Here is a 243793-nt window from a genome sequence, read left to right as displayed (position 1 = left end):
CACCCTGCTCCTGAGAGCTGTGGGCCCAGGGAGAGAAGTAGGATATTCTCGAAGATTGAAGTGGGTAAGGACTTCCTGGAGGAAGAGGTCAGGAACTTGGGTTTTCCAGCTTCCCACTGCCCCTTACCGCTCTGGGGGTGGGGCGGTTTGTGACTTGTCCCTCCCAGAGAGAGGGGTGGCAGGAGGTAGAGCGGCTCAGGAGGAGATGGGAGACTCAGAGGGCGGGGGTGGTGGAGGCAGACCTCAGCTTCAGGAGACGTAGACGGATCTGTGAGCAGCGAGATGGACGGCGGAGACGCACTGAGAAACGTGTCCGCAAAGCCGGCGAACTCCAGGACCGTGACTGGGCGTGGCCGGGAAGGGGGCGGGTCCTTGCCCCCTTCCCAGCCCTCCCCTCCTCTGGGCGTCACGTGGGGCGGGCGGAAGCGCCCGGCGGGGTGGGCGCGCCCGGCCTGCGGCCGCGAGTTGACTACGACGCTGTCGGTGGTGGCGCTGGGGCCCCGGTTACGCGCGTGGAGTCTTGGATCAGAACAGGTCAGTGCCTCAGCCGGGGCCTCCCCGTCCGCCGCCCCTTGGCCAGGTGTGGCCCGGAGTTTCCCCATTCCGCGGAAGGGAACGCCGAGGCTGCGCGGCAACTCTGCGCCCGGCACCTACTTCCGCGGGAGTTTCTCTAGGTCACGTCTTCTGTTCTGACTGGCGGCGGGGATGGAGTCGCCTCCTGAGGATATGCGGTCGGACCAGAGACGGTAGGGAAGAGGGTGAACCGGCAGGAAAGGGGGCTTCCAGCCCTTAGCCCTTTGGCGTGAAAGCCTCCCAGGTTCCAGAGCTAACCCGCTCTCGGGTGCCTTGATTTTCTCATCTGTGAAATGAAGGCTCCCACTTCGTTTACTGCGGAGACCCGTACAGGTCTGCTGGTTCATATGTCCTTATGCACTGGACCTGGGGCTCTAGTGACAGACGACATCCGGTCTTTGCGCCCCAATTCCCCACCAGTAAATGGGGGCATGGCCTCCCAAGAGCCCCTACCTGGCCCAGTTGCTGGAAAAAGGAGATGTGTGTTCACTGAACGGGGTCAAGCTAGGAGTGAGTTATTGGGACTGGAGGAAGCAAACTCAGAATGCGGCCTGAGGTGGTGGCGTGGGTGTCTGGTCCCAGACCTCCAGGGCTGATTTTTAGTGCTGGGGAACTCTGGTCAGCATCTGGTATATGCACCCCACTCCTCCAAGGCTCCTGTCCTGGGGAGCCTGCTTTGATCCCCAGGCTTGGTGGGGGTAGCGCTATAAGGTTGGACAGATGTATGGAGGTACTCAGGGTAGGATTTGACTGTGCAGCAAGGTCCAGACAGAGACAATCAGAATACCTGTGCTCGGAGAACAGAGTGTCTAGGCTGGGAGAGACCTCCCAGCAAGCTCATTACAGGGTTGAAGGAGCCCAGCAGAGTCAGAATACAGGTGCAGCAAGCTCATTACAGGGTTGAAGGAGCCCAGCAGAGTCAGAATACAGGTGCAGACAGGTACTGGGGAGAAATCAGACACTGAGACTCTTGGAGGCTCAGGGAGGAGATGATTGGAATGGGCCTTGGCAGTTAAGTGGTAATTCACAAGGATAAGGACCCTCAGAGGAGGGCAAAGCTTGTGCAAAGGCAGGAACCTGCGTGGTGTGTTTGAGGAATGACAAGGGGATGGAAATGGCTGGAATGGGTGGCAGAGGTAGGGTGTAGAGAGAACCAGTCCCCCAGTCCCATGGTTGGCTGAGGATGGTCCAGACCCTGCCTTGGGGATCCCGTCTCTCCGTTTGCTGCTTGCTCAACTGGAGTAGGGCAGGAGGGGTATGTTCCCAGGCAAGAGTCCTAAACTAACTGTGAAGTGGAAGTGGACAGATTTCTCCCAGGCTTCATTGGGGCATTCAGGCCTCCCCAGTCAACCCTAGCCTCACCCCCGCCATCTCTCGGACTCCAGCCATGCCTTTCCACGTGTCAAGCCTCAGCTGTTTGTGCAGGTTGCTTGTCTTCCCCACTACTGCCCGCCCCCTCCCCCTCCCTCCTGGGGAAGTTTTCTCCCCATCAAACTTCCTGGAGCCTTTGGGATTTCGGAGGTGGGCCTTGTCTTTCAGTCCTGTGTAATGGCACAAGTTAGGATCTCCTTGTAACTCTGTGAGAAATGGGACTGCAGAGCCCAGGACTGACTGGAACCTGGGACAGTCCCTGTGCAGCCACCAAACTCGGTGTGACTCTGCAAGTTCCCAAACTTCTCCATTTCCCCATCTGCAGGGTTGAGTGAGTGATAAGACCTGGTCCCAAGCTCCAAAGAGAGAGACTGCTGGAGGAAGAATTGAGCCTGTCTGAGTAAATCCACCCCCCACCCCGATCCCGGGTGTTTGGGAGAACACTCACTGACCCCCAAGGAGAACACTCACCCCCAGGGAGAACCTGGGGTGAAGGAGTCACTTCACAGGGGTAAGGGACCTCTGAGAGTCCAAGGGGCTAGGTGTGGACTAGCCCAGTACAAAGCCCTAGGAGAGAAGGGAGTCCCCTCCACTCTCCAGGGGCCCTCTCCCTTCCCCACCCCACTCTTCCTTTGGCTGAGCTCAAAGCCAGCCAGCTGATGCTCAAACAAGTGGCCTCTGTTCCTAGGATGGGGGGAGGGGAGGCAGGCCCTGGGCTGCAGGCCCGTCTGTCCAGCACTGACCCTGGCCCCCCGCCCTTCACTCTGGATCTTAACCCTTGGGGACCTGGGGTGGGTACTGGGCTGCTTACAGGCGGGTACCTCTTGCCCACCAGCTGTCCCCTCCACCCCACTTTAGGGTTCCCAGGTTCTGTTGCTGAAGGAGTGGGTGCAGCAGGACATGAATTGGAAATGGGGAGGGAATGGAGGTGGGAAGGAGGCCATGGACAGTCAGGAATCACTTGGCCCAGAAGCTTTTTTCATAGATAAGGAGACTGAGGTCAGGGGGCAGAGATCAGACCAGGATCACACAGCAAGCCCTGGGCTGGGGCGGGGCGGAGAGGGGGTGGTCCAAAGTGACCTGACTTCTCATCTGGGCCCTCTTGGGGAGAGGAAAGGGAAATGGAGAGAGCTCTACTTGATTTGAATACCTACGGTGCGCCTGACACCGCAAATTTGTTACTTTATTTAACTTTACATCATTCCGTGAGACAAGAGTCATTTTCTAGTAACCTAGGGGAAGAAACAGCCTCAGAGAGAGCTGAGTAACAGCATCAGTGAGAATGACCTCAGCAAATGCACACAGCACCTCTGTGGGCACTGTTACATATGTTAACCAGTTTCATCCTCCCAACAAGCTTAGAAGTCAAGTACCATTCTACAGATAAAGAAACTGAGGCACGGAGAGGTTAGATAACTTGCCCAAGATCACAGCAAATAAGTGGTAGAGGCAGGGTCAGGACCCAGGCATTTGTTTGCCTCTTTTGATCTGATTTCCCCTCCCCCAGCCTGACATCACTCCTTGAGCTCCATCCAGGGTTCCTCTCAGTGAGGGGCTTTCTCCTGGGTAGTGGCCAACGCAGCCTCTAGCACAGAGTGTGACCCCAGCCAAGCAGACCTGAACCTCCCTTAGGAGCAGAATCCAGTCCCTTGGGCCGCCCCTGTCCCGCATCTCAGTCAAACTGGACTCTTTTCCCCCTCCACAGCCCCACATAGCGGGGCATTTCTTGTTTTAGGAAGAGATTCTGCACCAAGGATTTGAACAGCTGGAGGATATGGGGAGGCCCTCAGAGATTCCCTACAAGTGCACTCCCAACAAAGTTCAGGGACTCAACACCAATACCCCAGCCCTGATCAGAGAGGACATCTTGTCCACTTAGACTCTCCCCACCCCCGCAACACCCCACTGTCAGGCCCCCAGACCTGTAGATTCTAACCAGGGTTCTGGGGAGGATAGTCCCAGCCCCTGAAGGCAGATGACCCCAGGTTCAGGGATGGCCAGAGGTGGAGGGAGGGAGGGCAGTGCATAGCTGGTCTTCCTCATGACCTTCCTGTGGAATTTCTCTCTGTCTCATCCTTTAGAACATAGTTCAGAAGGCGAAGAAAGATTCTGTCCCATAAACAGGACATCTGTCCCAGACCATTGGGACAGTCAGAGTTGCTGGCGGGGATGTGGAGTTAAGTGACCAATTCAATAACAAAATTATTTTTTGATAGTAATACTAGTAGCAGTAGCTACTGTTTCTTGGAAGCTTATTATGTTTCAATCACCGTGCTAAACATTTTATGTAGTGATTTCAGTTAATCCTCAGCAATAGTTTTATGGAGTAGGCACTGTTCCCATTTTAAAGATGAAGAAACTGAGGCCTTGAGAAGTTATGTAATTTTCCTGAGATCGTTTATTATATGGAAGAGCTGGGAGTCTCTGAAACTTCACAGTGAGAACCCTGAGAACTGGGAAACACTGCAGGCAGACAAGAGCCAAACCCCGTCCTTCTCTGGAAACTCCTGGTCGGGGTGGCAGGCAGGGACTGGAGGGCCGCCTGGGCAGGAGACCTTCCTGGCAATGTGCTGTGGGATGGGATGCCAGCTTGCAGGCTGTACTGGGTGCCGTCAAGTTCTAACCCTCAGACGCCCAGCCCTAGGATGAGGGAACTCCTGCTCACGGCCCTTGTCCTGTCCAGTTTAGACACTGGTTCTCCTGTACAAACTGGACAGGAAAGAGCAGTGGTTGAGTACAGCGGTTCTCCTTTTTACTGATGAGAAAACTGAGTTCAGTAGATTTAAGTGACTTGCTTAGAATCTTTCAGCTGAGGAAAGGGAGAACTGGGTCTCTGAGGCACTCCACCTCCACGCCTGGTCAGGGCCTTCTGGGCCTCCGAAGCTCTGTGCTCTGTCACAGAGTCCAAGTCTTTCTTTCCGACCAAACCGGTATCAACTGAAAAAATAGTCACAACCTAGCAATTGAGAGTTCTGTTTTATTTCGTGGGAATTTTTAGGACTTCAGGCCTCAGAGACAGCATCTCCAGTGACCCCGAGAGAACTATTCCCAGGAGGTTGGGGGAGGAGTCACGTTATGTAGAAGCTTGCTGCAAGGGGCAGGTAATTTGAACACCAGAAGATTATTGTTAATTAAGGAAAACCAGATATCTCAAATTAAGGAATTTAGCGCTTTTCTGTGTATGGGAACATGCAAGGAAATACTCCATTTCACACCAGAATGGATTCCTTTCAAGGTACCTGGGGCCTGTACCTGCGGGGTGTCCGAGACTGAATGAGCAAACCTGGGGAACATGGTTCCGGAGCTAAGAGGCTGAGAAGCAGAGACCAGCTATGGTCAAGAGTGTGATGCCCATGGCCAGTGGGGTCCAGAGGAGGACTCAGGAATCAGAGAGCACACCTACCCCACCCTGGGAGGGAGGATGTGGCAAAATCTTCCTCCTCCTCATTGTTGTGAGGGCAAGGGGGAAGGAGGGGAGGATAGCGACCTCTCACAGCCGCCCCTCTGTCACCGTTTTCAGGGCAGGGAACCTGAGGTCACACCTGGAATCTCAGCCGCCCAGGGCCTTTGGCAGAGCCTAGCCCTGCCCTCCCAGCCCTGTCCTCCCTGCTTCTGGCCAGGCCAGTGCTGGGGTGGAGGGGTCAGACCGAAGGACAGGGGAGCAGGAGCCGGGCTGACTCCGTATCAGTGCAGATTGCCCCCTCCCTCAGGTGCCTGGGTCTCCTCTGCCGCCTTGCCTCCCCCCGCTGGGGGCACTGCCCTGCCTTTGGGCATCCCCTTCTCTCTTTCCCTCCCCTCCTCCTCTTTCCCACCGTAATGCTGGGCCAGGGCTCTGCCTTTAATCAGGTCTGCAGTCAGGTCCTTGGCCGGTCTATCCCTGGCCTCTGGTTCAGTGAGAGACCTTAGGCTGGTCATGGACTCAACTTCCCTGGAACTTCAGGGAAGGAGCAAGAAGCAGCAGCACCGTTTTTTAAATATCTGTATTTATAGAAATATGCTAAGATAAATATAAGCTTTATGGCAACCCAAGTATCTCCTGTTGATTTATGAATATGATCAATAGGAACTGCTATAGAACAGAAGAAAAGGTAAATCCTTCAAATACTCAATTCTAAAAAAATAAAGAAGCAGTACCTGGGACTTCCCAGGCTCCCAGGTCAGACAGCTCAGGACAGAAACAAAACAGCACAGATGGGGGCTGGGGGTGGTTTCGCACTCCCTCTCCCCACATTAGGCAGCTGGGATTTTAGGAGTCTGACACTGTGGGCCTGAGGAATCAAGGGTTTTATGTGTTGGTGATCCCCAGCTTCCAGTTTTCTTAGATTGGAGAGTCCAAGAGTCTGCAGAGCCTCGAGATGGACTGAGTGGATCCTGAGTTGAGGCTGAGCCCTGTGCCACACCTTGGCCAGCTGGTGCCAGACAGGCAAGGCCTGGAAAGTTTCTCAGGGCTGCCTGGGGTGGGGGTGGGGCAGGGGGGAGACAGTGGTCCAGCCACCTCCAGGCCCTGCCTGCCCTTTGTACCCACTGCTCCCAGCAGACACATCCAGGAGACACAAACCTCTCAAGAAATCTGAGAACCAGGACCTGGAATGGACTAGGTGGTAGCTGAAGAGATAGTCATCTTGATGGAAGTGGGGGAGAAGACAGACAGCGGCCAGGTCTCCTCTTCATTCCCTGGGGGTGGGTGGGGCTGTCCTCCTGGATACCGGACTAGGATTGAGAGAGGCCCAGCTCGGCTCACAGAGCAATGCCTGGGCCACACTACTGGCGCACCAGGCCCTCTCAGGACATGTGGAATGTGGCTCAGCAGGCCCAGGTCCAGCTCTGAAGTGTCAAAGCCAGGCTCAAGGGCTCTGATGGGATGGTGGACAGAGACCTGGGCCTGGGAGGCCCTGAGCCTCCTCGAGGGTCAGGGAGACTGAGCCTTGGCTGAGAGCCTTCAGGTAATTCACAGTGCCTCTCCCAGCTCCTCCCAGTGCCCATGTGGGCCTGTGGGCACAGCAGTTGCCCTCAAAGAGACCTGGGCATGGAGGCAGGAGCTGCCCCATGGAGTGGAGGGCTGTTCCCTCCCTATGAGGGAAGCGCAAACTCGCCCTGGCTGGGTGAGCCCCTTTCTGCTGCATGTTCCTGTGTGTGCATGGGTGTGTTCTCAGGCCCAGATTCTTCCTTGGAGGACCGTGCTTTTGCCTTTGTGTGGGTGCCATCAGCATTCCATGTCCCTGGCTCTGCACCCCTTGATGTGTGAGCTGGGTGAGCCTTTTACCCATTTGAATGGGAACCTTCACCCAGTCAGGCCCTGTGTGGTTCTGTGTTTCCAGAGGCTCTAGCATGTTAGGGAGACAGGGCCTCCCCGAGGGGCAGGCTGGGGACTGAGCTTTGCTAGAGGACAGTAAGACAGCTTTGAGCTGGAGTCTCTTGCTTGTTTAAGGGGTCCTGGAGGCCCAGTTCAGGTCCTACCTTTTCCCTTAGTTCAATTCAGTTCAGTCGCTCAGTTGTGTCTGACTTTTGCAACCCCATGGACTGCAGCATGCCAGGCCTCCCTGTCCATCACCAACTCCCGGAGTTGACTCAAACTCACATCCATTAAGTTGGTGATGCCTTTTCCCTCAGATTGGGGCTGTTCCTTCTGGTGTCTCCTTGCTGTAAAGATGGATAGCTGAGTCAAGGGAGGCCAGAGATGCAGGTAGTGTCTAATGGTTCTAGGGGCTCTGTTCCAGGACGTGAACCCAAACACTCATCTGCCTCTACTGCCTGTGACTTGAAAATCCACATTTCTTAGTGTGGAACTAGCCCAGCCACTTGGAGATGGGGGGTTACTCCAGTGTCTCTGAGGTCACCTCCCCCTCATAGTTCTTTTCCTGGGAATAGTTCTTTCCAGTTCAGGCTGGGTGGTCTGGGTCCTGTCCTGACTTGCGTGGCTCTGGTTAGGTTCTTGTTCCTTTCTGGGGCTGACTTTCCCCTTCTGGAGGTGGGGAGGATTGGGTTAGGAGGTTCCTAAATGCCTCAGGAGCAGGTGCTTGGGGATGTGGAGCAAGGAAAAGACAGGGCTGGGATCTGACAGGCTGAAACTGGAGCTGTAACTGGTGGTTGTGAGCAGAATGGGAGGCACCTGGTCTGGGGGCCTGAAGGCCAGGTTCTAGCCACTGATAGCAGTGTGACCTTGGGCACATCATCACTCGCCTGGGTTCCTAGCTCTCCACTTGTAAAATCAGGAGATTTCATTCAAGCAGTAGATATTCACTGTCTGCCAACCTTAGGCTGGTAGCTGGGGATGCAGGGAAATCAGACCCTGGTCCTGCCTTCAGGGGTACCCAGCCAAAGCTGGGGTGAGAGAGAGTGTGTGTATATGTGACACAATGATAGTGACATCTCGGTGTGACCCAGGCTGTGACCATAGGAGTCGGAAACTGCTGCCTGAAGAAGGTGACACTTGAAGGGCGAGGTAGAGGGAACATGATGAGCCAAGTCCTAGAGATCTAGTGTCCAGTGGTGAGAGTGGAGGGAATGAACTGGAAGGGAGGAGTGAGGGGCGGGAGCCAGAGGGTGGGGACCCTTTAAGCCCCACTGGGAAATGGGGAGCCATGGAAGGAGCAGGCAGGCAGGCAGGAGAGGCAGGTGTTGAGCTCAGAGACTTCTGGAAGTCTAGGGCAGTTCATACCTGCTCTGGGGAACCATCACTGGTGTCTGAAAGTCAGGACTTCCCCTGTGTGGGTGAGGGCCCCTCAGCAGTGTTTATCTGGCCGGCCCAATAGGAAGTGGCTGGAGCAACCTCAAAGGTGGAGAGAAGGGAAGGGCCCAGCCACGGAGGGTGCCAAGGCATCTCAGAGTTAAATCTTTCACTCCTTGAGCTTCAGACTTGAACCTTGAACCTTGACACCTGCCTCCTCCAGCCATCCCTTACCCTACCCACTCACAGGCTCCTGCCCTGAGTTCCTGACGGGGGTAAATCAGGCCTCTGTAGATGTCCGTTCATCCACCACCCCCCTCCACCCCCGCCCCGGGCCAGACATGTGTAACCACTGGGGATAGAGCCATGAATGAGACAGCGCCTCATCCTCCAGCTGAGGAGACTAACAAATGAGCAAATAAATATGTAATCCAGCGTCTGCTGGAAAAAGTCTGAGAGTGAGTTGCACCGGTGTCTGGAAGAGCATTTCAGGCAGAGGGAGCTCCAGGGCCCAGCCCTGAGGCGAGAGCACTTGGAGTAGGTTGGGATGATGTTGAGACAGGGACAGACCGTGCAGGCCTGGTGGACCTTGTGCTGACTTTGGCTTTTACTGTGAGGGAGGTGGGAAGTCATTGGGAAGGGAGAACTGGTAGGCTGGGCTCTGTTTTGAAGGCTTACATTTATTCCCACAAGCCCATTATGCAGATGGTGAAACCAAGACTCAGAGAAGTTAAGTGAATTCCTAAGTCTCACAGCAGTAGGACCCGTGGCCACCTGCCTGCCTGTGGCCCTGTACACCCTGCAGCCCTTCATGGCTTCCTGTTGTCTGGACAGTAAGGCTGAGTGTCTTAGTGTGGCCCTTCTCAGTCTGCACTCATCCTGCCTCCCCTCTCCTACCTGACCTCCTTGCTCCTGATCGCCACACTCTCCCCTCTGAGGAGATGGAGTGGAAGGAGGGGCTCCAGTGTGATATTGGGCTAGTTGCTTAACCTCTTTGAGACTCAGTTTCTTCCTCGTCTGTAAAGTCGGGCTAAAACCATCTACTTTCTAGATTGTCATGAGAACTATATGAAGCTATCCATGTAGCAGGGTTGGCCCAGTGCCTGGTAGGTGGGAAGCACTCCATAACTGTGGCCTTTTGTCTTTTTAGGCAGGGATGGCTGGGTGAGGTAAGTGGGTTAGAATGTTCCCTGTGAGTGAGAGAGGAGAGTTTTTCCTGCCTCTTATCTGACTATAGAGTGGGGGGTGGCTGAGGTCCCACACCAGACTGGCGACCAGAACCCGTAGGGCTGGTCCCCCTCCCCCTGATCGCCTATCTCCCTCTCTCCTTTCCAGTCGCTGCCCTGCCCATTTGGTCACCTCCATGCACCGAAACAGGAACTTCCTCTTTTCAGGTGCCAGCAGCAAGGGGCCTGCTGATCATCTGGCTTGTCACTTCCAGGGACTCACCTAGGGAGAGGACAGGGTCAGGTCCCTGTTCTCCAGGGAGGTTGCTTCTGGGTGCAGAGGCGCCCCAGGCTCTCTTCCTGGGTGGCAGGCATGTTATGTGTCTGGTCACCTCAGAGGGGATGGAGTCAAGCTGCCTTCCCCCCTGCCCCTACACACCCTGTCAAGCCAGGGCTGTCCTCAATCCTTCTGACATGTAGTGAGGGTCTGACTGACCTGTCTGCTTCTGTCCACTTCTGCTGCTTGGGAACCCCTTGTCAGGCCTGTGCACTCCCATCCTCCATGTGGTCAGCTCTGTTTCTTCCTGTTTCTGCCTCATTTGCAGTGTTAAGAGCCCCCCCCCCCCGACTCCCTCATGGGGGGCAGTGGTCACAGAGGAGGATCGTCCTAGAGTCGTGCCGTGGTATACCTCAGCACCTTTGGTGAGGATGGGCTTCCTGTCCTGCCTAGGGCGTTCCCAGCCCAGGAGGGTGTGTCTGTGACTGAGGCACCAGGGGGCCAGGCCAGAGCCCATGCTTTCCTGTTGAGAGGGCCCCGGGTCTCTCCAGGTGCAGTGTGGCTGGCTGGGCCACCCTTCAAGGCAAGAAGGGTGGGACCTGAAGAGTGAAGGGTTGGGGGTCTAGGGAAGGTGGATGTGGCTCTGGGCTGTGGAGTTTGGGTTTGGAGGAGCTCTGTCTTGAAGGAGGGTGGTTAGAGGAGCAGGTGGAGGATGCTCTGGTTAAAGGTAGCAGAAGGGCAGGAGGCAGGGATGAGGGCCCAGGGGTCAGACTGGCTGGGGAGGGGCAGATGGAGAAGAGGGGTGAGTTAGAAACATGGCGATGGGGAGACTGGGGAACGGGAGGGAGTGGTCCAGGGTGGTCCGTTTGGGGGGCGGGTATTGTTAGGGCCAAGGAAGCTAGTATGTCATAGACGTTTGTTTTAATTGAATTATAGTTGATGTACAATGAATGTTGTGTTAATTTCTGCTGTACAGCAAAGTGATTCAGTTACACAGTACATATGTGTTCCTTTTTATATTCTTTTTTATTATGGTTTATCACAGGATATTAAATACAGTGCCCTGTGCTGTACAGTAGAATCTTGTTGTTTGTCTGTCATGGACTTATGACAAGGCCTGAAAACCAAACCTTTTAACTTTCCACTTCGTTTACTGTGAGTGAGGTACTTCAGACATTCACACTTCATCCTCTCCAGAGTAGAGAGGGGCTTGGGCATAAGAGTGGGAAGGTTTGGGGGAATGTGGGTGAGAGGCAGTGATAGGGGGGTCAGATGCTGTCTAGAGGCAAAAACCACAGGAACCCTGGAGTCTCCCGTTCATAACGGACTCAGTCCACTTCGCATTTGAAAGTCCGTGGGCTTCAGTCTGTGATTGGCCTCTGGACCTCTGGTTGGTGGCCAGCAGTGGAGGGGGAATGTTGTTATTTGATAAACTATGTCTGAGAACTTCGGGAGGATAAGACAGTGAGGGAGGAGGTAAGCTTTGCAGCTAAGTTTTGCATCTTCCAGTCCAGATGGCCCAGGAAATCAGTTTCGTTTACTATAGTTCTCTTGGTATTCTATGCATGTTATATTTAAAATCAAAAAGCTACTTTATAATGATGGTTTTAGGGGAGAAACTGGGACAAACTCAATTCTAATAGACTAAAAATACTTTTATCACTTTTTATTCTAGTTATGAAAGTGATAATGCAACTGTGAAAACTTTAAACAGTCCAGACGTGGAGATTGTAGAAAGTGATTAATCTTTCAAGATTGGGGTAGGAGTTAGGAGTAGGTCTGAAATTTAGGTCAGGGAAGTTCACTGTCCCTTAAATGTCCATCGATCATTAATAAAACTAGTTTATATTTCTTAGGGTGATGCTGAAGGGACTGCCCTAAGAATGTTGTTAAAATATCCTGCCTCTCACCTGGTTCGCTGGGTTCAGATGTGCATGTTGTGCACTGCCCAAGGGTACCTGGCTGGGGGAGGGCTGGGAGAGGGGGATTGAAACTCAGCCTGTCCTCTTTGCTGAGCTGCATGCCCTGCTATGGGGCTCTTTTAGCGAGAGGTATTTTGTCTAATTTGCTCAACGGCCTCACCTGCTTTCCCCAGGAGAGGGGAGTGGGTGGGTTCACTGTGGGGTGGAGAATGCACTGTACCTGGGGTTCCCCTAGAAGGAGATCCAGGAGGCAGTGGAATATCCAGTCTGGAGCCCTGTAGGGGGACATGGCTGGAGGCAGGGTGCAGGAGTCATTGGTATCTGGGGAACTGAGAATTCCAGGGTGCTGAGGGTGTCTAGACTAGTCTTGCTCCAGGGCCAGCACCAAGGACCCTTCTGGACAGGCCCAGCCAAGGCCTTGGGGCTCAGAACAGGAAGTGTCTATCTCAGCAGCAGAGGAGTGAGCAGATGCCGTGTGAGCGTGGCCTCTAGTACACACATGATCATGTGTCACGGTCATCTGGGTGACAGCCCTGTTCTGTGGAAGGGGAAACTGAGGCTCAGAATGTGACGTGACTTGCCCAGGGCTTCAGGTGAAAAGTGATGGAGCCAGAACCGGAACCTGATCTTGCCTGGCATCCTGGGAGGACAGGTTCTGGGCTAGAGCTGGTGGCCCCCAGCTCCCCACCAGATAGATGGCCGAGGCAAGCCCTGGGGCCTGGACTCAGTCAGTCCTCACTGCTCTACGGGCTGCACCTTGTCAGCTGCCACCACTCCTGAGACCCCAGAGGACAGGCTACATCAAAGACAGGATGGGGGCAGAGATATGGTGGGCAGGTGAAGGGGCAGAGATCTGGGGCTGGGGTTGGGGCAGGAGACCCCAGCGTGCCTCCTCGGAGCCCGTGTGGCCATCAGTCCCTGAGAAACAGAAAATAGGCTTCCTGGTTCAGGGGTTCATCAGCTGCCTGCCTGAGCACTGCACCTGCTGTCTTGCCTGGCGGAGCCCGAGAGAGCTGGCAGAGATCTGCAGAGGGTGGGGTCCACTTCTGCACGCTCTGGGCTGGGAAGCCAGCCCCCACCTAGTTCCTCATATCTGAGGGAAGTGTCTCCAAGTCCTCTTGTCTATGTCAACGGAACCCTGAGAACAGCCGGGAGGGGAGCAGCTGAGGAGGGTGACCCTGCCCACAGGTATGACCTGGTGCTTGGGCGGGGGGCAGGGGGCGTGGGCAGTGTGGGGCTCTGGGCAGTGGTCCACAGTCAGACTGTTGGTAGTGAGTGTGGGGACTGAAGGCTGTGTGTGTGGTGGGGTCAGGTTGGCCGTGTGGCTGCTAGGTGGGGTGGAAGGTGTGTGTCCCTGGAGGCTGTGTGAGGTGTGCAGTTTGTGGTATGGGTGAGCTGTGGTTAGTAGACCCGGGCCTAGCTGGATGTGTACTGCTCTTAGTTCCTGTGTGGAGGGCCTGACGGCTTTCCTGAGGTCTGGGCGCTGGGGTCCCTGCCCAGCCTGCCTTGGGTGGGGTGCTGTTATGGGCAGGAGGGGTTGGGCGGTGGAGAGATACAGGCCCCAGGTCTGAAGCTCTAGGCCTGCCTTCCTCCCCTTCCACTCCCCCCACCATTGGGCCTGCTCTTGAATCTGGAGCACAGCTCTGTGCAGGCGGGCCTTTGAAAATACAGTTGGGGAAGGGTCCTCGCTGAGAGGACTCTAGAACTGAGTGGGGAAGGAGTTAGGATCAGCAAGGCCTCCAGATCCAGGCCTGACTCATTCATACAAATCAGAATGCAAAGGAGGCTCACACCTACATGGGCCGCCAAGGGCAGATCCCTCAACCTCCCCGGGTGTCCTTTTGCGTCCCCCGTTCCTGCCCCACTGAGCTCTCCCCATCTCTGCATCTGCCAGGTCTTTTCCCATCCTCAGGCCCTGCACACTGAGTTCCCTTGGCTTAGAAGTGCAGCCTCCTGCTTATCCTTCAAGGCCCAGCTCACGAGTACCCCCTGGAAGCTTCTCTGCCTCCGCCAGACAGACAGTCACATCCTCTGAAGGCCCCCTCTTGGCTCTAGCAAGTGACCCAGCACCTCACACAGCCTCCATTGAAATGGGATAAAAATCTCAAGCTTGGGACGGACTTCTTTATGGGGACGATTCAGGTGAAGGTGGAAATCTGGCGGGGGCTGGACATGCGGCAGGTATTTAGGAAACCAAGGAAGTGGGAGTGTGCTTATCCTTAGCTGAGGCTCAGGGTTGCCTTCCTGCTGGACTGGCAGTGTTGGGGTCCTCAGTCAGGAGTGGGCAGGGATGCTTGAGAGAGATGCTGGGCTGGGACAGAGAAGGGGGCAATGAGATTTAAACTCTGCCCTTGGGGTTGGAATGGCAGTTAAAGGACAGAAGTGTAAAAGCTTGGGCTCCAACAAGAGGGACTCAGGCTAGACCTGAAGAAGGACTAGTTGGCATGGGTTAGAGACTCCAAATGACCCTTACTTACTTCTGGACTAAGTGTCCTTGTGAGCCCAGTCAGGTCCTGGGCTCTACTGTGGAGGGGAGGGGGAACAAAAAGGTGCAGGCTCTCAGGCCAGGTTGGAGGTTGGGTAGAGATGGACCCCCCCCCCAAATGGGACAGCCAGGAACAGAGCCGGAGCAGCACTGAGCTGCATGACTCAGCATCTGAGGCTTAGGAGCCCAAGGGGGCGGTCAGGGAGGACTTTCTGGAGGAGGCAGCAGAGTCAGCACCCGAAGGTGGGAGGATGTGGTTCATTTGCTCATTGTCAGCAGACCATCTGGGGGGCTTCCTTGTGTTAAGCTGGTGCCAAAAATGAAACGGAGGCAGTGGTGGGCCAACTGAGCCTGGTTGGGGCTTGGGGCACGTCTTGACAACTTGAGCAAGTCACTTCCTCCCTGTGGGTGTTTGTTTCTTCATCTGTAAACGGCAGGGCTGGAGCGGGTCGAAGGATGGTCTGAGGAGGTGTACTCGAGGACACTGGGAACCATGGGACGGGTTTTGAGCAGGAGTGAGACCCAGGTTGGCCCAGCAGAGTTGCTGGAGGGAGCCGGGGTAACAGCAGGAGCAGGGTGGGCTGGTGAGATATTGAAGCCTGAGTTGGGCCCTTGGGTGTTGGGGAGGGGAACCCCCAAACTTGTGGCCAGGCTGTCGCAACAAGATGACACTCTCCTCTGCTGGTCCCTGCTTCCTTGCAGTGGAGATTCAGTGATGTGTCATAGCAGGGCAAGGGCTTAAACCTCCAGACTCCAGACCAGAATTAGGATGGAGCAAGTGAAGCAGAATAAGAGAGTGCAAAATATAAGGAGGAGCGGGAGACAAAAAGCTCAAGGTAATCCAGGTAAATATTTTTCAGCAATATTTTTTTTAAATAAAAATGAAAAAATCCAAGATAAGCAAAATATCCAAAATTTAAATAAAGAGGTTTAGTATTGCAGATTTTTTTCTTTGTCTTAGGCCCTAGCATGGTTTAGCAGCGCATTGCTCCAAACTTCTTTTTTCAAAGGGCTGCTTCCTCCAGGAAGCCTTCCCCGACCCCCAGCCTGGTGAGGGCCCTGTGGGCTGTTTTTCGCTGGCTGGGTGGTATCTGATGCCGTCAAGCCTGAGATTCCTGAAGGGTGGGTTGAGGTTGGTCTGGCTCATGCTTTTAATGCCTTGAATGAGGCTGTCCTAGAAGTGTGTCACTGCAGAGTCCCTGAGTCTGACCTTGGCCTGAAGCCCTTAGTTCAGGAATAGGAACTTGAGAGAGGCCCTGGAGGGGGCTGGGCCCTTCTCAGGGACAGAGAGGTAGTTTCCTGTTTCCCAGCCCTGGTCATTCCAGTAGCCAGGTTGGGCTGTCATGCATCAATCCATGTTGAATCCTGAGAACAGTTCCTGACCCACAGCAGCTGCTCAGTTAGAGCTTGTCGTTTTTGAAAGGCGGTATGTAGAGTGGTTAAGAGTCTGGAGCTGCACCGTCCAGTAGCAATGTGATGCAAGCCACAAATGCAATTTAAAATTTTCTAGTAGCCACATTAAAAATAAACAGGTGAAATTAATTTTAATACCATCAGTTCAGTTCAGTTCAGTCGCTCAGTCACGTCCGACTCTTTGCGACCCCATGAATCGCAGCACGCCAGGCCTCCCTGTCCGTCACCAACTGCCGGAGTTTACCCAAACCCATGTCCATCGAGTCGGTGACGCCATCCAACCATCTCATCCTCTGTTGTCCCCTTCTCCTCCTGCCCCCAATCCTTCCCAGCATTAGGGTCTTTTTCCAGTGAGTCAACTCTTTGCATGAGGTGGCCAAAGTATTCGAGTTTCAGCTTCAACATCAGTCCTTCCAATGAACGCCCAGGACTGATCTCCCTTAGGATGGGCTGGTTGGATCTCCTTGCAGTCCAAGGGACTCTCAAGAGTCTTCTCCAACACCACAGTTCAAAAGCATCAATTCTGCTGCGCTCAGCTTTCTTCACCGTCCAACTCTCACATCCATACATGACCACTGTTAAAACCATAGCCTTGACTAGACGGACCTTTGTTGGCAAAGTAATGTCTCTGCTTTTAAATATGCTATCTAGGTTGGCCATAACCTTCCTTCCAAGGAGTAAGCGTCTTAATTTCATGGCTGCAATCACCATGAGCAGTGATTTTGGAGCCCCCCAAAATAAAGTCTGACACTTTCCACTGGTTTCCCCATCTACTTCCCATGAAGTGATGGAACCAGATGCCATGATCTTAGTTTTCTGAACGTTGAGCTTTAAGCCAACTTTTTCACTCTCCTCTTTCATCAAGAGGCTCTCCAGTTCTTCTTCACTTTCTGCCATAAGGGTGGTGTCATCTGCATATCTGAGGTTATTGATTTAATACCATAGTTAATCCAAATATCCAAAATGCTATAATTTCATTATGTAATAAAAAGTTATTGAGATATTTTATATTCTTATTTTTTTACTAAGTCTTCAGAATCCAATGTGTTGTATAGAGCACACTTCACTATTTGGTCGTATCTGGAGTTTCAGTACCCATATGTGGCTTCTAGAAGTTATTGTATTGCAGGTTTAGACTATATTTAAATTGCCCCTTCCCAGCTGTGTGACTTTGGGCAAGTTACTTAACCTCTCTTTGCCTCAGTTGCTTCATCTTAAATTGTGAGGTATCTACCTCATAGGGTTACTATGAGAATTAAACACATTAATAAAAAGTGCTTTAGGTGTCTGGTGTATACTGATAGTAAAGACTATTTGCTGCTGCTATTTAGTTGCTCAGTCGTGTCCAACTCTTCGCAACTCCATGGACTAGCCTGCCAGGCTCCTCTGTCCATGAGATTATCCAGGCAAGAATACTGGAGCGGGTTGCTGTTTCCTTCTCCAGAGAATCTTCCTGACCCAAGGATCAAACCTGCATCTCCTCCTTGGCAGGTGGATTCTTTACCACTGAGCCACCTGGGAAACCCAAAGACTACATTGTCTTATTAAATTATTTTTTTAAAAAGTGCTACTCATTTGAGTAGCACTGCCGTTTTTTTGTTTTTTTTTCCAACTCTTTATGAAATACTAATTACTTAAGATTTATTTTAAAATATTCACTTTTAAAACCTGTACCCCCTAAAGTCACCCTGCAGAGACCAACAGTTTGCGGTTGACCCTGTGCTAGTGGCAGGAAGCGTGGCTCTGCCCAAGACCTGCCCCTTCCACCCACGCTCCTGAACAGAGCCCCGGCCTCCTGGCCTTACTGGTGGCCTGCTCTTGGGGATGGCCACTTCTTTCTCCTGCCTGGAAACACCTTCTTTTGGTCCCCACGCACATTTAGGAGCAGGGCCCCTGGGGTCTCATGGCCCTGCCTTACCCCTCCACCCCCCGGCTCCCAGGCTTAGAGAGGGCCTTGTCTCCTTGGATCTCCCCAGGGTCCCCTTCTCTTTCTGGCAGACTGCATTGTGGGGGCCTTGCCTCAGTTGTGGAGCTGCATCTACTCCCTCCCCATGTCTTCCTGGGGGGCAGTCCAGCCTCCTGGCCAGGCCACTGGTCCTGGGGGAGGGCCAGAGAACAGGAGGTCCTGGCTCCCCTCTTCCATGGTGTGGTCGCCACCTCCAGGCAAGCCTGTTGGGTCTGCTTCTCACCCCCTTGTCAATCAGCCCCGCGGGAAGGCCCTCCTCCCTTTAACCATCTCCTGCTTCCTTTTGGCTTCCTGAGCCCTCCCCTCTCTTCCTGGATCCTCTTCCCCTTCTCCCTTTCTTACTTCTCTTTCCTTTTCCCCATCTTTCCCCCCACCCCTTCCCCTTTCCTCTTCTTCCTGGCATCCAGCCGCTCACAGAGACCTTGCCTCTTAGACTTTCTCGTTTACTCTTGTCCTTGCAGATTCCACCTCAGGCCAAGATGAGGAGCCATTCAGAGTAGCTGCCGCCTCTGGGGGACCCCGGCATCCTGGGCAGCTCCACCGGTGAGTCAGGGGGAAGTGGGGAGCTGGGCAGGGTGTTGTAGGCTAAGCCTCCACGTTGAGGTGGAGGAGGCCTCCTGAAGGTGAGACCCAACGTCCTGTTTTCCATTTATTTATGTATTTTTGGCTGCATTGGGTCTTCATTGCTGCACATGGGCTTTCTCTACTTGTGGAGAGTGGACACTATCCAGTTGCCTTGCGTGGGCTTCTTGTTGCAGTGGCTTCTCTCGTTGCAGAGCATGGGCTCTGTGGTGTGTGGGCTTCATTAGTTGCGGGCCATGGGCTCTTGAGCACAGGCTCAGTAGTTGTGCTGCATGGCCTTAGTTGCCCCGTGGCACGGAGGATCTTCCTGGACCAGGGATCAAACTGGTGTCCCCTGCGTGGCAAGGCAGAGTCTTAACCATTGGACCACTGGGGAAGCCCCTGTTTTCCATTTTGAAAAACTGAGGTTAAGAGGCAGAGAGAGGGTGAAGCCATAGATCTTGCAAAGAGCTTCCCAGGAGGGTTTTGAAGGATGGAGTCAGGCAGGGATCAGTGAGGCAGGTGGGGTGTGTACCTGATTACTTGATTTCCTTCCATGCCTGGTTCATTATGGTCTTATTCTTAATTCCAGATGATCATGTTATCATCTAAGTTGTAATTTTTTGGAAAATGGTATAAAATTAAAAAGTTAAAGAGGATACAGTGAAAGGTAACCCTCCCTTTCTTGTCCTCCCAGCTGGGAGTCTCCTCCTCAACAGCAGTATCTTGTATACGTATCCGAGTGTTTTGTATATATGTGTGCGTGTATGTATACGTATATGTTTTCTTTTTCTTTAACCTAGATTTTTACATAATAAAACACTGTTCTGCACCTTGCTTTTCCATCTAACAATAGATCTTTAATATCAATGAATATGAACTTTATTTTTTTGGCCATACCTTGTTTTTTGGCCGTGCCTTGTGACATACGGGAACCTTAGTTCCCTGACCAGGGATTGAACCTGCATCCCTTGCATTGAAAGCACAGAGTCTTAACCACTGGACTACCAGGGAATTCCCTGAATATGAACTTCAGAATCTGCCTGTGGGTAATTTTAATTGGGATTGTGTTAGCTTTAGCTTAACCTGGGAAGATCTGCTGTCTTTATAATGTTGAGAGCCCCTTATCAAACAACATCAAATGTATTTCTGTTTTGTTTGTGTCTTCCTTTGGGACCCTCAGGAGCCTTTTAGAAAAATTCACATAGTTCAAAATTTGGGTAATAGAAAAAGATGTGAAGTGAAAAGTTTCCCTCCACTTGGAGCTGGGTTTCCAGGGAAGCTGATGGGGCCCAGGGAGGGCCCGGCAGTGTGTGCATGTGGTCATGTGTTTTCTGGTAAATTTTTAACAAACCCTCCCATCCCCCTCAGCCCTCAGCATCCCTCCTTAGAGGCAACCAGCATCACCTGTCTCCTCTGTATCATTTCATAGATCTGCATTTAGCCGTGGACACACACTGATCTGTCCTCTCCTTTTGTTTTTATTATTGTGTTTTTTTCATGTGAAAGGCAGCATGTTCTGTATGGTGTTTTGAACCTTTCTTTAGTCACTTGATACACACCGGAGGTCATCCTCATCAGCATGTAGAGTTCCCTCCTCCTTTATGGAGTTTCCTGTTTTCTTTAGTCATTTAGCAACTCCATTAGGAGGTCACCCCACACTAATATGTAAGGAGTTTCCTCATTTTCTATGGCTCAGTATTCTCCTGTGTGATTACACTGCAATATGGTTAACCATTCTCCAGTCCATGGGTATTTTGATTACTTCAAACCTTCTGTCGTTGTACACAATGCGGTAGCCAATACCCTACGTACATCCTTTTGGATGTGCCCCAGGAAGACTGCAAGGGAGCTACCAACGGGTGCCCAGAGCATTGAGGTTTTCACAGCTCTGGTGGCATTGCCCTTCCCAGAGGCACTGCCCCATCCTGGGAGGGGAATGCCTCACCTTGTCACCATTCAGTGTAAGGAGGTTAAGTTCCATTTCCTGTGTTTAGAACCATTTATACTTATCTTTCTGTCGGTTTCTCTGTTCCTCTTCTTTGCCCACTTATCTGTCAGGTTATTGGTCTGTTTCTTATTTCTAGGTGTTTTTCACTGTTTGGGAAAATTAGCCTACGCTTGGGGAATCAGTGATACCCCCTAGTTTGTCATTTATCCCTTGGCCTTCCTTATGGCGTCTTTTTTTTTTGTAATTGTTCAGGAATGTTTGATTTGTCTACAGTTGAATGTTTTAGTCTTTTCTTTATCCTTCTGGATTTGTATCATTTCCAAAAGACCTTTGCCTCTCTGAGACAAAGATTTTTCATATCCTCTCATGATTTATTGTAATTTATCTTGCTGTAAGGTATAGGGGTCCAGCTGTGTAGCTCGCTCCACAGTTGCACTGACAATTTAATAATCCATCTTTTCCCTACTAGTTTGAGATGTTACTTTTGTTGTATTACTAAGTTCTTAAATGTATTTGGGTCTTTTTTTTTTTTTAATTTTTATTAGTTATTTATTTGACTGCCTAAGGGATCTTTAGTTGTGGTACCTAGGATCTAGTTCCCTGATCAGGCATTGAACCGCACCCCCTGGTTTGGAAGGTGAAATCTTAAACCCTGCACCACCAGCGAAGTCCCTAACCTGTGCTGTTTTAATTATCATGACTTTATGTTTTAATATGTGGTGAGGCTGATTCTCACTCGGCTCTTCCTTTGCCCACTCCTTCACTTCCAGGCTCTTCCTGCTCTTCTTGCTTGTTTGTTTTTCCACATGAACTTTCGAATCAGCTTGTCTAGCCACCACCACCCATCCCTCCAAAAAGTTGTGTGTGTATGTTTAGTAGGATAGTACATATGTATAAATTAACTTAGGGTTAGTATCTGTATGATGCTCTCTGTCCAGGAACATACTATGTCTTTCTGTCTATCCAGAACTTCTTTTTGCCCCTTAATATCAGTCCACATTTTTCTCTATAGATTCTGTGCATTTCTTATTAAGTTTATTCTTGGTGGCTTTTATTTTGTGATGCTATTGTAAATGAGGTCTTTCATCCTGGTTTCTACTTCGTTATTACTTATAAATATTGATTCTATTAATTTTGAACCTAGCTATCTTACTAAATTCTTTTACTGTTTGTAATACTTTCTCAGCTGAACTTCTCGGGTTTTCCAACCCGAGAAGAACTCATATTATATTTAAGTAATGGATTAACTCTTCCCCAGTTTTTATACCGACGGTGTATTTTTGTTGAACTTTTAGAGTAGTATGAATAATAATAATGATGGAAGTTTTTCTCTTGTTTTTACGCTAAGCAAAGTGCTGGTTTTTATTTTAAGAAAGTGTTGATCTGTTTCTATTTTACTAAAATTTTTGTTTAAGTGTACTGGATGTTGAGTTTTATCATATGCCTCTTTAATATCTGTGGAGATGAGCAGATAAGCATTTTCTTTTCATCTGTTAATCACTGCTTGGCATCATCTGTTCCTTGACTCTTGCCAGGTCAGGAGTTCTTGAGTATCAGTAGGGACTTCAGTCCCTGTTGCCCAGTACAAGGCTGTTTTGAAAGAACAAATGAATGAATGGCTTATCCTATCCATTCCCCCTTTTCCCTCCTCAGTGGTGGGAGGAGTTACTCACCTACAGGCCCAGGACATCAGACTGTATGGTGCTGTGTTGACGCACCTCCTAGAGTAATCTGCTTCCTCCAGGAGCCTGGAGGTGGGAGTAAGGCTCACCCCACAGAATGGGCCTATAAAGGGACCAGCAGCGGTATCTGTCAATCTCACCTATACTTGCTAATATCCCTGGGGCCTGGGCCTCTGCTGAAAACTGGTGTCTGAGAAGGAATTGTGTCCTTGCCTGGGTCTTACAGAGTGCAGGAGGGGCGTGGGTGCAGACACAGCCACAGCAGTGGCCAAGGCTGGGGGTTAGGACAGCACCAACTCTGAAGGTCCTGGAGGACTTCCTGGAGGAGCTGGGTGCTAGCAGGCCACAGAGGTGGCATAGAAGAGGAGGTGGCAGGTTTCAGGCAGTGGGAGAAGCCTGTGTGTTCAGAGACCGGGCAGTACCTCGCCTTGCCTGGCCCATGGGATGCAGGGGAGAAAGCTCAAACACAGAGCTTACCCCATGGCATGGAAAAGCCACAGAGAAATGTTGATTGGAGACCTGTATCTGGGCAGCTTGCCTCTGACATGTGCCCGTGTGTCTATTCCAGGTCTGGACAGAGCCCTGCTGGCTGGCCTCTGCTCGCAGGAACCATGGCAGAGGCCGGGGATGGGGCCCTCTCGGTGGCCGAGTGGCTGCGTGCACTGCACCTGGAGCAGTACACGAGGCTCTTCGAGCAGCACGGCCTGGTGTGGGCCACAGACTGCCAAGGCCTCAGCGACGCCCGCCTGCTGGACATGGGCATGGTGCTCCCCGGCCACCGCCGCCGCGTCCTGGCTGGCCTGCTCCGCGCCCGCACACCCCCAGCCCCTGCACCCCGCCTGGCCCCACGGCCCGTGCCCATGAAGCGTCATGTCTTCCGCTCACCACCCATGCCCACCACTCCCCCGGAGCCACTGCCCGCAGCTGGAGAGGACGAGGGGCTGCCCACCGCCCCACCCATCCCGCCCCGGAAGAGCTGCCTTCCGCCCACCTGCTTTTCCGCCCCGTTCACAGCAGCCCCGGACCCTGTGGTGCCCCCACTGCCCACCAAGCGGCATTTGACAGAGCTCAGCCTTCCGCCCGTGCCCCCCCGCACCGGGCCCCCCCGCCCACTGGTGAGGTGAGTGGATGCCATGCAGGGTGAGAGGAACATGGGCAGAGGATCTAGAGGGTTAGTGGGGGGGGGCAGGAGGGAGGGTTGTGGCCTTTGACACTGGGGTAAGAAAGGCACCTTGGTGGCAAGAACAGCATGTGCAAAGCTCAGAGGTGGGAAGCACAGTCCTCGGGTGCTCTGAGCAGGCAATGCAGTGTAAGCAAGGGTGAGGCTTGTGGATGGCGCTTGTGTGACATGCCGTGAAGGCCAGGTGGGGAGCCAGGAGAGTTTTCAGCAAAGCGATTAATTGAAAACTGAGTACAAAAGAATGACCCTGGCTGCTGGTAACGTTGATGGAGGAAGAGGCTGGGAGACCAGTGAGAGGGCACAGGGGCAGCTGTGAGGCCCCTACTCAGGCAGCGTGCATGAGACTGGAGAGGAGTGGGATGACTGGAGTGAGAGCTTGGCTCCAGCTTGGCTCCAGAGAGCAGAGAGGGCATGAGGAGGTACATGGAATCCAGGTTTCCATCTTGATGGTGATCTGTGATCTGAGCACAGAGGGGAGTTTGGGAGGAGGTTGGGTTCATTTTGGGGCCTGGCGAGTATGATACTGGGAGATTGGCACGTATATCTGAAGTCGGGAGGTAGCATGTGGAGGAAATGGGGAGTCTGGAATGAAGAACTTGTCGTGGAGGTTGCAGCAACTACCCAGGGCAGTTGGTGCTGGGGCTCCTGTCTTCCCCTTTCACATGGCTCCTGTCAAATGTCAGTTCTCAGGCCACATCCTACTCACCCTCCCTCCTCCCCAGAACCATTTTCTCCCCTCCTAGCTCCTGGTACTCCTGTTTCCTTTCTTTCTTTTGCAATATGTTTTTTTTGGTGGGGGGGAGTGCACCGCTCCATGTGACATGTGAGATCTTAGTTCCTTGACCAGCGATTGAACCCACGCTCCCTGCACTGGGAGCATGGAGTCTAAATTACTGGGCCACCAGGGAAGTCCCTTCCTTGTTTTCCTGAGTTTCTGCCTACTTCTGTGGACATTGCATTTAATCTCCTTTACAAATACCCTCTCTTCCTGCCATTTGCTGGGGTGCCCAGCTTGGGGGAGATCCTCAGGTGTGGCTGTGTATGTAATGAAGGTTATAATGGGGCTTTATTGCAGCACTTTGGCCAAGTCAGCCTAATCTGGGAAGGCTTCTTGGAGGAGGAAGGGATGTGCAGAGAGAGATCCCCTGGTCTCTGTTATTGTTGGGCACTGTGCTGGGTGGTTTACTTACATAACCTCGTTCGATCCCTGCTCAGGTGCTCTGGGGCATTTGTGTCCTATTTCAAGCAGAGAAACTAAGGCTCAGAGAAGAGAGGGGAGCACTGGCTGGATCCATGCCAAGTACGTGCCCAGGGAGCCCCTGTGGGGAGGACCTGGGAGGTTTTCCCCATTAGAGAGGGGCATTAAAGGGCTTTCTGAGGCCAAGCCAGGGCTGTGGTGTTTTGAGGTTTGATTGGTAAGAGCACAAAGAAGAGTTTATTGTGCCTTTCATAGGTTCACACACTGGGAGCGGTAATGGGATGCCCTAGGAGCCTGGCTTAGAGACCAGACTGGAGTTTCCTGGTGCCACTGCACCCTCTAGTGGCCACTCTCCTGCATGCAGGAGTAATTTTTATTTCCTTCAACTCCATCATTAGAACCTCTAGGGGTTGGGAGTAGATGAACAAGGGCAGGAAGCAGGGCCCTGTCCATAGAACATTCACGAAGGCCGAGGAGGCAAAAACCCTAGCCAAGAAGTACACCTGGATTCCTGCTTAGAAGGCGAGGTACCTGAGCAGATCCAGCTGGCTGTGTGATTCTGACTAGGAAAAGCTGCTCCTCTGGGCCTGTTTCCCCATCAGGTATCCTCCTTGGCTCTCCATGGCCCTCCTGAATTCGGGAGACTTTCTGGGTAGAGCAAGGGTCCTGTCTTTGCCCTAGGGTGCCAGGCGCCATTCTCAGATCCTCATTCTGAACTTAGGCAACCTCTGGGGGAAGCCAGATTCCCATGGTCAGGAATCTGGCCCCTTGTAGCTAGAGAACCCAAAATTCATTCCAGGCTGAGAGACTTCATAGGCAATTATTCCTTGCAGTGTGGGGCTATTCCTTGTGGCAGAGTGGCAGGTGAGCTGCCAAGCCTGGCTTCTGTATCCTGGTGTCTTTGACACTTGGAATTGTGGGCATCTGCAGTCCTAGCCTCCTGGGCTTCCAGGGTGTGCAAAGTCTTTACAGTCCAGAGGTAGAAAAACTCTAAGGGTGGAGAGAGCCTCACGTATGGGTAACAGACAAAGGCTGGGCCATGTATGGGTAACAGGTAAAGGCTGGGCACGTTTGGACCCTGACTGGCTTCCCCATCCCCTCACAACCGCTTTCTATGACCCCAGGCTCTGTGGTACACAGTGGAAGACTGCCCAGCCTGGCTGGCTCCTGCCTCCGTTGCAGGAGTCCCCACTTCCTGATCTGGCCTTCCTGTTCTTGCTTGTACCCTCTAGTGATGTAGGTCTTACTCTCTCAATCTTAGGGCCTCTTACACCAGATCATGTGGTGACTGAGGGAGTGCTTTTCCCTGGCTCCAGTCCATCACTGGGCTCCCCAGTGGAATTTGGGATTGACTACTGTGTGTGCATGTGTGTACCTAGGAGGGAGTAACTCCACGTGAGGGCATGGCTAGCCAGTTTGTCTGTGTGTGCCTATAGGTGTGCGTCTATCAGGGTAGTAGCATGTCTGTGTATTTCTGCATTTGCACATGTTCTAATGGAGGCAATGTATAATAATTGTACGTATACATTGGTGGGGATTTATACGATTCCAGTGGTTACCTGCTATAGTGTTTGTACAAATTTATCAAGGCCTGTGTGCACACAAACATGTGCCTAAGTGTTCTGTACTGTGGGGGCTCCAAGAACATGAGTGTATTTGTAAGTGAATGTGTTGTGGGTGGTGAGTTGTTTTTTGTGTACAGTCAGGTGTGAGCCAACGTGTACTTGTGCTGTTTGCATGTGCTGCCAAGAGGCCGAGCCCCCTAAAATGTCAGCTCCATTAGGGCTCAGATCCTTGTCAGTTTCATTTACTGCCGCGTCCCCGACATTTGAAACAGTGCCAGGTGCCTGATAGGCACTCAGAAAGTGTTTGTTGTGTGAGTAAATAGATGAGACTTGCATGAGTTTCTGTACCACCAGGCACTGAGCTTGTGTGCTGCCCATGCTGACTCAGCACCCTGTGAGTGCCCTACGCACACACTGGACCCTGGACAGTAGGGTTACAGGATACCCCAAATCCCTTCCCACTACCCGACCTCTGTCACCCCAGGCATCTTGGAAAGGGAGAGACCTTTAGGGGAGGCAGGCAGAAAATGAGCAAGGATGGGGTCTCTTCCCCTCTGCCCCAGCTGGGTCAGAACTCTCAGAAGCAGGTTCACTATTTGCCTGGCCTAGGAGGACCCTGTTTCATCCCCAAAGGGTGTGTGCCTGCACCATCACTTAAGCCTGTAATAGGTAACTAACTGACAAGTCCAGAGACACTGAGAAACTTGTTCAAAGTCACACAACCCAGCATAGGGAAAGGCAGTGTTCAAACCCTGCCTGTTAGCCTGGGACTGTCTACTCAGCTTCAAGTGTCATAGATGTGAACCCTCTGAGACCGCTTCCCTGACCGTGGTGACAGAGAGGTCATTTCTGACCCAGGGTCACTCTGCAGAGCCTCCCCTAGCCTGCTCTGGGCCTCTGTGTCCTACTCCGATACCTGGATGTCTGGAGAAACCTGGAGAAGAGGGACGATTTGCCCAGAGTGGGCAGCAGCCAGCTGGAGTCACATCGCAAGGCCTTCCACCTGTGCCCTTCCACCTCCACCTGCAGACCCTCTGCAGTCCAGCCAGTCCCTGGGCTTCCTGAAGACTGATTACTTGTTGCTAGGGCAGAACTTGCTCTCTTCAGAGAGCCTCTTTCCTAGCTTCTCTGGGCTTTCTTGTGTGAGCGGGGAGGGGCCAGTCAGAGTGTCCACTGGGGTGGTTTGTCCACCCACTTCAGCTTGGGGGGCGGGGAGCCAGCCTGGGGGCGGAGAGGAAGTGTCTGCCCCAGGGGATTCTGGGTGACTTTCCTCTGTCTCAGTCGTGTTTTCAGGAAGTGTGTGCGTTGGCCAGGGCTGCAGGGGGCGGGGGGAGGCGGAGAGCAGGAAGCTAGAGGAGACCAAAGCTGGATTCAGACACAGACACACACGTACACATACACACACACTTACTCTCCCAGACAGACACACAGTTACACACAGAAACACACACTCAGACAAGTGATCGCAAACACTCCGACACAAATCACGGGAGTGCAGAGCCATACCTGGAAGCAGACGTGGCCTCAGGCACACCAGGGAGCCGGGCCAGGGTGTCTGCGAGACCAGCCTGGGTCGGACACAGGCTGAACAGTCAGGTACACGGCGCACACTGGGCCCAGCTGGCCAGAACCACGGGAAGTCTTGGGCCCCGGATCCAGAGGGCGTCTGAGGGTGAGCAAGGGGCCGCCGTGGGCTGGGCTGTCGGCTGAGGGAAGCGGGCAGTCTCCTCCTATGGGCCTGGGAGGGCAGGAATCCCAGTCTGTCTGTCTCTGTCTGTCACCTCTCCACAGGTTAGGTTTTCTGTGCTGCTCCCCTCCCCCTCCCTTTTTTACTCTCAGACTTCCCTCTCTTCTTTCACTTTCTCTACATTTTCTGTTTTTCTCCTGCCCTTTCCTTTTCTCCCCCTTCTCTTCCCCACATCTGCCCTGGGTTTTCTACACATCCATCTCCCCCTAAGCGTCTCTCCTGGGTTCGTTGGGAGCCCCCGGGGCCTGTCTTCTGGGCTGCATGGACTGCTCCTCTGTGAGGTCTCTGCCCTAAAGGGGTCTGGTGCTGATCTCGCTTCTGGCTCCCTGCACCCCCCTGAGGATTCCCTTTGGAGGCTTAGGTGACTTATCTCAGGGTCAAGTTCAAGGGTGCTGTAGCTCTGGAAGCTCACCTACCCAAGCCCTCTTGCCCTTTCCCCATCCAGGCGATAGGGAGACCTGCCAAGGGCTGACCCTTAGTTGGTGTCTTCCTACCCCTTCTTCCTGGTGGTGTGGTGGGTGTGCCTATGTTATTGGGGGGATCCCCCCAATTGCTGTGACCCTTAATGAACTCAGTAACCCTGTACTTGGGCCACTGAGGGCATAGAGATTCCTCTAAGCAGATTCTGTCTGTGTGCCTGGCCCGCCCCTGCACCCTTGGCTCATCTTTCCACAGGGCCCAGCAAACATCTGCACCTTCTCCTCTGGCCAGGCCAGCCCAAAGTAGGGGAGAGGGGCTAGTACAGTCGTGTGCTCCCTGAAGAGTGAACTTCCTCCCCCCACTGCCTTTACAAGCCAGCACTGGGTCAGGCCTGGGAGGCGTGAAAAGCTGCTGCAGGAGCCCTGGGCCTCAGCCCTTTGCTGCCCGTGACAGCAGGGCACCCAACTGTGTGAGCTTAGAGGAGGGAGCAGTTGGGTGGAGGCGTGTCCTGAGCACAGGAGAGTTGATGATATGAGTCATCATGAGGATTAAATGAAAAAAAAAAAACCGACTCCCAGTAGAATGCCTAGCACAAAGGGGATACTTAGCTAGTGGTACTTATATTGTTCCAAGGGGATCTGCAAAGAGCTGGGTGAAACCTTGGTTTTGAAGGTGTATGCCAGGTAGTCAGGCACAGGTCTATGGAGGCATGGAGAGCTGCTGACCTCTGGTATTCAGTATGTGAGTGGGGTGGTCGTTCATTCACTCAAAACGCAGTCACTGAAGCCCTCTCTGTGTTCGGTGATGCTGTCGCATGGAGAGGGATTGGCTTGAGAGGACTCACAGCTTATGCAAAAGCTGAGAGGCGTCCCGCAGACATCATGTCTTAAGGAGTGAGACCCTGGGAAGGGCTTTCTCCACTGTGGCTTGGGCAGAAGTAAATAGAACAGAACCCAGAAAGTGCTAGAGTTGCTGAGCCTTGGGCCTCATGATGGAGAAGGAAGGACAAGGGCAGCCATGGAGGAATAAAAAAGCACAGGGCTAAGGCCTGGGCCCTGAGGAGGACGAGGAAATGGGCAGTTGTGAAAGTCTGCCCCTGTGGGTAGAGGAGGTCAGGAGAGGAGGCCGACATGTCCAAACCGTAGTCTGACCCCACCTCTTGGCCCTGCTGGTGAAAGTCCAGGGGCTGGTTTGGGCTGGGTCCCTCCAAGGCCTGTGTGACCCTTTAGGGGGAAGGTCCTGACTCAGGACGGGGTGTAGACCTGGGTCATTGGTCCTCTGAGGTCAGTACAGTGAAGCAGACAATGACAGATATAACTATACTGAGTGCTCAGAAGTCTGAAGGCTAGAGAAGCCTCAAGGAGACCCCAACCCAGCCAGGGATACGAAAGGAGGCACAAAGTGGAGGGGAAGGATGTGTGACTTGGCCCCTTTGGAAGAAAAAGTAGGAGGTGGCCGGGCAAGGAGCTGTGTTCCTGGTGGAAGGAACAGCATGGGCAAAAGCCTGCAAGTCCGCATTTATGGAAAGCAGCTCAACTCAGGATGGCTGGAGTGTGAGTGGAGGATGAGTTCCAGGCCAGCCTGAGATATTCAGACTGCCCCGTCCTGCATCCTGGCCCATCTGCCTGTGGGGTGACTGAGAGCCAGGGGCCACCCTGGAGGAGGGACAGTGAAGCAGGTTCCCGGTTCAGCCTGTGGGGCCTGAGGCCCTGTGGCCTCACCCAGCCACAGCTAGGGTGAGAAAGTTGTGTTGATGACTTGTGACCATGGCTCTCTACTGGTTATCAGCGAGCCAGGAAGCAGATCAGAGGGGAACCTGAGGCTTAGAGGTGAAGTGACATGCTTTGTAAGGACACAGACTGATGAGTGGTTCAGCTGGATTGGAGGCCCAGGGCTGCCTGGCTGCCAAGCTCTGTCTCTTACCTGCAGTGACCACATGTCTCAGTTCGTCCAGGAGAGGCCCACTTGCACCTGTGCCCTGACATGGTTATTAATAGTGCCTCTTTGGGGACTTCCTGGTGGTCCAGTGGGTAAGATTCTGCACTTGTCCACAATGCAGGGGGCACGGGTTCGATCCCTGGTCAGGGAACTAAGATCCCACATGCTGCAAAAAAAAAAAAAAGTGCCTCTTTTAACTCTTAGAAATGTTATCATTTATATGATTAATTACATGGTCACCCTATTCCTCTGCTCTTACCCATTCTGGCTTGGGACCCTCACGTGTCCCCTAACCCATAGATATATAAGGTTGGCTGTGTATATTTCCTGTAACCTAGTGAAACAAACCTCCTAAGGCTAAGGGCCCAGGCTGGGGTGGCCACTGCCCTAGAGTGCCCAGCCTTGCTCTGGGCATAATGTGGGGAGCAGATGGGTCCATATGCCACTTGGATAGAGAAGAAAGGGGCTGAAGGAGCAGAGGGGCCAGGAATGAAGGGCAGGCGGAGAGCAGCTCTGCGTGGGCGTCTCGGAGGCTTCCCAGAGGAGGCCTATTGAGCCGTGTTCGGGGGTACAGACAGGCTTTCCACAGGCTGAGATGCAGGGAGAGGGCCGGGAGATGTAGGCAGGAAGAAGTGGTGTGAGCAGTGGCTCAGAGCCAGGGCTGCTGAGTCCATGCTCAGGCCTGGGACTGATCTTCCGGTCTTGTGCGGTCAGGGGTCAGTGGGAGGATCCCAGCTGGGCTTCAGCTGCAGATTGAAGCTGGGGCTGCTCTAAGGGGTGCAGGCACTGAGTGGTCAGGACTCTGGCTGGTTTTGGGTCACTCTGTGGGCACTGCCCCGTCCCCTGGGATTTCCCACATCTGTGCCTTCCTGATACCACTTCTCCTTTCCTGGTCTTGGCCCTGACTCAGCATGGCCCTGGTCCTCTGTGGTAGGCAGGGAGGAGGGAATCAGCTAGGAGGCTTCCTGTAAGAGATGTCTAGAATGAGATTGGGAGGCCCGTGGGGTCCCCTTGCTTCGCTTTCTTGGCACACAACCCTTTTCCTGCAAAGGCTTTGCTGGGAAAGGAGCCCTTAGCATCTGTTCCTCTCTCCCTTATCACTATGGTAACAGGGCCATCAGAAATGTGATCACATTTCCTTTTGGATGGAACATCAACTCAGAGCTGTCTAGATCCTGAGTTGTAGCCAGTGTGAGAAGGTGGATCTCAGAGAAGCCCTGGGATCCCAGCTGTGGCCTTGTTTGCCCCTGTTGGTGGAGTGTGCAGCTGTGGTGCTGTACTTCCTGGGTGATCCTAGCTGTGGGACCAAGAACAAATTACTTCCTGTCTCTGTGTCTCAGTTTCCTCGTCTGTAAAGTGGGGATGACAAGAAGCCCTCCCTTATGGAACCCTTGTGATGAGTAAATGAATGAATCCACTTAAAGCTCCTGGGAAAATATACATATACACACACATACTTAATAAGGATTAAGTAATCCAGGTCTTCATTTATTAATCCCTGCTGAGTGCTGGGCATACAGTAGTGAAGAAGGAGGGTATGGCACTTTTCTTAGGGAACCCACATGCTGGGGAGCCAGGCCTCAGGAAGGGCGGGTCCCTCACAGATGATCAGGACGGTGGTGGGGAAGGACTGGGGGCCAGAGATGAGAGGGCTGATGCTGCCTGGGTTCTGAGGATGCTCTGTTGCCATCACCTTTGCCTCAGTGCTGGCTCTCAGTCCTGGGGGAGGCAGGGAGCCAGGCCCACACAGCCCTGCTTGGCATTGGAAGGGCAGAGGCTGTCCCCCCTGCTCTGATCCTGTCTGATTGGTCCTGATCCAACATCCTGGAGCTCTGCTCTCAGCTGATCGCATGCTGGGCCTCCAAGGGCCCCTTCCTATTAGAGTCTGGGAGACTGTGTGTGATAGTCTGCTTTGGACTTTAGACTTGACCAACTGGGAGCTGATACCACAGGTCATGCCCTCGGGCCTGCCTTTTATTTGCTTCCCTCTTGACCCTATTGGCCAACCTGTCCACCTACCTATCCACCTACCCATCCATCCAACATGCTCTTGTTGCTATCTCAGCCAGGCCCTGTACTAGGTGGGCTGTGGGGATAAAGAGTCGAGATCAAGGCTGCTCTTGCCCTAAAGAGATTCAGGGTCACGTTGGAAAGACAGCCTAGTACAGTGCTCTTTGTAGGGGGAGTCTTCGTAGGTCCAGCTAAACTCCTACCCTAGGCCCACTTGGCATCAGATTCTCTGAGAAGCATAGAGAGAGGGAAGAGCTGGCCACTAGGACAGTGGTGGGTCTTCCTCTGCCGGAGGGTCCTCCTGGCAATCACTGCTGCCATCCGCACAGCTGTCTGGGAGCCATTCTCTGTGGTCCTCCAGGGGGCAGGTTGAGGGTGGGGAATGAGACAGCGGACAAGTGTGGGAACCACCCTGGCTTGGAGACCTCTTGCTCCAAGGAGCCAATATGTCTTCTAACAACCTCACAGGTGTGGTTTCAGGTCCCTTGCACAGGCTGTGCCCAGTAACAAGCCACCACACTCTGGGAAGCCCAGAGCTCCAGCTTCTCCCCCAGGTCAAGAGATCACTTATGGTTTCTCCCAGTCCAGGTGCAGTTCCACACTCAAGCCACTCTTGCCAAAGGTAGTGTTGCCTGGGAGCGTGGCTGACATACCATCTTTATCAGGTTTCTAGGGAGAAAGAATTTTGTCCATTCCTTACCTATAGAGAGAAAGAAGATAGGGTTCAGGGTGGTGTAGAAGTAGCCACTACGTGTCCTAAGAAGCATCTAGACTGTGGAGTCAGGGTTCAGGTCTGGCTTAGATGCTAGCACAGTACCTGGCAGAAAGGAAGGCATTACTAAAAATCAGGTTACTTGGAATAATTCATCTAAAAGCTCATCACAGAGAATAACATGGGCAGGGCCTAGGGGAACAGGAAGGAGCAGTCAGGAAAAACTTTGAGAGAAGGGGCATCATTGAGTAAGAAGTTAAAGGATGAGTAGATCTCAGTGCAAAGAAATAGAGGAAAACAATACAATGGGAAAGACTAGAGATCTCTTCAAGAAAATTAGAGATACCAAGGGAACATTTCATGCAAAGATGGGCACAATAAAGGACAGAAATGATATGGACCTAACAGAAGCAGAAGATACTAAGAAGAGGTGGAAGAATACACAGAAGAACTATACAAAAAAGGTCTTCACGACCCAGATAATCACAATGGTATGATCACTTACCGGGAGCCAGACATCCTGGAATGCGAAGTCAAGTGGTCCTTAGGAAGCATCACTCTGAACAAAGCTAGTGGAGGTGATGGAATTCCAGTTGAGCTATTTCAAGTCCTGAAAGATGATGCTGTGAAAGTGCTGCACTCAATATGCCAGCAAATTTGGAAAACTTAGCAGTGGCCACAGAGCTAGAAAAGTTCAGTTTTCATTCTAATCTCAAAGAAAGGCAATGCTAAAGAATGCTCAAACTACCGCACAACTGCACTCATCTCACATGCTAGTAAAGTAATGCTCAAAATTCTCCAAGCCAGGCTTCAACGGTACATGAACTGTGAACTTCCAGATGTTCAAGCTGGACTTAGAAAAGGCAGAGGAACCAGAGATCAAATTGCCAATATCCGCTGGATCATCGAAAAAGCAAGAGAGTTCCAGAAAAACATCTATTTCTGCTTTGCTGACTGTGCCAAAGCCTTAGACAGTATGGATCACAACAAACTGTGGAAAGAGATAGGAATACCAGACCACCTGACCTGCCTCCTGAGAAATCTGTATGCAGGTCAGGAAGCAACAGTTAGAACTGGACATGGAACAACAGACTGGTTCCAAATGGGGAAAGTACATCAAGCTGTATATTGTCATAAGCTGTATATTGCTTATTTAACTTATATGCTGAGTACATCATGAGAAACACTGGGCTGGATGAAGCACAAGCTGGAATCAAGATTGCCAGGAAAAATATCAGTAACCTCAAGTATGCAGATGACACCACCCTTATGGCAGAAAGCGAAGAAGAACTAAACAGCCTCTTGATGAAAGTGAAAGAGAAGAGTGAAAAAGTTGGCTTAAAGCTCAACATTCAGAAAATGAAGATCACGGCATCTGGTCCCATCACTTCATGGCAAATAGATGGGGAAACAGTGACAGACTTTATTTTGGGGGGCTCCAAAATCACTGCAGATGGTGACTGCAGCCATGAAATTAAAAGATGCTTACTCCTTGAAAGCAAAGTTATAACCAACCTAGACGGCATATTAAAAAGCAGAGACATTACTTTGCCAACAAAGGTCCGTCTAATCAAAGCTATGGTTTTTCCAGTAGTCATGTATGGATGTGAGAGTTGGACTATAAAAAAAGCTGAGCGCCGAAGAATTGATACTTTTGAACTGTGGTGTTGGAGAAGACTCTTGAGAGTCCCTTGGACTGAAAGGAGATCAAACCACTCCATCCTAAAGGAAACTAGTCCTGAATATTCATTGGAATGACTGATGCTGAAGCTGAAACTCCAGTACTTTGGCCACCTGATGTGAAGAACAGACTCATTTGGAAAGACCCTGATGCTGGAAAGATTGAAGGCAGAAGGAGAAGGGTACGACAGAGGATGAGATGGCTGGATGGCATTACCGACTCAATGGACAGGAGTTTGAGTAAATTCTGGGAGTTGGTGATGGATGGGGAGGCCTGGCATGCTGCAGTCCATGGGGTTGCAAGATTGGACATGACTGAGCGACTGAACTGAACTGAACTGAGATCTCTGATCAGAAACCAGGGAGCAAGGTACTCCTGGAGGAGGCAAGAGCAGGAGCCAGGGCCTGGCATTGTGTTCATGCCCAGCCCTTCCTTGCTTTCTTGGTGGTCACTCACTGTCAGCCACTGCCAGGGACACTGGGCAGTAGAGAGGCTGAGATCATTGGTGGAGAAAGTGGCCCACCACTCTGGTGCTCCTTCTCGGCCCCTGCTGGACGCTGGCAGAGACGGCAGTTGGTGCCAGGCTTCCAGGGCTCGGGCACCTGATCCGGCTGGTGTGTGTGTTGGCCCGTGACACGCCACATCTTGGTTAATCCTCCAGCCACCCTGCTACAATGGTTTGGTAGTCCTCAGTTCACCAAAGAAGAAACTGAGGCTCAGAAAGGCTAGGTGCTTGCCCCAGGGCACACAGGAACTGAGACTGAGGCAAGGTTCAAACCCGTGTCTCTGATACTGAAGCCCTTTGGAGATGCTCAGCCTGCAGGGAGCAGTGTGATCTGTGCTTGGACAGACAGACAGGAGCCTAGTGGCTGTGGGAGCCCAGGTCTTGGAGTCTGGAGGGCTTCCTGGGTCAGGGGTAGCAGAGATGAGAAGCAGGGAGTGTGGTGGGTTCAGGTGAGTTTGAGGGGTCTGAGGGTACCCAGAGGATGGTGAATATCTACGACAAGAAAGAAGGTGGTTGTGAGCCAGAGATCCACGACTTGTTGTCTCAGGACTTGGTTTCTGAGGCTCTGGTCTGTGCCCTTGGCCTCGATGCCCATTTCGGTCTTGTCTCATCCATTCTCAGACAAACACCTTCTTATTCTTAAAAGCTCAGGTCCAGCCTTCCCTGATTCCCGAGGCTGGGAAGCAAACTATCTCCCACCCACTTCTGGTCTTCAGCCCTGTTTTAGAGTAGAGACCCAGTGGGTACATGTGGCTAAAGGTTAGCGCTTTGGGGCCAGTTGACCCTGCCCAGCAGTGCAGGGCTAGCTCATGAAGCCAAGGAAGGCACCTGTTTGGGGGAGCTTGGAGGGTTTGGGCAGGAGAGTGAGGCAAGGCAGGCTTCTCTCTGAGTGTGTGGAATGAATGAGTTGTGCCAAAGCTCAGGGGAGCTGGGGGCTCTGAGTTTGAGTCCTGGCCCTGTTGCAGTGTTGCTGACTCAGTGACTCAGCCACACTGAGCTTGATGCCCAACTTTTGGTCTGTTCCTAGCCTTCCCTCCAAGGAAGAGGAGTTACTGTCACCACCATCACCGTCCCCTCCCCAACCGGAGCCTGCAGAGCCCCTGGCCACTTTCCCCAGGGGGCTTCCTCAGCCCCCATCTGCACCTTGCAGCCCCCCAGAGGTCCCTCCGAAGCCCCCCCGCCTGCCCCCGGAGTTTGGTGAGTGCTGTAGTGCAGCATGGGACTCGGGGCGGGTAGCCTGGGTTCAGGGCTGAAGAGTCTATAAGGATACAAGGATTGTGCTCCCCTTTGTCCTGGGCCCTGCCACTGACCCGCTGTGTGACCCTGGACAGGTGAGCATCCTTCCCTTCAGCCTCTGAATGGAGACAGCACCCAGCTCTCTAGCCGGCTGACTGTTAGGTGGGGATAGATGGCAGACTTCTTGAGTTACTCATGGTTTAGAGTCTAGGACTGTTTTCCATGGTCACGGGCAGTTTGCTTTTCCTTGGCTTGTCCACTTTTCTTGAATCTCGGTTCTTGTTTTTTTGTTTTAGTCTTTTTAGGAGAGTCCCTGCCCTGACCCCCGAGCTTGCTGCCTAGTTAGACCTCCTTGTGGCAGCCTGGCCTCTCCTTTGGCTACCCCCTAATGCTGTCCTGTGAAGTCTCGAGAGTATAAATAGCACTTCCTGTCCCTTGTGCCTTTTTTTGAAAGCCAGGCCAGAGTGGGGGCACGGGTCACTCATGGGCTGGGGGAGGCCTGGTTTCCTTGCTTCTTGAGTCTCTCCCACCCGTCTACCTCCCCAGATGACTCTGACTATGATGAGGTCCCAGAGGAGGGGCCGAGGGCCCCAGCTGCCGTGATGACCAAGAAGGTAGGGCAGGCGGTGGTTAGGGTTTGGGCTGTCTGCCTGTCAGCATGGAGGGTGGGCTGCCCGCTGCCTTTCAGACCCTGGGGACCACCCAATAGAGAGTGGGCAGCCGACTCCCTGGAGAGTTCCCTTTCTCTTCTCTGTCCAGCTGTGCAAGGGTCAGGGGGCTCTGGTTTGTGGCTCCAGATCTAGTCTTAAGCTGCATCTTGGATGGCTGTGTGACCCCCTCTCTCCCTCTGTTTTGGGGTGTCTGTCCCTGTGTCTATCTGTTTCACTTTCTGTGTCCCTGTCTCTCTTGAGTGTCTTAACTTCCCATCCATGTCTTTATTTCTTTATCTGTGTGTCTTTGTCTCTGACCTGGGCCCCTGCCTGCACTGATTTTCTCTGTCTGTGTGACCCCATCTCCCTGGGTCCCTGGGTAGTCTGCCAGGGGTTGGGGAGGAAAGGTGGATGAGGAAACAGAAGTGCCGAGTTGTGTGGGCACTGGGCCTGGACAGAGGGGGTGTGGCAACCCTTAGTGGTATGATCTCGGGCTTGAAGGAGAGCATGACACTGAGTGGGTCTGGGGGGCAGGAGGAGCCCCCAACGAGTCAAGTCCCACGGGCCGTGCGTGTGGCCAGTCTGCTGAGTGAGGGGGAGGACCTGTCTGGAGACGACCAAGGGGATGAAGATGAGGATGACTATGCCTACGAGCGTGTCCCCAAGTAAGTGTCCACTCCTCTCAGGTGGTTCTCCCACCCCGCCACTCTCCTTCCCCATGCCCAGCCTGTTCTCTCCATCTCCTCCACCCCAGCCCTGTGGGAGTTCCCACTCTGGCCCCCTCATCCCCCACTCTTCTCCCCTCAGTGGTGACTGGCACGCGAGCAGCCTGAGCTCATCTTTGCCCAGCAGCCTCGTGACCCCTGAGCTTCCCCCGCACCCCATGGACGGGCTGCCCGTGGGCCCCACCCCCACCCCACTGGTCATCAAGGCTGGCTGGCTGGACAAGAACCCACCGCAGGGGTGAGTGAGGCCTGTTGGGTTGTGCTGGTACTCTGCATGGAATGGGCTCAGTCTAGTATGTTGGTATCACGGATCGGAAAACCAGATGGGACAAGGTTATTTGAGCAGGTCTCCCTCTAGGTAGATGGTAACTGCCTATCATCCCCTCCAGATTTATGTGTTATTACCCTTAGAACTGAGAAGTCCTTTTCCTGGTGGTCCAGTGGGCAAAACTCTGTGCTCCCAAAGCAGGGGGGACGGGTTTGATCCATGGTCAGGGAACTAAGAATCCCTCGGGCTGCAGGGCATGGCCAAAAACAAAACAAGAAAAACCCCGGGAAGTCCTACTTTGAGTCTGATTTCATTCACTCTTGCTGTAGGTAAAGTCCATTTTCTTCTCCATGACCATTTGAGATCCTTCCTGCCTTGGATCTGACTGTTCCTAACTTTGTATGTGACTGCCAGAGCGGGCTGGGGTGATCCTGGAACTGCTTCCTAACTCCCAGTCCTTTGCTCTGTTGTTGCTCTGCGTCTCCCTCTCCAGATCTTACATCTATCAGAAGCGATGGGTGAGACTGGATGCCAATCACCTGCGATACTTTGACAGTAACAAGGTGAGGCCTGATAGTCCCTGACATGACCCTGCTCCATCCTGAACCCTGACAGTGGACCCAGGCAGAATTTCTGCCTAGATGAGTCCTCACCAGAACTCTACTCTGACTGCGTGGACTGTGTCCTCCTGGCCCATTGGCCAGCCATGGCCTTGGCCCGAGTTGGCATAGGGACTGTCACTGACCACCTGTGGGAGATGGGGCTGCCGCCTTCATTTCAGTAGAGGTTGAGGGAGTCACGGAGGGCCTGGGCCTCTGTGGTCCTTACCCCCACACTCCCGACTCCTCTCTCTCCCGTAGGATGCCTACTCAAAGCGCTTTGTCCCTGTGGCCTGCATCTCCCGAGTGGCTGCCATTGGGGACCAAAAGTTCGAAGTGATCACGAACAACCGGACCTTTGCCTTCCGGGCAGAGAGTGATGGTAGGGAGTAGGGTGGAGAGAAGACTCGCAGTTCAGCCTGAGAAGTGGGGGAGGAGAACCAGGGAACATCCGCTCCCCCCATATCAGACCCAGAGAGGAGTCGACCCTCTGTGAAGTGGGGGAGGGGAGGGCCCCCTCTGACCAACTTTATGCTTGAGACACCACTGAATCCTCAGCACCACACATCCCCATTTCAGGGGATGCAGGCTCGGAGAGGCCAAGTGCCTTGCCCACCCTAAGTGGCACAGCTGGGATTGAAGCCTGAGCTGGTCCACATCAGAGAACTTGGAGATGGGACAGAGACAGGAGGGCTAGTCCGGGTGGGCTTTCTGGCAGTGTTGTTTCCTGAGGAGCCTGGAGTGGGGAACCCTGAGGGAACCCCTGCCTGGCTGAGCTCGGGCTTCCCCTTTCCCTTTGCCCTCAGCGGAGCGGAAGGAGTGGATGCAGGCCCTGCAGCAGGTGGTGGCTGAGCAGCGTGCCCGGGCCCGCATGTCTAGTGCTGACCCATTGGGTGTTCAAGGCTCAGAGCCCCATGACCATGCTGGCAGCCTGGAGCTACGTGGCTTCAAGAATAAACTCTATGTGGCTGTGGTTGGGGACAAAGTGCAGCTTTACAAGAATCTGGAGGTGTGACTGGTCTGCCAGGCTGCTGAACCTCTCCCTTGTCCCCTGCCCACCAAGTCCCTTAGTCCCGCCTTTCAGCCACCTGGTCCCTCAGCCCCACCTAGTAGGTCCTCATCCCTACCCTTGCCCTTTCCCTCTTCCCTTGACTCAGCCCTTTGCCTGCCGCCTCGTCCTGCCACTCGTTCTGACCCCTTCTCCCGCCTGATCCCTAAGCGTTACCCTCCCATCACTACCCTGGCTCTTGCACCCCCTATTTATTGCTACATGGCCTCTGATCGAGGTCCATTTACCCATGCCCAGATTCCTGAGCCCTCCCTTACCTCCTTCCTGGGCACTTTCTAGTCCCTAAAGTCCCACTTCCCCTTCGTCTCTGCCCCTTCCCTGGGTCTTGTGCCCCACCCCTCAGCCTTGCCCTCACCCCTTCCCTCCTACTACCAGGAGTACCGCCTGGGCATCGGCATCACCTTCATTGACATGAGCGTGGGCAATGTGAAGGAAGCGGCTGACCGGCGCAGCTTCGACCTCACCACCCCCTACCGCATCTTCAGGTGAGCCTCCCGCCCCTTGCTCACCTGCATCCTCACTCCCTGGTCGTATTTTCTTCTTGCATATGGAGGAAGCCTGCCCCTTCTTCTAGGTTCTTTTTCTCTCCTCTCTTCCCAGCCCCGCCCACCTTGCTGGGCCTTGCCCTTCACTTGCTAACCTGCTCTGATCCCTTCCAAGAAGTCCCACACCCGTCCCTCTGTCCATCACTCTCTCCCCTTCCCTGCCACACGGCTCCCATGTGGACTTTCTGCACCGCCCACTCACCCTGCTATCCCTACAGCCTGCCCTGCTCCCCTCACAGGTGCTTGTCTGTCACCAACGGTTGCTTGAGATCCAAGGCTGCTCCTCACTCCCTGTCTCGTGCCCATCCTGTGTGCTCCTCCCTGAGCCTCCAGGACTCTACCATCTTGGTTTCCTCTGACCTCAGCTGTCCATCAGTGATCTGTCTCTGTTCTCTGTCCTCTCCCTGGACAGAATTGCCCACTCACAGACCTTCAGTCGCCATCTCTGAGGCTCTGTGTCATGCCTGGATTCAAGTCCTTTGTATCAGTCAGCTCAGCTGCCGTGACAGAATACCACAGACCCCAGATCTGAAACAACAGGTTTATTTTCTCACAGTTCTGGAGGCTGGAAGTCCAAGGTCAAGATGCTGTCAGGGTTAGTTTCTGGCAAGGCCTCTCTTCCTGGCTTGTAGGTGGCCCCCTCCTCCTCCCTGGGTCCTCACAGGCCTTTGCTCTGTGTACGTGGAGAGAGGGATGTCGGTGTCCCTTCCTCTCTTTATAAAGTAGCCAGTCTTGTCAGGTCAGAGCCCTGCTCTTACAGCGTCATTTAACCTTAATTACCGCCCTCAGTGGCCCTATTTCCAGATGCAGTCACACTGGGGTTTGAGGCTTCAACTTCTGAACTTCAGGGGGATACAATCAGTGTAATATCTTGGGCCCATCACTGGGTCACTATGCGACCTGGGCAAATCATGTGACCACTCTGTGCCTCAGTTTTCTTCTCTGTGAGCAGAATCATGCCCGTTTCTGTAAAGCTATTATCTGACACAGCATCACCATCCGTCCCATTGTTGTCTTTTTTGCCCTTAGTGAGATCTGCTCTGCCTCCAGTGGCTCTTTTCTCCTGAGCTCTAGACCTGCACGTCTAATAGTTCTGTGGATATTTCCCCGCTTTGTCCCTCCTCAACTCACTGCTCCTCCCTGGCCCCCGTCTCCACCCACGGGGACCCCGCCTCTCCTGCTCACCGCTGGGCAGACCTGTCACCACCCCTCTCTTCCCTCTGTCACGTTTCACCTCCAGCTGGCCCCTCTCCTGCAGGCTGTAGGCCTGTGGGCTCCCTGGCCTGGCTCCTGCTTCCTCACCCTTTGGCTGTCTATCTGTGACCACCAGAGGGTTCTTTTTCTTTTTTGAAAGCCAGGTTTGTGTTTGTTCATTTCTTACATTCGTAGTCATCTTTGGTTGACATCTGTGGCCAGAGATTCTTTGCCATCCTCCTTAACCACCATGTGACTAGTGGACACTTTCTCTGGAGTTTTCCTTCCCTGTCAGTTTGACAGAGCCTTGCCCATTTTCCCTAGTTCCTTGTTGTCATGAACTTTAATTTGGTTGATTTGGTGTTCAGCACCAAGGGCCTCCACCAGCCTGACACACGTGGGCTCACACAGTCAGATGTAAGCACACAGAGATGGGCTTAGCACTTGGCTAAAGCCTTGGCATTTTGCAGATTCAGTACACTAGGACTTAATGGATGAGGGTGGTCTTCACACCTCTCGTGTTGACGTGTTGACATCTATTCCATCTCCAGCAGCAATACCTGCTTTGGCCATGGCAGTGGGTTATGGGTGAGCTAAATCTTGAGTGCACATGTAAGACTTGGTGGCAATAGAGAAGGAGCCAGAGGGAAAAGATCTCTGTACCCCCTGAAACCTGCTGCTGCTTCTCTGTTGTCCTCTGGGTGCACTTTGACCTCCTCTGCATGGCACAAGTTTGCCCTCTCTGTCTCTCAGCTTCTTTTCTGCCTGTACACCCACTCTGTCTGTGGGCCCTGGAATGCCCTGTGTACCTTCATGTCCCTTTGCACATGCTGTTCCCTCTGTCTTGAACACCTTTCCACCTCTTCACCTCACCACCCTTCTCATCTGTCAGGTCTTAGGCACCATTTCTTCCCAGCATCATTTTCTACTCCCTGGGTGGGGCCGAGGTTGGGGTGTCCTTGTTGCTGCCCATGCCCATCCTCCCCAGGGACCCTGGGCACCTCCCCCTTTTGACTATCAGCTCTCAATGCATTGTTACCCCCACTTCATGCTGTGCCCCCTCAGGCTGTTCCCCAATCTCGCTGAGCCCTTTCCCAACCAGTCCCCCACCCCACTCCTGTGTCCCCAGCTTCTCAGCTGAATCGGAACTGGAGAAGGAGCAGTGGCTGGAGGCCATGCAGGGAGCCATCGCCGAGGCCCTGTCCACCTCAGAAGTGGCCGAGCGCATCTGGGCCACGGCCCCCAACAGGTTCTGTGCTGACTGCGGGGCTGCCCAGCCTGACTGGGCCTCCATCAACCTCTGTGTCGTCATCTGCAAGCGCTGTGCAGGTGTGTAGCGGGCAGGGTGCCAGGCCAGGGCAAGACAGGGCTGGGGTGTCCAGAAGGCAGGTGGTCTGTCTGACTGGAGGGGCTGGAGCGAAGGCAGTGTCAGAGAGCATCGTTGATGAAGTGGCGCTTATGTGTCAAGCCTTTCCCACCATGATTAACCTGCGTGGCAGGGATTCAACTTCTCACTTACTATGGGGACTCTGAGGCACAGAGAGGGAAAGGGGCTTCTTCGGGGTCCCCTGGCAAGTGAGTGAGTCTGGATTTGAGCCTAGGCCTGTTGGAATCCAGCACCCTGGTCACATCAGAGGAGCAGAAGTAGGCTAGGTCAGGCAGGGCTTTGCAAGCAGAGGCGGGAGTTAGTGTTTTCATCCACAGGGGGATGGAACTGTGTGGGAACCGCAGGCCTAGCCCTGGGGTCCTGTCCAAGGCCTCTCCATGTCTGCCCCCATGGGCCCTGGGGTGTGGTGGGGAGAGGGGGCTGCTCCTGTAAAGGAGAGGGCCCCCCGATGACCGTGTGTCTGGCCTTCTGTCTGCAGGGGAGCACCGTGGCCTGGGTGCTGGTGTCTCCAAGGTGCGGAGCCTGAAGATGGACAGGAAGGTGTGGACGGAAACACTCATCGAGGTGGGGAGCCAACTAGCTGTGTTTGGGGTCTGTCCCTCTTGGCTCCTGCCTGGATCTCCCACCCCTTTTCCCCCACTTCACTGGCCTCAATGCCGTGGAGCTAGAGAGAGACCTTCGGGATCATCTAGTGGGTGGGGTTTGGAGCAAGTTGATTTTTGGCAAAGTTAGCAAACTGGCTGGTGAGCTAAGAATGTTTTTACAATTTTAAAGATTGCTAAAAAAGAAGAAGAAGAAGAAAAGGAATATGTCACAGAGACTTATCTTGCAAAGCCTAAAATATTTACTTCATTTTATCTCTCCTCATGTGTGCCAGTGGGTCTGAGTACCCACTGGGGGATACTCACGTGTGTACATTTGTGCCTGTGTGCTTGGGGTTGCCAGGTACTGATATGTGTGATAGTCACAGGGGAAAACCTGCAACAGGAGGCTGGGCCAGGGCCTGACCACACACCACCTTCCTTACCACCCCAGCCAAGCTGCAGACCCCAGAGCAGTTTGGGTGTCATATCCCCTGTGACTTAGGGTTAGAACCCCAGTTTACAGAGGATATTGAGACGCAGGGAGAGAAAATGACTTTCCCGGAGTCACAGTGTGAGTCAGTGGCGGTTGGGACTGTTTCTGCTTTGTTCTCTGCTCTGACTCCAGCACCCCACGCAGCACCCGGCAAGCAGGCAAACTGGGGGGCCCAGGAAATAGCTGTGGCACAAGTGATCAGCACAGTGAAAGAATGCATACCCTAGTCCCCTGAGTGCCGGAGCCTATGCCAAAGTCTGCCTTCACCCCTCTTCCTCTGAGCCCAGAGAGGAATGTCAGAGACAGGAGATGTTTTCATAATCCCTGTCCACCCAGTTGGCTGAGAGGCTAGGCCCCCACCAGCTGTGATAGTCTTAGGAATGCAGAGTTCCAGATGTGGGACTAGGTGGGGAGATAGCAAGGCACCCAACCAGGCACCCAACCTGGGCCTCCACCTGTTAGACTTTCTGCCTCTGGTCCCATAACTGAGCTGGGGGACTGGGCTTAGGCCCAGCGTTAGTGAGGGAGCACCCAGGGCCACCAGCAGGCCAGGCTGTCCCCTCAGCTTCCCTGATGGGAGAGTGGGTGGAGGGCCTGGCTCTTTCAGCCCCTCACTTAACAACCTCAAAACCAAGGCTTTGCTGGGCATGGGCTCCAGCTGTAGGCTGCCCTTCTGACCTCTTTCCTGCACCTACAGCTCTTCTTACAGCTGGGCAATGCTGCCGGGAACCACTTCTGGGCAGCCAACGTGCCCCCCAGCGAGGCCCTGCAGCCCAACAGCAGCCCCAGTGCCCGGCGGTGCCACCTAGAAGCGAAATACCGCGAGGGCAAGTACCGCCGCTACCACCCACTCTTTGGCAACCAGGAGGAGCTGGACAAGGTCAGGGCACTAGGCCCGTGAGGCCCCCTGAAACCACCCCCGTTAGTCATGTCCCCATCATTCCTCACTCTGTCTCAGCCCAGCTTTCCCACTAGCTCAGAGTGAGGAGCAGTCCTGTAGGGAAACTGACGCCCAGATGGCAGAAGGACACTGCCTAAGCCACAGGGACAGTTGGGACAAACTAAGGAGGAGCCAGGCCTGACCCTTGGGCCAAGGCCACGTCCCTAGCATCTGTCTGCCTCCCCCCCCCCATTCCTCTGTCTCCGCACCCCATCCTGCTCCTTCTGAATCCTGCCAAAAGGAGTGAACTTGATGGGGATGCTATTTCCTGTCAGGCTCATGAAAAACAGCTGGCTGCTCCAACCCGCCCCCCATCCACACCCCACTCAAGATGAGGCCCCTCATGGGCCCCCAAGCCCCGGCAGACCGGGAGCCAAGCCCTGTCCCTGGTCTGGCTTGGCCTGAGTAGGAGGTAACCGCCTCTGAGGCTGGTGGGGGGCGGGGGTTGCCACTTGTGACCTCTGGTCAACCTTCAGCCCTTCCCCCAAGTAGCCCCACCCAGTCAGGCTCAGTCCAGCTAGAAGCCCAGTGGGAGCCAGGCCTCCACCTCCCAGGAACCCAGGCGTCCAGCCCCCAGCCCAGCCCAGTCTAGCCGCCAGCCAGGAGGGGCGGCAACTCCCATTGGTTGGGAGGGATGGGCAGGCGGTGAGGAATTCAAATGTGGGAGGAATGAGCTACAAAGCACCCCCCTCTGCCCTTCCTCAAGGCAGAGGGAGCTTGAGATCCTCTAGAGAAAGGCCTGGTGGCTGACGGTCCCAGGGGGCTGTCAGCAGGGTGAGGCCTGGATGGCTAGGACCCCTAAGGGGATGCCCCTCCCGGCTCACTCCCTTTGGCATTTCTTTTTCTCCTCTTGTCTGTCTTCCTCCTTTGTTTCTCTTGCACTCTGAGGGTGGGCCCTTGACCTAGGTGACTCCTTCCTCTTCCTCCCTCTCGCCCGTTGGACACTGTCCCACTGGCCCCTCCCTCCGGCTCGGCCTGACCCTCCCCCTCCTCTCCCCTCCTTCCAGGCCCTGTGTGCCGCAGTCACCACCTCAGACCTGGCTGAGACCCAGGCGCTTCTGGGCTGTGGGGCTGGGGTCAACTGCTTCTCAGGGGACCCCGAGGCCCCCACGCCCCTGGCTCTTGCCGAGCAGGCAGGACAGACACTGCAGATGGAATTCCTTCGGAACAACCGGACCACAGGTGAGTGGGACTGTTCACCTCAAGGGATGGCACCTCCCTGCTGCCAGGGTCAGGCCCTTGGGAGGGGATGGATGCTGGTTGTTGGGTGCCAGTGGAGGGGTATCGTCCTGTGAGGTCCGGTTCATATACCACTTGAGCTGTCATTGCAGCTTTTCCAGGGGTCCTGGTGCGACAGTGTGTGTGTGACGTTTACATGATTTTTAGGCATTTGTGCCTCTGGCTTCCCCTTCATACACGTGTCCCTTTGTGTCTCTGTCTCTGCATCTCTGTGTTTGTGGGTCCCTCTCTGGTCCACAGTGTGGGACCTCCGGGCAGCGTCCATAAGCCCGGGTCTGTGTGTCTCTGAGCTGCTGTGGCTCTGCTTCCTTGCACCTGGGGATGTCGAGGGCTTCAGGGTTTGTGTGTGTGTGTGCAGAGCGTGTCTGTGTTGCTGTGTATGTGTGGGGGTGTGCTGCATTTCCTGTGTGTGGAGGGACTCACCCGGGCAGCCCTGTCTGCCGGTCTCTGGGTGGAGCTCTGTTGCAGTTGGGTTGGGTCCCATTTGGCTCCCACTCTCGGGGTAGCTGAGAAGGGGGTGGTGGGGGTGAGCGTCACTGGTCATGGCCCACTACTAGCCTCTGGGGCTACATCGCAGGACCAAGGGTGGAGCCTGGCGGCCAGGACTCTGGCCCACCCACCCATGGGTGGGTGGGGCACGCTGGGCTGGAGGGAGCCCAGGTGTCCGGGAAGGCACAGGAGACCACCCAGCTGGCTTGGGCTTTGGGACCGCAGGGAGCAGGGCTGGAGCCAGGCTGCTTCCTTAGGCTTTGCATTGTCTGAGACAAGCTCCCTCTGGGGATTGTTAGAGAGTTTGCTCCAGGCCCCCCTCATTCTAGTGTGCTGGCCCTGTGCTTCCAACAGGAAGAGCTGGGCTGGAGAGTCAGGGAAGCTCCCTGGAAGGAGAGGTACTAGAGCCAGGCCTTGTGAGTGGGACGGAATTTACGCAAAATGGGAAAGGTGGAGAAAGGTTTAGGCAAAATCCGGAATGTGGCAGTAGGAGCCCAAGGGTGCTAGTCAGGGAACAATGCTGGGGAGCAGGGGCGGGTGACTTGAGTGCCAGCTTAAATACCCAGTCCAGGTGGGGGTGAGGGGGTACTCCCTTGGATGGTGACCAGCCACTTTTTCCCTCCCTTCCCCAAAGAGGTACCTCGGCTGGATTCAGTGAGGCCCCTGGAAAAGCACTACTCAGTTATCCTGCCAACTGTGAGCCACAGCAGCTTCGTCTACAAGACTGCTTCTGCAGGGAAGCTGCTGCAGGACCGCCGGGCCCGGGAAGGTGGGTGCCAGGACCCTGCCCTTGCCATGGCATTCTGGCATGGTGGCAGGGCCAGAGAAGCCAGAACTGGTCAGGCTGGGGGACTCCCTGAGGGAGCCAAGTACACTCTAGTCTAGTCACCCTGCAAGGTGTCCTGGGTGTGGTCTTGGTTATACAGTGAGTGCTTAATAAATGGGCTGATCCAGTGAGAGTGGAGCATGGCACTGCAGAGTGAGCCACTGCCAGAGTTTCCTTGAGCTCAAAGAAGCCCTTTATTGAGCGCCTACTAGGTGTGGGCCCTGGGCTGGGGCAGCTGGTATTTAGAGTACTTGGATGTTGGGAAATTTGAAGACTAAGTTTAAAGCTCTGTCATCTCTCTCCTCAGCCTTCCATTTGCTCCCATCTCTGAGTACAATCCACAGTCCTTATTACCAAGTCCCGCAAGGACACGCACATCGGCTGCCCCACCCCATTACCTCTCTGTCTCCTCTCCAGCTTTACTGGCCTCCTTGCTGCTTCGTAAACATGCACACTCACCAGACCCTTTGTACTTGTGGTTCCCTCTGCCCAAAGTGCATTTCCCTAAATATCTGCATGGTTAGTCCCTTATTTAAAAACAGGTCTCTTTCAGTGTCACTCCTTGAAGATTTTATTCCCAACCACTTAATCCACAATAGCAAGCCCTTTTTTCACACTACTTACCTGACCTTAATTTGTCTATTTCTGAGTCTGTTTATGGTTCTCTGTGGGCCTGTGTGCTGCAGGGCCATAGGATGAGGAATGACTGAAGCAGGGCGGAGGTCCTGGAGGAAGCTCAGCCTGGGAGGCAGCCTCTGGGGGACACCGCCCTCAGAGGGCAAATGTCATGTTCTCGTAGACAGGATGAGAGACTCTGCTGTATGAGCATTATTGAGGCCGTTGCTCACTGCATCCCTCAGCACCCCCAGATGAAACTCTCCAACTCCCAAACAGATTTCTTGGGAACTCTGTGCAGCTCACCACCTCACTGCCCCTGGGGCACTGCCCCTAGTCTACGTCCCTCTGCTTGGCAGTATCATTTATGTAACTGCCTCACTCATCCTTTTTTTTTTTCCCATGGATGCCAGGACGCTCTGAGCCTATGTAATGCTCAGTGCTATGAATTATACGAGCCTGCGTGACCTTGACAGTCGTTATTTTCTCCTACTTTCCTGGTCCAGACTCCCATTTCTGTTCCTTTATGGAATCTTGTCAGTCTCCTTAGATCCATTATAGGAGGAAGCAGAGTACAGAGTAGTAGGTCCTGCTGGCAGAGGAGGGTGGGGCACGGGGGTTACCTTATGAAAGTCTTCCTGGGCATTTGGGCTGGCCTTGAAATCCCTTATGATTATACAGTGGAAGTGAGAAATAGATTTAAGGAACTAGATCTGATAGAGTGCCTGATGAACTATGGATGGAGGTTCGTGACATTGTACAGAAGATGGGGATCAAGACCATCCCCATGGAAGAGAAATGCAAAAAAAGCAGAATGGCTGTCTGAGGAGGCCTTACAAATAGCTGGGAAAAGAAGAGAAGCGAAAAGGAAAGATATTCCCATTTGAATGCAGAGTTCCAAAGAATAGCAAGGAGAGATAAGAAAGCCTTCCTCAGCGATCAGTGCAAAGAAATAGAGGAAAACAATACAATGGGAAAGACTAGAGATCTCTTCAAGAAAATTAGAGATACCAAGGGAACATTTCATGCAAAGATGGGCTCGATAAAGGACAGAAATGGTATGGACCTAACAGAAGCAGAAGATATTAAGAAGAGGTGGCAAGAATACACAGAAGAACTGTACAAAAAAGATCTTCACGACCCAGATAATCACGATGGTGTGATCACTCACCTAGAGTCAGACATTCTGGAATGTGAAATCAAGTGGGCCTTAGAAAGCATCACTACGAACAAAGCTAGTGGAGGTGATGGAATTCCAGTTGAGCTATTTCAAATCCTGAAAGATGATGCTGTGAAAGTGCTGCACTCAATAGGCCAGCAAATTTGGAAAACTCAGCAGTGGCCACAGGACTGGAAAAGGTCAGTTTTCATTCTAATCCCAAAGAAAGGCAATACCAAAGAATGCTCAAACTGCCACACAATTGCACTCATCTCACACGCTAGTAAAGTAATGCTCAAAATTCTCCAAGCCAGGCTTCAGCAATACGTGAACCATGAACTTCCAGATGTTCAAGCTGGATTTAGAAAAGGCAGAGGAACCAGAGATCAAATTGCCAACATCCACTGGATCATCAAAAAAGCAAGAGTTCCAGAAAAACATCTATTTCTGCTTAATTGACTATGCCAAAGCCTTTGACTTTGTGGATCACAAGAAACTGGAAAATTCTCAAAGAGATGGGAATACCAGACCACCTGACCTGCCTCCTGAGAAATCTGTATGCAGGTCAGGAAGCAACAGTTAGAACTGGACATGGAACAACAGACTGGTTCCAAACAGGAAAAGGAGTCCGTCAAGGCTGTATATTGTCACCTTGCTTATTTAACTTATATGCAGAGTACATCATGAGAAACGCTGGGCTGGAAGAAGCACAAGCTGGAATCAAGATTGCCGGGAGAAATATCAATAACCTCAGATATTCAGATGACACCACCCTTATGGCAGAAAGTGAAAAGGAAATAAAAAGCCTCTTGATGAAAGTGAGAGAGGAGAGTGAAAAAGTTGGCTTAAAGCTCAACATTCAGAAAACTAAGATCATGGCATCTGGTCCCCTCACTTCATGGGGAATGGATGAGGAAACAGTGTCAGACTTTATTTTGGGGGGCTCCAAAATCACTGCTGATGGTGATTGCAGCCATGAAATTAAAAGACGCTTACTCCTTGGAAGGAAAGTTATGGCCAACCTAGATAGCATATTAAAAAGCAGAGACATTACTTTGCCAACAAAAGTCCATCTAGTCAAGGCTATGGTTTTTCCAGTGGTCATGTATGGATGTGAGAGTTGGACTGTGAAGAAAGCTGAGCACCAAAGAATTGATGCTTTTGAACTGTGGTGTTGGAGAAGACTCTTGAGAGTCCCTTGGACTGCAAGGAGATCCAACCAGTCCATCCTAAAGGAGATCAGTCCTGGATGTTCATTGGAAGGACTGATGTTGAAGCTGAAACTCCAATACTTGGGCCACCTCATGTGAAGAGTTGACTCACTGGAAAAGACCCTAATGCTGGGAAGGATTGGGGGCAGGAGGAGAAGGGGACGACAGAGGATGAGATGGCTGGATGGCATCACCGACTCAATGGACATGAGTTTGGGTAAACTCCGGGAGTTGGTGATGGACAGAGGCCTGGCATGCTGCAATTCATGGGGTCGCAAAGAGTCGGACACAACTGAGCAGACACAACTGAGTGACTAAACTGAACTAAACTGAAGGGTGGGAGGGTGTGGGTAAAGGGAATAGGGCAAGCAAAAGCAGGGAGTGTGGAATGTGTATCCAGAGTAGTCAGAGAGGCAGCTGGAGAGGTGGGTGGGGCTGGCTTGCTGGGGCTACAGGGAGGAAGATGGGTTTGGGGGAAGCTTGTGAATTAGAGTGAAGAGGACATGAGTCAGATGGGAGTGGGGGCCCAGGGAGGATGCAGTGGTAATGTTCAGGTGAGGGTGGAGGGCTCCCTCATGGTTCCCGTGCCTGTCTTCTCCCCAGAGTTCAGCCGACGTTGGTGTGTGCTTAGTGACGGGGTCCTGAGCTACTATGAGAACGAGCGGGCAGTGACCCCCAACGGGGAGATTCGGGCCAGCGAGATTGTGTGTCTGGCAGTGCCCACTCCTGACACCCATGGGTGAGCACCCCCGGGCAGAATCACAGACTGTTATTGATGTAAGGTCCAACCCTCCACTGGGGAGATTGGGAAACAGGCCCAGAGACGGGTGGACTCTCCCTGGGGTCACACAGCAAGCTGGTGCTGTGCAAGGGCTAAACCAGGTCTCCTGAGGCCCTAACCTCTTATGGGACCAGGGAAGGGTAGTCTCAGGGGCAATGGGTGGAGGTGGGCCAGTGCTTGGCAGAGTGGGCCTGAATCCTGGCCTGTGTATCAACAGTTTTGAGCACACCTTTGAAGTGTACACAGAAGGAGAGCGGCTATACCTGTTTGGGCTGGAGAGCGCAGAGCTGGCTCGTGAGTGGGTCAAGTGCATTGCCAAGGTGGGCCTGGGTTAGCAGGCTGATGTGGGGGGAGTCTGTCGGGGTGCTGGGTAGGACCTCGGCTTTCCCGCTTTATGGATCAGGGCTGGATGGAAGACAGAAGACACAGGACGCAGGGCCAGATGTAATTTGCAGCCCTTCTGGGCGTTGGGGGCGGGGGAGTCAGGAGACCTAGCTCAATTCTGTGGAAGCAGGACTGTGGGCCTTGCAATCCCTAGGTACTCAATATATGTTTAATAATGAAAGAGCCATCCTAGGATGGACAGTGCTGGCTCTAGGGGAGTGAGCGCCTTGTCCTGGAAGGAGGCAGGGAGGCTGCAGAGGAGAGCTCTCTCCTGGGGACTAGAATCAGATACCATCTAGGGTCTCTGAGTTGTGAGCGTCTGTGACTCTCTTCTCTTGTTCATTGGTCAGTCATCTGGGGGCCTCCTGAGGGTCAGTTCTCGGAGCCCTGGGGACCTGGATGAACCAGTCATGATCCTCAGTGGCTCCCAGGCTAGTAGAGGAGACAGATGGGGTCCAAACAGCAGAAACTGTAGTTGGTACTACAACAGAGGGCAAGAATGCCTTGGTGCCCCAAAGAAAGGACATCCCTAATGGTGTCTGGGAAGGCATTCCAGAGGAGGGCATATCTAATGGTATGAAATGGGACATGATACCCACATTAGTTCACTGCACTGTGTGAAAAATGGGTACATGCCCACAAGCCAAACACCTGGGGTATCCCAGGTGGGCAGTGCTGTTGGCTGATGCAGTCTCCCTGGCCGTCTCCCCTGTCCCTGGCCTCCCCACCAGGCATTCGTGCCTCCCCTGGCTGAGGATCTGCTGGCTCGGGACTTTGAGAGGCTTGGACGCCTTCCCTACAAAGCTGGCCTGAGCCTACAGCGGGCCCAGGAGGGCTGGTTTGCCCTCACCGGCTCCGAGCTCTACGCTGTCTTCCCAGAGGGGCCCTGTGAGGAGCCGCTGCAACTTCGGAAATTACAGGAGCTTTGTGCGTACGCCTGGACCTGGGCCCCAATCTCCAGGGCACCCTATCCTGGGCTCCCAGGCCCCAGCCCCTCTCCTTAAGTCTGAACTCTACCCTAACCCGGCCAGAAGGAGCAGCCTGCCTGCTCATGTCTTCGCCTGTCCTTGGGGTGCATCTCAGCCACCCCATGAATTGGTGGGTGGACCCAGAGCGCTTCGGGAGGGAGCAGATTAGGGACCATGAACGAGGCCTGGACCTCAGCTCAACTGGCTTCTCCACAGCCGTCCAGGGGGACAGTGAGAACCAGGTGCTGGTGCTGGTGGAGCGACGGAGGTGAGCCTTGGCTTCCCGGAGGGGCTCTGAGAAGCCTGGGCAGTCTGACAGGCCTGGGCGGGGTGGGACAGGTGGTAGGTCCCCCAAGTGACTGACTTCCCGGCCCAGGACGCTGTACATCCAGGGGGAGCGGCGGCTGGACTTCATGGGCTGGCTAGGGGCCATCCAGAAAGCAGCGGCCAGCTCGGGGGACACGTTGTCAGAGCAGCAGCTGGGAGATTCGGATATCCCTGTGATTGTGTACCGCTGTGTGGACTACATCACGCAGTGCGGTGAGCTCCGCCTCCATGGCACAGGCCCCGCCCCTCCCCACCCAGCCCCTCCCAGAGAGACTTTCACCTCCTGCCGAAGAGGCCGAGCCTCGCCTTCCTGGGATCTCCCTGAAAGCCTCGAGCCCCTCATGTTTGGCCACGCCCCGGCTCGGCCACGCCCCCAGCTCAGCCCCACCCTTCTCCAGGCCTGACCTCAGAGGGCATCTATCGCAAGTGTGGGCAGACGTCAAAGACACTACGGCTGCTGGAGAGCCTACGGTTGGACGCTCGCTCTGTGCGCCTCAAGGAGGGCGAGCAGCACGTGGACGACGTCTCCTCCGCACTCAAGCGCTTCCTGCGAGATCTGCCCGATGGGCTCTTCACTCGAGTCCAGCGCCTAGCCTGGCTGGAGGCCTCAGGTGGGCCCTGCAGTCCGTGCCCAGTCTGAGACCCAAGCCAGTGCTGCTGACTTGAACACTCTTATCGCAGTTTTCCCTGCCCTCCCCATCATGCACTTGGGGCTAAGCATGCCCCAGCGGTGGACTCTAGTGCCCCTTCCTCCTTGCCTCTCATTCCCATTGTCACTCTATGCAGAGCTGGGGTCCCTTGGAGTTGGAGAATTCTTTCTTTCTGTTACATGGCTGGCCTTATTTGACTTAGAGGCGGGTAGAGAGTGGTATCACCTAGGATGAGAGGCAGAGTAGCCAGAGGGGTGGGACAGGGAATGTGGTTACTGGGGGGGGATTCCTGACCTGATCCATCTCCCGCCACCCAGAGATTGAGGATGAGGAGGAGAAGGTGTCCAGGTATCGAGAGCTTCTGGCACGTCTGCCCCCAGTCAACCGGGCCACAGTGAAGGCTCTTATCAGCCACTTGTACTGGTGAGGAGCAGCACTCCTGGGGGGCTGGGGTGAAAAAGACTCTTCTACTCCCAACCTGGCTGACTCTTCTCCCCTGGGAACCAGGTGGGTCTGGGAACCAAGTGTTGCCTTATGATATGCCCTGGTCTTGGACACTTTGGCTGCCAGCTTGCTTCCTTCAGGGTGGGAGAGTAGAGGAGGTTTCAGCCAGCAGCCACATATCTCAGTTTCCCAGTCTTGCTGGGACCCAAGACTTGGTCAGAAAGACTGTCCCCTCGTCCTCTTAACTAGTGGTCCTCTCTTACTGGGACCTACCCTGGCTTCACTCCAGGAGCCATTCATGGACCTGGCAGGAATTAGGAAGGTGAGGTAGGGAAGTCCTGAGTTAGACCCCTCATTCAAGGCTTCCGTCCTCCTGTGTCCAGTGTCCAGTGCTTCTCAGACACGAACCAGATGAACACACACAACCTGGCTATTGTGTTTGGGCCCACGCTCTTCCAGACAGATGGGCAGGACTACAAGGCTGGCCGTGTGGTGGAAGACCTCATCAACCACTATGTGGTGGTGTTTAGCGTGCGTTCCCCAGCCGGTGGGCAGCGGCGGGCAGCATTCAGCCTCACAGGCGGCAGTGACCGTCTGTCCCTGTCCCTTCCCCCTTCGCAGGTGGATGAAGAGGAGCTGAGGAAGCAGCGGGAGGAGGTCACTGCCATCGTGAAGATGCGTGTGGCTGGCACTGCTAGCGGGACCCAGGTGAAGGACAGGGCCTGGGGTGGGGGGCTCAGGCCAGGCACCTGCACCCACTCCCCAGGCCTCCCGCTGAGCCCTGTCTCCCTGCAGCACGCCGGTGACTTCATCTGTACCGTGTACCTAGAGGAGAAGAAGGCAGAGGCGGAGCAACATGTCAAGGTGAGGACCAGGGACCAAGAGGCCAGGGAGGTAGGGGTAGGAGAGTCAGGCTGCACCAGGCGCAGGCTCCGATGACCAGGGAGCATGGCTTCCACCCCCAGGGGAGCCCTGGTTTGGGACCTGTATCTGGCCATTGCCAGGGCCTCTTTCCCTTCTCCTCACCTATCAGGACCACTCAGAGACAGCCTCCTGCATCCCAGTACTCCAGAGGACCCTGAGAGGGGTGGGCTTGGTCCCTGGATCACACAGCAAGGTTGTGACAGAGTGGGGGCTGGGGATTGGATAGGCTGATCTCCTCTTCCTCCTCTTGGGTCCTCGCAGATCCCAGCATCCATGACTGCAGAGGAGCTTACCTTGGAGATCCTGGATCGCAGGAATGTGGGCATCAGGGAGAAGGACTATTGGACCTGCTTCGAGGTCAATGAGAGGGAGGAGGCAGGTGCGTGACCACCAGGACTGGTGCAAGAAATGGGGCAGCCCCAGTCTGTCGTCCTCTATCCCACAGTTTGGTGATACTGGTGGCAAGGGGGGTTTTAGGTGATGGATGTTGCTGTCAAGTTGTGACCTCAGTGATGGTGGTGAAAGTGTGCTGGTGGGGGTTCAGGTGGCAGCTGTAACATGGCTAATGGGAGGGATGGTGAAGGAGTAGATCGTGTCAGCTGTGGCACTTTCTCAAATGTTAATGAGATTGGTGTTGCTTGCAAGGGTGGAGATGCTGAATTTGATAATGGGATTGTGAGTGACAACATGGGTGGTGAAGCAGGTATTGGGTGGTGATAAGCATGCTGGAGAAACGGGGTGCGGTGCTGGTGATGGTGTCGTTAAGGGGCCACGGTGGTGAAGGGGGGTGATTAAAAAGGCATTTTAGGGTGAAGGATGGTCTCATTGGCAGTGGAGGTTGAGGGCGTATCTGTTCATTTGTTTTACTGTTGTTTGTTGAGTGCCAGGCACTCAGCAGGAGAGTCGGGCACATAGTCCCTTCCCTCACAGGGGTTACTCTAGTATGAAGTAGAGATACTGATCCTGTGATCACACCCATAAACACACAACTACAGCTGTGTTAACTTCTATGAAAGAAAGGGCCATAATGCCACCAGAACTTATAACAAGGTCTCTGGCTTTGGAGTCCCTGGACTAGGAGGTTAAGGAAGAGTAGAGGTTACTTGGCGAAGAAGAGAGGGATGTACTTACAGGCAGTGGGGACAGCATGGACAAAGGCCCTGTGGTGGCCAGGGACACTATCCTTTCAAGGAACTTGAGATAAGGGCAATGAGGTGTGTGGCACGAGGTGGGGCTGAAGATGGAGGCAGAGGCCTCCATCATGGCCTGACAACAACACAAGGCCATTGAAGCGTTAGTGGTTGGGAGCTGGAAAAGATTCCTCCTTACTGCTGGGTAGAGGGACACGGGGAGAGGGGATGAGAGCCCATGGCAGGGACTGCTTCAGAGGCCACAACATTGGTCCAGGAAGATGGTATCATGCGCCAGGGTGGCTGCAAGGAGCTGGAAGGAAGCAGAGAGATTCGACACATTGCAGACTGAGAGGGAGGAGAGTTTATTTCCGGCTTGAGTAGCCTGGTGGGCAGTGCTCTTTGCTCTGATGAGGACACACAGGAAAGATCACCAGCTTGGTTTTGAACATGGTAGGTTGGAGCAGGTTTGGTCCTGCCCAGATGTGTCGGGGGTGGTCAGGGGAGCAATGTGGCACTAGGAGGCAGAGGCAGTGGACAGTACCGTTCGCCACATAGGTGATGTGTGTCCATGGGCCAGCCCTCAATGCTGTCCAGCCTTGTGGCCCCAGTGACCGAGTGTCCTCTCCCCAGAGCGCCCCCTGCACTTTGCGGAGAAGGTGCTTCCCATCCTGCACGGGCTGGGCACAGACAGCTACCTGGTGGTGAAGAAGCACCAGTCCATGGAGGCCATGCTGCTGTACCTGGGTAGGTGGTGTCCCTGGGTGGGCGGTGCCTGCGGGGCCGGGATGCCTGGTCGGGGGGTCCCTCCATCTAGACCTAGAGCAGGATATGGTGAAGCCAGGCAGGAGAGGCTCGGGCAGCGAGCACCAGTGGGGCAGGCCTCTTCAGAGGCTGGGGCAGGACAGGGCAGTTTCCTTCATTGGGAGACCCTGCCCCGGGTGTCTGTGTCCACGGGTGGGCGCAGCCCATGCCCACTCCACTCCTCCCCCAGCCAGCCATGTGGGTGAGACCAAGCACGGCATGATGAAGTTCCGAGAGGACCGCAGCCTCCTGGGCCTGGGCCTGCCCACAGGCGGCTTCCACGATCGCTACTTCATCCTCAACAGCAGCTGCCTTCGGCTCTACAAGGAGGTCCGGGTACGTGATCCTGCCGGGTCCTGCCCTGCAGTGGGCACCTGCATCCACGCGTGCTTGGTCACCCAGGCTTCAGTGTCCCCCTGGGCCTGATGGCGGGAGCATCCCCATCGTGGGGTCTTGATACGGCACAGCACTGGTTGTGGGGAGCTGTGGACTCTCAGAGACCCTCCCGCTGTGGCTCTGGCTTTGCCCTGGGGCCCTCCCAGGCCCTGGTACCTGAATGCCGTTACATCAGGCATGTGCTGTCCGCCCGTGCCTGGTCATGTCACCCACAAGAACATGCTGTGTGGTGATAGCCACAAGCTGTGGCCCGTGCATGCCTTGTTGCTTCATAGGCTATACCCACTCCCGGCCCACTCTGTGCCCACACTGTCCACACGTCAGGTGTCCTCCCCGACCAGACACCATCTCCACCCCAGCGCCTCCCCCGCATCTTTTGCACATACGAGCCACATCCTGCCACGCACCACTACACACACTGTCCTAGCCCTGGGCCTGGGCCTCCTTCGTCCGTAACCCTGATCCTCTATCAAACAGAGCCAGAGGCCATGGAGCGGGGCCCCTGAGACCGTGAGTAGCTCTGGGTCAACTGCCAGCTGCCTTACACCGCCTGGGGGCCAAGTGAGCCTGGTGGGAGCACAGGGTCACAGACAGAGCTCCTGGCCATCTCCAGGCATGGTTTCTTGGCCTCTACCCGGGGGCTGTGGCCTAGGCTCCTGCCCTTCTCATCACCAGCTCTGTCCCAGAGTCCTTCGCCAGGGTCCCCCATCAGTGTAATGCTCTCAAATTCTCCAAAGAACTCAGCTGTGGAGCCAGTTAGTGGAGGCCCATAGGAACCACCCTCTTTCCAACCCTGGAGAGAGTTCCAGTGCTATTAGAACATAATTGTTACTTTCCTTATCCTAAAACAGGAGAGCAGGACTACAGAAGCTTGTGATGTATTCCCCACTGGTAGTAGCTGGTTGCCAGCCTTTGTTTACACACCCTGAGAGAGGGAATCTCAACCTCTCCTCCCTGGGGGCTGCCCTATCCTAGAATGATACTCCTGTCTGGGAGAAAGCCCTTGCTCAGGTTCAGCTGAGACCTGCCTCCCACAATACCCCTGTGGATCCCAGCTGTGCCTTGGGTACCACAGAGTCCAGGTGCTCTGCGGAGACAGTCAGCAGAAACATGTTTCTAAGCCCAGGGGTCCAGCCTGAGCTCCTACCAGTGTCTCCTGCCCTTCCTGCGCCTTGTGTCTCCTAAGGACATCTGAAGAGGGCTGGCTGTGTGGAGGGAGCAGAGCAGATAGAGCAGGACCCTCATCTCCCTCTCTTTGCACACTATCTCTATTAATGCAGCCTGGGCCCCTGCTGACCCTTGTCTTCTCTCCTTTGCCTCCTCTTCTCTCCTTTGCCTCCGTCTGTCATCATCATCACATCCTTACTTCTGGGTCTTACCCCTCTAGTCAGTCCCCCTTGGTTCTGGGATGCCTTTTTCCTGGCACCTGGAAGAGCATCAGCATCTGCTGATCCCTTGACATAGAGGAGAGAAGGCAGGAGAGCTAGAAAGAGGAAGCAGATCTAATGTTTATGGAACCAGGCTTTGTATCCAGCCTTTCCTGTACTGGGACATGTAATCTCCCTCCTGTCCTGTGGGGAGGGGTATTGTCCCCACTTGGCAGGGAGAAAGCAGGCTTCAGGTGTTTTGTCCAAGGCAATCTCTAGGCGGTAGACTGAGTTTCAAATCCAGATTTGTAAGCCTCAGAGCTCTAGCTTTTTACTCCCTTAAGTATAGGGGGACAGACCTCGGCAGCGAGGGCTGGTCAGTGTGGGCCTTGGCGGTGCTCTCCCGGGGCAGCCAGCACCAGTCTCACAGGAGCCAGTGAGTTGTTTGTAATCCTGGTATTTGCTAGTGTATGGGGCAACAGGAAAGAAGACTTGAATTTGGAACAACCCCTGGCAGTTCAGGATAGGTGAAGACCCAAGCCTCATCCCGGGGTCTCCCATTGTTAAAGACCCTGAGGCACCTGGAAAGGCACATTCTAGAAAGATCTAGGTTCTAGCAGAGGTCTTTGAACTTCGTTCCCTGTCAGTGACCTTATACCTCGGAAATGCTGGATAGATAAGCTGCTTGATCAGAAGATTACATTGACTGATGCACCGCTTGCCCTTCAAAGCCCCCTCAACCTCCCTGTCTTGGCCACGCTCATGTCATACACCTGCCACATATACACCATGTGCACCAGCATCTGAGGCTTGAGGGCTGCTTTTTCTGATTCTCACAGAGCCACAGCCTGGCTTGAACACCTGCATTCTCAGTTTTCTCCTTGCCCTGCTGCGCCCACTCTTGGTTCACTTTACTCCTTGCTTTTAGTTCTCTTCCCCTCACACCCACAGCCTGACTTCTTGAAGCCCGCTGCCTGCTTTTCATTCCCCAGCCTGTTTCCTTCTGTACCTGCAGCCCAGTTTCCCCCACATCCTTTATCCTATCATGCCCAGAGCCGGATGTTTTCCATGCCTACAGCCTAAGTTCTTTTAGGACCTCTGTCTCAGTCTTTCCATTCCCACTGCCTAGTTTCTTCCAGCCTCAGTCTGATTTCTTCTAGTGCTCTCAGCCTTGTGTCTTTCCTGCTTGCACATAGGCATCTTCTTTTCTGTTCTTCCCACACCTTATTCCTCTTATCTCCACAGGCTGGTTTCCTTTCCCTCCACCAAGTTCAGTTTCCTCCCTGCCTGTAGCCCAGCTTCTTCCTGGCCCTCTTGGGCACCATTATCCTGCTACGTGCAGGAGATATAGGGCTCCCCCACCAGAGGCTTCGTCATTAGAGGGACTGAGGGTGAAAGCAGGGTGAAGGTTCCTAATAAGCCCCTCCTAAACCACACCCATGTGACCATGCCAAAGTCTCCACTATTCCTAGTCAGCTCATCCTATTGTGACCTCACAAGGCAGTCTACTAATTCCCAAAACTCTCCCTCTCCCTGCCCATCTCCTAGGTCCCTCTTTTTGTTCCTGCTGAGGAGCCGTGCCTGAGGGTGGCTGGGAGCAATGGTGGGGAACAGAGTAGAGGTGGCTCAATTTTTGACCCCCCAGTTTCGGTTGTAAGTGAGTCCCCCCTCCCCTGCCATCCACCCTGGTGTCCCTGCTGGTACCAGGGTTGCCTGGTGGGGACAGGGCTTCGAGCAAGTGGCTCCCAGAGCAGGAGGGAGGCTCATCAGCTTGACCTCTAACTAACTGCTTCCCTGGAGGTCATTGCTCCCGTCCCCCTGCCTCAGAGCCAGCCTGCTGCTTCCAAGCCCAGACCCATATGCAGAGGTGGGGACCAGAGGTGGGCATGTCAGTGATCTGGTGCCCCTCCCCAGTACATTGGTCTGCTGCTTCCTGACCTAGACCATTGGGAAGTTCTTCCTGTGGTTCTGCTTCAGCTTGAGTCATTAGACTTCACTTTGTGAAATCAAAGAATCAGTAACTGCTCACCCCATAAGCCTTCTGTTCACACAGTCAACCCTGGAGCCTCCGCAGGGCAGGGACGGGTGAGGAATAAATGACCTGAGACAGACGGACACAAGCAGCCAGCTGAGGTGCTAAGCTCGCACAAGCTCATTTAGTTCAGTGCCAGAGGGCGATGTGCAGCGTGTAGATGTGTCCCTCTGCAGATGAACTGAATCAGCTGATGCGGCGAGTCAGTTCTCATCTGCAGGGCAGCAGGGAGGGACTGGGAGTCACTGCTGTGGACATCCAGCTGCCCCGGGGACTGAGGGTTGACTGTCTGATGCTGCTGCAGGGAGAGAGGCCTGGGGGCTCTGTTGGGCTGGATTGTGATCAGGGAGGGCTTTGTCAGGAAAACCTCCCAGAGGAGGGCCCCTGTGCTGGGATACGGAGGGGCTGGGAGAAGGGGGAGGGAGGCACCCAGTTGGGAGACCTGCCCCAGTGCCCACCCCGACTGGCTGAAGTGCCTGCTCCCTCTGCCCTCCCCCACCCAGAGTCACCGGCCTGAGAAGGAGTGGCCTGTCAGGAGTCTCAAAGTCTATCTGGGGGTGAAGAAGAAACTCCGGCCGCCCACCTGGTGAGCTGGGGCAGTGGGTCTGTGGGGCTCAGAACTGACGGGGGAGACATGGCTGAGGGCTGTGAACTTGACAGGAGTTGGTTCAGTAGTTCTGAAGGTGTGGTCTCCTAGACCAGCAGCATCAGCATCACCTGGAAACGTGTTAGAAACCCAAATTCTCAGGTACTGCCCCAGCCGTGCTAAATTACGGATTCTGGGGGTGGGGGCAGCAGTCTGGGCTGTCACAAGCCATCTTGGGAACTCTCCTGCTTGCTCATGTCTAAGAACCTGGATGGAGATCCAGTTAGTCACTGAGTAACTCTGGGACCTCTGTGTGCCTCACTTCCTACGTCTGTAGAATGGGAAGAATAACGGCATGCCTGTTCCAAAAGGTGGTTGTGTTTCTTCTTCTTTTTTAAATTGAAATATAGTTGAGATGGTTGTATGTTTTAAAAGTTGAGAAGCGAGGCACAGCCACTACCATTGTTATTAATTGCAGTCACTCGACTTGGGTTTCTGGCATTCTCCTCTTAGCCCCTGGCTGTGCCTGCTTGTCTCTGGGGGATGGAGCTCAGGGGTAGGGAGTCAAGGCCCTGGGAGGCTGGCATGGTGGGCTGTGAGAGGAGGAGACAGAGGCTGGGAAGTGCTGTGCCTGCCGAAAGCCCTGAACTCTGCCCCCAGCCCTGGTCCAGGCTGCTGGGCTGTGAGGCCTCTCCGGGTTGTCAAATGACCCCACCTGCTCCTTCTCTGCAGCTGGGGCTTCACGGTGATACACGAGACGGAGAAACACGAGAAGCAGCAGTGGTGAGTGAGGGCCCCAGGCCGAGGAGAGGTGGTAGCACGTCCCCCTGGACTGGGTCCCCTCACTGTCCACGTCTGGGCCCTGCCCCTGAGACCCTGGGCAGGGGAGCAGGGTAGGGTGTCTCTGCCTAGCTGGGCCGGCCCTGATGGTGTCCAGATCTGTGCCCCACCCTGCAGGTACCTGTGCTGTGAGACACAGATGGAGCTCCGGGAGTGGTTTGCCACCTTCCTCTTCGTGCAGGTACCAAGCATGGGATGCAGGGCATGGGGTGGGGTCCCAGAAGGCCTCCGTTACAGAGCTTGTGTATGTATATGCTTCTTCAGTATTCAGGCCACCAGTTGCTTCAGGATTTTGAATTGCTTTTAAGGCATTTGTGTGTTCGTTCTCTTATAAACCCTTCCTGGCACCTACTGGGTCCAGCCTGGAGCCAGGCATGCTAGAGACAAAGGGTGCAGGCCCCTGCCCTCGGGCACTCACTCCCCACGTGGAAAGGAAAACAGACCCAGAAGGGGCCTGTTAGAGCCGAGCACTTGGGTGACAGAGGGAAGCCAGGGATGCTACCTCGTGGAGGTATCACGAGGGTATCATGGGAGAGGGTATCATGGAAGTGGAATCTTTGAGGATCAGGGAGTGGTCCCCAAGCAAAGGTAGGGGCAGTGGGGATTCTAGGCCAAGGAAACAGTTTGCTCACAGGCATGGCAGGACTGTCCGAGAGGGCATAAAGCAAGAAGCCTAGGAGTGCTAGACATTGGTACTGAAAAGGGAGCTGGGAGTAAAATCTCAGTCTTGAGGCCACGCCAAGGAAGCTGAACTTGTCAGTCGGCAGTTCTAAGGGAGACTTTTTAAGCAAGAGTGGTGTGCAGGGTTGCATCTGAGAGGGTTCATTCTGAGTGCGGCTTGTAGGGAAGGATGGACTGAGGGCTGAGCCTGGAGGTGAGGGGGCCGGTGAGGTGGCTGCTGCAGTGGGTTAGGTGGGAGCAGGCTGGAGAGGAGTTGAAGTCAGAACAGGGCTAGGGGGATGGGCTGGACTTAAAACAGGTGTGTTTTTGTTTTTGTTTTGGCCTCACTGCGTGTGGGATCTTAATTCCCTGACCAGGGATCAAACCCTACATTGGGAGCTCAGAGTCCACTGGACCACCAGGGAATTCCCCAAACAGGTTTTTTACATGAGAACTCAGAATCGTTTGGGGAAAAGGGAGATAAGACTGTACCAGGACCTCAGGTTGAGCTCTCGTAGCCCAGAGCTTCCTGGTAGTCAACATCTAAAGGGGATCAGAGTGGATTCTGTGGTTTTTTGGGTTTCTGGTGAAAGGAAGCAGACTTGTTCCTGTAGAACTGTGTTCTTGGTGCTACATTCTTGGAGCGGTTTGTTTGTGGACCTGGAAATGAGAGTTGTTGAGTAACATAATTGGCTGGGCTTTGCCGGGGATACAGTCATGTTCTCCTAACAGCTGCTTCTCATATCGGCTGGGATCAAAGCTGAGGGTTTCACCTCAGATCATAGCCCAGGCATTTCTGGGAAGGGTGGGGGGATCCAGAGCTGAGTGGCTGGGCCCAGCGGAAGCCGAGCCCAGGCCCAGCGCCCCTCCTCTCCCCTGCCGCCCAGCACGACGGCCTGGTGTGGCCCTCGGAGCCCTCACGCGTGTCCCGGGCGGCGCCTGAGGTCCGGCTGGGCAGCATTTCGCTGATCCCCCTGAGAGGCAGTGAGAACGAGATGCGCCGGAGTGTGGCCGCCTTTTCTGCGGACCCCCTTTCTGTGAGTGGCTCTCCATCCCTGTGTGCAGGTGTCTGGGGACCTGGCTGGTGCCCATCTTCCCCCTGACTTACCTTTGTTCCTCCTCTCTGAGAGTGCCCTCCAGCCCTGTCCCTCCATCCTCAGTGGGAGCCCTGGCAGGCCCCTTGGGTTCACCTGGTTCACAGGAGCCCCCTCTATTGCTGGCCCCCGGCCCCCTACTCCCTGTGAGTCTTCACAAACATGCTCATGGAATCTGGGGTTCTCTGCCTTCCCACAGCTTCTCCGAAACGTCTGAGCCCTGGTGGGACTCTGCCACGCCGCCGCTGCCGTGAAGCCTTCCTGGGCAGACGCCCTCATGCCCTGCGTGCCTGGCGTGAGCCAGCAGGGGGCGCCTGAGGAAGCCACATCCTCACACCCCTCATCCTGACTGCAGCCTGGGGTTCCCTGGCCAGGACATGGGGGGGCCAGGCAGCAGGGTCTGCCTGAGGAGGAATCCCTTACCTGCTCTGTCCAGGTGTTCAGCCCTCCTGGCCTGCTCCCCTGCAGGGCCACCCACCCTGAGGTTGGAGGGGTTAGAAAGATGGGCATCTGTCAGGAACCCTGGCAGGCTGCCATCCTTTCAGAGGCTCAAGGCCCCAAGGCCCCCGCTGGAAGGGAGCCCACCCTTTGGCCACAAACTTCAGAGCAGCCGAAAGCGGATGCTCTGAATGAATACTCAGCTGGGGTGGGGATGGAGCTCTGGGTAAATGTGTACAGGGCCAAGAACTGGACTCAGGGGGCTTCAGCCCCTCATCTGGCCTGGGTTTACTGGGAGGGCCCAGGCTGCCCGGTGCCCCTTCCCCACTTTGGGGACCTTTTGATAATATAAATATATCTGTATATTTTATCCCCTGGTGCTGAGGTCTGTAATTGGTTGGGGGTTTCCGGTGTCTCAGGGTAAGAGGGGCCAAGAAGTCAGGAAGTCCAGAGGTGAATGCCTTGTGCCCTGAACCTGGGGACACGGCCCTGCTCTCTCCAGACACTCTCCGCCTGCCCCAGGCAGAGCCCCAGCCGGGCTCCAGGCCATCCTCATTGTACTTCTGTGCAGCCAAGGTGGGAATTGCAGGTCCTGACTCTGGCCAGGACAGACCCCAGCTGGACTCTCCCTGCTGCAGTCTGATTCCAAGTCAGGGGCTGGGTGTGCGGCATATGAGTGACTCAGGGTAGCTTGTCATCAGCCCCTCTAGAGACACAAGGTCACAGAAGCACCAGAGCTGTATTAGGAAGAAGGGCCTTAGGTTACCCTGGGCTTCTGTGCACACCCCTCCAGAGGTGCCCTGCCTTGGACCAGGAAGCTGCCCTCACTGGGCACTGCCTGGCCATCTCCTCCAAGAAGACAAGGCCCTGGCAAGTGGGGGGCAGGGACAAATATGGGACTCCCTGGGAAGGTGCCAGACATCACATTCCTGCCTCTGCCTAAAGCCTCATTACCAGCCTCTCTCTGGGGACCAGCGGGCAGACACGCTGACCTCCCAGCCTAAGCCACTGGGGCTGGGCAAAGTGGGTGGGGGTGGGTCGATCACATGACTTCTGACTAATCCGATTCAGTGGGGAGGCCTGGGTGTGGATGTGGGTCTTGGGGACTTGGACTCCAGGCTTCTTTTTCCTGTCTCTTCGGAAGGGAAAGTGGATGCCAGACTGGAATAGGTTCTCTGGCAACTTTTGTCCTGCCCTAGGTGGGCTGCTCCAGACCAAGCTGGCCATCCTACCTACAGCTAAGATAAGACCCTTGTCCAAGTGCTTGGGGGCTGGAATTCTTCCCTGGATCTGACCTTGGACTGACCAGCTAGCCCTGTGGCCCAGAGAAAGGGTGGATGAGACTGGAGGCACTCCCCTGCTAGGCTGCCAAGTGTCATTTACCCAACTCAGAGATGGATAGGCTGCAGTGACTGCACTGGGCCACCAGGGGGAAGCCATGGACAACTCAACACAGCTGGTCTCAGAACAGGTTCTGGAAGGCCCCCTTGTGGCCGTTCTCTTTTGGAGTGTCCGGTGGGACCTGGCCCTGCCTTTGACCGTAGGGCTGGTGATATTCTGGAAGGCAGCACAATGGAGGAAGTGCTTTGGACTCCCAGGCTTTTGGAGTCCGAAGGAGGGAGGCAGGGCCTTTGTGCGTCAATGCCTATGTAGGTGCTATCTCCTGGCAGAGGAAGAAAGGCCCAGAGAAAGGAAGCAACTTGTGCAAGGTCACACAGCTCTCCTGAATCGGGGTTGCGATTCATTTCTACTGCCCTGCTTTGGGAGGTTCTCCTTCCTCCACTCACTTCTGATTCTGACTCTGCTGTGTTCTCTCATAAGTGGCCCCATTTGTCTCCTGGGGAAGGGGATCTGAACTTTGTAGAGTTAATGATAGCTTAAACTGCTTTTCCTGGGGATCAGGGATGACATCCCAATAGGAGCCTTCGGGGCCTCAACTTAATGAAACATGGCAAAGACGACAGTGTTGGGTGGATTAGGACAGGAGGCTCTTCTGGTCTTTGTCACAAAGATTTCTAGAAATGGGGCCTCTTGGGACCTTGGATGGTTTGTTCACATATTACTTGAAGTTGGATTGAGGGGGATGAATATAAGGAGCCTGGAGCCAGACCTGCCAGGGTGTGGGGAGCAGCACTTGGAGGAAGCTTCCTGGAGGAGGAGGTGCCCCTGAGTTGGCACTGAAGACTGGAAGCCTTGCCAGGTACACATGGCAAGGAACGGGTGCAGATTGGGATGGGGGAGGGGGACAGGCCTTCAGGGTCAACCCAAGTCTGGGCCTAATTGCAGGAAACCATGGAGAGCCCTGGGAGAGAAGGCTGTGGCATATCAGAGCTCAGGGGTGAAGGCATTGTGGATGGTGAGGAGGCTGAGCTGGGAGAGGGAGGGAATGGCTGGGAGTGGGGGCTGGGAGGTGGGGTGGGGTGTCTGTCTCTCTTCTGCCTCCTTCCTGCTCAACCTGCCCACCCTGCGAAGTGTTCAGCAGCCATCCAGCTGTCAAGGGCCTCCAGGCCTCAGGAAACCCCTGGGCTCCGCAAGGAATCAATGGGGTGGGGGAGGGGAAGGTGGGCTCTGCCTCCTCCTTGTTTGCCCCTGAGCCCAGGGATTAGAAGGGGGGCCTGAAGCTGAGGCCTTCTTTCATGGCCCCATGCTCTTGTGGCTCCCAAGCCCCCTGCCCACAACTGGTGGTTTTGAAAAGCACGGGTGTAGGACTTCCCTGGTAGTCCAGTGGCTAAGACCTCTCACTCTCAATACAGGGGACCCGGGTTTGATCCCTGATCAGGGAACTAGATCCCACGTGCCACAACTAAGACCTGGCAGAGCCAGATTAAAAAAAGCATGGGTGTGGATGCCAACTGGGCAGATGCCAACACTCTCATCTACACACTAGTTTTGGCTGAGTTCCCAAGGTCTTGGGTCCTCAGTGTTCTCTTCTGTACTTTGGAGATATTAATAGCACCCACTAAGGGGAAGACTAAATGAACTAATAAGTGTGAAGTCCCTAGCACTGTCCCTCAATAATCCTCTCCCAGATATATCAGGAGAGACATCATGGCACCCAGAGTCCCTTTCCAGGACCAGTATGTTTTCATTCCACAAGCTTTTCTTGAACACTGTGTATGCAGGGCTTCACAGAACACCAAAAAGCTGGAGCAGGTGAACAGGGGGGGTGGGGGAAGGAAGAGCTCTACTGGTTGGGGGAAACTGATCAAGAAAGACTCCGAGGAGGAGGTGAGCTTGAAAGGACAAGTGCTGTTTCTGCAGGTGGAGTTGAGAGGGAGATATTTCTGGGAGAGGGATTGGCGTGAGCCACAGGCAAGGTGATGTGGCCCTGCAGTGAGCCATCTGTTTTGACTGGGGCCTAGTGCACCACGGGCACTCTGGGGCCTGTCCGCCCCGGCCTCTGGTGTTGGGGTCTTCCCCAACCAGCTTCCCTTCAATCTGTGATCTAAGTGACCCAGTCTTTGATCTGAGGAGAGTCTATATCTCATGCTCATAAGTATACCTGGCACAAACCTCCCAACCTCTTCTCCAGTATGACACCTCCTTCAGGAAGCTGTTCTGGATTGCTCCTCCGTCATATTGCACTGTGCACACTTAGGGTGTGTGTATGTGTGTGTGTGCACATGCGCGCGCACCCAGACTGCTTGAATCCAGCTAGAGATTGGCCAGGGAAAAGCTGTTAGGGACAGGGTTTCCCAGTCAGTCCGAGCTGGTTCAACCCTAGGATGTTCCCCTCTCCCACGCCTCTTTCAGCCTGTGGAAATTTCCTCATTTTCTCTGCCCTGGTTATAGCTCCTACTGCTGTATTTATCACCCTGGAGACACAGTGGCACGGGCACACACAGCACACACACACACGGTGCCTGCACACCTCCTCCTGAACTTCCAGACACACAGGCACGCGCACACACACACTCTGCACATGTATGAACACCCCCGCACACAAAGCTCTCTAGGAAAATCGCCCCCCTCCCTCCTGCCCTTCCTCCACCTCCACTCTGTCCTCCCACCACCACCCACTTCAAAACACTGAGACCAAAGAGATGGGCTGGATGGTGCCTCCCACCACTTGCCAACTTGGAAGGCACTTCCCCCTTCGTGACTACAGTGTGTTCTTCCCCACCACCCCACCCTTCCTCTACGTCTCCCGGCTCTCCCTACCTTCCCCCATCTCTGCCATTCCTTTGTATGTCTTCCTCCACTCAGTCACTCAGAGTCCCTCTCCTTCTCTGACCCTCTGAGGTGGAAGGTGTTCTTCCTCCCTGCCCTCCGTCCTGAGTGGCTTGTGGCACTGATGGAGACAGAGGGCCAGGCCCTCAGGCCCCAGGGCCTAAGCTGCCTCAGCTCTTGTCACTTCCAGTTCCTCCTCCTGGGTGAAGGGAGGATTGTGTGCCTAGCACCATGGAGACCAGCGTCATGGCAACACAGCCCAGGTGGGTGCAGCCTTCCTCCTCCAGGGTCCTGCGGAGACCCCAGGAGGAGCTGCCAAGAGGCCCCAAGGAGGTGGGCCTTGTACTGGTGCCCAGTGCTGGCTGCCGAGCCCGCCTCCAGCTCACACCACCCCCAGATCACCAGCATCCTGACCAATTCGACTTGTGCTGCAGCTTCCAGTGCCACAAGCCACTAATCCCAGTGAAGTAAAGTCTTTTTGCAAATATGAACTCCAGAGCTGGGGATCCTGTGGGTTCATTTATAGACTAAGGGCCAGAGAGGGCAGGGGCTTGCCCAAGGGTATACAGCTCATCCAGCCAAGCTCCTGTCTCAGATCTCAGTTCTCTCTGGCCTCCCACCTTCCACTCAGGTCAACTGTTACTGGGGCAAAGGGGTCATTTTCAGCCACCTAGTAGGTCTCTAGCCAGTCCTTAGCATCGGCAGTAATAATGATGTAAATAATGATGCTGATAAGTCTTTATGAAGCATCCACCACCTCCTGGGCTAAGGGTTTGCGTGTGTCATTTTATGTAATCCTTGTAACGAACCATATGGAAAAGATACCTCTTGTTCTCATTTTATTGGTGAAGAAACTGAGGGATAGACTTAGCAGTGTCAGGTGACTGGTGAGTGGTAGGGCTGGGACAGGAACACAGGTCCTCTCCAGCCGGTGCGGATGAGCCAAGGCTTCATGCCTTGTGCCCTCCCCAGAAGGCACTCTTTTCTAAATCAGTGACAAGCTGTGTTTTCAGTTCTGTCTTTCCTTCTGGAAAGAGCTCCTGGGGGAAGATCTAGGGTTTAGTCTAGGTCTCGCCTTAGGGTCTCCACAAGTCAGGAGGCTTCTTTTCTCAGATGATGGGGAGGGAACAGTGCCTTCCTCTCATGCCATAGAGAAAACCTCTCTTGCAGTCCAGCAATGCATAAACTAGCTTGCAGTCTCCAGGTCCTAAACCCAGCTTGGAACCTCAGGATGCAGGAAGGAGACCCTGCCTCCTGAGCCCAGACTCAACTTCTCTCCCGACCTTGATGGAGTCACGTTGCAGCTGCTTCCCTCTTAGCTTATGTAATCATTCAAATATAGCAGCTGCCTTTATCCCACTGAGTCACACCCCCTCCTCCCCCCCCCACCCCGCTCAGGTGCAGGGAGTTAAGGGGAAAGAGGTAGATCAGGGCTGAGTGGGTGGCTCAGGGCCTGCTGGCAAGGACAATCCTAGTGTGCTGGGTTGGAGGGTGGTGGAGGTGAGGGAGCTGGGCCAGGGCCCCAACAGTTCCAGAGTTTGAAGCCACAGAGTCATTTCTGCTCTGACCTGTCTCTGCTGAAATGACGTGTTCCTGGGGATCCCTTCCCAGAGTTATAAGCTGTATCTGCAGACTTCCCTCCCAGCCCTCAGTCTGGCTGGAAGGGGGAGGAGGAGGGGAGGAGGAAGATTACAAGAGGAGGAGCTAGTCTGGTGGGGCAGTGACCAGGAGTCCTTGATCCTAGGCTCAGCCCTGTCCTTTACTCCCTGTGACCTGGACCTGTTTCTGCCCTCCCGCACCTGTTTCCCCATCTGTACAATGAGGGATTGGCTTCTGCTGGCTCTAGCATCTTGAGCTGCCTGATCCACATCCCAGGAGATGACCTCAATCTTAGGCAGAAGGCACCGCCAAGTGTCTGGTTCAACCCCATTCTAGGCTGACTTCCTGCTCTGCCTTTTCTCTGCCCACCCTAAATCTGCCCATTTCCCCTGGACCAGTTCCGCACTCCCGTCCCATCCATGGGGCATGTAGGTAGGAAAGTAGGATTCTGAGCTGAGGGGCTGCCTCTCCCTTCTCTCAACTTTCTGGCCCACCGCTTTAACCCCCTGCCCAGCAGAAATGGGGAGCTCACTGGCCCCCTCCTGAGGCCACCCCTTCCCCCATTGGTTACCTCTGGCTGCTCCTGGAACCTGAAGTAGGCCCACAATGCCTCAGCCCTCGTTCCTGCATCCCCAAAGCCACCTTCCTGAGATGTGGAAGAATCCATTCCAGAGGCAGTGGTGGCCTTTTGTTCCTTTCAGCAAAGGCCTTGTCAACCGTGATGTGGTGGGGTCTGTGCTTAATGTGACAATGCAGGGAACTATGCCAGGCCATTGCCAAGGACATGGTGCTCCTCTCACCATTGTCCTTGGAGCCACAGGTGGCAGCTTCTGACCGAGGAGGAGAAGCACTGTGAGATGTTTCTCTGTGAGGCCTCCCCCACCCCACCCCCCGATGGGCTCCCGTTGCCAAGACCCAGATGTGGACATCCTGGTTCCCAGCCAGAGGGAGTCACCCAGGGGTTTTCAGGCCAACCCTCCGTGAAATCCGTGTTCCACCAATTACCAGCCTTTCCCTGGAGTGAAGTGGTCTGTTTCACACTCCACAGCCTCAGTCTTCCCCGGCAGGGAAGGTGAATTCCCACAGAGCAGGTCAGTAAGCACCCCCTCCAAACACACACCACCTGTGTCCCCACATCCACCTGCAGCCTCTTTTTGAGGCTCCAGTGTGTCTGAATGTGTCCAGTGTGGACTGAGCTCTGAAGTGCCTCATCTCATTTTCACACTCTCTTTGTGTCTCCTTCCTACTTTCCTTCGTCAACATTTTTCAATAGTACCTGGTGAGGCCATTCAAAGGCAGGGGCCCGGTGCAAAGGTGAAAAGGACTGGCCTGTCCTTGAGGAAGATGAGATCCAGTGGGAGAAAGGAGGTGAACCCGAGCAGGGGAATGAGATGTTGGGACAGATAGCAAGTCAGGGGGGTGAGTCAGCCAGGCCTGCTCTGCCCAGAATCCAGTGATCCCTCCTGCCTACCTGGTCCACTGTGAGTGGGGGCAGGTGTGTTTTGAACTAGCCCAGAAAGGCTGGGCCAGGATTTTGGATGGGCAGAGAAAAGAAAGGTGAGAGAAAGGGAAGTCAACCTAGGAAGGGGAACAGACTGTACCAAATCAAGGAGGAAGAAAGGACCAGCGTGTCCTTAGGGACTAGACCCTTGTCCACTTGGAGCAGATGATGGAGGAGTCAGCCAGGGTCAATCATGAGAGCCCTCAAATGCCAGACTGAGGAGCTTGACATTTATCCTGAAAGCACTAGGAACCAAGCAAGCGTTTTGAGGAGGAGTCGTATGACCAGCTGGATGTCTTAGAAAGTCAGTGCTAGATGCTGGGTGAAGGTGGAATAAAGGGGTTGAGTTTAAATAAGGGGCTGGAGAATGACAAGGAAAGGGGGAAGTAAGCTGGGGCTCGGGGCAAGGAGGGATAGATGGAAGAGAGGGAGAATTGACAAGCCTTCCCGACAGATTTGACGAAGTGAGGGAGAGAGAGGGAAGAGGCAAATCAACTTTGAAGTTTCCAGACCAGGGATTAGACATTTACTGATGCCTTTGATAGAGACAAAAGATGTCAATATTGGGTATTGAGAATTGTGAGTGTTAGGGCCCTAATGAGATGTTCCCAGATATGTTCAGTAGGTAGCCGCGCTGGTGGTATAATGGTGAGCATAGCTGCTTTTCAGGAGGTAGCCTGTACTGGACATCTGGAGCTCTAGAGAGAAGGCTGGCACTCAGGGGTTGGTGTGAACCCCATGCTCCGTGGGGGTGGGGTGGAGAATTAGGGGAAACAGGGTCCAGCGCTCCAGTGAGGTGGTGAAAAATAGGAAGAACCAGCGAGTGAGACAAAGGGGACGCCGGCTGGAAGGTGGGAGGTAACAGCCACACGGGAGGGGCCGGGGAGGACACAGAAGAAGCGGCCGCCTTAGGCAATGAGGGAGGTAGCTGGGGCCTTTGGAGCCTGCAGTCCTTCTTAGGCGGTGGGCCCGGGGCGGAGGCCGAATCCCAGAGGTTGTATCCTCCCATCGCCTTGGACCTCCACCCGCCTCTCAGGAGCGTCCTGCTTCCCCCTCACCTTCCTCCAGCCCCGCAGCAAGCCCCACAAAAGTGTATGCTGGCCCGCTACGGGCCAGAGCCTGTGAACGCTGCACGCGCCGATCAGCACCATGGAGAAAGGCGGGGGGCGGGGCCTGCTGTGGGGCGGGGCCTCGCCGTAATTGTGCTGGGTCATTGGTTCCTGCCCTGGCTGGTCTAGAAGGCCGGTTCTAGGTGGAGGAGAGAAGTGCAGGCCCGAACAGTCTCAGGGCTTCTCCCTTTTCCACACTTACCCCCTCCCAACACTGCCTTGCAGCAACCCCTTCCCCAACATTCGTGCTGTTACTCCCTTGGCCCCATCAATTCAACCTCTTTAGGAGAGGGAAGCGGGGGGTGGGGGGGGGAACGACTGTGTACCGCGAACCTGATGGACACTCCCCAAACCTCATGACTCTTTGGGTCACTCATCACTCACATGAGAAAACTAAAGTGAAATTCAGAGAAGTGAACTTGCTCAGGGCACATGGCAGTGCTGGGGTTTGAACTCCCGCCTGCCTGGCTCTAAGTCTTGGAGGGCCCATAGTCCTGGATCTTGCACCTTATTCTTACAGACTCCTTACTTCTGGGGCAGCTGTGGAGGCTGGTGTGGCAGGGGGATGGACAGGAGACCCTCCCTCCCACCTGACCTGCCTGAGCATAATCCCAGGAGATTTTTGAGGATGAGGATTCCACCATCGTTTCCAGAGCAAGAGAACAGAAAGAAAGCTGAGGGCCAAGTGAGGCCTCAATGCACCAGCTCCCCTCCAGGAGGCACCCTCCTTTGAACTCCTCTGACTCAGCTTCTTACCACCAGGCTCCTCAAGGCGTGAAGGAGAGCTGTGAGAGGCCAGGACTGGACATAGTCCAGGGCCTTGGCTTTCAGAGCCCATAGAATGCCTTCCTGGCTGGCAGGTGTGGAGCAGCAAGGCCCCAGGGATGGGCCTGGGTGAGGACACAGTTTGCCACAGCTTTCAGAGATCTAAAATTCCACCTTCTGAGGCCACAATGGGAAGCAAAAACTCCCTCACATTTTCTTTCCTAACACTTCCTAAGCCACAGACTACTGCTCTCTGTAGCACTCAGCCTGGGCAGGCCTCCTGCACATACTCATTCATTCCTGTCCACCCCCACTACTCTGCACCCCCATGCCCCTCAGCAGGGTCAGGTTTCCACTCAGCCTCATGGGTTTTTCTGCCTTGAGCTTGGTATATGCGGCAGGAGTTACTCCCTCCACAGCTCAGAGAGGAAGGGTTACTGGTGAGAGTTATGTATAGCTCCTCTATCTTGGAATACACCCCCTTTTCCTGGGGCCCTCTCCTTGCCTTAAAAAACTCAGCTGAGAGACTTCCCTGGTCGCCCAGTGGCTAAGACTCTATGCTCCCAATGCAGGGGGCCTGGGTTCGATCCCCAGTCAGGGAACTAGATCCCACATGCCACAACTAAGATCAAAGATTGAAACTAAGACCTGGTGCAGCCAAATAAATATTTTCTAAAAATCCAGCTGATGTCCCCTCTTCTGGAAATGCTTTCCAACTGCTGGGCTCCCTCTAGGCACCACAGACCCTCCCCTCTGTCATAGGGCCAAGTACCCCCTTCCCCTTGCCTGGGTGCTTCTCCAAGGCAAAGCACAATCTGAATCATATCTGATGAGATTGGCCAGTGGTAGGGGTTTGTGAATGAATGAGGAAATTAGTGGTGGAACCAGAACTTGAACCCCCATCTCCTGCCTCCAGGTGTAGAGCTTTCTTTCCAGTTATTCACCTGACCCTCATCCCCAGATCCCATCCTGGCCCACCAGAACTGCACATGTCTCAAAATCCCTCATCCTCACACCTGTCTCTCTGGGCTCCTCTGTCAGCTTCTCTCTCTCTGTCTCCATTTCCATCTCTGCTTTTTTTCCCCAATCTATGTTCCTCTGTGTGTGTTTTTCCCTATGCCTCTCTGATCTCTTTGTATTTCCATCTTGATCTCTATGAGGCTCTGATCACTCTCTCCTCTCCTTCGTGTGTTTCTCTGCACCTCCCCGTCTCTCTTTCTCAGTCTCTCCTTCTGTGTGTGAGTCTTTCTTTTCCTTTCTCCCAGCCAGTCTCTCTACCCCTCCCTCCTCTCCCTCTCCGTCTGGGTCTCGGTTCCTCCTCCCTCCTCCCTCCCCCTTCTGCATTATCAGACCTGCTCCAACCTCCTGCCAGAGCCAGCCTAGCGGCAGAGGCAGTAACGGCGGGAGAAGCGGGAACTGCCAGGGCAGCAGGGCTGGATTAGGGTGTTGAGTCCAGCCTGAGTCGGGGACAGGCCACTGTGCTTGGTCCCCGTGCCTGCTGGGCCAGGCGCCCTGCCTGGAACCCCGGGCAGGGTGGACAGGGCGAGGTGCCACTTTAGTCTGGCTGGGGAGGCAGACGATGAGGAGCGATGGGGCAGGCATGCGGCCACTCCATCCTCTGCAGGAGCCAGCAGTACCCGGCAGCGCGACCGGCTGAGCCGTGAGTACTGTTGAGGGGCTGGGGTCTGGGTGAGTGGCTGCAGGAGGTGCTGTGGACTGGGTCCTGGGAATCCCTCCAAGGAGCTGGGGTTGGTGTAGAGCTGAGCCACGTGTTAAGATCGATCCTGCTCCAGGGTGCCTGGTTGCTGGACTGTAGCATGGCGGCGGGGGGGGGTGTGAATCTCTCTAGGGCGGGGGTGCCTGACATCAATCTAGGGCATGTTGCGGCTGGGGTCCCATAGAAGGGGCTGGTGGCTAGGGGAGGGGTTGGTGATGAATATGAACCATCCCTTCAGTGCCTGGGGGGTGGGGGAGGTCTGTGGGGAGTGTGTGTGTCGGTGGGGGGTGGGAGTTGTTGAGGGTGTTTCCAAGGAGCTCTGGAGTCTGATAGACTGATTCAGGACCCTGGAGAGATGTCCCAGACCAGGGTGTGTGTGTGTGTGTATGTGTGTGTGTGTGTGTGTGTGTATGTGTGTGTGTAGAGAGAGAACATGAATTATGAATAAGAGTGGCCCTGGAGCAGGAGAAGGTCTAGGGGAACTGCCCTCCATGGAATGGGGATTGGGACTCAGAGTCACCAATTTAGGCAAGTTTGTCCCCAAAGCCTCTATCCCAGAGAGAATCATGGGGCTGGTTGGAATGAGGCTCCTGTGCACCAGCCTCGTGAGCACCCACGTGCAGGGAGATGCATATGCAGGTGAGCAGAAGGGGCTCCGTAGAGGTGCCCCTCCATCATCTGAGGGTTCCTGAGGTAGCAGGCAAGTGACATGTGTCTCCAAGTCAGTGGTGGTGCAGGTCCGAGCCAGGCTATGTGAGGGTATGTGTGTGTGTATTTGTGTACAAATGTTGGGGTATAAGGGAACATGTGGGGTATCAAAGGGCATGTAGGGGTCCTTGGTGGTTGGGTATGCAGCAGGGTGTGTGAGCATCCCAGGGTGACTCTTGAGACTTTAGGTAAGAGAGTAAGAGTATGTGTGTTGGTGTGTGTGTGTATGTGTGTGTGTGTGCTTGAATTTGTCTATTGGCATGCATGTTAATATGTGTGCTGTGTTTGCAAAATAGAATGACTCAATATTGAGCATGTTGTTTGATTCTATGTGTATTCATGTTTGTGTGTATACTTGTTGGTGTCTGAATATTAGTGCTACAGTGTGTGTGTATGTGTGTGTTGTATAGGTGTCTATGTTAGCATAAGTGTTCTTGTGTCGGTGTGTGATCATGGTCCTAGTGTGCATGAGTGTGTATGTTGGTGCTTGTGTGGCTGGTATGTGTGTGTGTCTATATGTGTGTGTTCATCTGAGTGTGTGTGGGTGGCTGTTTCCTTCGCTGGTGGCTGGGGACACAGCTGGGACATTGTGGCCCACCAAGGCTGGGCGGAAGTGGCTAAATGTGTGACCACCTCCATGAGCTCAGGACAATTCATTCTACACCCTGCGGGGAGATGCAGAAAACAAATAGGCAATAGTGGCTCTGCTCTCTGGGGCCTCCTAAGCTTCCTAACATAAAATAGCTTGAACATAATTAAGCAGTAAAGACCAAGAACAAGCTGACAGGTGGGGGTGGTAGGCACAGTATAAGCAAAGGCCCTGGGTTGGGATTCGGCATGTGCCTGGAGCCATGAGGAGGCTGGAGAGGTGGGCAGGGACCATATCCTACAGGATTTTGACCTCCAGGCCTCTTGGGCTTTATCCTAAGGCCCCTGGGGAGTCCAGGAAGGTTTTGTACAACAGGGGGTGTAATCGGTTTTGGGATTTAGAAAGTTGCCTCAGTGGAACTATCAAGGTTGAACTGGAAGGGGAGGATGGGGGCCAGAAAGCCAGTGTGAAGGCTAAACCACTGTTGGTATCAGGGACGTCTGGGGCCAACTGGACGAAGGGGCAGATGAGACCAGGGGCTTTCTGAAGGGAGAGTTCAGGGGGCTTGGAAGAGAGGATAGGGGCAAGGGAGCATGGAGGTGGCTCAGGCTTGGGCTAGAGTCGGGGGTGCAGTGGCAGGACCTCAGAGGGTCTACATGTGGGAAAGGAAGAGCTCTTGGAAGGTTGAGACAAGGAAGGTAGTGGAGGGACCTGGTAGGGTTTATAGTCAGGCAGAGGGTTGGAGATCCTGGAGCCGTCTCTTCCCAGACAGAGAAAGCAAGACTGTTTGCTTTGTTTCTCTTCTCTGGCTGCCAGGCTGGGGCTGAGCCTCGGGCCCCTTTCTCTTCAGGCCTGCTCAGCACCTCTTGGTTGCCTGAGCTGGATGGCTCTGTGAGGGTTAACTGCCTTTACGCTCCTGCACCTTCCAGTTCCCCCTGCCCACCAAGCACTCCTCCTGCCACTCTTCCTGCTTCCCACTCCAGCTTCTTGTCCCTGGGGATTACTGATGGCTTGGCTGGGATCTAGCCAAATGGGGGAGGCAGGACTCCCAGCAATACCCTCCTTCAGCCTTAATGGACTGGAAGTCTCACCCTCAGCCGTGCTGCTGTTGGGTCCAGCCTGCACTCAGGCTTCTGCTGCTTCGGCCTTTCCAATCTACCCACTGGGCGTGCTTCCATTCCTGCATTCAGTCATTCATGTCTTCATTCCTTTATTCAACAGAGATCCCCCAGTGCCTGCTTGGTGCCCAGTGGGCTGGCCTCTGAAGACACGGAGAGCACACTGCCCCAGACCTAGCTTTCAGGGAGTGCCCAGTCTGATGAGGGAGGCAGAAGTGGAAACTTACAACCCTCCAGGGAATAGTGCTGGGCAGAGAGAAGTTGTGGGAATGAGGGACCCACACCAAGTCAGGGCGGCCGAAGAAGAGACATTTGAGCTGGATCTTGAGGGATGGATAAGAATTGCCCAGGCAGGGAAGGGCAGAGAAAAAAGCTTGTAAACGTGGGTGGATGTGAGAAAGTGCAGTGTGTTCAATGGACAGAGTTTGGATTGGCAGAAGTGAGAAGAGAGTTGAAAAGAGGAGGAGAGAGGCAGAAGGGGCCAGATTCCATGGGGTCTCAAGTGCCAGGCTAAGGGGCTTATAGAGGCTTAGACTTTTCCTTGTAAAATTAGGGAGCTAGGGAAAGGCTTCTGAATAGGAAACCTCTCGTAGGAAGCCCTCCTTGGTTCCCTCTTCCCTCTGACCCCATGACCCACCCTGAAGTCTTTCTCCCTGATGGTGCAGGATCAAGCACCATGGGACTTACCTGGTGGTCCAGTGAGTGGGACTCCGCTCTCCTGGTGCAGGGAGCCTGGGTTCCATCCTGTATGCTGCAACTAAGACCTGGCACAGCCAAATAAGTAATAAATATTTTTTAAAAATGCAGACCTGGCTCAGCCTTCCCCTGTGATGTCCCCTGTGTATGAGCTCCTTATCCAGCTAGCCAAGGAATTCCTCAAAGGCAGGAGCCACTTCCTTGTGCTTCTCCACCTCACTCACAGCAGTTTGGCACCCAGCACAGTGCAGCCTCCCAGGGCGGGGGGAGGACATAAAGAGCATCTGGGCCACTGTCTAGCATTTACTTCACTCCTCTCTACAGCATGCCCTCAGATCTGTCCAGCTCTACTTACATACCCCCTGGGTCAGGATGCTCACTCCTTCCCTCTTGGGCAGCCCTTCCCTTGTGGGCTCAGCTACTCCAGGCTGCCTGTGTAATTTTTTGATCCTGGGTCACTCTCCTTTCTAAGCAGGGCCAGGCTGGGGCATGGTGGTTCAGTAGTGCTAGGAACATGCCCTGGGCAGAGAGAGGGGAGAGATTAGCAGCCTTTATTCCAACTCTAGATGGTAAAACTGAAATGGAGCAGTCCCTGAGCCCTCTCCAAGAATAAAGATAAAGAAGCAGGCATGGACAGAGTAGGAAGTGAGGGTAGACAAGAGAAATTCCTACCAGCACAGAGGGGCTATAGAATCACCTGACTTCACAAGAGCAGACTGTGGGCATGAAGGAGGACGTTTCCAGGACGGGAGGGGGAGTTGGAGGCAGAGGCACAACTTAGCTGTGAGTGATGTCATCAGGGAGAGGGGACTGGAGGGGCTCAGACAGATAGAGGAGAGGGGCCAGGATTCATTCCTTCCTTCCTTCATTCAGCAGCCATTCAATGGATTGCTGCCCAACCAAACATGGCAGCCCTGCGGGGAGAGGGACAGAGCCAGTGACCACTTGGAGGGAAGCCTGTGGTCTTTCCTACCTCTGCCAGTGTCAGACGAAGACATTTAGGAGGAGGGGCCTTGGGCTGGCCTTAAAAGGAAGAGTCACTTCTCCAGACAGAACTGAGAGAGAGCTCCAGGAAGAGGGAATGCCACATGCAAAGACCTTGAGGTGAGCGCAAACATGGTTTTGTTTATGTGAGGACTATGAACGTTCCAAGTGGCCTAAGCATGAAGTTCAAGGGTAGGGGCGGAGGACTGGGCAGAGATGGAGCAGGAGAGAAGTGAGGGAATGGAAATTAGAGGACAGGAAGCACTTTCTGCCATGAAAGGGTCCCCCAGTAGCTTTGACATGTAGGCCTGCTGCAACTTCTTGGTCTCTCCCAGTGCCCCCAGCAAGACCTGCTGAGGGTCTCCTCCTCATTTGAGAATGGGGTGTTCAGTGAACAGAGACTCTGGAAGTGAGGGAGGAGCAGCAGCTGAAGAATGTGGGCCCCTTCCAGAAAGTGGCATGCAAATGAATGCAAAGTAATATGCAAATAAACCAGCCCAGGCTTGGCAGCTTTGGCTGGGAGAATGAGATGTCACCCCTTTCCATGCTGGCCTCCCAGCCCCCGGGACAGCCGGAGTAGCCTGGTCTGCTGCTCTGAACACTCCAGCGTGCCTGAACCACAGGACTGTGGCCTCTAGGGTGGGGGCCATGGGCTCCCTGTCAGCACCCCCATCCTCTCGGGGAAGTAGATATATTTAGTAACAGGGATGTTTTCAACACATTTATCTCCCATTGTTCAGCTGCCTGTTCCCTGGGAAAGGCCAGGTCCCTGGGGATGTGACCCACTTTTTTAAGTCCCTGAAGTCACCCTTCTCACTGCCTACCCTTAAAAACAGGGAGCAGTGGGGGCTTGGTGCAGCAGAAGGGATTTAAGTTAGACAACCGGGAAGACTTCCCAACAGTGTGGTTGCTGAGATATGAGAACCCTGGGGCTTCCAGGCTCTCACTCTTTGGATGGCTATCTTGGGTTCAGAGGGGGCTTTGAAAACAGGCTAGAGAAGGTGGTAGACAGACATAGTTTCCAGTTTCAGTAACTTTATTCTGTGTAGTCCTGGGTGACTTACTTAACTTCTCTGAACCCCATGCAAATAATGGAGTGGGAATAACAGTATTTTCCTGGCAAGGTGACTGAAGAATCTGGAAGTGGAGCGCTTAGCACCAGGCATGCAGCAGGTGCCCATAAAGGTTAGCTGCTGCCATTATGAAACACCCACACTCACCTACACTTTTAGAAAGATTCAGTGAGGGGCTGGAGGGGGAGAGACCAGAGCTAGAGAGCCCAGAAGCTGTCATCCTGTGGGTGAGACAAGGAAGTCTGAAATGGAGCCGTGGTGGTGGGAATGGTGAGAAGTGTGGATGCTCGGTGGGAGGAGCTGAGGGGCCTTAGAGACATGTAACCACCTCCCTAGGCTGCTTGGTCTGGACTGAGATTAATCCCCAGGGAAAACAATGGCGGAAAGGGCTTGATGAGGGCCTAAGTCTGTGGCCACGCCCATGACAGCCTGTGAGTCATTCTGGGAGTTGTAGTCTTGAGTGAACTTGCAGTGCGTATGTTTTGTACTGCCACCATGGATCCAAATCCACGCTCTGCTGCTGAGGCTGGCTGGGGCAGGCCCTGGTGAATGCTGGAACATTCGAGGCCCCAAAGGTGAAGCAGCCTGCATCCCTTCCCTCAGGGATCACTCAGCCTGCTGAGTGTTGGCAGGTGCAGGGGGCAGGGATAAAAGGATTAAGCCATAATTATGACTCTTCACACGTTCACAGAGAAATTTACAGCTTCCAGAGCACTGTGTTCACATCTATGATCTCATTTAATCCTCACCACAAACCCAAGAGACGGCTGTCTTCTAGATGAAGAGACAGAGGATCTGAGAGGGGAAATAACTGGCCCAGAGGTATTCAGCTAATCCCTAGAGCACAGATCTGTCATTGTTGTTCATTCGCTAAGTCGTGTACAACTTTTTGCTTGTGACCCCATGGATTGCAGCACGCCAGGCTTCCCTGTCCTCCACTATGTCCTGGAGTTTGCTTAAGTTCATGTCCATTGAGTTGGTGATGCACAGGTCGTCTGCCCCTAAAGCTCCTACCCTTTCCGTGAATTATTGTCCCAGATGGCAAAGGCCAGGCTTCAAAGGACAGACAAGATATGGACAATTAGACATCTCAGCAGAGGAACAGCTGAGCAAAGACCTGGCTCAAAGGTGAGAAGGCCAGGGTTGGGCTCCTTGGGATATGAGACTAAGAGACGGACTGGTCAGCCCCAGAGGCCTAGCTCCAGACTGAGTTTGGACTTCTTGCTGTGGCTCACCAGGATTTACCCAAGGGTTCTGAGCAGAGGAAGGAACTGATTAGAGCTGGTCTTGGGGAGGCTTGGACTGACTGGATGGAGGTGGAGAAACCCGAGATGGCCTGAGGCTTCTGAACTCCACTCCTGGTGCTCCCAGCACTTTGCTCTCTTCCTCTGGTAGGCTTCTTCTCAACCTCTCCTTCCTCCCCCACGCCGCCCTCCCCCGCCCCCGCCCCCCACTTCCTCTTCTTCCTCTGGCTTCTAACTATTGCCCTCCACCACAGCCTGGGGAGTGATGACCAGGTTACCTTAGAGCTGTGCTGTAATGCCACATATCTCCAGCAGGGGTGCTATCACATAAGTCCATTCTAGCCTGGGTCTTCAAGTTTGAAGGATAAGGAGTAGAGATGAAGGGTAGGGAGAGGAGAACCCATTGTTCTCCACTTGCGTTGTGCTGGAAGGTGCGAGGGCCCTGCTGAAATAACCTAGGGAGATAGGCTGAAGAGAGGCTGGACCCCACGCAACAGGGACAGATACACTGGAGGGGTTGAGCCTAGAGGCAAGAAATTTGTTCCTTACAGTTCTGGGGCAGGTTTAGATTTGGAAATGGATTTAGATTGAAATTATAGATGGTGTCTGGATTTCTACTGCATGGGGATTTCCCTGATACTGAGGTGAGGGCGAGGTTGGTTGATTTCTTTGTGTTTCTGTGTGTGTTAATGTGGCCTTCCAGTTGTATGTGTGTATATATGGCTCTGAGAAGGTGAGAGCATTTGGATCAGTGTTGTATAAAAGTGTGGGCATATTTATATGTGTGAACATGTGAATGTCCATTCTTATGCCCGATTTATTGTTAGATGGTTATACGCGTGCTGGTGTGGCTTGTGTGTATGTGTACCTGTGTATAGAGTGTTATGCACGTTGTTCTGGTAAAAATGTGTATAGATGTCTATGTCTGATTATGTGGGTGTCCATGTCTGAGCAGGAGAGCACAGATGAGTGGGTATGTGTGAAGGCTCAAATACCTGCTCTGCTGACAGCAAGGCCACACCCAAAGTATAGTTACTCAACCCTTTGTCTCCTGGGTACCACCTGTCTAAAGAAAGAGAAAAGTTGTGTGTAGACTTAGGCTGAATGGGCTGTCATGTGTGGGGCTGGGCTTCCCTTTGGGGACTCTGGCCTGCTCCTAGTCAGTGAAGGCCCTGGAAGGAGCAGATTGTCTCTATATTCAGACTCAGGTAGGGCCAGCCAGGATACTGAGCCATCATATTGAGATGCTGGACATAGCTGAGAGGTGTCTAGCTTCCATTCTCCTGTGAACTTTTAATGGCCACACCTGTGCCCTATTAGAAAGTTTCAGGGACTCTCAGTCCAATCTTCTCATTATATAAATGCAAATATTGAAGCCCAGAGAGGGGCTAGTGATTAACCCAAGATTATACTGCAGGATCCAGGGAAGGGTATCAGGGCTTGGAGCACAGAGAGGGGTTATGTCTGGCCTGGGATACCTCCCTCCCTCTAGCCTGGAGCAGGAAGGGAGCTCAGGGTAGAGAGTCAAGTCTGTGGCAGGAGGCCACCCCTGTACCTGGGCATTTTCACCCCTCCTAGGCCTCAGATGCTGCCTCTGAAGTTTCTACCAGAGCTTCTGCCTGCTGTGAGAGTCCTCCGGGAACCTATGAAGTCTGTCTCTCCGCAGAGCATAGAGGCTCAATGGAGGAGAATCCAGCAGTGGGGCAGGACCAGGGAGGGGCCTTCTCTAGAAGCCTCAGTGTCCTCATCTTTGCATCAGACACCTTTTTAGGTTTTGAGTGTTCTAACATTCAAGGCTTTCCCTAAAATCTCTCCATGGGCTCTTAGTACTGAGACAGTGCTGGGCCCTGGGGGAGTCCTGGAGGCTCAGCTTGGCTCAATGTGGGGGTGCAGGGCAGCCCCATAGGGGGAGAGTCTGCCCTAGGGAAGGAAGGATGGGCTTCCTGTCCATGGGGTGGGCAGGTATGAGCAGGGGCTGGGCAGCCTAGTTAGGGAGGCAGCCAGTGAGACTCCTGTCCTAGCAGGGAAGTTGGTGGCAAAGTCTCTGAAGTTCGTTCAGTCTGTAGCTGCCATGGAGGGGCCAGAGAAGGACATGCTGTCAGGCAAGGGGAGGTTTTTGAACTCCAGAGTGCTCCCCCTGGCAGCCTGGGCAGCGGGAAGGTGTGAGACGAGACCATCCAGCTGGAGGCAGAGAGCTCCCTCTCCTTGGGGGAATGCAAGAGAAATCTGTCTTCCTGGAGATTTGGAGTTGGAGGCAGGGGAACTGGCTGTGAGGATGATCTGGTGGAGATGGGAGTGCAATGGCTAGGGCTGGGCCACTCTGCAAAGGTTTTGCTGGTTCAGCACTCTTAGGGAAGGAGCAGACAGCAGACAGGGCAGACAGGAGGCAGCTTCCTTTGTGCTGAGTCGTGGGGAGTCTAGGGTGGGAGGCTGCTGGCTGGGGGCTCAGACTTTGGCTGTGAGTGAGGCAGTGTGGAGGCTTCCTAGGGCTGGGGGCTGGGCAGGAATTAGGGTAGGAGAGGAGAGGAGCAGGCAGCCCAGTATTGCATCCTTCCAAAGCCAGAGAGAATGCAGAGCTATCTTAGAACTTCAAGTGGGATGGGGCTTAGAGGCTAGATGGAGAGAACTAATGTTTACAGAGTGCCCTTTGTATGCTGGTGGGGGGATGGTTCCAGGATCCTCTGTGGACACCAAACTCCAAGAAAGCTCAAGTCCCTTATCATTTCAGTTGCTCAGTTGTGTCCGACTCTTTGCGACCCCATGGACGGCAGCGCGCCAGGTTTCCCTGTCCATCACCAGTCCCCAGAACTTGCTCAAATTCATGTCTGTCAAGTCAATGATATAAGTCCCTTATAGAAAATGTCCTAGTATTTGCATATAACCTCCTGTGTATTTACTTTAAATCATCTCTAGATTACTTACAGTACCTAATATAATGTAAATGCTCTGTAAGTAGTTGTAAATACAATGCAAATACTGTGTAAATGGTTGCCGGCAAGTGGCAAATTCAAGTTTTGCCTTGTGGAACTTTCTGGATTTTGTTTTTTTCAAATATTTCGATCCATGGTTGGTTGAATGCATAGATGCAGAACCTGCAGATACGGAGGGCCAACTGTAGATTTAAATCACCTTTAATCACCTCAACTATCCTTCAAGGAGCTAGCACTGTTTTGTGGAGGGGAAACAGATGACATACTCAGGTGGTTTAATTGAAGGTAGTTTGATGAAGCAATGATTACAGAGGTGGGGTAGGATTAAGAGAACCAACAGGGCATGTGGAGGCACTTAAGACTAGCATCTGGGAGACCCGAGGAGCAAGGAGAGTGCTCCAGACCCAAGCTGGGGTTCTGGATGAGAGCTGCCCTACAGAGGCCATCAGAGGAGGTGGGGTGGGTGAGGGTGTCAATATCCTGGGTCCTCTTACTTCTTACCACCCCCTCCCACCAGAACCAGATTGGAGGCCAGAGAATAAGGGAGCCTGTCGAAGCAGTGCTGGAAGTCAGCCTTGGGGCACAGAAAATGGCAAGAAAGGATGGAAATTTGGAGGGACAAATGGATGATGGGAAACTGAAACCCAGAGAGGGTGCCCACTTGCCCAAGGTCACACAGCCAGTAGGTCTCAGAGCTGGAGCCAGAAACCAGGCCCTGCCTCTGAACACCCACTTTGTCGTGTCCAGTGGGGCATGGTGAGTGGACTAGTTATCTGCTCTTGGGCTCGAGCCACTTCCCTGTCTGGGCAGCCCCGGGGCTGCTGAAGAGTGTCATCCAGGCTATGGTAAACTTTGGGTTTAGGAAGTCCTAAGTGAAGGGAGAGTTAGAGGAGCCAGTGAGGAGGCTGGTGTGGAGACCCAAGTGAGGGGCAAGAAGGCTGCATCAGGGTTGGCCGGACACGTGAGTGGCATTGACAGGTCAGGGGAGGAGTGACAGCACCCACTCCCAGCTCACCTGCCTGAGCTAGGGCCCTAGTTCCCCAGTGTCTGCCCACCTATGCAGGGATGTGTGACAACTCAAGATCCCCCTCCAGGGGCACTCCTCCCTGATTCATCCCATCCATGGCACCCATAAGCCACCCTCTCCGACCATGGTCCCCCAGGAACAAAGTTATGTCACTGCTGCCTCGTCTCTTAATAATACTTATGACATGTCCACTGCCAAATCAGATTAAAGTCCTCCCATTTAGACTTTCCTGCTGGAATTTGATCTCAATCCTTCTTGCTACTCAGAGTCCGGTCCTTGGGCCTCCCTGGGAGATGAGTCAGTGAGATGGCCCCTCCTGGTGCTGGGGTGGTGAGGGGCCTTGGCCCAGTCAGCTCATCTGAGTGCCCTGTGCCAATGGGGACCCACTCTCAGCCTCTGCTGGGCCTTAGGCCGCTGACTCATTATCAGCGATAATTAGCATCTCCAGGGCAGCCTTCCACCCCACTGAGTGCTTGACAGTCATTAGGTGCTATTGTGAGAGGCTGCATTGCCACCCCCAGCCCCAGGCTGCTCCTCTAGTACCAAGAGCCCTGGCCACAGACACACAGCTCCAGGCCTGGGGGAAACAAGTGCAAGCAAAGAGAAAACCAACACAAGAAGAAGCAGACCACGGCCCACAGGCGTGGAGAGCCCCACACAGAAACATCAAAATACACCAGGAAACAGACACAGAATCAATGTAATGTTTGACCTGAACACAAAAGAAACAGAGTGAACAGCAGTACCCTTGCATACAACCCAGGTATACAGAGGCAGACACGCAACACAGTTGTGGATTCAGCACATGCACGCAGAAACACTTCTACTCCACATAAACACAGAATACCCATCAGGTGGCCAGGTCAAGCTCCCTTGGGTTCCCCACCTGTCCAGCATCTCTCACTCTGGGCTGTTCCATATGCTGTTCCTTTTGCCTGGAACACCTTTCCTCAATGGCCCCTCCCTTCATGGCTAACTCCTATCATTCTCCAGGTCTTGGTGGCCCTTCCATACTCCCCAGCCTTGGAGCTCCCCTCTGCCACATAGCATCACTGATGGTTTTCCAACCAGTCTTTACAAGTTTGGGGATGAAGGCTTTTTGCCTGTGCTGGGTGAGGTGATGACTAAATTCTGAGTGGGCGATTAGGGCCGAGAAACTTTGGAAAGAGTGAGTCAGGAATAGCCGTGAGGAGCCCTGGCTACTCTGGGCCTGAGCAGGCATTTAACATACCGGCCAGCATAGCCGGATGCCCTCTGCCTCATTTTTCAGATTCTGATTCCTTTTGCCTTTCTTCCAGGCTTGTTGCCTGACCCAGTTCCCTCCTTCCCAAAGCCGGCTCAGCTTCTTGCCACCTCTCTGAGCTCACACAAAGGCTCATTTGCCATCTTCGTTTGGGTGTGCTCCACCTCCACTTCTAAGCCTAGTGAAAACCTCATTAATGAAGGCCTTGGGTCAGAGGCACATCCTCCGTGTATGGCTTCCTAACCCCCACCACTTAGAGTGGGAAAGGGAGGTGGCGGAGACAAGTGATCATGAGCCCAAGCCTTGGGCACTGCCTCCTGGTTCAGCTCTCAACTCCTCCACCTCTTAGCTGCAGGATCTGTGTTGAGTTCTGCCGCCTTTGTTCCCTCTTCTGTAAAAGGGGGACCATAATAGAGCCCCCCTTATTAGGGCTGCTGTGAGGATGAACTGAGACAAAGCGTGTGATGCACCTGTGCTCAGTTCAGCTCCATCCCTGGGGCCCGCGTGAGAGCAGGGGAGCTAATGAGATCAAGCCAAGTGCACCCAGGAGGTGCCTGGTGAGTCCTTGCTAATTGGAACTGAGTGAAACCAACGTCTGTGGTGTGAGCACCTACTGTGTGCCTTCCGTAGCTGGTTTTCTGCACCTCCTTGCCTCAGTTTCCACATGGATGCCAATTCTGCATGGCTTTTATACTATGGCCCAGAAGGTGGGGGTGTGACTTCTTTAAAAAATTCTTCACATCCACTTTATTGAGGTATAGTTTACATACAGTAAAATCACCAATTTAAACTGTATGGTTCAATGAGTTTTGGTGAATCTATACAGTCATATAACCATCATTATTTCAATCACAAAAAAGATTATTTTTATCATCTCCTGAGACTTTCCCTGTGCCCTTTGCAGTCAGTACCCCTTGGGGGTGATGTCTTCCAGGGCTGTGAGAGGTGCTGGTTTTCCTTGAGCTGATAACCTGGGCACAGAACAAGGACTGCTTTTGCATGCTGGGAGACACCAAGGAATGGCTTGTCCTCTCTGAGCCTTAGTTCCTGTGGACTGGTGAGGAGCCAGAGGCCAGGGAAGGGCAGGGATGCTCAGGCCACAGTGTCCTGAGGGTCAGTCCTGGGTCTAAGGGCTGGGTCAGCTGGGAGTGGTGGCCTCAGAAATCCACAGTGTGGATGACAGAGATTAGGGGGGTGGTGTTTCCCAAAACCCTCCCCTCCTGGAATCAGATGTGCCCCATGGCCCAGGTGGAAATGGCCACATATTGTCCAAGCAGGGGCTTGTGAAACATGATTCCACTTCTTATCTCCCCCACCAGGGACCATAAACCCCTCTGGGACCAGCGATTCCCCTAAAAGAAGGGGGCTCTTTTGTTCCCCACTCTCAGAACCAAATATTAAAGCAATTATGTAACTAGCAATAAATTACTTAAAGTAGTGACTCACTCAGCTTAATTAGAGCACGAGCAGGGAGAGATTAAGGTATTTTTAGAGCACACACCTCACTCCCTCCTGTGGAGGGAGGCCTCTGAATAAGGTGGGGGTGGAGAAAAGACTGAGAGCTCATGGGAGGACCCCAGGTGTCTGCAAGGAGATGAAAGCTGATCCTCTGCCCACTGAGGTCCCAACAAAGAGAGGGTAAATCAGAGCTGCAGCAGAAGGGATTCAGATAAGACTCAAAGAACACTTCCCAGTGGTGCTCCTTGAAGAGCTGGGACAGGTAAACAGATTATGAGCTCTCTGAGGGCAGACACTATGTCTGTGAGCCCCTCTCCACCCAGGAACAGAATAAGAATGAGACTTGGGGTCAGACAGGGATTCCAGGTGGCGCAGTAGTAAAGAATCCACCTGCCAAAGCAGGAGACACAAGAGATGCGGGTTCAATCCTTGAGTCAGGAAGATCCCCTGAAGTAAGAAATGGCAACCTACTCCAGTATTCTTGCCTGGAAAATCCCATGGACAGAGGAACCTGGTGAGCTACAGTCCATGGGGTCACAGAGTCGGACACAACTGAGCGACTAATACACTTGGGGTCAGACAAGTCTTGGTTTGAATCCCACCTTTACTGGGTACTAGCTGTGTGGCCTTGGGAAGTTCCTTTATCACCTCCAAGCTTCTATTTTCTTCACTGTAAAATGGGCATAAGAATATCCCCCTTTGTATATATTGTAAGGATCAAATGGATTACTGTGACATGTGAAGCAAACCCCAGTACTGACTTTACAGGACCCAAACCTCCAAAGGGCAGGAATTAAGTCTGTTTTGTGTAATGTATCCCAAGCTTCATTCACAGGGCCACACATAGTAGGCGTTCAATAAATGCTTATTGAGTGAATAGATGTTAGTTTCATTTCCATTCTCCAGATCCATATGGGCTCCTTGTTTTGAGGTTTTGTGAATAAAGGAACTTGGTGAGTAGAGGGCAGGGGTGCCTCACAGGTGGCATTTGCCCTTTCTCTCTCAGGCTGAGAGGAACAGGTGACTTCCAACAGAAAAAAGGCAGACTTCCGAGGAGAGGCCTGGGAGGGTTCAGGACCATGGACAGCCCCAACTTGTGTTTCCTGTGTGACCAGGAGACTTGCTGGGATGAAGGGTCCACCGTATGTGCCCTCCACAACCCCGGTGGGAGGAGGAGCCAGCAGTCCAGTCTGACTGGGGAGACTAGGACCTTCACCCACCATCACTGGGAGTTCAGAGGAGACAGAAGAGGGCAGTGTGGGGTGTCCTGAACAGCCAGGCATCTGCAAAATGTGGTAGCAATTCCGACTCTGTTGGTGTCCTGGGGGGATTAAATGAGTTACTTCTTAGGAATGCCTGGCACATGCCTGCCTGGAGAGGGCACAACATGGGTTCACTTCCCTCCACCCCTTCTCAGCCCCTGTGACATGAGGAGGGACGTCCCCCTGCTCTGTTGAGTGAGCACTGCAGGGCCTGGACATCTGCTCACTGGCCCCAGGATGGGAACTTCCTATTCCGGCCTCCACTGACCCCCACCTATGAGATTCGACTGAGATAGGCACACAGTAGGTGCAAAGGACAGCCCGGGGAAGGGTCTGCCCTCCTCCTTCCTACCAGAGCATTGGGAGGCTGAGAGAAGGACACAGATGACCCTCCCCCAGGCCCAGAGCCCCAAGGCTCCTGCCCCCAGTGACCACTCTGATCAGTTCTGACCAGCTCTCCTCACACCTCACGGCCTTTCAGAGCTCAGGCGATGAATTAGTGATGACAGCATCTCAGCATCACTATGACGACCAGGCATGTCCTTAGCCTCCAGTCAGAGTACAGTGGCAGAGGCCAGAGATCCCTTTGACTCTGGGCCTTGGGACTGATGTGTGTGTGTGACAGGGGCCAAAGGGGAGAGAGGGTAGGGCAGGACCAGACACAGGGGCTCCATCTGGAGAGGACTAGAGTTCATTCAGATTGTTAGCTCCACAGGGACCTTGGAGACAGCTGTTTCTCTCATCCTCCTTTCACATCTCTTTTCATTCCTTCCTCCTTCATTGCTTCCTTCCATACCCCTAAGCCCCTTCCCTGTCCAAGGTCCTGAGCTGCCCACCACCTTCACACACACCCCTAAGTCGGGGAATGAGGCCCAGCCTGACCCTCACCCTTGGGAGCTCAGAGTGAGGTGGGGACATAGACACTTCCTGGTCTAGGCTCCAGAGAAGGTGTGTTGGCCACTGGTGGCTCTGTGAAGGGGGTAGTCCTGGCTTAGCCCTACCAGGGTCTGTGCCAATGGCTTTGCAGAGGGTGTGATACCTCTTCCATCCCTGGTGATTGAGCAGGAGATTTTCCAATGGAGAGACAGAGGTCCAGGGAATTCCCTGGCAGTCCCTGGAAATGGTTAGGACTCGAGGCTTTCACTGCCAAGACCCTTAGTTCCCCTACTGCAAGTCACACCACTGATCAAAAAAAGAGGAGAGACAGAGGTCCAGAGGTGAACTGGTTAAACCATGAGGTATAAGTGCATAGGTGAAACATAAAGAGGGATGGGGGATTGATGAAAGTCTAGAACAGCCTAAGTGTGGGGTCTGCTGTGGGGAGCACAGGAGGAATGGAGCCTGGGGAAGGATTGGGAAGGAGTCGATGCAGTGAGGAGTTGTCAGTTTTTCTCACAGGGGAAGAGGAGCCCCTGAAGAATGTTGTTGTTGTTGCTTGTTCCCATCCCATTTTAGGGATGGGAAAACTGAGGCCCAGAGAGGGAAAGTGACTGGATTCAGCTCAATGAGGTCCTCAGGGACAGCCTGAGACTATGGGCTCTGCTAGGGTCCGCTAGACCCCAGCTAGGGCTTCTTGCCCCCGACTTGCTGACCTGAATTTTCCCAGGTAACCACTACCTCCAGTGGGTGGGGAGGCCCGTGAATGAGTTTGCCCTCAGATTTAAGGAAATTTGCATAGGTATGGGTTGTGCTTATGGCCCTTCCTACCTTGGAAGGATTGGGTGTGGGTGAGAGGGTAGTGGAGGAGGGCATCCAGGTAAGGCCCTGGAGGAATTCAGGGGCTTGGCTAAGGTCAGCAAGAAATTAGAGTTAGAAATTGAATCAAGCTTGAATCTTTGGGCTCCCAGCCCCACACAGTGCCACGTCCCCTTACGTTACACTTTCAGGGAACTTCGGCTGAGTTGGGCACTGATATAAGAGGCAAAGGCCACTCTGAGCCCCTCACACTCCCCTAAGGGTTCTTCCTGGTTCTGGCATCTGCTATTGGGCCTGCTGAGGCTGGAACTCATCTGGGCTGAGAGGAGACATTTAGCTCCATTGTTCTGATGAAGAGGTCCCTGAACACTGAGGTCCCAAGGTAACAGTGACTCACTCAGTAACAGATCAGAAGCAGACTGGGCCTGACTGCCTGGCCCTTAGCTTGTCCACACTTCCCCCACCCAAAGCTGTCCCTTGCCTCTCTTCATCCCACTGTGCAGCCTTGCCGGGCCTGCCAGCTTTGATGGATGGCCCCATGTCTCAGCCTCCCTCCCATTCCTTTCCGGATGCTGGGCTTTAGCCTCCTAATCACCAGTCCTGCCTGGGGTTCTCCAAGCCATCCATCTTTCCACATGACCTCACCCAGTGCGGGTGGGTTTTTTGGGGTGCAACAGGTCCCCCTTCTCTAAGGCCAAGCTGAAAGTGTGGCTGCAGGCCCTACTCTAGGGGAGTCAGGGGTCAGGAAGCTGTTTACACCCCCTTGCTACAGGCCAGAAATCCCCACCAGAACTTCCAAGGGAACTTATACATGCATACATGTGCATATACACATGTGAGCACACATGTGCATATACACATGTGAGCACACACACTTGCTCACAGTAACAGTATTAAAAGCTTTCATGTATCAAAAAATACTGTATGCCAAGCATTGTGCCAGAGCTCTGCAAGTATAACCTCATTCAGTTAGTTGATTACTGTTGATAACGCCAATGTACAGATAAGGAAACTGAGGCTCAGAGAGGTTAAGTAACTTGCAAAGAGTCACATATCCAGAAGATGGAGGAAATGGGATTTGAACCCAGGTCATATTGGCTCACTTTTGTATTTGTCACTTCTCTGTTCTACTGACTTATGCATGCACACAAGTGCACACACACACATGAGCACATGCACACATGTGCATGCATGAACACCAGCCTCTGTGTGGACCCCTGCTCCGCCTATCTCCCTGGACCTGGTTCCTAAGGAGTAGAGAGAGTGCTGGGCTGAGGAAGAGATGAGGGGTCACTACTTATTGTCCACAGGCTGCCCCCAGACTCTCACCCTGACAGTGACACTGATCAGCCATGGAGGCTGCATGGAGGAGGCAGCCTCTAGGCAGTAGGAAGAGGAGGCTGAGAGGCAGTCGATCAATTATTTACCCCTGCAGCACCACCTTCCAGGAACCTGGGCCCAGGGGAGTGTGGCGCTGTGGGTTGATCATCTGGGATGCAGCCCAGGTTCCACGTGCGGGGTGTGTGTATGTGGAGTGAGGCTGGCATAGGTCCCCTGTCTGTCCCCTTCCCCCTACTTTGCCAACCCTACACCTTCCCCGTGTTCTCCCCGCTGCCCCCCACCATGGGCACTGCAGCTGGGAATCAAGCTATCTGTTCCCAGACACCTATGTGCACCCACTCCTGTGGGGTTACTGTGCTCTAGAGGCTGATCCTGGGGTGGCTGCTTCGAGGTCAGGAGAGGTCAGGCAGGGAGGTCAGGGGCCAGGTGTTGCCGGAGGTGGGAGTGGGCCTTCATAGACCTCTATGGCCAATTTAATAAGATAATGAATGTAAAGTGCTTCATACCACCAGGGCATGCAATAGGAGCTTAGTCTTTGCTGGTTCCTCCCTCGGGAGTCTGCAGAGAGTGAGGCTGATGGGGGTGGATGGGATGCCTCTGAGGATACCCGAGCTTCCAGAGGGACTGTCGGGTCCCACTGACAGTGTTAACAATGGCAGGAACAATTTAGCTCTGAGAGAGGAGGGAGAGAGATTAGTACCTGACAAGTGACAGAGTCTAGCCAAGCATTATCATCTTTCTGACATGGGGAAGGGAACAGCTGGTGCTGGGAGGAGTGGTTGGGACACTCCCCACCTTCCTACTGGGAAGGGCCCCTGACTAGGTCTGGGTCACCCCCTTCCTGGAGCTGCTTCCATCCTGGCAGAGGGACCTCCACCAGGCCCTCCAACTTGCACTGGCCCCCAAGAGACCTGGGTTCAAGTCCTGGTTCAGGCACCTGCTGGCTGGTGCTGGTTAGGGCAAGTCACTTTCTACCTGGGGGCCTCTGTCTTCTCATCTGTGGCAGGTCCCCAAGAGGATTAAATGAGATGTCACCTGTCCAGTGCCTGCCATTTCCCTGCCCACAAAGGGCCATGCTCCCTTGGGTTCCCCAGAGCCTGCCTTCCCTGTTCACAGCCCCAAGAGCCACAGCTGTGGTCCATCTCTACCCTGGACGCCATCTGCTCCACCTTGGGTCCCCACTGTCCTGACACAGAGCCTGTTGTTGAGGAAGAAGGTAGTAAGGGGATCCCATTGCAGGCTCTGTCATCTTCTCTCTCAATCTGGGGAGAAGAGTGGGAGGACAGTGGACCTCTCTGTACTGACGGTGACTCCACGGGGCACCAAGGCCTGGTCTGTCTCCGATGGGTGTGGGCACGGAGTTCAGGACTGGGATTCCCAGGGCCTGACTTGCTACTGTTCCGGACACTGCCCTACTGTATGAGCTTGGGCAAGACCTGTCCCGGGGGGTGGGGTAAGAGAGACATGGAACCTCTCTGACCAGCCTCTCTTCTGAGGGTCTGTACCTGGACGATTCTGTGTTCTAGGGGAGAGGCTTGGTGGTGGGGTGGTGGTATAAGGCTGGTGACCTCCATGCCACAGATGGGCAGACCCAGGAGGAGGAACTTGGGACTGGGGCCAGCCTAGGACTCCTGTGATCCCAGTGCCTTTTGTCCCCATACTGCCCCTGCCGCTGTCTGCTCTGCCCCCAGTCCCGTTGCCCAACCCCTCTGCTCCTCTATCCCTAGTCCTCTCTTCCTTTATTCTGTCTCTGTATTGCCTCCTGCCTCGGGCTTATCTCCTTTTGTCACACTTCAATCCATCTCTGTCATTCCCCTGCGGCTGCCTCCTGCTCCCTGGCACACCCTTTCCCCCCTTGCAGGAGCTGGGCTTGTCTGAGAGTCAGTTCCTCTCTATCACTTGCGTGTCTCAGAGTCTCAGCTCTTGTCTTCCTCCACCTTTCTGAATCTCCCTCTCTCTGACAGTGTCTCTGTCTTTTGCTGTCTCTGTAAGTCTCTCTCTGGCCTTGTCTCTGGGTCTCTGTCTCTTAGGACCTGCCTGGTCCTGTCTTCTCTGCCTCCCTTCCTCCCCTCGCAAGCCCAGCCAGAGCAGCACGTACAGCCCTCCAGCCTGGAAAGCGGAGTGGTCCACCCTCCCTCTCTCTCTTGCTGGTTGCCTTCGAGGCCCCTGACAATTGCCCTCCACCCCTCACCACGCAGGGCCTCGTTGCTAGGCCTTGGGCTGGCAGCACCTGGCTTCCATAGCGACGGGTGCCTAGAAACAAAATGCCACGTCTGCCGGTCCCGCACGGAGTCTTGGCTGATCGAGCTCCTTTCGATCAATCAGGACAGGAAACATAGCCGTCTCTGGGCTGCCTCCAGCTTGAAGAGGGGAGAAGAGGAGACCACAGTCTCTGCCTTCTGGAACTTGGGGAGCCACTGGGGTGAGAGGAGCTGCTCAATTGTGGTCCTGAAGTCAAAGAAGGAGCCCTCTCCCCTCTGGGCTCTTCTCAGAGGCATACATTTGCAAGGGGCCAGGTTTGGGTCGCTGTTCTACTATTTCTAGCTGTGTGACTTTAGACAAATGACCTCCTGTCCTGGGACTGTGGTTTTATCAACTGTAAAGTTGGGCTAATAATATAAAGATGATTAAATAAGAGAATCACTTGTGTGGGCCTGGCACTTAGTAGGTAGTCCCTGATGGCATTGTTGTTCCTGCCCCTTCAAAGTTGTCTCAGATTTAATTAGCAGAGATGAGGGCGATGGAACCTTAGGCATGGATAGTGGTGTGAACAAAAGGTGGAGGCTGGAAGGCAAGTGTGGGGGCTCACAGGGGCCCTCTCCTCACCAGTATTCACAGAGAGGCAGCCCACAGACCAGCAAGCTCTGAGGGCCATGGAAACCCCTGGAGCTGGAGTCCTAGAGTCTTGATGTTATAGGCAGTTAGAATAATAGAGTGTTAGGATCTTGGGCTCCAACATTCTCAGGGCTCCAGGCTCTCCATTCATAGGCTGTAAAAAGCACAGAGTTTTCTAATAATGGGATTTACAATAGAAGCTCTGATTTTCTTAGATCACAAAGTTCTGGGAGTTCTTGGAACCTGGAAGACACACACTGGGTCTCCCTCTATGACTGTGTCTGAATAGGTAGAGAGTTTTCAGAGCATGGGGCTTTGGGTCCCTGTTGCTTAGAATTTCTTGTGCCTTGGCATCCCTCATGGGCTCAGCTCTGAGCAGTCCTGATGTGTGTGTGTGTGTCCACGTGCATGGGGCACTGGGGTCAGTGACCAACTGCAGCCCAAGGCACCTCTGGAGAAGGGCCAGACCAGGAATAGCCGGTGAAGGAAAGCTGGGCAGCTCATGCCCTGCAGCTGTCCAGGTGGTGCTGGGTGGGACTCTGGAAGCCATCCTTGGCCAAGGACCTGCTTGCCTTCATCCACGCAGCCTGCCCAACAGGGGTCAGGAGGAAGCATCCCATGGGACATTCTTAGAGCTAGAGTTACAGCAGCTCCTTGGGGTCCTGCAGACTGGAGGTCAGGAGGCACCTGTGAGGGGAGGCAATGGGGTAGGTGGGAGCTTGGGGGATGAGAGAAAGAGTGGGCTCGGTGGGGGGATAGTGCTCAGCGGAGTCTGTGGTAGTGATTCTCAGCACCACACTCTCTCTGCACTGCCCCAGCCTCCTGAGGATAGTGGTTTGGGTTGGGGGATCCTGAGCACCCTGAACCCACCTGCCTATAGTAGCCTGAGGTAGGCTGAGAGGAACGAGCTCCTTTTCCCACCTCTGCCCAAGGCTGGAAAGGCTGGTGGAGCTGTTGAGACAGCTGGGATCTGCCTTTCCTTTTGCTCGTCTTCCTTCCCAGTTTCCATGGGAATCATGGCTCAGGATGATCAGGATTTGACAGGATGGTGCTGTGGGAGGAGTCAGCGTCAGGCAGAGCCATCCCACATGGGCAGGAGTCGGCTGCCAGGAAAGTGAGCTCCCCATCCCTGGGAGCATGCAAGCAGAAGCTGGATTGCAAGTCAGGATGACTTCAGAAAGGGGCTGAAGTAGGGAAAGGTGGGCTTTGTATGATTGGCCCAGGGGGCCGCCCCTTCTAGACATCCTTGTGCTTTGTTAAGGCGGGGTCACAATCTGCAGCCCCACCCCCCACTCCTGCTCTGTGTGCCTGGCCCTGTGCCGGAAACAGACGTGGACACAGACACGTGGAGCTGAATTAGACCCCAGTCTCTTTTGGGTCTGGTGGGAGAGGCACCTAAGGAAACAAATACAGCTGGGCAAGTCCTTCAAAGGTGGCAGATCAGGTTGGGTGGAAGTTTCTACTACTGATTCCTACAGTCCACAGATGTCTTTTTGAGCAATTCCTCTGGGTCAAGCCTTGTTCTAGGTGTGGAGCCACAGCAATGAGCAAAACGGAAAGAGAGCCCTGTCCCCTGGAGCTGACAGCATAGTGCCTGGCAAAAGTACAGATGTGCTGGTTGGAGGATTGGTGAGTGGTGAGGGGTGTGGCCAGAAGACAGAGTGTGGGTAGAGTATGAAAGGATGGTTTGGAGGCGGGGTTAAGGAGGATGAAGGCCAGGACCAGAACTCCAACTTTACGCTGTGGGCAGTGGGGAGCCATGTGGGTGTGGGTGAGGAAGAGTCAGACTTAAGGGACGAAAAGATCACTCCAGCAGATATGGACATCAGAGAGAAGAAGACACAGTGGTCCCCAAAGGAGGCACTAGGGCAGCTGTGCCCATTAGTGTTCCATGTGCTGGAGCCATGTGAGCATGTGTAAAGGGATGAGTCTCAGTATAGGAGTGTGTGTGTGTAGGAGTGATGGAGTGTGTATGTGTATCTATAAAAAGATAGTAATTGTATAGATTATTGTGTGTCTTCTGGGACAGCTTTGTGTGGCAGAAGACTCTTGGGGTTTGTAGAAAATAGGGGGCAGATATCGAGGTGTGCCAAGGCCTGAGTCCCCTGGACCTCAGCCCATATGGGAGTTGGTGGTCCTGGACTAGTCTAGCAACCCACTCCAGTATTCTTGCCTAGAGAATCCTGTGGACAGAGGAGCCTGGTGGGCTGCATAGAGTCGCATAGAGTCGGACACGACTGAAGCGACTTAGCAGCAGCAGCAGGACTAGTCTAGACTAGAATCCTCCAGGCTCCCTTCCCCCTCTAAGGTCATGGAGCTGGCCATCTGCTGCAGAGAAGACAAATGTGTATGCAGATAACATGGGGATGGATGAGACCTGTGGTTGGCCACCCCGCCAACCCTTGTCCCTTGAGCCTGAGTTCACTCAGCCTATGCACTTTCCCACTCAGAGCTGCTGTGGAGGCTCTGGGAGCTGGCCCTACCTGCTCTGAACCCAGATCCACATTGTCCCCAGCACCTGCCTGTGGCCAGATCCTTTCTCTGTAGGGGTCACCCCCACATCTGGGGCCAGTGCCTGTGGACACCCACAGCTGACCTGGGCTAGTGACATGAGCAGCACCTCTGTTAAGTGTGAATTTGAGTACACACAGACTCACACATTTGCACATACATTTATACATGAATGCATCTATGGGCCATATATGGACACTTGTGCACACGCACAACTGTACATATATACTTGCATGTGTTCATACACACTCATACCTGTGTACACATACCTGTCTGCACACACATATATGCATATTTCTGTAGATACATATCTCTGTACACATACATGAGTTCAGCTCTACCATGGAAGCACTGTACATCCTTACAGATACAAAGTTACAAACCTGTACTCTGCCTCTTCTGCCGTCACCCACATCATGCTCACAGCCTGTGTGCACGCACACACTGTGTGCACACACCAGCGCTAACCAGTGGCTCACCAGGGTGTGCCCTCTCTGGGCTGAAGCACTGAGGGCGGGCTCTAGCTGGATGCACAACCCGCAGGGATGTCAATTCCTCCAAGATGCCTCTCAGATTGTCCCCTGGCAGGGCCCCTGGGGTGGTGGAGCTCCCTTTAAGTCCATGGGCTCCACCTCCAGTCACAGAGAGACTGAACCTCGCACACTGCCTCCTGAGAAGCCCCCATGTTGGGATCTGGCCCTTCCTCACAGTCCTTGGGCTTAGCATGCCCGGGCAGGCCTACCTGCCCCAGAGAGCTGCCTTCTGCTGGCTAGGCCTCCCTGGACACTGCCTTCCTCCACCTGAACTGCCTGAGTCCTCAGAGAGAACCAGGCCAAACTTCACAGAGCCAGAGCCCTGCCTGAGGTCACCCAGCACTTCAGACAGGGCTTGGCTTGAACCTGAGGCTTCCAGGAGTCTGACCACACTCAGCAACTAGAGGATAGATGCATGTCATGTGCACAGATGGGCTCCTGGAAGCCAGACACGTGGTCATGGGGGATGGGAGCAGATTTGGGGTCTTGAGGGTCTGCTTGCATCACACCCTGAAATGGAGAGATGGCAAGTAGGAAAGTCTGCTCTTCAGACCCAGATGAGGAAGTGCTTTGTAAGCGCAGTGTCCAGAGAGGGGTCATTATTAGGAATAGAGACAGGCTGGTTCTTGGACAGGGCCTGAGGTTGAGAGGCCCAGTACTCAGACTGACAGACTCTCAGCTGAGAAACCTTGTCCTAAAATACCCAGTCTGAAGTAGCTGGACCCCTGGACAGCTTAGTGTGACCTGTAAGGTGGGGAGATGAAAAGAGGTGGCTGCGGGTCTGGGTTAGGCACCCCTAAAACTGAGCTTCCTCACGGCAGAGGTGAGCATAGGGCTCAGGGCCTGGGAGTATAGGACCCTGACTGCATTCTTGGGGACAACAGGAGAGCTGGGAAAATTAAATTTTCTCTCATGCCTTTCCTTAAGAGACAGCATGAATATAAAGCACAGATTGGAGCCAGATGGCCTAGGTTTGACTTTTGGCTCTACTACATACTAACTCTGTGACTGTGGGCAAGTTACTTAGTCTCTCTGTGCCTCAGTTTTCCTCATCTGTTAAATGTGACTAATAATGGGTCCTGCCTTCTAGTACTGTTGAGAAGACAAACTATGAGGCACAGAGTAAGTGCTCAGCAAATGTTAAAGCCCAAGAGATGCTGGCTGTGCCAGGCCAGGGTTGGCCCTTGACTCTGGAGTCTGAGATAACCTCTCCGGAAGAACAAATAGCTCTGGCCTGTGGCTGTAACAGATGTCTCCTGGATACCTTGTCCTACCTGCACTGTCTGGAGCCCAGGATTGAGTTGATAGTAGATGCTCAGGATTTACCAAGAGATTTGTGTACTGGTTTCAGACTCAGTCCTTATAATAGCCCTTACATTGGTCACCCCCGTAACAGAGCAAGAAGCTGAGGCCAAAAAAAAAAGAGAAAGGAGGCCTTCTCTTTTTGGTCAGAACCTTTGCACATCTTAGCCCATGTAATATTTTCTACAGCATTAATAAGTAGGACAAATCGCCCCCAGTCTGAAGATGCAGTAAAAAACACTGACTTGGCCTGTATTACTTGGTGACAAAGGAGTTCCCCATCCCTCCCTGTGCCCCTAGACATGACTCCTAGGAAAGATGCAAGAAAGGGGACCCAGAGGACTAAGGTAGCATCCAGGGAAGGCCTACTGGAGAAGATGGGCATCTGACTGGCCCCTGAAAGATAAGCAGGCCCAGAGGGCATTGGGGTTGGGGTGGTTGAGTGAAGGCCTGAAGGTGAGAATGAGTCTGTCACCCAGCCAATAGAGAAGGCAGCATAAATTTAAGGAATGGTGGTGAGAGGGTCAAAGCTGAAACAACAAGTTGGATCTAAGTTATAGAGGGTCTGCCATGTCAGGCTGAGGGTTTGGGCTTTACTGTGCTGCCAGCAGGGAGTCACTGAAGGTGTGTGAGCAGGGGAAGAGGTATGTCCAGAGCTGGGCCACAGAAAGAGAGGTGAGAGAACTCTTGGCTCCCCCTGAGCTGATGGCACAGCTGGGGCTCTGCTCAGCCTGTGTGCCTGGTGCCTGGACTGTGTCCAGGACTGGGTTCAATGACTCAACCTTGAGGAAATCACCCCCCAGGGAGAAAGGACCCAGATGAATCAGGCCAGTAAGGTGGGGAGCTGGGAAGCTGGGGGTTCACTGAGTCACCCTCCAAGAGGGGCCAGGGGGGTGGGGGATAAGGGGAGAGTTGCAGAAAGAGGGGACTGCAGTGCAGTGGGAAGGATTCAGGTCAGACCACAGCGAGGGATGTCAGGGGACTCTGGCTGCCTTCCCACCATTGTGGGGTTGATTCTCCTGGCAATCTTGTGAAAGTGATGGGAAAACTGAAGCCCAGAAACCAACCGGGGAGGGGATCGGACCAAGGTCATGCAGTAAGCAGCTAGCTGGCAAAGGCAAAGAGAGACCCAAAAACATCCCTCAGTCCAGACACGTCCCACCGCCTCAGCCGTCCTGGTGCCAAGCGGAGGCTAGGAATGGGGTGGGTCCAGGCAGGGAGTTAGCCCAGCTGACCCCTTCCCCCTCGAAACCCCCCCACACCCCGCACAGATGGCAAATCGGGCCGGGCCGCGCTGCCACGATGGGACAGCAGAGGGCGCAGGAGCGTCACGGCTGCCGCAGGCGCCTGAGCACAGAGGCCGCTCTGCGGAGAACTGCGCTCCGAGCTCGCAAGTCCCACCGCGGAACCGTGGACTGTGTGGCCCTGGGGCCTGCACCCTCTCCGGCTTGCGGGGACGCCCACGCAGACCTACCTGCCCAGTGCTGGGGGCCCAGTGCCCCTACCCTCGATTCAGGAATGGGGCGCCTATCTATCTGTGCGCTCGCGTGTCGGTGCGCACGTGTCTCCCTCCTAGATTTGCTACTGCTCCCAGAGCCTGTCCGACTCCGAGCGACCTCTAAAATTTTCCCTCATTCCCTCTATTTTCCTGGAAGAAAAGCAAGCCCAGGATTCCATGTGTCGTGCCAGTGGTCCCTTCCCTTCTATCTCCCCTTGCGGACCGCCCTCCACTCCCTCACTGCACTGGTCTCTCTGCCTTGGGGCTGTGGCCCGGCTCCAGGACTTTATAAGTAAGTGGTGGGGGAGAGGATGTGATCAGACAGGAGAGGGGCTCAGAGAGGCGACCCCTGAGAGGAAGTGAAAGGAGTGGCGGAGGAGCAGGAGAAGGGAGCGAAGGCAGAAAGCCGGCTACCTGGAGAGGGATCCCAGTAGGGAACAAGCCGGAAGAATCTTGAGAGCCGAGAGATAAGGGAAGTGACAGCTGGTGGGGGGCTCTGATGGGGGTCCGAAGATCGGACAAGCTGAGAGGTGCTGTCCACGGATGCGCGGAGGTGGGCGGGGCCGGGCCGGTCGAGGGGCGGTTAGGGGCGGGGCCAGGCCGTCGAGGGGCGGGGACGTGGGCGGTTCGGGGCGGGGCCGGAGCGGACACTCGCGCGGACCCGGCGAAGCTGTCGCGGACGCGCCGACCGAGCGCAGCGGCCGGGCCGGCGGGCGGGCGGGCGGGCTGCTGCGAGCATGGTCCTGGTGCTGCACCACATCCTCATCGCTGTTGTCCAATTCTTCAGGCGGGGCCAGCAGGTCTTCCTCAAGCCGGACGAGCCGCCGCCACCGCCGCAGCCATGCGCCGACAGCCTGCAGGTAGGGAGCCGGGGCCCGCTCTGGGCACGAGGGGAACCGGGTGCTGGGTGAGCGCCCGGCCCGGTCCTCCGCTGAGCGTGCTGTCGCCGGCCCCACGGTCCACCCTGCTCCTCAACCCTCCTAGGGTGATGAAACCCCCACCCCCACCCCCCGCCCCAGTTGTGAGTCCCACTTCTGTGCTGGGATTGCAGCCCATACAAAGAGACCTTGAATGCCCAGCTCACAGTTCAAAACCTCATGCCAGACTCTGAACCCGTTTCAGATCTGGGACTCCCACCCCAAGCACTGAACTCCCAATCCACGGTGGGACCCCCTGGCACACCCAAGAATTCTGCCGGAGCCCGGAACCCCCTGACTCCCATAATAGTAGAGGACCCCTGCCCATATCCCTAGACCCCCAATATATTTTCAGATTCCAGATATACCCAGAACGCTTGAATCCCAACTCTCAGCCAGGACCGCACCTTAGAGCTGGAGCCTCACCTCACGCCCCTGAGCCCCTACTCCACAGCCTCATCTATGCCCCCATCCAGGTTCCTACTCAAACATCTGGACTCAGTCCTCACACGAGACCCCACCCCTGAGGCTAAATGCCCTTTCCATCTCGGTTTCTCTCTTCTTCTCTGCAGGTTCCCCCTCCCACTCTGTTCCTGCTTTCCCTCCTCCCTCCTGTATGAGAGATCTTAGTCTTTTCTGGCTTGTTTCACCCTCTCCTCTTGTTTCTCTCTGGGTATGTTGGCTCCAGTTTATTCTCTGGTTTCTTTTCTGGCTTCTCCTAATCTTTCTGGGCATCCTCTCTCTCTGCCCCTGTTTCTCTCCTGTTTGGTCTCTCTTGCCCATGTGCCCACTTCTCTTGGTCTGCCCATCACTTCTCCAATTTCTCCAGGTTTCTATCTTTGTTCTAGGGCCTTTCCATGTGGTCATCCTTCCCCTTCTGTCAGCCTCTGATTTTGGGTGGTGAGGGGACTGGCTCAGAATGCCAGGCCAGTGTCCCCAGAGCCTCCACCCCTCCCCATGTTGTCATGGTGTGGGTGCTGGTAGAAGGGGCTAAACATAGAGCACACAGCCCTTGGGCGGTGCCCAGGGATTTAAGGCGGGTGGGGATCATGCAGTGGGGCACTGGGGTTCACATGATGAACGATGAGTATATGGCATTGCATGGCTCGTGCAGCTGGGGAGGCTGAGTTGTGAGTGTGGAGTGGTAGCTGTTTAAGTGACTGTTGCCTGTGTGGGGAGCTTATGTGTACAAGGTTGTGTGTCTGTCTTCATAGAGTGGAGTAGTTGTAGGGTCCACTTACACAGGGGACTGTGTGTATATCTATGTTATAAACTGTTGTATGTAACCAGGAAAAGCCACTGCAGGGCCCCAATGAAAGGTTTTACTGGATGTCTTACTTGAAGAGGGTGGGGAGAGGGCCGCTGTGAATGTGTGAGTGTGTTTGCAGCCAAGGTGACTGGCTTCAAGTCACCAAGTTACATCCTGGAGTTGGTCAGGAAATATATTGGGACATGTGTGTTGGTGTTTGAGTGTCATATGTCTATGTGATGGCTGTTGGTACAACTCTCGGTAAGAAAGAGTGCAGTGGCCAGGGCCTAGGGGTCCAAGGCAAAGACTTGTTGACTAAGTGTATGTGAGTATGTGCACACACAAGTGTATGTGGGGAGGAGGCAGTGTGCAGGCAGTACTGTCTGTGCTAAGGAGCTGTGTGTGCCCATAATCATGTGATATTTTGTTGTGACGTTAGATGTGCACATTATTTATGCAGGGTGTGTCTGTGTCTGGTGGTGTGTGTGTATTGAATTTAATTGGATGTGTGTGTGCTTGGAGAGGTGAGTGTAGGGTGTGAGAGGTGCATGTGGGAGGTTGAGTGTGAGTGTGGTGTGAAGCGTAGGTGTGTGAGCTGGATGACTTTTCTGTGTGATGTGGATTATGTGATCTTTTCTCCCTATGAGCTGTTTATGTATGAAGGATATCCAGGGAGCAAGGGTATGTGTGGGGGTGAGGCAGTGTGGAGGCCTGTGGAGGGTGCTACAGGGTGTGAGGGAGTGTGTGTATAAGATGTTTGGGGTGAAGAACAAGGTGTGTGATGTTCAAGTGTGCAAAATACAGCAGGTGTCCCAAAAATGTGTGTGTGTGCGGAGGGCTTGACTGCCATCCTATCCTTGCTTTCCTCCCTGTTGGGTCCAAGGAGATGCCCAAGCCAGGCTGCCTCTACCCTTTGCCCTTCATCCTCCTCGCTTTCACCAGGGCCTTTGTCTTGGGTTTCCGGTCGAGCAGGCGCTGGACAGGCGGGCGGCGGGTGATGTTGAGGTCCAGGAACCTTTGTTTTTTTCCTCTTAGCCTGTCTCATGTTTGGGGCCGGGATTGAAAGGGGTGGAGAGAGGATGCACGTGTCTCGGGGTCACTGTGTTTCACTACCAGCTCACAGTGTTCTGCAGAGGGTGGAGGTCCAGGCACAGGTACTGAGGGCTGGGTGGTATCCCCTGTGGCGCCTTCTTGGCACAAGAGCAGCTGGGGCCAGGCTTGGAGTTGGGTGGTTTGCCAACCATGAGGTCTTAGTCCCGAGCATGGCACAGTGCCCTTCCTGCTCACGTCATCTCTGGGGTGCTGAGCAGCCCTGTTCCCTCTTCTGTAGGCTGGCTGGTCCTCTTCCCTTCTCTGTGTGGTGCCCGGAGAGGGTTCCTGGGCTGGGAGACAACCAAGAAGACCTCAACCAATCTCTACTCATTGACCCCACATCTGATGGGGGGATAGTTCCTGTCTGCCTAGGGCTTTAATCTAAAAAAGGAGGCCAGATCACACCTTCGGGGACCTTCTCATTTGATGGACCCAGTAGAGGATCCAGGTCATATTCTCCAGAGAAAGCTATGGGGAAACCTTAGTGGGCAGCTTTGCAAAAGGGACTCTAGAGCAGGAAAAGACAGGACTCCTGGTGGTTGGGAGCCAGAGAGATCATCAGAGTCAGTCAGGGGAAGGGGCTTAGGGCCACTGCCTCAGCACCACATTCCAGAAGGTTCTCTGAAGTGAGTGAGCTTGAGCTGAGCCTTGGAGAGGATGTAGAGAAATATAGCCTAAGGCTGAGGAAGATTCTGGCCCAACTGGAAGAAAGGGATCTTGAAGGCTGTTGAACATTCCCAAGCAATACTGTCTGACTTCAGATGGCCATCTCTGGGCCTCCTCCCTTCTCAAGTTTTCACATCTGGCCCATCCCGATTGTCTTTGGCCAGAATCATCATTGTCAGTATCTTCATCATCTGCTTTAGGCACCTCTTTCCAGATTCCAAGCTCCTTTCACAAATGTCTCCTTTAACAGATGAGCTCATTCCATTGTCTGAAAGCATTTATTGAGCACCTGCTAGGCCACAGGCAGGCACGGTGTTAAGTGCTGAGGGTATAGCAGTGACCAAACAGGCCTCATGGGGCTCCCACTTTCTGTGTCTAAGGAACCCCGTCTTTGTGGCCCATCCAGCCCTGGGCAGACGGCTCTCTTTCTGTGTTTTCCCACAGCCTGATGTCCACTTGATGTGCTCCAGGCAGGCATCCCATGGTGCTGGGGTCTGGCTCCCACTAGAACATGAGCTCTTCAGAGGCTGGGTGGGATCTGCCCATCCCATGTGTCCTGACCTGAGCTTAGCATAGTCCAGATGCTCATAATGATTATCAGAGGTCCCAACCCCCTGTAGGGTTGGCAGCCCTGCTGCCATCTAGGGAAACTGAGGCCTAGAGTGGGGAGGTCTTTAGGGAGCCTCCTCTTAAGACCCTCTTTTGCCCAGTGTTGCCAGAGACCAAGAGAGGTCAGGTGACTTGTGCAGGTTTCACAGCAAGGTGGCAGGGCTGGTCCTAGAATACAGCTCTCTGGCTGCCAGGCTGGGCTCTGGCCCCAGCACCATGCTGCTCCCTGGCTGGCCTCCGGGCTGCCTGTGGCGGGTAAATGATTATTAATGACCCCCCTGGCAAGGAGACAGGAAACATTTCCCGACCACAGCTGGGGACCTGCTCCCTGCCAGCCCCAGCCATCCATACCCGCCCTGGCCATGGGTCAGCATTGATGTTATCACCATGCTGCCTTGGCCTTCTGTCTGTCTTCCTGCCCATCTGACTCCCAACTCCCTTTCCTCTAAGGGATAAAGGACAAGACGGAACAGAGATTTCTCTTTCACATCTCTGTCTCCAATTTGCTTCATCTCCACCTTCTCCCTTGCCCCTAACCAGCTGGAAGTATTCTCTCCTCCAGGAAGTCTTCCCTGAATGCACCACCATCCCCTTCTTCCAGTGGCCTTGTCCTGGGCTCTGGTCACTGAATCTCCCTCATTGCAGACTCTGGTCTCACTCTGATGGTTTGCTCTGATGGTCCTAAGGCTGGGCTGGTGACTTCCTGTGTGGCCTGTCCTCAACTGCTGTCTTAGGACTGACACGTGAAGTATTGTCCCAGATGCTTCCTCCACGAAGTCCCCAGCCCAGCCCAGGGACTCTCACTTCCTCTGACTATCCCAGTGCTCCCTGTCCGTGCCACAACTGTGTACTGCCAGGCCTTTATGAGCACCTACTATGTGCCCAACAGAGATGGTAGGTAGAGAGAACACAGTGCAGACCTTAAACTTCAGCCACACATTGCCCCAAGTCTGAGCAACAAGGCATCTGCCTCTTGGCAGGTGGACAGACCCAGGTACCAGGGCCGATGGTGGTCAGGTGATGGGGTGATGGAGGGGCACAGACAAAGATGGATGCTGATAGATTGTGTGGGGAGGGCAACGCTGGAGAGAAACTTGGGGGCCGTGGTGGGACAGGGCAGGGGCCCCTAATTCAGCCCAAAGTTGCAGGGAGGGCAAGTTGGGGAGCTTCCAGGAGGGAGTATATCTAAAGCGGGAGCTGAGGGATGAGCCAGGAGAAAGTTCTGGACAGAGAGAAGGAGAGAATGTGAAGGCTTGCTGGTGACAGACAGAGGGAGGGAAGCATTCTGTGGCGCTGGGTGCTGGACTGCCAGAGAGGCTGAGTGATGGGATGGCTGGGGGGAGGGGTGCTGCTGAAGCATCAGGAGATGAGGCTGGTGAGGCTGGCAGGGGCCAAATTGTGCAGGACTTTTATGCCATGTCAAGGAATTTGGACTTTCTCCAGAGGGAACTGGGCACCAGGAGAAGAGTTGAAAACAGGACAGTGACTGCTCAGACCTGTGTGTTCCTAAGCTCCCTGGGCCAGGGGTGGGGAGCTCATAGATGGGGTGAGGTGGGAGGCTGGGGCAGTTCCTTCAGATGCGGGATGATGAAGCTGAACAGAGAAAAGCCTGAGTTGGAGAGGAGGGGACAGAGGGGCAGAGGTGGAGGAGGAAGCCGGTCAGCTGTAGGAGAGAAGAGAGAGAGCCACCATGGGGTCTGGGTGGCCAAGTGAGGGAAGACAGGGTTTGAGAGCACATGCCTGGGCCTGGGTCAGGGCCCTCCATGGAGCAGGAGGTCTCAGGATGGCTTCCCAGGTTAGGAGGTTTGAGGCTAAACAGAGACCAGGAGACCTGGATTCCACTGAGGGTTTCCACATCTTTGTCTGTAGTGTGGGGACTCGGGATCTGCCCTGGGCAAAGAGTATTCCACATTCAAAAATTAAAACAATCTGTAAAATGTAACATTTAATAAAATTCAAATTCAAAAATATACGAGTACATTCAAAAATGAGTTAAAATGTAAATTTATGAAAATGCTAAGCATACATCCGTGATGGTTCTAATATCAACTGTATGCCTTCACTGCTTCCCACCCTTTTGGATCCAGCTCCCTTGAAGCTACTGCTCTGGTGTGGCCTCTGGTGTGGCCGGACACCGGCCCTGGGGCGGGGTAGGGGGTGGTCTAGGACCTTCTGGCCTCTCGTTCAGGGCACCTCCGCTGGGAAGCCTGCTATCTGGCTGGTGGTTTCCTGTGGCAGGCATTTTGCTTTTCCTGTCCATCACCTTGAGGGACTTGACCCCTTGAACTTCATCCATTTGGGGGAGGGGGGATGGTGAGGGAGTTTCAGGAACCGAGGGTGAGGGGTCGGAGAGAAGAGGTGCCTGCTTTAGGACCCAGTAGGGATAGGGTGGGAAGTGGGGGAGGAGGGATGGGACAGGGGTGGGGCTGGGGGGTTGGGGCTGGGAGGCAGGAGATGTGAGCAAAGCTAAAAGAACAGCATTATTCCAACTTGAATATCTGTATTTCCTAATGTAAAAGTTGCACCATTTCTGGAAGACCAGATGTTGAGGTCCCATCTTACAATCTCAGGACTGGGCATTGCTTGGCTCCTACTGTCCAGTGATATTGCATAGCACCACTTTTTAGACTGCATCTTCTCACCTGTAAAAAGAGGAAGTCGGGTGAGATGAGCTCTCAGGAGCATCTGGCATTGTCAGTTTGTGGGGTTTCTGCTTTTCATGGCTTTCAGCTCCCAGCCAGGGCTGTGTGGATGCCTGGCTGTGTGGTTCTGACATTCTGTGACTTTAAGATGCTGAGACTCTAGGAGCCGAAGAAGCAGACTTTCTGTGATTCTAAGATTCTAGGATTTGATGATTCAATGATTCTAAATGGGGTTTCTGGGAAGAGCTGCAACCACCTGCCTTGTTAATGTTGATGTTCAGTTATTAAAAACATAGCAAGAAGCAATGGAGACAGCTTGGGGCCAGGGGCAGCCCCCACCCCCAGGGAGGGAGTGGAAGACGGGCTGGGTTGGCAGTTAGTGGGGAAGGAGGCTCTCTCAGTCTGGGTTGCACAGACCGTTTCTTCTGCACCAGCAGAACTGGTGTACCTGCACATGCGAGATCCACCACTCCCTAAGCTTTCAGGGTAAGGGGTCATTTCCTTCATCCCTCTGTCCCTAATCATTTCAGACTAGGGCAAAGAGAGGAATGCCCTTTCCTCCCAATCCCTAAAGCCTGTGGGAGAAATGTCCACAGTGGAGGAAGGAGAGGCCTGCTCACCCCCACCCACTCCTTCCCTGGCAGCCCCGGCCTGAGGGGGAAAACAGGACATGAACACTTCCTGGACACAGACATGGGAATGCACGAAGCTCTGCCTGTGAGGCTCAAGTACAAAGGACCTCCGACTGGGGCAGAGGCCAAGCAGCTAGAGAGACATTGTGGGCATCGGTCAGGGACCCATCAGCACCCCTTGAGGACAGGCCCAGGAGGGAGGACCCTGTTTGTGCCCTGGGGGTGACTGTGAGGACTTAAGGAAGGGAGGTCCCAGGCTAGGGGGCCTGAAGGGCTAATGAGTGATGGGGGCTCAGGCCGCCAGCCCAGCACAAGGCCAGCTCATTGGTCCAGCAGCTCGTTGCCTCTTGGGTTGTGCACAGTCTCAGCACCCACACCAGAGGTGGTGAAAGAACCTCCAGGTGGGGGAGAAAGATCTCAGCCCTCTAGACAGCCCTCCCTGGCTGGGTCCCTCAGAGCTCAGTACTGCTGTCCAAGACCCAGCCGGGTGGGTTCACGGATCCAGTGACAGAGGCTGGGAGCCAGACCCATCACACAGCATAGCAGGGCCTGAAAGTACAGGCAGGACTTGGGTCAGGGGGAGGGCACTTTTGTCTGTCACCTGCCATCTTTCTCCTCCCACAGGCCAGGAGGCAGGTGGGGTGGCGATAATTGCTTGTTGTCATCTAAGAGGCTACATGGTCTACCACAGCCTGTCTTGGCCCTGAGGCTAGGGTCCCCAGCAGGGAATCCCTCCCCAGCTGCCCGACCCACAAGTGGCCTCCCTGGGGTTCTCCTCCCTCGTCTTCCTGCTGCCACGCCCCTCACTCTCCTCTGCTTCTCCTTGGGCTCTCTCCCCATCCCTATAAGTTTCTGTCTCTGGCCATCTTTGTATGTCAGTCTCTCCAGAAGATTGTTAGACTTGGAAGGGCCCTAGGAGATCATTAGATCCACCCCTTTTATTCCTCAGGTGAGGAAGGTAGCTCAGAGAGGGGAGGGTCCTGTCTGAGGTTGCACAGTAGGCTATAGCGGAGCCCAGGTCATGGAGGCACAGTCTTGGCATCAGGCATCTAGGGTTTCAGGACTGCCTGTGTCATGGCTAACCCGACAGGCTTCTCTCCTCAGGTCTGAGCTGTTCTGCCTTTTTTTCCTTTGCCCTCTTCTCTGCTGCCTGGCTGATGCCTACCTTGGGCAGACACTGCCCATGGGACACAGACCAGAGCCTAGGACTCTATGACTGGGGTGCACACCCATGCACACATGGACAGTTGCAACTGTATATAAGTCCCAGGTGCAAACCTCTATCACGTAGTTAGGAACTGGAACCTAGTTTCCTTCCTGTGAGGCACTGCACATCTCCTCCAGGAAGCCCCCGGGGACTTCTCTGCAGAGTCCCTTTCCCGCCAGTCCCTTTGTGATAACTGAGTTCTGTTGAGCCTAGGTTCCTCCTCTGTGACCCCAAGGGCATGGCTGAGTCTCCCTCTGGCCCTGGAGCCCCTCCTTCAGTGTTCCCTCCTTCTGTCTCGGGAGGGCTCGGCTTCCTGTGGCTGGGTGGGGAGAGTCCTGAGGTCCCCAGAGAACAGTGGGACAATGGGGAGGCGGTGACAGATGAGACATTGCGTCTTTCCCAAAGTAGGCTCCACCCTACCCTGACCTCCTGGCCGGTGTCTGGGGCACAGCCTTGGCCTGTGGGCCTCTTAGGACTAGGGTCCTGGGCTGACCGTCCCCCTCCCCCTCCCTCTCAGGTGCAGAGGTCACAGCATCAGAGCTCCTGACCCAGCAGCAGCTCTCTAATTGGAAAGCTGTGGAGTCTTGGTCCCCAAGGTGGCAGCAGCATATTAACAGGATGGTGTAGACTCCTGGGACCTCTGGTAGGGGTGAGCTGGACTGCCCTGAGTAGGAAGGTGATAAACATGAAGTTTGGGGTAGGATTATGGCGGCACTGTGAATGCCTAGCTGAGACTCCCACCCCCAATCCTGTCCACCTTCCCTGTGCTTGAGCTGGGTGACGGGGAACCGGAGGGCATGGGGCAGGAGCCTCTCCAGGGAGTGGTGGAGAACCTCGGTGCAGTTAGAATTGAGTGAAACTAGCACTGCCTCTTCTCAGGTGGGGGAGGGGGCTGTCCCAGGGCAACTCAGTGGTGGCAGTGGGTGGACCATCGGAGCCCAGGGTGGAAAAGTAGGCTTAGGCTTGTGGACAAAGGGATGGGCCCTTAGGTCAGACACTTATCTTGGCCCGCGTCATTTCCTCTGCCGGACATGGCTGGGTTAGTGGGGTCATCACACAGAGGGAAGGAACAGGCCGAGCCAACGCACATGAGGCCCTGCAATAGACTCAGGCACATGGGCGACCTTGTCACGCCCTGGGCTGCAGTCAGTCCCCCATCGAGGCCCAGCCATGGAGCCACAGTCACCTTGGGAGATGGCGCCGTCTAGACCATCACCCCCTCAGCCCCTAGACCCAGGCATCCTTGGCAACACTCGGGCCCAGCTGAAGGCACTGCTGAGGAGGGAGACCCCACAGGACACAGGGACACGTGGGACAAGCAGACACTCTGCCAGAGCCCCACCACCACAAGCGTCCACACACCAGGTGCGGCTACTGTCACCCCGAGGGTGACCCAAGGAGAACCACGGATTCCAGCAGGTGTCCAGAGCCTGAGTGAGATGAAAGGAGCACCAGGCAGGGAACCCAGAAGTGCCCCCCGCCCCCACCCCGCGCTGACTTGTGCCCTCCCCCCCAGCTCACTGAGTGCCCGAGGCTGTTTATTTCCTAGCAGGGATGGGTGTCTCATCCCCACCCGCTCCCCCTCCCCACCACACGCTTGCCAAGCTGCCAAATCAAATCAGCCCCTGCGCTCGCGCCAGGCGGGCACGGCGGCCAGCAGCTGACGGGAACGAAGCCAGGCTCAGAATATCCCGCCGCCTGTGCCTGTCCGATGCCTGGGTGCGCTTGTGGGTGGGGGTGGGGAGGGACAGCCGGCCCCTGGGCAGCGCCTCCCAGAGTGGATCTGATTCTGGATGCCCCCCTGGGTGGTGGGCTACCATGAACGAGTGAGCAGGTCCTGGTGTGTCTTCCAGCCCATGAGGAGCTGTGGGATAGAGCTGATAGGATGCAGGTTGGGGGTCTGATGGGAGGCCAGACGTCTGGGCAGTGGGCTGGGCTTGAGGACTCACATGTATGATCCCATTCACTTCCCAGCAACCCCAGCTGGGAGCCCAGCCCAGTGGCTGTGAGCTGGACAAGACACACCCCATTTTATAGACGGGAAGCTGAGGCTCAGACAGCAGAGTGAAGGGAGAGAAGCAGGAGGGGTAACAGTGTGGTCATGTCCACCCCTGAGGAGCCCCAGGCTGAAGGAAAGAGCTTGGCTCTATTCTCAGAGTTGAGGGACTGAGAATACACCACAGCCAGATGCGCCCATGGGAAGCAGGGGCCATCAAAGGCTCTGTGGAGGAGGCCGCCTATGGGAGACAGGAGGTCCCAGGTCTGCTGGGAGATGGTGGAGGGGCAGCCTGGGGAGACGGGGGAGGGCCTGGCCGGCCTCAGCCCCTGGCTTTCTTGTCTCTGCAGCCAGCCGGGACCTCCTTGCACAGGAGCCAGTGCCCCCGGGGAGTGGAGACTGCACACTGCAGGTGAGAGCTCAGCGGAGGCAGGGAGGACTGGGGTGGGCTTCGGGGTGGGGGGTGGGGGGCGCAGGCTGAGGGTCAGTCTAAGCGCTACCCCACCCCTGGGAGGACTGGGAGGCTGGAGCTGAATCCCAGCCCCACCCCCTCCGGCCTAGGATCACCCCAGACCAAGACCACCTCTCCTTCCCTATTCCTGCCCAGAGTTCCCTCCCCATGAGGATTCACCCTCCTCCGGAGTCACCTGGGTGTCACTGGGGCTCCTCCCTCATCCTCCCCACCCTCACCCAACAATTCCCTGTTGATTCTCTGCCCTGAGTATCTGGTGAACTCCTCTCCAGCTCTCCCACTGCCTGCCCTGGTCTGGGACAGGTCATCTTTCCCCTGGATGGCTCACTGGCTGTCTCCTCTCAGTTGCCCCCCTTCTCCAAGTGGCTGCCAGAAACATCTTTCTAACACACAAGCCTGAACTTGTTACTTTTCAGCTTGAAAGTTCTCCATGCTCCCCCTCCCCCTGCTCCCTCTGCAGCCCCAGCCAGGTCACAGTCCCTCCTTCATTCACTCCTGCCTCCCTAGCACCACTCCGGCTGGCCTCTTCCCCCTTCAGCTTCCCAAATCCTTCTGGGCTCAGCTCTAGCCTCACTTCCTCCAGGAAGCCCTCCCTGCCTTTCACGCTCCCTCCTCTGAGCTCTCCTGCTTTGGCTGTCAGCTGCTGGGACATTCTGCTGCCTGTGCCATTAGCACCCTATTTTCTCCGTCTTGTGACTGGGATGTCTCCTGCTCTGAAATGTGAGCACCCTGAGCCTAGGGATGTGCCTTGTTCATTTCTGAGTCTCCCACCACCCTCCAAAGGGTGCCTGAGGAGGGCTCAGCAAACGCCTTTCCTTTGAGATGAGGGGTGCCATCTCAGTCCCTGACCATGCCTTTGCGGAGGCCTCATAGGAAATGTCAAGTGTCCATGGGATCCTGAGTCACAGTGGGGTGGGCTGGGGTTGGTGAAGGTTGGCACAGAGGAGGGGTGTGTGTGAGATCAGAGAACCTTGGATGAGCCTCCCCTGTGCCCCGGGGGTCTGGCTGAGAGGAAAGGGAGACTGTAGTTGTATCAGCCCCTCCTCTGGGCCAGGAGCTGTAGATCCACTTCCCTGTTTAATCCCCACAACCTCCTTGGAAGGCAGGGGCTGTGATTCTTCTACTTAGGGGAAGCTGAGGCCCAGCGGGGTCACACAGGGAGTGAAACGGAGGCAGAGCTGAAAGAGGACCTATGTCATGTATTCAACCCTGGCTCTCTCCCTGCCCTTGGGTGAGATGGCCGAAGATGCCCACGCGGGGCCTGGTGCCCAGTGGAGTCAGCATGGGCTCACTGCTGGGACACAGAGCCCAGCCCTGAGGATGTGTCTGCAGCTGGGTGCTAGGCAAGGAGAGAGGGGGGACCTGGAGAGTCATTATTAATTTATTTCTGGCCGTGGCATTCCCCATAGGGCGGGGGCTCCCCCAGGAGCTGGGACAGATGGTGTTCCTGGGAGCCAGCAGTGTCTCAGCAGCCGCTGCCACCCGCCAGGAAAGACTGGATTTGTCATCCTCCCAGGAAGCTGAGAGGGGAGAGGACTTTGGAGAAGCTGAGCCTGTCCTGGGCGATGGGAGCGGGGCTGCAAGGACAGGAGCCGGGCCCAGGCTTCTCGTTTCTTTCTCTGTGCACAGTCCCCTCTCCCTTGGCCCTTGGCCCTGCTCCCTGCAAGTTCAAGTTCTGCCTCCTTCCTCATCCCACGAGGCTTCCCCAGATCATCCCTATTTGTTCCTGCTGCCTTTTCTTTGCCTAGGTCCTGCTGCCCCCTCTCTCAGCCCAAAGATATGGGCTATGAGGCCCCCCGGGTCTCAGTTCTTTCCCTCCAGTCCCACACCCATCACGGAGATAGCAGGTGTCTGCATGGCCTCTGAGCAGTGCCTGCTGTGTTTCTGGGTTCACTTAGCACCCCTTCCCGAGTGCCTGGGCCCATGCTCAGCCCTGCTGGAAAGAGACAGTTTGCTGCCCCTGGGGACCCCCTAACACAGAAAGGCTAGGACTGGAGAGAGTAGGAACCCTAGGGTGTGGCTCAAACTATTGGGACCCCTGGAGGGAAAGAGGGATGGGAGACTGATGAGGAGCCTCCTGTGAAGGTGGAGCCGGAGGAGGTGAATGCACTCATCCAGTGGACAGACCATGGGGTCAGGTGGGCATGAGTTCAAGTACCAGCTTCACCACTTCCTAGGGTTGTGATGTTGGGCCAGCCCCTTAACCAACCTGAGCATCAGTTCCCTCACCTGTCAAAAGGGGATAAGAAGCTTCACCATCATTGGGCATAATCACTATTATTGGATGTAATAATCAAGGCAGGCCTGTTGGGAGAAGTTACAAAGATAGTATGTGTGAGGTGCCTGCCCCAGGCCTGGCCCGCAGAGAGTCCCCAGAGGGAGTTGGAAGCCTCCCTGCTTCCCTTAAGGGTGAGATCCTTGGAGCCAGGTCTAGATGGCTCTGCTTTGTGAGACCGGGTACCCCACGGGGCTGGGTGGGCATAGCTCATTCTCCTCCTGCTGGCAGTACAACAGCCACGAGAGCAGGACTGCTGGCTCTCATGCCCTCCCAACGGGTGTCTGTTCAGCACACCTTCTTCGGATGGCTCCCTGGCCCCTGTGCCAGCTGGCTGGCTTGGAGGAGGGGCTCTTCAGGCACCATCTGGAATCCTCCTTCAGCACCAGGGCCATTACTCTCTCTGGATGTCAGGGCTGAGGCAGTTCAAGCAGTGAGCTGAGCACTCTGGGTGAATGCCCTCTCTGTGCTGGCTCTCAGGGCCCAGACGAGGGTTAAGAAACCCAGCTGGGGCAGGGGCTGGGAAGAGGCAGACATGAATAAGTGCATGGGTATCCACACCAAGCACCCTAGTGCTCTGCCCAGCACTGGCTCCTCTATGGCTTCCCACTGGATAAGGAAAGACCACACCTTTGCCATGGCATTGCCAGCTGTACCTGCTGGACCCCTTCGTGTCCACCCCTTGCCCCCAGACATGGCAGTGCTCACTTCCAGGACACCTGCTCTTCCCGACCTCCCCGACTTTCTTCACAATGACGCCTCTCTCTGAAATGCCTTTCCCTTTTTCCTCTACCTATTCCTTTTGGCACTAGTAGTAAAGAATCCACCTGCCAATGCATGAGACAAGAGACTCAGGTTTGATCCCTGGGTCGAGAAGATCCCCTGGAAAAGAGCATGGCAACCCACTCCAGTATTCTTGCCTGGAGAATCCCATGGACAGTGGAGCCTGGTGGGCTACAGCCCACAGGGTCGCAAAGAGTTGAACAAGACTGAAGCGACTTAGCATGTAGGCACACACGCGCTCCTTTTTCAAACCCCAGATTAGATGCTACCTCCTTTGTGAAGTCCTCTCAGATTTCTCCCTCCACCTCAGGTCAAGTTGGCCTCCACCCGCCTCCTGGGCACTCATACCTCCAAGCTTACCTGAACTTACAGTCAGACAACTTGTTACACCATGTGATTATATATCCTTTCGCATGTAGTTTTAAGTATCTGGCTGGTAGGAGCCAAGGCTGAGTCTTCTTAGTCTCTCCTGGGCTCATGTGGGGCCTGGCATAGGCCTGGTATATAGTAGGTGCACAATAAATGCTTCTTGATCGAACGAGAGTGTCTATGAGAGGTGAAGTAGTTCTTAGAACTGTATTGCTGTATTGGGTATAGTCTTGGAGACTTCCTGGAGGGGGCACCTTGGAACTTTGAAGGATGAGGAGGGTTAAAGTCAGTGACTAATGAGACCAGAGATCAGCTGGATAGTTAGGGAGGTCCACGTGGCTAGCTTCTGAGAGGACCCTCTGAGGGCAATAAGGATGGGGACCAAGCACACAAAGAAGCCTGGAGCAAGGATGTAGAGGGGGCTGCAGGAGCCTGGCTCTGTGCTGAGAACCCAGCTCCAAAAACCTCTTCGCCCTTGGGTCCTGGTCTGAGGAATGCTTGATCTCCGAGTCTAGAGTGAGGCTGAGGTCAGCAATGGTGAATAAGTGGGCCCTGGTGGTGGGCTAGCCATAGGCAGGGGCATGAGCCAGGGTGGTGCTGTTGGGTAGGATTGCTATGGGGGTTGGAAAAGGCTTCGAGGGTGAGAGGAGCAGCTTGTGCAAGGGCATGTGGGTAGGATGCCCCTGGGTCTGCACGAGAGAAGGCCGACATGTCAGTGGAGCCCAGGTTACTGTGCCGGGAGCATTGGGGTGAGGCTGGAGGGGCTGCTGCAGGCAGCTCTTCCCATGCTCGTATTTAAGATTCTGGGAGACCTGCCAGCCTCCTCCTGGATTCAGCACATCAGGAGCAAGTGGCCTCAAAGCTGCCCCACGGCCCGCAGGGAGCCGCTGCCAACAAGTTGGCCATAGCATCTGGTGTCCACGGGGGCCCCCAGGCCCTGCCATCTGTCTGCGCCCACCTGTCGGGCTGCACAGGCCCAGGGTGTGCAGGGACCTGGGCCAGGGAGGCGATCTCAGCTGCCACCCCAGCCTGTCTGTCTGTCTGTCCATCCATCTGTCCACATCCCTGACTGACCAAGGACGAGGCAGAGATGGACAGACGCAAGTCCTGCCGTCGGAGAAGCCTAGTCTGCAGGGGCAGGCATCAAGCACCAGGCATTTACACCCAGGGAAGACACAGCTGAGCCTGGGCCAGACTAGTGGGCCGGCCAAGGCCCCAGGTGGTCCCCTCAAGTGCTTGAAATGGAGGCTCAGAGGAGGTGGGGACTGGCTCCAACGCAGACAGCAGGTCAAGGCTGATGCTGGGCCAGATGCTGTGGCCCCGGGGCTGGACGAGGCTCCTCTGGCTGGCCCCACCCCCACCACCCTGCCTGGCCCTTGGCTGTAAACACAGAGAGAACAAGTTCCGTTTCCCGGGAAATATTTATCTCAGGCCGTGCGGGGAGCGTGCGCTGGCCTCCTCCTGTCCTTCCTGTGGGCTGGCCTGGGGCAGGAGGTGAGGGGGCTTGGTGGCCTTGGGGGGCAATCTGTGGGGCCCCCGAAGGCTGAGCCAGGAAGGGTGCGCCCTGCGTCTCCCACCGGAGCTGGAGTCTGAATGCCGGTTTCCCCGGGGAGAGGAGGCAGCTGATAGGAGAGAAGCCGCCGCATAACCTTGCCTCTGTCACGTTCCTATTTTCATCCCTGTCAACCCATCTCCTCTGGTTCCTGCCTCCAAGCCTTTGCTCCTGTCTGCTTCCCCTACCTGGGATGCCGTTTCTTCCACTTCCTTGTAGGTCCCAGCTCTCAGCTGGCTTCCTCTGGGAAGTTTACCCTGACTCCCTAACCCCCTAACCCTTTGTCCTCCACTGCCCAGGAGCCTGTCCTTCTGTTCCGGCTTCCAGCAGCTTCAGACTGAGCCCCACAAATCAGCGAAGGTCTTGTCCCAAGCTGCTCAGACAGTCCAGACAGCTGTGTCCAGGCTGCCCAAGAGTCCCCTTCCTGGGAAACATAGGTCTGGGGCCCCTGGGGGTGAGGCAGGGCCCAGAGGTCAACTTTCAGTGATTCAGGACAAGCCCAGGCACACGGGGGAGCCAGGCTGATTGAACGGGGTGTGGGGGAATCCCAGCAAGGATGGGGGCAGGTAGAGGGGCCCCAGGTCCCTGCCGGGGGTGGGGGCAACTCTTGGGCTTTAGGCTGTGTATCCCTGACGCGGGCCCTGACAGCAGGAAATCCTTGAAAGAACAGGCAGTGGCTGAGGACTCTGAGCACAACAACAGGAAACAGCCTTGACATGGGGCAGCAGCTCTGGTGATGGGACCTGGTGGGGTGGGGGTGGGGGCAGCGTGTGGGTCCCAGGGTGATGCCGAGGGTGACTCTGAGACACTGACAATGGGGCAGCGGGGGTTCTGCTGTGTGACGCTGAGTTTGTGAAATCATGGGATACTGTGTGGAGAGTGGGTGAGTCACTGAGTGTGACACTCAATGACACACACCAAATGTGTGACTCCAAAATAGTGATACCAAATGTGTGACACCACTTGTCCAAGACTGTGTGAGACAGTGGACGTGCTACTGATGGCGTGACCCTGTGATATTGATTGTGTGATGCTGAGTGATACCAAGTGTGACACTGAGGGTGTGACACCGTGAGGATCAAACATGTAAACACAGATGAGTGACACTGCAGTAACAAGTGTGGTCCTGAGTTTGGGGGCTCAAGTGTCTGACACTGAATTGTCAGTGTGGGCCCCAGGCATATAGGGAGGCTGAGTGTGCAACCAAGGGTGTAACACAGAGTGACACTGTGTGTGAAAACCGGCATGTGATACTGGGCAATCCTGTAATGCTTGTGACAGTATGAGCTGTTAGCACACAGTCCTGTGTAAAATGCTGTCATGGGAAGACCCTGATGGGTTCAGGCAGGGAAGTGACATGGTCTAATTTATGATTTTGAACGAGTCTATACTCTTGTTGCAGAGTGTATGATGGGGAACCAGTTGGAGGGGCTGAGAGGAGGTAGGCAGAGAGTTGAAGGCTATTGTAGCTACCCAGGCTGGAGATGGTGGTGCCTGGGCTAAGGGGAGGGCAGAAGAGTTGGAGAAAAATGAACAAACTTTGGAGATATTTGCAGGTAGAAATGACAGAACTTGCTGATGAATCAGAGGATGAACCAGAATGAAAAAAGGAGAATGGCTCCCAGGTTTCTGATTTGAAGAACCAAGGGATGGTTGGTAGCGATGTTACTGGGAAAGGCGTGGGGTGGGAGAGGACAAGCAGACAGAAATTGACAGACCTGTTTCTGATGTAAGTCAAACATCCAGGTGATGGGCAGCTGAGGCCAGGCTGGGGATATATTTGCGAGCCAGCAGGTAGGGCTGATTTATTAAACCACAGACCTGGCTGGGATGACCTAGGGAGAGACATAGTGAGAGAAGAGGTGAGGACTGAGGACTGAACCCTGAGGTGAAGAGCTGCAGCGAGACAGAGCAGGAGCGGCCAGGGAGGTGGAGGAGACCAGATGGGGTGAAGCTGGAAGTCAGGGAGCGGGAGAGGTTCAACAGGGTGAGATGCTGCCAAGCTGTCAGGTAAAGTGGGAACAGGGAGATCATTCTGGGCTGGGCCACGTGCTCAACTGAGCCAGAGAAGAACCCTGTCGGTGACAGGGTGGGGCCAGAAGCCAGATGGCCTGGGCAGGTGGTGAGTGGCTGTGAAGACAGAGCGTAGTCAGTCCTCTGGAGACCTTTGGCTGTGAAGGGATGCAGAGAGGACGTGTGGTTGCTCCAAAGGGGTGTGAGGTCAAGGGAGAGTACAATTTTTTCTTATTATGGAATATTTTAAACACACAATGCTTGGGAGAATAATACAATAAGCTGGTCATACACCCATCACCCAAATATAACGGTCATTAAGATTTAGACATATTTAGTTCATCGATCCCTCCTTTTTATTTTCATTTTCCTTTCTTGAAATATTTTGAATTGTGGTAAAATATCCATAATATAAAATTGACCATCTTAACTATTATTAAATAGAGAGTTCAGTGGTGTTAAGTACATTCGCAGGGATGTGCAACCATTTTCCAGAACATTTTCCATTTTGCAAAACTGAAACTTAGGCCCATTAAACAACTCCCTCTCCCTCTAGCCCCAGGTAACCACCATTCCGTTTTCTGTCTCTATGAATCTGACTCTCCTAGGTATCTCATATGAATGGAATCATATAGTATTTGTCTTTTTGTGATTCTCGTTTCATTCAACATATTGTCCTCAAATTTCATCCAGGCCATGTCATAATATATGTCAGAATTTCGTTCCTTTTTGAGGCTATTCTATTGTATGAATAAATTACATTTTGTTTATCAGTTCATCCCTTGATGTACACTTTGGTTGCTCCACCTTTTTATGAATAATGATGCTGTGAACAGGGATGTACAGATATATCTTTAAGATCCTGATTTCAGTTTTTTAGATAAATACCCTGAAGGGGAATTGCTGGATCGCATGATAATTTAATCTTTAATTTTGAGGAACCACCATACTATTTTCCACAGCAGCTGTACAATTTTACATTCCCATTGACGGTGTACCAGAGGTCCAGTTTCTCTACATCCTCACCAACGCTTATTTTCTGTTTTTTCTTTTTTTTTTTAAATAGTGGCCATTTCAATGAATGTGAGATGGTATCTCCCTGTGGTTTTGATTTGTGTGCACTGATGATTAGTGATGTCGAACATCTTTTCACATGTTTGTCAGCCATTTGTACATCTTCTTTAGAGAAATGTCTATTCAAGGTCTTTGCCCATTTAAAAATCAGGTTGTTTATTTTGTGGTTGAGCTGTAGGGCTTCTTTGTATATTCTGGATACCAACCCCTTATCAGACATGTGATTTGCAAATATTTTCTCCCATTTTGTAGGCTCTTTTGCTGAAGTATTTTAATGCAAATCTCAGAAATGATGTCATTTCATCAAAGGTGGATATTTTTAAGATCCTGGATGACGTGAGACAGTACAGCCCAGAGCCAGCTTGGAACTGTGTGTGTGTGAGTCTGTGTGAGGGTGTGTTGGGGACCTTGGGAACGCAGTGTGTGAATGACACTGAACGTGGGCCTCACCCTGAGTGAGGACCAAAGTGATAGTTTCACTGTGTGTGGCCCTGTGACACTCAGTGGTGTGTGGCACTGTGGATACCATGAAATGATTGTGTGTCACTGAGTGTGTGGGACATGCCATGTGACAGCAGCAGCGATTGTGTCCTCCCTGTTGTCACCCTGAGCCGATGAGTTTGACATACAGAGTGGATGCTGCATGGGATGAGAGGGGTCGCGGGTGTGTTGTGAGTGATGTGGGGTGTGATTGTGTGAGATCAGCCCAAGTCTTGGCTGCTGACCATCAGACAGAGGACAGACATCAGAGAGTGGACAAGCAGGAGCACTCAGTGGGGACAGAAATGGTGTCTGGGCCCACGTATGAGCTGGCGTGAGGCCTCCTCCTTTCTCTGAGCTCCCCAGGAAGGATTCCTGGAGGCAGGGTGGGAGCACAGCAATGGGATGCTGCAGGTACCCGGTAAGAGCAAGGGCTATGGTGTCTGGCTCTGACATTTAGCAGGTCATTTTATCTCTTAAGCCTCAATTCTCTTAAGAATACAATGGGGCTGGTGGCAGGATTACATGAAACGGTGCTTTTAAATGAACACAGTGCCTGGCACTAAGTGAATGCTCAGTGGTCCCTTGGGGAGACCATCTCTTGCATCCCAGTGTCCGGGTACCTGGTGCGATGTGAGCACCAGTGGGTGTGCAGAGGGGCTGAAGGAAATGAATGATGTGTTTTATGTTCACAGCCCTCCACTTTCCCTCTCCCATCCCTTCTGTCCTCTGCTCAGCATTGTCAGGACCTCCCCATCCCATATTGCTCCCACACCCTCCTCTCCCTGGCTCCTGCCATCCTCACCCACTGTCAGCCTCCAGCCCAGGCTCCTGCAGCTTCATTCAATTAGGCCGATGCAATTTGCTAAAGAAAAAATGCCATAATGTGGTTATCACACCAGTGGGGGATCTGGCCAGCGTTGCGGGGGGGTGGGTAGCAGACCCACACCCACAGCTGAGGGCTCAGGTCTTGAAGGGCCTTTCTCTTGGATCCCCACCCACTCCCTTGGGCTCCATTTCAGAGCCCACAGAGTCCAGAGCTTGGATCTCCCCAGCTCCAGGTCCAGAGATCTTGAGACAGAAGCTTGCAATGATTAGGTTCATTGTGTCCATGGAGGGTCCCTGGTCCTCTCTATGTCTCAGTCTCCCTGTCGGACAAGGAGAGTTGTCATTGCTGGGGGTGTAGGTGGGGGGTAGGGGTGGTCTCTGATCCTCTGGCTGGCCTATCTCGTCTCTCCATCCCTAATCTGGTCAGCCCCCCTCATGGCTTCCGTAGGGCCTTCTCTTGGGCTTTGGAGAAGGTGGGGTAGAGGGTGGATGAAGGGGAAAGAGCCCCAGGGGGAGTTTGGTGGGAGTGGGTGTCCTCAGAGCCTTATCTCTGTCCAGAGCCAGAGATCCTCTAGTTCCAGGCTGCACACCTGGAGCAGGGGCAGGAAGAAAGGGAGCTTCTGTTTCTTGGTCACCTGCAGGGCCATAGCTTCTAACGTCACAGGTTGAACTTTACTCACACAGGGTTCCAACAGTGCTGAAACCCAGCTTACACTTGCCCCTGCCCCCCGCCCCCCTCCACCAACCCTTGTCCCTCAGGCTGCATTTGCCCAGAGGGTTGGGATCACCTCTTTGTAACATGCACGGAAGTGCCCTTGCCCCCTGGCCAGGAGCCCCTTAGGCAGGACCACAAGATTCCTCTTGAGTCTTCTCAGCGGCTCTGGGAGAAGTCACCATTTTATAGATGAGAAAACTGAGCTCAGGGAGATGAAAATCTTGTCCAGTGCCACACAGGTGATGTGTGGCAGGGAAGACTTATAAGCCTCGGTCTGCCAGAGGTGATGGAGGAGGTGATGGGGTGCGCAGGGCAGGTGAATCAAACCCCCCACAGGCACAGATGCCAACACTCAGCCATAAACTCATTCACTCGTTCAGAGACAAAACCAGCCGCCAATGCACTCACAGTTCCACAGACAATTACACACTTGTTGTGCACACCCAGGCCCACGTAGACATCACCAACCCACATCACACCCACACAGGCCCCCGCATGCACAGATGGCTCGCGCACAGACATGGCTCACACTCCCAGAGTCCCAGACTCACATGCTTTCCCACAGACATGCTCCTAATGACCCGAGGGACATATTCTGCTGTGGTCACATGATGGTCCATAGGGACATGCATTATGGACAACTGAAGGACAGGCCACACGTGTGCTCAGGTCACCAGCTGAGCAGGAGCTCCCCATGAAGTGGGGGGAAAAGTCAGGTGGGATGAGTGTATCTGGAATTTTGCAGTCAGAAAAGTTAATGCCAAAGCAGTTCTAGCGTTCATTTCCAAGACAAAATTTAGAAGGTCTGGAGAAGGGCATGGCAACCCACTCCAGTATTCTTGCATGGAGAATCCCATGGGCAGAGGAGCCTGGCTGGCTACAGTCCATGGAGTCGCAAAGAGTCGGACACGACTGAGCGACTAACACACACACTGGTGAGGCTGGGGGACAGTCTCATCTTTTTAGGGTTTGGATGCCTCTAAAGGACCTGCACAGATAGATTCTCACAGGCACAGCAATAGCACGAGATCTCCTGGGCTCACGTGTTTACCCAGCCCTGAGCTCTGTGTGTGTATGTGTGTGTGTGTGTGTGTACACATGCGCTCAGTGGCTCCCAGATCCTTGGGATATGAGGAGGGAAAGTAGGAAAAGTTCCAGAGACTCCGGATGTTTGTTCTGTGGCTTCCTGGGCCCTCCAAAGGCAAATACTTTTGGATGCCAGCCTGCCTGCCTGGGCGGGGTGGGTGGGGTGGTGGGTTGTGTAAGGAGCCTGCCTCTGGAGCCCTGCGGATGGGGACCCTGCATAATGATGCAGCGTGACCGAGGCCCACGGCCAGCTTCCCGTGGACTCGGGGGCCCATCACCTCCCCTCTCTGGGGCTCGGTCCCCCCATCTGAAAAATGGAGGCAGAGAGGAGGTGAGACTGGATGGACCTTCCCCTTAAGACTGAAATCAAGAGATATTCCAGGCCCAGGGTGCAGAAGAGAAAACCAAAGCTAGTGGGGAGATGCTGGGATCAGGGGAGGGTGTGGGACCCCAGAGCCTGCAGTGTCTCCCCACCAACGACCCGTTCTCTGGAGAAGGGCAGTGGCTCAGAGCTCTGCTCAGGGAGTGGAGGGGGAGGGAGGCCCAGCCCATGCTGATCTGCCAAGGGGAGCATAGGAGGCAAGGTGGGGATGAGACTCCCCTGAATCCTGAAGGACTGGATGGGGAGCATGAGAGCACGGCAGGGGTGGGGCACCGGAGCAGACCTGGGCTGAGCCTGGAAGGACAGGAGGGGAGAAGTGAGGAAATGGAAATGGAGGAGCCAAGGCCTGGAGGCGGGAGGATAATGGGGTGGTGGGGGGAGAAGGTTGGAGAGTTGGGAAGAGGCTGAAATGTGGAACCTGGACCTGGGCATCAGTAGGAATAGCAGTGGCCTAGTCTGGGGTGCTTCACAAACAGTTCCAACGAGTCCCGGAGCTCAGAGCCTATTCTGGGGCCCCGGGAGCCATGGCAGGTGTGTTGAGGCAGCTGGCTCAGAAAGGCCCCCCATTCTGGGGAACAAAGTTGTTGGAAGCCCAGAGGCAGGGGCATGCCTGAGACGAACCCTGCCCAGAAGATTTCTCATTCCAACCCCCAATACAGTGGGACTATTTTTAGGAACAATGAGAATGCTCACACATTCCTGCAGGGGCAGGGAGAAGGAAGGGGGGCCAGGAGCCAGTGCAGAGGGGAAGGGTGGACCCCACCCCTCCCTCCATTTCGGGCTTCGTCCTCAGGGCCAGCGAGGTTTGAGGACCCTGGCCAGCCCTGCCTCCCTGGCCCCGGCCCCAAGATCCCCTCCTGGCCCTTCTGTTCCTCAGCTTCTGAATCGGTCCTTATCTCTGTCCCAGTCTCTTTCTCATACTCACCCTCCCTCCCAACCCCCAGTCCATGAGCCGGGAATTGGGGAACAGCTGAGATGGGCCAGACCCTGAAGACAGAGCCAAATACAGTCATGGGACCCAGCAGTGAGGCTGTGGGAGAGATGCATGCCAGAGAAGAACAGACTGAGAGAGAGGGACAGACGTGGAGAATCCCGGAAGGCTGGGAGGGCAATAGAGCTCGGGTCAGAGCCAGGAAAGTCCCCTCTGCAGCCTGCTGTTGGCCTTGCGCTGGAGGGGACGCTCTGCCTGGCCTGCCCGCTTTACCCCCAGCAGCCCCTCCCCAGGCCAACCCTTCCTCCCTGCCCTCTGCAGGCCCATACTGACCCTGTGCCAGGCCAGTGCCATCTGTTATTGACTTCCCATTGTGGGCACCATGTCTGGCACAGGGAGAGACTAGAGGCCCTGTCCCTGACTTGGAGGAAGACACCCAGCCCCTCCCCACATCTGAGAGGGGCTCAGTCCATCCACCAGCCAAGACGGAACCTGAGGGGCCTCTAAGACAACAGTGCTCAGCAGGGAGGGAGCCTAGTATGTCCCAAAGGCCTCTGGGCCAGAGCAAGGCCTCCTGACTCCAGGTGCATGCATGCTTAGTCGCTCAGTCGTGTCCAATTCTTTGTGACCCTATGGACTGTAGCCTGCTAGGCCCCTCTGTCTATGGGATTCTCCAGGAGAGAATGTTGGAGTGGGTTGCCATGCCCTCCTCCAGGGGATCTTCCTGACCCAGGGATCAAACCCGTGTCTCTTAAGTCTCCTGCATTGGCAGGTGGGTTCTTTATCACTAGCGCCACTTGGGAAGCCTGACTCCGGGTGAGACCTGGGCAAGTCCTTTCCTGCCTCTCCTGGTCTTGGTCTACCCTGGTCAAGCTGGGGACAAGGTTCCATAGGCCTGAGGCCCTGTAGACTCTGGTCCTATGCGAATTCTCAGGAGGCCTGAGAGGAGAACAAGTGATGCACCCAGGAAGGCTGCCTGGAGGAGGTACCTCACTCATGAAAGAAGGTGATAATGTTAGTGCTCCAGGGGAAGGGCCCCTTCCTCCTGACATACTATCTATCCCCTGCCCTCTCTGCATGGGGAGGTGATCCTGAAGCAGAAGGGCCTCCCGCTACAGCCTGCAGAGATGCCTTGGAAACGTTGCCAAAGTCCTCAGTACAAGCCACTCTCATTCCTTAGGCTCCTCTAAGACAGTAACTGTGCAGGACTTGGGAGACTTTGAGAGGGCTTAGCTGTCTTCCTGGCCCAAGGGCCTCCAGAATTCATGGGGTTCACCCCTCTGCATGGTAATGACATATACCCTTCACAGCCCAATAGTCCTGGGCACTTGGGAGTCTAGCTGATCATTTGATACCTCCTGGACACCCGTGATGGGGGCTGCATGATATTGGGGTCCCCAGGAGGAATAGGATACAACCTCTGCCCTCTAAGAGCTCCTGGTCTGATGGGGGAGCCAGGTGGACTGTAGTGGGAACTGCATGCCATGCCATCATGGGGAGCACAGGCTGTAAGAGCCCTGGGTGGGAGACTCAGACTGGCCTGAGCGAGGGAGCAAAGACAAAATGTTCCTGGAGGGAGGCCCAGAGAAGGGAGGCCAGTCGCTCATTTATTCAATCATTCATGGGTCCAATTGTTCCTTCAACCATCATTTCCTGAGAGGCATTAATTCGTCTCTGACGCGGGTCCCAGCGGGTCACTCGGCTCCATCCTTCTCTCTCGCCTGGGCCACTGTGTCTGCCCCTCAGAGGCTCCTGGACTTGCTTTGTCCAGCTTCCAGCCCACCCTGAAGGCCATGTGAGAGGGTGAGGCTGAGAAGGGTTCAGAGACATTAAGGGTCATGGGACCCAGAGCTGAAGGCCAGCCGGGTTCACCCAATCCTTTGTCAGGGAACAGACTCCCTGGCAGGGCCCTGTCTTTGCCTGCACGCCATTGGGGGCAGGCAGTGCACCTCCCTCTGGTCCAGACTTCTCTTTAGTGGTATGACTGACTCATGGACAGCTTATATCTGCCTCCCTGGGACTCCCAGGCCATGCCTCACCTTGCCTGCATGGGCCCTTGGCCAGGAGTCAAGAACAGTTGAGGCATCAGGTGTTGGGGATGGCAGTGATAAGGGGCTGCTGCTGGTGTGCTTTCGAGGAAGGCTGTGGTGCTGAGGAGAACGTGAGCAATGGGGGTGGAGGTTGCTGTTGGCTCTGCCATGAGAATGAGGCAGAGGGGCATGGGGGGCATGCCTAGGCATGAGCCTATCCTGAGCAACCCCACAGGCCATCTTCTGCCTCCTCCACTTGGCTCTGGCCTCTCTCCCTCTCCCCACTCTGGTATTCCCTCACCCCATCCTTTCCTCACCCCAGACCCTGTGCTAGGGACTGAGGGGGCCAGAGAGTCAGGAACATAGAGAGCAGACTGGCCATACAGTTCCTACCTGGCTGAGATTGGCTTGGAATCGGTGAGGGGCTCAGGAGGGGCTGGTTGTGGATGTCGGAGGCAAGGAGCCCACAGGATGGGGCTGAACCCACCAGGGAGGTGGGTGGTGTGGGGGGGCGTCTCCGGGACCGGGCTCAGGGAGGTGAGGGGTGTGGGGGGCGTCTCCAGGACCAGGCTCAGGTGTATTCTACAGTGCACGTGTCTCCAGTGTGGCTCGGAGGCTGGAGACGCGGCCCTGTTGGAGTAACAACTGAAGCCAGAGTCTGCGAAGGGCCGGGAGGGGCGGAGAAGGGGTTGGTGGGGAGACAGGGGGACACAGAGGAGGGAGGAAGGAGCAAGAGAGGGAGGGGAGAGCTCAGGCCCTTCCTTTAGGCCTGGGCCTCTGAGCTCTGAGGGGCCCCTTCCACACACTCTGGTCTCTTGTCACCCCCCTGCCCCACCTCACTCTCCTTCCAGGACCTCGGCCTCCCCCTCCCCTGGGGACCTTCTCTGAGGAGTCCCCCTCATATGTGGAAGTGGCATGGACTTGCCAGAAGATGGGTCACTCTCACCTGAGCAAGGCCCCTCCCTTCTGATCCTTAGTCTCCTCACCTATGAAACAGGATAGTCAAAACAAGCACCTCCCAGGGTTCATAGGAGGACTAGAGAGAGTGTGTGTTGCTGGGTCTCCAAGTGTGGTCCCTGGGCCAGTAGCGAGGAGTGTGTTAGAAATGCAAACTCTTGGCCTCATCCCAGACCTACTGCATCAGAAACTCTGGGGGTAGGGCCAGCAACCTGGATGCTAACAAGCCCTCCAGGGGTTCTGGCGCACAGGTTTGAGAACCACTGATGGATGCCCCTAGCACATAGTAGGTGCCTTTTCTTCCCTGAAGCCTGATGCCCCACTCAAGCAGGACTCTGACATGTGAACTTCTCCAGCTGAGGGCTGGGTCTCTCTCCTGCCACTTCCTCAGATCAGATCTCCCAGGGATCACCAAGCCTCTTTCCTGTATTTTCTTGACCCTGGTCCAGCTCAGCTTTGTTGAGGGGAGGTCTGGGGCTGCAAGACCTTAGCACTCCTGGGCAGCTCTCCTCTGTGTGTTTAGGCACCAGATCTGTTCAAGGCAGCTCCTTGGGCGCACAGCAGGTTTGGGTGGGCAGGAGGGGAGAGAGGAGGAAGGGCCACCCCTCCTGCTTCCTGGCTGTCTCCTGATTCTGTGGGGTGAGCCATGCTGCAAGGGCTATGAGAGCCACAGACTAAGTTCTGGGTGCTCAGGCTTGGCTGAGGTCTGAGGCCCAGTCCCCAGGGGCTTCTCTGGCCTGAGCCCCTGGGAAGCCTCCTTTGGGGGAGCTCTGCCAGTCATGCTGGTGGAGCAGATGGGCTTCCAAGTGCCAGGCACACGCTGAGTGCAGAGACAGATGGGCTCCTTTGTCCCTGAAGGCCCTGTTCTCTGGGAAGAGGAGAATACGTGTGTGATGCCCACCAGAACAGGAGGCAGGAAGCGGAAGAATAGATGGCATCTGCCCTGGCATCCCTGGTTTCTCCCATCATAGCCACCTTCCTGGGTACCCTCATGCTGGGGGTGCCAATCTTGGGTCAGACACTTTCACCACAAGTTTTCAAGATGACCACAAGGGGGGTTAGGGCAGGAGTGGGCAGGAGAGACAGGAGTTGGGGGTGGAGAGCAGGAGTGTACAAGAGAGAGAGGGTGGAAGCCATATGAGAGGAGAGAGGATGTGGAGGTGGGAAGAGACACTGAGGCTCAGAGGTGAGACAGGAGAGCAGCCTGTGACAGACACGGACTGAGGGAGGCATGGCGAGAGGGAGAGACCCACTCGGAGAGACCAGGGAGACAGAGCCTGAGAGAGAGAGACACAGGTCCAGAGGGAAGGAAAGAGGAATAGAGTGAGAGGGGCTCCAGGGTCCTTGAAGGTCCCCATTTTAGAGAAAGGGACACCAAAGCCCAGAGAAAGAGGGAATTCCCCAACCCCAGGCCACCCAGGGGACCTAGCACAGGCAGAGGTGGATAAATCAGCATGTATGGCCAGTCCCAGTAACACAGCTTGCCTTAGGAGGTACCTTGCCATTGGATTTGATGTTATTGCCTTCTTCTAGGTCTCTGTGGGGACACAAGGAGGCTTCCCTCCAGAGAGCAAAGGGTGGGCTCTAGGTTCCCAGCAGCAGGGAAAGCAATAGGATGGTTAATGGAGGTGGCGAGAGACAATGAGACTCACAGAGACAAGACAGGAGAGCAGCATGTGACACTGACCTTGACCTTCAAGAAGGCCATCAGTGCCTCTGCTGGTGGCTCCAGAAAGGATAAGACCAAGGTCTCTGGCTTCATATAATCCATTAATGAGTTAGAAGTCATTTTGTCCAGACTCTTTCCCTACCCAAATGAGTGCAGAAGGGCTGGTCCAGTCCCACTGCTGGCTCCAGAGGAGCCCTGGCTCCAAACAGGCCCCACTTTCTCGGTACCTGGGGTACTTTCTAGAGTTTGTGGGGAATGGCGCCATCTACAGTGCTGAGTGGACCTACCTCCAACCATAGGGCTGCAGGTAGGGAGCTGGGGAAAGTATGAAGGCTCCATCCACCTATCCATCCATCCTTCTACCCATCTATCCATCCACTCATCCATTCATCCATCCATTCACATATCCATTCAGTTCAGTTCAGTCACTCAGTCGTGTCCGACTCTTTGTAGCCCCATGGACTGCAGCACGCCAGGCTTCCCTGTCCATCACCAACTCCCAGAGCTTGCTCAAACTCATGTCCATTGAGTTGGTGATGCCATCCAACCATCTCATCCTCTGTCGTCCCCTTCTCCTCCTGCCTTCAATCTTTTCCAGCATCAGGATCTTTTCCAATGAGTCAGTTCTTCACATCAGGTGGCCAAAGTATGAGAGTTTCAACTTCAGCATCAGTCATTCCAATGAATATTCAGGACTGATTTCCTTTAGGATGGACTGGTTGGATCTCCTTGCAGTCCAAGGGACTCTCAAGAGTCTTCTCCAACACCACAGTTCAAAAGCATCAATTCTTTGGCACTCAGCTTTCTTTATAGTCCAACTCTCACATCCATACATGACCACTGGAAAAACCATAGCTTTGACGAGATGGACCTTTGTCAGCAAAGTAATGTCTCTGCTTTTTAATATGCTGTCTAGGTTTGTCATAACTTTTCTTCCAAGGAGCAAGCGTCTTTTAATTTCATGGCTGCAGTCACCATCTGCAGTGATTTTGGAGCCCAAGAAAATAAAGTCTGTCACTGTTTCCATTGTTTCTCCATCTATCTGCCATGGAGTGATGGGACCAGATGCCATGATCTTAGTTTTTTGAATGTTGAGTTTTAAGCCAGCTTTTTCACTCTCCTCTTTCACTTTCATCAAGAGGCTCTTTAGTTCCTCTTCACTTTCTGCCATAAGGGTGGTGTCATCTACATATCTAAGGTTATTGATATTTCTCCTGGGAATCTTGATTCCAGCTTGTGCTTCATCTAGCCCGGCATTTTGCATGATGTACTCTGCATATAAGTTAAACAAGCAAGGTGACAATATACAGCCTTGACATATCCATTCGTGCATCCTCATTGAATTAAAACACAAAATGGTAGAACTATGTGTTGTTAGCTGGAAGGATCCATTTTTACTAGCGAGGAAACAAACTCAGAAGAGGAAAGGGCCTACTAAGGCCACGCAGAATTTCTGTAGTCAATCTGGGACACACTGGAAACAGCTGCTCTTCGCTGTATACCAGAGATTCTCCTCTGGGGTCTGGGAAATTACTGGTTGTCATGATGATATTTACACTGATGTTTGTTCACAAAAGCTGCAAGGGCAGGAAATGTGACCTCTTTCACCCCACCCTGAGCTTGGCTGTATGTGTTTGATTGTGTTTATTTATGTATGTGTGTACATGCCTAAGTGTATGTTTATGTGTGCATTGTATATTGCATGCATGTGTGCTCAGTCATGTCCAACTCTTTTCAACCCCATGAACTAAAGTCTGCCAGGCTCCACTGTCCATGAAATTTTCCAGGCAAGAGTATTGGAGTGGGTAGCCATTTCTATAGGGTTGAATTTTTATCCATGTGTGTGTTTGTGTGTGGGTGTGTGCATGGCAATATGTGTATGTGTGACACGTGTAGATGTGCATGAGAGCAGGTATGGCTCTGTATGTGCTTTTCCTCTTCTCATCTGTTTAAGATTTCTGGGGTTTAAAACCCTTTGACTTGAGCCTCAGTACCATTGACTCTTCTCCCTTCACCGAGGCAGCCACTCTGACCTCTGAGCCTCACCTCATGGTCTTTGGAATGTGAGCTATTTCCTCCCTGAGTTGATGCAGGAGGTGAAGTTGCTTTGGGATCTTGGCAAGATTCAAGGAGAAGGCACCATGTGAGCAAATCTTGAAGGCCAAGTGTGAAGTGGCCCTTCCCAGCTATGTTTCCTACACTCAACACCCGCCCCCTTGGGGCAGGCAGGCAGGGCAGGGCCAGGAGGTGGGTGAACAGAAGGATATCAGGCAGAGACCACCCAGGGCTTCATTGGCCATGCTTTCATCCAGCCGTCTGGGCCTCCTCCCTGCTGCTCCAACAGTCTTCAGGTTTCCTTTCCAATTCCCCTCTTGCGCCATTATCTTGCCCTTAGCCTGAGGAGTCACAGAAAACTGACCCATCCAAGCAAAGGCCAGACAGGCATCCACCAATCTCAGTAAAGGACAGGTCAGGGCATTCCTCAATCCAAGTAAAGGGCAGGAAGAGGAGCCACCAATCAGAACAAAGGACAGACTATTCTCTCTAAGGCCCCTGGGGAGGGAGCTGGGGGTTGGTCCAGAGCAGGAACAAGACAGAGGCTGGAGATCCAGAGAGGTGTGTTCTGGACCTGTCTCTGTCCTGACTGGCTGGCTGACCACAGATGGGGCATTGCTTTTTTTTTTTTAAGCCTCAGTTTCCTCATCTGTCAAATGGGGAGACTTAGCTGTCCTAAGCCTGTGGCTTTGAGACATGTCTCCCCGGACATCAGCACTCACTCCATCACTTTGGCCCCTCTTCTCCAACTTCCACACTACACACACAAATTCCATTAGAGGGCAGGGCCCCCCACCTAGCTTATCCTTCCCCACTGTCTCCAAGCAGGAGCAGACCTAAACTAGCACTACCTTCTGGGGCCAAGCCCTTGGAACCACTGTCTGAGGAGCCTGGGTTGGCAGACTTTATTTCAGGATTATCTGGGAAAACAACTCTTCCTCGCCTCTTTAGTCTGCAGAATTGACCTAGAAAGGCCACAGTGGCCAACATGTTGCTGAGCCCTGGACCTGTGAATCCATTAGGAAGTATCTGCACCTGTGTGAACCTATATGTGTACCTGGAGGGTGTCTGAAGGCAGGCTGGGGTGTTTCTGTGAGAATATGGGGGTCTATGACTGGGTAGCCGGGTATGTGTGGTGCTGAGAGTGTGTGAGCTGTGATGAGGAGTACCTCAGGATCAAAGGACAGTTGATCTAATCTGGGGAATTTATGGTGGAGTCAGTAGCTCCTGGTGTCCTAGGATGGAGACACATCTTCATGACTGAAATGTGTCTTCACTTGAGCAGTGAAAGGGATCAAAGGGAGGTTGGGGGTTGGAGAAAACAATGCCATTTGAAGAGAAAGCCCACCACTGCTCCCTCAACCTGGAACACAGGACTGGGTGGGAATGGGAGTCAGGGTAGGGAAGGAAACTGAAGCCAAGAAAATGCAAGGTGAAATCTGGAGCCAAAGCCCAGACCGTAGGCTTCATCTGGACCCCAGTGCAGGACTCCCCTCTGTAGCCTCTCTGAAAAATGGGCATCTAGCCAATTTTTGCATACCCCCAAGTATGGGGAGCTCAGTTCCTCACCTCTCTTCTAGTGGCCTCTGCCTATGTGCTGCTGCTGCTGCTAAGTCGCTTCAGTTGTGTCCGACTCTGTGCGACCCCATAGACGGCAGCCCACCAGGCTCCGCCGTCCCTGGGATTCTCCAGGCAAGAACACTGGAGTGGGTTGCCATTTCCCTCTCTAATGCATGAAAGTGAAAAGTGAAAAGTGAAAGTGAAGTCGCTCAGTCATGTCAGACTTTTCGCAACCCCATGGACTGCAGCCTACCAGGCTCCTCCGTCCATGGGATTTTCCAGGCAAGAGTACTGGAGTGGGGTGCCGTTGCCTTCTCCTCTGCCTATGTAGCAAAGTTCTAACTGGAAGAAGATCTTTCACTCCCCTGGGCCAAGGTCAGCCTCCTGTGAAATCCTGTGAGTCTCCAGGCTATATCTGGGGCCACAGAGTCCAGTCACCCAGGAAAGCATGAGATATTGGAGTCAAATACTGAGACCCCTGGATCTGTTCTGCTGCAGGCAAGGCATCCCCAGGTTCTCCATGCAGGACTTGGTTTCTTATTCTCTTTTTACATACGTCACCTCCTCTGAATGAGTCTCTTCTTGTCCTTACCTGGGACATAGTGCATTGGGGATGATCTAATCAGCCCATGGTCATGGAGGAACTCTCATCCTCCCTAGCTAGGGTAACAGATCTTTATTAATATGCCCTGCAATCTCAGCATTTTAATATATTACCAGCCACATTTATGCTGTGGGCTCATACTGAGCTTGTGGCCCAATAAGAGCCTCAATCTCACATCACTTTTACAGGAATGGGGGCCACACCATGTGTCTTCCATCCTACAATTAATCACTTGGCTCTATGAACACAGACTGAGCCATCCACGAGGAAGACATCAGAAGGAACTTTCAGGGGCTAGTGGGGAGGGCTTGGCTGAGTGGATGGTATGAGTCACAGTCCTGCTTTGGCTCTGGATCCTCTGTTCTATTACCTTTCTCTTTGATCCCCATGGTTTTGGCCAAGTTAATAGAGCGAGAAGCAGGGACCTTTCTTGTCTTGGTTCCGGCTCTCCAAGGACGAGGCCCGTTCCTGGGACAGGAAGGCTGTGAGGCAGTCAAGGCTGATTTCTCCTTTCCTTTCTATCTCACCAGGGGCTGGCCTAACCGTGTTTCTTGAATCTTGTGGGCTCATGTACCCCGTGGACTCTTGCTACTCCCAGCCCCTCACTAGGCTGCAAAATGAGACTGTGTGAGACCACCTCCCTCCTCGGGAAACTGAGTGGGACCGATATTCAGCAAATATTTGGCTGAGCACCTATGTGTGTGGGCACTCAGTTTCATTTCATCACCATAGCAGCCTATAGGGGGAGATAGCCTTAGTTGCCCCCAGTTTACAGATAGAAGACTGAGGCTCAGTGACTTGACCAAGATTCACACTGCTTATAAATAGTGGAGCTAGAATTCAAATTTGGAACTTTTTGTTTACTTGTTTTGTTTTATATTAATGCAGAAGCTTGTACTTTCCCTGCTATGCCTGAGTTGTCCTTGGCTGAAGGACAAGAGACCTAGGGTCTAGCCGAGACTTGACCTCTTGACTTACTGTGAGTTCTTTGCTAAGTCCCTGACCCTTCTCTAAGCCCCAGACCCCTCACTGTAAGATGAAGGGACTTGGACATTTTAAGGCCTTAAGACTGGTTAGGGAAATAAAAAAAAGATTGGTTGGGGGGAAAAAAAGAGACTGGTTGGATTCTGATTTCCTAAGATCCTGGGATTCAAGTGTCTGCTAGCCTTAGGCCCTGGTTTAAGCTGAGAGTTTGTATTCCCAGCCCCCTGAGTAGGGAGTCTGTCCTGGCCTGCCTGGCAAAGGCCCTCACTGCCCTTTCCTCTCTTCCAGGATGCTTTGCTGAGCCTGGGCTCCGTCATCGACATTGCAGGCTTGCAACAGGCTGTCAAGGAGGCCCTGTCAGCTGTGCTTCCCAGAGTGGTAAGTGCCTTACCCCATACTTTCCTGCCCTTTAATCCTTTGCCCAGCTCCTCTTAACCTACAGGGTTGAGAAGGAAAGAAGAAGTAGGATCTCTGCCCAGAGGACTCTCCTGAGGAAGTGAAGGGTTTGGGTGAGTATTTAAGAGGGCTTCCTGGAGGAGGAGGACTAAAACTAAGCCCCAATGAATGAACTGATATAGGAATCCTGGAATGTCTGGGACAGAAGGGGCATTAGAGCATAATTGGAAAGGTCATGTCTCAGATTATGGAATGGATTCACTTAGGATAATAACCTAATGGATTCACTAGGTAGGAACTAGTGAGTCATGTGAGGTTTGGAATATGTATAGCAGGAAGGATTGAGAGTAGACATGCAGAAGAACTTCCTTGGTACCAGCTGTGTGCTGGAATGGGGCTCGGCCTTGATGAATAGATCTGTGCTGAGTTCAGGTGTCCTGTCTAGAGTCAGGAGCCTAGATAAGATGTCCTCTAGAAGCCTCTAGAAGCCTTTAAGCTTCTCTCTGACCCATCCCAACACCATAGATGAGGTTGCACACCAGGAACAGGTGGAGGGTGGCTGCTTGGGCCCCTGGTCACCTGGTCAGCATGGTTTCCTGGGCTGGAGTGCCTGGATGAGGTGACTGTACTCCTCTTCAGTTGCCCCAGGCCACTCCTCAACTCAGCTCCAGTGGTCACTATGCATCCTTTATGCAGTAGGATGGATGAACTGACTCGCAAGACACAAAGCAGCAGTGTATCAGTTGTGCCAGACAGAAGGGAGCAGGAGACTGTCAGTCTGGGGAGGGGGGCTCTGACACCCTAAGAGGCATGGGAGACTTACCAGAAGAGGAGATGCCTAAACTGACTCCCCACAGCCTGGGGTGTTCCCTCCTCTGCCCTAGACACCAGCCACCAGCAGAGCCCACTGTGTCTGAATCTGCTGGATAAATGATCCACCCAAGGCCCAGAGAGGGAGAACACTTCCCCCAAGGTCACACAGCATGACAGGAACAAATGGGGCTTGGCACCTAAGCATCCCCATTCTCTTTCCTCAGCTCTGTCTTTTCAAAACCTCCTGGAAGTTCAGAGCCCAGGAGGAAGACTAATGAGTGAGCTTTATTGAGCGTGAAATTGGTAGGAAGTGGGTGGTGTGTTGGCTCCCAAAATAAATCTTCCTGGAGATGGGATTGAGGCAACATCTGGCCTGAGGTGGAGAAACATCTGGAAAAGAAGAGGTGGGGAGGTTGGCAGGTCAGCATCCACGAGGCTGTCCTGGGAGTGGGGAGGAGGAGGGTCTTCACAGGCAGAATGCTGGTGGTGCCCTTGTACTGGATTAATTGTATCCCCAAAGCGGGGGCCTGGGAAGACAGCTCCAGTCCAGGTGACTAGATCCCTGGGACAGTGGGAAGTGTCTGTCTTGGTCCACCCCAAAGACCTGCATGAGCTAGGGAAGCCCTGACTTTGGGGAGGGAGCCCTGTCTTGACTGCATGGAGGAGCTCAGCTCTCTAAGGAGGGATGGAGAGACAGCAGGTCTGCTCTGCCCCTAGGGAGGGGTGGTGAGATGCCAGGGAGGGGAGCTGCTGGCACCTGGCTCCCTCATCAGCACCCATTGTGGCAGGCAGCCGCAAATGCAGATGGGACTGATGTGTCTGAAATGATTCCTTCTTCTCTCCAGTAAACTCAGCTAATTTTAACCCAGAGGGCTGCGACTAAGGGGGTGGAGGCAGACGGACACCCAGAAGTGAAGTGAGGATCTGCCTGCCTGCCTGCTCCCCATCCTCGGATTGCCCACCCTTCTTTCTGCCAGGGCAAGACTCTGGGTGCTGGGTAGTGCCTTAACCTCTTTGGGGGACCAAATCCTACAGGCCCCTCCCAGGCTGAGTAAAGGGTTGGTTGACAGGAAGAGGCTGAATATAGATGAGGCATGAGGGCCTCCTTCCCACTGATTTCTTCATCCCTGAACTCCCCTACTAGACCCTCACCCGGGAGGACAAGGGGGCCTGGGTCTTCCTGTGTCTGCCCCACTCACTCTCCTCAGGCCCTGTCATTTCTGGCCCATGCCACTTCTGAGCTTGGCTCAGGTTCTCTGGAGGTGGGACTGGGGCATCTCCTGGGGGTTGGGAGAAGGTGGGGGCTGGCTGGGGACAGCCAAGGGCAACAAGAATGTCTGACAGGGTTGTGGACTCTCACAGCTGTGAAAGGCAATGGCTTCTGAGGACTCCACACTTACTTACTTTAACATGGAGCTTCAGTGTCACCACCTCCAGAAGCCCTCCCTGATACAATCAGCAGAGAGGAGAGCCCTCCATTCTCCCACTGAGAAAACAACACCTCTCAGGATACTGAGCTGGGCACATGGGTACACCCTCGATGGGGTGTAGGCTCTGCTGAGCACCTGGGTCTCCCTCATCACATGCGACTCTGGAGACGCTCTGCAGACAGGTTGGCTGTGGGTCTCTAAGAGTGGCCAGTCCTGCTTGGAGGGAATGTGCATTTTCTCTTGTGGGTCAGTGAGGGCAACTGCTTCTGCCAAGACATGGTCTGCAACTGAAACCAAGACTGCTCTGGGGGGGAGTTCCTGACAGTCCAGTGGTTAGGGCTCTGTGCTTTCACTGCCAAGGGCGCAGGTTCTATCCCTGGTCAGGCAACTAAAATCCTGCACACTGAGTGGCATGCCCCCCACCCCCCAAAAAAGGACTGCTCTGGGTCCTTGGGAGGGAGGATTGACAAGCTGCAGATTTGATATGCTTCAAACAGAGCTTTGATCTCACTCCGGGGAATGATCATTCCAAAATACAAATCAGTTCCTGTCTCACAGGGCTCACCAGCTCCTCCCTCCCCATCAGCAGTCCCTCTCCCCAACGAAACCCTCCCTAAGCTCCCTTCCCACTCAGCACCGCTGATCCCAAACCCACCTCCTGTGCCTCTCCCCCTGCCCCGCCACTGTTGGTTCCATCAATGCTTTGGACTCTGTACACCTACCCACCTATTATTAATACTTGGCCCAGAAGCCATTCTCACCCACTCCCTTTTGTTGTTGTTCAGTTGCTCATTTGTGTCAGACTCTTTTGCGACCCCATGGACTGCAGCACACCAGACTTCCCTGTCCCCTACCATCTCCATCTCCAACCCACTCCCTGAATATGTCTAATTCCCATGTCAGTTACAACTTTAAAGTCACTCCCTCCAAGAAGTCCTCCTGGCTTGGCTCACAGTGTGTGCTTTCTTGGTTGTGTATCTGAGGTAGGAGGGAAGATTCCAGGGTGTTCAGAGCCTCTCCTGCAGTGAGGCCCCGAGTGGACGCTCAGTTATTATTTGTTGAGGCTGGATTCTCTGCAGGGAAATATCTCAGAGTTGCGGGGTATTGGCAGGGGGTGGTCTGTTCCTTCAGCCCATCAGACCCTCTCCAGGAGACAGTGAAGTGCTGAGGTCACAAGGGAGTTTTCCTACCCTGGCTGCACTTAGAATCACCTGGGGAGTAATGACGGACAAACAGATGCCCACGACCTTGTCACCCAGACCTGTGTCAGACTGGAAGTGGGTGGTGTGAGGGCCTTTCCTCTGGATCTCATGAGTGCCTTCTGTTCTAGGAGACGGTCTACACCTACCTGCTGGATGGGGAATCCCGGCTGGTGTGTGAGGAGCCCCCCCATGAGCTGCCCCAGGAGGGGAAAGTGCGGTGAGCTGTTCTCCACCCGTTGCCCTCTCACATGGTCAAGTGAGACCACAAGGTCTGGTCTCACCCTCCCCATCTGACTTTGACCTCAGCCTCCCTGCCAGCTGGGGTTCCCTGGCCGGCTCACTGACTGCAGCATAGAGGGGAGAAGCACTGTCTTCTCTTGTGTTGTGTTTGGGGAGTGGATGACACAGGGAAAGTGCCAACTGCTAGATTTCCTCCTGGAGAGCTATTCTAAACCACTGCAGCCTCCTTAGCCTGAGTCTCAAAAGGTCAGGGCTACAGTCTGTCAGCTAGAACCCCAGCAGGTTACGAGAACTGCCAGCAGGTTCTCACAGGATCACAGAACTCGGAGTCACAAAATGCCGGACTGCATGGTGTCAACTCTGAGAATGGGGAGATCACAGACCACGTCCTGCTGTGGGTTCTGGAGCCCAGCTGCTTGGGTTCAAACCCCAGCTCCAGGGCAAGGGACTCAGCCTCTCTGTGCCCCGGTTTTCTTGCTTGTAAACTGGCGATAATAATAGTACTCATCTCGTAGTACTATTATGGGAGGATTCTTGGGAGGATTAAATGTTTAACACATGTAATGCCCTTAAAACTGTATCCATAATGAGTGCTAAATGTCTGTTTTTATTTTCATTATGGTAGAATTTTGGAATCACTGACTTCAGGAACACGGGCTCAGTGCCCTATGGTCCCTTGACACCTCTGAGCCTATTGAATTTAGCCTCCCTGTTTTCCAGATGAGCAGACATTGTGAGACGTGTCCAATGCCACATACTTGGTGTGAGGCCAGGTCTGGGACATGGTATCCTAGCTCCTGGCTGTCCAGGGGAGAGAGAAGGGAAATGGAGCTTGTCTGATGAGAAAATGTGGATGGGCAGGAACTCTGGTCCAGAGGAGGGGAGACCAAGGAGAATATGAGCACTGCCTTCTGAGCAGTGCAGGGGCATCATGGACCCAGGGAGCACAGGGTTGGGAGCTGTAAGGGCTGAGTGGACACCAGTGGGGGGTGTTACCAGGAGGCAGCGCTCTACTCCAACAGGTCAAGCAGTCAGGGATGTGGCTTTTTCAGGTAGTAGCTGAGGTTGGCAAGACACCTGTCACAGAGGCCATGGAAAGAGCTGCTTTGGGGGGATGCCAGAGGTCCTGATACTGGGGATGCTAGTGGTCCTGAGATCCGCCTCCCGTCCTGGCACGTGGAACCCTGGCTTCTTTGATGCTGTTCTATCCTCTGGCACTTCCCCATGGAAGGGGCTGGTGCCTCTCCAATAGCTCTGAGTCTTCCCACCTCCTTTTCTCCCATTTGATTCCCCCATGGGGTGGGCAGGTAGGTGATACTGTCCCCTTTAGCATCGTTTGACAACTTCTCCTCTCGAGCACTGTGTGGCAGCCTTGCCCTTCTCTGGCTTCTAGTGTCCCATCTCTAAGATGGCAGGATAGGCCTGGGTGGTCTTCAGAATCTTAAGAGAAAAAATGCTATAATGTCCCTTCTTCTCCTCTGAGCCTGTATCCCTACCCCTAATCCTCAAGAACTTTATTTAGTATGAGCTTGTCCAATCCAGGAAGTTTCCTCAAGGCAGCCTGGGAAGGCTCTCTTGGAAGAGGGCTGCAGGATCGTAGACTCAGACGGCAAGAGGGGAGCATCCTTCAGGGTCTCTGCTGCTCCTTCTGAGCCTGTGTGAGCTGGGGTGGGGGTACACACCTCACATCCTCTGCAGCATCAGCAGCTCTTTCAGTATCCCCACCTCCGGCCACTTCAGATTCAGTAAAGCCTTTGGAAAAGGTACAAAAAAAAAAGACAATTAAAAGTAAATTTTCCAGTGCAATTAGCCCAGAGTTGAGTGGAGACGGGGAAGACTGCTCGGATACGGGGCTCAGAAATCCTAGGAGACTGAGGAGGCAAGGCGGGTGAGGGGGCAAGTGGGGTGAGGCTGGTGGGACGTCCCACCAGCAAGTATGGGGGTGAAGGTTCAAGCCAATCATCTCCTTTGAAATCTGTGCTCTGCCCACTCACCCACTCACCATGTGTCTGGTGGTGAGCCCACCTCCTTGGCTTAGACTGAGAGACAGAGGTTTGCAGAAGAGGCAAGAGCACGTGAATGGGAGTCAGACAGACCTGGATTCCAGCCCTGCCCCATCCCTGCCATACTGGGGCCCCTTCCAAGCCTGTTTTCTCATCTACAGAATGGAGATAACAGTGGGCCCTGCCTATGGGCTTAATGAGATCATAGATGCCAGGGCTTAGCCCAGGGCCAGCACACAGTAGGAGTTTAATGATTGCTGATTGCCTTCCACCCCCAAGTCCCAACGCATTTACTCTTTGGGTGACCTTGAGAAAATTACTTCCCTTCCAGGGCCCTTCCGAAGGTGCCCTCTGTGGCTCTCTAAAGGGCCCTCTGGTGCACCATCGGGAGACCAGGCACCAGCCCCAGCCCAGGGTGGAGCCTGCGTGCTGGCCGTGCCCAGTGGAGGGGGTGCTCCTCCAGGAAACCCTGGAGAGCCTGCAGGGCTTGCTAACAGCAGCAGGTGTGAAGTGAAGGCGGGTCATAAAGACAGATAAGGGCCCAGGGTGATGGGGGGAGGCAGGGTGGAGATGGGCCGGAGGGAGTGAGACGGCCCCACCAGCTACCCAGCCCTTCCCGTGATGCCCCGCACCCCTCCACGGGCTCACAGAGGCCGTTTCATCCCCTTGTGTGTCCTGGGTTCCCTGCCTCCTTGTGCTTGCCATGCTGTCTCCTCCCCCGCGAAGTCCTTCCATGTACCTTCTCCATCCTGACGGGCCCATTTCCCTTCTCTGCCAGGGCCCAGCCAGAGGGCCACTAGGAGGCCTGCTCCATAGATCCCCAGCACTAAGGAGGATTCAGTTTTCAAAAAAAAGGTGTCTGGGCCTTGGCAGCCTCCCTAGGGGATGGGTCTGTCCATGAGAAGAACCCTGGGCTGGGAGCCAGGACAACATGGTTGCCATCACAAGCTCATGCTGTCTCCCTGGGCCTCAGTCTACGCTTCTGTGCTCTGATAAGCTGGGGCACTGTGACGTCTGAGGGCTGCCGCTTGGAATCCTGAGGCTGCAAGGGGCGGGGGTGGGGGGGGTGCTGCAAGGCTGGAGAGGGAGAATCCCGGAGGGCTGCCTGGGTGAGAGGCTTCCTGGAACCCTTCTCCTCTCTCTTCTCCGTGCCCCGCCTCAATCTCAATCAGCCTATTTCAGTCCTCTTCTCATTGTGTCTCCTGCCATCTTAAAGCCTCTGATTACTCCCTGCTGAGTACAGTGAAAGCCTTTCTGACTACAGCGGAGACACCGCCCACTCCGGTCCCAGCTGGCTGTCTCCCTCTGCCACCGTTTGCGGGGGCCCAGAGGCCCAACCTTGAGAGAAATTTCTTCCTCAGAGTTGACCGGGTCCCCACTCACTGCAGAATCCGTCTGCCCCTCTGACTGATCTCAAGGGACACAGAGAACAGTCTGTTCCCATCTCTGTGGAGTCTCACATTCTGGGGGAGGGAGAGGCAGACGGAAAGGAGGGTTGGGGTCTTGGCCTGAATCATAATTTGTCTCCAAGAGAGATGAAAGATGAGAGTGAAGATGAGGCCCCTGGAGGTGGGGGGGGACCATCAGGAGAGGGGGGGCCTCACCTAAGAAGGGGCTCAGAGGAGTGGAAGAGGGCCTGGTGCTCTTTCCAGGCCATTGACCCCACCAACAGAGAGCCTTTTCCTCTACCCTCCACTAAGCAAATAGTTGTTAAAGGGACGGAACTATCATAAAATCCACACCCATTCCTCTCCCCACTCTGTGTCCATCTGTCTTTATCTTCACTGGGGCAGCCCATGACCACCCAGGCACCAGGGCTGAGTCATTAGCCTTCAATCTGGACAGCTGGCCCCGGGGCTGTGGCATTCCCTCCCCTTCAACATCATCCTGGTTGGAGGGGGCAGTCAGGAGGGGAGAGGAGGCAGGGCAGGGGCACTGAGTTGAGGGGACTTCATGGGGGATGTGGGGCTTCCCCAGTGGCTCAGCACTTAAGAATCCGCCTGCAATGCAGGAGCCACAGTAGACATGGGTTGGATCCCTGGGTCAGAAAAATCCCCTGGAGGAGGGCATGGCAACCCATTCCAGTATTCTTAACTGGAGAATCCCATGGACAGAGGAGGCTGGCGGGCTATAGTCCATAGGATCTCAGAGAGTCGGATATGACTGAGCGACTTAGCAGGCAGGCAGACAGGCAGGCAGACCTGGGGGATGTGAGCAGTAGATGAAGCCCCAGCCCCGACTGGCTGGAGGAGACACAGCCTTGGAGTCCCCTACCCCCTTCCAGCATCTTTGAAACCTCTAGGGGGACAGCAGTTCTGGGAAGGGTGAGGCAACAGAAAAGGGCTCATAGCAGGGTGGGTTGAGGTGAGCATGGCCTGGCACCGCCCTGCCCAGGGCTCTGGGATGTCGCTGGCCAGGAGAGGGTGGGTTACAGAGCAAAGTGCCGAGGTGCAGGGACTCCTGAGCGTGGAAGATCCTTGGAGGGCCCAGTACTTGGTGGAAGATCTGGACCCAGTCAAGGCTGACCTTCCCCAGCCCAGCCTCTCTTTTGCTGTTCCAGGGACCTCTGAGACTACAGGCCCTCACTGAGACCCAGTTTCTGCCTCTCAGATTCTCCCTCTCTAGTGAGAGTTTTACTCAGCAGCCAGCATAATCAGCCTGAAATTGAACCTGACCTTCACCTTGTCCTGCTCAAGTCCCTGGGCTCCCACTGTCCTCAGGATCAAGCCTAGCTCCTCAGGGCCCCGGCCCTCTGCAGCATTGCTCCCTGCTGTCCAGCCACACCAACTGCCTAGCCGTTGGATCATCCAGCAGACACATTCTTTCTTTCCTCTGAGCCTTTGCCATGCAGTTCCCTCCACCTGCACTTCCTTTCCTGACTGCGTTGATAACATCTGCGTGTCCTCTAAGACTCAACTCAGGCATCTCCTCCTCCAGGAAGCCTTCTTCTCTGATCCCACTTCTGTCCTGCACCTGGGTCAGCTGGGGCCTGCTCTTCCTTCCTTTGTCAAGGCTCCTGTCTCTGCACTCAGGAGTGGGTCTGTACTTCATTTGCTGGACAACACCACAACTCCTCTTCTTCTCTCGGTCCTCAGGACCAAACCTGACCCAGAGGGACTCTGTGGAATAAACAAATACTCTGTGGAATGGCTTTAAGCAGAATGTCCCCATAGGTAGGACGTCTGCCCTGACTCTGGTGGGAGGTGGATTTAAGGGACCCGACAGGAGGCAGGAGGCGAGGAGAGAGGCTGCTGCAGGTCTAGGGGAGAGGTGTCTACTTGAGCTGGGCAGTGGCTTGGGAATGGAGAGCAGGGGAGAGCTGTGGGGATGCAGGGGCAGTGACTTATCCATTGGATGGGGAGGTAAGAAGATGGAGACACCCAGGACAGTTTGAAGATAAGCCGCAGGGGACCCGGTGGATGGTTGTGCTACTTCCAGGGAAGTGGTGGAGAGGATAAGTTCCGATCAGGACTGGGGAGGCCTCTGACTACTTCAGGGACACCCAGGGCAGGGGCACATGAGGGCCCTTGAGGACCCTCATGGGCCTTTGAGTATCTGAGGTCTGGAGGTTAAGAGATTGGGGGCTGGAGAGTCATGAGACCATGAGCACAGAAGGGGAGTTTTGTGCAGAAGAGAAGAAAAACTCGGGGCAATTCCTTCATCAGGGTCCTGGCTTGAGGGCAGAGGAGGGAGGTAGGAGGAGAGAAGCCAGGGCAGCCCACGGTCTGGGGGTGGGAAGAGAGGAGTCAGGGATCAGTGAGATGAAGCTGCAGCGCTTACTGACCAGCAGTGCAGGGACCAGCGCCACCTGGTGGCTGACCGATAACTAGCTTATCTGAGGCCAAGTGATTGGGTGGGGTCCGCTACAAGGAGTCCGGCTGAGGGTCAACAAGGCCAGTCCCTGTCTCCACCAAGCCCCAGCCTTTATCAACTTAGTCACTTGGAAACGTGGCTGCCATTGCCTCCTGCCACCCTAGATCCCTGTTCCTTCCTGGTGTGACTGGCACAGTTGGACAGCTCAAAACTGGAATCCAGCCCTCCAGAAACCTAAAGGTCCAGGTGTGAGGGCTGGAAGGTGGGAGACACCAGTGGTCATCGTAGAATCTGAACCAAGGGACCAGGAGCAAATGGGCTGGATTTAGAATGTTGCATAACCCTGACTGAGGCATTCAGCCTCTTTGGTCCTTAATTTCTCTAGCTGCTGTGACCTGATCTGGGGACTTGCAGACTACCCCTCTCGTTTCCTCGCCTGACCTTTGCTGGGCTCCCATGAGTGACTCCACATGCACACACCAGAGTCCCAGCCCTGCAAGCGTCTCTTCTCTCCAGGCCAGGCAGTTCCTACAAACACAATTAAGTGGAGGCAGCATGAGGGATGAAGAACCCAGGACAATTAATCATCAGGGAGTGACATTTGGTGAAAACTCAGGCGCTTAATTAAGCAGGAAGAGCCAGAGTATGGGTGGGAGGGGATGTGTGGTGAAGGCAGAGAGAAGCTCGTTCTTCCTACCACAGGCTCCCCTGTCTCAGTTCCCACCCCTGCCCCCATCACACCGATGCCCTATGCCTCCTTGACATTCACATCAGTCCCCGTTGGAGCCTCAGTCCCCTCAGGTCTTTAGGAAGACTCAAGGGTACTGATGGGCTCTGGTGCCAAATGCCTGGGTTCAAGTCCAGGCTCTACCTCTTGCTAGCTGTGGGTCTTTGGACAAGTTACTTAACCTCTCAGCACACTAGTTTCTCCACCTGAAAACTGGAAAAGATAATAGTATTTAATCTATGGGATCATTGGGAATTCATCTTTGTAGGTTGACTGGACTGCGTGGACACATCAGTTCAGTTCAATTCAGTTGCTCAGTCGTGTCCGACTCTTTGTGACCCCATGGACTGCAGCATGCCAGGCCTCCCTGTCCATCACCAACTCCCAGAGTCCACCCAAACCCATGTCCATTGAGTCGGTAATGCCATCCAACCATCCATTCTCTGTCGTCCCCTTCTCCTGCCTTCAATCTTTCCCAGCATCAGGGTCTTTCCAGTGAGTCAGCTCTTCACATCAGGTGGCCAAAGTATTGGAGTTTCAGCTTCAACATCAGTCCTTCCAATGAACACCCAGAACTGATCTCCTTTAGGATGGACTGGTTGGATCTCCTTACAATCCAAGGGACTCTCAAGAGTCTTCTCTAACACCAAAGTTCAAAAGCATCAATTCTTCAGCGCTCAGCTTTCTTTATAGTCCAACTCTCACATCCATACATGACTACTGGAAAACCATAGCTTTGACTAGACAGACCTTTGTTGGCAAAGTAATGTCTCTGCTTTTTAATATGCACATAGGGATGCCTAATAAACTTCTGGAGTCCCCCTTCTGTGCTTAGCACCATAAGTTGCTCCAGATGATTTTCTGAAGATTCTGATGTTTCGATTTCTACTCTCTCCACCTCAGATCTCTCTGGAAAGCTCAGAGAGATTAGGTCACTTGCCCAAGATCAAGTGGTAGCTATGGCAAGATTTAACCCAGACAGCCTAGCTCTGAGCCCTGGCTTTTACCTGCTCTGTGGGATTTGTGCTGTACCCTGAAGGTACCTTTCCCATATCTACCAGCAGAAGGCACCAGAGGCCAGACTGTAGCTGCCTGCTCCTCCGCATGGGAAGGGGAGAGTCAGGGTCTGAGACTCTGATTTTTAAAAATTTATTTATTTTATAATTGAAGGATAATTGCTTTACAGAATTTTGTTGTTTTCTGCCAAACCTCAATATGAATTAGCCATCGGTATACATATATCCCCTCCCTCTTGAACCTCCTTCCCATCTCCCTCCCCACCCCACCCCTCTAGGTTGATACAGAGCCCCTGTTTGAGTTTCCTGAAACATACAACAAATTCCCATTGGCTATCTGTTTTACATAGGGTAATGTAAGTTTCCATGTTACTCTGCATATATCTCACCCTCTCCTCCCCTCTCCCCGTGTCCATAAGTCTGTCCTCTAGGTCTGTTTCTCCATTGCTGCCCTGCAAATAAATTCTTCAGTACCATCCTTCTAGATTCCATATATATGTGTTAGCATACGATATTTATCTTTCTCTTTCTGACTTACTTCACTCTGTATGATAGGCTCTAGTTTCATCCACCTCATTAGAACTGACTCAAACGTGTTCCTTTTTATGGCTGAGTAATATTCCATTGTGTATATGAATCACAACTTCTTTGTCCATTCATCTGTCGATGAACATCTAGGTTGCCTTCATGTTCTAGCTATTGTAAATAGTGCTGCAATGAACATTGGGGTACATGTGTCTTTTCAGTTTTGGTTTCCTCGGGGTATATGCCTAGGAGTGGGATTGCTGGGTCATGCGGTGGTTTTATTCGTAGTTTTTTAAGTCTCCATACCGTCTTCCATAGTGGCTGTATCAATTTACATTCCCAGCAACAGTGCAGGAGGGTTCCCTTTTCTCCTGAGACTCTGATTTTTGCCTTCGTCATATCCACTGTGCAGCAGCTCAACTTGTCCAGATCCTCACAGATGTGCAGGGTCCAGCCCGCTGTGTGTCCCCAGGCTGGTGCCTGTTCCTCTTTGATCCAGAGACTGAGTGTGCATGCTAAGTCGCTTCAGTAGTGTCTGACACTTTGCAACCCTATGGACCATAGCCCTCCAGGCTCCCAGGCAAGAATACTGGAGTGGGTTGCAGGGCCTTCTCCATGGGATCTTCCCAACCCAGGGATTGAACCCTCATCTATTGTGTTCCCTGCTTGGCAGGCGAATTCTTTACCACTAGCACCACCTGGGAAGCCCAGGGACTGAGAGGTAGAATCGTATCCTCTTTTCAGAGAGGCTGTGATCTCCCGGAAGCGGCTGGGCTGCAATGGACTGGGCCCCTCAGACCTGCCTGGGAAGCCCTTGGCAAGGCTGGTGGCTCCACTGGCTCCTGACACCCAAGGTAAGGGCTGGGAGCTGGGCAGGGGCAGGGAGGGACTGTGGCCCCTGCTTCCCAGACCATATCTGTCTTCTATCCCTGTCTCCATCTCTCTGTCTCCTTCTTTCTCTTGCTCTGTGTTTCTAACAAACCTGCCATCTAATTCTCTCCCTACTGTGCTACTAACCTCTCTGAGCCTCAATTTCCTGGTCTGTAAAATGGGAACAACAGAACCTACCTTGAGGGGGTGTTGCTTGTGCTGGTGGTTAGATGGGCTGTAGTTGTCACGCTCTCTGTCACTCTCTGTTTTTCTTTCTTTTCCTCTTCATGCCCCCTGTCCGCATGTCTCTCTGCTTCGTGTCTCAGTCTCTCTAGGTCTCTGTCCTCTGTCTCGATGTGGAAAGTGCACAAGACTGGGAGTCAGGAGACCTGACTTGCTGTGTGATCTTGGGCAAGTCACTTCCCCTTTCTGGACCTCAGTTTCCCAATCTGTAAAATAGGGGTGCTCAGCCTTACCTGCCTCCCTCCATCCCAGGGTTGCTGGGAGGATCATGAGAAAGTTGCCAAGAGCGGGGGTTTCCTTCTATGCAGGGGTTGTTGCTGTGGTCATTTTTGTCACTGCCTCAGGACCCATCTCTCTGTCTCTCTGGGTCTCTGGGTCTCTCTGTGTCTCTGTCCCAGCCTCTCCCTGTCTGTGTCTTTGTCTCCCTCCCTGGGTCCTGGCTCAGTACCTCTGAGCCTCACTGGCCCCACGGGACAACCTCATTGCCCTCTCCCCCTCAGTGCTGGTCATGCCGCTGGTGGACAAGGAGGCCGGGGCTGTGGCAGCTGTCGTCTTGGTAAGAGCAGTTGTGGGTGGGATGGGGAAGAGAACAGGGGAGGGAGCAAGGGAGGGTGCACCGGACGGAGCCCCCCTGGGGTATGTGTGTGTGTGTTGAACAGCAAATTGGGGTGGAGATGGGGGAAACGGGGGTCTGGGAGAAGCCCTCTGCCCCACCTTGAATGGGCAGGATGAAGCTGTCTGCCCATCAGCAACTTGTGGAGGGATGTGCAAGCCCCATCTGGACTCTTACCTGGTGGAACCTTGACACAGCCCTGAACAAGACATCCTCCAAGACGGGTTAGGGGCAGTGTCCCAAGAGGCCATGCATGCAGCCAAGTGGGAAAGGACCGAGTGACACTGAGGAGGGATGTGCAGATACAACCGACCCGTCCGAGACAGTGTGGGAAAGCCGGTCAGAGATGGGGGTGACTGGCGCTGGGAGGCTTGAGGAGAGGAGGCCCCCAGAGCCTGGCTGCCTGGGAAGGCATCCAGCCCCAGCCAGACCCACATCCGAGGCTAGAACAGATGCCAAGCAACAGGGCGGGCTTCCTGAGGCGGGTGACTGGAGGTGAGGGGGCCTCAGCTGGAAGGAGGGACGCTGCTGGGTGGGGGGAGTTGGGCCAGCAACCAGAGCCAGGGCCCCTCCTGCTCTCTGCTGCCCCCTCGCGGAGCTCCCCGCTTTCGGCTCCCCCTGTGGGGCTGGGTGAGTTTTGCGGGGTCCGGGCTCTGTGTTTCCTCCAGTCTCTTAGGTCTGGACACAGGTTTTGAAGGTCCGTGGGGGAAGCGCACCCTCAAAATCTGTTTCCAGTCCTAAGAACCGAAGGATTAGTGCCCCCAAATCGCCGTTATTAGGGATCGACTTCCGCGGAGGGGACCATCGCCTCTGTAAAGGGCATATAAATGGACAGATAAATGGACAGATAAATGGACATATAAAAAGGACAGATAAATGAGCCGGTCTAGGAGCGCCCGCCCGCCCGGGGACTCCTCTTGAGCTCATTAAAACGAAATTAAAGGTTTCCGAGGCGCCTGACCTTTCCCGAGCTGCTGGCGGGGGAGGGCGGTGGGCGCGGGGCGCGGCCACGGGGAGAGGAGAGGAAGGAAGGGACACTTGGCTTGGTCTCCTCGGAGCCCCATCTGCCTGATGGAGGGGGAGGCGGCCCCCTTGGTTTCTCCTGCAAGCTGCTCCGCCACCCCCAGCTTCTGTTCCCTCAGGGAACGGATCTGCCGTTGGCACCCAGTTCTCAGCGCTGCTTGTCTCCCTCCTCTGGTCCCCATCTGTCCCAGAGCTGGTCGCTTGGAGGAGGACCTGGGTCAGGCACACTGTGCAGAGGTGGGGCGTGGGAGGCCATGGCTTGGTCCCCACCTCTGTTGAGGGAAAGGGGTCTGGGGTGCCAAGTTCCTAGAAGGACTTCCTGTGTCGGGGGCTGTGAGGGCTGGGCCAGTAAGGAAGCAGCTCCTACAATGGCAAGATGCTTGGAAGGTTGTTGTCTTGTGGGCAGAAGGATGGTTGCTGTGACCACTGTTCACTGTGGCTCATGTCCGGTCAGGACTTCAGGCTTCTCCTGGGGGTAACAAAGGCTCTGTGTGTTGGCAAGGGGGATTGGTCAGATCACTTAAGTTTATGGCACCCAAGCAAAAAGCTGCTCTGGGCCCTGCCTGCCCCAGGACAGGTGCTGAGGCAGAGAGAGGAGTCGGACTCATTCCTGCCTTCTAGAAGCTCAGTCTGGGGGAAGACAGGGTCACCCTCAGACCACCACAGGCCAAATGAAATAATGCTGGAGTGCCAAGGTGTGCCTCACAGTGGAGACAGCATTTGAGTGGGACTTTGGGACGTGGGGAGGGGGGAACAGGCAGAGAAGAAGGGATAGGATATTCTAGGACCAGCATGAGCCGAGTCAGGGTGGTGGTGTGTGGAGGGGAAGAGTGTGATACAGCAAGGCTAAGGAGTGGGGTGTGTGCTGGTGAGCAAGATGCTACCTGTGGCTGCCAGGATTTCCTGACTACTGTCCGCTCACCTCCTCCAACACCCTGGGCAGTGAAGAGCTCTTGAAAAGTATTTGGATTATTTGCAATCTGCCTCTCCTCCAAGTCTGGCCCTTCCTACTCAAGTGGAAATGTTCTTCTCCGGGACACCCCCTCCCCAGAGCATACAGGTCTGACACATCCTGTCTGGCTGATCCTGTCTGGCTGCTCCATGTCCCTCCCTGCCCCATGCTCCTGGGGCCACAGGATCTCACATCCTCTGAGAGGCAGCATAGGCAACCCCAGACCTCCCCGCTGCTGCCAGATCCCAAGGACTAAGGTTCTAGAGGGTAAAGGGAGTACCCAGGGCAGATCACTTGGGAGGGCTGACTCACCAGCTCCTTCCTTAACAAGCCCAATTCCCCTCTCTGGGTCTTTGCTCTTGTATTCATCATCCCTCCATTCATCCACTCACCCATCCATCAATTGAAGGCATATTTCTTGAGCACCGCCAGGCACTGTGCTTTGCGAACATAGCAGCAGTGACCGAAACAGACCAGACGGGCCCTGCCTTCACAGACCGTACAGTCTGGAGGGGTGAGGGCACTGGACATTAAACAAGTGAGCAAAACAAAGAGAGAACTGCAAATGACAGCAAGTGACAGCAAGGAAACTTGGGAGCCCTGCAAGGAATATTGGGGCCTGATAGAGAAGGGGTCAGCGGAGGGCTCTCTGAGGGACATGCCGTCCTGCGCAGAGCTCTGGGCTCCTGCAGCTCGCAGCTCGGGGTGACTTGATTGCAGACTCTTTGCATGGAAAGAGTCTTTGGCTCTGTTCTTCAATTCTGGGATGATAAGTCCCGTTGAGGAGCAGAGAGCCTTTGGTCTCTGGCATTTGATGTGTGATTTGTGCCCACTCTTTCCCTGAGCTGTGCCAGCCGTACCAGTTCCTTACTTGGGGGAAGGGGTATCCTTTAGCTCTGTTGAACTTGGTGAGGGGGTGGGCCTTTGCTGGGCTTTCAACCTTCTCTGCCGCCCTGGTCCCCACTCCTAAGAGCTCCCACTGGGTCGTAGACCCGCCCCCTAGTTAGCAAGAGTAGGTACAATTGTGCGTTCTCTTGGTGGGCAAGGAGCCGTGTGTGTGTGTGTGTGTGTGTGTGTGTGTGTGTCCGCGCGCACGCATGCGCTGCTGATTATGTTTGCATATCGGGAGGGGGCAGGGGTGGGCAGAAGCGTGTGCATGGCTCTCCAGTATGTGAACTCAAGTATCCTGTGTACAGATATGAATGTGCACGTGTGGATGGTAGTCACTGTGAGTGTGTGGATGTCTTTGCACTGTGTGTGTGTGCAGGTATGCACATGCCTGATATCTCTATGGGACAGTGAGTGAGTGTGTGTGTGTGTGTGTGTGTGTGTGTGTGTATTGGAGGGCACTGAGGGTCTCCATGAAAGTGTGCACTGTGTTTGTGCACGTTCTGGCTGGGATGGGCTGAGGCAGCCCAGGAGTGCATGCAGGGAGGGGCAGGCTCAGCAGGTGGAGAGGACTCCAGGATTCCTTCCTTCCCTCCAGCACTCTGAGGCTCATTCAACCTCCCAGCTCTGTCCTGGGACCAGGCTATTTTGCCAACCCCACAGCCCTAGAAGGGTCCCAACCTTCCCTTTTTCTGAGAGATGAGTCCAGGTGGCAGGAACAAGAAGGATGTCCTCCCCCATCTACTAATAGTAAAATGCCAACATGTTTCTGTAAACCATATGCAAATGAGCCATGCCCCCAGCCCCTTTCAACAACCTGTCTTACGGGAATCATAGATGGAGCCTCATCTGGAGCCTAACCTTCCACACCATCCTTGGTGGCCCAGGCCTCTTCTGGATCTTCCTGCCTCCAGTCTTGCTCCATCCAGTTCTCCCTACCTCGTAGACCGTGGTCTGCAGATGCTAAAGTCTGCCCTGAATCCCCAGTACAATCAAGCTAAAGTCCAATTCCTTAGCCTTGCTCTCCCCCTGTACTGCACCCCTGCCTGGGTCCTCAGCTCCCCATACCACCTACTACCCAGCACTGTCAGGACAGCCTCCTGCCTGCAGCATCCTCTCTGGGCTCTGCTTGTCTTCCCAGACTTCAGTGCCAATTTTGGAAGCTCCCCAGGTGCCCTCCCCCTCTGAGCTCCCACAGCCTTTAAGTTCCCACCCACTCAGTCTGCCCTCTCCTTCCCCAGGTATGAAGTTCTACACCCCCCTCTATCATATTGCCCTCCTCCATACCCCCCCGCCCCCCCTCCCCCCCAGCCAGGCTGTGAGCTTCCTGAGAACCTGCTGGTCTCCTCCTCTCCATCTGCTCCTGGCAGGGGACCTAGAACAGAGGCAGGCAGGCAGGGGCTGCTGAGTGGGGAGGGCGGATGAAGGAGGGGACCCCAGTGCAAGCACTGTGGGAAGTCCTGCAGGTGGTGAGCAGCTCTGAGTAGGTGCCCGGAAGCTGGTGACGCTGGTGGAGAGCTTTGCTGTCAGGGCCTGCAGTGCAAACCACCGCCCCCACCATTTTTTTCACCAAGCACCCAAGCAGAGGTGGGAGAAGAGACTTCACAGAGCATGAAAGATGGGCGGAGGGGTCTCCAGGTGGCTGACACAGAGAAGTTGGAGAGGGACAAGACAAGGAGTGGGATGATGAAGATGGATCTGGAGAGGGGAAGATGTGGGCAGAGAAGGGGAGGGAATGGGCAGTGCTATCCCAACTCTGCCACCTTCTGTGCTGTGACTTTGGGCAAGTCACTCAACCTTTCTGGGCCTTCCGTCTGAAAGATGGAAGCTTGACTTACAGGTTGGTGAGAATCACATGCAAGGCAAAGTACTTGTCACTCCATTCATTCATTCCTTCATTTATCCATCCATTCTCCTGAGTTCTTTAGGCACAACAGATGCATTGTAAATGGTGGACTTCTTCCTCTATCCCAGACTTGGGGTGGCTCAAATCCCAACTCAGAAAGGATGGAGCTGGGAGGCTGAAGTTAATAATACTGATTCTGTCATCAGGGCCTGAAAAGCTCCATAGACTGAGAGATGGAGAGGGGGTCCAAGGTTATCCCCTGTCCGTCACTATACACCTGGCTTGTGCTATAGATGGGACAGTGGCTGAAAAGTCAGAGATCAGAAAAGTTCCACTTCTTTGGATTAGCCCTTGAAAGCTTCCTGGAGGAGGGGATTCCCCAGCCATCTGCTTGGTCAGAGGATGGAGTTATCATTGAGGCCACAGACTGGAGTGTGTATGTGTTGGTGGGGACAGGTGTGTGCAGGCATAGGGAGGGTGCTCTGGTAGAGACAAGAGGCTAGGGGAGGTTACAGCTGGTTCCCCTCTCCCTCCCCTCCAGGTGCACTGTGGTCAGCTGAGTGACAGTGAGGAGTGGAGCCTGCAAGCTGTGGAGAAGCATGTAAGTGGGGGTAGGGCTAGGGTAGGACGGGGGCTGCTGAAGACCCTCATCACAACTGATGGGAAGATGATCTGGCCAGGGAGATGGACAGAGCTGGGTTCCAGGGCCGCACTTTTGGGCTGTGTGACCTTGAGCAAGTCACTTAAGCTCTCTGAGCCTCAGTTTTACATCTGAGAATCAGGATAAGGATAGCACTGACCTACTTAGCGTACTAGTGATATAAGGCGAGTCAAATACTTTGCCACCTGATGTGAAGAGCTGACTCATTTGAAAAGACCCTGATACTGGAAACGATTGAAGGCAGGAGGAGAAGGGGATGACAGAAGATGAGACAGTTGGATGGCATCACTGACTCAATGGACGTGAGTTTCAGTAAACTCCGGGAGTTGGTGATGGACAGGGAGGCCTGGCATCCTGTGGTCCACGGTGTTGGAAAGAGTCTGACACAACTGAGCGACTCAACTGAACTGAACTGAGGAAGGAATATCTACATAATGATATTGAGACTCTTTCTTGAAATTATGATTTTGAGACTTTAACAAGAACTCAACAACGACTCCCCTTGGGTTCTAGAGACAGAGAAATCTGACCCTGTTCTTGCCTTGGAAGAGTCTGGGGCCTAGGGGTGGAGACAAACCCAATACTTATCTGATCATGGACTGGGGGACGCTCTCCCCCGGGGAAAGAGGGAGCCCACGGGAGCGTGGGGGTGGGGAGCGATGGAACCGCAGGCAGAGGGAACGGCTCAAACCAAGGCTAGAGGTCCCAAGAGGGCGAGGGCGATAAAGGTGGGGCGTGTGGCTTGCTGACCGCTCCGCCCGCCCCAGACCCTGGTGGCCCTGAAAAGGGTGCAGGCCTTGCAGCAGCGCGAGTCCAGCGCGGCCCCGAAAGCGACCCAGAATCCTCCGGAAGAGGCGGCAGGAGACCAGAAGGGTGGGATCGCGTACACAGACCAAGACCGAAAGATCCTGCAGCTTTGCGGTGAGGACCCGGCCAGGGCGGGGAGGAGCGGGGCGCGAACCTGTGCGGGCGGAGCCATGGGTGGGAAGGGTCGTGGGTGGGAAGGGTCGTGGGTGGGCGGGGCCTGCGGCTGGGGCGCGGCCGGGGGCGGGCCGGGGCCGCAACTGAAGAGGGGATCCTGAGCTGGGTAGGAAGGTGGAATTGGAGGGCACACACCCTTGGGGGAAATCTGTGGGCCCTCTGTCTGACTCCCGCCCCGCCATTGCAGGGGAGCTCTACGACCTGGACGCCTCTTCCCTGCAGCTCAAAGTCCTCCAATATGTGAGTCCCTGTACCCCTCCTACTGTGTCTCTCCCGGGACGGAAGTCCCCTTGAGCCTTCCATCTCAGTTCAGATTCAGATGTCCTGCTCCTCCTCTCTTCTCCACCTACCCGGGGAGCCTCAGAAAGGCAGAGGGTGGGGAGTGTGGACCTCCCAGGTGCGAAGTCAGCCCCTCGCTGTGTCCCTCCCTCTCAGCTGCAGCAGGAGACCCAGGCATCCCGCTGCTGCCTCCTACTGGTATCCGAGGACAATCTCCAGCTCTCCTGTAAGGTGAGGGCCCAGGGCCACTGTGGGGCAGGGCGAGGGACCTGGGTCTCTGAGAGGAAAACCTTGCCTGTCCTTTAACCAGTCCACGTCGTTCTGCCCATCAGGTGATTGGAGATAAAGTACTGGAGGAAGAGATCAGCTTTCCGGTGAGTCCTGCGTCTGTCCCCTGTGTTGGAGTTTGCAGAAGCAGTTAAAGCAGACCAGCCACTCCTGGGATCTGCCCAGTGAGACTGGAATCTGCTACAATCTCTTGGAATCTGATGGAATTATCTGGACCTTCAGATCTACTTAGAAACGTTATGAGAGATCACAACCTCTCATGATCAGGATCCCTTAGGAGAAATCACTCACAATCTACAGAAAGGTTTACTTGGGGCCAGGTCACTTTCGTTGGAATATCTGTGGGCTTGGCTCTCTTAGAATCTGTTAGGATCAGTGAGAATCCTTGGATTCTGCTTTTTTCTCTCCTAGTTAGGGAAGACCCTTAAGTCCCCCACAGGGGATTCTGGTCAAGAGTCTACTCCCCCCTCACTCCTCAGTATTGACTCCATCCACGATTTGGACTGACTGAAGAGGTAGCTGAAACTTCCAGACTTGATGAGGGGAGAGGTCTGACATGGCCTGATCTTGGGAAGAGCTGGGCCCTGACTGGCTCTCCTCACTCCCTCAGTTGACCACAGGATGCCTGGGCCAAGTGGTGGAAGACAAGAAGTCTATCCAGCTGAAAGATCTCACCTCTGTAAGCCGTGGCCTGGTTGGACCAGGGGAGGAGACAAGGGGAGAGCCCAGTCCCCAGGGCCAGGGTCTCTGGGCCTGGGCAACCTAGGAATAGGGGACACAAGACCTGGGAACTTTCTCCTAGCCCACCTTGTGTCATAGCACTTCCCACCCTCCTGAGCCCTTCAGACCCTCCTGTTGCAGAGTGTGGTGGAGGGCAGGGGAGGGAAGCATGTTCTTCCTTCCCTGCCCTGACTCACCTCCCCTCTTGCTTCTCCTTTGCAGGAGGATGTGCAACAGCTGCAAAGCATGTTGGGCTGTGAGGTGCAGGCCATGCTCTGTGTTCCTGTCATCAGCCGGGCCACTGACCAGGTTGTGGCCTTGGCCTGTGCCTTCAACAAGCTTGGAGGAGACTTGTGAGTCTTGCTGGAGGGATGTGGGTCAGGAGATGGAGCTGAGAGGCTAGGCAGAGCTTGACTCGGGTAACAATGTAGGAAGGGTACCAGGAAGGGGGTACTATTCTAGCAGTGGTGGGTTGAATGGTTTATGCGAGAGATTGAGATTATGGGAGCAATAGACCCTTATTGCTGCTCCATTTGGCTTTGTAAAATCATGCTGAGGTCCAAACAAGTTCCCCTTCTTGTTGCTACTTCCTACAGTTTGGATTATCCATGTTTTGGTACTGGCCTTCCCCCGACTTGCCATCCCTGTATTAGCATTTCTGCTGGTAACTGATGGAGGAGCGATGTGCTCTAGGGTGGGTGAACTCTCTGGGACCCACAGAGCATCACTGACATTGTGGACAGTGGCTCAAGGGAATAGGCATGGGGGTTGGGCTAAGCTGAGGCTCTTCAGAGACATTGATAGGGCAGCTATAAGAATCATGTGAAACAGAAGGGTGGGCAGGACAGAGAGTCAGGTACACAGGCTTAGTCAGGAAGTATGTCTCAAGAACTGAGGTCAGATTTGGGGTATAGAAGTGGTATCACAGATTTCATGTCCTACACCAACTCATTAATTGCTGCCTAAAGCATTGTATTAGTTTAGTGGGAAACAGTGCGGTGATTAGCCACATCTGTCCTGGGGGCATATTCAGGATGTGAATGCTGCCACACTTGGTCCAGCATGCCCATCAGTAGGGAGTAGTGGGTAGGTGAGGGGTTGCATTCTGATTCCAGGATGCAGAGAGATGCTGACGAAATGCTTGGCTCCTGGGGCCCAAATTGGCAAGCTGGGTTTGAGGCCTCAGAACTCCTGTGGGAAGTGGAGACTGGAGATGTTGGGACTAGAGAGGTGTCAGAAGCCCAGGGACAGTGTCTGCAGGGGTGGAGCAGAGATCTGGGAGTCAGAGGTCTGAGTAGCAGGACCTGCCAGCATGGAAACCTGGGGAAATGAAGACAGGGACAAGGCAGAACTCATTGAGGCAGGGAGGATGGGGGTCTGTGTCATGGGGAACTGGTGAGCAGCCTAGTGTAGGAGTATTTGTGCCATTCAGTAAGCACACTTGAATACCTAGTGCCTCTGACCCTGTGCTGGCTGGATGGCCTTGGGTAGGCCTTTGGGGAGGGAGAGTGCAGAGTGGGAAGTCCAGCAAGGGTTGTGGCCTCTGGCTGCTGGCCTGGGTTCTGAGATGATCCTGGACCTGGAGGAGAGGAAATGTCAGAAGGGAAATGAGATGGGGACTGGGTGACAGCCTTGAGGCTCAGGGCAGAGACAAGGTCATCTCTAGGTTCCACATCTTTCAGGGAGTGAGTGCTGAATAATTGCATGAGCCAAGGTGGTGCTCAGCTCAGAGCAGGCACTGTAGAGAAGCAGCCTGGAACCCTGAGAACAGGGAGTCCAGAATCCCTTCATCTGGGAGTGCAATGAGGCTGGTGGCAGGGGAAGAGGTACATTTAAGACTTTAGCAAACACTTTGCAAACATCTTCCCTGTACCAGGCTCTGCACTGGACAGGGAGTGATACAGTTAGGGTCCCTGGCTTCAAGATTCAATGTTTATTTTTAGGACACAGAGCGGAGACGTGGGAAAGGTATTCTAGGCAGAGCAAACAGTATGAGAAAAAGCATGAAGGTGTGAAAGAGCCTGAGGTTTTCTCAGAATGATGAGGATCTTACTGTGGCTTAAGCTGAGATGCCCGTAGAAGAGGGGAGAGAGGTGAAGGGGCCTCAAATGAAGTGGGAAGGAAGGTGGGGAGACAGACACAGTGTCGTGGGGATTGGGGTCTAGACCCGAATCACTGGATGGCAAGCATGAGTGGGGGATACCCCAACAGAGAGGAGCACTGCAGGCAGCCCCTGAATGGGGAGGGGTCTTGGCAGGGAAATCTGGGGGCTGAGAAATGGTCAGAGTCTCTGAGGAATACTCCATCTCCCCATGATCCCCATCCAGAGGGGCTTACCCATGTCCGCAGCCCAGGTCCCACCCCAGCCCAAGTCCCACAAAGCTCCCTAGTGACAAATCATTTGGTGGCCAGATTGAATGACTTCCTCAGGATTTCAGGCCAATCTTGTCAGATGCCAGCCAGCTTCATAAGTACAATGGGCACCTGCCCACAACCACCTCAGGACTTGTGGAGGCACCAAATCAGGGCCTGCAGATTCCAGGGAGAGTAGGACAGTGTAGGAGCTGGATGAGACAGGGCAGTGCCACCACCCCTCCCTGAGGCTGGAGGAGAGGGGCAGCCCGAGGTTGGGCAAGTCTCTAGTCTGAGGGAAAAGACTCAGCCTCAGTCTGGGTAAATCTGAAGTCAGGAGGGAGACTTTGAGAAGTCTCTAGCTTTGAGAAGCAATAGGCTGAGGAGGAAGACACATTTTGGGCAGAGGAGGATTAGAGCTCACTCCCCAGAAGCCCCCCCCAGTCTGAGGCGGAAGCTGGCCGAAGCCACCTGGGTGGTGAGTGGCCCCAGCAGAGGAGGGTGAGGTGAGCTGGTGGGTTTCTGGGTGGGCTTCCTGCAGGGACGGAAGTAAGGCGGAGTGGGGAGAGCAGTCTGTGGGCTGTCCCTCTGCGGTGATCCCCGCCACCCTACCCCGGCAGATTCACAGACCAGGACGAGCATGTGATCCAGCACTGCTTCCACTACACCAGCACCGTGCTCACCAGCACCCTGGCCTTCCAGAAGGAGCAGAAGCTCAAGTGTGAGTGCCAGGTGCGTGGCCTGCCTTGACCGCTCTCGGGGACCAATTCCCCCAGCTCTCAGCCCCAGAGAGTCATCCACGAGGGAAAAGCCTTTGTGTTTTGGGGCCAGTGGTGGGGAGACTACCTAGGCCGGGACGTCTCTTAAAGAGGCAGGAGTGGAGCGCCTCAGGACGGCACCTCTGGCTGCAGGCCCAGTATGCGATCGCCCTCTAGTGTTCGGACTGGGCATCACAATAACGTCTGGATGGCTAGAGTCCGAGGGGACCGCACATGTGACACTCAGGTTTCCTGCTCACCCTCTCTGGGGCTAGAACTCCCACTCCTTCCCTTAGAGCCAAATGATACAATTAGACTCTCCCAGTCTCCAGCCTGTCCCGCGAGCCCTAGGGAAAGAATGAGAAGACCCTTGGGCTGACGGAGGCCGGGGGCTGGAGCGGTTGAACCCCTGCAACCTGATTCCCTGTGATCTCCTTTTTCTCCATCCCAGGCTCTTCTCCAAGTGGCAAAGAACCTCTTCACTCACCTGGGTGAGTGCACTGCCCTCCTCCATGCCTGGCTGTGGGGTGGGAGTCGGGGGACTGGTGTTTCAAGGAGGGGAGGCAGGCAGGCTTGGCCTCAGCACTCCAGCCTGGTCTCACCACGGTCCCCCATGCTTCTCCCTCCCGCAGATGATGTCTCTGTGCTGCTCCAGGAGATCATCACAGAGGCCAGGAACCTCAGCAATGCTGAGATGTGAGTGAATCCACCCAGAAGTGGGGACAGAGAGAGAGGCCCTGGCCCTCGGTCATCACCTCTCTTTTCCTTCCCTCTTTTCCCCTCTCTGTTGTCGTCTTAATTTATTTGGCTTGCACAGCATGTGGGATCTTAATTCCCCAAGCAGGGATTGAACCCACGCTCCCTGCATTGGAAGCGCGTTGTCTTAACCACTGAACCACCAGGGCCGTCCCCTCCACTGCCTTCTTGTGGGACCCACGTCTTGTGTGATTTTTTATTTCATGCTTGTGTCCCTCACTAGATAGTAACATCCAATGACAGCAGGGGTGCAGCTTGCTTTGCAGGCCGTGGTCCTCAGCTCCTAACACAGTGTCTCGTAGGTGGTAGGTGGTACCAAAAAAAAAATTTATCCAGCTGAGCTAATGTCTGGAGTCAGCTAGCCTTGAGGAGAGTATCATCATGGGTCACTCCCTCCAGGCCTCAGAAATCTAGGCTTCACCTCAAGTCCTGAGATTTGAGGGGTAGTCACAGAAGGATGTCAGGGCCCTGTGGACCAACGTCATCTCTCCACAGCTGCTCTGTGTTCCTGCTGGATCAGAACGAGCTGGTGGCCAAGGTGTTCGATGGGGGCGTGGTGGAAGATGAGGTGAGGCAGGGCTGCCTGGAGGGAGGGTGTGGCCGTGGTCCTGGGGTAGGGAGTCCTTGAGGGAGCAGGCCCTACCTTTGATCGGCTGCTCTGTGACCGGCCACTAACCCTCCACTCTACTCCATCCCTGCCTGGGCAGAGCTATGAGATCCGCATCCCCGCTGACCAGGGCATTGCGGGTCACGTGGCGACCACCGGCCAGATCCTGAACATCCCAGACGCTTACGCACATCCGCTTTTCTACCGCGGCGTGGACGACAGCACCGGCTTCCGGACGCGCAACATCCTCTGCTTCCCCATCAAGAACGAGAACCAGGGTGCGGGTTGTGGCGGCTCCCTAAGAGGGCTGGGGCGGGGCCTGAGAGGATGGGGTGGAGTTGAGCAGAAGGTCCACAAGCCTTCTCTACCACCCTAGCATCCCCAGGCCGAAGGGATGGGGTTTCCCAAGCATGTGATGTCCCTTGAGGATACCCTGGGAGGACAGATCGTCGGACACGTCCACTGGCTCATCCTAGCTCCTCTTTGGTCCCCAGAGGTCATCGGTGTGGCTGAGCTGGTGAACAAGATCAATGGACCATGGTTCAGCAAGTTCGACGAGGACCTGGCTACAGCCTTCTCCATCTACTGTGGCATCAGCATTGCCCATGTGAGCGGGACAAGGGCAGGCCCATGCAGGACCCTCTGTTCTCCTCTCCACACTGGCTCTCCTTGCTCTGTCCAGATGGGTTTGTGCCCGCCCCTGGGGCTCAGAGCCCTGCTGCTGGGTTGCTGTGTAGTCTTCAGTACCTACTGGTCACTTCTGGCCTCAGTTTCCTATTAGAAAATTGGGGATACTATTTCCAGTCCTGTCCAGTTAGCCTCCTAGGACTATGGGAGACCTATTTTATTTCCCCCTTTTCTGGAAGCAACCTCAACCGAAGCCCCTGTTTAGCTTCTTGTGGGGATGTGTTGGGTCTCATTGTCCACAGCTGGCAGCTCTAACCTGGGAATCCAACCCCTAGATCCCTAACACTATCCCCCCTCCTTGCTTCTCTTTCTCCATTAGGGGCCTCAGGCTCCATCACTGAAGCTGGGGCAGGCTCAGGAGAGCATGCAAAGTGCTAGATCAAGTGCTAAGAGGCCCTGGGGAGGAGGAGCGAGGGCAGGTCTGGATGAAAGTTGGAGAGGGCTCCCTACTCTGGGCTGGAGCTTGAAGGCTCAGACTGGGACCAGCTTGGGACAGGAGTGGGGGGCGGTTCTATCTGATCCCTTTGTCCCGGTCCTGGGTATTTCACAGCCACCTTGCTTGAGCCCTATCTTTCCCTCTCTCCCCCCAAGTCCCTCCTATACAAGAAAGTGAATGAGGCGCAGTATCGCAGCCACCTTGCCAATGAGATGATGATGTACCACATGAAGGTGAGCCCTGCACAGAGCTTCTACCCTCTTTCTCAGGGCCCCAGGGTCCCCTGTAGTCCCCCTGTTCTCCCTTAGCTCCATGAATCCTCTGGTGCCCAGGATCAGGCTGGGCTTTCTGATCACCCTCTCTTGAAGATAAGAGCAGTGCCTGGCCTTTTGCTCTCCTGCTCTCCTTTGGGGCAGCCTCTCTTCAAAGCAATTTCTGGTTCAGCCCCAAAGCTGGCAGCAAGACTCAGCCCAGCGGAGAACATGGTTCATCCAGGTGCTCCCCATGTCCAGGGATAATTCCCATCCTGGGAACTGCTGACAGCTGGGAAGCCCACTCAGGGTCCTCCCGCAGCTTGCTTAGGTACAGTGGTCCTGCAGGCCTAGGCAGTCCCATTCCCAGACCCTGTGCAAGATAAGCTGTCTGGAACTTTGGTTCAGAGTATGTGATGGTCATTGTTCATTTGAACATTTCCTCTCCACTATGTCCAAACCAAAATGTCCCAGACTTTGTGGCTGGGGTCAAAACTGTAGCAGGAAGGATTGGCTGTGGGATGGTCCTCCCCAAAGAAGGAATCTTTGAATATTGTCTGTGGAAGGCCACCACAGTGTCAAGAAGAGGTGTTCTCTGTCTTTGACAAGGAGAGGTGGTTACAGATGAGGGTGGGCCCAGGCAAGGAGCCATAGTAGGTTGGCTGCAGGTTGGCGAGGGGAGGATGGTGTTCTGCCCAGTGACAACCCATGGAAGGTGCAACTGGGGTGCATTCGAGTGGGAGGTCCCCGCCACTGTGGGCATTTGAGGTTGAAGACACTGGATGGGGTAGAGGCTGTCTGCTAACGCCCTGGCGGCTGGTCCCCTCCAGGTCTCTGATGATGAATACACCAAACTTCTCCACGACGGAATCCAGCCTGTGGCTGCCATTGACTCCAATTTTGCCAGTTTCATCTACACCCCTCGCTCTCTGCCCGAGGATGACACTTCCATGGTGAGCTGGCTCGTCCCGCTTGACTGTGGAGGTGGAGGGTGTACAGCCAGAGATTGAAGTTAGATGTGCATAGGAAATTCCTGGCAAGACAGAGTCATCAAGAGAGGAAGGGGGCATGTGATCTGCCAGCATGGGCCACAGGGCCTGCCCAGGGGCTGGACTGGGACCAATGATGGCCTCAGGATTGACATCTCCCTCTCTGTTTTTCTAAGACTTTGTGTGAACTTGGTTCCAAGAGTTCTTAGATCTCCTATTTCTAAGTTCATGGTTCCAAGAATGCTTGGCTGTACCATTTTTTGTTTCTGAAGTTTAGATCTAAAGTTCTAAGACTCCAAAATTTTGGAGCCCTCAAGAAGGGCCAAAGTAAGGGGAGTGGGGTGCATCTTGAAACTGACAGTCTCTCTGATCCCTCCTTCTGCTCTCTCCAGGCCATCCTGAGCATGCTGCAGGACATGAATTTCATCAATAACTACAAAATTGACTGCCCAACACTGGCCCGGTGTGTACCCCCAGCCCTCCCCTCCTTGTACCGGCAGCCCTGTCTCTGCCTCCCTTTGTCCTCTGCTCTCATATCCATTGCTCCCTGTGCTCTGGGAAGGACCCCTGAGGATGACTAGGGAAAGCCCAGACTTGTAAGGGTGGGAGGATCCACCAGTGAGAGGCAATTCACAGACACTAGGACCTTGAGGAAAGGGAAGGAATGGGGCAGGACAGAGCCTGGAGGGCTTGCTGGAGGAGGAGAGCCTGAGGCCCCTGTGCTGCCCTCTCCTTACCCCCCCCCCCAGGTTCTGTTTGATGGTGAAGAAGGGCTACCGGGATCCCCCCTACCACAACTGGATGCACGCCTTTTCTGTCTCCCACTTCTGCTACCTGCTCTACAAGAACCTGGAGCTCACCAACTACCTCGAGTAAGTGGCTGCCCTTGCCCCCATCTGGCAGCTGCTGGGATCCCCTTCCTGGGGACAGGACCGCACCTCCTGTGTGGCAGACTTTCCATGCACTGCTTCATGGGATCCTCTTAACAGCCCAGTGCAAAAGGTACAAGGCCTCTTTCCAAGAAGGGGACCCAGGTTCCTGAGCCCTTGTGCAGGTGGTTCCTGGACACGTGCAGTCAAGAGCTCAACCACTGACCACGGAGCAATTCCCCTTCTTGTGGCCATCTCCTCCAGCTGGCCCTCCTATGGAGGAGGGAGCTGTGGCTCACCTCCTTGTCCTCTGTCTTCTCCCAACCAGGGACATGGAGATCTTTGCCTTGTTTATTTCCTGCATGTGTCACGACCTGGACCACAGAGGCACAAACAACTCCTTCCAGGTGGCCTCGGTAAGACCCTGCCCTCCTCACAGTGGGCACCCTCCCCGGGGTGTCTGGGAGCCTCACCCCTCCAGCCTGAGGGGTGGTGGGAGCTTGTGAGACCAGGAGCCAGTTGAGAGACAGAAGGAGACTCTCCCAGGCTATGGGAGACGCGGGAGTGCTGAGGGGTTGGGAGGAGCTGGGCTGTTCTGAGCCTAATATGCCTCTGGATGTCAGGAGTGATGGAGTTTTCTTTGGTTTTTCCAGAAATCTGTGCTGGCCGCGCTCTATAGCTCGGAAGGCTCTGTCATGGAGGTACCAGCATTCTGCCCAGTATCCTCATCCCCACTGTCCCCTTAAGGCCAATGACTTATTAATACGAAGCTAGACTGTGGCCCGGCTCCTCTCCATGCCAAGCCCTGCTTTCCACCCAGACTGGGAGAGCTGCAGCACCCCCAGGGCATGTCTGACTCTTGTTCCTGATGAGCTTGGAAGGTTACTCGTGCGGCTAGGGGTGCCAGTCAGGCTGCAGGTTCTGCCCAAGCCCAGGTTTGCCCAGGGAGGCTTTGTAGTTAGCCTGTTTCTCTTTGCATGTCTAAAGACACCCTGTGAAACCCCCTCCACTCCCAGCCTGGCATGGGCTCCTTGTCCCGTCATGCTCAGCTTTCCCTGAGACTGTTTGATTTGGGTCTGCCCACCCCTAGTGGGAGCTCCTGGAGGCAGAAACAAAATCAGAGACATCTCTGAGTTCCCTGAATCTGGCACAGGGCTTGGCATGCGTGGGAACCAAACTTTCAAGGTCGCCTTGCCCCACCCTGCCCCCCACAACACACCTCTGGAGCTGCTCCTGCTTGCACGCCCCCAGAGACAAGGGGCTCGCTTCCTCCTGGGAGGCCTGGTGGCAGCCTGGCTCCTGCCCTCCATGCCCTGGGCTGAGTCGGCTCCTCCTCTGAGTGACAGCCCTTCAGCGTCAGAAGACAGGGATCTTGCCCTCGCCTCATCATTGCCCTTCCCTGTCAGCACACAAATGGTTCCTGCATGAATTAGTGTCGAAGACTCTGAGGGATCATTTCAGAATCATTGCAGCTTGAGAGGCCCTCAGGGCTCACTTTGTCGTGTCTGTCTGACTGACAGCTGAGGAATCTGAGGCTCAGACATGGCCAGGGACTTGCCCAGGGTCACATGGAGGGTCGAAACAGAGCCCAGAAAGCGAACTGGCCCCCCACCCCCAACTCCCCAGTTCTGCCTGCTGTGCTCAGTTTGGGGGCCAGGGCTGGGCTGGGCTTGCTTCCTCTCTTGCGGTCGGTGAGGAGGAGCCCCCCCACCCCAGCTGGGCCCCTATCATGCCTCTCCCCACAGAGGCACCACTTCGCTCAGGCCATTGCCATCCTCAACACCCATGGCTGCAACATCTTTGACCACTTCTCCCGGAAGGTGATGGGTCTGGGGGTGGGGGGCAGGGAGTGGGAGCTGGGAGCTGGCCTGAGATGGGAGAAGAGGTGGAGCCAAAGGGTGGAGGTTCCTGAGGTTTAGGAGAGTAGGGGGTGGGGTGTCTGGGCCTTGACCCTGTATCCCCACCCCCACCCAGGACTATCAGCGCATGCTGGACCTGATGCGGGACATCATCTTGGCCACAGACCTGGCCCACCACCTCCGCATCTTCAAGGACCTCCAAAAGATGGCTGAAGGTGCCTGCCTCTAGCCTGGGTCTTGGTATTAGGGAGGGACCACCAAGAGGGGGATTCACCTGGAGAGCATCCCCAGGGTTCAGACCCATCTCTTCCAGCATCAGCCCACCAGGCAGACCCAGCTCTGCATCCCTGGCTCCCATCCAGGGTGCTGAATTCCCTGCACCACTTTGGGATGGGCCCTGGGGCCTTGCCCTCAGGGAGAGGGTGCCAGGATGCTGGGTCCCGCTCCTTGACCCTGTTCTCTCCCTGACAGTGGGCTATGATCGAACCAACAAGCAGCACCACAGCCTCCTTCTCTGCCTCCTTATGACCTCCTGTGACCTCTCCGACCAGACCAAGGGCTGGAAGACCACGAGGAAGATTGCAGTAAGTGCCACTCCTTCTTGGGAAGGTGCAGGTTGTACACCCTGCCTGGCTCTGTGTGGCTCCTGCAGCCTGCACACCCTCCCAGTGCTGAGCTCAGCCTGTGGGGGAGACAGAAACCTAGACCACCTCAGGTGACAGTGGAGAGATTCAGAGAGGGGCATGGACTCACTGAGGGGTCACCCAGCAAATCAGTGAGTGGCTGGTGGAAGGTGGGCCAGAACCCAGCCTCCGTCCTCCTCCCAGGCCAGGGATGGCGAGGACAGGTCCTGAGGTCCCAGTGCTGCAGTTTGCCCCCTTGGGAATGGGCTATGGAGGAGCATGGGCGGGTGAATCACACTCACAGGAGGTAATGAGAGTTTTGACCTTTCAGGAGCTGATCTACAAAGAGTTCTTCTCCCAAGGAGACTTGGTATGTGGGGTGTGACCTCAGGGTGCCCAGGTTGGGGGAGGGTTCCTAGCCTGGGCCCAGGAGGGGCTGGGTTAGCCTGATGCAGATGTTGCTGGAGCATGGAGAGGGCCAGACAAGCCTGACGACTTGCTGCCTGCAGGAGAAGGCCATGGGCAACAGGCCAATGGAGATGATGGACCGTGAGAAGGCCTACATCCCCGAGCTGCAGATCAGCTTCATGGAGCACATTGCAATGCCCATCTACAAGTGAGTGAGCTCACGGGGCCTGCTGGGGACACAGCCCAGGGATGGTATGGGAGTAGGACGGGGCTGGCTGTGGCCATCACAGCAGACACAAGTGCCGCGCTGGCCTGGCCCTGCTCCATCTCACCCACTCCTTGTCTCTGAGCACAGCCATATCTTGCTTTGCCCCTAAATAGGCCGTTTGCTTCATCCTTGGTCCCTTATGGAAAGAGATGGTCAAGCTCTCCTTGAGCTTCCAATCTTATGCCTCACACTCTTCTGGAAGTTCTACCTGTGGTCCAGCCCTAATCTTTCTTGCTGCTCACAGTCTGACTTCTGACCTCTAAACCTGCCCCCATCCACCCCCAGGCTGCTGCAAGACCTATTCCCCAAGGCGGCAGAGTTGTACGAACGTGTGGCCTCTAATCGTGAGCACTGGACCAAGGTCTCACACAAGTTCACCATCCGAGGCCTCCCGAGCAACAACTCGTTGGACTTCCTGGACGAGGAGTACGAGGTGCCTGACCTGGATGTCGCTAGGGCTCCCATCAATGGCTGTTGCAGCTTTGATGCTGAGTGAGTCCCTCCTGGGATCCCTCCCTGCCCAGGCCTCCTCCCACAACCCTCCATGGGCCTGGCCACACACCCTGGGACCAGAGCCAAGGGTCCTGGATTCTAGGCCAGGACTTCCCATGTGACCCCAGGCAAGGTCTGACCTTCCCAGGCCTCAGCTTTCTCGTCTGTATAATGGAAGACTTCCAGCTTCACTGAGACTTTGTCATTTGTCCTCTGAGAGCACAGGGGTAACCAATGAGCAGTGGGCCCTGCTCTGCACCTCTGACTGCACCCTGGCAAGTCCCCACTCCCCCAGGCTACTCCTTCTCTGAGGCAGCCGGATGGTTTCTTCTGGGCCCCATTCCTGCCCTACCAGATCTGTGCCCTTTCCTCTGGGGGCACCCTAACTGCCTCCCAGGATCCTCAGGCAAGAACGTGAGACATCTGAATGGGCAAAGGGTGGGGTCTTAGAGACAGTCATCAGCCTGGCTGGAGGACTAGAAATAGCCATGGGGCCACCTGTGGCCCTGAGGACTGCCTTTGTACTTATGGTGGGGACTGGGACCTGGGGACATAGGGGTCCCAGGAGGAAGCTGCCAGGGGGCCAGCGCAGTGCTCTGGGGAGAGGGGGCTCAGGAAGAGAGCAGGATAAGAACAGCGAGAAGGAAGGATCCCTGGGCTGGGAGGCAGGACCAGCATGGGTCAGCCATGCTTCCTCCTGGCTGTATGACCCTGGGCAAGTCCCTTCCCCTCTCTGTGAAACAGGAGGGTGAGACAATCCATCTTCTAAGACCCCTTTTAGATCCAAGTCCCCATAGTTCTGTGGAGTCCCAGGAGAGGCCACCGAGGGTCCCTGGCCCCCTTGGGCACAGAGCTGACACTGAGTCCCTCAGTGGACCCCTGAGTATACCCCCTTAGCCGGAGCCCCTCCCCATTCCTACAGCCAGAGGGGGACCTGGCCTCAAACTGGCAGGGCCTCTCTCCTCTTCAAGGCCATATCCACCTGTGCCCCAGGGCTTGGGAGACCCCCTAGGGCCGGGCCTCTGGGGTCATCCTGGCCACTGGCTTTTCCTTTCTCTGTTTTGTTCTGTATGTGTTGTGGGGTGGGGGGAGGGGGGCCACCTGCCTTACCTATTCTGAGTTGCCTTTAGAGAGATGCGTTTTTTCTAGGACTCTGTGCAACTGTTGTATATGGTCCCGTGGGCTGACCGCTTTGTACATGAGAATAAATCTATTTCTTTCTACCAACCCTCCCCCACGGGGCTGTCTGCAGACTTTGTGCATGAGGTTGGTGGTGGTGGGGAAACAGCATTGGGGGAGGCAAATGCCTTTAAGAACTCCCAGGCTACTGGAACTCCCATCCCTGCTGCCTAGCCCCTCTTCTGGGGGAGTCCTGGACCTGTTGGGGTACCCCCAGACCAGTCCTGTGCCAGATACTGGGTACTGCGGTGGAGATGGCAGATACAGAGGCCTGAGCATGAGGCAGTCATTTGTGGACTGGAAATGGAAAAATGAGAGGCTGAAGCAATCAAGGAGGCTGCCTGGAGGAGGTGACCTGGAGCTCCTTCTAGACCCTCTTCTGGTCTACCTTAGTCATGCGTGCCCTTACAGCCAAGGCCTGAGCCTCTGAACCCTCTGCTAGCCACAGGGATACCTGTCTGTGTCCTTGTAAATCCAGCCAAAGAGGTAGCCCTGAGTCTGACTGTGTATGAAATACAGCCCTAGGTTGTGTCTGTGGGGTTGATTTCCTGCTCTCCTGGCTGTGAGAGTGTTTGCTTCTCCACAGACAGAGGGGCAGATTCCAGACTGGTGATCAGGAGGAAGCTCTGATTGGCAGTCTCCAGACTCCACGCCACCTTGCCTTGAACCCTCCCATCTTGTCTCCCTCTTCATTTCTCCCAGATCAGTAAAGCTCAGTAAAGGCTGGCATGTTAAGGGGCTGGGCACTAGGATCTCCTTTCCTGGTGGGGGAGGGTTGGGAGGTGATGGACAGAGCCATCCTGTGTTTGCCCACAATGGCCTCAGGGTATTGGCCTTGCTGGTTGACACCTCAGGGTGTCTGGGACCATACAGCTTGTCTGCCTCTCATGCCTGGCAGTTTATTCTGGTTTGGAATCTGTTTCTCTGGGCTGAACAGTCCCAGGGCTGCTCCCCTGGGGTCCAGGCCCCTCCCCTGCTCAGCCCCTGCTTTGGGCTTCCCCAGGCAAATAGATGGGGAAACAGTGGCTGACTTTAGTTTTGGGGGCTCCAAAATCACTGCAGATGGTGATTGCAGCCATGAAATTAAAAGACGCTTACTCCTTGGAAGGAAAGTTATGACCAACCTAAATAGCATATTAAAAAGCAGAGACATTACTTTGTCAACAAAGGTCCGTCTAGTCTAGGCTATGGTTTTTCCAGTGGTCATGTGTGGATGTGAGAGTTGGACTGTGAAGAAAGCTGAGCGCCGAAGAATTGATGCGTTTGAACTGTGGTGTTGGAGAAGACTCTTGAGAGTCCCTGGGACTGTAAGGAGATCCAACCAGTCCATCCTAAAGGAAATCAGTCCTGGGTGTTCATTGGAAGGACTGATGCTGAAGCTGAAACTCCAATATTTTGGCCACCTGATGCGAAGAGCTGACTCATTGGAAAAGACCCTGATGTTGGGAAAGATTGAAGGCAGGAGGAGAAGGGGACGACAGAGGAGGAAATGGTTAGATGGCATCACCAACTCAATGGACATGAGTTTGGGTAAACTCCGGGAGTTGGTGATGGATAGGAAGGCCTGGCGTGCTGCGGTTCATGGGGTCGCAAAGAGTCAGACACGACTGAGCAGCTGAACTGAACTGAACTGAGTCTGTCCTCTCACAACACAGATCCCAGGCCAGTCAGTGGGCCCCCAGGTGGGGGTGAGTCATTTCCTGGCTCCAAGCTGACAGAAGAGGATTACTCTAATTGTGCCCAGCTGACACCAGCATTGGCGTGGGCTAACACAGGTGCCTATGACCCTCGACCCTGAGTGTGTGTGTGTGTGTGTGTCCTCTTCCACAGGCCTTTGGGCAAAGTGGAAGCACAACCTAGGTACCCACCCCTGAGCCTTCCTCCCCTTCCCCCTGCGCCTGCCCTCCCTCGTGGACATTTAATTCTGTTCAAGGCCCATGCTGTGACACATCCCTCCTTGCCTCCAAATTAAACAACTCACAGATATTTTCTCCTGCAATGCAGGACCCTATGCTGAGGCCCAGAGCTAAATTCATCCTCGACCCTGGTCTGGAGGGTCTAACAGCCTGGCAGGGGAGACACAGGCCATGATACCTATGGCCCCAGGCAGGGGCCTGAGAAAACCACAGCGAGGTTTGGAAGATGAGCAGGGGTTTTCCTGCGGCAAAGGGAGCAAGGCACTCCTGGGAGAAGGAACTGCTCCTGCAAACGCTGCTGCTCAGAGAAGGAGAGTGGCTGACACATGAGAATGGAGAGAGCTAAGGCCAGATCAGGGAGGGCCATGAATGCCAGACTGCGGAGTTTGGCTTGACTTTGTGGGTACGAGGGAATGGGGACTCAGGCGTGTATTTTAGAAGGTCCTGCAGGAAGGCCAAGCAAGGACTGCAGGGGAGCAGTTGGGAGGGGATCATCCTAAAGTGGATGCTCAGTGCCCTAGGCTGGGCGAAGGAGGAGTTCAAGACCTTTGGACTCACAGAACTTGTGCTCGATTGGATGGGGGCGGAGGCCGGATTGGCAAGTGCCCTGGAAAAGGAACCTGCTCTTGAACAGCCCTGGGAAGCTGCTCAGGCGCCACCCTCCCCGGCCACCAGGTGTTGGGTGGAACCTCTGGCAGGAGGTGAGTCCCCGGGGAAAATAGGCAGGACAGCTGTTTGGGGGCTGGCAGGGGTGAGGGCCGGAGGAGGGGCGAGAGGAGGACCCTGCTTCTGCAGAGCCTGTGGGCAGCCCTCACCCGGAGAATACAAGCCTAGGCCCCCCCGCCCCCAGGGCTTCTGGTAACTGCCCTGTCCGCCCAACTTAATGGTTTCATTTTACAGGAAACTCCACGATTCTGGGCGTAGACACTATTGTCTCATTCTGCAGACTAGAAAGGTGAAGTCCAGGAGGTTAAGTAATCAGCCAAGGCTGGGATGTGAGCCTGACTCCTCTCCAAGGGCTCTTTCTCTGGGACAGAGGAAGGAGATTCAGGAGCGCAGGGTCTCTGTCTGCCTCCTCAGGGCTGTGGAGAGTAGGACTGGTGATCAAGTGGGTTGGGGTCCCGGAGAAGGGTTTAGGATCAGCGCCGTGTGTCTGTGTTGCGGGGGCGGGTGGCACGAGAAAAGGCGTGAAGCTAGGGGCGTGTAGCGCAGCCTATGGCCACCAGGTGGCGCCGAACCCCCGCTGGCCTCACCTCCCAGGAGGTCTGAGAAAGGGCACGTGGCAGGTGGGTGATGGGGGCTAACCTCACTCCTGTCCACGCTCTCACTGGTGTGATGAGTTCTCTGGAGGCCTTCAGGGTACAGGAGGGTATGTTGTGTGAGTGAAATCTGCTTATAGATGGCACAGCCAGATTGTTCTCTGAGGGCGTACTAGGATGAGTCCCTACCAGATGGGAAGTACACCCTCAAGTTTGAAGATTGGCGGGGTAGACCCGAGAAAGAAGGTGTTGCTACTCCCTGGCAAGATGGCTGCCACCCTCCGTTCCTAAATCATCCCCGGAGAAACCATAGGACTGAGTAGGAAGCGGGAAGCATGGAATTCTGGGAACTAGCAAAAACAGTCTGGGGTGCAGTGGGATGGGAGTTGGGGAGAGGTAAAAGTGAGGTGCTAGGTTGGCAGAAAGCACTTGCCTCAGGTCTGTTGTCTTGGACAGTCAATCATTGCCCGTCCCCTCGCTTCTGCACAAACTCCTGGGGCTTCTTCATCTTCTCTTGGCAGTAGCTGGAGAAAAAGAACAATCTCTTGACTGGGGGGCTCTCCCAAGGATGGACAGGATTACTGTCCCCTTTGTGGGCAAGAGAAATTGAGGTCAGAAGCTCAGCTGATGGGAGCCTCCCTCAGAGTAAAACCAGCTTAGCTCCCTAGGGTCAGATGAGGAAACTGGGACTGGGAAACGGCAGGGACCTCTAAGTCCACAAAGAGATCCAGAGGTAGCGTAGGGCACCAGCTCCCACTTCCTGGCCCAGAGCTCCCCACCACCTTTCCCAGGGATGGCAGTCTTTGCTTCATAAGGTCCCACCTAGAACTCACGTTTCGGACCAGACCTGGTGAGCTGGTCTGTGTTTCCCACGTTACTGGCCCCGCGTCAGCCTTGTGCTGGAGACAGAGTTGGGGAGGGGATGGTGTGGGTTAGAATCGCTGACCCTCTTTTCTCTTCACATCTACCCCCTGAACCATTTCTCTGGCTCTCAGCTGAGACTTCCCGGGTTGTGTGTGTCTGCTGGGTGCATGTGGTTTTTCTCCTCAGTGAGACAGGAAGCCTGGTAAGGGCAGGAACAGATCTGCCTCAGCTTGGGTTTCCCACATCCCTCCTCAGTGTAGGATTCTGAGGTGGCACAGTGGTAAAGAATCTGCCTGTCAATGCAGGAGACTCAAGAGATGTGGGTTCCCTCCCTGGGTTGGGAAGACCCCTGAATTAGGAAATAGCAACCCACCAAGGTATCCTTGCCTGGGAAATTCCATGGAGAGAGGAGCCTAGCGGTCTACAGTCCATGGGGTCACAAAGAGCTGGACATGACTGAGGGACTAAGTACACACAGGAGCTCAAAACAGGTGTGTTGATTGATAGACAGTGGCAGTCAGGATTCCAATGCATGCATTAATCAAAACTCAGCTGAACAACAAGGGAGGCCCTCTGAAATTCTCTAGAATGATCTCTCGGCAACTCTTTCATCTCTGGCACTCCACTCTGTAAACTCTTGCCAACTAGCCTCTTCAGACTCACAGCTCCATCTCCTTAACTTAAGGGGATTTCCAGGGTTCATCCTGCCTGCATGGTGGCCTGAAAACTCTCCAGGCGATGTGGGCAGTGGTAGTGTTTACACGTATCCTCTGCCCCTTAGGATCCCAATCATGACCTGATAACCAATGCCTTGAAAACCTTTCTTTCATACATTTTGTTCAGTTTTCTTGTTATTTCAGGCAGGAAGCTAAATCTAATCTTTATTAGTCCATCTTTGATGAGAGTGTAAGTCTGTTTTATAACTTTCATTGCAGTGTAGTAAACCATGTAGGAATGTTGACAGACATCATTATTATTATTGGCAGTACCGCATGGCATGTGGAATCTTAGTTTCCTGCCCAAGGATCAAACCCAGGCCCCCTGTATTGGAACCTCTGAGTATTAACCACTGGACCACCAGGGAAGTCCCTTGACAGACATTTGGATATTTAATGTCTTGGCAATTAGGAACACTGATCCTGGACTTCCCTGGTGGTTCAGTGGTTAAGAATCTGCCTGCCAATGCAGAGGAGACAGAGTCGATCCCTGGTCCAGGAAGATTCAACATGCAGCAGGGTAACTGAGCCCATGTGCTGCAGCTACTGAGCCCAGGCTCTAGGGCCCGAGAGCTGCAATGCCTGAGCCCGCAAGCCCTAGAGTCTGTGCTCTACAATGAGAGAAGCCACCGCAGTGAGAAGCCTGCACACTGCAACTAGAGAAAGCCCACCCACAGCAAGGAAGACCCAGTGCAGACAAAATAAATAATTAAAAAAGAAAAAGGAATTCCACGACTATTCTTGTATATGTGTATATATTGAGTATTCCATTGTATGAATATCTTCATCTACCTCTATTGTTGATATATAGCTTCTAGCTCACAACTGAGACCATTCCTTTCTGTGTGAAAACATTCTATTTCCTTTAGAGTAGGTCTGCTGAAATGAATTCTCCTGGTTTTTATTAGTTTAACAATATCTTCATTTTTCCTTTTTTTTCCCCCTTTATTCTTGGAGGATTTTTTTCTTTCTTTCTTTCTTTCTTGGCCTTGCTGTGCAGTTTGTGGGATTGTAGTTCCCTGACCAGGGATTGAATCCATACCCTCAGCAGTGAACATGTGGAGTTCTAACCACTAGATAGCTAGGGAATTCCCTTGAAGGATGTTTTTCAAGATATTGAATTCTAGGTTAGGTAGTATATTCTTTTAGCACTTTGAAGATAACATTCTGTTCTCTTTCTGACTTTCGTTATTTCTGACAATGTTACAGCTGACAAATCAGCTATCAGTCTTATTGTGTCTTTGAAAGTAATGCGTCTCTTTCTCGGGCTGCTTTTTAGATTTTATCTTTGTTTTTGTTTTTCAGCAGTTTTACTGCAATGTGCTTAGGTATGGTTTTCTTTATATTTAGCCTACTTGAGATTCATAATGTGTCTTGAATCCGTGATGATTTTTCCTTTCTTCAGTTCAATCCTCATCAAGTGTAGATAAGTCATTTCTCATAATTCAATACATGCTAAGAACATTCTAGAAAATTTTACTGAAATCCTGAAATAAAAAGAAAGGAAGAATGATGCAGCAGTGGGGAAAATATTTTTAATCAACCACTAGATTCTTGTCCGTAGGCTTCAAATTCACACTCCTCATCAGGAGAGAAGGGTGGCCAGTGGTGGTCTCTCTCCTTAGCTCCTGATTTATAACCAAGGATCTGTCCTGACCAACATCCCTACCTGGGACTTTCCACCATTTTTCTGGTGACTGATGAGAAGGAAAAGCTTCTTTTTCTCTCTAAATTTTGCCTCTCAGTCAGCACATTAAAAAAAATTTTTTTTTGGCAGTGCCACTCAGAATGTGGGATCTAGATCCCTGACCAGGGATGGAACCCGTGCCCCCTACACTGGAACTGTGGAGTCTTAACCATTGGACCACCAGATGTCCCAATACTTACATTTTAATACAGAACAGTTTAGTATCTCATTGTTTAGGACTTCTGCAAATCAGAAGAGGAGTTTGGATTTACCACTGAAGGAATTCCCTTCGTGATAGTAAGTATATTCCTATGAGATGAGTTCTACCCCAACAGAATAAAGAAGGACCAGTGGGCAGCCAGGGCTCCCCTGCCCTGGCAGGTTTCTTACTCCTTGCTTTGACCATTAGGTTTCAAGTGCACCTGTATGAGGAGGTAGGGAAACTTCAGGGAGCAACCTTCACACTTGTATCTCTGTCTACCGGCTCATCTGCACCTGGGCAAAGCCTCTGTGCGCTGACCCCAGCTCGCTGGTCCATACATCTTCCCTGAATATAAACATTCAGTTGCCCGATCCCTTCTAGATAGCTTTCCTTTGTTATAGAGACTGAAAAACTAAAGTAACATTTCCCACATTCCACATAGGTCTCACCTGTAACCTGGGTCCTATATGAAGGTGTTCCCAATGAGATGTGGAGGTGGAAGGAAATTATGGGCATTGATGGCTGCATGCAGGTAGGTAAGATCACTTGGAAAGCATCTGTGATGCGGGTGTCTGGGTGTTTGAGGCACATCTGTGGAGGAGTTTTTAACAGCTAGCACCTCATGTAGGTACCAAGCAACAGATGGCAAGATGGTGATATTTTCACTAGAAAATTCCCCTGATGTGGATGGGCATTTTGGCTAGCTGTGATGGCACTGAATTTTAATGCTGTGTAGAACTGAACCTGATTCTCTTCTTCTGCTTAATCTGTATGGTTTATGGTATAGACAACTAAGAACCTCAACCAATGGTTCTTGAAGCACTGATCCCATTGGTTGTGATCATCCATCTTCCCCAATAAAAAGTGAGCTCTCTGAGGGGAGTGACTAGTACCTAACACACAGCCTAAGACAGAGTAGGCACTCAGCAAAATTTATTGGCGGCTTAAGTGAAATGTTGTTGTTTAGTCACTAAGTCGTGTCTGACTCTTTTGCAACCCCATGGACTGTAGCCGGCCAGGCTTCTCTGTCCATGGAATTTCCCAGGCAAGGATACTGGAGTGGGTTGCCATGTCCTACTCCAGGGGCTCTTCCTGGCCCAGGGATTGAATCCAGGCATTCTGCAATTAGCAGGCGGATTCTTTACCACTGAGCCACCCAGGAAATGTTAGGCATTAAAAATCCAACCTGAGAGACTGCATCCTCTAATGGGTCTGGGGCTGACCTGCATATCTTGAGGGGTATCTCAGTAGTGATCACGGGCATGTAAGAGTTACTACATCAACTGAAGAATATAGTCTTCTCAGGAAAACCATGTTGGCATGACAAACAGTCAGGCATCCCAAAGAGGAGATCATGTTCATAGTGGAATCAGGCTTGCGTGACCAGTGCTGAACATCAATCAAAACAAACTGGCTTCTAGAACACCAGCAGGCTCCAGGATGCAAAACAATATTCACTAAGCATAAGCATATAAAAGTAAGACAGAGAAAAATAACTGAATTTATATTATATCATCATCCAATCAATTTAAAACTATCACCAATGGAAAATTTCCTCCTAAAGAAATGTCACCACAAACTGTACTTTGTTTTCATCTCTTTGGGAGACCTGTGACTTCTTATCCCTAGGTCCTCTTAACAGTCAAACCCAGGCCCCTAGTTTTATGTACTTTTTATCTCTTAACAACTCTTCTAAGTGGCTGGCTGGGTTTATCTGGACCCTCTCAGTGACTGGCAGATGTTCTACCAAGGGAAGCAAGGGAAGTACAAGGGTAGAGCACGGTGGTACAGGACGCAGTATCTGGCATCAGGTAGACCTGGACCAAGTCTCTGCTCTGTCAGTTCCCTCCTGTGAGACTGTGTGAGGCACTTACCTTCCCTGAGTCTCAGTGACCTTATTTATAAAACGGGAAAAAGAGTAAACCTTCCTGAGGCTGTTGTGAGGATTAACTGAGAAAAGAAGATAGGAGAGCCTTTGGCCACTGTCAAAGCTGCCAGCTGTGAGACTGCAGGGCTCTATCAGGGTGCATTTCTGGGAATGAGGAGCATGAGTTCATATTTGATGAAAGCTGAGCAGTCAGGATGCTTCCCATCAGGAAGCTTCCATATGCCTCTTATCCTTCTCCATCAGAGGGCAGACAGTAGGAAAACCACAATCACAGAAAACTAACCAATCTGATCACATGGACCACAGCCTTGTCTAACTCAATGAAACTATAAGCCATGCTGTGTAGGGCCACCCAAGATGGATGGGTCATGGTAGAGAGTTCTGACAAAACATGCTGTACTGGAGAAGGGAATAGCAAACCACTTCAGTATTCTTGCCTTGAGACCCCATGAACAGTATGAAAAGGCAAACAGATAGGACACTGAAAGATGAACTCCCCAGGTCAGTAGGTGCCCAATATGCTACTGGAGATCAGTGGAGAAATAACTCCAGAAAGAATGAAGAGATGGAGCCAAAGCAAAAACAACACCCAGTTGTGGATGTGACTGGTGATGGAAGAAAAGTCCAATGCTGTAAAGAGCAATACTGCATAGGAATCTGGAATGTTAGGTCCATGAATCAAGGCAAATTGAAAGTGGTCAAACAGGAGATAGCAAGAGTGAACATGAACATTTTAGGAATCAGTGAACTAAAATGGACTGGAATGGGTGAATTTAACTCAGATGACCATTATATCTACTACTGTGGGCAAGAATCCTTTAGAATAAATAGAGTAGCCATCATAGTCAACAAAAGAGTCTGAAATACAGTACTTGGATGCAATCTCAAAAATGACAGAATGATCTCTGTTCATTTCCAAGACAAACCACTCAATATCACAGTAATCCAAGTCTATGCCCCGACCAGTAATACTGAAGAAGCTGAAGTTGAACAGTTTTATGAAGACCTACAATACCTTCTAGAACTAACACTCAAAAAAGATGTCCTTTTCATTATAGGGGACTGGAATCAAAAGTAGGAAGTCAAGAGCTACCTGGAGTAACAGGCAAATTTGACCTTGGAGTACAAAACAAAGAAGGTCAAAGGCTAACAGAGTTTTGCCAAGAGAACGCACTGGTCATAGCAAACACTCCTTCCAACAACACAAGAGAAGACTCTACATATGGACATCACCAGATGGCCAATACCAAAATCAGATTGATTATATTCTTTGCAGCCAAAGATGGAGAAGCTCTATACAGTCAGCAAAAACAAGACCAGGAGCTGACTATGGCTCAGATCAGGAACTCCTTATTGCCAAATTTAGACTTAAATTGAAAAAAGTAGGGAAAACCACTAGACCATTTGGGTATGAGCTAAATCAAATCCCTTACAATTATACAGTGGAAGTGACAAGTAGATTCAAGGGATTAGATCTGATAGAGTGCCTGAAGAACTATGGATGGAGGTTTGTGACATTGTACAGGAGACAGGAATCAAGACCATCCCCAAGAAAAAGAAATGCAAAAAAGCAAAATGGCTCTCTGAGGAGGCCTTACAAATAGCTGAGAAAAGAAAAGATGCAAAAGGCAAAGGAGAAAAGGAAAGATACACCCATTTGAACGCAGAGTTCCAAAGAATAGCAAGGAGAGATAAGAAAGCCTTCCTCAGTGATCAATGCAAAGAAATAGAGGAAAATAATAGAATGGGAAAGACTAGAGATCTCTAGAGGAAAATAATAGAATGGGAAAGACTAGAGATATCTTCAAGAAAGTTAGAGATACCAAGGGAATATTTCATGCAAATATGGGCACTATAAAGGACAGAAATGGTATGGACCTAACAGAAGTAGAAGATATTAAGAAGGCATGGCAAGAATACCCAGAAGAACTATACAAAAAAGATCTTCATGACCCAGATAACCACGATGGTGTGATCACTCACCTAGAGCCAGATATCCTGGAATGCAAAGTCAAGCGGGCCTTAGGAAACATCACTATGAACAAAGGTAGTGGAGGTGATGGAATTCCAGTTGAGCTATTTCAAATCCTAAAAGATGATGCTATGAAAGTGCTGCATTCAATATTCTAGCAAATGTGGAAAACTCAGCAGTGGCCACAGGACTGGAAAAGATCGGTTTTCATTCCAATCCCAAAGAAAGGCAATACCAAAGAATGTTCAAACTACTGTACAATTGCACTCATCTCACACACTAGCAAAGTAATACTCAAAGTTCTCCAAGCCAGGCTTCAATAGTACATGAATCATGAACTTCCAGATATTCAAGGTGGTTTAGATAAGGCAGAGGAACCAGAGATCAAATTGCCAACATCCGTTGGATCATCAAAAAAGCAAAAGAGTTCCAGAAAAAATCTACTTCTGCTTTATTGACTATGCCAAAGCCTTTGACTGTGTAGATCACAACAAACTGTGGAAAATTCTTCAAGAGACGGGAATACCAGACCACCTGACCTGCCTCCTGAGAAATCTGTATGCAAGTCAAGAAGCAACGGTTAGAACTGGACATGGAACAACAGATTGGTTCCAAATAGGGAAAGGAGTATGTCAAGGCTGTATATTGTCACCCTGCTTATTTGACTTTTATGCAGACTACATCATGAGAAACACTGGGCTGGATGAAACACAAGCTGGAATCAAGATGGCTGGGGGAAATATCAATAACCTCAGATATGCAGAAGATACCACCCTTACGGCAGAAAACGAAGAACTAAAGAGCCTCTTGATGAAAGCGAAAGAGGAGAGTGAAAAAGTTGACTTCAAACTCAACATTCAGAAAACTAAGATCATGGCATCTGGTCCCATCACTTCATGTCGAATAGATGGTGAAACAAAGGAAACAGTGACAGACTTTATTTTAGAGGGCTCCAAAATCACTGCAGATGGTGACTGCAGCCATGAAATTAAAAGACGCTTGCTCCTTGGAAGGAAAGTTATGACCAACTTCGACAGCATATTAAAAAGCAGAGACATTATTTTGCTGACAAAGGTCTGTCTAGTCAAAGCTATAGTTTTTCCAGTAGTCATGTATGGATGTGAGAGTTGGACTATAAAGAAAACCAAGCACCGAAGCATTGATGCCTTTGAACTGTGGTGTTGGAGAAGACTCTTGAGAATCCCTTGGACTACAAGGAGATCCAACCAGTCAATCCTAAAGGATATCAGTCCTGAATATTCATTGGAAGGACTGATGCTGAAACTCCAATACTTTGGCCATCTGATGCGAAGAACTGACTCATTTGAAAAGACCCTGATGCTGGGAAAGATTGAAGATGAGAGAAGAAGGGGACAACAGAGAATGAGATGGTTGGATGGCATCACCGACTCAATGGACATGAGTTTGAGTAAGCTCCGGGAGCTGGTGATAGACAGGGAAGCCTGGCGTGCTGCAGTCCATGGGGTTGCAAAGAGTCAGACACAACTGAGCGACTGAACTGATCTGAACTGAGCAGTCAGGGGAGTGGTCCCAGGAAGGCTTCAGCCTCAGATCCAGAAAGGGCAGGTTCAAAAGAGTTTGAAAGAGGTGGGACTTCCCTGGTGGTCCAGTGGTTAAGACTCCACCCTCCCAATGCAGGGGACCCAGATTCGATCCTTGGTTAGGGAACTAGATCCTGCACACTGCAACTAAGATCCTGTGTGCTGGCGCAACCCAATTTAAAAAAAGGAGTTTGAAAGAGGTAACTGTGGCTTTCGGGGTTAGTATATTGAATTGTGTCCCCCCAAATATATATTCAAGTCCCAACCCTCAGTACTTGTGAATGTGATCTTATTTGGAGAGAGGGTCTTTGCAGATGAGATTAAGTTAGGATGAGGTTCTTATGAGAAGAAAGAAATTGGACATATTAGACACACAGGAGAAAGGCCACGTGAAGACAGAGGCAGAGACTGGAGTGATGCTGCCATAGCCAAGCAACATCAAGGATTGCCAGCAACCACAGAAGCCAGGAGAGAGACAAGGAAAGTCCACCCCTAGAGCCTCTAGAGAAAGCAAGGTCCTGCCAGCACTGTGATTTCCAACTTCTAGCTTCTAGAATCATGAGAGATACATTTCTGTTGTTTGAAGCCTCCCAGTTTATGGTACTTTGTTGTGGCAGCCCAAGGAAAAGACACAACGGTTGAAGCAGGGGGCACTGTATCTCAGCTCACAGGGGACAGGTGGACTGCAGGGAGAAGGGGACGTAGCTGACCATCATCTTCCAGCTTTTGTGTCTTGAGGCCACCTGACAGGACACCAAGTCACTGAAGACTATCTGGGACATACACACAAAAGCCTGATCGTCTTGCCTCAAAGTGGGACACCTCTTCAGTACAGCCCATGATTTATGCTCCAGACCCTTTCTTCTCTACCAGGTTGAGGCTTGGGTCCCCTTAGACCACATCTGTCCTCAGTTCTTTCTCCTCTCCTGTCCTGCTTGCCTCACTCCTTTATGCTTGTTTCTGATAAGCATTCCCGTCCCTGTAAGCCATGTGGTCACCATCGCTCAGAGTGTTCGGTACACACTTGCCTAGCCCTGTGCTGGCTGCTAGGGGTCAGGGGATACAGGAAATTTAAGACAAGGCCCTTGCCTAAGGGATCTCACAGTAACATGGGTGAAACATTAATTTGTTGATTAATCAACTAATTAATTAAACAAGCACACATTTGTTGAAAACAGACTATGTGCCATTCCTGGCTGGACATTGGAAAGGCTGCAGAGAAAGTAATGGAACCAGTCAACAAGCTTGTAGAGAGCTAGTCAATCAAACTGAGATAGGCTGGGGCCTGGGACCCTTTACTGGAGTGCTTGCACCTGGATAAAGGTCTCCTTGAACAACAGAATACAAAGAAAATATAAGGGACTAAAAGTAACTACGAGCATGTACAGTCGGGGCAATTAGGAACAACAAGCTACAAAAAGGCCACAAACTAGCTGCCAGCTGGGAAGTGCCAGGAGCTAAAGCAGGAACTACACCATGATCCCTGCACACAGCACCACCAAGGGGGTGGGCAGACCGCCTAAAAGTCACGCGTCTAGCCCACCCCTGAGCCCGCCCCTACCCTCACCCCATTTAAGGAACAGGCCTTCCCTCCTTGGAGAGCGAGCAAGAACACCTGTTACTTATTTTTGATCCATTGTGCTGTAGCACAGGTCCCAGCCAAGCCTTGCTTGAATTCTTCGTCTGGCCTCTCATCAATTCTACTGATTAAAGAGTCCAAAGACCTGATTTGTTAACAAATTCACAAGCAAATGTAGACGTGTAAGAGTGTCAACCGAGCCATTAAGGAAAAGTAGATGCTGCTCTGAAGGAAAGGGTGAGGTGGGATTTGACCTGGTCATGGTGGTCAGCGGGATCTTAACAAAAAGAAGACTGTGCTAAGACCTCAGGTGAGTAACAGTTAACTAGCCACAGAGGGGAGGGCGCAGTGTGAGCGGAGATCCCATGGCTAGAGGAAACACACAAGAAGGAGAGACTTCAACAAGGCCAGTGGAGGTGGTGGCTGGGGGATTATGAGAGGGAGAGGGGATCCTATGTAAGACCAGGTGAGGGAGGCAAGCAGAGGCCATGCTGTGTCAGAGAGTTTGGGCTTTATCCTCAATGAATGAGCATTAAGGGTTTTCAGTAGGCAGGTGACCTGGCGGGAAATGGAGACACCCACTCTGGCTGCAGCGTGGGGAAACGCCCAGAGGACAGCTTCAGTGCAGAACAGTGAGGGAGCTCGTACAGCAGTTCAGGTGAGAACACGACACCAACAGAGGATGGACAGAAATGCACAGATCTGAGAGACAGCCTTGGAGATGGGTCGGATATGATGTGTGGGATGGAGAGAGATGGATTGATGGTGACTTCTACTCTTCTGGTTGTGCAAATGGATAGATGGTGGTGCCATTTGCTGGGAGAAGGATCTCTGAAAGGGGACTGGATTTGAAGAAGAAAACCTAAATTCAGGAAAAAGTTCTTTGTAAACCTCTATGGTTGAGGGATGTCAGCTGTTACCATTTACTTATTTAAAAAATATTTAATGTTCTTGCTATATGCTGGGCCTTGTGTCAGGTGCTGGAGACTAAAGGGAAGGAAATTAGCATTTGGTGCACAGCTCCGCCAGGCAGTGGGATGGAAAGATTAAGATGGCCATCAGGTTAGACAGAACCTGGCTGTAAGCTTTGTCATTTGTATGACCTTGGGCAAATCACTTAAACTCTTCGGTGACTCAGAAACCTCTGTAAAATGGGATTTATGTCCCTGTCTCCTAGAAAGTTGTATGGATGTGGTGACAACACATGTAATGCTTTTAGCACAGTGCTTGACATACAATAAGTGCTTAATGAAAAGATGCTATTATTGGTTCTCTGTATAAGGCACTGTCATCATGTCATTCTGCCTAATCCTTCCTACAGCATCACAAGGAGGGAATTATCAGTATAAGGAAGTAGGTTTCATCTTTCCACACTCAGGAAAGCTGGCTTCCTCTCTTGTCTCAGGGTGTAAATCCTGATTAGTCCCAACTAATCCTGTAAGTCCATTCCCCTATCCAATCATTGATTTAGGCAGTCATAGGGTCCGTTTCGACCCAGGTGTGAACTACCTTCAAGTTGCCCTGGGATGTCCTGGTTTTAGTACTAATAGTGCTGATTTCTAGGAAACACATCAGTCCTGAGCAGACTGGGTTGGTTGGTCACCCTGCTTGGCCACTGAGACCTGAGGAGGAAACTTCTACAGGTGTGGGGCTGGGGTGGGAGAGGGGTGCGGGGAGAGGGAGGGGGAGAGAGAGGTGGGGCATCTGGAAAACTTTCTGTTTGCTAAGAATAAATGTTAAAGGCATATGTGGGAGGACACGCCCTTCTTTGCTGGGTGTCTTTGTTTCTATGTGCTATGCTTGCGGTTGCTGTGGCCATCCTGTGACCACGAGAGGAGATAAGCAACATGCTGAAGATGGCAGGGAGAAGACATGGAAAACACCTGGGTCCTTGAGGACGCTGGTGGGCTGGAAATGCTTAGCTCAGGAGTTGTTGCTAAGAGAGTGATAAACTACAATGTCCACTGATATCTGTTACTTGCAGCCAGAATCATCCTGGTGCAAGATACTACCCAGATGGAAAGAGGCAGACCTGAGATTGAGCTGGTCTCTATCCTGGTGATATCCTACCTTAATACTAAATACTAGGATGGAGATAAGGCATAATCTGGGAACAATTCCATTTGCCTAGGACAATGTTTCTGAAGGTATGTGACTTCCATGAGATGCTCTCTGCTCAAGAATTCCATGGTCAAATCAGCTTGGAAGACTGGCATGCTGCATTCTTACCAATACATATTATAAGTGTAAAGTGTGAGTCGCTCAGTCGTGTCTGACTCTTTGTGACCCCATGGACTGTAGCCTGCCAGGCTCCTCTGTCCATGGGATTCTCCAGGCAAGAATACTCCTACCTACTAATCTTGGGTTAACTCAGAGTTTCTCAAAATCATTTCAATGTGAAATTTTTAGTTTCTTTTTGTGAGACTCTATTGATATCTCCCAGATGTTCCACAGAACAGTTTGTCTTTTACTTAACCATTTCCCAAAGAGGCTGTCCGGAGCATCTGACCTCATCTGGACAGGTTCACACAGGCCTTGGTTTGCCTGTTGTCTGATGTGATTGTCCAAAGTGCCCTCTTTCTTGCTTCACTGTGTCCCAATTTGGGATGATCAACTGTGTGATCACTCAGCTCTGGAGGAGTAGGAGGGCTTCCCAGGGAGAGGAGGAAGTGAGGGTCCCCTTAGGTTGAGGGAGGGAATCACTGCTTTTCCCTGGGGAGCAAGATGGTGTGGCCAGGCTGTGTTGGCTGGGGCGATGGCATTGCCTGTCAGGAAGAATGAGGGGATATGAAGCTGAGCTCCGGCACATGATATACATGTGATGTAGAAATGGAGGTGGGCAAAAAACCTAAAAAGCAAAAACAAAAAAATTAGACTTCCCTGGCAGTCCAGTGGTTGGGACTCTGCACTTCCAATGCAGGGGGCAGGGAACAGATGCCATGTGACAGGGTCAAAAAACCAAACCAAACAAACAAAACCCCAGAAAGGGAGGTAGTGGTGGGGGTGCAGGGTGATTTGCTCGGTTGGAAGAAAAGAATTGCACTTTAATGTATGGTATTGTACATTTTGGTATGGACCATTCCGAGTTTCAGTGTATGGTCAGGTCTGTTCTTCATGGTGTATCTTTATAATAAATAAGATAGTTCTGGCAAGAAAAGAGAGAGAGAGAGAAAGGAATGACAGAGGCTTGCAGGCTGCAGCAACGCAGGGGAGGTCTGGGCACAGAGGCCCCACAGAAGCTCCCACAGGGCTCTCCTTCCTGGCCAGTATTTCCTCCAGGAAGCAGGGTTGCCAAATGAATCACTTGGGCCAAGGAACCAGATGTGTAACCAATCTGCGAAGGCAGAGAACTAAAAAAAGGGACTGAGTTTGTTCAGCCTGCCCCTCCAGCCCTGAGTTTTCCTTCTATTTGTCCCCTGCCTACCTCATTGGAACAGAAACTTTCCGGGGTCAGGTACTGGATGTGTGCTGCTCACAGGTGATTCCATAGCACCCGAGACTGTTCCTCATCCATGGTAAAGGCTCAGTATCCAACTCTTTGTGACCCCATGATCTGTAGCCTGCCAGGCTCCTCTGTCCATGGGGATTCTCCAGGCAAGAATACTGGAGCGGGTTGCTGTGCCCTCCTCCAGGGGATCTTCCCAACCTAGGATGGAAGCCAGGTCTCCCGCATTGCAGGTGGATTCTTTACTGACTGAGTTATCAGGGAAGCCCAAGAATACTGGAGTGGGTAGCCTATTCCTTCTCCAGGGATCTTCTAGACCCAGGAATCGAACCAGAGTCTTCTGCTTTGCAGGCAAATTCTTTACCAGCTGAGCTACCAGGAAGGCCAAAGTCTCAGTAAATACATGTTAAATAAATAAATCTGAGAGGGAGAAAAGCGTCTTCCTAAACCCCTTGTATGGAGAACCAGAAGGCCAGGGGTGGGGTAGGAAGCAGGGAGCAGGGGGCCTTGTCATCAGGTTTCCCCCTACAGCATCCTCACTCCTGGCGGCACAGGTCACAGATGGGCTAATGATGTCACCAAATCCCACTGATCTTCTGAGGTTCAAGGTCCTCAGCCTCCAGGAAACCTTCCCCTTCTAAGCCACTTCCCCTTCACTAAGCCTCCTCTCCTCTGAGCTTTATAAAGATCTGGCTCTTGACTGCATGCTGTTCAGTGTGGTATTTCATCACTGCCTCCCACTTGACTGTAAACACTTTAAGAACAGAGGCTACATCTCTTGTTTCCAAGACTCCCCCACAGAACCAGGAGCTGAACTGAAAAACAACCACCCTCTGCATTCCTTAGTTGATAGGTTTATCTTTAACATTGGTTCCAGCACCACCTTGATTCGGAGCTCTCTTCTGGCAGTTAGTTCCTGCTGTTTTGTGTATTCTGCCTCAGTTAAGACTGCTTTCTGCTCTACCCCAGAACACCCGACAAGCCATGTCTTTAGCAATCAGATTACTTAATTATCTCTCATGTGGAGAGGTCTGGAGGCAGGCAGTCCAAGGCTGGGGCCAGCACTTCTAAGATGCCATCAAAAGCTCAGATTCAAGGTGGCTTTTCACTCCATCCCCCATAATGGGCTAGCTGGTTGCCTCATGGTGCAAGGTGGCTGACAAAGTCTCAGGCTTCACCACTATATTCTCAGCAAGAAGATGAGTGGTAGAAGTGAAGCCAGCTCATGTGTCCTTTTGATCAGAAAAGCAAAAACTTTCCCAGAAGCCTCTAGTAGACTTTTGCTTTACCGTATTGGCCATGCTAAATATAAAGGAGCCTGAGAAAACAGTTGAGGTTTTCCAGCCTCTATAGTTAACGAGACAAAGGAAAAGTGGTTTGAGGATGAGTGTTACATTAACCATAAACAGTGATTGCTATTCACTCTATAGAAAAAAGAGAGGAAAAAAATCATCAGACTTATTCTTGCAGACTGGCCATTCTGAACTCTCCCCACACCAAGGAGAACGCTGCTTAGATTTATTTGTTTCCAGAGACACACTCTGTTCTTGATTATAAATAAACATAAAAGGCACAGTCCACGCTCTTCAGGGTCACAGAGGCAGGTGGGGAGGATGTGAAGGGCTGGCAGAGATAAAGCAATCATCTCTATGACGTGTGTTCCATGATTTGGGATGAGGAGAATCTACCTTCTGCTCAGGGATTGTCAGGGAAGGCTGCCCAGAAGTCGTGACCTATGAGGGTGAAATGGCAGGTAAATATATGAGGATGGGACTAGAGAGAATATTCCTGATAGAAGAACGTGCATGGACAAAGTCACATGGTGTTGGGAGGAGAACATACATAGCACATGTGAAGAGCATCAGGTAGTCTGTTTTGCTGGAGTATAAGGTGCCTGCAGGAGAGAGTTGACATTGGTGGGGCCAGGTCATGAAAGGCATGAAGTCCAGCTTGGTGCCTGGGTATATGGTGCTATTTTATTTTATTTTTTAAAAATATTTGCTTATATTTATTTATTTGGCTGCACCAGATCTTGGTTGCGGCATATGGGATCTTTAGTTGTGACATTTGAATTCTTAGTTAGGGCCTGTGGGATCTTAGTTCGCTGAGCAGGGATTGAACCCAAGCCCCTTGTGTTGGGAGCTTGGAGTCTTAGCAACTGGACCACCAGAGAAGTCACGATGGTGCCATTTTCTGAGGTAGGAACCACTGAACTTAGTTTGCTAATGTTGACTCCGGGGGTCTCAAGCTGTTCTTAGTCTACATGACTTCTCAGGATAGTCTCACCTACTGCCTTGACTTCGGTTCCCATCTTCTGTCTCCTAAATCTATATGGCCTGTTCAGATCGCTCTTTATATTCACAGCCTGCATATCCAGTGCAGCTTTTGCTACATGACAACCGTGTCCCAAATTTAGTAGCTTAAAACTAGAACTGCTTATTTAGCTCCTAAATCTGTAGGTTGGCAATTTACTTGGGCTCAGAAGTTAATGTCTCCCTGAAAGACTTAAAGAAAACAGAGGTGATGGCTCCCATTATATATATGGGAAGAGCAGTCATATTCATGGTCATGCCTTGAGATGATGGTAACTCTCCTGGTTTCTGTCAGTGTAGTCTACAAAGACCTCATCATCTTGACCTTCTGCAGAACATCGCTTTGGTCTACTCTATTGATGACATCGTGTTACTTGGACCTGGTAAACAGAAATATGGTATTACTCTGAATGTCCTAATAAGGCCCATATGTGGGACTTCCCTGGTGGTCCAGTGGCTGAGACTCCATGCTACGAATGGAGGAGGCTGGGTTCGACCCCTGGCTGGGAAACTAGATCCTACATGGGGCAACTAAGAGTCTGAATGCTGCAATTAAGACCCAGTGCGGCCAAATAAAGAAATATTTTTTTAAAAAGACACATATAGACCAGAGGATAAGGAGATAAAGTCTGCAAAGATTTAGGAGCCCGCTACATAGGTGAAGGTTTTAGGGAGTCTAGGTCTGAGGCATGCTGGGACATTCCTTCTGAGGTAAAGAACAGGTTATTGCACCTTATACTCCTCATTGCTAAGCAAGGTACACATGTTTGATGGGTCCTTTGGATTTGGGAAATATATGCTACATTGAGAATACTATGTCAATTTATTTAGCAGTCAGGGGTCTAACAATTTCAAGTGAGGCCTAGAGGAAGAGAGGCCTCTGCCTTAGGACCAGACTGCAGGACAAGGTGCTCTGCCACTTGGCTGTAGGGTTAGAGATGTCCCGTGAGGCAGGGATGCTGGGCAGAGTCTCTGGCAAGCCCCGATAGGAGACACATGGCACAGTCCTCTAGCCCATGCCTTTTGCATCAAGGAACTATTCCTTCAAAAAGCAACTCCTGGGCTTCAGTAGACACTGACCAGGGGACAGGCACCATGTGATTGTGAGACAGGCGCTGCCTATCATGAGCCAGGTATCGTTAGGTCCATCAAGTCATAATAAGGTCAGGCAGGCACTGTAGTGAACTGAGGTGGACCCATGGTGGAAATGGTACATTCAGGCCTGAGGAAGTTCAGCGGGCACAAATGGGTCACACAAGCAGGTGGCTCAGAGGTGGCCTGTGTCACGGATTCTGTTGCACTGATGCCTCTCCTGCAGCTCACACTTAGGGTCTTGTGGGGACTTCCCTATGACCGGATGATGGAGAAAGAACATCTCTTGGCCTGTTTCATGTATGGATCAGCTCACTGGTAGGATGGTGTGAGCTGCAAGTGAACTGCAGCCACACTAAAGCCTTAGGCAGTGGTGGCCTTAAAATGCAGTATAGAAGCAAAGTCCTCCTGATGGGCAGAGCTCTGAGCAGGGATTTCAGTCGTGAGCCTTTGATGGAGTGAGAAGTGGCCAAAGATGGAGATATATGCTTCTGAGCAGCAGTGAATCACTGGCTGGCTGGTCAGGGGCCTGAAAGAAGCACTGTAGGAAGATGAGGGAAGAGGCACACGGAGGGGCCAACAGGGGTGGGCACCAATGTGAAGATGTTTATGTTTCACATCTGTGTTCACTAGGAAGCATCTTCCTCAGAGGATGCACTTGGCGGCCCGGTGGACGGGATGATTTCCCTGGTGGATGGCAGTCAGCCTCTGCCTTTAGTTGCCCCAGTGCTGGAACAAAGGACCCCTGAGCAGAGCAGTCACTGTGGCAGGAATGAAGGCTCTGCACTGGCCCAATAGCATGGGGCTGCTGCTCACTGAGGCCTTTCCACCTGCTGCCTCTGCCGATTATCTAACTTGCCACCCATAGAGTCCCCTTTGCGGCTCCATCCCTCAAGAAGCTTAAGCAAACTGATTGCATCAGATCCTTTCTAACCTGGAGGGGGAGTGATTCTTCCTCATGGAGACTTAAATTAGTTGTGGGTATGGGTTTGCCTTCCCAGCCTACAGAGTCTCTGCTAGTGCCAACGCAGGGCTGCCTGATTTCCTGACAAAGCACTCTATCTCACCGCCTCACCCTAACCACCTCACCTAATGTCTCACCCCATTTTATGATGGAGAAGGTGTGTCAAGGGGTGCGTTCCCATGGGATCCACTGGGTCTCCTATAGAATATTTCCCCTGAAAGTACCTGGTCTGAAAGTCTCAGGGAATATGCTAACCTCGGGGTGACTCCTTGTGGGGTCGAGTGCTGGCCTGGAGGGTGTACAATGTGGATTGAGCCAATGGCTGTTATGTGGTGCTCTCTCCATCAAGAAACCAAGGGTAGAAGGAGAAGTGGCCCCTCTTACCATCATTTCCAGTGACTCACTTGCAATCGTTTTGCATTGTGTTCCTACAACTCCCGGATCTGCTGGAAAGAAGACCCTGTTCCCAGGTGAGCTTGTCTCCAAGGCACAGAAGGGTTCCATGGAGCCTGAGGCTCTCACTGCCACCTGATCACTTTTGGATCTCTACACCAGTGGTGCAGAAGGCAAAATGGGTTTATGATGGCAGCAGGGTGTCATCAACCCTGATTGTCATGAAGAGAAAGGGCTGCTGGCGCTTAGTGGGGCAGAAAGGAGAGCGTTCGGAGCTCAAATTCCCTAGGACACATTATTTGAGCGCTCAGTAGTAACACTGCCTGGGCTACTGGGACATCCTGGGCCTGACAAAGGCAAGGCCACCAAGGGCTCAGAACCCTCAGGGACAGAGGTCTGGGTCATCTGCCTGGCAAGCAGCCTGACGGTGAGGGAAATTTAGTACAGGCTGCAGCAGGGAGAAATGGTAAGTATCAGAAATGCAAATTCACACCACAGCAAGAGACCATTTTTTCACCCATCAGATGAGAATAAACCCCACAGTTGGGCAACAATTTCTCTTGATGAGGCTGTGAGGTAAAAGACACACTCACACATTACTAGGGGCAGCAGAAAATGCTTCGACCCCTCTGGAGGGGACATGGCAACACCCAGCAGAATGACACATGCATTTACCCATTTCTAGGAATGCATCCCAAATACACACTGGCAAAGACCTAAATTGACATTGGCACAAGATTACTCACTGCCACACTATTTGTTTTTGCAAAGGACCCAGAGGAGCATCATCAAGAGGGCTGTGCTTTGTGGCAGCTGTTGGGAAGGGCTGGAATCCAGACAAAATGCTGGGTGATTTATTTGTTTCTAACAAATGTGTACTGAGGGCCTGCTCCGTGCTCAGTAGCTTACATATGTCACTCCATTTAAACCCAACGATCTTTCATACTTTCTGGAAACAAATTTATAGCTGCAGTCTCTAACACAGAAATTCTAAGAATATGTCATGAAAACATAAGCAAAAATGGCAACCATTTTTTTATGCATAAAGATGTCTACTGCGGTATTATTTTTCAGAGTTGCTTTTTACATTTTATCAAAGTTATGTCGGCACATGGTTTAAAAGCAAAATAAAAAGCCAAACTGTACAAAAGAGCTTATAACAGTATCAGCAGTCCCCAGCTCTCCATCTTCCTGTTCCAGCCTGACCTCTGGAGGCAGCCCCTTTGAATCATTTCTGGTTTTCTATCTTTTGAGAGGTTCCTTCTATATCTTTAAATAATGTGTGTGTTTGTGTGACTCTGCTTTTAGCAAGTTTAGATAGTATGTATTAGCTTTCTGCTATAGATTACATTAGGGCTTGTTCAAGAGCAAACACTATTTTTTATTCTCTTTAGAGCCCCAGGACCTGGCCTTAGGACTGGCAGGGAATGAGTATTAAATAAATATTTGTTAAATAAAGGAATAACTTGGGTAGTCAAGGGGTTGGGGCTGGGGCTGAGGGGAAGGCATTAGAAGCAGAGAGAAAAACATGGGGAAAAGGACAGAGGCCCCTTCTTCCTGACTAATAGGACCTGGTTCTAGTTCAGGGTGGCTATGTTCCAGGTAAGATTGCTCACCTCCCATACAGAAAGTAGAGACCACACTGGATATAGCTTCTGGGAAAGGTTTCCAAAAGAAATCTGAAGTAGTTGGTGTATCATAGACTCCTTCTTGCTCTTCCTCAATTTTACTTCCTGAAACAAGGATGTGATTTCTGGAGGCTTGGCAGCCATCTTGCAATCACATTCTAAAGATGGAGGGCCAAAGCAGTAGAAGGAGCTGAATTTTGGGGGACACCATTCAGTTTGACAGCAGCCTGGACTACCTGTCTCTGGACTTTCTGTTATCTGAGACAAATAGTGCTTCTATTTGTTTAAGATCATATAGTTGGTTTTTCTGTTGCCTGATGCTTCATGCACTCTTAAGAGACAGAGATGGAAAATGGCCAAAAGTTGATGGTTGTTGATGATATCAAGGGGATTCTGAAAATTTTAGGTAATAAAAGTTTAAAAGAATGATGGAAATAAAAAATACATATAAATCATCCTTGTAATTGTGATTTCCAAAAGTTTGGCAAGACATCTGGGCTTCAGAGGTTGTTGCTAAGTCTTATAAGCATGCTGTAACCTCTAAAAAGTCTATGATTTTTTTTTTTTTTGGTTTCACCACACTGCTTGCATGGGATCTTAGTTCCCTGACCGGGGACTGAATACTGGGCCCACAGCTGCGAAAGCACAGAGTCCTAACCACTGGACCACCAGGGAATTTGAAAAGTCTATGATTTTGATTGGTTGTCTTAATGTTTTATTGGAGAAGGAAATGGCAATCCACTCCAGTACTCTTGCCTGGAAAATCCCATGGACAGAGAAGGGTGGTAGGCTATAGTCCATGGAGTCTCAAAGAGTCGGACACGACTGAGTGACTTCACTTAATGTTTTATACTGGTGATGACATTTAAATTGCCATCTCCATTTTGGAGGATCCGATAATTACCTGTGAATTCTCTCTTTTTCATCAGAAGGGGTTCATGGGCATGGCCTCTTCCTCAATATTATACATGAGGTAAAATAAAACCACTCTGCAGAACTTCTTAATTAAACGAAGAGTCTGAGAGTTTTATCTCATTTAAATTAATAAACTCTGAGAAGCTAAGAGCAGGGCTTGGTGACCTCATGCAGAGCTCAAATGAGTCAACCAAAGAGAAACAAAATTAATCATCACATATTGGACTCTTGTGCTCCACCTCACACCCTGTCAGTACAATTTTGACTCCAGCCAAATTGCTGATGCAACCAGATCTGTGTAGGCATCACCCAGCCTCCTGGGCCTCAGCTGTATTTTATTTCTCTCCCTTTCTGCTCAGGGTTTCTTTGAAGCCACAGTGGGAAATGCCTTTGGGAACTCACAGGCCCTCATGCATATGATCTCTGAATGTGGGTGGAATTAACACTCCAAGAGGCAATGCTTACCTAGTGAGGGATGAGAAGTGGCAGATAAATGCTCCCCAGTTCTGAGACGGTCTTAGAAGATCCAGTGGGATCAAACCAACTCATCAGCTCAGCTTCATACTGGTTTCCCTCCTCTGGGGCTAGCTCTCCATTTCCTATAGTAACCAACTTGTCCCAGTGTGCTTGGGACTTTCTTGATTTTAGCAATGAAAGTTTCCCATCTCCAGGAACCCCTCAGACAGGGGGTTTGGGCCAACAGGCATGGCTGGTTACTCCACTAGTTCCTCACTCCTGTATCCTGGGATCACCTCCCAAATAAATCCTCTTCATTCAAGTCCTTGTCTCAGAGTCTGTTTTCAGAGGGAACCCAGGCAATGACAACCCATCTGGGTCTCCCTGGGGTACCTGCCTGTCTCTGAGATCTCTTTCCTTCCTTCTTTCTTTTTTTTGGGAATAAGTATCACATCCCTTAATTTTCTTCCAAGCAGCTTAATTTCAGCAGTGACTATCCCATGCCACAATTCTCAAAGCCCCCCCATCCCTAACCAAACAGGTCTTTTCCTAGCACCAAGGTTTTGGGAGGCCCCCTCACCCCCCAGTCCTTCCCCTGATTCCCCAGCATGTACAAAAGCTGTGAGTCACCAGACTGCACTTGTTGCCATGGAGACACACATAATCCCAGTCTACCCCTCCCTTTAGGCCTGGGCTTGTTGCTTCCACTCCACCCATGGAGGTTGGGGGATCAGGTGAGGAAGGGTTAGCCCCTTGCTGTGCCCCTCAACCCTCTGGGAGCTGTTCTAACTGGTTCAAAACAAGGACATCAAGTTGCAGCTGGCTGAGAACATCTATAGAGCATTGGGAAGTGAAAAACTGCATTTTCTGTTTCCTGCTGTTCTGGATTATTGTCTCGTGGCTTTCACCAAACGTTCACAGGTATGATCCAGAGAATACAGGTGGACTCTTATCTGTCAGTCTGCGGCAGTCAGAGCAGACAGAAGGACTCTGGTGCCTCTGTCTCTTGGAATGAATGTTTCTGGTTTCTAGGTTAGAATCTTATCTGTTTCGAAGCTGGAGTGATTACTTTCCGTTCGAATTAAGGGGTAGCTAAGTGAATTTTCCCTGGAGGTTCCAAGAGGCAAACCTCTGGAGTAGAGAAGGTTGTTTTCCCCCAGAAACAAGGAACTACCGCCCCCTAGAGGATAAACATGTATACGATGGTTCAGGGAAGTTTGGGACAGCAGTTTTTCTGAATTTTTGCACGGTTTCTTAGGAGTGGGACTATAAAGAAAGCTGAGCTCCGAATAATTGATGCTTTTGAACTGTGGTGTTGGAGAAGAGTCTTGAGAGTCTCTTGGACTGCAAGGAGATCCAACCAGTCAATCATAAAGGAAATCAGTCCTGAATATTCATTGGAAGGACTGATGCTGAAGTTGAAACTCCAATACTTTGGCCACCTGATGAGAAGAACTGACTCATTGGAAAAGACCCTGATTCTGGGAAAGATTGAAGGTGGGAGGAGAAGGGGATGACAGAGGGGATGACAGAGGATGAGATGGTTGGCTGGCATCACCGATGCAATGGACTTGAGTTTGAGTAAGCTCTGGGAGTTGATGATGGACAGGGAAGCCGGGCATGCTGCAGTCCATGGAGTCCCAAAGAGTCATACACAACTGAGCGTCTGAACTGAACTCTCCTCCTTAGAAGGAGAATATGCCACTGCTTAATCTTTAGGTTGTCCAGTAATTTAATAACTTCTTCTGTTGTTTCAGTGAAAGATTGGTTCCACTTGTAAAAGCCCAGCTGTGTTGTGTTTGAACCGGTATGAATTGAAGGATTGGGAGTGGGGAATCCAAGGGTTGGAACCCCAATAGATAGTTCAGTTTGGTTGTTTCTGGAGGACTGGTCTTGTCATTTCACAGATGACCCAATAATAAGTTTAATATCAAAAGTATTTCTGAATGAATTGTGCCCCCTCTGCAGATTTGTAGAAAATAGTTCTGTAATATCTCTCAACCTCCACTGAGGTTATAATAGTTAATACAAATTAACTATTTGTATTGGTTTCAAGAGATCCCTGAATGCATATTTAAGACTAAAATAAAGGGATTCAATGTCTAGGGTGGGGTTAAGGCCTCAAGCCACACCTCCATTAATTTAAATGTGCTAGCTCTTTATGAAAAACCCTCCAGGCTGAAAGAAAAATAAAAGAAAACCTTTCAAACTGCAGAACACCGTGTTTACAAAGAGACTGTAAATTGCACTCTGTAATTTATGTTAATACATGTAAATAAATTAATTAGCCTTCAAAAGAATGAGTCTTTTAACAGTTTTTAAGTTAGAAAAATGACTTCCAATTGAAAAAAATGAAACTACTCAACTGAGTATTAAGACCTTTGGGTAAAAGGTAAATTTTATATTCTTTAAGAATTAAAACAGAATATGTGTAAATAACCTTGGAAAATGAACTAGGTTATTAATACAACTTCAAATACTATTGCTGTTTTCAAACCTAAGCCTTCTCTTCAAAATGTTTTTGGATGGGAACCAGGAAAATCTAACTTTGGTTTCACGGCTTCGTGGTTCCTGCTGAGTTACAAAATAAATATGCGGATCAGGACCAGTGATATGCAAATTCACACCAGGCCACAAATGGGTAGTCACAAAGGTTTTAAGAACTGCTTCAGTACTAAGACTTCTAATACGGTTCTGAGAACTCCATTACTCTGTAAAATAAATATAAGGAAGCCCTTGATCCCCTCTGCCAAGTGGCCTGTCCACAGCCACAGCCCAGGTGTGGGAATTATGGGATTTCCTTTTACTGCTTTCACAGATGACACCCAGCTGATATTTTACTGAAAACAAAGAGATTCAGCATAGTCTTCATTTGAATTCTCCTGTTGGGAACCCCCAAGTTCCCTCATTTCCTCTCCAGAGTTTCCCGTTTTCTAAAGTAATTTGTCCCTTGTTCAATTATCTGGAGCACATTACCAGTAAATGACTATGTGCACATAAATCACTGACAATGTTCTTTAACTTCTTAGTTTTAGTCTCTTCGAGGGTGTTTTCCCCTTATTTATGTTGATGACTCATATCCGCCCCCCCCCCCCCCCCGCCGGTCAAGGGAAACAAGCCACTAGCCTGCCTGAGAGTTTCAGATCCACCTTGAAAAACTGGTGTTGGATGCTCTGGGTGTTAAGAAAGGACAGAGTAAATGTACACACCACGCCCCCTGGTGGCTGCACTTGTCTACGGTTTGAACCCATAGTGGCAGGTTACTGTATTAAATGTTAATTAACTACAAGAGCTCCTAAGTGACTGGATAAAGGCTGGATCTCTCACTTTTCCTCATTCAAACGAACACCCTGGTGAGGCAGGAGATAGGTGAACCCCAAGCTGAGCAACTGGAGTTTGTTCCCTGTGGACAGATACTCTAAGATGAAGATAATAGCAAGAGGATAATAGAAGAGGCTGAGAGCTATATATTTTTCTGAATTTATGCATGGCTTCTTCTCCTTAGGACAAAAAAAAGAAATGCCCAGTAGTGGTGTGGATCAACTACTGCTTCTGTTCCAGCAACTCATTCCCTCACTGTTAGGCAGTGTTCTCTGAATGTTGGTTTTGTTTGACCAAGAGTCTTGCCAGAATCTGAAATCTTGGACTTGTGATCCGCATGGATCCCTGAGAATCCTTGCATTTTAAGAGAAAAAATGTGTTCTGGGTATGAATGTGTATTATATATGATCCTTCTCAGTTGGGGAATTCGTCTTAAACAAGTGTAACAGAAGCCCTCAAGGGCAGAATGGGGCTAGATGGAACAGATTAGGCTTGGAAATCAGCTGCTGCTTGTGATTTGGAGTTGAGGGAAGAAAGAAAAAAGCAGGAAGGAACAGCCATCTAATCTTGCCTGTGTTCATCCTTTATCAGATGGAGTTCTGCCTTATTGGTCCCCCAGGTATTTTGTAACAATGTGCCTTTATCAACTATGAGTTTTACAGGCAAAGTTCTCAAACAAACAGACATAAAACAGAAAAGTAAATAAATACCAGGAAATTAAATTCTAAATACATGTGACCTTAATATTTTCTGTCAAGGCAAACCCTTTGAGAAAATAAATTATACTGTGAATTTTGTTAAAAGATGACTATAGGTCTTCTCCTTGATCTTACCACAGTGCAAAATGAAAATGCAAATGTGGTATTTTAGTTCCTGCAAGACTCTGAATTTAATTTCTTAATCCCCACACCCCAAAATCTAAATTAAGTGGAAATTTCAAGGTCCCTGATTATTATTACTCACAGTAATATTTGAGTTTGTAAATGAGTATTAAACTAAATTTAATTATTTTACAGAACCAGTATTTTATAAATTGGTTCTTGTACTTGTGTAATATTGTACTTTATATAATATTGCAAATTATATAAATCTACAGTTTTCACTGTTGTTATCACATTTCTCTTATAAATTATTATAATCAATAATTATTGATTGTTTAATGTTGTTGTTTAGTTGCTAAGTCATGTCCAACTCTTTTGCCACCCCATGCACACCAGGCTCCTCTGTCCATGGGATTTTCCAAGCAAGAATACTGGAGTGGGTTGCTATTTCCTTCTTTAGGGGATCTTCCTGACCCAGGGATCAAACCTACATTTCCTGCATTGGCAGCTGGATTCTTTACCACTGAGCCATGAGGGAAGCCCCTCCTTATGCAGGCTATACTCTTAATAAAACATTTAAAAAATAACTAAGACCCCCTCGATACCGCATTGCCCTAGATAACTCAAGATCTGCCTCTTTTGACTGGGTAACTTGAGGGGGCATCCTATTCTATTAGTTTTTCCTCTAATAGCTTCCCCATTCATAGAATGAAAGCAATTTGTTCAGTAAAATTTTCCTAAGCTCCTAATACATGGCAGGCATTATTCTCAATGCCTGGGATACATCAGTGAAATAAGCATACACAGATCCCTGTCCTCTTGGAGCTTAAGTTTTAGAAATGAGAGACAGGCAATAAACAAACACATGGGCAAATGATGCAGGATGATTGTAGGTAGTAACTTTTTGTTATGGCAAAAAGAAAACTAAGAAGGACAAGAAGAACCAGGAGTATGGAAGGAGCAGGATGCAATATGAAATGGCATTGAAAATACATGCACAGTTTGTGACAAGTGCTAAGTGGAAGCATAAAGCAGGAATAGGAGAAAGAGAGATGGAGTATTTGTGACAGGGAGGCAAGAGATCAGATGAGATGAGATCACAATGTTTATGGGATAGCAAATTGGATATGGCCTTTTCAGGGCACTGTAAGGACTTCGGCTGTTAGCCATTCAAGGATTTGAGCAGAGAAACAATATGTTTAGGCTTAAGTTCATAGTCATTCTGGTGGGTGAGAGTAGAAGGAGGAAGATCAGTTAGGAGGTTGGCAAGTCAGGGTCCTGCAAAAGAAAGAAACTGCTCAGGTGCTTTAAACAGAAAGGGATTCAATATAGGAAATTTGGAGCTTACAAAATTGTTGGAAGGGCTGGAGAAGTAGAAGTCAGGTGTCCTCACTGGCATTGGTCTTCCAAGTCTCACCACTGTGATGAAACCCAATTATGAGAAAGCTGATTCTAACTCCTGTAATTATTGCTATACTCCAAACTGGCTCTCGCAACATGAAGCTGGTAGAGAGATCTTGGAAGGAAAAGGGATCCAGAATCCAGTCACCAAAATAGTCCTGTTTGTCTACCTTTGTTTGCCAGCATTCACATCATCAAAAAGATGATTCCATTTCCCACCTTCTGTATTTTGCGTGTGTGATTATTATCAGGAACTAATTGATAGACCCTAATTGCGATGGTGGGCTTCCCTGGTGGCTCAGTAGTAAAGAATCCGCCTGCCAATTCAGGTTCCATCCCTGGGTTGGGAAGATCCCCTGGAGAAGAAAATGGCAACCAACTCCAATATTCTTGCCTGGGAAATCTCATGGACAGAGGAGCCTGGTGGACTATAGTCCATGGGGTCCAAAAATTGGTGGACATGACTTAGCACCAAAACAACAACAACAAATTACAACAGGCTCTGGGAAATGTGGCTTTTAACTTTCCAGCCTCTCCAAGAATGAGGAGAGCAACGGAGGGGATTAAGAAAGACAGTCTGATTACTATCTACAGCAGAGGTCGCTGAAACAATCTGGGTGAGAAATAGTGGTGACTGAGACCACGGTGGTAGCAATGCAGTGGCGAGCGGTGATTGCATTGGATTCAGTATACAATTGAAAGGTAGACACAGTACATTTTGTTCATGGCCCAGATGTGGGGTGTGAGGGAAAGAGAGGAGTCAAGGCTAACTCCTGGTTTCTTAGTCTGAGCTTTGGGAGAAAGAGGCTGACATGTCCTCGTGAAGTGTGTCTAAGTTAGAGCTAGAGGGTGAAGGCCACATTTAGAGAGAGATTGATGACCTGTTTCTAACCATTCACCATGAGTTCCAGGGGCACAGTGGAGGCATTTCAGAAGGTAAAGAAGTGTGAGATAGAGAATGTGTGGAGCCTTGTATGGAGGACCAGAAAGACCTGGGCTTCATAAACAGGGGCCAAGGGCAAAATGAGATTGGTCCTTACGATCCTTGGGGAAGAAAGTGGTGGTGAGGCTATGAATGTTGGGATGAGAGATGGGTAGGAGGTCTATTAAAACACACCTTTCTAGGGCTCCTCCTTAGCCCTTGCTGCTAGATCATCATGAACCAGGATTTATAACCAATATCCTAGATCATCCTAACATTAAGACCCTTGTGAATATGATGTCACCTTATCCCTAGATAAATAAGAAGCCGTGTCTGTACCCCAGGATCCTGGGAAGCAGTAGTAGCAGTAAGTCCCTAAAGCATCCTCACTCTCCCACCTGGCTCTCTAGGCCACCATTGGTGAGTCCACAACAACCAGCAAGATTCTGTCACGAACTGGGCCAAACTCCCACAAGCATCTTTGCTCAAGAATATCACAACCTTATTTCATCAAGCAGCCTCCAGCTGTCCCCCTATTACAGAAGTATGTTCTGTGATAGAGCCAGAATCCTGCTTCCCTGTGTGACTGTGAGCAGAGCTCTGTTACGGCCTGAATTAAGCAAGAAGTAAATATTTTCTTTGTTTGCTTGCAAGAAATATCTTCCTTCTCTGAGTTAAAACAAAACAAAACAAAAAGCCAAACTCCTATGTCTTTGTCGATAGTTTTAGAGGTTTGTTTTTCATATTTAGACCTTTAATTTCCTTGTGATTACTTTCAGGTGTGGTGCAATGTAGGCATCCAGTTCTTTTTTTTTTTTTTTTATCTTTCTCATGTGCAGAGCCAGTCATCCCAATACCATTCATTGACTCATCCTGTAATAGGAGAGAACAATCTGACTCTGTATTAGATCTGTTTCTTTTATTTTAATCTTCCTATTCTATTGCTTTTGCTACAAGTTAACTACTAAGTTGCCTATAGCCTGAGCTATACAGGATAGCCCATTCTCAGCTCTTAAATTTCTGGCTCAGTCAATCAGGGCTGCAGGGCTATCTGTGACAAGTATAAGACATTAACCGCTTCAACTGTGAAAATACCAGCATCCTATCTGATTCTTTGGGAGAATTTCTTGAGCAAATAATACAGCCTGCAGAAATACACAGTTACAGAAAAGCAAAGTGTGATTATAAATGGTTTATTTCTTTAGATTATAACATTCATCACAGTGAAATTGCCTTTTTAAGACTGTTACTTCTGACAGTGCATAAAAACATTGCTTTTTAATCATAGCAAAGTATCAAGAGATTAGAGATTTATCTCAGGTAATAAATTTGAAGATGGAGCACACACTTTTGCACTCAGATCCAGCAGACCCCTCAGATGTCTTCAGTTCAGTTCAGTTCAGTTCAGTCACTCAGTCGTGTCCGACTCTCTGTGACCCCATGAACTGCAGCACGCCAGGCCTCCCTGTCCATCACCAACTCCCGGAGTCTACCCAAACCCATGTTCATCGAGTTGGTGATGCCATCCAACCATCTCATCCTCTGTTGTCCCCTTCTCCTCCCGCCCCCGATCCTACCCAGCATTAGGGTCTTTTCCAATGAGTCAACCCTTCGCATGAGGTGCCCAAAGTATTGGAGTTTCAGCTTCAACATCAGACCTTCCAATGAACACCCAGGATTGATCTCTTTTAGGATGGATTGATTGGATCTCTTTGCAGTCCAAGGGACTCTCAAGAGTCTTCTCCAACACCACAGTTCAAAAGCATCAATTCTGCGGCGCTCAGCTTTCTTCACCGTCCAACTCTCACATCCATACATGACCACTGGAAAAACCATAGCCTTGACTAGACGGACTTTTGTTGGCAAAGTAATGTCTCTGCTTTTAAATATGCTATCTAAGTTGGCCATAACCTTCCTGCCAAGGAGTAAGCGTCTTTTAATTTCATGGCTGCAGTCACCATCAGCAGTGATTCTGGAGCCCAAAAAAATAAAGTCTGACACTGTTTCCACTGTTTCCCCATCTATTTCCCATGGAGTGATGGGACCAGATGCCATGATCTTAGTTTTCTGAACGTTGAGCTTTAAGCCAACTTTTTCACTCTCCTCCTTCACCTTCATCAAGAGGCTCTTTAGTTCTTCTTCACTCTCTGCCATAAGGGTGGTGTCATCTGCATATCTGAGGTTATTGATATTTCTTCCGGCAATCTTGATTCCAGCTTGTGTTTCTTCCAGCCCAGCGTTTCTCGTGATGTACTCTGCATATAAGTTAAATAAGCAGGGTGACAATATACAGCCTTGACGGACTCCTTTTCCTATTTGGAACCAGTCTGTTGTTCCATGTCCAGTTCTAACTGTTGCTTCCTGACCTGCATACAGGTTTCTCAAGAGACAGGTCAGATGGTCTGGTATTCCCATCTCTTTCAGAATTTTCCACAGTTTATTGTGATCCACACAGTCAAAGGCTTTGACATAGTCAATAAAGCAGAAATAGATGTTTTTCTGGAACTCTCTTGCTTTTTCAGTGATCCAGCGGATATTGGCAATTTGATCTCTGGTTCCTCTGCCTTTTCTAAAACCAGCTTGAACATCTGGAAGTTTACGGTTCACGTATTGCTGAAGCCTGGCTTGGAGAATTTTGAGCATTACTTTACTAGCATGTGAGATGAGTGCAATTGTGCGGTAGTTTGAGCATTCTTTGGCATTGCCTTTCTTTGGGATTGGAACGAAAACTGACCTTTTCCAGTCCTGTGGCCACTGCTGAGTTTTCCAAATTTGCTGGCATATCGAGTGTAGCACTTTCACAGCATCACCTTTGAGGATTTGAAATAGCTCAACTGGAATTCCATCACCTCCACTAGGTTTGTTCGTAGTGATGCTTTCTAAGGCCCACTTGACTTCACATTCCAGGATGTCTGGCTCTAGGTGAGTGATCACACCATCATGATTATCTGGGTCGTGAAGATCTTTTTTGTACAGTTCTTCTGTGTATTCTTGCCACCTCTTCTTAATATCTTCTGCTTCTGTTAGGTCCATACCATTTCTGTCCTTTATCGAGCTCATCTTTGCATGAAATGTTCCTTTGATATCTCTGATTTTCTTGAAGAGATCTCTAGTCTTTCCCAATGTGTTGTTTTCCTCTATTTCTTTGCACTGATCGCTGAGGAAGGCTTTCTTATCTCTCCTTGCTATTCTTTGGAACTCTGCATTCAGATGGGAATATCTTTCCTTTTCTCCTTTGCTTTTCGCTTCTCTTCTCTTCCCAGCTATCTGTAAGGCCTCCTCAGACAGCCATTTTGCTTTTTTGCATTTCTTTTCCATGGGGATTTTCAAATGTCTTAGGGGACATGAAAAGTAACGTGGGCCATGAAAAAGATCCTGTGTCCCATGTTTCCTAATACAGTACAGTTGTCCAACGGTGTTTGTGGGGAAGTTGTTCCAGAATCACCTGCGGGTACTGAAATTCAAGGATGCTCAATTCCCTTATATAAAATGACATAGTATTTGCATTTAATCTATATACATGCTCCCATCTACATTGAATCATCTCTAGATTCCTTATAATACCCAATACAATGTAAATGCTATGTAAATAGTTGTAAATACCATGTAAATGCTATGCAAATAGCTACTGGGTATGTGATAGATTCAAATTTTGATTTTTGGAACTTCCTGAAATTTTTTTTCCAGTATTTTCAACCCGTGGTTGGTGGAATCTGTGGATGCAAAGGTCCGACAGTACTGCCAATGCTGGCAAGCCAGTCAGCCCCCTGCCACTCTGCCTTCCTCCAACACCCCTGTTCACAAACCCCTGCAGAACCAGGCCCCATGTAGGAGAGGGTTCCAGCTCAGCAGGGAAGAGCAGCAGGACCAGGAGGCCGGGCAGCAGCACCAGGAGTTAGGACTTTCTCTCATTCCTACAGATGGGCAGAAGAGAAGGAAAGGTTTCCGTATGGGGTTGCTCAAGATGTGGAACTCTCAGACTTTCTGAGCTTTACATTATGGTCAGAAAACCAAGAGGGTAGGCTCTAGGGGCCCCATATACTTGGCCAGCAATTAGACTCTCCTCTTGCCTTTCAGAGGGGCTTCCCAGGTGGTACTAGTGGTAAAGAACCCGCCTATCAATGCAGGTAGACGTAATATATAACTTAAGGTACATATATATATATATATATATATATATACTGTAAATATATTAAAAATATATATTTGCCAATCTGATGAGCCACATTGCCTTACAGTTTTAAAAAACACTTTGTGCTGTGCTGTGTTTAGTAGCTCAGTTGTGTGCGACTCTTTGCAGCCCCATGGACTATAGCCTGCCAGGCTCCTCTGTCCATGGAATTCTCCAGGCAAGAATACTGGTGTGGGTAGCCATTCCCTTCTCCAGAGGATCTTCCCAACTCAGGGATTGGACCCAGGTTTCCCACATTGCTGGCAGATTCTTTACCATCTGCTATTTATTATTTGTGTCTTCATTTTGTAAATGAAGCAGTTGATACACAGGTTACTAAGGTAACCTTGCCAAAGTCACAGAGCCAGTGATGGTTGAGCCTGAATTATCACTGAGGTTGTCTGACACCAGACCTTTGGCAAAGATCACAAATTTTGCCTGAAAGTATCAAGGAAAGCTCAACATTGGAAGTGATATTTGAGATAGGTCTTTAAAGACAGTTACTAAAATGATACTGTTTTAGACTGGATGAAATATGACATGAAATCAAATACTTCAGACTAGAAGGAACAATAGGTATAAATGCACAGAAATCTGAGAGCCAGGACCCCTTGGGGAAAGTTACTGGAGACTGATCCTGGTGACACTTCTCACCCATCTTGGGGATGGAGACATAGCAGTCTTTCTTTATGCCCTCCCTTGCTCTTTCCAGCAATTCCTAATACGCCTTCCCAGAAGTTTGTGTCCTCTGGTCTTCCTATCTCTAACCTTCATCAGGCCAGGCATCATCCCTGTGTGTGGTCTCCTACATGGCCCTACTCCTGCAAAACCTTTCAGATCTTTGATCTCAGTTCCAACACTATTCACCTACTTTTCATTCTAGCCAGCTACTTTGCTGGGAATATCTTCTAACCTACTCAGGAACTGCAAACTCTCCATACTGAAAATCTCAAGATTCATCAACCTCACCCTCGTTTTTGACCACACTCCTCCGTCTGTCCAGCTTTCACTCTATTTCTCCTGGAACACCTCCTAGAAATACCAATTCCCTGGCCTCCTTTGATCGCCATAGCCACTGCCTCAGTTCAGGCACCTGGATATTTGCCTGGATTTCTGCCTAGAACTAGGTCTCCAACACCCCTGACTTCACTGCCATACCTTCTGGTACTTTCCATGAGTCGTGTTCCCTGGTGCCCAGCAGATCTTTCTGATCTTTTGATGCAGCAGGGAGATAGAGAACTTAGCAAGACTAGAAATTGCCGTGGGTCTCTAGGCCTGAGGTTTGATTTCTGTTTTGGAACACTGGTGCTCTGCTCAGGGACCAAATGCTCCTCAGTTGACTGGAAGCCTCCCTGTTGTCTGCTCTGGGTAGCTTCTCCCCTCCTGATGGCCCTACCACTCCCATCTCAAGCACAGACCCTGACTCACCTGAAGAAACTTTGTATAAGTGGCATGGACTATTCCAATTATAGGAGTAGTTTGTGTCCATACTCCTATTATTTTTCAAGCTATGATAGAAGCAGTTGTAATTGCTCCTATCATTTTGGGGATTCTCAAGTGTAATTTCAAAGTATTTTTCATTTTCGATGACATTGACTTTCTGATATACTTCATACCCTGAAATGAACTAACACAACATACTTCCACTTCATGTGGATAGTAAGAATATTCTTTAATAGGAACGCCCAAGCAAGTGGTGATTTTAAACATGTTCCACTGCCATTTTTGCAAAATAAAAGGACTTATACCTCTTCTTTTAGACAAAGTTGAGTCGCTAAATCCCTCTAAGCTTACATTTCCAGTCCCATTGTAATGAAACCTGGGGACAGAGCATTATATACTGTATAACAATCTCCTTGATTAAGAAGTTGAAGAACTCTTGTCAAATAATAATGGAAGACTTTGAATTGAAAATTGTCTGAATTGCTGTGAAATTCTCTTATGGCTCTATTAAAATTTACAGTGTCCCCATTAGAAGAGGCTACGAGAGCTGTTCCATGAAAATCATTGAGTTTCTTTGAAACATTGTGTTCTTTATGTCATTCCATGTCTCTGATGCCCATTTCCATTCAATTGAAAATTCTTTATTTGCCTCCAGTTCTTTTAACAGCTGGGGTGCCATTTCCTCCATTTCTTCAGTACCGCCCATATACTGATCATTAAATGCATTGTCAGCCATGTCTAGGTCAACCTGGTCAGACACCTATAAGGAAGGAGCAGTGTCCTTGGGAACTGTAGGGGAGCAGAACATGCCACCCCCAAGCATGCCACTTTGGCATGCGGATTATTTTGAGGTGAAGGCAATCAAGAACCAGCAGACTCAGGAAAAAATTTTACCTCCCCCTTCACTGCCTAAAAGAATTTAGACAAGGGGCCTATACCAGAGAAAGAATTATTAGCAGAGATAACATTTTTTATCTGAAAGCCTACATCTACATTGCAGGGCAAACATTTTGATGGGGACCATTTTTTTTTTTTTTTTTTTTTATAAATTTATTTATTTTAGTTGGGGGCTAATTACTTTACAATATTGTAATAGTTTTTGCCATACATTGACATGAATCAGCCATGGGTTTACATGTGTTCCCCTTCCTGGACCCCCCACCCACCTCCCTCCCCATCCCATCCCTCTGGGTCATCCCATTGCCCCGGCCCTGAGCCCTTGTCTCATGCATCGAACATGGAATGGTGTTCTGTTTCACATATGATAATATACATGTTTCAATGCTATTCTCCCAGAACGTCCCACCCTCACCTTCTCCCTCAGAGTCCATAAAATTGTTCCATGCATCTGTGTCTCTTATTCTGTCTCGCATATAGGGTTATCGTTACCATCTTTCAAATTCCATATATATGCATTAGTATACTGTATTGGTGTTTTTCTTTCTGGCTTACTTCACTCTGTATAATGGGCTCCAGTTTCATCCATCTCAGTAGAACCGATTCAAATGTATTTTTTTTAATGGCTGAGTAATATTCCATTGTGTATATGTACCACAGCTTCCTTATCCATTCGTCTGCTGATGGACATCTAGGTTGCTTCCATGTCCTGGCTATTGTAAACAGTGCTGCGATGAACACTGGGGTACACGCGTCTCTTTCAATTCTGGTTTCCTCGGTGTATATGCCCAGCAGTGGGATTGCTGGGTCATATGGCAGTTCTATTCCCAGTTTTTTAAGGAATCTCCACACTGTTCTCCATAGTGGCTGTACTAGTTTGCATTCCCACCAACAGTGTAAGAGGGTTCCCTTTTCTCCACACCCTCTCCAGCATTTATTGCTTGTAGACTTTTGGATAGCAGCCAAAAGTGAAATGGCGTGAAATGATACCTCATTGTGGTTTTGATTTGCATTTCTCTAATAATGAGTGACGTTGAGCATCTTTTCATGTGTTTGTTAGCCAAGTCTCTATTGAATTTATTACAATATTGCTTCTTTTTTGTTGTTGTTGTTTTTTAGGTTTTTTTTTTTTTTTTTTTTTGCCGTGAGGCATCATAGGATCTTAACTCCCCAGCCAGGGGTTGAACTCACACTCCCAACATTGGAAGATGAAGTCCTCATCTCTGGACCACCAAGGAAGTCCCAGGGCAAACAACTGATTATCAAATGTCTGCTCTTTTTTATCTTTCTGTGAATTACTCTCCTCCCCTTTGAAGCTCCAGGCCTCTGTCGTATTTCTTAGCTTGCAATGGCATATAAGCCTCAACTGTGTGACTTTCCTTTGAGTCTCATGTCTTTGTCAACTACTGTATATACATAATTAAATGTGTTTTTCTCCTGTTAATCTGTCTTATATCAGTTTAATTATCAGACCAGCCAAAGAATCTAGAGGGGAAGAGAGAAAAGTTTTCTGCCCCTATGCCCTCCTCATATTGACTGAGGAACTGCCATATACTTGGCACTCCATACTATCCAGTTTATGTACTCCTTGCTCAGAATGGTGTACAAGTCACGTGACATGGTCACATATGTCATGAATGATACATGCATGTGTGCATGATGGCTGCACACTAATTACATTCTGAAATAATTACGTTTTGAGCTTTTATTTAGCTTCTCAATTTTATCTTTAAAATTCTTGAGATTCACAATTTCTAACAAGCCCAATTTATGGAGCCCATCCTTGGAGGTCTCTTGCCTGTATGTGCTATGAGAAAGTAGGTGTCAGCAGAGATGAGGACTCATGAGCAGGAAATGTTATCTGTACTTTTAGACACCAAGTTAGGATCAAAAAGTGAACCGCTGCACCGAGAACAGATGCCATCCTCAAGGTCATTTGGGACTGCAAAGAAACGTAAGACTGTGAAAGTAAAGTATGAAAATGTAGTTTTATTGTAAATATGTCCCTGAATCCCTTTAGTGTTTTTGCTGTATTAGTCGCTCAGTCGTATCCGAATCTCTGTCCCCATGGTCTGTCCATGGAATTCTCTAGGCAAGATTACTAAGAATAGTGGGTTGAATAATGGCATACTAAGAATACTAAGAATAATGGCAACATAGTGGGTTGCCAGTCCCTTCTCCAGCATGTCTTCCTGACCCAGGGATTGAACCTGGGTCTCCTCCAGGCAGATTCTTTACCATCTGAGCTACCAGGGAACCCCTCTTTCGTGCTAGAAAATCCTAATTTCAAATCTGTGATATAGTATTCCAGACTCCTAAATTTCCCCTCCATCCTAGACAACTAACCTTGATGTCCTAGAAACCACTGTCTGAATCTTACCCACACCAGTTAGGTGAACCTGGCTTTGGTGCAGCATGAGAGAGAGCCCCTGATGAAAAAAGTGACCTTCCCAATCAGGCAGCTTTCTGTCGTGCAGACTACCAGTTAGAGGAAAAAATAAGATTTCCTCGACCCTCCAAAACCTCATCTTCTCCCCTTAGATGAATACCATGACTCTTTTCAAAAGTATGGTATCAATTGTCTTTAAAAGCAGTTCTTGATATTTGCTAGTCCAGGGTACAAATTAATTTAGGGCCCCCAAATATTTCTCAGTTAGAAGCTTTCACCATGACCAGCTTGCCTCATTATATATTATATCTCCAGCAAAGGTGTTATTTTTCACTCTCCTCTTCTGGTTATAAAAATAAGACATGTTTAATAAGACTAGTCAAGCAGTTAAGGTGAGTTAGTCATCAGTCCTTTCTTCATGCAACAGAAGGGGAACAGAATATACCACTTAGGTATACTGATTATTTTGAATTATTGTTCCTGAAGAAATAACCAGTGCAAGAAAGACACTCTGACTTCCTTTGTCCCCGGAAAGCAATAAAAGTTACACTTCCTATACCAGGAGAAAGAGAGACATCCTTATCACCAGAGATAAGGAATTTATGGCCGAGAAGACTGTATAAACAAACCTTATCAGTCCTTTATTATTTTACTACCCCAAGCCCAAACTTCCTTGTCTTACCAATTCTTTACAAATTTACTGCTTCTTTGTCTAAAAGGTATAAAAACTGCCTGCTTTGGTCACTTATTTGAGTCTCATATTTTTATGGGTTCCTATACATACAAAATTTAATTTTGTTTTCCCTTGTTAATCTGTCTTCTTAATTTAATTATTGGGCCAGCCAAAGAACCTAGAAGAGAAGAAAGGAGAATTTTCCTCCCTCACCCAGCTCTTTGTAAATAATAAGATCTTAATTGTGAGTACGTTTTGTTTCTTTCCATAGAAATGTGACCTGGCCTTGACAGAATACGGAATAATCCAGAACTTGAGAAAGACAGGGGCAGCAGGGAATGCTAGTATAATGGTCCTGCCTCCTCTCCGTTGGGTAGGACTGCCACAGCTCTGTTTTGGAGCTGATTTTGATTCCAAAGGCTTTGTTGTTTCAAGTAGGGATTCAAAACTGAGCCTTTCCATTTTTTCCTCATAGAAAAATACCATGACCCCTTTCAAAGGTGAGTTATTAGTCTTCATGACAAACAGTTCTCAGCATTTTCTAATATATGGCTTTGATTTTATGTCAACACCACAGAAAATGTTTCAATGTTGTAATCTCTTGCTCAGACCCAAACTGCCTGTGATTAACTGCACCTGAATAAAATTCATTTTTCCTTTTTCAAAAACACAAGTCACATATCTAGCAAGGTGAGCCAAGGATCTTCGGAGCAAGAGCCACCCAGTTTCTTCTTGGTGAGCCCAGACTTTATTCCTTCCTGCATGTCCCTCTTAGCAAATCACAGATTTTAACTCTCACCTTTTGTCTGTGATCTTTTATTTTCCTTAACAACCAAGTTTGTTCTTGTCGGAATCTAGAAGAACACACAGCCTGTGATTCGTGGAGGGGTGTGCAGTGTAAGGGTTAAGCACACACACCAACTCTTTTGCTGCCTGAATTTCAGTTCTTCCCACTTCGTTGAACTGTTCCTTTACCTTCATTTTGGAGAGCTTTGCCTTTTCTTTTAAGGATTTTAAACTGAGTCTCCCCACATTTTATCTTTCCTATATAACTCATAACAACATTGGGAGGAATCTGCAAACAAAAGAAGAACAAACAGCATTTTGCTCACCATAGCATTTTGCTAACCGGAGACTAATCTGCTGCCGTCACTGACCAACGTTGTGCTTCAGACAGAAGAAATTAAGGCAGTGTTACAGGATGAAGAACTCTGTGCTTCAGAGGACGTGGAAGAAGATAACCGGATGCTCTGTGCTTAGGGCAAGCAGGCCTCTTAGATAGTTAGATGTGTCTCAGGAAGAATTTTAATGAAACCAACTTCTTGCATCTCTTCACACACACACAGAAAAGCACTATAATCATTAATTGAGACGTCTGTTCTTTGTGACTAGCAGTAATCTTTTATCAAGATGTATACTTGACTGCATGTATTTCCCAGCAAACATCATATACAAGCTAACCTCCCCCTATCCCTTTGGTGCAGTTTCTCAGTAACTGTCTCCTGGGCTATAGTCCTCAGTAAGACTCTGAATAAAACTTAACTCTTACATTGTGCATTTTTTCTTTCAGTTGACAAGTCTTAACTCTCCTCAGTATATGTAAGGCAACTGTGGCCCCTGGTCTTTAAAATTTGTTTAGGATAATGGAGTTGGTATAAAATATGAAACTGGTGTCAAAATTAGAATTTGGCCTGTGGTTTCCTTCTCATGGATAAAATAAGAAACATGTTTATTCTTCCCTTCCCCTTCCCAACCCTCCCACCCAAGAGCTCCTAAAACCCTTGGAATTTCCTGAGTGATAGGAGTGTCTTTGTTATTCATAACAAGCCTCTTTCAATCACAACTATGAGGTAACTAAGGATGAGGTCCCTTAAGATGTGGCTGAGAAAGACTGATTAGTGGGATGAATCTTTCAGCCCCATTTCTTGCCCTCCAGAGATGATGCGTTAGAGGTGAAGATAGAAAGTGAAAGTGAAAGTGAAGTCACTCAGTCGTGTCCGACTCTTTGCAACCCCATGGACTGTAGCCTACCAGGTTCCTCCATCCATGGGATTTTCCAGGCAAGAATACTGGAGTGGGTTGCCATTTCCTTCTCCAGGAGATCTTCCCGACCCAGGGATTGAACCCGGGTCTCCCGCATTGTAGGCAGACGCTTTACCATCTGAGCCACCAGGGAAGGTAGAGTTTGGGTTATAAAACTCTGAACAAGGAGACTTAGAGAGTTTCCAGGTTGGTGTCCTCATCTGTGTCACAGGAAGATGGTATACTCCAGCTCCACAGGACAGAAGTTACTGGACTTGAGACCCTCTGGACCATATCACCCAGTGTCTCTCCATCTGGCTGTGTAACTGAGCAGGACCCTATGAGACCTTTCCATGCATGCATGCCTGCTAAATTGCTTCAGTCATGTCTGACTCTGTGTGACTCTATGGACAGCAGCCCACCAGGTTCCTCTGTCCATGGGATTCTCTTGACAAGAATACTGGAGTGGGTTGCCATTTCCTTCCCCAAGTCTTCCCAGGACAGGCCTTTCCCCCATATCTTCTGTGTTGGCACCTCTCTGAGGTACCTAGATAACAGTATCTAATGTACATTTCCTGAGTTGTTTTACAGATGTGAACTGCCCCCCCCAATGGAAGGTGTTAATTATGTGATGACCATGAATACCTAGCCCAGGCCTCCTGGAACCTAAGAACTAGTAATGTTAACCCCTGTGACGCCACCATGTTACTTCACCATCAGCCAGTCAGAGAACTGTGCATGAATTGCAACACCACCACCACTATCCCACCCCCACCTGGCTTTTAAAAATGCTTTGCTAGGGACTTCTCTGGTGGTCCAGTGGTTAAGACTATACTCTTCCAATGCAGGGGGCGCTGGTTCAATACCTGGTCAGGGAACTAGGATCCAACATGCTGTGCCACGTGCCACACACACCCACCCCTCCACCCCCCGCCGAAAACTGCTTTGCTGAAAACCTTCGGGGGAGCTTTTTAGAGTTTGAGCCAAGTCTCCTTGCATGGTCCTGCCATAAGCCTTCTCTGTTCCAAACTCCAACATTTTGGCTTGTTTGGCCTCACTGTGTGTCCCTTTCATGATTGAGAGTCATCCTTGTCTTCCTGGTACAGAGACGTAGACAGTTGGCGAATGGAGATTTCCTTTATAAATGTAATTGTCATAATTTTCATCCCTGACAATGCGACAACTTCCACTCTGTGCCTGCTGTTTCTTAAAAATAATCAGCTCAAAATAATCCTTATGTCAAAGAGCGATTATTTTGGGAAAACATAGTCTGTTTCCCTTCATTTACAAAAGGAAGGCCAAATCCTTGACTGCCACCCACATAAGTACCTAAGAAAGGTAAAAAACAAACAAACAAACAAACAACCACATTAAGGACCTCAATAAAAAGCAACTCAAAGTGAAATCTTTTACAATATCTTTTTTTTTTAATTTTTTATTGGAATACAGTTGATTTACAAAGTTGTGTTGGTTTCTGCTGTGCAGCAAAGTGAATGTTACACACACACACGCACACATACACATATATATCCCCTCTTTTTTATATTCTTTCTCATATAGGATATTACACAGTATTGAGTAGAGTTCCCTGTGATGTACAGCAGGTTCTTGTTAGTTACCTATTTCATATATAGTAGTGTGTATATGTCAATCCCAATCTCTCGATTTATCCCTCCCTTCCCCTTTGCCCCCCACCCAGTAACCAAATTTGTTTTCTACATCTGTGACACTGTTTCTGTTTAAGTAACTTCATTTGTATCATTTTTTTTTTTTAGATTCCACATATAAGTGATATTACATGATATTTGTTTTTCTGTCTGACTTACTTTATTTAGTATGATAACCTCTGATGCTGCTGCTGCTAAGTCGCTTCAGTCATGTCCGACTCTGTGCGACTCCATAGACGGCAGCCCACCAGGCTCCCCCATCCCTAGGATTCTCTAGGCAAGAACACTGGAGTGGGGTGCCATTTCCTTCTCCAATGCATGAAAGGGAAAAGTGAAAGTGAAGTCGCTCCATCATGTCCAACTCTTCGCGACCCCATGGACTGCAGCCTACCAAGCTCCTCCAACCATGGGAGTTTCCAGGCAAGAGTACTGGAGTGGGGTGCCATTGATAACCTCTAGGTCCATACATATTGTTGCAAATGGCATTATTTCATTATTTTTATGACTGAGTAATAGTCTGTGGTATATAAGTACCACATCTTCTTTATCTATTCTTCTGTTGATAGACCTTTAAGTTGCTCCCTTGTCTTGGCCGTTGTAAATAGTGCTGCTATGAACAGTGGGGTGCATGTATCTTTCTGGGTCATGATTTTGTCCGGATATATGCCCAGGAGTAGGACTGCTAGATCACATGATGATTCCATTTTTAGGGTTTTTTTTTTTTTAATTTCATTTGTTTTTATTGGGTTTATTTTCTTTTAAAGCAGGGGATTGGCATCACCAAATAAACCTGGGTTTTCCAGGGTAAATAAATATTTATTATGAACTTATAGGGAAACAAATTTCATGTCTTTTAAGTAGTTGTTATATCTACTGGGGAATTTCCCTGAATGTTGCTATAACAGAAGGCTTTTAGCAAGAAGACATTTATCTTTGAGGAAAATATTAGGAAAAATATTCTGTACTGCTGTCTCTACTATATGCAAGTTTAAAAATTGATCATAAGCATGAGATAAAATTTTCTTCAACTTCAATAATATCTAGAGTCTTCTTAGTCATTATCCCAGATTGTGTGTGTGTGTGCACGCGCATGCCCACGTGCATGCTCGCTTGCGCAGGTGAAGTCACTTCAGTCATGTCCTACTCTTTGTGACCCCATGGATCACAAAAAGCCCGCCAGGATCCTCTGTCCATGGAATTTTCTAAGCAAGAATACTGGAGTGGGTTGCTGTACCTTCCTCCAGAGGATCTTCCTGACCCAGGGATTGAACCCGCGTCTGTTACATCTCCTGCATTGGTAGGTGAGTTCTTTACCACTAGTGCCACCTGGGAAGCCTATTCCAGATTAGAAGTCATTATAAAGCTATATTTTAGTCCTATACTAATAATGATGATAATAGTATGTAATATATGTTAGGCATTTTGCTAAACATTTTACATGTGTTCTATCAATTAGTACTTACCATTCCAGCCCCATTTCACATATTAGTAACTTGACTCTAAAATAGCTATATACCAGATTTCCCTGGTGGTTCAGTGGTTAAGAATCTGCCTTGCAATGCAGGGTACATGGGTTCAATCCCTGGTCAGGGAACTAAGATCCCCCAGGCTGTGGAGCAGCTAAGCCCACAAGCCACAACTAGAGAGTTCATGAGCCTCAGCAAAGATCCCACATGATGCAACAAAGATCCGCATGCCTCGACTAAGACCCAAGGGAGCGGAATAAATAAATAAACGTTTAAACAAAATGGCTATGTATTCGGCCCAAATCATACTGTTAGGAAATGGCAGAGCAGATCCTTGCTAACTATGCAGTTATGTGCTAGTCTGCCAGTCCATTTCTATGGATCTCCATTTCTTCATCTGTAAAACAGACTGGATTGTCTTTTCTTCTAAAATGTCACAATTCTGAGATTTTGGGAAACTCTCCAAAATTATGCATAACCAACAACATAGTTTGATTTACCAATGACTCTGATAAGAGAGTTGTCCGTTTGATTTACTGATAACTCTGGATTTTTATCAGTATTTTTTGCAATACTTTTTTTTTCATTAGAGGATAACTGCTTTACAATGTTCTGTTGGTTTCTGCTGTACAACAATGTGAATCAGCCATAAGTATACATATATTGCCTCCTTCTTGAACCTTCCTCCTCCCTCTAACCCATCCCATGCTTCTAGGTCGTCACAGAGCACCAAGCTGAGTTCCCTGTGTTATACAGTAACTGCTCACTAGCTATCTGTTTTACACATGGTAATGTATGTATTTCAGTGCTTCTCTTTCAATTCATTCCACTCTCTCTATCCCCCACTATATCCACAAGTCCATTTTCTATGCCTGCATCTTTATTCCTGCCCTGCAAGTAGATTCATCAGTACTATTTTTCTAGATTCTGTATATACAAGTTAATACACAACATTTGTTTTTCTCTTTCTAACTTGCTTCACTCTGTCCTAACAGGCTCTAGATTCATCCACCTCAGTTCAGCTGACTCAAATTCATTCCTTTTTATTTTGCTTTTTCAAGGATCCTCCATACTGTTCATTACAGAGAACAGTAATGATTGTACATTTATATTCCCACGATAGCCTTTGATTGTTCATTCCCCACTGCCTCTTTCAAACATGGGCTTCTAAGACTATCTCAATCTGTCTACCCTGACAATCTACAAGCATCTCTTGGCCAGTCAAGTTTTTTCTCTTCCACTGCTCTTGAAATGACTTTAAACCACCTTGTTCCATGTCTCAGTTTCACACCTAGGAATGCTGAGAACTCCTTGATCAGAATGTCTCTGTATAGGAAGCTCTCAAATCATAACCAGAACCCATGAGCATGTAGGATACAAACTTTAAAACATAATAGATTTAGAATATCTATCAGTGTCATCATCTTTTGACCCAATCAACTTGTTCTTGAAGAAAGTCCACTATCTTGTGTTCTCTTTTTTAGATATAAACCATGTATCTAGATAGGAAAATAAAGTCAATGGAGTCTAAACCTAGGTGAAACCGATGCATTGCTCAGGTTAGCTCAGGATAGAAAAGAATTATTAAATTTCATAATAAAATAATTGTCATAATTTTTGTTTAAGGAAATTAGTTTCAAAGCAGTCTTTAGTGTGTGTGTTGCTGCTGCTGCTGCTAAGTCGCTTCAGTCGTGTCCGACTCTGTGCGACCCCATAGACGGCAGCCCACTAAGCTCCGCCATCCCTGGGATTCTCCAGGCAAGAATACTGGAGTGGGTTGCCATTTCCTTCTCCAGTGCATGAAAGGGAAAAGTGAAAGTGAAGTCGCTCAGTCGTGTCCGACTCTCAGCGGCCCCATGGACTGTAGCCTACCAGGCTCCTCCGTCCATGGGATTTTCCAGGCAAGAGTACTGGAGTGGGGTGCCATTGCCTTCTCCGAGTGTGTGTACAATTACACAAAATACTTATATCAATGTGGCATAGAGGATGGGCTGTACAAAAGAAATAAAACATATTTTACATTTAGTAAAGAATATTCAAAGACAAAAGAATTTTGTTTGCCTCATAAAAGTAAGGCATTTTAAACTAGAAACTTATTAAAATGGAGATACTATTCCCTTGCAGAAAGCCTACAATGTAGAAGACCAAAGGAGAGAGAAGTCATTTGTTTAAAGAATCTTAGTCTGTTTTTATACATAGGAGATCTAATATATATATATATATATATACACATACATATATATATATACACACATATGTGTATATGTATATACACATACATATATATACATACACATATATATACATACATATATATATATATATATATATTTTTTTTTTTTTTTTTTTTTTACTGCACCTGGTCTTGGTTGCAGCATGTGGGATCTAGTTCCCTGACCAGGAATGGAACCCAGGCCCCCTGTATTGGGAAGTCCTTGTAGGGGATATTTTTTTTATGCATATGTGGAGCTTATCTTGGGTCAGACACTATTTTAAATCCTCTACAGGGGATTTCCCTGGTGGTCCAGTGGTTAAGACTCCAAGCTTCCACTGCAGGGGTCATGGGTTTGATCCCTGGTCAGGGAACTAAGACCCCACCCACACGCCACATAGCACAGCCAAACAACAACAACAACAACAACAACAAACTTTACAAACATTAAATCACACAATCCTCAATACAGTCCTATAGGATAGGCATTATTATTATCTCCATTTTAGCGATGAAGAAACTGAGACCCAGAGTTTAAGTAACTTCCCCAATCACAGAGCTGATAAGCGGCAGCTTTGGGATTTGAACCTATGTAGTCTGGCACCTCATCCCACACATTCATTCCCTATACCATGCCATCCCCCTAGAAAGGTACATAGCTGTAAACAACTCAGTTCAACTCAGTTTGACCAACAGTATCTTTCTTTTGGTGATTTATACAAATATAAAGTTATTTAATTTCAAATGGTATTCAGGGATTTCAGAGTTCCAAAACAATTGTCTGTTTGGGTAAGCATTTTCCAAAGAAATATGTGTTTGAGTTGCAACTGTAAACCTTGATTAATGAGAATAGTTCCTGCTCTGGAACAAACAAGGAAGGTTTGAACCAACCATCCTTTTTATCTTCAGTGAAAAAATTCCCAATCTCATTGTTTTTCTAAACCATTTACTCTTGAAAAATGTAGTGAGTACTTCTGTTTCTGGGACTATAGTAGACTACGACCTGGATCAACTCATCCACTGACAACAACTATCAATCCTGGGTAATATTTGTTTAAAGAAACCAAAAAACAAGACAAAACAAACAAAAAACCTTACCTTCATTACAAGCACTGGGGATCTGGCAAAAAAAAAAAGGAATTCTCAGTCTAGGGAACACAGCCAGATAGGTAAGTGGAGTGCTGGAACTAGCTTTCACTCTGAAAGCTTTTGCTGGACCAAGTGAATGGGAGCCTCTGTTTCCACACTTCATGGTTTGTGGGGGGAAAAGAGATGAGGGCCTCCTAGAGTGACGACTGCAGGAGAGCCTCTGCAGAAAGCTGGGCTGCACCCTCAGTGAGAGAAAATTGAACCTTTGTGGCTGTGAGAGGGAGAGGACATTGCCACCAAGAATTTGGAAGCATTTTTTGAAAAGAAAAGACAAAAGAATTAGGAAGCAAAGCTCCTTTTTTTAAATTAATTTGTTTTTTACTGTGTCAGTCTTAGTTGGGCACCTTTTATTGCAATGCCCAGGCTTCTCTCTATTTGTGGCACGTGAGCTCAGTAGTGAGGCATGTGGGCTCAGTAGTTGTGGTACTTGGACTTAGTTGCCCTGAGCCATGTGGGATCCTAGTTCCCCAACCAGGAACAGAACAAATGTTCCCTGAATTGGAAGGCAGATTCTTAACCACTGGAACACCAGGGAAGACCCCCCCCCAAACAACCTCTTCATGCTATTTGAATGACTAAAAAAAAAAACAACTCCAACCTGAGAATTTCATTTAGAGCGATCCATTTAGAGTGATTCAGTGGTCTTTCCCTGAGGCAGAAGTAACTTTAAGTCCTCTCTGAATAAAAGAGTCTGTCCATTTCTGTTTTGTAAAGAAGTTTATTTGTATCATTTTTAAAATTCCACATATAAGTGATATCATATATTTGTCTTTGACTTCTGATAGGGACAGAGTAAAGAGACAAAGCAGTTAATTAAATAGTTAATCACACTAAGGGACTGTAAGTAAAGAAAAAGTATGGGAGACCCCTATAAGTTAATGATCACTAAAGAAAGCAGATTTGTTTAACTGCAAAGCCAAGCAGGCTTACTTAGTAACAAAACCACACAACAGAAGTATGAGACGTGCCCCCAAACAATAAAACAGTGGTGGTATGAGACCCACATCCTGTCCAGTGAACTCAGTAAATTAATCCTTACCCTAAGGATTCCTAGGACATACTCCTCTGGACACATTAAAAACAAAAACATAAGGAAAGAGTGACATCATACTGAAACTTGAAATATATGCTAAAACATATACTTCACCACTTTTTGCTCATTTTCATTGTACCAATACAGTCCTGTCTTGACCATATAGGGCCAAGAAAATTCCCCACCTGCCATGGAGGAGAAGCTGATGATGGAAGCATGACATTCACTTAATAGTGAGGGAGAAGATGGTCTTTTCCCCCTCCCCACTTTTCCTTTGATTGTAAACTGTAGCCCACTAAGTTCTTGGGGTGTAGTACCCTCTCACCCTCCTGCTTGTAAGCCTCAAAATCATCCTATTCTAATAAATCACTTCTTGCCTCTCACTGAATTCTTTCTGAGCTGAAATATAAAGGACCAGAGCTCCTCAGAGCCCCCAGAACACGCTAGGTTAACTATACTTTAATTAAAAAAAAAAAAGAGGCAGCTTGCTTGGGAAGCCAACTTGGCATAGTGGGAACTAAAGAGCCTCTTGATGAAAGTGAAAGAGGAGAGTGAAAAAGTTAGCTTAAAACTCAACATTCAGAAAACTAAGATTATGGCATCCAGCCCCATCACTTCATGGCAAATAGATGGAGAAACAATGGAAACAGTGACAGACTTTATTTTCTTGGGCTCCAAAATCACTGCAGATGGTGACTGCAGCCATGAAATTAAAAGACGCTTACTCCTCAGAAGAAAAACTATGACCAATCTGAAAGTGAAGGTCGCTCAGTCGTGTCTGACTCTTTTTGACCCCGTGGACTATACAGTCCATGGAATTTTCCAGGCCAGAATAGTGGAGTGGGTAGCCTTTCCCTTCTCCAGGGGATCTTCCCAACCCAGGGATCAAACCCAGGTCTCCCACATTGCAGGTGGATTCTTTACCAGCTAAGCCACAAGGGAAGCCCATGACCAACCTAGATAGCATATTAAAAAGCAGAGACATTTTTTTGCTGACAAAGGTCCATCTAGTCAAACCTATGATTTTTCCAGTAGTCATGTGTAGATGTGAGAGTTTCGACCATAAAGAAAGCTGAACACTGAAGAATTGATGCATTTGAACTGTGGTGTTGGAGAAGTCTTTTGAGAGTCCCTTGGACTGCAAGGAGATCAAACCAGTCAATCGTAAAGGAAATCAATCCTGCATATTCATTGGAAGGACTGATGCTGAAGCTGAAACTCCAATACTTTGGCCACCTGATGCAAAGAACTGACTCATTGGAAAAGACCCTGATGCTGGGAAAGATTGAAGGCAGGATGAGAAGGGTGTGTCAGAGGGTAAGATGGTTGGATGGCATCACTGACTCAGTGGACATGAGTTTGAGCAAACTCAAACTCAAACGGGAGATAATAAAGGACATGGCATGTATGTCCTGGCATGCTGCACTCCATGGGTTGCAAAGAGTCTGACATAATTAGAGACAACAACCACAATCCTCTTTGTGTGAGTGTACTGAAACTTTGCTTTCAATCAAAACAAACCCCCATGGGTTTAACTTCCCCAAGGTGACAGCTGGGTTGCTGAGGGAGCCACCTGCCACTCACGTGCAGATGGCTCGTGCCTCCTTATTGAGCAGGTCAGGGTTATAATCTGCCTGCTCTTAATTCAATATACCAGTTTGTGCTTCTCAACACAATTGGCAATAAGGAGGATAGGATGGTGGGAACAGTTTGCACCCCTAGTCAATGTCTTGGAGCTGTGAATGGCATACTAACTTTCTCTCCCATACTACTCAGTCTCTATGGGAAGAAACCAGTGCTAGCTGGGGGTTTGTGGCTGCTAAGTAATGTTGCTGCTGGTTGCTGGAAATCCCTACCCTAAATCATCAGTGCTGTAAAAGGTCAGACTCTCCTGCAGAGACTCAGGAGCCAACTAAAGGCCCCAGTCTGAGATGGGTGTGTTTCCAATTATTCTCTAAAGGAGACCCTCCTGGGTGTCAGTTCTGGAGGAGATGGGCTACGGTCATATGTGAAAATCCCCCGTGTTTTGCCATGGTGAACTAACCAGGATGGAAGGGCTCTGCCTTTTTCCTCCAGGCAGAAACCAGGGCGAGGGCTCAGGTCCTAGTGTTACGGACCTGGACGCTTGGACTCTTTAATCAATAGAAATTGATGAGGCCACATGAATTTCAGGCAAGGACTTGCTGGGGCTTAAGCTGCAGCACAAGGAGGCACCAACAGGAAGCAGGTGCTCTTGCTCTTTTTTTCCAGAGAGCTAGCTGGTCCCTTAAATAGGGTGGGGGTAGGGGTGGAGAGATGGGTTGGAGGTGTAGTTTGGGTGGGCTCTTCAGCCCTCTCAGGGTGCCTGATGCAAGCATCCGCCCTTTGTGGAGGGCCATGTGAAAGAGTCATATGCAGTCCTTCATCTCTGCACCCATCACATCAAACAAGGTGGATAAGCTCATTACTACTGCCCCAGGAAGGTAGGAGAGCGGTCAAAATTGCCCCAATTGAGTATGCGAGCAGTTGTTTAATCACCTGTGCCTTGTGGTTGTTTTGTATCCTATTGCTTAAGGAGACGTTTGTCCAGGTGCAGGCACTCTGGCAGAGATCTCAGGTCCCAGCCTGTCTCACTCGGAGCCAAGCAGAGTTCCTCTAGATTTGTGCTGGCTGGGGAGGCCAGCTGCTGGGTCCTCTGTGCCAAGGGTGGGACTTGAGGAGCCAGCTCTACCAGGGCAACATGGTACCCTAGAATGGGGGGATGAATGATAGCTATAGAGGGGCTGCGCCCAAAACACCACCAGGTGCAGACACTAGCCAAGGGATTCAAGCCCTCTATCATATGTGTAAAGGCCACTGTCCCTGCCCAAATGGTCACCTGATATCCTGACCTTCAGCCACTGGCCATTACAGTGCTCCAATTTCATCTCTAATTGGCTAATAGGCTTATGCAGTTCAGACCCATCTCTGGCAATATAAGGCCAAGCATTAAATTGTTGCCAGCATATAACTAAATTTTCTCTAAACCAAGGCTACACATGGGCTTCCAACCTTTACTAGTTATGGAGGAAGCCACCCAATTGTTGGCAAGGTGTTTCCCTCGTGGGTCCAACCCTGACTACTTCCTCTGGAACCTTCCACAATAGCAGAGATGACACCAGGGAAGACATGGTGATGATGACTGTGAGTACTACCTGGTACTTGATTGTTTATCTAAATTCCCTGCTGCCGACTCCCTTGAGTGGCATTTTGCGATTTAACTTGGTGTTTACCCCAGAGCCCCCTTGCTTGCTGCAATGCTTGCTGCTCCAGGGTGCGGCAGTACTCTGACTGCCAGGCTGCTCCCCACTGTGCCTGTGTCAAGTCTCACAACCTATGGGGGCTCCTAAACACTTGACTTAGTTGTTTGCCTTCAACACACCCATTAAATTCCACATTATGGGTCCTCCTGAGAGTTAGTGAGTTTAATATCTGTTAGGAGGAACCCCTCTGCAGCTGTGGATGCTGCCAACACCACAGCATTACCACCCTTTTCCCCACCCACCAAGACAACAGCCACAGGACCACCTCCCTCTAGCACTTGAGGGGATCCTTCCCCACAGTCATCACCCAGGGCTCCACAATCTTCCAGTTCAAGCCCTTCGGTAGGGCAGAAATTAGGGCTTGTTTTTTGGGTTGCTGCAATTGTTGAGCATGTTACCTGGCTCCACAAAGATAATTTCCCAAGTAAGTGGCCTGTGGGGATGATTTTTTTCTTTTTCACTTTTGGCTACCCAGTACTGGCATGCAGGATCTTAATTCTCCAAAGAGAGATCAAACTCAGGCCCCCTGCATTGGGAATGTGGAGTCTTAGCCATTGGACCGCCAGGAAAGTTCCCCAACGTGATTTAGCACAGATGGTTTTGGATAACTGTTTAGCTTTAGATTACTAACTGACCAAGAAAGGTGGTATGAGTGTTATAAAAAGCACCACCTTCCGCACGTATATTAAAAATTCTGGACAAGTTCAGACAAATTTATAGAAGGTGGCCCAAGGAGGGACAAGAATTCTGTAATCTCACCTGAGGTTTTAATCAAAAACATTGGCTTTATCTAAGGACTTTGATTACTGTTTTGGCTGGACCACAACAAATGGATTTCAAGCTATCATTTGTCTATTGATGATACTGTTGATTGGCATTTTTGTGTTGCGCCTATATTTCATGTACTCAGTGACTAAAACCCTGCTAGTTGGCTTGATATAGCTCTGCTGTCCAGACAGTGTGTATAATTATCCTTAAAGATTAATGCCTAGGCATCACAGAGTCTATTGTGATGAGAAAAGTAACTTTTGAGGAAAACAACTTGTTTTTCTCAGTTGCCGCCTAGGCATTTAATGGTATGATAATCCTGCTCACACCCAGAACCTGGACCTTAGATAAAGACTTGAGGGTAGAGTCATAAATCTTGTGACTCAACTTCCTTTGTGGGAGTGTTTTGAAACTATAGCTTCCATCAAAAAGGCCTCAGCATTTTCACTTTCCCAGAGTCAGAGCTCATAAGCCCAAGGAGCAATCTGCCACTTCCATGTGGTGGCTTGTGTCTGATCAGCAAGTCGTCACCTGGATATTCTCAATGAAATACACTAGCCCCGGCTTCTTGATGCAGTAGAAGAGTCAGAAAGGTTTGTCTCAGTAGAGAAGAATAATTAGTGCTGGGTCAAATGCCACTTTGGTCTCACCTCACAAATCCTGCAAACAAAACCCAGAAAAACCAAGCTGTTTTCAAATAATTTAACTCTGTTCCAGAACAAAGCTCAAGAATACTCACAGGAGAACAAAAATATCTAGTATCCAATAAGGTAAAAAAGAAATCACAGTGTCTGGAATCAAAATAAAGATTGACATGAAAAAAAGCAGAAAAACATGTCCCATAATGCTGAGAAAAATCAATCAGTTGAACTGACACAGAACAGCAAAGACATGAAAATAGTTATCATAACTATATTTCTTAAGTTCAGAACACTAGAGGAAGGATCAATCACATTAAATAGTAATGTGAAAGTTATTGAAGAGGCCCAAATTGAACTTCTAGAACTGGAACTGCAATGTCTGGGATGGATTTTTGCCAATGTTTGGGGGAAATAATAGCAAGGTTAAATGACTTTTAATGTGTTTAAGGGCTACTTGTAATTCTTCTGTGAATTGGCTGTACATCTATTGTCCATTTTTCTGTAGGATTGCTGATTTTTTTCTTTTTCAATTTTTAAATACCGTCTATGTTTTAGGAAAATCAACTCTAAGTCTGTGATGTAACTTGCAAATATTTCACTCAGTTTGTCATCTGTCTTTTACTTTATATATCATGATTCTGGCTTTTTTCCCTTGTTGCTTACTGCTTCTACATTTTGAGTTGTAATTAGAAAAGTTTTCTCCATCCCTTGGTTATGGAGGAATTCACACTTGTTTTCTTCTACATATGCATGGTTTTACTTCAATTCAGTTGAGTTACTCAGTCATGTCTGACTCTTTGCGACCTCATGGACTGCAACACGCCAGGCTTCCCTGTCTATCACCAACTCCCGAAGCTTACTCTTCTCAGTGTCCACTGAGTTGGTGATGCCATCCAACCATCTCATCCTCGCCGTCCCCTTCTCCTCCTGCCCTCAATCTTTCCCAGCATCAGGATCTTTTCAAATGAGTCAGCTCATTCGCATCAGGTGGCCAAAGTATTGGAGTTTGAGTTTCACCATCAGTCCTTCCAGTGAACACCCAGGACTGATCACCTTTACGATGGACTGGTTGGATATCCTTGCAGTCCAAGGGACTCTCAAGAGTCTTATCCAACACCACAGTTCAAAAGCATCAATTCTTTGGTGCTCAGCTTTCTTTATAGTCCAGCTCTCACATCCATACATAACTACTGGAAAAATCATAGCTTTAACTAGATGGACCTTTGTTGGCAAAGTAATGTCTCTGCTTTTTAATATGCTGTCTAGGTTTGTCGTAGCTTTTCTTCCAAGGAACAAGCGTCTTTTAATTTCATGGCTGCAGTCACCATCTACAGTGATTTTGGAGCACCCCAAAATAAAGTCTGTCACTGTTCCCTTTGGTTCCCCATCTAATTGCCATGAAGTGGTGGGACCGGATGCCATGATCTTAGTTTTCTGAATGTTGAATTTTAAGCCAACTTTTTCACTCTCCTCTTCACTTTCATCAAGACGCTCTTTAGTTCCTCTTCACTTTCTTCCATAAGGGTGGTGTCATCTGCATATCTGAGGTTATTGATATTTCTCCCAGCAATCTTGATTCCAGCTTGTGCTTCATCCAGCCTGGCATTTCGCATGATGTACTCTGCAAATAAGTTAAATAAGCAGGGTGATAATTAGTTTTTACTTAGCAATAAGGTTTTTTTACTTAGCAATAAGATTAATGAGCTAATCTTTAAGTAATAATGGTTTTACTTAGCAATAAAGTTGATGGACTGTTCTCTGGAACCATCTGGAACTTCTTTTGAGAAACAATGTTAGATCAAATTTTGCCTTTGTTTGTGTCAACAGAAATAATTAATGTGTGTGTGTGCTGTGTGTGTGCTCAGTTGTTCAGTCATGTCCGACTCTTTGTGGCCCCATGGATTGTAACCCAACAGGCTCCTCTGCCTATGGAATTTTCCAGGCAAGAATACTGGAGTGGTGTGCCATTCCTTTCTCCAGGGGATCTTCCCGACCCAGGGATTGAACACACCTCTGTTGTGTTTCCTGCATTGGTAGGTGGGTTCTTTATCAGTAGCGCCACCTGGAGGAAGCCCCGAATGTGCAAATTTCTTCCATCTGTGTGCGTGCACACATGTGTGGGTGTGTGTGTGTGTGTGTGTGTTCCACAGAGAACTCAGTCCTGTACATTTTCCAATCAGACAAGCTAAACATGGAGCTACCAATCAGATAAGCTAAATATGGAAATTGAAAGCAAGCATTTAGAAACTTTTATAACAATTTGACATTTCCACAATATTTAAGCATATGGTTGTTTTCCTAGAAACTTATTCTTATTGCATTTTCATAAAGTATCAGTCCTGGAGTAGGAAATGGCAACCAGTTCCAGTATTCTTGCCTGGAAAATTCCATGGACAGAGGAGACTGGCGGGCTAGAGTCCATAGGGTCACAAAGAATTGGACATGACTGAACATACACACACTCCAGAGAAAAAGAACCACCCAGATGGGTATATATGTAAACTGAGATTTGGCTCACTTGATTATGGAGGGTTGGCCAGTCCAAAATATAGACCTACAGGCTGAGACTCAGAGAAGAATTGCAGTTCAAGTCCAAAGGCAGAATTCCTTCTTCCAGTTTTGCCTTTTTACCTATGCCTATCCAAATGGAGAAAGTTAAAATGAAAAACCAATTGTTAAAGATGTTTTGATTCACTTTCTATTTCTGGTTCCACATGTAAGGAGCCACTCCATCCCAACAAAAAGTAAAAAGCTGAACAGACTGAAAAATCAACAGTTCTGGATCTGTAAGAGAGGGGAGAACACGGGCAACCACTGCATTCAAGATTACAGAGTCAGGTGAATACGGGATTTTTTGGCTTACCAGAGCAGAGACTCACAAGCAAGAACCTTCTTGGGAACAAGTGCTAGGGTAGGAAAACCTGAAGTTTAATTAATGAATTTCTGGAGACTCAGTGTGGACAAGTCTGAGAGTGAAAAATTCAAGCAGGACCCAGTCATGGACCATAATATTGGGAGATTTATCTACAGGAGCTCAACTAAGTTCTTATCCTAAATATTGGATAAATAACCATCCCCACCCCTGCTTCTGGCTTAGAGTAAAAAAAAAAGGAAATAGAGCACTCTATTCCTCTTAACAAGTCCTGCCCTCATGAGAAACTAATCAGAGCCTAAACCTAGCTGGGGGAAGGGAAATATTCAACCCCAGACCACTCTACAGTCCTTGTATCCCACCTAAGAGGAAGAAAGAGACTGAGAAACAGTAACTACACTGCATGGTATTTACCCAAAGGAATGGAAAACTTATAACCCCACAAAAACCTGCACACAGATGTTTATAGCCGTTTTGCTCATAATTGCAAAAACTTGGAGGCAACCAAGATGTCCTTCAGTAAGTAAATGGACAAATAAACTATGGTACATCCAGACAATGGAATTTATTCAGCCTTAGAAAGAAATGAGCCACCAAGTCATGAAAAGACATGGAGGAACCTTAAATACATATTACTAGTGTCAACTTTAAAAATATTCACAACCTAAAAGTTGAGAGTTATGTTTTATTCAATGGGAAATTTTGGACTTCAAGCCCAAGAGACAGCATCTCAAGTAACCCTGAGAGAACTGCTCTGAGGAGGAGGTACAAGGAGGAGCCAGGTTATATAGAACTGTTAATTAAAGAAAACCAGATCTCCCAAGTTAAGGATTTTAGTGCTTTTCTATATGTGGGAAGATGCAGGAGTGTGGGCTTGCTGAAATCATTCCTTTCCTATGCACTTCAGCTATCGAGGGCCAGTATCCTGTGTTTTTCACATCCTGAGCTCCCTTGGGGCTCACCATAGGGAGTAGCTGTGGTCTGATGGCTACTAGATCACAGGTATTCTTCTCTTCCCTGAGTGCCCTTAGGATTCAGCAGAGCACGTTGGAGGGTCACAATGGCGGATGACTGTGACATCCTTGTTTACTGATACGGCAGGAAATATTCCATTTCTCACTAAGTAAAAGATGTCAATGTGAAAAGCTTTCATACCGTATGATTCCAACTATATGACATTCTGGAAAAAGCAAAAATGTGGAGCCATTGAAAAGATTAGCAGTTGCAAGGGATTGAGGGTGGATGGGAGGGAGGAGAGCTGAATAGGCAGAACACAGAGGATTTTAAAGCAGTGAGAAAATATTCCGTGTAATACTATAATGGATACATATTATTATATATTTATCCAAACCCATAGAATGTACAACACCAAGAGTGAACTCTAATGCAAAGTACAGACTTGAAGTGATAATTATATGTCAGTGTAGGTTCACTAATTGTAAGAAATATACCACTCTATTGGGAGGTGTTCATAAAGGAGGAGGCTGTACGTGTGTGGAAGCAAAGGGTCTGTGGAAATCTCTACCTTCTTTATAATTTTGCTCTGAATTAAAACTACTCTAGAAAATTAGTCTTTTGAAAATGTTTTGATTCATGTGAGACAGACTTGTTCAAATTCCTAGTTTGAATCAGAAATGTATCAGCCATATCATTTTATGAATAGATAGGGATAAGGGAAAGTCCATCTTCCTTCTATGACTTAACAAAGATCCTCCACAAATATTTGTATTTCTAGAGAAACATTAGTATCCAATTCAGTATGAGGGCAATAAATTTAATAAGAAACTGCAAGGCTAGTCCTCCCCTCTGTGTGCCACTATGGCATTACTGTTTACAGTAGCAGTCTGATCTGACTGCTCAGTGTGCGTGCCTTATGAGATTCCAAATTTTTCTTACATTTTTCTTTTTTTTTCGGCTGTATCGCACAGCTTGTTGGATCTTGGTTCCCTGACCAGAGATCAAACCCAGGCCCCAGCAGCAATAGCATTAAGTCCTAACCATTGGACTGCCAGGGAACTCCCAGGATTGAAGACTTTTGAGATTAAAAGTTATGCTTTATAGGAATTACCCTCACGCTTTTAAATCCATATATCTTAAAAGAAAACTCATTTGTTAAACAATAAACAAAAGGGGATGGTTTCAGTTAAATATTGAAAAACAAGTCTCTTCACAGCAATGGAGAGTAAGACAGACAGTCTGATGAATGTTTCCAACCTTAACAAAACTGACTTCATGATGTAGTGTAGAACAGTATCTGCTTTTCTGCAGCTATAAGACATGTACCTAAATCAAATAGTTATTTGTTAACTAATAATTGCCAGTTATTTCTCTAGCAAAAATAATGAGTTTATTTGGGATCAAGAAAGAATTGCAATTCAGAGTCTGCAACCATGGTAAGCCAAGTGTAAGTACCCACCAGAAGTGATGAGAAGAACTCTTTATAAAGGAAATAAGGAGGTTGGGAAGGCTTTTTTCTCTTTTGAAAAAAGAGTCAATAGCTGTTCATTGGCTGAGTTGTGATAGACTCTCATCAGCTGAACTCTTGCCAGGAAAGAAGAGGAAGTTTTTGTTCTTCCTGTTGGGCTCTGCCACCGTTGTAGGGCATGAGCACTCCCTCTCTGACCTGACTTTATTTTAATTGAGGTTTCTGTTTATTAATTTTTTATAGAAAGAAGAGACATTTCTCCCTTACTTTTCTGATATTTGTTTTTACTAGTAACAGTTAAAAGAAAGGTCAGCATTTTTAAGAACTAAGTATTATTACTGGAGGTTAGTGCCCACAGAAAAGGGGCGCTTAAAAACTTAACAGTACAGGAAAGGAAAAGGACAAAAGAGATTTTTAAGTGAGTGTAGTATGAGGCATGTAATCTTTTATTTCTACATATTCATAAACAGGTTGCTTCTGATTCTCCTTTTATAGATAATATCTCGATGAAAATGCTTATATATTTGCATTTGTGAGAAATGTTTTCCATTGGAATAAATTCATAGGAGTATAAGTGATGGGTCAAGTTATTTTGTATTTAGAATTTTGTATCTACTGCTAAATAGCTTTCCACTAAAGTTGTACCAATCTGACCCTTATAGTGTGAGTTTCCTCACATTTTTCCTGTACTAGATGTTTCTGATATTTTCAAATTTAGAAAATCTGGGCAAAAATGAAGTAATATTGTTGTTTTAATTCGTACTTGTCTGACCTTTGGTTATTTGGCTTCAGGAATGTCTGGTCCAGAAATACAAATATCACTCAATGCTTTCTTTATTGCCATCTCTTGGTTTTACTTAATTTGCGTATTGATTTTATTTTCTCCTACTGCAAAAGAGCTTTAACTAAGCAACCTTAGAACATGAGCAGTAGCACCTTCAGATGATACTGACACAGTTTACTGTCTCAACTAGAAACACAATTTGAAAGTAATGTATTCATAAAAGAACAGTGATTGTTTCCTCTTTGGACATGTGTCTCAAGAACAAATTACTGTGTTCGGGAGGATTTAATAGTAAGACTAGGTTAGTTGTAGTCACAATTTCCCACTGAACCTTAACTAATCTTTAAAACCCCTCTCACTCTGCTTGGCAGAACTAAGAGAAAGGAAGATGCTTTTATATACATTATATTCTGAAATCAGTTTAGAGGCACTTTGAAAGAACGAGGTTTTCCACCTCTGGATCATGGACCTGTCTGTGAAATAATGCTGACATACAAAATAGGCTAGATACCAAAAATTTACTTACTTTGGTTTATTGGCATTGTCAATTTTGTGCCATGAGAAAGGGCAAGCATTCTCATACCTAAGAATATCTCAAGCCCACAAATTGAAATTATACATGTCCACACAATGCCAAATTTTTATTCTTTTGTCTTCTTTCTTGGTTCCACCTGTGCTCCTACCCAGTACCTCTCTCTGGATAGTCTTTACAGTGTGGCCAGTCCCCAGACTGTATGAGATCCATCATTCAGACCCTTCCCCTATCCCATTATTACAATATGAATTATAATTTAGGGGCCTAGACAACATCATATTCCTGTGGTGAGAGGTTTTAAATAAACAGACACCATATTATCCTTTTGTGGTCAACACTAGTAATTGCCGGATGAGAATGTCTCAATTTTATTTTGCAGATATTACTTGGGGTTTAGCTAATCTGTGTGATTTTCCCCTGACCTTACATTTTGCAGAAGATTGTTCATCTTGAATTGGTTTTTGCCTTATGTGCAGTTACTTGAAAATTTTATCAAACGTGTAAAAATTTAGATTCTTTTTAAAAATTTCTTCTTTATTTTTCCATCTTTCCCTTACTTATTTTATGAAAATTTTTTTTCATATTCTGGGATGGCTGTGTGAGGAGCTGTGCAAATTCTCTTTCCCAAAAAACAATGACAGAACTGGACAAAACAGTAAACAAACAGCAAAAAAACTGTTTAAATTGATCAAAGAGCATACAACAAATTGAGAAGCATTTATTTTTAAAAAATACTCTGAATATTGGTAAAATTAGTGGAAGTGGGTTTGGGTTTATTTCCAGAACACTGCAATAAAGTGAATGTTGTGATAAAGCGAGTCACATGAATTTTTTGGTTTTCCAATGTATATGAAAGTTGTGTGTGCTCAGTCACTTAGTCATGTCTGACTCCAGCCCCATGAACTGTAGCCCTCCTGACTCTTCTGTCTACGGCAAGAGTACTGGAGTGGGTTACAATTTCCTACTTCAGGGGATCTTCCTGACCCAGGGATCGAACCCACATATTTTGCATCTCCTGTACTGGCAGGTGGATTCTTTATCACTAGTGCCACCTGGGAAGCTCCATATAAAATTTATGTTTATACTTTACTGTGGTCTATTAATTGTGAAATAGCACTTTGTCTTAGAAAATAATGTACATACCTTAAATAAAAATACTTTATTGCTAAAAAATGCTAACCATCGTCTGAGCCTTCAGTGAGTTATATCTTTTGCTGGTAGAGGGTCTTGCCTTGCTCAGTGTTGATGGTTACTGGGTGATAAGGGTGGAGGTTGCTGGAGGTTGGGGTAGCCATGGCAATTTAAAAAAATAAGATGACGTTCATTGCATTAGACTCTTTCTTTCACAAACTATTTCTCTGTAGCCTGCTCTGCTGTTAGATAGCCTTTTACTCACAGTAGAACTTCTTTTGAAATTGGAGGAGTCAACTCTCTCAAACCCTGCCTTATCAACTAAGTTTAAGTACTCTTCTAAATCCTTTGTTGTCATTTTAACAATCTTCACAGCTTGACCAGCAGTAGATTCCATCTCAAGGAGTCATTTTCTTTACTTGTCCAAAAGAAATAACTCTTAATCTGTTAAAGTTTTATCATAAGGTTACAGAAATTCAGTCACATCTTCAGGCTCCACTTCTAATTCTAGTTCTTTTGTTGTTTTCACCACATCTGCAGTTACTTCCTCCACTAAAACTTTGAATTCATCCAAGTCCACAAGGGTTGGAATCAACTTCTTCCAAACTCCTGTTAATGTTGTATTTTGATTTTTCCTCATAAATCAGGAATGTCCTTAATGGCATCTAGAATGGTGAATCCTTTCCAGAAGGCTTTCAATTGAATTGGCCCAGATCCATTAGAGGAATCACTATCTAAGGCAGCTATATAACCTTACCAAATGTCTATCTTAAATCATAAAAGTTGAAAGTCAAAATTACTCTTTGATCCACAAGTTATAGGATGGATGTTGTAGTAGAAGGCATGAAAACAACATTAATCTAATTGTACGTCTCCATTGGAGATCTTGGGTGACAGGTGCACTTTCAGTGAGCAATAGTATTTTGAAAGAAATCTTTTTCTGAGCAATAGATATCACTTGTGGGCTTAAAATATTCAGTAAACCATGTGGTAAACAGATGTGCTGTCTTCCAGGCTTTGTTGTTCCATTTAGAGAGCAAGGCAGAGTAGATTTAGCATTCAGAAAGGGCCTAGGATTTCTGAAATGGTAAATGTTCTTTGGATTCAACTTCAAGTCACCAGCAGGATTACCACCACGAGAGCCAGCCTATCCTTTGAAGCTTTGAAGCCAGACATTGACTTCTCCTCTTCATCTATTTAAGTTCTAGAGGACATCTTCTTCCGATATAAGGCAGCTACATTGAAATTTTTTTTAGTGTGACCGCCTTCATTTATTATCTTAGCCAGATCGTCTGGATAAATTGCTGCAGCTTCTACATTAGCATTTGTTGCTTCACTTTGCATTTTTGGGTTATATAAATGACTACTTTCCTTAAACCTCATGAACAAACCTAGGTAAGCTTCAAACTTTTGTTCTGCAGCTTCTTCACCTTTCTCAGCTTTTGTGGAATTGAAGAGTGTTAGGGGGCTTCCATTATAGCTCAGTTGGTAAAGAATCTGCCTGCAATGCAGGACACCCTGGTTCGATTTCTGGGTCAGGAAGATTCCCTGGAGAAGGAAAAGGCTACCCACTCCAGTATTCTGGCCTGGAGAATTCCGTGGACTATATAGTCCATGGGGTCGCAAAGAGTGGGACATGACTGAGCGACTTTCACTTTCACAGGGCCTGGATTTGATTTAGACTTTGGCTTAAGAGAATGTTGTGGCTGGTTTGTTCTTCTGTCCAGGCCACTAAAGCCTTCTCCAAATCAGCAATAAGGCATTTTTATCATGCATGAGTTCACTGGAGCAGCTCCTTTAATTTCCTTCAAGAACTTTTCTTTTGCATTCACAGTGGCTAAATGTTTGACTCAGGAGGCCTAGTTTTCAGCCTAGCTCAGCTTTTGACACACCTTTCTCACTAAACATAATCATTTCTAGCTTTTGATTTAAAGTGAGAGACTTGCAAATGTTCCTCTCACTTGAACACTTAGAGGCCAGTGTAGGGTTATTAAGTGGCCTAATTTCAATATTGTGTCTCAAGGAATAGGGAGGCCCCAGGAGAGGGAGAGACATGGGGCATGGCTGGTCAGTGGAGCAGTTGGAACACACAGTTTTGGGCACCCCAAAACAATTACAATAGTAACATCAAAGATCACTGATTACAGATCAATCACTGATTGCAGATCACCATAACAAATAAAATACTGATGAAAAGGTTGGAAATATGGTGAGAATTAGTGAAATGTGACACAGAGAAACAAAATGAGCAGATGCTGTGGGGAAAATTGTGCCAACAGACTTGTTCCACCCAGAGTTGCCACGAACCTATGGCACAAATTTGTAAAACCAAAACAAAACAAAAAAACAACTCATAATCTGTGGAGTGCAATAAAACAGAGCACAAATAAAATGAAGTATGCCCATATCAGAAATGGTAAACATGTAGCTTAATAAAAAAGACTATATATAGTTATAATTCCCTTTTTTAACATCTCTAAAAGATATCATCAGATTATATAAAACAATATTATAACACTGTATTATTTGATATTAAATGGAGGTGATGGTTATCAATTATGGCTCAGGGACCAACTACAGCAGCAGGAATTGTAGCTCTTTCACTAATCCTCTTGCAGCTTGTCTTTGCAGAGATGGCAGCTGCAAAGACCCTGTGATGGACTGCTCTTAACAGAAAGTATGAGAAGACCCAAAGGGCTGTATTGGAAGTGTTCAATGAAATTTTATGTACTCTTTCCAATATTCTAGTTCTCATCTCTTTCTGTAGCCTCTGCTGTGGCCTCTGATTGACTTTGTGTAGTTGAAAGCTGACAGCACCCCACCTCCATCTCATGATCTGAATTCCTGTCTAATACGTGGCTTGATATCATGCTGTGTGAACCCACATGCTGACTCAATGTGCCAACCAGAAGAGCAAGGAAGGTTATGCTCCATGGAAGAATGTTTGACCAATAGAAGAGAAGATTCAGTAGATAATTGCCTCTTTCTTTCTTTCCTTTCTTCCTCTTTCTCTTTCCCTCTTCTTTCTACAATTTATTTGTATTTCATCAGATTTCTCTACATGGGATACAGTAACTAGACACTTATGGTTGCCACCTCAATGATGCGCGCGCACACACACACACACACACACACACACTCACACACAATATGGAATACTACTGGGCCATAAAAAAGAATGGAATATTGTCATTTGTAGCAACATGGATGGACCTAGAGACTGTCATGCTAAGTGAAGTAAGTTAGAGAAAGGCAAATATCACACGATATCACTTATGTGTGAAATCTACACAAATGAATTTATTTATAAAACAGACTCACAGACATAGAAAACAAACCGGTTATCAAAGGGGTGGGGAGGATAAATTAGAAATTTGGGATTAGCAGACACAAACTACTATATATAAAGTAGATAAACTGCAAGGTTCTACTGTATAGTACAAGGAACAATACTCAATATCCTGTAATAAATCATAATGGGAAAGAATTATATATATATATATATATATACACATGCATATATCTGTAAAGCTTTGCTGTACACCAGAAAGTATCAATAAGGTAACATTGTAAATCAACTATACTTCAATTAAAAAAATAAATAATGCAACCCTGCCTTGGTTTTCCTGTTTCCCTTTTTGCGTTTTATCTGCCACTCACTTCTGCCCCCTTGGATTGCACTCCCAACTTATCTATAAACCCTTGCTTCAAGCTTTGCCTTCAGGAAGCCTAGGCTGAACAATTCATTTGTTTCATTTAAGTATATTCTCAAATAATTTTCTAATAGGAGAGGCATGAGAGACATAATTCCTTGCATGTATGAAAACATTTCTATTTTACCCCACACTTGATTTTGTTTGGCTGGATGTAAAATCATGGATTAAAAGTAGTTTCCCCTCAGGCTTTGAGGGAACTGCTATGTAGTTTTCTTTTAATTTCTAGTACTGTTAACGAGCAATCTAAATCTGAAGCCAGTCTGATTTACATCATTTGGAGGGCATCTATTTCCCCTACTCACCCTCTCCTCTAAAATTTGGTAAGACTTTTTAATCTGCAAACTTGGTCTTTCAACTATAAATTAGCACTTACCAAGAGCATTGCCAACGACTGAACAACAAAGGCATCTGCCATCTGCCTCTGTGGAGACTGAACCCCGTGCTGCTATAGCTGTTGACCTTCAACAACCCCTGAGGGAGTTCAGGGTTGAGTGATGTAGGCACTCTGTGCTCCAGGGAATCTAGTGGATGTTTTTAAGAACCGATTTTATGATCTCAATCCTTGCATCTCCTCATATCTAGAGAAGCACTAAATCCCTTCATGGTGACATCAGATCCTCATGACTAACAAAAAACCTTTTGTAAAATGAGTGCTTAATGGTATTGAACTCCCCCTTCACTGAAACCTTATATATTGATCTTCCCCCACTGCTGCTTTGGAGCAGTCTCCCAGAGCTATCTGAGATGCTGCCTCCTGGGCTGCAGTCCTCGTTTTGCCCTAAATAATACTTAACTTGAAACTCTCAAGTTGTGCATCTTTTATATCGACAGTCTTTAACATCCAGGAAAATGTCTCATTTTTATTCTTCAGTGATTTCTTACCTTTGATTTCCTCTCTCCCTCTCTCTCTTTTTTTTTTTTTGGCCACACCAGAAGGCATGTGGGATCATAGTTCTCCAGCCAGGGATGGAACCCGTGACTTTACAGTAAAAGTCTTAACCACTGGAATGCCAGGGAAGTCCCTGGTTTTCTCTTTTAAGAGATTTTGGTTTTTTTTTCAAATTAGAAGTTGTACCTCCTAGATTAATCTCATTTCTATTATCTTCCATATTTTATGACTTCTTATTTTTGTTCTACCCCTTGAGAGATTCACATGAATTTATCTTCTACTCTTCCATTGAACTCAAAGATTTGGCAAATATTTTCAGTTTCCAAGACCTCATTATTGGCTTCTGATTATTCCTTAAAACAAACACAACCTCTTATCATTTTATCTTGGTCTTCCTCTTTTATTTTGCAAGCTTGCTTCAAATGTCTGGTTATCTTTGTTATCTGTTTACATTTAAGAGTAAAGCCATAAAGCTCTGACCTGGAGCTTTGGGTACAAGAACCGTTCTTATTTATTTACTCTTTACCTTGATGTGGCCAAATGCAGTCATCTGTCCACTATGGTCAGCACATGTTAATGGCTATCCTTGATCCTGGCTCAGTTGCATGGGCCTCAACTTCCCATGAGGCCCTTAAAGAGAACTAGAGAAGAAGGATTGGGTCAAAGAGTGACTTTGAGTAGGATAGATGTAATATCAGTCCAGCAGGTGACCAGGGCTCAGATATTTGGGGGGATCCTTTGTAACACCCTCCACTCTCCCTACTCTTATCCATTGAAGAAGAACATTTATCTTTGTCTTGCTCTCTCAAAGCCATTCCATCAGTAGACTGGCTTATCAGTCTTTGGCTTATTTCTCCCATACTTAGTTTCAGGGATAAGGAATCTGTCATTAGTTTAATGCACATAATCATAGACAGAAGTTTAGGAAATATTCTCTACCTTAAGTAACTCAAAGATTCATCTGGGAAGGGCCCTCATAAGTATTCCACTCATCACATGAGCAATGCTCAATAAATGCTTGTTTCATCAATGACTACTGGCCTGGAGATGCTTAAATAATCCCTCTTAATGGCCAGGATTCATTCCAGAGACTGGAGTTGTCCTTAATTATGCAGATAATATTAGATAAATAGTAGAGAGATCGTATCTATAGAGATTGAGAAATGGGTAGAGCCTCTTGCTGAATGTTTGGAAGAGAGAAAAGATAATTACTAGAAATGCTGCATACTTCTCATCTCTCTGACCTTTTTTTAAATGATGGAGCATATAACTGCACAAAATATTTATAAGCATTATTTATAAGAGTGACAAATTCAGGAACAACATGAATGTCTAAAGCTGGGGGAATCATTAGCGGACAACTATTATGTAGTCTTTAAAATGATGACTCTGCAAAAACTGTATGCCTATCTAAAGACCGTAAAGAAATATGAAGAAGTAAAAATAGTTTCTGAGATGGGATACTTGAGCTTAAGAGTGAAATGTAAATTAGTTTCTTTTTTATGACATTCTAAGCTGTTTCTGTTATAAATACTGAAGGTTTAGCCTTTATCTCTCTCCCACACTTGTACAAATTCTTTTGATAGATAGACAGCCCGGAAATCTTAACTCCAAAACAGCAGAACAGAAAGCACAAGCAGGTTGTTTGGGCTCGTTTGAGGTTTGTCTGCATCCTCTGAACTGTGGGTAGAATGGTATTTTTTTCTGACTTCTTCCTTTCTTTCCCCAACTTCTCTCTTAGTATAAAGTAAAATTATTATTAATGGTTCCACCACATAAAGAGAAATACTATCATTGTTTCCACCCAGAAGTCTGCTAGCTTGGTCAGCTGACAGGAGAAGTTCCTCAGGTGACTTGGAATGGACATTGGATCCTTGGTTCTCCTCCTTCTCTCTCTCCCCCAGGCACCACCCTTCTCTTCTTTGAGCTACAGAGATGTTCTGGCCATTCTTGGCCCTTTACTCTTCCATATACATTTTAGAAGCATTTTACCATGTTCCTTGCAAACTTTGTTGAGATATTTATTGGCATCACAATAAATTTGCAGATCAATTTAGGAAGAACTGATTTCTTCATAATATTCTCTAAAGGGGTCTTGAAGATCTTTCAGTATATTTACTCTTAGAGACTTTATTTTCTCTGAAAAAAACTGTATTTTAAAAAGTTTATATTTTATAGTTGTTTGCTGCTGGTATATAGAAATTCAAGTGACTGGTAATCTTATATTTATAACTAGCTATAATAATTTCTAACAATTTGTATGTATATCCATTTGAGTTTGTTGTTTTCAAACAATGGTATTTTTCTGTCTTCTTTTCCAATCCTTGTACCTCAATGTCCTTTTTTCTTTGTTGTATTAGCTAGAATTTCCAATACCATATTGAATAAAATTAGTGATAGTGGATTTTCTTATATATTTTTTATTGATTTCAGAGGAACTTTTCCAGAGTTTCCCCATTTTGGATGAGATTTCTCTAGGTATTTTTATAAAGCATGTAGTCTTTATGAGATTGAGGATTTTCTCTTTTTTTAAAAAAAATATTTATTTATTTGGGTGCACTGGGTCTTAGTTGCAGCACGCAGGATCTTTAGTTGCAGCAAGTGGGATATACTTCCCTGATCAGGAATCGAACCCAGGCCCCCTGCATTGGGAGTGTGGAGTCATGACCACCAGGGAAGTCCCAAGGATTTTCTCTCCTTTATTCTCATTTTGCTGTAAGTATTTATCATGACTAAGAGATGGAGTTTACCATAAAAAGATTTTTTATGTATCAATTGACATGGTATTTTTTTCATTTTAATTAGTTAATATGAATATTTATATTTGTGGATTTTCTACTATTAAACTAGGTTGGCATACATGAGTTAAATTCAACTGAGTAATGTTGTGATTGCTTCTCACACACTCTTACATTAGATTTGGTAATATTAAAAAAATTTTCATCTGTATTCATGAATGGAACAGATTTATAATTCTCCACTCTTGAGTTGTCTTTGTTGATTGGTATACCATGCCTATTCATCCATTCTCCTTTGGGTATCTATTTACTTCCAGAATTTTGCTGCTGTAAACATTCTTATAACCTGTATGTGTGTGTGCTGACACTCAGTTGTGTCCAATTCCCTGTGACCCTTTGAACTATAGCCTGCCAGGCTCTTCTGTCCATGGAATTTTCCAGGCAAGAGTACTGGAATGGGTTGTCATTTCCTTCTCCATATTCTTGTACCTGAATCCTGGCAAATACCGAGGAATATGATTGCTTTATCTTAGGTACAAGAACACTCCATTTGATGAACTAAAGATAATATTTTGACATTTTGTATTGATTGCTTTTATGTTTGCCATCAGTTTTCTTAATATGCAAGAGATCACTTGTTACTTTTTAAAAATTAATAGTCTTTGCTTTTTAGAACAGTTTCAATTTACAGAAAAATTGAGCAGATAATACAGAGAATTCTCATATATACTCTGCACAAAATTTCTCCTATTAACATTAGTATGGTACATTTTTATAATTAATGCATCAATATCAATATATTATTATTACCTGAAGTCCATAATTTATTCAGATTTCTTTAATTTTTTCCCTAATGACTTCCCAGCCAGGATCCCATCCAGGATGTCACAATACATTTGGTTGTTGTGTCTCCTCAGAATCCCACTGGCTATGACACTTTCTCAGACTGTCCTTGTTTTTAATTGCCTTGATACTTTTGAAGAGTACTGGTCAGCTATGTTGTAGGATGTCCCTATCCTCCTCTGTCTCTGGCAATTTTCTTTGCTCTGAAATACTTTATTTGGTATTATTATAGTTATGTCTGCTTGCTTTTGCTTAATATTTTATGATATATCTTTTTCTATCTTTTTACTTTCAATTTGTCCATATTGTTATGTGAGGATACAGCAAGAAGGTACAGTGCAAGCCAGAAAGAGGGCTCTCATTAGGGACTGAACTGACTGGCACCTTGATCTTGAACTTCCTAGCTTCTAGCACTTTGAGAAATAAATTTTGGTTGTTTAAGCCACCCAGTCTATGGTGTTTTGTTATGAAACCCTAAGTAGACTAATATAATATGAATAGTGATTTTCTATTTAAACCTAGAAAATTTGAGTATTGTGTTATGAGATTCTGGATCTCATTTAAATCTTCTGTTTAGCTAGGTTAAGTGTGTGTGTGTGTGTGTGTGTGTGAGAGAGAGAGAGAGAGAGAGAGAGAGAGAGACACTGTTCTAGCAAGAATAGGGGAGTGGTACCATCCCATTACTGCCAGGTGGGGGTAGAAGTGGAAGTTCCCCATCTAGTCTCTATTGACACATGAGGTTGGGGCTCCTCATTACTACAGGGTGGGAGTGGACCCCATGTGGTTTTCACTGATATCACAGTGGGGGAGGCAGCCTTACTACCTCCCAGCAAGATGAAAATCCCAGCTCCCTACTCAGTCTTCTTTGATATTACCCTGGCAGGAAGGATTGGGGTGCCTCACTACAAGTGAGAGTAGAAATCTACACTCCTCACTCAGCCTTTGCTGGCATGGGTGGTGGTGGGAGGTCATAGTTTCTTCTTTGGTGTTTGACTAGGTGTAACTGTTATTGTAAAAAAGTTTTCTGTCTTTCTATGCTGTCCCTTTCCTGGTCCTTTGACTAGAAAGAATAGACTTTTATTGGGATTGTCATTTTGTCTGTATCTACTGGCATTTCTAAATCGCTGGACTCTTCAGCTCCTAGTCTGAGATATATAAAGCAAAAAGAAAATGTACGGAACTCTTTGTGTCATTCCTTAGGTCCCGATATCCCTATCTGGTCTGACTTCTTCCTTCCATCTTTCAAAGTCTTATGTTTGCTTTATATATTACTTCTAGGGGTTTTAGTTGTAGTTAACAGGAAGACTAGGGGAAAGTACACCTTACTCCAAATTCCTGGAAGTGGAATTCCCATATACTGAATTTTTAATTTCAATTATTTTATGACTTTATTTCTAGAAGTCTATTTTTTTCTTATTCATGTGTGCTTTATAATTCTTTATAGTTTCTTATTTCCTATACATAGTTTAAAAGACTTTCTGCTGTTTATTTAAGTTTATAGAATATGGTATTATATAAACTCTGATAATTCTACTTTTTGAATTTCTTATGCATCTATTTCTGCTGTCATTTCTGCAGGCTCTCGTCCATGGTACCTTATTTTTGTGTGTAGTTAATTATTTTTCACTGAGTCAATTGTTTTCCTTTGAATTGTATTTGTTAAACTTTAAAAAAGTTTTCTATTGAAATATAACTACATCAGTAAAGTGCACAAATCTTAAGCTCACTGAATTCTTTCTTATGTGTGCATGCGTGGAACTATCACCCAAATCAATATATAGAATATTTCTAGCATCCCCAAAGACTCCTTACACCTCTTCCCAATCAGTACCTGCACCTACAGTAACCAGTTTTCTGATCCCTGTAACCATACTTTGATTTTGCCAGTTTTTGAATGTCATATACACAGGATCATATAATATGACCTTTTTATATGACTGGCTTATTTCACTTAACGTCATGTCTTTGAGATTCATCCCTGTTTTTCGTATATCAGTAGTTGATTAGTTCTCCCAATTGTTTAATGTTTCATATATTTATATGTGTATATATTCTTTAAATATTCTATATGATTCCTTTGTCAGATACAAGTATTATAAATATTTGCTCCCAATGTATAACTTGCTTTTTTACTCTCTTAATGGTATGTTTTGATGAACCAAAGTTATTATTTTAATGAAATCCAATGTATCAATCTTTTTTTAAAAAGGAAATCTTTTCCATCTATATTTTCCTCTAGAAATCTTATTGCTTTGTTTTAAAATTCACATTTAAGTGTGTGATTTCTCCTAAATTAATTTTTTAAAGTTATGAAGAAAAAGTCAAAGTTCATTTTTTTCAACTTGGTTTGTAAATAAACCCATTTATTTATAAGACCTTTGGTAAGTTTGAGTAGAGCTTTTGTCATAAACCCCACACATAAATATGTGTGTGAGTCTATTTCTGGACTTTCTATTCAATTCTTTTGGTTGATTTGTTCTGTTTTTGTTGTTGCTGTTTTCCCAGAGGAGCAATAAAAAGCTGTATAAAGGAAGAATGAATAAATTCTTCCCACCTCCCCCTCTGAGGTAACCACCGCATCATTACTCTGGGAGGCATTTATCTTTCTCCTATGTTCTTACAAACATATGTGCTCATACACAGTGTGCAGTTACAAAATTTTAATCACATGAGGACATGTTTACTTGTAAAGTGAACAGAGTAGAATTTAAATGTTTATGTACCAAGTAATAATAATAGTAATGGTAATAACTAATAGCACTTGCCATGTACCATGTGCTCTTCTAAGTGTTTTACATTTATTAGCTTATTTAATCCCCATAACAACCTTAAAGGATAGAGACAAATTTTTACTCCCACTTTACAGAAGATGAAACAGAGAAGGTGGAACTTGTCCAGTGTCACACAGTCAATACATAGTGGAGCTAGAATTCGAACCCAAGTTCTCTGGTTCCGGAGTCCATGCTAGTAACCAAAAATGGTTAGAACACGTTATTCTACCTCTGTGAGTTACTACCTTGTTTATCCCTTGCTCACTATGATGCACTTTCCTGATATTAGGGCCGAGTTCTTTTCAGCCTCCAATCCTTTTCATTCCAATCGACAGTTTCTCCGTACCCACTGCTCGAATAATTGCCATTCAGTCTTTAACTGTCAGCCCAGATGTTCCTTCCCCGTGAAGCCTGCCCTGACTTCCTACACAAGGCTGGCCTCCTCTACAAAGATTTCGCAACTTCCAGTCTTATGCTTCTCCTCTTCAGCACTCAGTGTGTACTTAGTGATTTCTGGAATAAGTTTTTTAAGCAGCTGTCTTCCTTGCCATCCTTCTTCCCCTCTATTGGAAGCCTGTCTTGTTCACCTTCAGAAGCCCAGAACAACTCCTGACCCACAGTATGTGTGCACGAGACTTGTCATGTAGCAGACCCACAGAGCAGATAGGTCAGGTGGCGGCACAGCCTGGAGACCCCTCTGTCTGTGGATTCTAATGTGGATGCAATGAAGGTGCTAGAATCATACAGATAGCCCTGAGTTAAAATATTGACTCAGCAAGCTGTACAAAGTTGGACTACAACTCTCACATTCTGAGATCTGCTTTCTCTCCTGTGACACTGGGTTGATAATATTAGCTCACACATACAAGAGTGCCTGATACGTAGTAGGTACTCAATAGTTAGATGAGTTAATTGAGTGTTTTGGGAAGAATTAAAAGTTGATTTTTACTTTTCTGTACCTCTGTTTTCTAACCTATAACGTGAAATCTGTAACATGAGATCTCATCTATCTGCTGGAATTTTTGTGAGAATTCAAGGAGATAATTCAAGCAAGGCACAGAACCCAGTGTTTGGCATAGAGCAAATGCTCAGTAATGGTTAACTATGATTATTATGAT

The 243793-nt window shown here is 50.7% G+C and overlaps 2 protein-coding genes, 5 long non-coding RNA genes and 1 pseudogene across 23 annotated transcripts; 3 read left to right on the top strand and 5 right to left on the bottom strand.

Annotated features, from left to right (window-relative positions):
- The first annotated feature begins 411 nt into the window (after window positions 1–411).
- Window positions 412–64414, top strand: ARAP1 (ArfGAP with RhoGAP domain, ankyrin repeat and PH domain 1). Of its 4 annotated transcripts, XM_081539472.1 has the most exons (35): window positions 412–534; window positions 18302–18383; window positions 22603–23154; window positions 36018–36187; window positions 36773–36840; window positions 37411–37541; window positions 37684–37839; window positions 38363–38432; window positions 38730–38850; window positions 39275–39477; window positions 39913–40022; window positions 42406–42605; window positions 43142–43227; window positions 44438–44620; window positions 45688–45862; window positions 47043–47177; window positions 50823–50958; window positions 51218–51320; window positions 52116–52311; window positions 52569–52620; window positions 52729–52892; window positions 53078–53290; window positions 53647–53752; window positions 54157–54304; window positions 54395–54481; window positions 54569–54637; window positions 54959–55076; window positions 56461–56574; window positions 56822–56967; window positions 57505–57537; window positions 60930–61012; window positions 61745–61795; window positions 61970–62033; window positions 63400–63549; window positions 63806–64414. In XM_081539472.1, exons 3-35 carry the CDS (start codon window positions 22646–22648, stop codon window positions 63821–63823), a joined length of 4368 nt encoding a protein of 1455 aa, XP_081395598.1. In that variant the 5' UTR covers window positions 412–534; window positions 18302–18383; window positions 22603–22645; the 3' UTR covers window positions 63824–64414. The 4 variants fall into 4 exon arrangements, with proteins under 4 accessions (XP_081395598.1, XP_081395599.1, XP_081395601.1 ...); XM_081539473.1 differs by lacking the exon at window positions 57505–57537; XM_081539475.1 differs by lacking the exons at window positions 412–534; window positions 18302–18383; window positions 22603–23154; window positions 57505–57537 and adding an exon at window positions 24436–24514.
- Window positions 41472–41849, bottom strand: LOC145526634 (small ribosomal subunit protein eS12 pseudogene; annotated as a pseudogene).
- LOC145525775 (uncharacterized) lies at window positions 60524–68396 on the bottom strand. The gene is made up of 4 exons (XR_014068391.1): window positions 68206–68396; window positions 61974–63172; window positions 61010–61143; window positions 60524–60757 (listed from the first exon to the last, which is right to left on the bottom strand). It is a non-coding gene; the product is annotated as an uncharacterized LOC145525775 (long non-coding RNA).
- Window positions 68397–70672: 2276 nt separating this feature from the next.
- On the top strand, window positions 70673–168892 carry PDE2A (phosphodiesterase 2A). 14 transcript variants are annotated; one of them, XM_081539485.1, is made up of 35 exons: window positions 70673–70904; window positions 78890–79120; window positions 94599–94695; window positions 96636–96737; window positions 101740–101812; window positions 112313–112374; window positions 135070–135159; window positions 138751–138839; window positions 147691–147800; window positions 148560–148615; window positions 153923–153982; window positions 154810–154963; window positions 155211–155263; window positions 155459–155533; window positions 155635–155676; window positions 156201–156269; window positions 156533–156663; window positions 159283–159394; window positions 159872–159911; window positions 160053–160116; window positions 160672–160744; window positions 160884–161061; window positions 161278–161390; window positions 162062–162139; window positions 162988–163110; window positions 163539–163609; window positions 163896–164018; window positions 164344–164431; window positions 164669–164716; window positions 165761–165835; window positions 165990–166089; window positions 166346–166458; window positions 166829–166867; window positions 167007–167113; window positions 167459–168892. In XM_081539485.1, exons 5-35 carry the CDS (start codon window positions 101794–101796, stop codon window positions 167667–167669), a joined length of 2766 nt encoding a protein of 921 aa, XP_081395611.1. In that variant the 5' UTR covers window positions 70673–70904; window positions 78890–79120; window positions 94599–94695; window positions 96636–96737; window positions 101740–101793; the 3' UTR covers window positions 167670–168892. The 14 variants fall into 14 exon arrangements, with proteins under 14 accessions (XP_081395611.1, XP_081395614.1, XP_081395603.1 ...); XM_081539488.1 differs by having other exon boundaries at window positions 70673–70908; window positions 78893–79120; XM_081539484.1 differs by lacking the exons at window positions 70673–70904; window positions 78890–79120 and having other exon boundaries at window positions 94551–94695; window positions 96625–96737.
- Window positions 88825–95276, bottom strand: LOC145525778 (uncharacterized). Its single transcript, XR_014068394.1, has 3 exons — window positions 94504–95276; window positions 92780–92945; window positions 88825–89296 (listed from the first exon to the last, which is right to left on the bottom strand). It is a non-coding gene; the product is annotated as an uncharacterized LOC145525778 (long non-coding RNA).
- LOC145525781 (uncharacterized) lies at window positions 139450–141864 on the bottom strand. Its single transcript, XR_014068397.1, has 2 exons — window positions 141605–141864; window positions 139450–140614 (listed from the first exon to the last, which is right to left on the bottom strand). It is a non-coding gene; the product is annotated as an uncharacterized LOC145525781 (long non-coding RNA).
- Window positions 162561–194367, bottom strand: LOC145525777 (uncharacterized). Its single transcript, XR_014068393.1, has 5 exons — window positions 193704–194367; window positions 172853–172918; window positions 172453–172543; window positions 165235–165414; window positions 162561–163133 (listed from the first exon to the last, which is right to left on the bottom strand). It is a non-coding gene; the product is annotated as an uncharacterized LOC145525777 (long non-coding RNA).
- On the top strand, window positions 169696–186639 carry LOC145525779 (uncharacterized). Its single transcript, XR_014068395.1, has 5 exons — window positions 169696–170374; window positions 170500–170619; window positions 175931–176020; window positions 182563–182799; window positions 183039–186639. It is a non-coding gene; the product is annotated as an uncharacterized LOC145525779 (long non-coding RNA).
- Window positions 194368–243793: the final 49426 nt, after the last annotated feature.

The sequence above is a fragment of the Giraffa tippelskirchi genome, chromosome 11 (assembly GCF_054371585.1).
Source record: "Giraffa tippelskirchi isolate mGirTip1 chromosome 11, T2T-mGirTip1v1.2.pri, whole genome shotgun sequence".
Lineage (NCBI taxonomy): Eukaryota > Metazoa > Chordata > Mammalia > Artiodactyla > Giraffidae > Giraffa > Giraffa tippelskirchi.
The sequence above is the reverse complement of the archived record's forward strand: the minus strand, read 5'-3'. Positions and strand labels throughout refer to the sequence as shown.

Coding starts and splice junctions, on each gene's coding strand:
- PDE2A (XM_081539477.1), top strand. CDS start 74,778: ATGGGGCAGGCATGCGGCCACTCCATCCTCTGCAGGAGCCAGCAGTAC. Junction 153,983..154,809: donor TGCAAGCTGTGGAGAAGCAT/GTAAGTGGGGGT, acceptor CGCCCGCCCCAG/ACCCTGGTGGCCCTGAAAAG. Junction 164,432..164,668: donor ACTCCTTCCAGGTGGCCTCG/GTAAGACCCTGC, acceptor TGGTTTTTCCAG/AAATCTGTGCTGGCCGCGCT.
- ARAP1 (XM_081539472.1), top strand. CDS start 22,646: ATGGCAGAGGCCGGGGATGGGGCCCTCTCGGTGGCCGAGTGGCTGCGT. Junction 39,478..39,912: donor AGCTTTACAAGAATCTGGAG/GTGTGACTGGTC, acceptor TCCTACTACCAG/GAGTACCGCCTGGGCATCGG. Junction 55,077..56,460: donor CAATGAGAGGGAGGAGGCAG/GTGCGTGACCAC, acceptor TCCTCTCCCCAG/AGCGCCCCCTGCACTTTGCG.